We start from the raw sequence: 266,483 nt of genomic DNA on the forward strand, positions 1-266,483 counted from the left end.
TGGTTGACCTATATTGTCTTTCAATGGTTGATTCTTGCATTATATTTGGTTCCTGATGTTGAATTAGTCATTAGCAGTATAGAGTCAACGTGCAACAGGATGTAAACACACATGCTGATATTTAGTTTGACAGCATGATTGCAAGTATGATATTGCTTTTTATCACCATCGTCTGACACTGCACGGACGAATGCAGTTTCTAATATACTGTATATATTTCCTACACTGCAAAAAATGACTTTCTTACTTAGTCTATTTTTCTTGTTTTCCAGTAAAAATGTCTAAAATTCTTGAATCAAGATGCATTTTCTTGATAAGCAAACTGACCTAAGAAGATAAGTCTCGTTTTTTTTAGTCCAAAAATAGGAAATTTCAGTGAATTTTGTGCTTAAAACAAGAAAATTAAGCTTGAATTGAGTGACTAAGAAAAAGGTAAACCTTAATTCAAGATTATTTTTCTTACCCCATTGGCAGATTTTTTGCTTGTTTTAAGCACAAATTAACTGAAATTTTATATTTTTTGACTAAAAACAAGACTTATTTTCTTAGGGCATTTTGCTCATCAAGAAAATAGATCTTAATTCAAGAATTTTTAGACATTTTTACTGGAAAATAAGAGAAAAAAGACTAAGTAAGAAAGACATTTTTTGCAGTGTATAAACCTATCGATTCACAGAGAATGTGGGCTAAGGCAGTATCATCAAAGTCCGTTTAGGGAAGTCGTGCCACTCGGCGGCCATGTTTGCAATGCGGCTCCGGGCAGTTATTACGTAATTCAAACAAGAGTAAATGGGGAATACAGATCTAATAAATAAATAAAACATTATTTTTCATGTTACTTTAGATACTACGCATGCGCGAAGCTTCGCTAGGGCTACCATATTGAGCATTGCTTTCCTCCCCATTAATTTCAATGGCAGTGAATGGGGAATACAGATATTGCTACAATCGCTGGCTAAAATCCCAATTAAACGACATATTTAAAAACAAAATTTAAAAATGACATAAACTGTACCATAACGTTTGTTTCCGATGATCAAATTGCGCTTAAAACATTATTTTTCATGTTGCTTTAGATACTACGCATGCACGAAGCTTCTCTAGGGAGGTTGTTTCTTCCCCATTCATTTCAATGGCAGTGACGCATCTTGTTAATATTAATATCTTTGGTATAATTTATAAACTCATATACTGTAACCTGATCCCATCACTCTACCCACTTCCTCAAGGTCACTTTATTCTTCCCACTTTCCTCCAAGCTATCTGCTGTACTCCGTCATCAATCCGGATGGAAACCACACTGCTGTTGCCAGAGTCCGAGAGTGCATTACCTGCCTATTGGCTGCTGATGACATAATGCCTGTCTGAGGCTCTAGTTCCAACTGAAGAGCACCTCGGCAAAACTGGCCCATTAAGCACTTTCACTGCGCCCTTACTAATACGTCCAAGGACAGCCCTGTGAGAGCCGCAGTGGGCGAAATGATGCTTGGGTGACGTTTCTCAAACTGCCGTTGACAGAATATGTAATTCAGCGTTACTGACAAGAACATGGTTGATAGAAAATCTGTGCAGATTCAAACAGACCAGCAATTTCTTGGTGGGCAGTGATGCAATACACATTATTTACTGTGTCAGCTAGAGCCACATGGAAGATTTTTCATTTTATACTTCATGGAGATTCTGCTCAAGTCCATTGCGATTAAATTTTGTGACACCATTCACACACTTTAAGTCATTTTAGACAATATTGATTCTTCGACCACTTATATGTAATGTAAATCAATTCAAGCCAAATCCTTCAATGAGGTTTAACGACAGTGTATATTTCATCAAAGTGCCTCCAGTGCTCGAATGAAGGGGAGGCCTGGGGGGATCCGGCACCCCCCATAAGGCATTAGGGACCCCTAGGAGGTAAAAAAAAATAGACTTCGTAGGTCCTTCAGATATTTTTTTAAAAGACAATAATAATGACAAATCTATATTTTGTGCAGACAAGATACTGTAAATATTGAGAATGTCTTTTACGCTGATTTTAGGGGACTTGTCATGCGCCCCAAAATGGTGGGGACCCCCCATAAGACATGATTCAATTCAAGCACTGAGTATCGCTAAAGCACCATTGATGTCCTTTCGAGCCTTTCAAACTATTTGTCACTGTTAATGCCTCAAAGAGACAAACCACAGGCTCAAATTAGCCTCTTAGGGGGTGAGCTAATTGCTACAGTGCTTCAACCTTTTTGCACACACAGCAGCGTGTCAGCCAGAGCCAAATGTTGTACATGACTCCATCCTTAAACAGAGGCCAAACGCTCAGTAATGTCTTCATTAATAATTCTCTGTGTTTGCTCAAAGGGTTGTGTGTGTTCTCCTGATTTACTAGGAGTGTTTAAAGCAGAAAGAGGATTTGTTTCCTGAAGACTGATATAGTGTACAATAGTATGTATGATGCAGTGAAGGATGTGTACTAAGTTGCACAGACAGTACGAAATGTGTATGCTGCGCAATCATGAAGCATTTGTTTGACAATAACAAGTCTGCCCTTCACATGACCTTGAACTCATATCTGACTCATTCTGCACGATTTACTTGCATATTCTATCTTTTTGCAATCTGCTCCTACCCGACTCATCTCTCTGATAAAGTGCTCACCTACTGTATCTACTTATATATCCCTATGCTGGACTGACTAAACACATCCACCAAATTTTAAAACAACAGACAATATGCATTAAACTAAACATTAAACTAAACATTTTTTAATTACTAAGAAAAGCTCTGAAACATATTTCAATGCAAATGCAACCACATTTCGGGTTCTTTGTGCTTCTGTGGCATTTTGCCACTTCAGAGCTGTGTGAAAAAAATACAAACACAGTTTACTGAGTTGACAGCCACAAACATTTTCAAAGACTTGTTTGACCTTACAGCTAAACGAGTAAAGTGTAGTGGGACTTTTAAATATATACTGTAAAACTAAAATGATACTTGTATCAGGTCTTATATAGCTGTACACAAGGCACACATCACTGATGAGTCATCCTAGACATATTTTGAGTGAGCTAATCCTAAAATGACTGATAACGAAAGCATCAAAGATATGCTAGATGCTGTACTTAAGATATCTTGTTATGAGGTAAGACATAAATAAAGCCCACAGACAGACAACTGGAATATTTCACTGTTATTCTGTGCATTCTGTAGCCTCAGATGACTAATCACTAAATTCAAATGGCTACAGGAGACTACAGCGAAATTCCCTAGACCTATCACCTGAGCGCATGAAACCTGATGGCAATTCAAAACAAATAAAAGAAACTAGAGATGGCAATTATGGCAAAGGGAAATACAAAACAAAGTTCAGCTTGACTAACTTTACAAACCAAAACATACAGTAAACATCACCATCCACTGTCTCATTTCACTGATATAGTTACAAAAACTTTCATATAAACTATTTTTTCTTCACAAAAACACTGAAAACACAGTGTGCTGCAACAAAACAGCACATTAAAGTGAATATGTTGCAGGCTGCATTTGTAACACAAAAAATGACATTTAGACAGGGCCAATTATACAGCAACCTGACCTCACGCTGATAAGCAATTCACCCTGGTTATAACAGTTCGCACATGTAACACATTATAAAAGAAATGATTAAAACAGCATGAAAATACTGAGTTGGATTGGACTGAGTTGGAGTATTGTGAGAATATTTTTATGACGTAGATAGCAGAAACAGTTAATATGCAAAAATGCTCACTCTCAAACCAGAAATAAGGTAACAAAACCCTAGAATGTTTTATATTTAAAAACAACTAAGATGTGGGACAAAATGATAAAGATTGTGTGTGTAGTGTGACGAATAATACAGATGATGACATGTTGTGTTTTCCTCAGCAGGGGGAAGCATGAAGATGATCATCACAAGGTCATGAAAACGGGACACACACACATACATATACAGTGTTGAGTGATTAAACTGTTCTTAAGGCGATTATGTGAAATATGAGGGTGAAATAATGAATGAATGGACACATTTATGATGAGCACAAAGTGTTTTATTCACATGACAGGAAGGGTAAACACTGATGCATTTGTTTATAGGCTAAGTTAATGTACTTGCTATAAATAACTATATTTGTTATTATACAATTGTTTTAATGGTCTCTATTTTGATAAAATTTACGTGTTGTTTCATACATTTTAGAAAAACAAATAGACCGTCATTCGGAAAATGTAAGGTTAAAAACGTTATCTCTCAAGTAAAAGTAGGCTACCTGCACGTTTTCTTATTTTTGTCGAGCTGGATAATCCCTCTTTCTTCCGTTTTAGAGGGAGAATGATTGGGAACCACTTCTCCGGGATGTCTTTCGGGATAGTCATGATGTCCCACAGTTGTGTTTACAGAGCTCTGCGCACAGCAGTCGGGTCGCGCGGAGCGTCGGAAAAGCGCGCGCAATGACGGACACCGAGCGGAACACATGAAACTACAGACGCGCAGTCTTCGATCCCTCTCTCATTTCATTTGCCGCATCGTCGTCGAGGTCATTCGGGGTGAGGTAGTCCTATCTAACACATCTGAACTGGTTCTTGTAACTCATAGTTATAAAACGGCGTATATTCTACACGTCATACAAATGACCCTGAACCCTCTTCCAGTAAGCGCTATCTCCTAACTTCGTTCGTTTCAGATACAATCTGACTAACGCGGTCCCCCATGTTTGCTTACCTGTATTTGAGGGTCTAACAACTTCTAGATTAACGTCACAAATACTAAGACAAATACTAACTGTCGTAAAAAATGTATTTTATTGACAGCGACATATTCAAGTTCATATACTAACAACAGTCTCATCGAGCTGCGCCATGGGACGTACGCCGTTGTTTTTATATGACATAACCAGAAAGTCTTTTTATTGGCTAAGGACATGTCCAATAGGATTTAGCTGATGAGGTTGCCAGGGCAACTTACACTGCAGAACTGTGCGTGAGCACGAGAAACTAACAACCATGCTGGCTCCATGGCGATTAAATATGGATACGGTAATGAGATTGAGAGCCACAATGGCTCAAGACAGATATGTAGTTTCATATCGTTTCTTGTAGGATAGGTGAGGAGGGGTACAAAGGGGTGGCACTGCGGAAGACATCTGGACTAGTCTGGTGTCTGTGCACGTGCTGTATGCGTCTCACAGTGAGTGGAGAGAAACGGGCAGTCTTGTGCCAAGGAAAAAAAACTTACTGACTGCTAAACACTTTTATGGTTTATAGCCTACTGTAACTTCTGATGTTGCAATACACCACACACTAACATTGTATTGTCTCAGTGAACAAACACAAGTTCACATCAAATTGCCCCATGAAACAGAATATACCAAAATAACTAAAAAATCAACCGGCAGAGGCCAGGAAGGTTATAAAAAGTATCTTAACCCCTGAAGAACTGGAGGCGTATCGTTTCATTAGAACAATATCCTCATGCATTTTCATTTATTCAAGCATGAAATGGATATTTTGGGAAATCAAAGAGGCTAAATGTTACACAAGCACAAGTATTTTGAAAACATTTGTTTAGTATTCATAAGAGGCAAAAAAGCAAAATTTTGATGTTAAAGTCCGAGTAAAGTGACCTTAAAGTATGTGTTCTGAGTTTGTCACACAACAGAAAAGTGTGTTATTTACCACCCAGCCAAATGTGAATGGAGAAAAAAACATCCAAGTAAATAAAATAAGTTATCAAAATCTTAGAAAAATAAGCAGGATCTCTGCTCTCAAACGCTGGGGGCGTGTCCGCTGTTGGCGCTGAAACCACGCCCACTCGCATAGTTCAACCCGAGTCTCCAGCCTGGTAGGCTATATGTGAATTATGTGAAAACGTTTTATGGGAGGATTTGAATTCAAACAGATAATTCACAAGTTTGCCTATGCAGATAATAATGTAGGTTAAAAGGTATGCGTATTTGGTGTGCTGTCCGGGGAGAGGGCTCCGAGCCCGGCAGTTTCTTCAGAACTCGGAGTAACGCTACTGCGTTACCATTTGCTTGTTATTTGGCGTGAGATTTGTTTAGTTGGGCAGAGTGAGAGAGTTAGAGCGTGAGAAAGCCTGAAAGCGTGTGCGTAAGAGCTTACAACCCTGAGCTCGTGATTGAGCAGACACCTGATGCTAGGTGCTCTAGTGATATGGGGAGGTGCCATGCATGCTCGGATGCTCCACTGCATCATCGATCCCCCATTTTAGCCCCGCCCAAAAAATCCTGAACAAATTGGTGAAAAACTGTTTAATGGTTTAACTCCACAATTTAGTACTACATACTTCTGAGTCTTTGTAATGTGTTTCATTTCTAACATCTATTATGTGTTTAGAAACAATTCTCAGAATTCTCTTTACCCGGACTTTAAATTCAAAGCACAAACCGGCAATGTGTGTGCTTAGGGAGAGAAACTAATTGTTTACCTGTGGGAGGTCTCTTTCTGAACATTTCCACACCCCTGAATATCTGCCGCTCCGTCCCATGGGAAAATCTACACCGGCATGCAAAAACACACACAGTGAGAGAGTAACACTGTCAAGAGGATCTCAAGGGTACAACAGGGGACACATACCAACAGTTTACGCTCACTCAGGAAATTCAATGATATTTAATCCTTGACCACAGTGTGTGCAGAGCCGTCAGCTAAAACTAAGCCACTGGTAATGAACCTGCTGCCATGAACTCCATGCTTGACTGTTGTAAAACATTACGTTCATTTTACATGTATTTTACAATATCATAGGATGCAGCCTCCATCATAACATGCAATATACCTGGTCCTTTGGTAAACAGTTTGACAAAAGACAATTAAAGTGGTTACATGTAGCCATTATTCTAGGGTGAACTGAAATGCTAAGTGATAGATGTGGACGTGGTCTGGGGCGGTCTTGACCAGCAGCACATTGATGTCTGTGTGTCTGGTTACCAATAAATCTGTCTCTGAAGATGCCACACACTGTCTGCTTCCATCTTCTGCTTCTGCGTCCGCACAATAAATACATAGATAGAGAAGCAGAGCTCATCTACCTAGACCTTGACTATTTTACTAAATAGTGGTTATACATACGGTGGAAACATTTGATCTTTGTGTTCTAAGAAAAGAATAGAAGTAACAGACAGATGATGAGACTAAAACCAATGTAAAAGCATCACTACCTACAAAAATAATAAGTAATGCTGGCTTACAAAATCTATGACCCCATCACCTCTCTTATCACCTTTGTGAAATAGCATTACCGTTCTAATCTTGACTTTAACATATCCTTAATTTGCGAGGGTGTACGCAAAATTATTGGAGCTGTTTTTCTGTCTCAGAGCGGCTCTCGGATTATTATTACTGATGCTAATCAGTTGCTTAGAGATATGACACATAAACAGAGGTATGGTTTCATTTTATATTGAAAATGAAAGTTCGAGGGTGTTGGAAGAACTGGGTAGGAGGCTTGATAACAGACTAAAACTATCCACTGCTACAGGTAAAGTCACAAACTTACATAATAAAGATAACAAATCCACAGTTAGATATATTACCAAGCCAGACAAACTGGCACACACATACATGTCAACCATGATTATAGTTTATTACCATACATCTGACCAGAGGCTTGACACACCAGTAGGTCAAATTCAATAACCCACAACACAGACCTGCACACACAAAACTACACAAGGATAGATTCAGTAAACAGGCCATTAACTAACTAACCCAGATCCTGAAGCCATTTTGAATATAAACAAGGTCAGAGAAATTGACATCTATAATTTGACAACAGATTGGAGTGGTGTAAAACACGTCCTTTGACTCATGCAGCAGTGTGTACACAAACACAAATTCCACATATGCTGTATGTATGCAATACTATAAGAGCTTTTCTATAGCTCAACTGGTAATGCATTGTGCTACAAACACTAAGGTCATGAATTTATGGCCACGAATGAGTTCTATACAGAAGCCTAAAGGTAACAGATAAGCATAAACCAACAGAAAATAGAGAGGTGTAAGTACTACCCAAGTAATTATTTTAAACAGGTTTATTTTAAAAGGACCACCCCATCTTCCATCCCACAATATTCATATAATCTCTCTATTTATTTTTCACGTCCATGGCACAAAAGGCCAAACAACAAATCAACATAAGACAAAAACCACAATAATGATACTGACTGCAGAGAAGAGCAAGAGCAAGTATACTGTATCTATATTTATACATATAGACGTTTTTAATTCCACGTTTGTTGTTGTTTTTTCACCCTGGGAAATGATTACATTGTTGGCTCTCTAAGCACATTAAAGCACATTTCTTGGCTGCCAGTCAGAATTTTGCTCTCAAAGGAATTTCAAGAGTACCTTAAATCCTTGTTCAATTAAGTTTATAAGTCACTTGGAAATGCTTACGCAAAACCCATATCGCAGAAACATTCAGTTTGACATAACATGAACTTTTAATCGTTAATGACCTCTTATTTCACCTTTTTCTTGAAGGTGTGTCAATACAAAACTGTTTCTGATATCCAGACCTAACCAGACCATATCACAAAGGTTTAATTAAAGACGAGGCTGAATCCAGCTTCTTATTCGCAGCTTCGTATTGACGCTATCCGCTCCACCTTAAAAGACGCGACTCTTTAATTTTCCGGTTTCTTGTTCACGCTCAGTTTAGGGACCGTCTCGATTTTCTCTTATTCGCTTTTTTGCCTTTGTGTCTAAAAAAGAGCAATGAACAGTTTCTAAATATTAATAACACTGTCTGTGTGTGTGTGTGTGTGCGTGCGTGCGTGCGTGCCTCGATTTTCTCTTATTAGCTTTTTTGCTTTTGTCTAGAATTGAGCAATGAACAGTTTCTAAATATTAATAACACTGTGTGTGTGCGTGAAGAGAGGTTGCTCTGCTGGCTGTCTGGTGCAGGCATAACAAGCCTGAGCTGAATGCCCTTTGAGATGATAGTGGACTTCATGAGGAACCCTCATCACTCCCTCCCCTTACTATTCTCAATATCACGTTGGCAGAACAGTTTAAATTATGTTTATGTTTGTAAAATGCACAGTATGAACCGTTAAACTCGTTCAAACTGTTCATGTGCTGTATCTGCCTATACTGTGTGTCGTGGCATTGTACGGCTGCCGAAATAAAGTGTTTAAAGTATTATTTTACACGTTTATTGTCTTAAATAGGATTCAATACAAACATCTATAGTGACGTGACATTTATACCGATATCTGTTATTATCAGACGGTGCTGAACTGATGTTAAAGCGTATTGTTATGAGCGGGTAAGAATAAACCACCGTTACCTTTATCAGGTCCTCCTATATGCACTTAGGATGTCCGTCATTTCTCTGACTTTTCCTTCTCTACAGGTATCCAGTCGCTTTAAGGCAACATAGGTTATATGTCGGCTGCATACGTCCCTTCATCATCAAAACATCCTTGTAAAGGTGAAAATGTATGGGACACGATAGGTCAGCAGATGCTCGTAATAGGATGAGGGAGGTGGGGGCGGTGTTTTCATCTGCATTCGTGCCTTCCGACGTACAGGCTAAAACCAAAATGCTCTTCTATTTGTTTTGTGGGGTAATTATGGTTCAACATTTTCGACGACTGCACGCTTCTAAGTGTGTTATTTAATAAACTTCGTATGTTAAGCATACCAGTTACAATGTAAGATAAGACGTGTAAAATACGGTGTAACTTTTCTTCACGATGTTGCACAGCCTGACTTTCACCACGTGCTCATTGTTTTGGTTTGTCGCGAGCGCACTCTGTTGGTCATGCGCAGTATCGATGGCATTTCTAAACAGTGTTGATGACAAACTATTCGTTTAAAAACTAGTAACAACATTGTATCATCATATAGAAATCGCGATTCTTTTTCTTCTTACTTATGGTTTGCTGCTGTAGTTTGTCGGAACAACTCATAGTGCGTCGTACTGGTTGGTTAGGCTACTCAACGTCCAGCGGCGTTACTACGTATGCACGTTGTAGCCTACGCGTCACCGTTGATATTTTTGAATATAGCCTATATATATTTAAATTAATTAATATTATGGAAAAGTAATCATTATTCTGTGCATATTACTTGTTTATATGTTTTTTATATTAATATTATTATTTGTGGTGCATTGTGTTTTTTTCTAGGCAGCGCACCCTTTCAGTGGTCGTTGTCATCTTGGATTTACAGAGTAAATCATCTTGTCATACTCTTTTTAAAGCGGCCATGATATGTATGTGCATCTTGTTTCACCTGTTGTTAATAGGCCCATGTTCATGTTTTGCTAAGGTGCTGATTAACCAAGTGGTTTCGATAGAATATCAACAGAGTGAGTACCGTTTTTAGCATCTACATTTGTTCACCTCTTATCTCCCCTAAAGTTCTGCAGTTTATCACAAACCAACGTCCTGTGACATCTATAAATCTTGCTATTGCTATATTAAAAGTCTAAGGCCCGGTTTCACAGACACAGTTTAGATTAAGCCAGGACTAAGCCTTAGTTGAATTAAGATATTTATGTCGCTTTTATGAAAATGCCTGAGAAGCATACGTTACTGGTGTGCATCTTGAGACAAAACAATGGCACTGATATATTTTAAGATATTTCTGGGCAAGTTATATTGAGTTAAGACAGGTCACACATTAATTTTAGTCTGGGACTAGCCTTAAACCTGGTCTGTGAAACCGGGCCTAAATTGATGATTTTAATCTTCAAAAGACCTCAGTAAGACAGAAAATGTATTTAAGTGTTCAAATGCTGTTATTGTTTTTACATTTACATTTAAAAGCCATTGTCTAGTTTGTGAGTAATGGCTGCCTCTGACTTTATTTGCTTAATGTCTGGGCCAAAGTATCCATGTGTCAGACATTTCAGCTCTGCACACATATTGAAGGACACAGCTGGCTTTATATAATGTCACCAGCCTTATACAGATATTGGAGTGAGCAGCTTTGCGTAAACATCTTTCTCTTAAACAACTGGCAAATCTGTTGTTATTGGTTTGCGTAATTATTATAGCAGATGAATGAGGTTTACGCACAGACACCTTTTTCATTTACCCTACTGAGGCCAAACCAAACAAGTGATAAATAGCTTTATATTGATCAAGTTGTTATTGCCACTGTATTCAAATGGCAGGATCCAATGCACTGTGCTGTATTGTGAAATAATTTCCCTGAACAGAAGGTAAATGCTGGTTTTCTGAATATGTACAATCATTATACCTATATTCCCAAAAGTTCAGATAAGTATTTACTTTAAGGGGGCTTCATACATTCTCTTTGCCCTGTAAGCTCTTTGTTGGTAAATTTGCACCATAGGACATAAGGAAATATATACAGTGGGTAAAATAAGTATCGAACACGTCACCATTTTTCTCAGTAAATATATTTCTCAAGGTGCTGTTGAAATGAGATTTTCACCAGATGTCGGCAACAATCCAAGTAATCAATGCATACAAAGAAAACAAAACAAATAAGCTCACAAATTAAGTTATGTATAATGAAATGGAATGAGACAGAGAAAAAGTATTGAACACATGAAGAACGGGAGGTGCAAAAAGGCATGGAAAGTCAAGACACCAGCTGAAATCTATCAGTAATTAGAAAGCAATCCTGCCCCTTGTCAATGGAAATTAACGTCAGATGGTTCAGCCCCAACTGATGGCGTATAAAAGGGTGTCTCATTACCAAGGTGTCATCTCATAATGGGCTCTCAAGACCTTTGCAACCGTATTGTTACGAAACATACTGATGGCATTGGTTACAGAAGGATTTCGGAACTTCTGAATGTACCAGTGAGCACTGTTGGGGCCATAATCCGGACGTGGAAAGAACATCATTTCACCATAAACCAACCACGACCAGGTGCTCCTCGCAAGATTTCTGACAGAGGAGTAAAAATAATTATCAGAAGAGTGGTCCAAGAGCCAAGGACAACTTGTGGAGAACTTCAGAAAGACCTGGAATGAACAGGTACAATTGTTTCAAAGAAAACAATAAGTAACGCACTCAACCGCAGTGGCCCGTATGCACGCTCACCATGCAAGACTACATTGCTGAAGAAAAAACATGTTAAAGCTTGTTTAAAGTTTGCTGCACAACATTTAGACAAGCCTGTGAAATACTGGGAGAATATAGTCTGGTTAGATGAGACCAAAATTGAACTCTTTGGATGCCATAATACACACCATGTTTGGAGGTCAAATGGCACTGCACATCACCCCAAAAACACCATCCTAACAGTAAAGTTTGGAGGTGGGAACATCATGTTGTGGGGCTGTTTTTCAACATACGGCACTGGCAAACTTTATATAATTGAAGGAAGGATGAATGGACAAATGTACAGTGACATTCTTGATAAAAATCTGCGGCCATCTACCAGAATGATGAAGATGAAATGTGGGTGGACATTTCAGCAAGACAATGATCCCAAACACACAGCCAAGGAAACATTCAATTGGTTTCAGAGAAAGAGAATAAAGCTGCTAGAATGGCCCAGCCAATCACCTAACTTGAATCCAATAGAAAATCTATTGAAAGAACTCAAAATCAAGAGTTCATAGAAGAGGCCCACTGAACCTGCAAGACTGTTTGAGTGGAAGAATGGGCCAACATCACACCTGAGCAATGCATGCGACTAATTTCTCCATACAGGAGGCGTCTTGAAGCTGTCATTACCATTAAATCAAAAGTATTAAATAAATTTCAGTAAGCGTGTTCAATACTTTTCCCATGTGTCATTCTATTTCATTACATAAAACTTAATTTGTTAACTTGTTTGTTTTGCTTTCTTTGTATGTATGGATTATTTGGGACGTTAACAACATCTGGTGACAATTTCATGTCAACAGCACCTTGAGAAATATATTTATGTGAGAAAAATGGTGACGTGTTCAATATTTATTTTAGCCGCTGTATACTGTACAATGGCTTTCGGGAGCCCTGTGTGGTCCTGAACTTGTACATATGTTGCAAGTGGGAGGTCAACTACTGATAAACAGAAAATATACAGGGTCATTTTAAACCTCTCCGAACCAAATAATAAAGGGACAAAAATATAAAAACATGTCCACACACACACACACACGTTTGCGCAGCTATCTTCATGAGGACATACATTGACGCAATGCAATCTCTAGCCCGTTACCCTAACCATCAGAACTACATGCCTGACCCTAACCCTTACCCTAAACCTAACCTAAATCCTAAAAACAAGTCTTCACCCTCAAACAGCCCTTAAAGGGGTCTCTGGAAGTGAGGACCGGCCAAAATGTCCTCACTTTACTCTCCTTGTCCTCATACCGCTGGTCTACAACTCAAACCGGTCCTCACAAATATAGATGTACAAGTACACACACACACATATACAGTATATGCTAACAGAGAAAATGAAATTACAGTCAAACATTAAGAAAAATGACGTAACAAACTGTCAGCATGCAATAAAATACAGCATAAACATAGACCTAGTATATAATAAATAGTTGCTGTGCAGATTTAGTCTAAGCCTGAAATAATACGCAGAATCTTTACAAAGAATACAGTTTGTTTAAAAGAGGGTTTGATTTGTGTCTTGGAACAGTGTATTTTACTTTTAGATTGTATTGTACTACTAAGCCTCATATATTGTACTGTAGTCTACCAATAGATCAAAGGAAATATTCAAGAGGTACATTTAAAAATATTTAATACACTTTATGAGCTTCTATATATACATTTTAATTCAGCACTTTATCAAGTGAAAGATGTAAAGCAAACAGTAATTCCCCAATGTCCTTAGTGTCCTTTAAGTCTTTGGTGAAAATCGGAATTGTGTTACACATGAACGCTGTGACCAGACCGAACTGTCCCGAGGTTTTCAAAAGTTTGATAGTTTAAGGTATAACTCGTCCTTTTTGGATGATTGTTGTGGGTCATTTTGCTCCACAACCTTTGTTTGATCTTTAACCTCCTCGCATTCAGACTCGGTGTCATCATCCGCCTCAGGCAAATGCCACTGAATGAAAACCAGATATATGATTGAGCCCACCACACCCCCTACCATAGGGGCCACTATTGGAATCCAGAAGAAGTAGTCGTAGCATCTGTGTAGTTCAGAAGAAAGACAGAAATGTTTAAATTCATGTCAAAAAACTGAACAACTTAAAGTGATAGTGAAAATTCTGTCATCATTTACTCACCCGTCTTGTCATTTCAAACCTGTATGACTTTCTTTCTTCCACAGAACACAAAAGAAGATATTTTGAAGAATGTTGTTAACTGGACCCTATTCACTTGCATTGGTTTTGTGTCCATGCATGTGAATGAGGGGGCAGTGCTGTTCGGTTACCAACTTTATTCAAAATATCTTCTTTTGTGGGTCTGCGGAAGAAATAAAGTCATACAGGTTTGATATGACAAGACGGGTGAGTAAATGATGACAGAATTTTCATTTTTGGGAGGATTATCACTAAAGAAGGAAAGTAACAGAAGTGAAGGTCTTTATATTTCAATGTGATGACATCACTGGCCTTCAAACGTTTACTAAAACATAAGAATTGACACATTTGACTCCTAGTACTACATAAAAATCATTAAAAAACACAAAGCTCCCGGTGAATGCTGAAATTAGGTTATTTTTGGCAGAGCAACAACGCTGAGCAAATTCTCTGTCAAGTCATTTATGTGAGGAGAGATAAGTACAGAGATAAGAGAATAGTTTAATCTTTTACTTTAATAAGAAAATAATAGATTGTTGGCAGATCAGAATACGTACGTAAAGACTTCAATGCCCCAGCCTGCAGTGAGAGTAAAGAGACGTGGACCAAGGTCACGGGCTGGATTTATGGCTGCTCCACAATTAGCTGACATTGACATGGAAATGCCCAGGACGACGGTTGCTACGATGGGAGGGAGCAATGCCTCAGGTGCAGGAGCATTTCTTTTATCATTCAGAGGTAGAATGCACAACATCAGCATGGCTGTACCAACCACCTAACCGGTGCATAAAAAAAGTCAGGTCAAATGACCTGGTTGCTTAATGTTATCTTGCGTTGTGGTTTATATTTTAGATTGCATAAGATTACACAGATTTATGGCATAACGTTTGTCCCGTGCTTGCAGTAAATGCCAAGCCCTTGTCCAATCTGCAGTGGCCTTTTATCTGACCTGATCCAGAAAGTTGGTCTGCATTGACACCACGTCGGTTGGGTAGGTGGCAAAGATGCTTGCAGTTTCATTAGGGCCAAATACAGTCAGAACGCTACCACTAAACTCCATAATTGCATCTGGAGGAGAACAGAAGAGAAGTGACGGTTTCAAAAACATATTTGATATTATTTTTAATACGTTATGTATTTTCTTACCATAGTAGATGAGATAGACCAGCCCAGAGGCAAGGTACGCCCCCAACACTTGAGCCAGAGAATACGGCAACAACTTAATCCAAGGTAGATCACCCAACACACAGAAACTCAGAGACACAGCTGGATTTAGATGAGCTCCTGAATGAGAAAAAGCGATACAGTAGTTAAACAAGTAATATTTCAGCAAACCACTACAGTAGCAATGGCAATCATTGTTTTACCCGAGACTGCCCTGCTGAGGTACATTGCAGACATGACACCTACAGAGAAGGCCATGTTAACAGACAGAAATTGTCCTTTAGTTTCTCTGCTGGTTTTCACTTGGGCTGCTGCAGCACAACCAAACAGCTATAACAGAAGAAAAAACATGATATACAGTATTAATGAAATTGTTTGAAATGTTTATGGTCCAGTTACTTCATATAGTACAATAAAGTACTATAGATATAGAGTCCTTGATAATTATTTGATGACTATATAGTACCAGATAACAGGCTGCTGCTAAATTACTTAAACAAACACACTGTTCCACGGTGGCAAACAGAGAACCTTACGTCAGTTGTGAGAGCTATTCACTGTAAAAAAAACTAATTTTACAGAAAAGACAAGAAAACAGCTGCCAGAAAACAATATTTTTTTTTCAGTTTTTCCATATATATCTTATGGTGTAACACATTATTTTCTAGTAATTCTCCTCATATCCCATTACCCTCTAAATAAAATATGAAAATTTGTTAATTTATGAACACTTTTTCCGTTTCACAATATTTTTTATAGAGAATCATGTGATTAGATTCTACATTGATGTGGTCCGTTATTGGATATATACTGTACATTATTGCCTAAAAATGTATTAGTGAAAATGTTGAAAAAGCAGCACAGAGAAAAGTTCACAGCAACAAAATATATGAAGAATATTCCAGTCTGTGTTAGGATAATAATTTACAGTTGGGTTTAAAGTTTATATTTTTCAAATACTATTCTATGTATGAGTTAGTAATAATAATTTACTTCGAAATAAAATGAGCTGAAAGTCAACATTAATGGAACAATAATATTTACAAAGCCCTATAAATCAATAACTATGCTCAAAGTTCATTTAAAAGTGCAAACTATGAAAAAACTTACCAGGAGGACAAAAGTGCCTAGGAGCTCTCCTAAAATCTGTCGTGCCAATTCATTTTTCACCTTCATCCTCTTAATCGCCTTTTTAACGTGGCTCATGTTTGCAGGTTTTCTGGATTTCTGCTGTCTGTGCAGAGATTATGACCTCACTCCTGTCTCTCAAGGCTCACCTTTAAACCCTCTTTTAAATATATTCACGTAGTACAAACATCCCCCACATCAACCAGTCAACATTCACATCCGCTCGTCTGATCTGGACTATTAGACCATAACCCCTTTATAAATCATTACTGATCATGGAGGACACTGAGATAGAAGAAAGTAATTAATGATCTATGATCTTCTGCTATAAAACACTTTAGTGGGCAATAACATGCAATCCAGATGATCAGTTTGACATTGGAAGGGTACATGACATATTAGATGATCGTGCAATTATTTCTAGATCAAATACAAGAATATCTTTCCTAAAGCCAGTACATGACGTACATCTCGGCCTGGGGTGGTTCTACTGTATATCCAACGATCCAATTGATTTCTGAAGGATGAAATTAAGTCCCACTCTACTTCTTATCATTCCAGAAGGTGTTTCAGTCGGATATACTTCAGAATGTCGGAGTTAACACCATTGCAGCTTCTGTTTCATATTGACTATAGATTACAAGTGTATGTTACTGTATATAAAAGTTGTAAGGTAATGATTAAAGCTCATTAAGGTTTAATTCACAGGTTTCATTTTATAGTGAAGACTGGATAGGAGTCTGAGCAGTGCTCTGTGGTACAATATTTAACTTATCAAACTGCAGAAAATTAATCATGTTTGGCCAATGAAACATTAGAAAGTCATAAAAAAGTGGGGTGACCCCAAATAGTCGAAGATTCGATGCTTCGATAGGAGGAGCCTGATTCGACTACCAATCTCACACTCGAATCTTGAAGGATGTGTTATGCAATGGGGATCATGCCATTTTGGTTATATGGGCAGTGGCATAGCAGACTGGCATGCAAAATTATTATTTATGATGTTAAGAAATTGGACATTTTTAGGGTTGGGTACCAAAACCCCCGGCGCATATGAGCGCGAGGTCTGGCTATGACCCATCTGATCTAGTATTGTCACGCACACACACACACACAGTGTACTATAGGCAAGACAATGACAATTCTGATTCGACTATGTAAATCCTTATTCGAGGACACCCCTATAAAAAACACAAACAAGAATTTAGTTAACATTGGCTTTAATATTTAAAAAAATGAGGACGGATCTGTGCTGTACAGGCAACATATTCACATATACTCAATTTGTAGCAAAAAACATATGGCCTCTGACTGATTGTAAAATATAACTATCAATAATGTGAGTGTATAAACATTATTTAAAATAACACAATAGAAGAAACTGGCCTCCAGTACTCATATTTTCCTTACAATTAGGCCGTGTTCATTCATAGATATCTTCTAACTTCTGTGAAAGAACACTAAGACAATTTACACTTTCTAAATGTGGAGCAGACAATTTGCAAAAATACAACTTCATAGAACCTGTAACAGCAATAAACAGCAAAAAACAGTAATTAATTCATGACTGAATCACAAAGTGCTTTGAGAAGTGAGGAGGAAGGAAAAAGTCTTTAATATGGTTGGTGAGGACGGTGTAATAAGACCTCCACGGGTCCAGGGGCCAGTCTCCTTATTCGATTCCACGCTTCAAGACGTCTCATGCCCATCAAACTCTGACCTTGCACTTCCAACAACTCATCCCCAGGAAACACTTTATTCACTGGTCCACCTAGAAACAAGTAAATTATTGATGAAGCTGTTGTGGTTGGTATGAAAGTGCTCCTCTCAGATATTGCACGATCAGATAAATATATTGAACAATATTGATTCTCACCCTGGAAGATTTTTTGTACAGTCAGGGGTTTGTCTCCCGAGCTGGAGTCCACCCCTCCTTCCAGACTAAAGCCAAGATCATAGCTGGACTTGTTTAGGGTGACATAAATTCTCTTGCCTACAGGGGGCATACACACACACAGAATACAAAACATCTAAATCAGATAGTACAAGAGTCTCTCCCTCTTGTTTTCTGTTTTGTTGAATGCTCTTCACAAGCTAAGTAAGGAAATGCATTAAGGTTTGTATTTGGCTCTTATTATCAGATAATAGTAGCAACCTGTCTGTGGTCTGTGAATGGCCTCTTTTCTGTGTTGTGTCTCATTTTGGTCGCCTCTCTGCAGAACCACCACTGCCATGGTCTGACTCCTCGTTTTCCTCAGCGTCCTCAGAGCCTCCCAGTGAGCACACTTCTGCAGCGGCGTGCCGTTGATCGACAGAACCCAGTCACCCTCAAAGATAGAGCCTTCCTGTGCTGCCACTCCTTCAGGAATCACTCTGTGGACCTAAAAAAAATGAGATGGGTAAAAATCGCCCCAGTTATGAAACACTCACTTGAAAACCAAACAGACATTTAGAAATTATACAACTAAACAGAATTTTCATTTTTGGGTGGAGTATCTTTTTAACAGTGTATTATATATATTATATTATATGTACAGTATATATATATATATATATATACATATATAGTATAGTATATAATGTTAAAAATATTTTCTTTGCATAAAAGCTTAAAGAGGTACATGAATCACATTTTAAAGGTGGTGAATATTTTACAGTCAATTATTAGTAAATCAGCAAATCATTTAATTGATCATTTTTTTCATTACACAGTGTCTACACCGGATGCGACCGGCGCGACACGACAAAAGACATTAGAAACATGACAACCTGCTTGTTCTTAATGGGTTTGTCGCTTCGCGCCGCATCCAGTGTGGACGAAATGTAAAATTATAATGGGTTCTGATGTGTTTCTAATGTCTTTTGTCGTGTCGCGCTGGTCGCGTCCGGTGTAAACACTGTGTTAGTCTCTTTTATAATTAGCTGCTTTTTCTCTTATGTTTTTAAGGAATTGTGTGACCTTTGTATTTGTATCTGTTTCTATCACTCACGCCGTCTGTTTTGTTTTGTGTCAAAATGTTTCTGTGGCATTCAGACTCTCACCGTGACTGGTTTATTCTGATCCACTCCACCTGCCAAGGTAAATCCTAAACCACACCCCACCTCCTTGTGCAATACAACCACCTGAATATCTTCATACTTCTGTCATAAGTCAGAGACACGGGTTATAATAGCAAAAGGAAAAACAAAGCAACAATAGCTGTCATTAACACTAACATATTTGTAATTGTATATTTTTAGCTGGCAACCAACATTTCCATCTATTCATTTGAAATATTTACATTAAAACAAATATATACTGTATGCTGTAATACAGCTGACTTCATAACAAAGTCTCATGTCACTTATTCCACCTGCAGGGTGTTGTCTCCCAAGTTTTTGACATCATCCAGCAGGCGATCCAGCTCATGACTGCTCAGCAGGGTCACAGAGGAGAAGCCCGACATGTCTGAGCTCAGGGAGGCAGAGCGTGAGGGCGCCCAGTCCTCACCATCCTCTGACACACTGCCATCTGATGGTTTATAGTCCACTCCACCGTAAATACATAGTTCCACATAACTACATAAAACGTGAAGTAGAGATGACAAACAACAGGCAGAAAGGGAGGAATAAAGTGAATAAGTTGAAAAGGACAAACTGAAGTTCAATGACATAAACACACTAAGGTAATATTTAGGGATGGTTAAAAATTCTGTCATTGTTTATTCACTCTCGTGTTATTCAAAATCTATGACTGTTCATTCTGTGGAACACAATTGAAGATGTTTTGAGAAATGTTTCAGTGGTTTTGTGTGCATACAATGGAAGTCAATGGGGACCAATGTTATTTGGTTACCAACGTTCTTCAAAATATCTTCTTTAGTGTTCTGCTGAAGAAATAGTGTCGTACAGGTTTGGACTGACATGAGGGTGACTAAATGAAAGAATTGTCATGTTTGGGTGAATTATCCCTTTAAGTAGCCTGCAGTTAATGCATAAACTCATTCACAATACCTCAAAGAAAAGCTTCTGCGATCCGATTTGCTCATGTTGCTTGTTATGGTCACAGATGATTCTCCTGAGTCAGAGTCTCCTGAATCCGTTCCCTCATAGTCCTCATCATCGTTTTCCTCATCAGAGCTCCACCTAGCCATGCTAATGCCATATGTGCCTGGATCATTCCTTGTTGTGTTATAGTTATTATTGTTAGAATTATTGAGCGAGGAAAAGAGTGTCTGAGCAGGACCGAGAGAAGCAGAAGGATTGGAGACCGCTTTAGGGTGAGTGCCATTGGCTGCTGACTTCACTGATGTGAATACACCTGTATATGAGGTATGCGCTGAGGTTTGAGGTTTTACTGTGTTACTTTGCCTCTGCATGTTTATTGTGAGAGGATCTCTATTCGGAGAGTTAGTAGGAGTGTCATCATCATCATCGTCGTCTTTATCATCATCCATATTTACATGAATGCTTTGTTGCTTTATTAAACGGTTGACGTTTGACTGTTGTGAGACTGTAGGTTGAAAAGTCGGATTCCTTGATTTCTTCTCTATTGTTCCTGTGTTTGGAAGCCCTGAACGAGGAACGATGGCAAGATCCGGTTCATCCATGTGTCTGTTACGCACAGTCCTCCTATTTTCATCCCATGTGTTAGGTTGATCAGGCTTTGGTTCATGGAGTTGTGGGAACGTTGGAATTATGTCAATACTTGTTTTGTACGTCTTCATCTTTTGTTCTGATGTGGGTTTTACTTGGACGGTGGGATTTGATTGGGGAGTTCTGTTTAGATCTAGATTGCCTGCTGGCTTCTTAACTTTATTAAGAGGATTTGTTCCTACGCTCTCTGTGTTCCCCATAACTCTTCTAAATTTAAGATTTAAATCTGAATCACTCTTCTTCACATGGACCACAGGCTTGGGTTGCTCTGGTACTGATAGGGCTCTTCTGGCACGTAAAATTTGTGACGCACTTTGGCTTTGTTGCACCAATGCTTCGAACTTGTGGATGGTATTTTTCACGGAGTCCGAAGAGGATTCTAGCACACCATCTCCTTTCCTTCCTTCAGCCTTCAGATCCTCTTGATACATTTCACAATGGGCTGATCCTCTTGAGGATAGTGGATACTTGGGTTGGGTTGGTTCTTCTTTCTTGATATCTCCAGACGTTGCTATTATTGGTTGCTGTCGATTGGAGATGTTTGAACCACCTTCTAAACCCGTGGACTGAGCATGTGTTCCACTGGGTTGAGCAATGTCAGAAAGGTTACTCCTGGTTCTTTCTAAGGACCCTCTATAAAACTCTGAAGACCTCATTTTACTTGTCTTCTCATCTGCGGCTGTAAATGATTGAAACTTTTTATGAGTATGTGTTTCCATACTCATAGGCTTTGATAAGAAGTCACCAGAAGAAGCATCCCTTTGGTCATTTCTGATCTCTGGGGTAGATGGTTCTTCAATCTTATCGAAGAACGTTTGTTCATTTTTAGAAAACCATCTTGGGAATGTTCCAGCTTTTTCTACAGTGTATGAAGGCCTCCTCTGTTGGCTGTCAGAGGGAGATAGAGGTCCAGAAGGTGAATCGGTGCATGTTTTTCTGTGACGTAGGACCTGACCAGAATCAGAAGTACAGTTGCGTTTCTCATTGAGCAAATCTTTTGAGTTCGCATCCGACTTAGTATCCGTACAACTTGCCCCATAGAGTTTCTCAATTCTTTCCATAATTGTTTGATTTCCAGTCACCTCCTCGGTATTGTTAAGTCCTTGCTCTCTGACCCAAATTCCTATTTTGTTGTCCGTCTGATCAGGACCGGAGTCACCTTGTTGCTCCTGTGCCCAGGGACTCCTATCGTCTCCAATACTACGTTGGCTAAGTCTTGATTTCAACCTGACAGGGAGTGACTGACCACCGCCTGTCTGTTCCATAGCAAGCGTGATCTGATTCATTGTACCAGGCGTAGATTCTGAGTTTGGGTAATCCTTTCTGTCCCCTTGTCCGGTTACACTGGAACCCTGAAACCTCCATGGAACACTATTAGGTTGATTATCTTCAGTGTACGATGTGATCTGGTAGTTTGGTTCATTTCTATCCAAACTTTCAGTGCGTCTAAGAGGTTGGCGGAAATTCCAGGTCCCAATAGACACCCCTGTTGTGTTTCCTGTCCCTCTCCAGTCTAAGCTTTTGCTTTTGTTTGACTCATAAAATGTCCTCATCTCTTCTTTGCTTCTTTCACCTGCTGTCTTGTCTTCATAAATGTGTCTTGCGGGTCCATACTGGAGTGTTTTAGCAGAGCGGATTTGGAATCTAGCGGCCGCAGAGCCAACAGGCTTCACAGGTGACTGACTTTGCCCTTGTGCGGCTGTTCCACTGGATGAATCTACATCTCTAGTTGTGTCACCTGATGCGTCTGATTCGGAAAACTGATGTCCAAAAATTTGTCTCGTTTGCAAATTCATGCTTTTAAATGTCTTTGACTGACATGCAGAGTCACAGTGTGTGAATGAAGAGCCAGTTGTTAAAGCATTTTTAGCATCTTGGATTTCAAAATAATAGTTTTTCTTTCATTGATAAAAGTGCGGCGTTTTGCCATCATCATTATACTTTGAAGAACAGGTAAGAAAGCTGTGTTTGCAATCCAGGGATAGATGAGACCATACGACTTCAGCTGGACTCTGTTGCTCTTCTAATAGCTGTGATTCTCTGAATCCAAAGACAGCTTGTAGTTGATCCTTCCCAAAAATCCTACAAGAAGCATTAGACAATCAGTATTTTGTCTTTTAACATATTATGTTTATGTGTAGAAACTACCCCAGGAATGCAGGGATAGTGACATGTAAAAGCTGTGATTATGATACAGTATATTTAAAAATATTAACTTCAGCAGGTAACATTTTGAGTCTGTCAAAGAAAGCTAAGTTGACTAAGGTGACTTTGCACCCATTACTTGTCCTATGGACATGCATGCTTCTATACTAATTAGGCATTAACGTTTAACCTGCCGCAGGCCTTTAAAGTATACAGTACATTCGTAAAATCACCTAGCTGAGTTCATTCTAGTGCCTCAGGATTTCAACATACAGAAACTGCATTTATTACAAAGAGAGTCAATAAATCTCAGCGAGGCGTACTGCATCCATACCCTCATTATGTAAACATCTTAAACTACACAAACACCCGCAGGAGTGCTTGTAAACCTTGCCCAGCACAACCAGAAAAAAACTTTAAAAATGGGTTAACGTGACTTTATAGTGTGTGTGTTTCTGCATGTTTACTTCGACAGCATTCTTTATGTTACTCGTCACAGTCTTTAGTTCTAGTACAAAACCCGATAAGCAGTCAGATAACAAGTCAAACACACCGGACCACAATCCTATCTGACACCACATGTGTTACACAGTAAGAGTTCAGATATGTGTGCACATCCCAATAATATGGAATACTGTCCTGCTGATACCCTATTCGTTTCTGTCCTCTGTAGAGGATTTGTATATTCACAAGCCATTCTTACAAATAAAGGTGCTACACTGTTAGAAGAACCTTTTTTTGTCTAAATGGTTCCATAAAGAACATTTAACATCTAAAGAACCTTTCTGTTCACAAAAGGTTCTTTGTGGTGAAAAAGGTTCTTCGGATTATAAAAAATATATAAAAAGGTAAGAAAGAGATTGTTCTTTGACTGAATGATTCTTTGTGGAACCAAAAATGGTTCTTCTATCTGTGCATCACTGTGAAGAATCTTTTAAGCACCGTTATTTTTAAGAGTGTAGATGTTTTGAAGGGGGCATATAGTTCTTTTTTAGAAATGCCAGATTTTTTTTATGTGTCTGAGATTCATTGAATTTCATGGAATCATTTATTATTTTGTAATTATTAGGGGCTTTCACACCGCATGAACGATTTCATCGTTCCGGGACGATTTTCTGGAAGTACACGCATTTTGTTACATTCACACCACAGGAACCAGCTGGAATTGTAGTCAAGAGAACCTTTTTGGAGGACCACTTTTGCTCCTTCTCCGAGACAGGGTCTAAACCAGTAGGATGGGAACCTACTCCCATGAGCAAATGCTCATTGGCCAAATTCTGTTGTTTGATTATTTGTCGTTGTTCGACAGACACGCTTAAATGACATTGCTGTCGACTGGCTTACGTCACTAAATACTGTAGTTCCTTTTTCCGGTGCGAATGCAATCGGGGGAATGGCCTGAGGGAAAACTTAGTTCACGAACGACAGCCCTCTTTACTCGTTTCAGACTTTTCTTCCTGAACTTATAAGGTAGGAAAGCGCTTATTTTTAATGTTTAATGTTATTGTTTTTATTTGGTTTATTTGATTTGGTCATCATTTATTTAACCTCGTGTCATGTCAATCAAATCCTGTATATGACGGTTTCTTCTGTGGAACACAAAAGAAGATCTTTTGAGAAATGTCTCAGTGGTATTTTGTTAATTCAATAAAAGTCAATGAGGTTCAGTGTTGTTTGGTTACTAATGTTCTTCAAAATATATTTTGTGTTCTGCAAAAGAAGAAAGTTATACAGGTTTGGAATGACATGACAGCCATAGACCTTATTTATTTATCTTTTTTTGTGAACTATCCTATACAATTTTGTTAGTTTAGTTTATTTATTGAGTATATTTGTGTACAAATGTTGCCTTGCGGCTCAAAGCAATAGTTTCACTACAGAGATACTACAGGTAAATTACGTATTCAGATATATTAAAGGGGTCATATCGCGCGAAAACGTGTTTTTATGTGTCTTTGTTGTGTTAGTTGCCCATGCATGTATTGGACACTTAAAATTGCAAAAATTAAAGTGTCGGAACAAAAGATGCATTCTATCTAAAAGCGAATGCTCACCAAGACCTGCCTGAAACGCCTCGTGTAACCACACCCCCACAAATCTACGTCAGTTCGTGGTATGATTTGACTAAGACCGCCCAAATGTATACGCAAGTAAGGTGGGCGTACCTGTCAGTACAATTGCTTTGGAACCTGATGTTCCAAATATGGTAAGAAGCGTCGAATACAATCACTACGCACTGGCTAACTGGCCAATCATAGCACACCTCAGTTCAGAGCGATGAGCTTTGTAAAAAATCTGCGCGTTTCAGAGAGGCGGGGCAAAGAGGAGATACAAACATGCACGGTATGCGGAAAATACTGCGTTTTTAACCTTAAATCGTGTATACACATTGCATTACATCTAAAACAAACAATAATATTCGTTTTAGCTGTGTCATATGACCACTTTAAGTAAACAATAACCATATTCAATTCATATAAGATTTTCATATTTCCAGGGTACTTGCATTACTACAATAAATTTTTCTTAGCAAAAATTCTCCAAAGTTTCATTAAGCGCTCCATGTATATGAAGGGAAGCATAAAAGAGAAATTGGTTACGAGTAAAATATAATATGAATATATAATATGAGAAATATTTAAATACTGGCATTATCTTTCATAAATCTGAAATTTGTTATCTAGCCTGGAAGGATCTCTGAAGGCAATCTGCCTCTTCTACACACCCACGTTCATTCAAAGCAACACATTGAAATTCATTCAAACACGTCACTAACATCTGATAAAATTCACATGCAATCAAGCAAGTGTAGATTCACAATTCAGCCAAAGAACATTTTAAAACAACACAGAGTCCAAATGCAAGACTCTTTATGGGTAGAAACAGAAGAGTGTACCAGGTCTTTAAAATGCTGTAATGCAGATTTGTTTGCCCCACCTTTTGCTGTTGTTGTACAAGGACTGCCTTTGTTATCTTTACCTGAGCGTATATAGGTCAGGAGTTCTATAATTATGTATAAATTAAAAGATTTGAGCAAACAGCGAGCTGAGATATGAGCGTGGGAGGAGTAAAGGAGTGTGTACACTTCAGGATAGCCAACACATTAAACAAACCTAAACTGATTTAAAAACCATTACAAAAACACTGGCTGTACTGGTTATAATCTTGATCGTAGCAACAATTGACTGCAGATATAGATGCAAAATAGGATACAAGTTCCTTACAACTGCAGCATTACAGAATTTCCAAGTACAACAGATCAGTGTCAGTTTACAGAAACACCTGTTCTCCCAAGACACACACACACACACACACACACACACACACACACACACACACACACACACACACACACGCATGAACAATGGACATACCACTTAAAACGCCACATCAACTTATGTCAAACACTTACGTTGATGCAAACAGACACGACGTACCTCAAGACGACTGCTGCTTCCCTCAGACGCTTGAGAGAACAGGTGCCTCCATCCTGCCTTCACCTCTCTCTCTCTCACTCCCCACAGTCTGTCATTTTTCTATCATACATCTGTACTGTAACAAGAACTTGCCCGACAGGTTCGACATGCTCACCTTTTCCACCCCCTTTGATTGTTAGGCCTTCCTCTCTCATTTCCCTAGCTCTCTCTCCTCCCCCATCTCTTTCTGTCTGCCTCTTTCTCTCCTTCCATCTATTTCTGTTTGGTTTCTTTGTCTTTCTCTTTCCGTCAGACACACATACACACCTGTCAACATGCACACCCTTCACATCTAATGAGAACATTCTTGATCCGTGGTTTCTCGGTGACTCAGTGTTAGTGGGTAGAGCAGGTGAGACCTATTTGAGCATGCAGCTACAGCACCCTGAACATGCTTCAGACATTCAGAACATCGTAGACAGCATTAAAAACAAACACTAAAGACTACAATAAAATGTCTTCCTTTGATATTTTCTGTCCTCCACCCTCTAAATACACTAGCTTTACACTGTGTGAAGTTTTACACGGTTTTGACAATTTGCTGGTCCTCAGTCATCAAGCATCTTTTTAGACAACACACCCTTGGATCATGACATCATTAAAGCCTTCAGGTGGGGAGTTTACATTATGTTAATCAGAGTTTATCCATCTGTCTGAACACTTCATTCATGTCCTCCCTTCATTCTCTTTACTTTGTTTCATTAAAGATAAAACGCCATTAGGAGAGACCTGTTTGATTTTGGTTGTGGTTAGGAGCAGTTAACTTATTTGTATCTCAGCTGTGATTCATGAATGCAATGGATACTGTACCCACAGCTTTACATACAAATACTGTAAATCACGATGACCAAATATGAGAGAATAGTTCACCCAAAAATCATTTATTCATTGTCATTCCAAACCTGTATGGCTTCTGCAGAACACAAAAGAAGATATTTTGAAGAACGTCGGTGACCAAACAACCTGGGGCCCCATTGACTTCCAATGTATGAACAGAAATCACAGAGACATTTCTCAAAATATCTTCTTTTGTATTCCACAGGAGAAAGACCCATATACAGGTTTTGAGTGACATGAGGGTGAACGAATTATGACAGAATTGTTCTTTTTAGGGTGAAATATCCGTTTAACGAAAGAAAAGGTGTTTGTCAGACAGACTGACAGGCACTAAACCCAGTGCGGATAGACGGTCTTTATTTTCAAAAGAGAAACTAGACGACTTTTTGACGAGAGTATACAAAACAAAATACAATACTGCAAAGGTTTGTGATGGAACAGACACAAAACCATTCACCATTACACAACATAAAACCAGAAACACCAGCTTTCAGACTGAGACGGTATTACTGTAGAAAATGCAAACCATACTAAAGGCATATTTGCAGACACACAGTGCTTATGCATTTTTAGACGAGCATCAAGCAAGGTGCATGTACACAATTACAGTACACTAAACATACTTTTACGCTCAAAATACACATTTAAAGGTTATAATTACGTTGAACATAGTCATTAAACATTATAATATAGAATTATAAATGGAAGTGAAATATTTCAAGTGAATTACCTGGGTGTATTTCAGAAGCACACTTTGCTGCTCAACTTCCTGCAGCTGCAAGAGCACATGAACAGTGCAGCACAAGAAGCTGCTCAGAGAGAGAGAGAGAGAGAGCGAGAGCAAAGATGGGCGGGAGTCACACTGAATTTAACGTATGTGAAGCTCAACTGCTTGAACTTTAAATTTGTGAATGAAGGTGAACACGTGCTCAGACAAGATTGAAGAATAACTCATAAAACTTGGTGGCATAATGTATATTGTACATAGTAAGTATACAAATAAATGATGTATACAGTACATTACATAAATATGTTATGTTGTTCAGCAAGCATTACGTGTTTCATTTTACAGATGTACAATAGGTAAATTATATTAAAAGCAGTCTCGAAACCCTTGTCACTCAACAGTGTGTCTTGCATCAGCGACTTGCTGCTCTGCACATGCCAACAGCAGAGGAAGCTGGTTTGTGGTTGCAAACAGACCAAAAATGTAACACAGCAACAGTTTCTTCTGACCAGACTCTGATTGCAAGTGAATGCACGTAACACGCTGACATCAAACACATAATGGAATGACAAAGAAAACAACATAAATCACATTGTTGAGCTGCTTGTGGGCACGAGCTGTAATTAGCAGTTTCCGCATCTTCCATCCTTTGATGACCTGTTTAGCCAAAACTACCTTTCTGCACTAAAAGCAAAGATTAAAATCATCCCTATAGCTATAAAGATATGTCTGATATCATATCTCAGACATATAAATCAGACAAATGCATAATGCAAACTTCGAGTGTGGTTCTTGTTGAACAGGACAGAGGTCATGCTTGTCTGTGCTCATTCTTGTTTTCGAACTACTGTATAGAAATTAAAGGGATAGTTCACCCCCCAAAAAAATTCTGTCATCATTTACTCACCTTTGAGTTGTTCCAAATCTGTATAAATGTCTTTGTTCTGATGAACACAGAGAAAGATATTTGGAAGAATGCTTGTAACCAACAGAGGTGGACAGTAACGAAGTAAATTTACCTGAGTACTGTACTTAAGTACACTTTTTGAGTATCTGTACTTTACTTGAGTATTATTTTTTCTGAGTACTTGTACTTTAACTTCACTACATTTGAAAGACAAATATCATACTTTTTACTCCACTACATTTATAAAAAGGTCCAAAAGTAGAAAATGGTTTCTATGCAGCGCGGTTTCCTGTGTGCGCAATTTATCTGGCTTGCGATCTGCCAGGACCTTTTACTGTTGCCAAGTATTTCAGTTTTTCTAAGCTCGCGGTTTTCCGGCAAGCTTTGAATGGCCATTTGGCAGATTTTTTTAACGCAAATCTGGCAACTCTGGGATCTTCCCCGCTAAACTAATGTAAACGTAGGCGCTGCTACATCGTTGATAGCGCTCTAAAAAGGCAAATAGAACATTAAAAGATGAAAAAGGCACATGTTAAAGTGTGGTGTAATCATCTGTGGGTTACGATCAGTCAAAGATCGTAGAAACATTGTCATGAAAATGATCGGCATAACGGCTAAACGGTAAATAAGCATCACATACACCTTGAGCTACACGTGCGTGTTAACTTCTGATCTGCTGCTATATCATTTAAAGCGATTTGGAGAATGAATGATGTTTTTACTGAAGTAACTATAGTTGAAGTATTCCTGTTGAAATAAAAACAATAGAACCCTGCCCAAAATACAACATAAAATGTAATGGATTTAATGGTTATAATGGGACTTGTACTATGGATACTTGTTGTCTAGTTGTATGTGATGGATTCTATTGATGGGATGGTAAATCCTATTGGAATAAAACCCAAAACACACTACAAAGAGGAATTTAATTTAAAAATCTCATTCTAATTAAAAAATTCATTGTTTTTTTCAGCAGGGATGGTATTTGCAGTAAAACCACAGTATCAACATATTTACCATTTTCTATATATAGGAACCATACTCCAATTAATAATCACAGCAGCTAAACATATAATGAACATAGTTCATTATACTAGCTATAGTTTACAGTATGTTTGTAGTTAAATTATGGAAATACAAATGGTAATAAATCCAACAAACACATGGCTTCTACACTTTACTATTTACAAGAACCTTATTACTTACTGGTAAATTGCTGCTAAAACTGGTAAAGGGAATATACAAAATAAAAGAACACTGCTCATAAATACATAGGCCTAGGGGGCTAATGAGGATAATTAGGCTAAATGATCATACAGGATTATATCTAAACTAAACCTATATGTGCTAAACATATAAAGCTCTTAAAGGAGTTGCTCACTGCAAAATTTGCCCCCATTGACTTTCCATAGTAGGAATAAAAACTACTATGGAAAGTCAATGGGGGCAAATGTTGAAGTGAACTACTCCTTTAATACCACTGATTCTGTGAGCTACTCAGTGTATTCAGTAGGTTGCTTCAGAGGCATAAGGTATACAACAATAAAACAATGCACAACTGACATAAAGGAAATTTACTTTTAATACTTAAGTACGTTTAAAAGCACGTACTTCTGTACTTTTACTCAAGTAAGAATCTGTCTTTACAACTTTTACTTGTAGTGGAGTAATATTTGACCAGTAGTATTTGTACTTTCACTCAAGTAAGGAAGTTGTGTACTTCGTCCACCTCTGGTAACCAAACAGTTCATGGACCCCATTGACTACCATAGTCGGGAAATAAATTACTTTATAATTTTTTGTTCTGTTGAACACAAAAGAAGATATTTTGAAGAATGTAGGAAAACAAACAGTCCTGGGGCACTTTTGACTACCATTGTCATTTTTCCTACTATGGTAGTCATGGGTTCCAAGAACTGTTTGGTTACTAGCATTCTTCCAAATATCTTTCTCTGTGTTCAACCAAACAAAAAATATACAAATTAGAGAGTGAGTAATTCATGACAGAAGTTTCATTTTTGGGTGAACTATCCCTGTAAAGTTGTCATTTTTCCCTCTTTCATTGAACCAAGACCATTCACAGAACATAACTCGATATATTAAACTATATTCTGGGGTGGTGCAGTCATGGCCAGAGACGAGATAGTCTTGGTGTACCAGAGAAACACTTTTGTTCCTTGTTGTCATTTCATGTATCTGCCACCCACCTCTGTTCTCTCTGAATGAATTGGTGTCATTGTTCATTCTGTTGATCAGATAAAGGCCAGCTGTCCACTCGGTCAGATGTTCTTCTGAGACAGCTCACTTCGTTTTCTCTGAAGAAACGAGAAGAAAGAACCATGCATTTGCATGTTTGTATGACATGTGAACTAGAAACTACATTCTTACAGAGAAAAATATGACAAGGTTGTTTGGCACCGAGCATCAACAACAGACTCAATGAGAATCTATGCAAATGTAGGCTATAGCTACCATAGGTTACAGACCCGTGTAGCCAAACAAAATTGCAAAACATATCTGCCAAACTCTTACGGCATTTGACAATGTTGTTAAATGATCAGATCAAGATAGTAACAGACAGATGCTTGACAGAACCTGTGTGTTTACAAACGTGAAAGGAATATCTACCGATGAATGACATCGTATAGCGTTATGTACGCCGAGCCACAAGGTGGCGACAAAGTTAACAGGCGTCTTCAAGTTCACATTTAAAACATGCGACGAAGCGATCGTTTTGTCAACAAAAACTCAGCAGCACATCCTCATTTTAGGGATGTAACGTAAACCTCATTAATTACGAATCGAATTTTACTATTATTCATTTATGTCGATCGAGAATTTCTTACTTCTTATGAGGATTCAGTGAGGGGCTGATATTTCACAATGGCGGAGGAGAAACACACCACACTTTCTGGTGTAAATGTTGTGCTTGTTATAGCCTACGGCACCCTGGTGAGTTTTAGACCTGCTAGGATTTATTAAGCGTTTTAATAAAATAAACATGTACACGTTTCTTTGCCATCAGTGTGTTCGGTGTGTCTGTCAAAAGGCAAAACTCGTGTCACTGTTTGTATTAGAAGAGTGTAATGTGTTGAAATAAGATGTCGGTCTGTGCAGGTTTTTGTGCTGCTCTTCATCTTTGTGAAAAGGCAGATTATGAGATTCGCTATGAAGTCTCGCATAGGACCGCACGTCCCACTGGGTCATAATGCCCCTAAGGTATAACGCTTCCTTTACTCTTCTAGGATCCACCGTCATGTTTTATTCTTTATGAGGACATTCACGCCACCGATTTAAGTCATGGTTTATGCTGTAGTGCATCATTTTTAAATCATGTATTTTTGTTTTCATGTGTAATGTTTTTCTAATGAAATATATTTTAGTGAGTTCATCTTAGATGAAACTTTGCCATGTCAGTACAGTATTTTTTATGACATTGCTTTAAAATCACAATAATCTAAAACATGAGATGCCATCTTCTCCGTGTCCTGTCTGCATTAATACATGAAATATAATTACAGTGATATGTTTTTCTATAAAGGTCATTTTATTATTAGAGCATTAGATGTTTTTATAAATTTGGGGTTTATTTGTTATTTTCCACATTAATCTCATCGGGGTATAAAATGTTTATTTACTGTAGTTTACACTAGATGGCAGTATATACCTGTTTGTAAAACCCTTTCACTGTGCACTGTGGATTTGCTTTGTACTACATTCAGAATAGAACTGTCAATTTTTTGGGTTTATTTAATATTATTATTTATGTTTTATGTAAGAAACAAATAGTCTTGTTATGTATATACAGTTCTGATGCATGTTGTGTCATACTAGCTTGTAAAGTCCTGAAACAAAGATGCATCTCTTACAGGAGCTGAGAGAAGAGATTGACTTCCGTTTGTCTAAAGTGAACGACATTCGCTATGAGCCACATCTGCTCTCTGAAGAAGATGACAGACTGAGGCACCAAGGCCAGACTAGTGAGAGACAAAAAGAACCCCCTAGCATTTGTCTTTGTAACCCTGTTACAGCTATGAATACTCATGTGTTTGTATTTGTACAGGCTGTTATAACTACCTCTACAGAATGCAAGCATTAGATGCCATCAGAGACTCTGGTAGGTCTCTTCTGAAATTGGGATATACACAAGTTCAGAGGTTTTTTTCCCTTGTGTCTAGTCTAGTCTAATGGTATATGTACCGCATACAGATATTCCATTCCATGAGATGTGTCGCAGTGCCAGCGCTTTAACTGGACGACGCTACAAGATATGGCTGATGGACCTGCGAAACTCTCACTCTCTCTTTAAGTCGAGTCACAGCGCACTCATAGACCGCTTACTGGAGGGATACGACAACGCTCGCCACGGAGCCGGGGTGAGTTTGAATCAGAGAGTGTGTGTCTCGACGTTTAACCAAATACTATCATCTTTTTTCATTTGCAATCTCCATGTGAATTGTCATGATATATAGTGGGTTAAGTAAGTGGTGTTTAATGCTGGTGTGCAGCAGGGGGCCCTGTGGGACACTGATGTGTTTTAAGAGGATAAAGGTGTGCGTTCTGTTTTATTAGGTGTTCGGTGAGCCAGAATATGTCAAGTATAAGCAAGATCTGGCGCAGCTGGCCACTATGTAAGTTCTGCTTTTAAACTTGATCCCTCTATGTCCCACTCTTCTTCTTCATTACTCATTATATGACGATGTCTTTTTTTCTTTCTTGACAGTGTAAAGACCCACTCCAGCACCACCAGTCTAAACCAGCAGCACCAATCAGCCGCCAAAGATCTGACCAGTTCTTCTGGACCCTCGAACGCCTCTACCATTCAGGTCACATACCTGCCCTCCACCGGGCAGCGCAGCAAGAGGCCCAAGCACTTCCTGGAACTCAAAAACTTTAAGGACAATTACAACACCCTAGAGAGCACACTGTAGGGCCTGTTGTGTAAATAACACAAAACTGTGAAGCAGAATCAGTCATCATTCACTGGAAAGGCAGCGGTGGAAGAACTTTGATCGACGCAGTGGATATGTGCTTTTAAAGGTTTATATTGAACCAGGGTGTGTTGGAGAGCTTCAAAGTGCCCCCTTCAGACTGAATGATTATTTCATTTTTAGTCTTAGTGATAGTTCACCCAAAAATTACAGTTATGTCATCATTTACTCTCTTGTCATTTCAAACCTGTATGACTTTCTTCCGCAGAACACAAAAGAAGATTTTTGGAAAAATTTTGTTGACCGAACAGAGGTGGCAGCCATTCACTTGCATTGGTTTTGTGTCCATACAATAGAAGTCAATGGGTGCAACCGCTGTTCGGTTTTCAACATTCTTCAAAATATCTTCTTTTGTGTTCTGCGGAAGAAAGTCAAACGGGTTCGATATGACAAGAGGGTGAGTAAATGATGACAGAATTTTTATTTTTGGGTGAACTATCCCTTTAATGTGTTTCTAGTGTACCAGAGCTGTCATAAAAAGCACTATTGTCTTATGTGTAAAGTCATAGCCATTAGTATTCATTTGATTACAGTATGAACTGGTAACAAAAATGTTGTATTTGCATTAATTAAGCAGAAGTTTTTATTTTATTTTTAACTAAAATAGCGACTGTAACAGCAGTATACCAAGAGTAACTCAACTTGAGGTTTCTTCATATGTGACCTACGCCTTGAGCAAGGCTACCAACAGTTACACAGGCCATGCATAATCATTCCAATGGACAAAAAAGATAGAAAAATACTGTATACTGTAAAAATGTTTGTATATATACATATTTATATGGAAAGGCAGCGGTGGAAGAACTTTGATATTTGTATGTATATGTACAATATTGAAACATATTTATATGTATATGTACATATTTCTTTTAAGTGCAATTTCTGAATCTTTCATCAGTCCTGGAAATGTGTACAGTATATTTGGAGAAAAGGTAGTTATGACACTATGTTGACTTTCTGTTATATAAAGTTCTGATCTACAGAAGTGTCTGTCGGCTCTATACCTCAAACTGATCATTCTTATTTAATACTTTCTGTGCATGTTTCAGTGTAATGTTTTGCATTTATTTAGGCTACTTTTGTCATCTTCTCATGTAATAATTGCTGTATAGAACATTAAGAGCAATGTCATTTTACGCAAATAGTCACCCTCAAATACAGTAGCTAGACAAATGAAAGTGTTTATTGTGAGAGTCTCATGTATTTCCACGTGAAAAGACTCCGTTGTTTTCTGGTTTTAGTACTACCACCCAGTATCATATATAGTTTAATAGGATACGTGATTGACTTTATGACTGAAATTACCCAACTATATTTCTTTGTTGATTGAAAAAAGTTGACAACATGTCTCAGAAAACTATTTTATTTAAATAAAACACAAACTGCGTTGGCATTAATTTAAGCTTGATTGAAAAGAATTCGTTTCACTACAAAAATATTAATCAAAAACTAGTTATGAGCCCTTTCTGAAGAATTCATAAAGGGTCAGTTCACACAAAGAAAAAAGCATACAAGCAGTATTTACAAAAGTGAAAGTGTATAAACATGGCAATGAAATGCATATTTCAACATCTTTGTTTGGAATTAAATATTAGGTTTATATATAAATAATCTCTGATGCAGGTATTTCATTCGGTCCTTGTGGAGGGCAGGTGCTCCAATCAAGATGAACTTCAGGTACAATAAAATCACTTTAATGAATATTGTAAATGGCTAAGTGAGTAACTCGATTGTACTGTGTCGTTTCGCTGGAACTGAGAACAGAGGCCACACTGTGCCCTATCGACCTGGACTGGTGACGCAGTGGGGGGTATGTGTTACATTCTTTCAGACTTATGAAACATTCACAAGATTGTTTGGTCAAGTCATTGGATTGTCCCTGCTGAAATCTTTGGTTGAGCAAAGTATGTAGACCAAATATAAACGTGTTTCAGTTTTGACTCAGATACCAAATAAGCATCAAAGGGAGTGTGCAGCAGTAAGAAAACCTGAATCTCACCCTTCATCAAATTACTTCAGCATTGTCGCTGTATCATAGAAACATTAGTAAAGACATAAACAACGCTTGTGACTGCTGTTCACGTTCCCAGACTGTCCTCTACTAAAATAGCCCATGTTGCTTGTGAAATGAGGGCTTGGCCTGTCTGATCCTTTGCCTGACCTTTGACCCTTCATTTGAAAAACCAAAGCCCAATTTGTTTGCCATATTGTCAATAGCCACACCACATTTTCCTGCCTTAATTCAGATAGAAATGTATAAAAAAACAGTAAGGAATGATTTTCACATCACTTTCCTTCATATAATACAATGGAAATATTCTTTCCATCTCTCTTTCATCCTTTTAACACATCTGCACGTGTGACTCTAATACAGAATAAGAACCTCTGATTGAATTAAAGGTTTTCAGTGAAGTTAATGCGGATTAAAAGAGATCAAGAGAGCTCCAAAGAGGGTGTTTAACAACACAGTCTGTCCATTAATGGTCAGCGAGGGGCTGCGTCGTCTTTGGAGGTCCAGCCTCAATAAATACCAAAATACTCCCAGCATCCATCTGGTCTTCCTTCACTGTTATTTCAGTTATGATTCCTTCATTATTATATGACACTTTAACAGTCCTGTTTCGTCAAACCTAACAAGAGTTACATCAATGTTTGAATACATGACGGCAATAATATTATTGATAGGCAACAGACATGTTGTACACATAACTGCAATGTCACTCTGCAAGTATTGAAAAACTGTGGACAGTTAGGCAATCTGAATGTCCTCTGGTGAAGGCCCGTGATGGTGTGTGGTCATTGTGTGGTGGTGCCTGTGGACCCATCACATCCACTGTGTGCTGATGGTGCTGCTGTCACAAAACAGTGCTGTGGTAACCTTCACGATTTGATTTCAATGACCTTGATGAAGGGCAGATTCTTGTTGGTCTGGGTGGAGGGTCTCAGTGGCTTGCTGTTATGAAGACACATAAACCGACTGTCAGAATGTGTTTCCTTATCAAGTATCGGTCACAAATATTTGCATAAAATCATTTGTATGCGGTACAGATATGTGTGTGCGTGCTTGGCTTACCTGTAGACAATCTGGGCGTTGCTATCCGATGGCAGGTATGAATTCGACCTTTGACCTTCGAGGTAATAATCCATCTGATCACGCATTTGTTTGTTCTATAAACACAGTACGTTCAAAAAGGTCAGACATCAGAAATTAGGGTCAGAGTTCACTGTGGATATGCTTGCAAGCTGTGTTTTCAGGAAAAAAAACTGTCTTAGTCACTAATGACCGGCAATCAAGTTTGACCAGACGCTAAATGTGCTGCACCCTGAGTATTACGCTTATGTCACAGTCTTTTCAGCACAAACACTTTTCATGGAAATGAATCTAATTATAGATTATATAATCCACTATACTTTTGCCTGGTGTCAATAATCTTGCACTATTGCCATCTGCAGTGAAATTATTTTTTTAAAAGAGGTTTGTGTATACTGTACTTTCTATCGTTCATGAAAGATTTGTGTAATGATTTTTTTATGATGGAGAAAAGCATCTCTATACACTGACCTCTGCCTCCAGCATGGCCACCTTCTCCTCCAGCTCTCTGATCACTCTGTCCCTCTCCTGGATCACCATGCGAGAGTTCTGAAGCTATACAATAAAAACAAAGCTTGTGTGAGAAGTCAAGCACAGGTCAACAGTAAATCTGACAGTCTGTGTGTGTGTGTGTTTGTGTGTCTACCTGTTCAATCATTTGCCGGAGTTTTCGCTGTTGACTTTTAAGCATATCATCCAAGTGATGAATCTTCTCTTTCAGAATAGCGTTCTCCTTTACCAGCTCTTCTGACCTATTACGTGACAGCACCAAATTAAAGTCAAGAAATATAGGCTAAAAAAAGTTACAAAACCTCACCCCAAAAAAATTGCTTCCCACCTCTCTCTCCCTGCTTGGCCCTCCTCCCTGTGTTCCCGGAGCTGAAGGAGATCGGCTTCTCTGATCATCAGCTGCTCTCTGAGAGTGGAGCTCTCCTGCTCCATCCCGCTCATAAGACGGCGCAGGTCTTCAATCTCTTGATCCTGCTGCTCTTTGGTCAGCTGAACTCTCTTCAGATAGTCAGTCTGCTCTGAAAGCTGCTGCTTGTACTGCTGAGCTTCTACCTAGGAGAACATGAAAACAGACAATTGAATGAAGACAACACACATATATTTATGTTTCTAAAGGAAAATTTCATCCAAAAATGTAAATCACTTTAAGAAAATGTCATACATTCACTCTACATTTTTTAGCTGGCTTGAATTGTTAAAGGAACAGTTCACCTAAAAATAAGAATTGTGTCTTCATTTACTCCCTCAAATTGTTCCAAATCTGTGTAAATGTATTTGTTCTGATGGACACAAAAGAAGATATTTTGAGGAATGTAGGAAAGCAAACAGTTCTGGGGCACTTTTGACAACCATTGTCATTTTTCCTACTATGGTAGTCAATGGTGGCCAAGAACTGTTTGGTTACAAGCATTCTTCCAAATATCTTTCTCTGTGTTCATCAGAACAAAGAAATGTATACAGGTTTGAAACAACTCAGGAGTGAAGTATTTTGGGGTGAACTGTTCCTTTAAGTACAATCAAATTGGCTTTGCATGTCATTTCAACAAAATGTTTTACATTTTTTAATGTTTGTATATTACTTAAACCCATCAAAAAAAGTAAAAAAAAACATCAAAAAAAGTAAAAAAAATCCTTAAAATTTAAAACAGTAAGTTGAAATAACTTGTAAACCCAAATTTATTGTATACTTAAATACTTAAAAGGCAGCAAAGACATTTTTACGGTGTCATTATTACAATAATGCACGTACTTTACATTTCAAACAAACAGTGAACAGAGCCAATAGGCTGATAAAGCCATAAAACAATTGAAACTGACAATGAAAAATAAATTTAACATGGAATGTCAATCAGTTACAGTATATTTGTATAGTATCATTTCACATTAGCTGATTGCTTAACGTTGACTCTTTTCATTTGACGTATTGAAAGCAAGCAGGGGCCAATAGAAAACCCCATGTAATAATAAAGGAATGTGTGCTTTCACCCCTGCACACACTGTTCTTTCCCAACCTGGAACTATCCCAGCTGGCAACCCGGAAAAACTGGCAGCACACACTAGAGTCACTACCCTTTCTACAGCCTACTCTATATAATAAAAGGCTTTATTAAACTCTCAGAGGAGGGTGGGATAGACTGGTAGCTTCCAAAAACTCAGAAACAATAGGTAGTAAGAGACTAACCAGCAGTCTCTCTCGTTCATCCTGGTGTCTCTTTTCTGCGTCTTGCATTTGAGCGTACAGACGCTTACTGGCCTCTCTCATCCTCTCTCGTTCCTGCTCATCCATACTCTCCTGAGAAAAAGAGAGAGAGTGAATATAGCGCCAACACATTAACGGCAGATCCTATCACTGTTCTCAATAACTCTTTTTGTATTCACACCGTTTCGTTCCCAAACAACATATTTGGTTTATGCCATGACAATAGAAGCAAATGACACAGTTTCACACATATCGTGATATCACACCCACAAAATATGTCTTCGTTGATTATTTTCAACACACCCACATCTCCCCCCGAGGTTATTAATAGACTTGTGTAAGCCAGAGAGCACAATATAAAAAATGAGAGAGAAAGCGGGCGGGAGCTTTTCTGTGCATGCGTCAATAGGGCGTGCTGTAACCGTCAGATACTGACGTATTAATTTTTTCCACCCATACTCCAGGTTTAACAACATGGACAAACACATCCAGTTGGGAGCTTAATCCACCCTATTCATGCTGTTCTGTGAAGAATGTGCTTCCACCGCATTCGGTTTCAATAAACAACAAAGGCAGGAATTTGAAAAATGTGAGAAACGTTAAAACTTGTTTAACAAATACTATCAGCTACAAAAAATTATAGAAGGTGGATTGACGGGTTTAATTGGAGCATTTTTGCATGGTTTCCAGTATTATTGTTTCCTGACATCTGGATAACACCAAAGCTTGTTGAACGTATCGGTGGAGAATGTTTGTTTATGTGGGTGTCAATAAGCATTTCTCTAAATTATATATACAAAAACTCCAATTATCAACTAAAAGGATACAGATTTTCATTACATTACATAACGCGTGCGTGTGTGTGTGTGTGTGTGACAAGGCACACAAATCTCTCACCTGTCTTTCAAAGCCGTTCAGAGTCTTTGTGAGCACAGAATGAGTACCATTAACACCATTAACGTTTCTCGGGCCAGTACCAGCTAAAACCAGCTGAGGATGCGAGAGAGAGAGTAAACATTGCATGTTTAAAAAAGCTTAACGTTTCACACACTCACACACCCATGTGCAGATGAACGTGTTTGCTTGTCTCACCTTGTGTTCGGTCCTGTGACTTTTGGCTGCCATTTGCTCCCGGAGGTTCTTCAGACAATATCTCACCTGCGCGCAGCACAGAAGTGTTTTAATGCAAACGTTATGAAGATACACCAAAACCTAGAGAAATGCAAGTCGCGGGATGATTAAGAGAGGATGTGTATCTTTTGCTCTGACCTCCTGTATTTGTGAAACTTCTTCTGAAAGCATCTTCACGCTCTGTTGGTGTCTGGTTTGGGCTTGTTTACGTTCGTCCAGATAAACCTATTAAAAAAATGCATGACGTTACCAAACTAATAAGCAAATGACAGTAAGAAAATACACTACTATTGTCTGAATAAATCAATATAATTATGCATAAGGGCTGTACTTCTATCTGTGAATAGTGTGGGGGGATCTTATTAGATTTCAAATCAGATTTTTTTTTTTTATCACATTATCCATGTCGGTAAACACCACCCACCTTAAGGACCTCGACTTGACCCTCAGATGGCTTGATCCGCTCTGTCTTGTCCTGTTTTGTCCAGCTCTCTGGTTGCCGTTCATAGGTTGGTTGCACCAAAGCAAAAGCTCTGCCAATTGGCTGGAATGACAAGATGTGAAATGATGTAGTCACAGTACATAAAATAACTCAACATGTGCATGACACAAATGCCTTTCACTACACTGTGAATACACACAGTATGTTATACTTTTTCATAGCTGCTATATAACATGCTAAGTTCTCATAGGTGTCACATATGTGTCCAAACTGATTTAAAGCTTTGGTAAGAGAGACTTTTTCTTCCTTGTGTGGTATTATGTCTTATTATTTCGAAATTCAATTGTCCATGACACAATCTAACTACATTCCTGAGTATTACATAATACAAGTGATACAATATACTTGTTATGTAAGTTCACATTGTTGATGTAATTATACTGTACGTACAGTACGTCTAACACAAACATTACCGTGTTAACGTCATCTTTTAATCTGACATTAGAAATATAGTAAAAAAGGAATAATATAAAAAAGGATACTCAGTAAATATAATAACATTAAATGAATAAGCAATTCAGCTAGTTTTCATGTTTAGTTGTAAGTTTCTTAGACTCAGCTTTTAACATTTGTACATATGTGACCCTGGACAACAAAACCAGTCTTATGGGTCAATTTTTACATAATCTGAAAGCTGAATAAATAAACTTTCTATAGATATATGAGTTGTTAGAATAGGACAATATCTGTCTGAGATACAACCGTTTAAAACTCTGGAATCTGAGAGCGCAAAATAATCAAAATATTGAGAAAATTGCCTTTGAAGTTGTTAATCAGGGGCACTGTGGCATACCACCCACTCACAAAAATAACGTTTTTATATATTTAAGGTAAGAAATTTACAAAATATCTTCATGGAACATGATCTTTACTTAATATCCTAATGATTTTTGGCATAAAAGAAAAATCGATAATTTTGACCCACACAATGTATTTTTGTCTTTTACTAAAAATGTTCCCGTGCTACTTAAGACTGGTTTCGTGATCCAGGGTCACATATGTCTTTGTAGAACACAGTGCGACCTTTCTAAATACCGAGTATAAATATCCCTGACACACAAAGGGCAGGAAGCCCCCAAAGAGCCGGAATGGACTCAGATGTGGGAAAAGGGACATGGAAAGTTATGTAATTCCTGGAGTCTAGAACAATGAGCCTCTGGTTCTTCTGGAATGTCTAGTGTAGGAGACCCTTTACCCTGGAACACAGCCACATGCCTGTTACTTGTTTATAGACCTTTGGCCGAGAGTCAGGAACAGATAATGAGAGAGAGAGAAAGGAAAGGAAGGGGGCTATTCTAGTAAAGGTAAACTGCACTGATTTCATAGAACCTGTCTCATCCCATAACAAATCAACTCTGTACAATACTGTACACAGTTAAAAACATTTTATGTTTAATATAGCTGTTATAATGGAACATTCAGGTAAATCGATGCATTAATGCTAAAAACGTAATGTAGGCATGTTTTTAGTAAACTGGTACTGTGTCATTCATCTACAGTCATTCTCAAATTTTGAAGGCCATGTACCACCTCTGATCAAAACAGGCAATTCATATAGACTTGCCAGTTAGTCAGCAGCTTTAAAAGACATAAAAATATTCAAGACCAAAGTAGCAAAGTAGTATAGACTTTCACTATTGATTTATTTTAGAAAATGAAGTTGAATTGCATATCACTGAGAAAGTTCTAGATTAGAGGATCTCAAACCTACCAGAGTTCGAAAAGCATCATGTTTAATGTTAATTACATTTTAAAATGACAGCATATTTGTACTAAACATGTTAGCCAAGTCTATTATAAAAATCACACAGCTCTTAACTAAAGGAATTTCACTACCAGATGCAGTTTATATCCCTATTTTACTAGATTTGAGACATAAAAAGAAGAAGATCAATATTAGACATGTACCTTTTCTGTGATGGGCTGCTGTTGGTTCTGGTCGTGGAGAGTGAGTCTGAGCCGCCTGCGCCCGTTCTGAATGAGGAGATGAAGAGAAGAACAAATGTGAGGGATGCAACAAAGAGACCGTTATAGAAAGCGAAAGGGTGGGAGGCACTGGACCAGGGGAACATGTGGGGTGGAGAAATTGAGTAATACCCTCTGAGAGAACCAGAGAGAGAGAGAGAGAGAGAGAGAGAGACACCCTGACTGGACGCCAGTGGGCCATTTAGGTTTGGCATGACGGTCTGTGGTTACTCAATGTGAAAGAAAAAAGAGAAAGTAAAAGGCATTTACAGTCTCGGGAATATACAAAGCTTGATATGATTTGTTTCCAAGCTTCTGAAAAATTCCTAGGCCTCCGTCATGCCAAAACTTTGAATTTGAATGTAAATTCTGTGGCGAAGAGAGAGGCGGAACGCTGCAAATCTAAACGGAACAATGCACTCCAGTAGCCAACGGAATATCGCCATGACAACCTGGCCAAACATCAACAACATAAACTACGTCTGCTGGCCACACAAGAGACAAAGCAGGGGAACTTTTGCTTTGGCACAAACACAACAGCTCAACATTCTTACGCAACATTCAGATAACACTCACATTACCAAATTAAGAGATATAGAAATTATCCTGGAGGATGAAAGGAGGATACAAAAATGGTATTCAAAAGCAAATTTGATCAAATCTAAATGACAAAATTGACTAAAACTGTCTGTGGTGTTGGTGGAGAAGGGTTGTGAAAGAGTATGCGCGTGTGGTAGACAGATGCGTGCACAAACATGGTGACATATTACTCAAATGGGTGTGAAACGGTGGGTTGATTTACAGTATGCAACAGACCCAGACGGAATGTAAAGCGCACCTGGTCATAACTGTGATAAAACTCACATCCCTAAACTAAGTGTGAGCTAAGGACACACAGAGATCTTTACACAATGACACAAGACACATTCCAGTCATACTGTAAACTCATCTTCCTTTGACTTTGGTAACAAACAACACGAGAACAGCGATTTCCTTTCACATTGTGGATCACTAGACCATATGGCGATGTGTGTATAGGTGCTGTAAGCCAACCGGCAGCCGTGCAGACCACAGCTAAGTCCAGTATAATACATGTACTTTCTATTCACACGTTTGGAAGACGCTTTCATCCAAAGAGATTTACAAAGCTATATATTTTATCAGTAGGTGTGTGTCCTGGGAATCAAACCCATGATGCGGTGCTCACGCAATGCGCTACCAAGCTACAGGAACAAAAGCAAAGACGACGAATGTGCACACATATATAAAGAGGATTTCAGACAGGTTATACATAACAAGCGAACTATTGCATGCCGCCATCCAGTTTAACAGCAAATTACAATGGAACCATCTATAATCTCTGTTTGGTCTGGACAGCACAAACAGTCACTGCTATATTATATGTCGTCATGTGGGATTACGGTATTAGTGATGCAAGTGTGCAAACGCAACCCGGTCGAGTAAAAATACCTATTATTAGTGTACCTGTTGCTAAATCAGTCTGAGACGGTACACGGTCACACCTCAACCCACCGGATCAAAATAACCCATTTATTACAATCCCATCAACACTAGACATAACAACAACATGAGCAGACAAGACATATGTGACTCGAAATGTGTGAAGCAACACAATCTCAAAGATTCTGTAGTAATTACAGCTAGAATTACAGTTTAAAGGATTTGAAATGAAATATCCTTGATATATTTACCTGAGTCCATCTACTCTTCCTGGTTGTCTGCTGTGTTGGTGTTATATACAGTAGACTGGGACTGTGAATACAGTGGCTGTCTGCGACTATGCGTCAGACGGGTGTTGCCATAGAAGGTTGCGTTTAGATTTGAGAACAGAAAAGTTCAACACCACACCTCAGGCCAGTGCAGCAACAAAGGCGAAGTGTACACGCGCTCACACACACATAAGGAAGGTGACACGCACCCAGCAGAAAACAATTATCATGCCTGTAATGGGAGAGAATTAAAATCTCTTTGGAAGAAAGCTGGCAAGGATTCTACCCTAGGCTTTTAAGACTTTCTTTGTCCTAATATGACCAGCAAGTCATTTAAACTCAAACTTACTGCACATTTGTGTAGCGACTGTAAGATACACAGTTTCACAGGAAGAATTGATCTGGTTATGTAAGAGCTCTGCCGAATTTGCGTATTGTTTGCACTGAGGAAACATAATGGGATGTATTGACACAGAGATATAAAAAAGTAAAAAGAGCAAATGAGCAGATGGTGAGAGATTGAGCCCTTGAGTGGCATTTGTTTTTCCACTGCAAATCAAATCAGGTCAGGGTGAAACCTGAGCACAGGTGTGCGTGAGGTATACAGAGAAAAAAAAGAGTAAGAGACGAAGACCGAGAGAGAAGAGAAAGTGATGCTGAAAGGAGAGAAATGGGTAAAAGAGGGCGATTGTTTGAGACCTGTGAGCGGAATGTGTCATTGGATACAGGCTTCAGGGCCTCTTGCAGAGAGTCGCACAAACGATTCATCTAATCTCACAAGCGTAAGATGCAAAGGTCACGCGATACAAACTGAATAGCCGCGGGAAATCTGAGACGGCATACAGACAATGGTGGCGTTACATAAACGCTGAATCTGAATCAAATGCAACATCAATGATTCATTTTAATGTTCATTTCAGACAATATGGATATATTAGTAAACATATATGAAGTAGATCGACCCTAACCAAAGATCTTCTCAAAAACACAAAATCTGAGAAGTCAAATAGACCTTAGAATAAACACAAGTTTAGTAATTCGGTACTTAAAGGCGGGGTAACCGATTTCCGAATTACGCTTTAGACAACTGAGTCGGGCCGAGTACCAAAACAACCTTGTAGCCAATCAGCAGTAAGGCGCACAGGACGGACATTAGCCGAGCCGAGCGCTGACGAAAGCGAAAGATGGGGGTAGGAGGGGTGTGTCTGTTTTGGTGATTTGAACATCAACAATGGCTAAGAGAAATCGGACACACCGCCTTTAAAGCGTAAAGTTCCTTTTTTACAGTTTACGGTATAAACTTAAAATGATAAGTAAAGCATGCCACGTCATTTTTCATTTGCAATTTGCAAAGGAGAGAAAAGCAAACACATCCAAATAAAACACCAAATCCCTTTTTGATGTAGAGCAAACACCCACTGTACTGTCGTTATTTTATCCTGACAAGTTTAGCTGGATGGTTACATAAGGCGTTTCCCTTTTTTCTAAAGAAAAACCCTTTGTTAAGGCAGCTGCATCTGTAGTATTTACACTCTCTCTCTCCAGCTCTCATCCATTTACCTCTCCCTCGATCAATATATCTTTCATTTCTAAGATGAGACGAGGAGTCAAACAACAAATATTTATCTCCAGAGCTGTATTTAGTCATCTGTTAAAGTATGAGTTTTCCCTCGCTCATAAAAATCACCCACATTACAAGCAGGTGGTGAAGCATGACATGACATGACTTAGTAATCCTCTGTCTGTTACATCTATTGTACTTGTCCAGGGGTGATATCCTGTTGTGAAGTACATGTGTACACCATGCTCGGTTGTGTTCCCATGAGATGATAGATTGAGTTTGTGTTTGAGGGAGCACTGATACGTCTACTACTGAAATACGCAATTTAGAATCAGAATTTTGATAGTGCCATTGTAAAAGAACTGGCAAATCGATGAATCGCGATTCATTGATTCCAAAATAAATGTTTATGTAATATAGTGTGCCGTGTATATTTATATGTATATACAGTATAAATACACAAACATGCATTTAGTAAAATAGTGTGTCTGTGTAAAAACAATGAGCCCTTTACAGTTTATTTTAGCTTATGATCTTTGACCCTCTAGTTCTTGTAGTGTCCATTAGAAAGCTTCCTGCTGAGATAACATTACACTGTGTTGTCAGACATGCAAATAAACATCATAAACGTACTATGCAAAAGCATTAGCTTCAACACTTACAATTCAGTGCTGTTTGCTCAGAGCTTTGGCAGAGAGTAAAAACCAACACAAGATCATTTAGCGCCGACATTTCTGTCTCTACAATATCACTTTAAAGAACAAGAGGGACCTCCAAAATAAAGCTGTTAAAATGTTTTAGTGTTGATGGCATCCTGCATGAAAACCTGCTTCAAATAACCAAATAAGCTTGTTGAATGCTGTCTCATAACCTCTGGTCTGTGCAAGATATGCAAAACACACTTGTCCCGCAATTAAACTGTCAGTTAACCGCCATATACTGTAAGTACAGCATGTTTTAATAGCTCAACGTGCAAACACTAAAAAAGAGTTCTTTTTAAATTAAGGAGTTCTCTATATTCGATCTTAAACTTGAAAATGACTTGTTGATGTAACCTTATGAGATCTTACTCGGTATGTTTTGAACAGAATAATACCAGTTAAACAATTGCTTTTTTCCCAAGTTCCCAGTAATACTCAGCAATGAGAGAAGCTGGATGGAAAATGTGAAGTTAATCATCACATATGAATATTATTGTGAGGTTGAAAGTGACCGGTGATGGAACAGATGCATACAAAGCTGAGGTTTGTCTTAATACTGTCCCATGTGTTTATAGGTCTGTTAATAAAGAAACAGTAACGTGACAAGGAATAGACATTAAACCTGACCAAGCACCTGTTGTGCATCACTGTAAAAGGCATTTATATATTTGTCAATCAATAAAGAAGATCCACATTTAAATTTTACATAAATATTTTTGAATATTTAAGTTAATAAAGGAAGCATGTAAATAAGTATTAATGGAAAAGGGAAAGTTGAAAAGTGACCAAGGACATCGGAGCGCATTTAATATTTTACCGGGACGAACTGAATACATTACAACGGATCAAAGGTTTCTTTTTATGGTTGAGAAAACGTTGACCTTGAAACAAACTTCTTGTTTATGTAGGCTACGTTCAAACGCAAAACGTGTTTTTAAAACGAACAATTCACTATTTTTCACGTTATCAGCAAATCTCATTCAATCGCGCAGTTCTCCGTTTCAGACCTTACAAAAACTAAGACGATACATTTGGGGGGAAAATGTAAACGTCAGGTAAAGGTAAAAAAAAAACGTATTATATTTTCCCAGAGCTCAAATAGATAAGTAGCAAACAAGTTGGTAAGTTACATACCACTCTGTCGTCCCATCTGATTTCTTCAAATGTGCACAGGCTCCCTGTCCGATTCATTTTAACTGAACAGATCGATGAACAGGACTTCGGAAAATAAAGCAATTGATAAATAAAGGCAAGTAAGACTAGATGGGTGGATATCCTAGTACACGCAAGGACTCCTCGTTGTTCTCTTCGGTTGTATTGTGATCTCTGATCCGGTGAATAATATATAGCCTCAGTGCTAAACGGTTCGGTCAGGTACACCCCTCCCTTCTCTTCTTCACGGGTTTCACACTATTGTGATTAAACGCGTCAGACTGAAACGCGTTGTGTGATCTCACTGCTGCGGCGCGAGCGTCCTGTAACGACACTGTATGATCTCATTCACACACCCGAGGTTACGGAAAATTAGGCAATGAGGTAAAAAAATTAGGCAATGAGGTTCGACAGAAAATATAGTTTGTTCATTACTTGTGCATAATAGTTACACAAAACGATGATGTAATGTATAAATCTACAAAATTAACAGAATTTACTTTTAATAGTGTAAGAATATTAAAAGTATCCTCTCTCAAGAGTATAGAATATGATGTGACACTAAGTATTGGATGCACACTGACACTCAGATCCACAGTAACATGTTTACGTCACTGTAACCCTCCCCCCAAAATGGTATTGAATTAAAGGTGCAGTACACCACCAGTGTTCTAGGACGGCCATAGCTCAGGGGCAAAGTGCAACAGAAGTCAAATAAATATTGTAATACAGTATGTGAACAAATTCTGTAGTAAGCACCAGATTGTGATAAACAAGAACTTCCAAAGAATCTCACAGTGATAAACATGTAGCCATACTACTACAGAAAATGACACAATGTGTATTTGTAGAGGCATGGCTATCTAGCTCCGTACTATAAAATTCACATAAGTGGGCAAGAAAAAAATGTAATTAATATCAATTAAGGAAATGTTAAGGAAAATATTGGCTTTTTGCTATTAATTAGACTTTCATAAATTCTTGTGTACTGATGAGCATTATTTATAACCACCAAATTCACATGTGGTGATATCGCATGCATTTAAAATTCTGTTCCTAAAGGTTGTATTCATATACCGTAGTAAGATCACTCGAGGAATTTAACCAGAAGAATTGCATTTTTTCCTTTTAAAAATAGCTTCAGCTAGGAGTAAATACTTTGTACCTTGACATTAAGCAATAATACTTTTCTGAAAAATGGGATGGATCAGTATTGGCCTGCATGTGTGTTTGTCTAGGGTGTGGATTTTGACAGGATTCATTATTTAATGGAATGTTTTATATTGTCATCTGTTACATATAGTTGCTTTCACCTGGATCCTTTGTGATATTTTCTGGCTTATTATGAAACCTGCAAAGCAGTAATAGAAACGTATTCTACAGTAAATTGCAACCACATTTCGTCTAGGTAGAACATGGTAAAAACAAGTTGGCACGCCACGGCTAAAAGAAACAAGGTATTTACACTTTGGAGACATTTCAAGCCACCAGGCTCTTACCTGATATAAAACATGGCCAGAATTCTAAAAAAAAGTAAAAAAGTGACCTTAAATGTATTCAATGAATTTAATAGGCATACTGGCGATTTATGTGTCTATATAATGTATAATGTCAGTCTTTTTGTGTTATGAGTCTCTCACAAAACAAATCTGTCACAGTTTATATAAACCAAAAAGCTTAAAAACAAAACACTTGACAACCGAACATATCAGAAAAAAATCATAATCGCATTCCACAGTAGCATTTAAGAAATGCTGATGACAGATTCTGAATTTTATCAAAACTTGTGAAAGATGCCATCAATTCCAAGGTAGAAGTTAGACAAAAGGACCTGCTAGTGAAAATATAACTTGAGTGAAAAACATATTAAGAGCTACATTTTGTTGCAGACTGGCTGACGTATCTACACGCAGCAGCTTCTGTTTGTACATCACCAACTGTTGAGAGATAAGGTTCAACAATTCATGTTAACAACTGAAGGTGCCATGTAAATGTATTTTTTGTATCTGAATGTCTTATGAGTTACTCAGTTTAAGTTATAGAGACGGGGATGCAGGAAGGTGGTGCATATTTTGTTGAGGGTTGTTATTTATTTATTTTTTAATGATGTATTTATTGAGTTTTCAACACAATTATAGAGACAATTGACATACACCAAACATGAAATCGAAAAAATTTTTCGGTTGTTATTATTAAATGTCTAATAAAATGTTTTAACCTACCATGAAAATGTTTTATGCTGCCACATCAATACAAATGCACCTTTACACTCACAATGTAGGTTTTGTTCTTACAATTGGCTTACTTTTGAAGTATTTTCTCCTTTACTAAGCTGTATTTGTAGTAGCTTTTATGTAAACGTTATGCCTAACATTGTACAAGCTTTATTCCAAAAACAAAGTTATGTGCTGCATTTGCAAATGCATTTAAAAATGTCCATTATTCCAACCCGATTTGATGTGACCAAACCCATCTGTCCTTCTTTGTTATTTTGTGTAAAAAATGCAAGTATTGCTATAAATCTTTTACTTACAGGTGGTCAAGGCTTCTGAATTATTTTCCAGTAAATGATACAATGGGAATTGCAGCCCTGTCAAGCAGAAAATCACAAGTGTCTAAAGCTTTTTAGCCGTTGCATGGTGTTCAGGTCTGTGGGACCCATTTTCAATGTTTACTAAATATCTTTTCATAAATTGCATGTATAGGTTTAACGAACAATGCTGTAACAAAACATGAACACACTACCAGAATTAAATACATACCCAAATAACCATTTTAATACCGATTCTGTAGGGAGTGGGACCACTTACCTTCTGAAATCTGGGAATAATATACAGAATCCCGAGCAAAATATAAGGAGTTCTGTCTAAATTCATCTACAAGAAACAGATAGGAACTTTTAAAAACAGAATATCTCAGTAGAAACGTTGCTGTAATCGAGAAAACAAAGGTTTTTTTGAAAAAGCGTTTTTTCTGGGCTTTAATTGTAGTCTTACTTTGGCTGGTGGTTTCGCTCTTTCGTATTTTCAGATAGATAATAACACAGATGATCAGGGATGCGACGATACACACAGATAAAACAGAGGCCACTGCTGCAGTCGAGCTCCTGCTGTCCTCCTTCTGACCAACATTACTGACAGCTGAAGCTGGTGCATCTGTGCTCACTACAGGCAGACAACAAACATACACCACATCAGTCCATTTGCTTACATTATTATTTATGTTACACACTTGTGCATGCACACATACTGTATTGTTAGACTGCTATCTTACCTGTGGTTGACAAAGCTGTGGTTTCGTGAGACGTTTCATAGTCTATAATTAAAGGACAAACAAGTCAAATGTCTCCAAATTATATTTACGCTGCACCTCATAATCACACATGCAGTTAATAGACCAACAGCTCTTATTCTCACAACAGCCAGTCCACCCAACACCACCCAATGATAACCCAAACCTTACCATAAATATAATGAAATACAACAATAACTTTGCCTCACCCATCACTATATCTTACATCAGGGGTTTTCAAACTGGGGTCTGGGGATGCCCCAGGGGGCCTCCAGAAGGTTGCAAGGGGTCCCCCAGAAAAATGATAAAAGTCCACAGTGTTTATCTGCTTTTTTTGCTATTGATAGTTTCCAGAATTGTTTATATTTTAATCTTTCTAGTGAGTTTTTCTCACTATGGTTTCTTTTTTGGGACTCAAAGTGAAATTGTTGCCGACTATTTGGGTTTAGAAACAATGTGTTGTCTTTAATTATAATATCCTATTTACTATTTATCTAACAAATTTTAAACGTTTCTTTACAAAATGTAGATTGATGTATATTTTAGAAAAGCGAGTCCCTCACAAAAGGTTAATGATATTTGGGGTTCCTTGGCATCATAAAGGTTGAAAACCCCTGGCTTACATAACACTACAGCACACAAGTCTGTCTTTAAATAATGTCAAGTCCATCAAAGGTTTTTGGTTCTGAAATATTCCATTAAAACACACACCTTTCATCTGCAGCTTCACATCATAGCATGTTTTATTCCCTCTGCAGCGATACCACAACGCATCGCTGTTTACCACATCACGTATGATCAGAGATGTGTTGTTTCTTTTTGATCTCTCACACAGGGGCTTCGTGGCTCCTTGCGTCCTTTGTGAGTGCTTGCATGAATAGTTGGTGATCTCTATCGATTGGTCACCATGAACGACTTCCCAGGTCACGTTTAGAAGTTCAGGACACGGTAGCGTGATTGAAGACTTTGGCGTTGTCCAGACTGGCTTCAGGACTTTACACTCTGAAACCATGCAGCAAAACATCTAGTGGTTAAATTTACACAGCAATAAATAAATATATACAGTATGTATATACTGTATATATATACACAGTAGCTTCACCTTTGACCTTCAGATTAAATTGGGTTGTAATACACTCTGAATCCATGTGCACCTCACATTCATAATGGCCAGCATCCAATGAAACAATGTCTTTCAGATCAACTGTAACATTTCCAGTATTATTTCTAACAGACCACCTCTGATGATGTGATGATATATTTGGATACAGAAGGATGTCTGTGTCTTGGTTGGTTCTGCGTAGTTTCAATCTAAATGTATTTGAGTTATGGGTGGTGTTTAGACAAGAAATGGATACATTGTCACCCTGCACATGCATGTAGGTGATGCTGCCCGAAGCGACACAGGATGTCCGTGTCTCAGCTACAAGGAAATGAAAAAAGAGAAACACGCTATTCTGAGTATCAAAAACTTCAGAGAACGGAGAAGTGCAATGACAAGAAACAAACACTCAGTTTTCCATTATAATAATCAATTTAATTTCCTGTTTAGCAAGATCAGAAAATGTACCGTATAATGAACAACAAAAGCATCATAAAACTTTCCTAAAACACCATACATTTTTAAAATGCAGCAGTTATTATGTAGCAAGAATCCTCTATAGATCAAATGGATGATCTATATGTGATCGAGATCTGTTTTTGTTAAGTGTCACATAAGTAAAAGCATAGCACCTAGATGCCTTTTACCCACCTTCAAAAAGATTTCGGTGAGTTTAAAAGACCACCAATAATGTTCAATTGTGTTTATATGATAAGGGTTATTGTTATGCAAAAGGAAGGTGTAATGAAAGTGAAATAAATTCATTACACGCTCTAAAACAACCACACAATCAACACTAAGGGGTGGTTTCCCAGACAAGGATTAGTTTAAGCCAGGACTAGGCCTTAGTTAAATTAGGATAATTAAGTTGTTTTAAAAAACATACTTTACAAAAAAATATTACTGTGTGCATCTTGAGACAAAACAATCACAGTGATATATTTTAAGATATGTCAGTGCAAGATGTTTTCGATCAAGGCATCTCTCACATTTAAATTAGTCTGAGACTAGGCTTAAACCCTGTCTGGGAAACCGCCCCTAAATGTGTTAAAATGTCACATTATGACATCGTTAAAGCGGTAGTTCACCCGAAAATAAAAATTCTGTCATCATTTACTAACCTTTTGTCATTGCAAACCTGTTCGACTTTATTTCGTCTGCAGGACACAAAAGATATTTTGAAAAATGTTGTTAACTGGCCCCCATTCACGTGCATTGGTTTTGTTTCCATACAGTGGAAGTGAATGGGGGCCAGTGCTGTTCGGTTACCAACTTTCTTCAAAATATCTTCTTTTGTGTTCTGCAGAAAAAAAGATCATACAGGTTTGAAATGACAAGCAGGTGAGTAAATTATGACAGAATTAAAATTTTAAAATGAAAACAATCCCTTTAAAATAGCCAGAAAGTAAATAAATTGTTATTAATAAACATGAGTGTAAGCTATGAATGCCAACATTGATTACATATATCATGCCATGTTTCCACACGCTGTACATTGACAAAACACAGTCAATCATTTATATGTTACAGGAATTTGACATAAAACGTACCTTTACATTCTGATAAGGCTGCTATTAGTATATTCAGAAGTTGTAGGTATGAATGCTGTAAAAAACCCATCACACAGACAGCACACTGATGTTCACTGTAAAACAACTGAACTCTATTTGAACACAACCCAGAAGACCTTTTACGGTCACCCACAGAGCTGGTTTCAATTTCAGTAGATATACAAAAGAAGGAAATATGAAGAAACTACATCCCCAGTAACTGTGACTAAAATAAAATACTGACTAATACAACCAGAACACACAGACGCATTGACTACCATAGTCGGAAAAATTGCTTTATAAATGTCTTTGTGTTGAACACAAAATAAGATATTTTGAAGAATGTAGGAAAGCAAAGAGTTCTGGGGCTCTTTTGACTACCATTTTTTCCTACAACTGTATGGTATAGTCAATGGTGGCCAAGAACTGTTTGGTTACAAGCATTCTTCCAAATATCTTTCTCGGTGTTCATCAGAAAAAAATCAATTTATAGAGATTTGGAACAACAAATGCTGACAGAATTTGTATTTTTTGGGTGATCTGTTCCTCTAAAAGTGATATTGAAAATAACCAGAGTACTTTCTTGACTCACTCACTTCCCAGCAATGGCCACATCAGTACGTGCAAAGGGTGAGATCTGTGGTAGCACAGAATTATAGGATTCGTTCAACTGTATATAAAGGTGAGGAACATTGCTTTTCATCAATTCACATCAGACATGCTTCTAATTAGCTGAAGCCAAGCACTTCAACTGCATTAACAGTATCAATTGTGTTTTCAAGCACAATGAATATATGAATAAGCACAATGGAAAAACAAACTACTAAATACAGAATTTATTTTTAATAGAAAAGTATGTGGTTATGTAAAAATACAAAGCTTTCATTGATTTGATCATTGTTTGATGCAAATACCATTACAAATAATTACATAAATACAAAAAATACATGTACATAAATCATTCTGTATTACTTAGTTTAGAGGAACTATTTAAAAACAATTACATTTACAAGGCATTGTAGTTGTGTTGTACAATTCACATTAATCAAAACTGCAGTGCGCATAGAGAATTTATTAAAATAACAAATATAAGAAAAAGACAGCTTGGTATCAAGAAATGCCAGACATGTCTGTGTTTTATTGCATGAAAACTCCAGTTACGGTACCTTATACTGCTTCAAAAGTGTGCATGGAAAACAGCAGGTCAAAGCAGTTACGTAAACAAAGAACACAAAATAACCCTAATTTCATTAATCTTATAAAATAAAATTCTACCAGAAGTGCCACGTCAAATCAGGTCCAAAATAGAGGTTTTCATCTTTAAAGACAGAAAGGCGATAGTGCTGTTGATTTTAAACACAGTAGCTCTGCAATGTTTACAAAAGCACACAAAACTCATACTTCAAGTTTATGATTTATATTAAAATTTAAGAAAACATAAATCAGTGTTTAGTAGCGTCAGTGTATGTTGCATTAATGTAGTGCTGATTTACTCGTACCTGGATCCACTCCTGCCTTATTTGAGTTCTATGTAAACATCCAGTAAGAAAATAAACGCGCCTATTCTAAAAGGAAGAATAAAAAAAAAGAGTCATAATACAACCTTCTTACCTACTGCTCTCAGAACTGTACAACTAAAACACAATATACATATCCGTACAATGCATGTTATGGAATTCTACATTTACAGCTACAGTGGAAACTACTGTACTGAGGCAGATTTCTTCTTTTGCAAGAGCTGGAACGGGAAAGTACATAAAGTACACAACTGCTGCAGTCATCCCCTTCTACTATTACTCTGATAAAATCATTCTTCCTTCCCTCCTTCTGTATTCCTCTTTCACTTTATGTCAAACGAAGATGTTTACTTTCTCCTGCTATAACTGAAGACTTCACCTCTAGTGGTGTCATGTCATTGAACTCAGTGTTATCTACTTCTTTAATAACAACTACACAGCAAAATCGCCAGTGTTATAAAAGGTCAAATTAACACTCACAGTGTATATATAATCCACACTTCGATAGTGTGGATTATATATACACTGTGAGTGTTAATTTGACCTTTTTTAACACTGGCGATTTTGCTGTGTACTCTTTGTGAATAAACTCTGTACTCCTGTATACACGGCATACAAAGGATAAACATCAGCTGAAGTCAATATATTCTGAATATACATTTCTAAAAGGATTAAATGAGATATTGACATCTCTTCCTAAAATAAGGCCTATTGTCAAATTGACAAAAGGCACTGATCATTAATGTTGTCTCTATGGTTGAATGGTGGTGTAGATGAAATGTCTGGTGATGTTACTACAGACGGTATACATATCAGATGTATTAGTGCGAAAGATTAATAATAATAAAAAAAGAGTTGAATCTAAGACTGTAATTGTTGATTTTAAAGCAGGACTGAAGTTGCGCTGTGTCTAAAAATGGTGTGTCAATCCCATTTCCTTTTATAGACACAACAACAAACACTCGTTCCCACCCCATTCCACAGATTCTTCTCTCTCTCTCTCTCTCTCTCTCTCTTCAGCAGGAACTGGTCTTCAGGTTGCTCTCGGTGAGGATGGAGGTTATGCTGGAATGATCATACAACCCATCATCATCATCATCCTCGGAGCTGAGAATTGAGGAGTCCAAAACTGACTGCCGGGCCTGCTGCATCTTCCGCCTGAAAGTGAAAGATCGACTATACATTAGGGTTGATTAAATGAAATGTCAAGCAGTGTCCTCCAGAGACTTCCAAATACAAATGCTATACTACACTAAAACATGTTAACTAAAACCACAACACCTCATTCATTTATAGACTACATAAACATTTTTACTTTAGTAACACTTCATTATAATCTAGAACTTAGAAAAGAAACATTAACGTGTCTGTTTTTATGGTAGTTTACCAGCTACCCAGAAGTATGTGAACCAGCCCTTCTAATGAATGGGTTTGGCTTTTCAGTCATTTCAGTGAAAGCAAATCTTCATGCTACACCATTCAATGATAATGACATTCTGGAGATTTGTGTGCCTTCAACAATTCAGGGAGGGGCCTGTTCTGAACAGCAGCAGAATGACAATGCCCTTGGCCACAAAACAAGAACAATTAAGGAAAATATTTACTAGTAGAAGAACCTGACTTGGCACCACAAACGCCGAACCATTGCACAAATGTAAGAGATGGGCAGTGTGTGGTGGCTGATCGGAGGAAAGAGTCATCATCTGTGCGTGAGGTTTGAAAAGGTAAAGACTTTAAGAGATTAAAGGTGAGAGCAGTCTGGACACTGTTCTGTTCTGAGCAAGGTGTCAAAGGTCGGCTAGACAGCACGGCCCTACACTAGACAACAGACCATGGAATATTTGAAATTTAATATAGCCAAATTGGGAAGTGGATACATTTTCAAGAGTTCATAAGTCACAGCATTTATATCGCGGGAACCAAGTACTCCTGAGCATAGATTTACATTTGCACACAGCCACTGTAAGATGGTGTTTTAGTTTTAAGAGACACACACTGCCCTCTGCTGGCCTAAAAAACAACAGCATTACAAATCTTGAAACACAGCTAGAAGCTTTTCTCGCACACATACTTGAGCTCATTCTCCAGCGCCGTCACTCGGGACTGCATCGCCTCCTTCTGTTCCATCTGCTCCTCCATGTCTCTGATGGCTTTCCTCTTCGAGCCCTCCAGCCGTTCCACCTCTGCCTCCCCTTCATCCACCTGCCTCTTCAGAGCCTTCAACTTCAGAGCCAGCTGCAGGAAGACACGTGTTCAACAGACACATATCAACCTCAGAGAGACAAGCTTTAAATGCATGTCTATGTAAGATGCGTATCAGTCACCTGGTCTCTCTGCTCTGCATGCTGCTGTCTCTCCTCATCCAGAGTGATGTTCAGCTCCTTTAATTTCCTCTCCAGCCGTCGCTGAGATGACAGCATTGTGTTCTTCTCTCTGCAAACACACGCAAAGATGTGCTTGGATGCTCGGTTCAGGTGTATTATGGGTTTGCTAACTTTTTAAACAAGAGGTGACGCTTGGGTATAAAAACATTTGCTTTCCATGTAAGGATTATAAATAAATGAGTATCAGAAAAACAAATCTAGGTAGATCTAGAAAGTAATTTTTTTAAATAGTTTGGAGCCTGTATGCTATGTATTTGCAATGCAGATCGTTTTAATTTAAAGACGTTTTTTTAATGATCTCATAGTTCATTGTGGGTATTGCAATTGTGGCACTTCACTTTTAGCAAATAAATAACAATTCATTAGAGCACTTTTTACCTCTCTTCTGTATGCAATCTCTCCTCGAGTTCTTGGATTTTGCTCTCCAGCTGAGACATGCCAGTAGAAGAACGTGTCTGGCCCTCCATTCCTGCTATACGAGACTTGTACTCCTTTATCTGTGAGAGAAACAAAAGACCACACAAAACATCTGAATGAATGCACTGTGCGGTTAAACAAATAAAGCCAAGCACCTACAACTCGTTTATGGGGTGTACCTGTCTCTCCAGGGCATTTTTGTCCAGTTCCAGGTCTTGTTTGGAGGATCTCTCTTGCATGAGCTCTGCACGCAGCTGTTCAATCTACAAGAGCAGAAGTGTTACCACATTTACAGTACATTCAGGGCATGATGCGGATGATTTACAAAAACAATTCGTGTCACATTTTTTCTTTCACACTTCACACGTCATTTGAAGAGCTGCATACTCAATTGTGTAAAAAAGGTGTATATTACTCAATATTGTCTAAAGAGAACAGTGTGTGTATACAGCACCTGATCACGGCTCCTGTTGATTCTCTCTGTCAGCATTTCTCCGTTGCTCTTCTCCTCATCCAACTCAAGGTCCAGATGTTTGATTTTGTCCTGCAGGTGAAGATACACCAAAATTAAAATTGGTCATACTTATAAATATAGATCTGAGAAAATAAGAGACCACTCCAAATTTGACTTGAATGTATTGTGGGCATTCCAGTGTCTTGTTTAATTCCGAAAAGCAAAAACCTCAGGAGTGACACTAAATAACCCAACAGATAAGTGAAAGACAAAGAATGTCAAGATGCATGAAAGTTGTGATTAAAATCAAGGTTCCTTTAATATCATATAATCAAATATAAATGCAAACTTCTTTTGGCCTGAAAGCAATTGCATCTTTCATTTTCTATTTCAATTTTATTTTTTACTTTTCTGCAAAGAATTGCAAAAAAAACTGCAGTTTGCCAGAGCTGTATACTCTATGTGTGACCAATAATGATCAAAGTTACAAAATGCTGGGATTTTAGGTGGCGGGATGGAAGACGTACCTCCATGCTGCGGATCTTTTGCGAGTGGTCATTGCGTGTGCTGCGCTGCGTCTCCATCTCGCCCTCCAGATGTTTGAGACGATTGGTCATAAGCTCTTTATCCAGCACAGCATTGTCTCTCTCTTCATAACATGAGAAGACCTCCTTCTTTTGACGAGCCAACTAAATATGCACACAAAAAAATATATATATTTCTTGGCTAAGCTCTACCAAATATGAATATCTACATGCATGCTATAATATATAATCAATATATGAATATAGGGTGTCTGCATCACACCTCCTCCTGTAGAGAATGGATGGTGCTCTGGAATCTCTCCAGCTCACTCAGCTTCTCTTTGGTGCTTTTCTGAGAGTCTTGCTGTTCCTTCCTCCACTTCTCTCTCTGCTCGTCCAGCTGAGCCTGTAGGAGCCGCACCTCCTCACGGGAGGCTGCAGACAAGCGCTCCATCTAAAAGAGAGAGAGAAGAAATGAGATGAAGAGAAGTACTGGAGAGAAAAACTGTTCTTTTTTTACTGTCACACACACCTCTTTGTTGAGTTTGTCCAGCGCTCTCTCCTGCTGTCTACGCTGGTCATCCAGCTGTGTGTTCTCCTTGCGCAGGGCGTCTCTGTCCCTCTCTCTCTCCTCCAGATTGCGAGCCAGCTCGCCCCTCTCCAGGCCCAGCCGAGAGTTCTCACGTCTGGACTCCTCCAGCTGCTGCTTTAGTCTTCTGGTCTCCTCCTGCTGCTCCTGCTCAACCTCAGTGCTCTGAGACACACGCTCCTGCAGCTGAGACTGGAGCGACGGATAGATGAAAGCGTCAGACAAAAAGAGCAGAAATCGTAGTATGAGAGAGCAAACGAGGGGTGTGATTACTGCGTCCTGACCTCCAGGCGTGCGATTTTCTCCTTCATGCGGATGTTGTCTCCCTCAAGTTCTCCGCTCTCATGCATCAGACTGTTTGCTTTGGTTTGAAGAGAGCAGAGTCGGTCTCTCTCTGACTGCAGCTCTTCCTTAACTGAGAGCAGCTGACTGCGCAGTTGCTCCGCCTCCCTTCCCGCATCACTCAACTCCCCCTGCAGGGCTTCCACCAATGATGGCTCAGCAAGCTGATGGAGATTTAGAAAAACACATTTGACAACAAATAGAAAAGACGTGGTTAAGTTAAAAAACACACATATCAAGATCATTTCAAAAATATAAACGCGTACCTGTTTGGCCCTCTCATGTACTTTTGTCAGCTCCTCCTTGTCTCTGCGTGATTGGTCCTTCAACCTGTCGATCTCATATTTCTGCTCTGCCTCCAGCTCCTGTTTGCTTTTCTTTAATAAGACGATTTCCATGGTCTTCCTATCAAGGTTTTCTTTAAATTTATCCACCTCTGCTTGGGTCTTCTGCAGGTCGGCACGACAACGCTCAAGCTCCTAAGGAACCATTGAGAATGCGTGTGAGAGTATTGCTGCGTCCCAGTTTGCCTACTTCTACTATGCACTAAAAGTATGTACTGTTTTTGTTATGGAAAGTATATACATTTTAGTGTGTAGCAAAACAATATGCACACACTGGGACATACTAACAGGAAACGGAAGTTGTTGCCTAGACAACATTGTGGCCATTAACTGTCACACACATCAAAATACAGCTCTTCTTTCCATTTAAATATTTATTCATTCATTGTTTCATATGTAATGTTAACATAAATATATTTATTAATGTAGTGACGCATCAGTTAATTAATGCAGGGGAGCGTCACTAAACTCCGCCTACTCACGGTGAGTTGTGGGTAATATTAGCCGTTAGAGTGTGCATCATTATGCACTTCGAATTTCTACAGGAAGTAGTAGACCATCCGGGAATCTTTGGAATACTCTTTTCAACTACGATTTGGGACATACTAATTCTATTCTTGAATACTATTTAGGATGGATAGTATGCGAATTGGGACGCACGCAGCTTATGTGTCTGTGCACGAATGGGTGGGAGCTAACTGTTGTACATCATGTGTGTTTATGGGATAGAAGATGTGTGTGTACCTGGCTGTGTGTCTGTGTGTGTTTGGGATCTGGTATCTGCTGTTTCATGGTGGTCACTTTCTCCTGCAGCTCTTTAACCTCCTCCTCAAACTCCTCTTTCTCCAGACGTGCTTGAAGTAACCTAAAACCAACACACAACACCAAACACAAAAAAAACCCAAGTGCCTTTTAAACAACCTGCACACATATGCTGCCCATAGCAGCTGTGAAATTGTTCTAGGGAAGCTTGTTCTTAGATTTATTGACAATGTAAATCTGCGTGGGTCAACTACTACTGATTCAGTGTCAATATTTATAAGATTCTGAAGATAAAATACACAAGTAACGCTCAGAACAGGCACGGGCAGCTTTCTGTTCTGTTACAGTCAGGCCAGATAGAGAATTTCTGAAGCAAACAAGAATTAAAATGAATCTAAATATGCATTGTGTTGTAAAGCAGTAGTGATCAAAAGTCAGCTCAGAATATGTATAGGTTCTTTTCTATTCAGTCAAGTGCCTTTGACATTAGAAAGAATGAACTTTCTTGATATGAAATGAAATAATTATGCACAAAGAAATCATTTATTTAAAATGGTGATCATATAGGGACTAAGATTCAGATCTATAAATACTAATGGTGCAATCACGTCTCTACATAAACAATCTACACTTTTCTCCCAGAGTCTCTCACTGTTCTTTGGGTTGAACCAGTTGTCCACTGCATCGACAAATGCACAGAATGGAAAAGGAGAGACATGTTAACGCTCACATGAACAGCAGACGCAAATGCAAAATCTGCAAAACAAGAAATCCAATCGGTTGTGTTTCTCACTCTTGTTTGGTGTTGCGCAGCTCTTCTCGTCCGGACTGAAACTGCTCTCTCCAGTGACTCCCCTCATCTCTGCTCTCCTCCAGCTGCTGCTGAAGTGTCCTCACCGTGGAGTTCACGCGGTGACGCTCCGCTTCTATGGACGCCTGAGACTGAGGCACAAATACATAAATACACGATAAATACACTGTACAAGAAACCGTTTAAATATATACCACTCTTGTGTCCCCACAATTTTGATGTTTTGAACTTAGTTTTAGATGTTTACCTGTGAAACCTGCTCCATGCTGGCTCGAAGTCGCTCCATGTCTTGCCGGTATTGCTCTCGGAGCGTCTCTATTTCTTTGTCATGTGTGGAGACCTCCTCTTTGAGCGCCCCCTTGAGAGCGGTCAGCTCTCTCTCTCTCTGTCTCAAAACATCCTCCTGCCTCTGACGCAGCGCTGCCGCTTCAGCCAAATCGGCTCTCACTGCCATCAACTCCTGTACACAAAAACAAAAAGTAACTAAATGCAAAGACCACAAGCAACCAGGAACCCTACACTTTGTCGATGGGGGTACATCCACTCAAATCTATTGCCATTTTAAAGTCCCCTAACATTTCCAGGTTTTCTAAGACTGTGGAATGTATGTCAAACATGGACAAAGAATGATTAACCGTGGCAGCTGTAAAACACTGGATATTGAGGCAAATCCTCCTATCCAAAGCTCCACGTAGAAAATGCTAAAAATATTTTGTTATTAGTATGCACTCTGACTTCATTTCCTATCAATCAATGACTGCATGCCAAATCTAACAGAACGTCATGTGCAGTGTGTAACTATGTAACGGGTGTGATCACCGTGTGTACTGTGTCGGCATCAGCTCTGTTGTGAGTCTCTCTTCTCAGCTCTTCCTGTAGTCCTGCCAGCTGATACTCCAGCTCTCTGACATGAGACTCCGCGTTCTCTCTGTCCATTCGCAAATGAGTCAGCCTGACAGAGAAAGAGCACAACAAACACAATGTAGCATGAGTCAGAAACCTTATGTATGTCTAACACTACTGGCACGTGAAAGAATGTGACTTTTTTTTAAAATAAAATAAATAATATTAGAAATAAGTCATTTACATTTGTATGCCTCTGATTAATGATGATTACATTTTTTTAAAAAGAAAATCACTGCCCCTTCATATATTGCACTACATTACAGCTATTACGGTATATTATTCTAAGATTATATTATTGTGTGAAGGTTGTGTTTGTCTCACTCCGAGTGTATCTGGTGTAGCTCTGTGTTCTTTCTGGCCAGCTGTTCCTGCAGCTGGACATTTTCATCCAGATGTTTCTCAAGCTCCTCATTCAGAGATCCATCAGCTCGGTTCACCTGAGAACTCTGAAGAACAATAATTCCTTTAATTCCTACACGTCCAAAACAGTGCAAATTTAATAAACCCCCAGCACGGTCTATGATATAGTTAACTATAATCCGTTATTTCCAGTGTTATTCAGAAGAACAGCCACTAACGCTATGAGTGCAAAACAGGTTTTTTATGCAAACACGGTATTAACGGATTATGCTCCGATTAGGCCAAACCACAGTAATCCTCAACCACCTCTGACAGTATCTAGGCAACAAAGTAACCAGTGGTTTTTCTAACCCTACTGCACAAAAATCAAGTAATTGCTCAGTGATCATTATCCATAATAAAAAAAATCTAAATCCATAATAAAATCTAAAACATTCATATGTATAACAATAAAAATCACAGAGTAGTACATGAAATGTAATTTTAAATCTTATAACATGTTGAATGCCAATACACAGCACCTCATGCAATATTCAAATGTGTTGTTAAAATATTAAAAAAGTTTAAGGATTTTTGGACAAGTTGTGAAAGTTTTAAAAGTCCAATAATTACGTTGAGCATCTGTGTTATGCTGCACATTGCACGCATATTCATCAGGCCTGTATCTTCATATTTCCGAGTAAACATACTAAAGCTAAATGACACGCTGCTTGCCTAACAGCCAGCAAATCATCTTTGTACAGATAAATGACAATGTCCAAGTTTATTCCAGGATGTCTTGTTTATTGCTTTTGTAATGTTACAGTATTGGTATTTAAAGCTTTATTTGTGTTTGCAAATAAAAAAATGGGTGAAAGTGGGTAAAGGTTTTGTTGTTAGATCTCGACCAAAAATAAATATTACATTTAGTGAGTGTATGTATGTGTGGGTGGCTTATGGTGGAGGCAAACATATTGCTTCCTCTGCTTACTCGAAACTGGGCTCAGCTGTTGTTCTCAGTGAGGCGGGCGCTGCTGCCAGCTCATTACAGTTTAGCAAGAGATGCCAACACATAAAAAGCCATTAATGTAATGCCAATTTTAGAGATGCCTGAATATCAAACACAGTGCCAGCTGAGCCAACAACTAGAGTAAATGCTCTCAGTTCCTATCTCCCCGAATGAATTAAGACAGATATCTCCAAGAACTGTTTGTTACATTTCAACAGTACTGTATTACAAATCAGCAATAAAATTTCTCAGCAGTGGTGTCAAAGCTGTTTGAATAAAAGGCAGGGTGAGAGTCAAACTGGTGGTTGAAGCAGGTAGTCATTCATTGGGTTTTTAAACATAGGGTTTGTGATGTGGATTGAAATTGTAAGTTACACGGTTAGTAGTTGACGTTTACAAATCTCATGTTAGTACGTTTTTAGTAAGTACGTAGCAGAAATTGCTTTGTTGAACTCCACACTTCTGTAAATAGCTTTGGATAAAAGTGTCTGTCATAGATTTTCTCAGCATAGTGGCATAAATCCTGAGTGAATGTAAATGTCAAGCCTCAAAGGGTTTCAGAGTGCAACCTTACCTTCAGTCCTTGGATCTTACTGCAGATGACTTGAACCTTGCGCTTAATGGTAGCGTCTCCCTCTGTACTCCTAACAAACAGATGAAAATCAAAGTTAATATTGACATTTTCGGACTATTCAATTGGCAAGTGTTTAAACTATGCACGATAAATTATCGGCCATATCTTTATCGGCTGATAAATGGTCATTTTCAATGTTATTGGTATCAGCCCAATAATAAAACCAGGCTGATATATTATAGCCGACAGTTTTAAGACCTGTTAGACTTGTGGATATTGAGAACACTTTTCGGGATCTATAATTGTTTATTGAATTCAAATTACTGTATACTAGAAAAGTAAAAAACTAGTTAACTAGTGAAAAATAAGCTTGGTACATGATTTTACATGAAAAGAGATCTAATGGTCACCTTGTTTTCTGCAGAGATTGTTTTCAAATAAAAGCAGTTGTCCACTTTTTGCCTTTTGTTTCAGTCTCAGAAAAAATTATATTAATATTTAGATACTGTATATCGGCCAATATATCAGTTATCGGCTTCAAATGTTAAAGAATGATCGGTTATCGTTATCAGCCAACTATTAAACTATTAAACTACTGTGCAATACAGAGTTTCTGTTGTCAATTTTTTTTGTCTTTATGCTCAGAATTGATAACAGGAAGTGTGTCTAGTTTTATAAGACATGAAACAGCGCAATGAATCCTTTTTAAATGACAACACTTCATACTGCATACAAAATATCCTTTACTAAATGAAGGCTTTCAGAATTTAAGATAATATAATTTAAGGTATGAGTATTGTTCTGTGGTTTACCCCTGTCGCAGAACACCATAGATTATCTGCTGTATTTGTTCTTCGGATGAGAACTCTGACCCTGAACTTTGACCCTGGTCCAACAAGAGGTCAGGGGTGACCTGAAAGCACATGCAAATAACACACAAAGTTCATTAGACGTTAATACAAACACACAAAGTAACATTTCTTACACAATCTGTGACGTAACAATGGATCCTTCTGAGTAGTAATATGAGTATACACTCTGTTCTCTTCTGTCCTGCATTGAATATCATTTGGCTTGATTTAGCTGGTTGGTGTCAGTTAACAGAGTATCAGGTTGATGATTAACCTTACTGTAACCTACTCCGATTCCACCTAATGTACATATTTGCGTGTTCCAAAACCTAGTGGGCTGCCTAACTAGACAGTATGTTAAGGTGTCATACTGTAGGTGAGGATCTAATGCGGCACACTGTATTATTGGAGAATGCAAGCCCAGAATGCATTAGAAGTTCATTGACACCACATTCATCCAAGATGCTAGGTAAATAAATAGAAAGAAATCTCATTCTCAATTATAAATCAATTTGAAGTATTAATGAAAAATGTGTGGTTATTAGAGCATGTCAGTAGCCTGGCACCATGCTAAGCTAACATAAAAATCTACTCATCTAAGCACTAATTTCATCATGTTGAGTTCATTATGCTTCATTTATAATGCAAGTAGCGCATAGCATACTCTGAAATGTTGCAACCAAAACATGCAAATCTAATTTTCTCAATTACTCACATGTGAATCAACTGATGTGGGCCACTGATTTGAAGATGAAGTGACAGCTTTGACCTTGGCAACAGAGCCGGAGCCTCGTCCAAGGCTGCTGTAGGCAGAACCAGGTGAAGAAGAGGGTGGTGAGTGGTATGAGTTCTGAACAAGAGATGAATATGATGGTGATGCTGAGGCAGGTCTCTCTTCTGCATTAAGGCCAGGATAGCGCCCCCTAGCGGTGACTCCAGAGTTATCCGCTTGTACAGAAGAGCCCCCTTCAGACCTTTCGATGAATCGGTTGACAGGAGTCTGGCGGTTGGAGCTGGGAGCCCGCTCACTGTATTGGGAAATGTCAACAGATTCCGATGAGGTGTAGTGACTGCCTCTTCCTCTTCCGAAAGTGCCGTTCAGCCCGGCCTGGTGGGAACCACCCCACTGATTTCTCTCCATCCTTTCTCTTGGACGGGCCCGCTCTGTTCCCACACCAATGCCACCTCCATCCAGGTTGCCGTAGCTACCAGAGCGTCCGTCTTCAAGCGGACGCCGGATTTGATCTGGTAAGTTATCACTGCTGTCCAACAAGTCACCGTGAGAATGAGCCCTACGCAAGTGGCCGCTCTCTCCAGATGAGAAATATGGCCCCTGGATTACTCCATCTTCCCGCCTCCTACCATGCAAGGAGAAAAATAGACATAATAGATTAAAAATACCTCACAATTAATTCCAGCAGAGTTTGGTGTTAGTACATGACGTGGTAATGTAATCAATAAACAAATAAGAGAAAGTGCAAACAATACCTGGGCAGGCTGTTGTAAGCAGGTGGTTGGGTTCTCAACTGCACTCCATACGAATCTCCTTTCTCTCCATCTTTCAGTACAACATATGGCTGTCCACCGATGCCCTGCACCCTAACCGCCACGCCATAGCGGGAGGAAGGCTTTTTGGGACCCTCTTTTCGAGACTGACCACTCACTCCCCCTCCGGTATCATGTAGGTTATTTATAAAACGAATCTGAACACCATGGTCTACTGGAGTCTTCCTACCCGAGACAGGAGCAGACATACTGGAGACAACATGAGATCAGGAGAGACACAAGCGTAAAGTCAGCACACACGTCTGCAACAGGCCGAAAGCTTTTGATTCTTTTTGAAGACCTATTAATAGATGAAACCATCGTTTAAAGCATTGATGGGATGTGCTTCAGAAAACAAGGGATGAAAGTTATTGGTCATTTGTAACATTAAAGGTCCAGGTTATGGAATTTAGTGGCATCTTGCAGTGAGGTTGTGAATTGCAACCAGCGGCTCACTCCACCCCTCCCTTCAGAAGCACTATGGTTGCTTACACAGCACTTAGATGTCATCACATTTTCGCTTCTTTGCTGAAGGAGATAACGAATTTACAAAATGTGCTCTGTAGAGCAGTTTGTCCGTTTAGGTGATAGCAAATACTAAAACAACTGGATGGAGATGAATCACAAAAGTACAATTGTACAGAATATTGATGTTTTGGGTGAACTATTTAATTCATAAACACGGAGAGTTCTGTGTTGCAGGATCAAATAGCAAACACTACTCAATGCCGTCGCCTCTGAATCTTGGCACATGAGACCCAATGTCCTTCATTATTCATTAACCCTAAAACACACACTCAACAAAAAAGCACCATTTCTCATGATGGCCAAGTCAACCGGTCCACTAGTTTAACTATTCTAACTCTACATAAAACCTTTCAATCAACTTTAAGACAGTTCCTGTTGTTGTACTTCAGATCACAATTAACAGAATTACATGTGTCTAATTACACTAGTCTTTCTGACTTGGAAATATGCTGTCTAGTACTCATTCCTATAGTATAACTCATTTCTCATGAAAACCCAAAGGATCTTTCACCCTAACTTGTGATGTAATGGACGAGAAAAATAAAGGTGCGCCTTGTGTGATGGAATGAAAGTGTCTTAACCAGGAACAGTGTGAAGGGTGTGACAAAGATACAAAGGGCATTCTCAGACATCCCAACCACACTGCAGTGAACATCACCTGAGATAACTCGTAATGACAGCTGAACCACAAATAAAAGACAAAGAGCAATCCTGTTCACGCATACAAAATAAAGAGACACACCTTTACTGATTTCTCTTTCTGTACTTTTCATTCTCGGTGTTAGACAACATAGCAACACATAAATTTAACATTGAAAGAATCTATTTTGCAGCGATAAAAAAAGTGTGTGACCAATATACGAGCCTTCATGACTGCACTACATCGGTGATACTACAGTACGGGGTTTATTATGTTGTGCCATTAGATTTTCGAGAGTAGGTCAATGACTGAGAGCAGATAAAGGAGAGCTGAGCTCCCAGGTGTGTGGTATGGAGTTTTGTGCTGACAGATAGACAGGTGCTTCAAACAGATTCATTCATCATTTGTGTTCACTGTAGTTTCAATGGGATCTGTGTCACTTTTACGCTCTCACACTCGAACAGGTGGAGTTTAAATCACAGGCAAAAGACTTTGAACTCCATAAAGGGTTGTAAAAAATAAACAGGTTTTTTTTACAGTTAGCAGCAGGTATACAGCTATTTGATCAAATGTATCCTAAAGGTCTAGACCGGGGTGCCCAAGAAATTTAGTTTTGAACCTTATATCTAGAACAACCCTGATGCCTGGACATGAAAACTAGTAGACGCAGATTGCTCATGGACAGCAAAAACAATCTCAGCGAACATGCACATATCACCACATATCACAAACTAAAGCATTAGTGATCCTTGACTTCTTTCCCCTCCGGTGCAAAACGTGACCAAAGAGTAGAACAATTTCATGTTGGGCTCATAACACTGACATTCCAAAACAAGTCATTATTGTCTAAACAAAAACAGACTATGCTTTGTATACACAAGCAAATGTCCTCCACCAGCATCATTAAAAAGATATGGCAACTAAGTTAGAAAACCATGATCAGGGTCAGAAGTTGCGCGGTTTAACTGTGTATTCGGCATCAATGGTCAACAATTGTCTGGTCAAACAAACAGACAAAATTAGGTCATGGTCTAAACTAATGTATTTCCTCTGTGTCTGTGTCAGTGGCCAGGCAAACAGAAGCACCATTTAGTCTTTCTGCACTGCATTATCTGATACACTGAATAGAGGGAGTCTGTGAGTGGGACGGAGGGGGAGTAAGAGGACCCTCTTCCCATTATTACAGTGAAGTGGGGCAGAAAACAAGAGCAGCTATGATGAGAACACTAGTTTCTCTATCACTTGTTCTCCCTTTTCTCATCAAAATCTGTGAACAAACTGCATTGATTCATGCAGTCCAGGTCTGAGTTTCAGTGCCATAAGGGGCAAATAAACTGTTCAGTGGCGTATGAAGAAGAGAAAAGCTAATAAAATGCTGATGCACAATGCATCATGTCTGTTTAAAAGATTATATAGTCGCTGTCCTTCTGAAACCTTCTGATGTCCAAATTTGCTGTTTTTTAGGAAATTAATAAAACACTGTACTTTTGTAATGATTACGTACATACTGTGTGATCAAAGTTGACAAGCACTTTTATAATACCTTTTATTGGTTAGATATTTGCAAGATCCACTGACAAACATAAAGGGTAACTAATAATAATGATTTATTGCAAAAAATCAAAATCACAAAATATGAAAATACGAGGTTTCAGAAGGACTGCAGCGATATTCTGCCTCTCTTATTCTGTTTCTTTCTGCTGTCCTGCCTCTTACCCCATCTACCCCATTATACCTCATACACATACACATTACTTTTTCTACAGTTAATCCTCAACTGACTTGGGGCACATGTTCTGCAGTGTTAGCCAACCTTTTTGTCTCACAGCCCAGTACTGTACAGGGTCAAGAGCACTTTTTCACCAGAGACTATGCCAGCTCCAGTTTGGAGAGATAATGCTTACCCCTGCAAGGACTCCAGATGATGTCAGCTCTGGATCATCATACAAAACGTTGAAATTTTCTCAAAAAATCACATTATGATAGATATACAACGCACATTCATTTTGCTAAATGAAACACAAAAACATTTATTTTCTATAAAGCTGCTTTCAAACAATATGCATTGTGAAAATAATCTATAAATAAATAATAAATAAATTGAACCATAAACTCAGCATAAAAGTTAGTACTCCTAATTTTGTACATTGGACATCACAGCATTTCAGTTATTAAATTATTTAAATTTAAAATAATTATGATGAGGCATAATTTAACCTTAAAAGCAACCAAAAGTGTACATGCAAATGCAAACAGGGCTGTCACAATTATTAAATAATCGTCTCAGTTATTTCAGATAACCGCAATTATTGTACATCCTTAGAAAACAAGGGTGATCTGCAGCATTTTACATCCACCATCCTTGATCTGCACTCGCTGTTACGTTCGAATGACATTTCTTCATCATTTCAGTTGTATCAGATTTGTATTTTTTATCAGTTTTATTAAAGTGATTCCAGATTTGCTGCATCTACACAGCATCATCCTCATATCTCAGTATTTACTGTTAAGGTCACTCTATAGGGAATGTTACTAGTTATTTGCAGAATTTTCACATTTCTTAATGTATCTATATTTATTGAATAAATTAATTGTAATTAAACGTTATAATTGCAATTATTTAATAGACAATTAATCGTCCGCCAAATTTCATAATCGTGGCAGCCCTACATACAAAACAGACACACAAAGTATCTTCCACCATCAGAAAGACAATTTGTTTTAATAAAACTCACTTTAATAATCACACTCCTTGGGATAGTACATTTGCTCACAGCTCTGAGACAGCAACCTCTTAATCTCTCATTAAATTGAATTTTCTGATATTATATCTCCCTAGCCCTCAGATGTAGAACATTTAATAGAATTAGGGAAGACTAGTCATACCAATTAGAAGGACTCTGGAGACATATGTGCAATCACTATGACTTCTAAGTTGTTTGTTGATCATTTCATCAAACTGAGTCAATGCTTTTACAGACAGCACCAGTATATAATTTTACCCTGAGGTGTGTCACGTCATAATTCATTCTCATCTCTGTATAAGGACATTTTTAGTTTAAAATTCTTCAGTGCGGAATTACAGCGCACAAGCATGCTTGGGACTTTGGTACCGTACCTTACCTAATTTACCTAACCCAATCTCTAAACATGGTTAAACAGCACAGATTATAACTGTGTGTATATTACATGCACGCCAACCACATACAACCTCTGTTTTCATTTCGATTAATCTAAAATGAAAGGATTTACAAATTACTGACATTGGTTTGTGTTTCACCTAATAGAGAGACTGCATATTCAGGAATCTAGTTGCTGTGAGAAAGCATTGGAGAATGTGTAGCCTAACGCAAGCTTTCATCACATTTTAGATAGTCCGTTAATTCCTCCACTGTTACATTAGTGCTTGACTCCCATTGGCATTCTTTGTGTCCTGCCAAAATCCCTCTCAGTCCCTCTCTTTTTTTTCCAAGAACTTTTTTGCCCCCTCCCTTCTCCTTTCAAGACAAACAAGAATTTCTTCTCTTTCGAATGAACCTCACTGGCATGGCTAAAACAGGTTACAGTGTTGCTAAACACAAGATCCTTCAGCCGTGCTCTTTGGAGCCCACATATCCACTGAACACACACATACCTACCTATGCTGAAATATTATCTAACCCAGCATGTGCTGATAACTGCTGGCTGGAAAAGTAATGTGAATTATGCTTCTAGGCTGTACAGTAAATCAAACTAACTAACTAGTGTATCAAACACTGGTCAGCTATGACAGAGTTAACATAAATAGTGTGTGTGTGTATTAACGTTGTTTGTCTAGGGCTCAGCATAGAGGTCAATAACCATGATGCCATATTATGAATGATATAGTACGGATTGGAAGAACAATCTGTCTACATTCATTTAAATGCTTTCCCGTCTTAGCACTTCATTTAGCACCCATTAAAACGACTGAGAGAAAGTAGTATTGTGATTGTGTGAAGAGTGTGAGTTAAAGCATAGCACATCCTGGCCCTATAAAATTCTTGCGCACTGAGTCACGGTTTCAGTCCTCGCGCCTGAATATTGACAACTAAGCAACAGTTTTTGAACGAAATACAAAACACACTCTCTTTAACAGTGATAAGATTTTAATTGACGTCACACGTTTGACAGAGTACATGGCGTTGTAACCTGACAGCTCACGGCAGACTTATTGGCTCTATTCATTTGAATGCAAAGTTAGCTATTTAAACACAACCACTGAAGTGTTTAGCGGACTTTAGATAATCACAACACAGTAAAAGAACTGTTTGCCACGTCAAGAGTTCTCTCATGACTTGTTCCCAACGCGTGAAGCACAGGTGTGCACCTGCGCTACGAGTTACAAAGTCTCCCGAGGCGAAGCGCTCGTTTTCAGAGAAAAAAACAATGGAAAACAAATACGCTTTAATCCGTTGGAGAGCCATTAATAATTTTTTGAGAAGGCTACTTCAGAAGAGCATAAAATACGACCAACCACAAACCTCACAGCAGCTGTCAAAAGTGTTACACCCAATGGAAGGAAGTTCAGCTCAAGAGGGAGTTTAATTCATGTGGCGCGCGACAAATAACTTAGCATCAATTTCTACACAGGCTAACAGGCTTAGCGACTATAGCGAATAAAAAAACATTTAACTTACGTGATAAAGTTTTTAAAATTAGACTCCGCGGGATGTTTCTCTGTTACCTCTTCCGACTTTCCTTCATGGAAATGATGGTGTACAAAGTAACTTAAATATGACAGTCCCAAGTAATGAGCCCCAGGGGAAACACTTGCTAAAGACAACCTGTTACCTTACAGACCGATACCACATGCCCCGCCTAGTCTGACTGAGAGGAATGACCTCATTGGCTGGTTGTGGCGTCGTGGGTGGAAAGCATGAAATGGTTTCTCTTTAGATGATTTGTGGGGTTGCATGTCAATCTCAATTAAATCTGGGTTTGTTTGTCTCTGGAAACAGTGGAAACTTTAAACGGGCCGTAAATGAGAGGTAGGTGCCGGTGTAATTTGCTGTAAAACCTGGCTGGCATTGAAATACTAAAGGCTAAAATACACTACTAAGACTTTTGCTCAGATTTTGCCAAGATTTTCAGTCTGGACTTGTTGCAGAAAGTCTGTGCCAGTCTGCAGATTTGATCAGTTAGTGTGTTTCTATCTGAAACTTTCAATAAGTCTGCAAGTGTATGATGTTTTTCATTTCAATGGCAAGTGTACCATTATTTTTCAATTATCATTTCCCTCTGATTTTAGGGGTAAGTTATGGTTAGGGTTGGGGTTTGGTGTGGGTTTAGGTTTTATTTATAAAAATGTTGTCCTAAGGTCAACAAAATGTGTTGCCCCGAGAACATCAACCACTTGGCAAAATCAGGTCTAGCGTTCATAATGCCATCATTGGTAATACAATGCTGTTACTCCTTACTGTGGTAACAGTCAGAAGTCACGTGTTGGCAGGGGCATTATACTGTGTGATTGCAGACCGACTTCCAGCACTTAGTACTGTAATAATATGAAGGTAGATTAGATAAGCTCTTGCCCCAAGAATGCAAATATTATTTACAACATTTTCAAGTCACAGGTCCTGCAGGTCCAAGTAATTTCTCCATTTCCCAACTCTACTTGTTAATTTGACAGGACAGTGATATACAGTATGTAGTGGCTATAATGTGTGTTCTATTATTCAGAGTCCAACGCGGTGCTGTTTTATTTTAAGTCAATCTGAAGTAGGCCTACATCTTGTCTTTACTGTTTTAAAGTTAATAATAAAGTTAATTCATGAGGAGTTTTTACTGTGTACTTTTTACATTTTAATTGCTGGTCTAGTGTCTTGTGTATGTTCATGAGTTATGAATAGATGATGAATGTTTTAGCAATCCACCACTAGATGGAGGCAATCTAAATGGCATCAGAGGGCCTGTGTTGTGCTCTTGTACTGTATGTTTGTGCTGCAGTGCTGTCTATTTTGCACATTTAGTTTTTCAGCTTCTTTGTCATTAATCAAATACGATTTTGAAGTGATGTTCCGTACAATATACTTGAAAAAAGAGTGTTATTATGAGTGTGTATGTAGCCTAAATTGAATGTCCTCTTTCGTCTGTTTTAATGCAAAAAATTGTATTATACAGAATAATCAAGGGAAGTAAATAGCTTTATTGAGTAACTTATCGTAAGCAATAAATTGTGGTAACTTAATTAAAGCCTATATTCTGTATAGTGATTGCAAATAAGGCACACAATCCTTAACCAGTTAAAAGTTCCCATTTAGGGGAACAGAAGTCTGTAGAAGCCACCCCCACCCAGTAGCAGCACAAATGCACGTACATGTATATCCTCTTCACTTCATTTACTGTCGCTTGGAGTGGAAATACCGGGAATGGGATCTTCAGCGAGAGCAAAGAAAAACTTTCAATTTTTCCGCGTTTATGCCCTTCAGAGACTGCTCTTTATCTTGCGGGAATAGCTGCGAACAGAACAGCCTGAAATAGTTTATACCAATGTGAAGAATTAGTGAAGTTGAGAAAAGTTCCTGCAAAGAAATACGAATGGGATAAATTTTGTAAGCACGATTACATTAAATCATTTTTATTTTCGGAACCTTTCCCTGAATCAATTTGGCAGATTTTTGAGAAAATACTTTGAATCCAATTAAATCTAATCATTTAGAACTATTCGTTAGAATGCTTGCGTAATTTGTCCAATTAAGTATTTTGTTATTTAGGATAAATATTTCAAAAGTGTGGGACAAATCCATCAGATATTGTTATACATGATTTATAGGGGACTCGGTGCGTAATGTTTAGAATTTGAAAAGTTTTCTACAAGAGTTGCTCGTGTGTATGGAGAGAAGCAGAGGCACCTGTGCGTATTCGTTGCATTATATCAGAGACAGTCATGGCGAAGTGGTTTAAAGATTTCCCAACTAGTCTGAAGGCCGGATCCGATCGGATCCGTTCTGCTTCTGAATCAGGAACACAATCCCGTCCAAAACCGGTTCTGACACCCGGTACTGGTTCGAAGGGGAGTCTGCGTAAAAACTCTGGAGCGGACAACGGCGGCGGCGGTGGTGTGGGCTCGTTGCTCCACGGAAGAAATCGCAAAAATTCGGCCATCGAGCTTGGACGAAACCACTCAAGCACCGGTTCAATAAAGGACGGGAAGATATGGGAAATTCTGATCCCTGGAAAAAGTAAGAAGAATACTAAAATGGAGGGGTTTGAAGACCATCGCACACTGCGCACAACCAGTCTCGCTGACGCGTACATGAGCCGAATGATCAAGGTTAATGATCCAAAATCCAGTACGGGAGGATCATCTCCAGACAGCGAGAGAGCGAAGTCACCCATCAAAGCAGAAACGGTAAGTGTAGAATGGGCCAACAAAATGTTAAATAGACATAATAGTCTTTACAACTTATGTGTTTTCTAAGAAAATAGTTCTGATAAAGTGAGTGATTTATCAGTACAGCGGGCCTCAGGGAGATGATTGTTTCATGAGCTTTTATGAGCTCTTTTATACAAGACATACTCCTGTTTCCCAGTCGCCCTGTTGACTGTGAGAACCAAAGAAATGCCTTTGTTTTGAAAACTAAGATCAATATCTCTTTTACAGCTCTTTGTTTAAGCAATATCTTCTTCTCCCCCTCCCTCAGTCCCCTCTTCTCTCTCTTACTCTTTCCTCCCTCCCTATGTATCTCTTCTTGTGCCTATCCCCTTTTCAATGTGTTGTTGTATCATAACCAGTCAACTAACACAATGAGAACCATTTCCTCGCCTCTCTTCCTGTCTCTTTTCCTAGTCATATACACACACGTTTCTCTCGCTCTCTATCTTTCAGGGAAACACACTTTTGTGCTTGTACACACACTCTTTTTTCCCTCATTGTTTTTCATTCGCACACATTCACACACCCATTTTCACGAATACGCAAAGACTACAATGCACACGCACAACACAATGCCTCTGTCCCTTTCTTCCAGTCCCTAGTGAAGGCAGTGTTTGAAGAATTATGTCACCTGATACATAGGTTATCTCCTCTCCCAGTTACGGACATCCCCTCTAGGTACACTTTGAACATAATAGCACAGAAGTCACACAAAAGACGTCCAGAGAGAATGGGAGAAAGAGCATGGGATGGAGAACAGGCATAAGCTCTTCAAATTGTAAATGAATACCGATTCCTGAATTACAAGGTGGAACAAAGAATTCTACAACATTCACCCAAAAATATGTCATTTTACTCATTAAAATACCTTTTTATATCTCAGCACTTCTTATAAATCAAATCCTTGCAGAAGCTCCATTATTGAATCAGCTTGTTGTTTTGAGCACAAATCATGGATATGTTCTTTTGTTTTTCTTCTCTTACTCCTAATAGATGATGATCTTAGAAGACTATGCAGACCCATTTGATGCCGAGAAAACAAGAGAACAGAGGGAAGCTGAAAGAGAAGGAGAGAATGATGGATACATGGAACCTTATGATGCCCAGCTCATTATTACAGGTACATCCCATATTCTTCTTCTGTCTCTCCTTTTTCACGTTTTCTATTTTTTCATGTCTTTATTTGCATCTATAATGTTTCTTTCTTCCACCTACATTTGATGTAATGGTTTTTCCAAAACAGAACAGAAAACACACCAGCAGATTTTCAGGCAATTGACACGTATGAAAAATCACAGCTCCCTCTCTCTCACTCTTTGGTGGTTTCCACGGTGACAGTGTTGTGCTGGGACAATGGGTGCAGTTTCCTCTTTCTGCTTCCTGTTTCCTGTCTGTGTTTCCTTTGCCCCATTCTATGGACAGGAAGTTGACCCCTACCGTCCCCCTAGTATGCCTGGCTATGTGAGAAAGGCTCCTCTTTCCCCCCCAATCACTTCCCAGAACTCAGGAAGTTGCCTAGTTAACCAGCCAATCGCAGACTCGCTCTGGCTTTCCCCTGGTATGACCATTGTTTTCTCACACAATAGGCCAGACACAAAGTGACAGCAAAGAAAGGGAGTGAAGGGAGAAGGATGGAGCTCCAGCGTAATCTTGTTGATGTGAAACGTAAAAATTCTGTCTGCTGGTGTTGCATAACTCAAAAGTGTAGGCTGACAGGCTAGACATTACTTAATAATTTCATTGTGGCATTTTTTAATCTGAAAATGCAGTGCACATTACATTTACATTTATGCATTTGGAAGACGCTTTTATCCAAAGAGACTTACATTGCATTGTACTATACATTTGTTTCTAACTATATACAATCCCCTGGGATCGAACCCATGACTTTGGCGTTGCTAGCATCATGCTCTAACCACTGAGCCACAGGAAAGCACATACAAGATAGATTGTATATATGTATACATTTTTATAGAAACTGTCATAATATACTGAATACTTAACAATTTTCTTAATACCTGTTTTTTCCAATTTAAATAAAAAAAATATGCTAGAACAAATTCAAAATACTTTTTACTTTCAAACAAGGATTAAAAGTTCTATAGAATTTATATGAAATATTTGTATATAATTTGTAAAAATGATTTATTAATTGTGTTCAAGATAAGTTACAGCATAGTAATAATGAGAATTTGAAAGTTAAATGTATACGTAACACATTTTATAAATAAAGGATAATCTAATCCTAGATTTAAACACTTCGATAACATATGAAGACAAACAATGTCAAAAAATGTAATATAATTTGTAAGACATCAATTAAGTGCAGAGGAGCAGACAAGTGTTAGGAATTAGCTCTGTTTTTATTTCTGATAGTTCTGATTAAGTGAACATGTACAATCAGAGAGAGAGAGAGAGAGCTGCTAACAACTTCTTTAGATATATATTTCCCAATATATAAAAACATATGTAGATATAAAACTGTAGATATATAAAATATGATGTTATGTAGTAATATATATGTGAGTCTAAAAGATAAATCTGACAAAAGGACTGGTATACAAATACTTTTTTAAACGATTCTCATTCCAAAGCAACATTCTGAACAACTTTCTAATTGTGTTATTCTCCTGGAAACAGTTTCTATTACACAGGTAAATGGGACACGATGAAATAAGATCATTTGTAAATTCTGTCCCTTCACAGAGATTCGCAGACGTGGATCAAAAGACCTGCTGAAAGTGTGTGTGGTGTTAAACGGAGGCGAGGGAGAGGGGTCTGGACCTCCGCAGATCTATGATGTCCCGTATGAAGAGGTTCTGGAAGGAATTCCCTTGACCCGACCTGAGTCTGATTCGAGACCACCCGCAGAGTATGAACTGCCATGGGAGTGGAAGAAAGAGCAGATTGCTAGAGCACTGTCAGGTAATTTCTGCCTCATATTGATATAATCTTCTTCTTTGATAACTGTCACTATGTAAAGGGGGTGTTGAAGGTCCGGTGTATAAAATTTAGCGGCATCTAGCGGTGAGGTTGCGAATTGCAACCAACGGCTCACTCCACCCCTCCCTTTCGAAGCACATACGGTGGCTGACACAACACAAAGATGTCGTCACGTTTCCGCTTCTTTAGGGAAGGAGATAACGTATTTACGAAACGTGCTCTGTAGAGCTATTTGTCCGTTTGGGGCTACTTTAGAAACAACATGAAGAATTCCATGTAAGGGGTTCCGCGATGTATATAGACAGAAATAGCTCAATCTAAGGTAATAAAAACATAACAATTAATTATGTAAGGTCTTTAAACACCACTGAAGACATAGTTATGTTTATTATATTGCATTTCTTTCGATATATATATACAACTTAATCTTCCATACCGCCCCTTTAAGTGTTTCTGTGACTATAGCAGCTTCTTCAAACATCTGCGATTAGAAAAAGGGGGTTCATATTATATCATTTTATTTGTTTAACTTTTTATTTGACAGGAACAATGGAAAGTCAATGACTTTCCCAGAATTAGCCACAGACCTAAATTTAATCTGCAGTCCCTGGGCTGCATGTACATTATTCTTTCAAAAGTGACGATGCAAAATGATTGTACATTTGGACATTAAATAATTCGTTACATTTATATAGCACTTTTCTGGGTACTCAAAGTGCTTTACATGGAAGGGGGGAGTCTCCTCAACCACCAGCAATGCATCCACCTGGATGATGCGACAGCAGCCATATTGTGCCAGAACGCCCACCGCACACCAGCTTATTGGTGGAGAGGAGACAGAGTTACGAAGCCAATTAGCACATATGGGATGAGGCCATGATGATGCATAGAGGCGAATTTGGCCAGGATGCCAGGGTTGCACCCCTACTCTTATTCGAAGGACATTTTTAATGACCACAGAGAGTCAATACCTCGGTTTAACGTCTCATCCGAAGGACGGTGCTTTTTACAGTATAGTGTCCTCATCACTACAATGGGGCATTTGGAACAACACAGACCAAGCACCCCCTGCTGGCCTCACTAACACCTCTTCCAGCAGCAACCAAGTTTTTCCCAGGAGGTCTCCCATTCTGTTACTGACCAGGCTCAACCCTGCTTGGCTCCAGTGGGCTACAGGGTGATGGCTGCCTGTTTTAACACCTGAAAAACAACAAAATTGTTCAAAGTAAAAAACTATATAAAACAATTGTGATATTTATAGGTTTCTTGTCAAATATTAAGCACAACATTAAAGAGATAGTTCACCCAAAAATGAAAATTCTGTCATCATTTACTCACCCTCAGATTGGTCCAAACCTGTATACATTTAGATTTGCTTAATAAGGCTAGGTGTTCTGCTAAACACAAAGGAAGATATTTGGAGGAATGTCAGTAACCAAACATATCTCATGTCTCATTGACTCCCATAGTATTTATTTTCCCCACTATGGCAGTAAATGGGGGATGAGATCTGTTTGATCTCATCAATTTATACAGGTTTGAAACAATCTGAGAGTGAGTAAATGATCACAGAATTTTCATTTTTGGGTGAACTATCCCTTTAAAATATGTTTATATAAGCTATGTAAAGGTCTAAAAATAGACTTTCCAGCTTGTGACCACATTGTAATACAATAAGAAAAAAAAAAAAAAATTTAAGTACCGGATGCCATAACAAAATTAGTCGTAATTGTCGTGTTTTTATCTGTGTACAGCTCAGTTTGATGGAATGGACCGTATGTCTAAGGAAGATTTTGGTTCTTCTGGTGTAAAGCAGCAGACCCTCAGACACAAGAGCTGGACCCCCAAATCTCTTCGACCGAATCCCCCCTCCCCAACATCTTTATCATCTCCCTGTACCACCCCAGACAGCGAGACACCAATAGTTGACCCCACCGTGCCCCTGGAGAAACAAAGGTGTGTGTGTTTATACTATTATATATTACTGTCTATATGCTTATTTGCAGATTATATGAAGATTGTCTGAAACTTTCATGGAACCGAATTGTCTATTAGTAGTCCTTTTCTTCAATGGAACTGCCTATATTACCATATTGCATCATTTATGTAGAAAGATGATGTCATTGTAACCTCAGATGTACAGTACAGTAAGGCACATTCTGTCCAATTTAATTTCCATTTGTCCATCCATCTTATTCCCTTCCTTATCTAATCTTCTTTCTACTATTCTCTTTCTAATCTATTTTGTACTGTTTATATGACAATCATTTCAACGTCTCTTCTCTCTATAGCTGGTACCATGGCAGCGTGAGTCGACAGGAAGCAGAAGCTCAGCTGCAGCACTGTAAGGAGGCCAGCTTCCTGGTGCGAGACAGTGAATCGGCTACCAGCAAATACTCCATCGCCCTCAAGTAAGCGTGTCTTCTTGTATATGTGCCCTACGTGTGTTTGATATCAAGAGAAAGCAAAATGAGATGACGTCTAGCTTTCAAAATCTGATGTAGAAGACATGAGATCATTGTAAGGGCTGACTGTATCTGCCTCTCTCTCTCTCTCTGTGTGTCTCCAGGACGAGTCAAGGATGTGTGCACATCATCGTAGCGCAGACTAAAGAGTGTGGTTACACGCTGGAAAAGAGCAGTTGCGTGTTTCCGAGCATTCCTGAAGTTGTGCACCACTACTGCACCCAGCGTTTACCCTTCACTGGAGCAGAACACATGACCCTACAGCACCCTGTACCACGCACACACTGAACACAAACACGCGATGTTTGCGGTTCTCAGGCGCTAGCAAATCACACATCAGCAAGCCACAGCGTGACACTGTTTTTCTTACTGTATGTATGCATATGGGAATGAGTGGGATCTTCCTTAGTTACGTTTTTCCGAACCCCACTGAAGTCAAAGATTTTGCATTATGCCACCAAAAAGACAAGGGAGGAAATATATTTCATAAATACCCAACTGTTGTTTAAACATTACATCATTTACCGTCTCTGTATCTGTTGTTGATTTTTTTTATTTGCGTCTTTACTTTTCCCTTACAAATGTGCAAGGAGTGTAGCTTTAAACAAGCTCTTATTGATGGACAATACCAGCAACACTTGTGATGTTGAGGGGTCTGGATAAATATAGAATGGAGTTATAAGGATAATATTTTATTTTGCCAACGTGTTTCGGCAAACAGGCCTTCATCAGGGCTAAAAAGGCTCTTATTGTACAGCCACGGAAAAAATTGAAAGACCACTCAAGTTTTCATTTAATTGGCATTTCTGCATGTATTTAGGTCATTCCAGTCCAGTGTCTGTTGAATTTCAAAATAAACAAACCTCAGGAATGACAAGGTCACCAAACAGCAATATGAAAGACAGAATACAAAAGACGCATAAAAGTTGTGAAAAAAATCAGGCTTAGGCTATTACATCATATTGCATCTTTTTACAATGTTGTATTGTTTCAAAGCAGCTTTACAGTCAAGACAAACCAAAAAGTTAGTAATTAAAAAAACAAGCGGTCCATCTTCGCTCTTGATTGTTGATGGGGATTGCCTGAGCTGGAGCTGGGATGGTCAGTCAAGTCCACAGGCTCTCGCAGAAGGATGGCACGTGAAGTCCACAGATCATCTCGCATTACTCATTACACGTAAACACTCAGAAAATATAATTTTGGAGTGGTCTTTTATTTTTTTTCGCAGCTGTATGTGCTTAAAATTGAATTGTTCAATTTGTCTCCCTCTTCTGGCAGCAGTGCCAAATTGCAGCATCTTCTGCAAACTGATGCCATTAGACGTTGTTTTATGTGCCTGCAACAACGACTGTGCAATTGTGGACAGAATCTTTCCTTCACAGCTCCTGTGTTGATACTTCAGGCTGTAGAATTAGCTTCGAGTTGTAGTTTAATTCTCATACTGGGGGACAATCCCAAAGAGAAAATGTTCTAGGAAACACTAGCAGTTCTTGGATAGCTAAGGTAAGATCGTTAGTTTGGATCAATACAGCAAATTGAAGCTGCTTTGTTCATCAGGTAAATGAGCCATTACTGTTGATTGGCTAATGTCCTTGCCTTACTGTGATAAACTTTCTATTGATTGGTTTTAGTTTGGGAATAATAAAAAGTTGAACTAGTCAATGACTTGATTGACCAGAAAGGTATATTATTGATTCATGGCCAACGGTATGATAAATCACTGTCTGGTTATGGGAAACTTACCTTTGAATTTAAGTGTCATTTTTAAAGGGAACAGGTTCCATTTTAATTTTGAAGGTTTTTTTATTGCAAAGTCTGTTTGTAGGAAGACAATCTAAAAGAGAGAAAATGAAAGAAACGCCATATGTTCACAGAAGATTGTGCCTTTGTACAATGTAAGACTGTGCAAAGCCTGAAATAAAGCGGATGATGTTAAATAATGTCAACTAACTTTGTTTGCCTATATAGTCACACATACCTACACACAAATAGTGCCTGAAACAAGCAACATATAAGAAGGCAGAGATGCAAGCGATAGAGATGTAACGTGCCAAAGCCACAGCCTGACCGTGATGAATGAACCAAAGCCATTGAAATCAATTCATCTAAGGTAGGCCTGTTATTCACACCCTCTCACGCTGTCTCCATCTCAGACTCTATATGTGTGCCTAAATGTGTGTGTGTATTTGGGCGACATGCAGTGCATTCAATTTCTACATTTCTTATCAGTATGTGTCCTCCCTGGGGATCAAACCAATGACAGTTTGTTAAAATGCCTGTAAAGTAATGCGCCCGCTTGTGCATGTCTTTATTTTTCCTGTTACTTTATACACATAATATAGTGACTATGATGTCACCGTAGTTTGGCAGACTAAATAAATAACTTCATCCTTTGACCTTAAGCGCATAAATATGCTCTTTTTAATGCTAACGTGAGACATTTCTGCACCTCTAGTGTCATCAGATTCAACTGAAAAAAACGATTTATCAAATATTTAATATTTGAATCTCTTAAACACTCATATGCAAGTGACTGACATGTTATTTATTGCATAGAAGAAAATGTCACTATGAAATCGAAACGGACCATTCTTATTTTATATTACAGTGCTTATTATAAATAATTGATCCATGCAGGTGGGTACCCTCATAAACTTAGTAAAAAACAGATACTTTCCCTCCTCGTGAATGTGTTGGTGCGATATTCACTGCACAATGCCCAGACTTCCAACAATCCAATCCATTCCTGAAGAATTCAAACCTCTTTCCACAAAATAATATGTGTATTTTTTGGTCGGTCAAATCAATAACAAAATAGCATTCTTCATGACAGTTGAAGTCAGTCAGTGTGTCAAAAATCACGCAGGTTGGAGAGAGCGGAAGGAAGTACCGCCAACAAATGGAGTCAGAGAGGAAGGAGTGCGCGAGGGAGGGGGGATAAGCACTCGGGGGGTCCCAGTCTGTAAATAATTCAAAAAGAGACTCTACGCACTTGGAACACTGAAGTTTCCCTGACAGCTCAGCTCTGCAGAGACTGAAAGAGAAAGAGAGCGAGATAGAGATAGAGAGAGCACAAAGGTCCACATAAAATATGACATCACAGGAAAAGACAGAAAACAACAGAGGGAAGGAGAGGAAGGCTGTAAGAAAAACTATAGAGGAAGACAAGTAGAAGAGGGAGCAGAAGTTTAGAAGAACACCTAAAATAAAAGCAGGAAGGATTGTAGATGGAGGTGATGAAAGGAGCATAAAGCAGGTTCCGTTTGAGACATCAATGATGTCATCTTCTAACTAACCAACTCTGAATCATCGAAATGTTTAAACTTTTCGAGAACAGCCACATATGTTCACATTTTCTTTCCATCATATCTCTATTTTCAATGCTCTCATCTGTTTTCACTGCTTCTGCTCTTCAGGACTGTTCCACATGCAAGTCAGAAAATGTACTATATTATTCTGATGACGTATCTTCATCTCTCTTTGACTCATATTTGAGAAAAAACATGGCTGCACACTAGTGAATAGGACATGAATACCTACGTAACAGTCAACCAATGAGTCACTAGTGACCAAGCTTTTGCTTTCCTGCACATTATGTCCACCTCCTTGCTCTCTTTTCTGTCCGTGAATCCACCACTCTATTTTCTCCGCTCCTTTGCTGCATCCTCCCGCCAATCTCTGGTGACATTCAGAACGTAAAGCAGAGGTCATCTATAGGAAGCCCCTAAGAGAACATGCATAAATAGATATTTCAGCCAAAGGGTGAAAGTGTATGTGTAATGGAAGGAAAAGAGAGAGAGCTGTAAACAGTTTGAGTGCTAGAAAGAGCCAAAGAAGACATGGAGAGCTTGGGAGACCCCATCATCTTCCCGGAAGCGATGGTTATTTCTGGAGTGCTGAGCACTGAGTTTTGACACAGAGCGACTGCAGAGCCACTGGTTGAAGGGCCGTGAGTGACTGACAAGCAGACAAATGCAGTTGTGATATGAGGACGGTAGTCAGTCATACAGTGATGTTAGCTATGCTGACTGGTGGAAAGACGATACCCATCTCCTCTAAAACATCTCACCTGACGACCCGCTCCCCTGGGGCAAAACCAAACGAAGCAGGAGGCTCCATGCCGATAAAAAGCTTTACCTTCCACAGCTGGAATATGGGTGACTTATAACAGCTGTTTGGATAAGAGCGAAATGTGCAATATTTGGCATAATAATATTTTTCACAATGAAATGAAAACAATAGAAATCATAGCCAAAATGAATCCTACCGAATATGTATTTGAATATGAACAATGTTATGCAGTCACGTTTTTAAAGACCACTGAATGTACTGCCACACTGCAGGTGTTCAGGTTTGACAAATGACCTTGTGAAAATGCCAAGTGTCCTCTGAAAAAAATCTATGTAACTGGATGTAGGCAAGGGAAATCTGAGGTATGCCTCCATCCCTCCCCCGCACACCCTCGTCACTCTCGCTGTGATCTCGTCGCATCTCTTTTCAGTCTTTCATCCACCTGGCTCGTCGTGAAACCATGCCCACTCACTCACAGGGGAAAAGCACGGGGCCAGCAACGCGCAGCCGCTGACGTGACAACGGCAGGTACCGAGTAACGTCGAGAAGAGAGAAGAAAAATCCCGTAACCACCACAGTGACCTCGACGAAGTCACGCTCTGATACGCAAGACCACACGCGCGCAAAAGGGAGAGCGGTTTACGCGCGGCAGATGCGTCCCTATCCCCGTTGAGATGATGGCTCTGTGGACGCTCTTCTGCATCCTCGCCGTTGTGAAAAGTAAGTTATCAGCCCGTTGCTTTTTTGCGGCTTTTATTCGCGATGATGTTTCATTGTGTATTATGCAGGTTTTGTTGGGCGGGTGTAAGTGATAATGCGAGGGAGAAAATGTGGTGAATCAGATCTCTGCTGTAGATGGAGAGATGTTGGGGGGTGTAACAGAATAATGCGCGCTAAGCTGCCTCGGACCACGAATCTATACAATCGCTCTGTTGATGGCATTAATGTCGTAACATTTAATTTGCGAAAGAGATACATTAACCGGATACATTATGTACGTTTTTTTTGCAGGCGCCCTCTAAGTTCTTGTGCGCACAGGCGCTTTAATGTGAAATATCGGCGGGGGCATGCTGGGTTGTATCTCATTGTGCGCAGAAATGCTGAGCTGCGTTTATGGTATTGTGTTTATAAGCCTGAATGATAATGCTCATCATTATTGCAATGAGCCGCAATCTTAAAATAAGCGGTGACTGAAGAGATCACAGTGATTTTTAGAGTCCCTTATGGCTAGCCTGTTTACGAAGATGGCATTTAATTTTTATCACTCGTCATTACCTCATAGGTTTCATAGTTGCTTGATGGTCATAAACCAGGGATGATGAGTGACTTGAGGTGTGTATGGGGGGACACAGAAAAGCATGAATCTGGCATAATGTTTTCCACAGTATTCCACAAATTGTGAAACCTTTAAAAGCTGGAAACCCTTTAAATCAGACAGGCTGATTTTGTCATTAAATAATACATTTAATTAGAACAAAGCCTGATAATGTGGTTGTTACTACATGAAGCACATTTTAGGATACCTGCATGACAAAACATTACTAATGGTTCTAATGGTTACTATATCCTTGTTAAAGACATTCACAAAACTAAACCACACTGAGCTTGATAAAGTGATAGTTCACCCAAAAATGTAAATTCATCATTTCCTCACCCTCTTGTCATTTTAAACCTGTATGACTTTCCTTCTTCCACAGAACACAAAAGAAGAAATTTTCAAGAATGCTGGTAATTGAACAACAACGGCACCCATTGACTTCTATTGTATGGACACAAAACCAATGCAAGTCAATGGATACCTTCGTTATTCGGTTAGCAACATTCTTCAAAAAATCTTCTTTTGTATTCTGCAGAAGAAAGAAAGTCATACAGGTTTGAAATGACAAAAGGGTGAGTAAATAAGGACAGACTTTTCATTTGTGGGTGAGCTATCTATTTAAGAAGAAAATAACAGAGGTGGACGAAGTACACAACTTCCTTACTTGAGTGAAAGTACAAATACTACTGGTCAAATATTACTCCACTACAAGTAAAAGTTGTAAAGACAGATTCTTACTTAAGCAAAAGTACAGAAGTACGTGCTTTTAAAAGTACTCAATTATTAAAAGTAAATTTCCTTTATGTCAGTTGTGCATTGTTTTATTGTCGTATACGTTATGCCCCTGAAGCAACCTACTGAATACACTGAGTAGCTCACAGTATCAGTAGTATTAACACTTACATTTAGTCATTTAGCAGACGCTTTTATCCAAAGCGAATTACAGATGAGGGAAACAATGGAAGCAATTGGAACAACATAAGGACAACAAAAGAAAATTGGTCTCACATAGCCTATCACAGTGTACAGAGCTAAGTAATAAAGGAGTAGTTCACTTCAAAATTGCCATAGTCATTTTTATTCCTACTATGGAAAGTCAATGGGAGCAAATTTTGCAGTGAGCAACTCCTTTAAGAGCTTTATATGTTTAGCACATATATATTTAGTTTAGATATACAGTAATCCTGCATGATCATTTAGCCTAATTATCCTCATTAGCCCCCTAGGCCTATATGTATTTATGAGCAGTGTTCTTTTATTATATATATTCCTTTTACCAGTTTTAGCAGCAATTTACCAATAAGTAATAAGGTTCTTGTAAATAGTGAAGTGTAGAAGCCATGTGTTTGTTGAATTTATTACCATTTGTATTTCCATAATTTAACTACAAACATAAACTATAGCTAGTATCATGAAACTATATGGTATTTTTAGTTGCTGTGGTTTTACTAAAGATTATTAATTGGAGTATGGTTCCTATATATAGAAAATGGTAAATTTGTGGATACTGTGGTTTTACTGCAAATACTATCCCTGCTGAAAAAAACAATGAATTTTTGAATTAGAATATTTTTTAATTAAATTCCTCTTTGTAGTGTGTTTTGGGTTTTATTTCAATAGGATACCATCCCATCAATAGAATCCATCACATACAAGTAGACAACAAATATCCATAGTACAATTCCCATTATAACCATTAAATCCATTACAATTTACGTTGTATTTTGGGCAGGATTCTATTGTTTTTATACAGATATACAGGAACACTTCAACCATAGTTACTTCAGTAAAAACATCATTCATTTTCCAAATCGCTTTAAATGATACAGCAGCAGATCAGAAGTTAACACACGCGTAGCTCAAGGTGTATGTGATGCTTATTTACCGTTTAGCCATGTGTCGATCATTTTCATGACAATGTTTCTACGATCTTTGACTGATCGTAACCCACAGATGATTACACCACACTTTAACATGTGCCCTTTTCTTCTTTTATTGTTCTATTTGCCTTTTTAGAGAGCTATCAATGGTGTAGCAGCGCCTACGTCTACATTAGTTTAGCGGGGAAGATCCCAGAGTTGCCAGATTTGCGTTAAAATATCTGCCAAATGGCCATTCAAAGCTTGCCGGAAAACCGCGAGTTTAGAAGAACTGAAATACTTGGCAACAGTAAAAGGTCCTGGCAGATCGCAAGCCAGATAAATTGCGCACACAGGAAACCCCTCTGCATAGAAACCATTTTCTACGTTTGGACCTTTTTATAAATGTAATGGAGTAAAAAGTATGATATTTGTCTTTCAAATGTAGTGAAGTTAAAGTACAAGTACTCAGAAAAAATAGTACTCAAGTGAAGTACAGATACTCAAAAAGTGTACTTAAGTACAGTACGCAGGTAAATTTACTTCGTTACTGTCCACCTCTGGAAAATAATAAAAAATGACACACACACACACACACACACGCACACACACACACACACACACACACACACACACGCACGCACGCGCATGTATGTTTTATTATCTCCGTGGAGACAGTCCATAGGCGTAATGAGTTGTATACTGTACAAATTGTATATTTTATCCCCTACCCCTAACCCAACCCCTAAACCTAAAGATCGTAGAAAACATTTAGCGTTTTTAGATTTTCAAAAATTATCGTTCTGTACAATTTATAAGCTTAGGTGCCCCTGGGGACCTCAATTTTGGTCACCACAGTGACACGGGTCCCCATGAGTTGGTGTGCATTCAGGTTTAGGTCCCCACTAACATATAAAAACCAAGTCCACACACTCACACACACACAGAAACTGTGGGCTGGGTGAAATAGGCTTAGGTACTCCCGTCTATGTGTCAGACCTCCGAAGACTAATTCAGTTAATTTACTCTGACTACAAGCTAATGAGTTTAAAAAAACATGTGACCCTTAGATGTGTAAGGGGTGGTCAGAGGAGGGCCCAAGCTCACTATCCCTCATCCATCAGGACCACAAGCCTCTGTTCTTATTTTGAACTGACGAAAATCTCTCAGTGAGAGCTCAACTTTAAGACCAAAGCCGGTTTTATCATAAAAAACAGACATGCGTAGAGTGTGTGAGCGATTATGTAAGGTTTAATGTTCAGTCATCTTGATATCGTCACAATTCAAACCCCTTTAGGGTGATACAAGATAACTTCACACCTTATCGGGTTTATTTTGCAATAATGACATGCTGACTGTGTATTATCCAGCATATGACACAGCTGCCTAATAAATACATAAATACATGGAAATTAAATATTGATTTTTTTTGTTCTTTATTTATTATGAGTCCGTTATGAGTAAAGTCAATTTCAGCATAGAAAACAGATGGTCAGGACCGAAGACGAACACGCCAACAGTTAACAATTACTGCATTAATCTGCAATTTTAAGTTGTAAATTACTTTTTCTATTCTCTCTCCTTCAGCTCTTTGAATCCTGTACCTGTCCATTGTTATTCTGAGCAATGTTTTGTTGCCTTATCAAGGACTCAAACCTTTAGCCGTCTATCAGAGGTTTTATGTACACTGTATATATTACAAAAGTGAGTATTTTAATTTTGTGTCGGTATGGAACAATTACAGCGAATTGATAGATTGGGAACTTGACAGAAGGGATCGTTCACCCAAAAATGAAAATTCTCACCCTCTTGTCATTTTAAACTTGTATGTCTTCTTTCTTTCATAGAACACACACAAAAATATACTGTATATATTTGAAGAATATTGGTAAGTAACCAAACAAACAACGCTAGTAGCCATTCACATGTATTGACACCAAACTAAATAGTCAAGTCAATAAATACCGCTGTTGTTCGGTTATCAACATTCTTCTAAAATATATTATTTTGTGTTCTGCAGAAGAAAGAAAGTCATACAGGTTTGAAAAGACAAGAGGGCGAGTAAATGATGACAGAATGCTTGTTTTTGGGTGAACTATCACTTGAGACTGTCAAGTTTATGAGAAATGTATTCAAACCACATTGTACGGCAATTGTTTTTCAGGTCCTTTAGTCACTCGCCATTAACTTCTCCAGTTATTGTCTTAAGAAGTCCTGGCTCCCATGTGCTAAGATGGCAGATTCCAAATCACATACATAAAGGGGGCGGGTCTTGCAGTAGTCGGGGAACAGTCACTGAGATGTAAGCATGCTAACAGATAGCTTTCTTCATGTATTACAGACATCCTTGGTTGAGACACCCACCCAGCCAAAATATACAGTGAATCAATATTCATTTCCTCTCTCACCTCATCCATTCTGCCCGGGCATTAACAGTAATTACTGTCAGCAACTCTGTCCTGGCTCTGCTGCGCTAAATGTCCTGCTTTTCACCCACTCTTTATTGAAGGAGGAGCAAATTTGGCAGTGATTTGGACTAAATACAGACTTGGCCTTGGGGGAGCAGTAAAAACAGACAAAGCCTGTTGTGGAGTGACTTATGGCCCAGCATCTGATCGATGGTGGAGACACAGAGGGTCAAAACCTCTCCACCTCCTACATTAAAGCTATAGTCACTCACACCCAGCACCACAGCATATGCTACACGAACCAAAGACGAGATTCATGAGATAAACGAAGGATGCTTTTCAAGCAGCACACTGCCTTGTTGAGAAGGAGGATGATCAGAAAGACAGAGATGTTGGATGCCTACACATGGTGGAACTGCAGGCACAATGTGAGTCGAGAAAGTGAAGTGGAGTGTGTTGCTTCAAAACAGAGACAGATCTCAAACCTGCGGGGTTGCATACTAATCAAATTACAATGTACTTAGACATGCCCATGCGTGCTTCACTTTCTTTCCCACGAATGCAGAAAGAGATGCACATTTTGAGAGGTCAACGAAGAGCACCGAACGACTGGAGGTGCGGATGGGAGGTTCACCTCCTGGTCTATTTTTAGCATTTGTCATTCACACCTCAGTGCACACACACACACTCACGCACACACACACGCACGCACACACGCGCACACACACTTGCAGAGAGTCTCCCTTACTTCTGGTTAGACAAACTCTCAAAGGACTCTCAAGGACATTGCTGAATCTTCTGATAGCGCAGTGTTTACGCCCTTAATTTTAGTCACTATCTCTTTCTCTTTTTATATTTTTATCAATTATAAACTGTTTTGCTGTTTTATATAGATTGTGGTGCTGTATATGTGCTGAGACACTTTATGTTATCTAGATAGGGAGGAGATGAGATTGTCTTCCTACCATATATATCTCAGATAATTTCAACAGCTAACAAAGGGAAATACCAATTCTTTTCCATTATCACTATTTTTACAAAAAATGTCATCTATTTTGTACAGTGTATGTTTTAGAAATTGTTTATTGTGGTATGATTCTAAAAAAAATGAATTGGCAGATGTGCAAAACCATGACTCAGCAAAGAGACTTATGAATATTGATAACTGAGATCGTTCATTCTGTGCTCATCTCTAATGTAATAATGCCATTATATTGCTCAGCCAGAAGACACGCACAGAAAGTATAGTGTTGACTGTGCTTGAATTTGAGATCAAGATCTGTCTGGTGGATTAACATAACAAAGATTAGCAAAAAAAACCTTAGCTATACTGTGATAGGCTACATGAGACCAATTTTGTTTTATTGCACTTGTGTTTTTTGTTGTCCTTATGTTGTTCCAATTGCTTCCATTGTTTCCCTCATCTGTAAGTCGCTTTGGATAAAAGCGTCTGCTAAATGACTAAATGTAAATGTAAATGTAAAGAAATTAACAAAATTAGCAAAAATATAATTTGTGCTTGATTATATACACTCTTAAAAATAAAGGTGCTTCATGATGTCATAAGAACTTTTTTTGTCTAAATGGTTCCATAAAGAACCTTTAACATCTGAAGAACCTTTCTACTGTATTTCACAAAAGGTTTTTTTGTGGCGAAGAAGGTTGTTCAGATTATAAAAAGTAAGAAAGAGATGGTTCTTTAAAGAACCTATGGTTCTTGTGGAACCAAATATGGTTCTTATTATCAATAGCATCACTGCATTTGAGTACCTTTATTTTTAAGAGGTAGAGGAATTGTTTTGTACTACTTAAGGATCTATTTAGGAAAAGACTGCCTATTTTTAAACTCAAGTCCAAACTCCTTTAAAAATCCTACTGTATTTACCCTGCTGTTTTCTGTCTTTCTCTCTGGATTGGAATTAAACTTGAGGGAGAACGTGACAGTGCAGTGATGTTAATACCATTGTCATGATTTATAAAGAGTACGCTCAGTAGCACAACCAGCAGTTAACCCCCAACAGATGATCATGACAGAGTATGGCACTGACAGTATGAAAGAGAGAGAGCATGAAAGAGAAAGAAAGTAAAGTGAGAGACAATGAGGCATAGCCGCTAGCTAGCTTTTTAAACCTGCTTAGCATCTTCTCGTTCAAGTGCCATTCATAAAATAATATATTTATACTGTAGCTTATTTTATGAGATGCAACATGTCACTGGTGCCTCTCTCAGACAGAAAGTACACTTATAGATCCATTACAAAGAATTAGATTTCAAATTTAAAACTCCGATCTAATTCTAATAAGCTGTATGGTGGAAATGTACAAGAATGTATCGTACATTTGTCTACAACACACTTTTATGCCTCCAGGGGAACTTTTTTAGAATTCTTCATGTCTTTTTTAACCTAATATACAATGTCTATAATAGAAATTAGTGAAACCACTGCATCACAATATTACCCAATCAATATGTATTAAAATGCAGTGCCTGCAACAAAGATCAATAGTCAACCGCACTGCAAAATAATTGTGTCCCTTTAAATTGAAATGTTTAACATAATCGTTCCTAACTGGATATCTTCAAGTTATCCCAATCCAATATTTCTTATAGATGGGCACAAACAAGCTCAGACTTGCCATTACAAATCAGCCAATAGTAAACCCTGCCAACATAAGCTAGACACACAATTTTCAAAATATTTTCTTTTTTCATTTCTGTATGGAGGTTATAGTGAAGTATAATGATTTAGCAGATTCAGAGTGCTATTGATAAGAGAAAAAAAATATTTTAAGAGACCTCATGGTTTCCAAGGAAAATGAGAATGCCAGCTGTTGAAAAGATTGAAAAGCTTAAATTTTGACCCCAAGACAATTTGCCTTCATGGTGTATTCCATTAACAATTCTAGAATTTATGAAGCATAATAATGAAATATAAATACTCATTAATACTTCAGAATATAGCGACATTAAATATTTTGGACACACATTTTGAGAATAAATTCTAGTTTTGTCCTTGTAGATATTGTTCCATTTTTGACAGAACATTGCAGAACATTGTCATATTGGAAAGAACAAGTCTTTCTGATAAATGTTGAATGCCTAACTGCCTGGTAAACTACTGGACAGGTTAAATTGGCTTAGAATTAGCTTACAAAATGTCATGATCCTGCCTCACCTTGTCATAATTTCTAGTCTTGTGGCAGGGTCATGACAGCCCCACGTGTTTTGTGTGAGTCACATGGCATTGTTTTTTGCATGGCATGTCTCCTGTTTCGTCTCCTGACCCTGCCTCGTCTCCTGACCCTGCCTCCTCATTTCCTCGTTTAGTTTCCCATCAGTGTTTGATTCCCCTCACCTGCCCATTGTTAATTATCCTTTGTTAGTTTCCCCTATATAATGCCCTTGTGTTTGCTGTCCTGTGCTGGTTCATTTTGATTAGTTGGTATTCCTTAGTGTGTTTGTATATCTCCTTGTATGTCTAGTCAAGTTTGAGTCCAGTTCATTGTATTGTCTAGTTAAGCCTTTTTGTTCCTGCCTTGTCCCTATTTTAGAAAGCCTTGTTTGGTTTTTGTTTTTGACTCCTTAGTTATCGTGTTTTTCCCCCATCGTGTGTTTTTGTTTTCATTAAAAGTCCTTTTTTCTTATATGCTGTCTGAGTCTGGGTTCTGTCTCCTCGACATTCTTGACACAAAAAAGACAATGTTAACCAAACAAGCTTAGCAGACTCTCCCTCGTGTCCTTGTGGATTGGATGCAATTTGTGTCATGAAGTAATATAATAGCTCTCTATGGCCTGCAATTTGTTTGGTCTGTCTTTGGAAGCCCGTACTGTTTCAAGTGTACTTTAGATGGTCAGATCAATACCATCAGCTCCAAGCATTTGTCTAAAACACAGTCTCGTTTGTTTTGAATTGACGTCTCGCTCTTCTTCTTTTAAAAGCAAGTGCTATAGAGAAAGTAGCACAAACATGTAAACACTCCATGCAAAGGCTTATGTATCGCATCAGAATGTCACAGTGTGCTTTTCTCCACATGCATGTACTGTGTGCATGAGATTTTATAGAATATAATGAGTTGAAATATTGAACGTTTAAAATATGAAATGAAAACTGATCTATTACTATTACTAGACTTTTGTTGATTTACCACCTTATATCAGAATAACATAATAAAAGGATTTTACCTATTTAAAATAATAGCACTTTAACTGTTACTTTACACATTATTCATCAAAGAAATAAAACTACAATTCTGTCATCATTTACTCATCTTCGAGTTGTTCCAAATCTGTATACATTTCTTTGTTCTGATGAACACAGAGAAAGATATTTGGAAGAATGCTTGTAAACAAACAGACAATGGCGGTACCCAATGACTTGCATTGATTTTGTGTCCATACAATATCCGCCATTGTTCAGTTACGAACATTCTTCAAAATATCTTTATTTGTGAGGATGAGGGTGAGTGAACGATGGCACAATTTTCATTTTTTGGTGAACTATCTTAACAAATTTAATGTGTGCACATATTTGAAATACTGTTGGTTGATGTGATATTTATAAAATGTTTCCCCCCAGCCTTTGTACTTACAAGTACAAGTAGTCGGTTAGTTAAAGAGAGAGAAATTGTTGCCTCTACACAGTATTTTTCTGACAAGAATTCCACATGCAGGGAAAAGCACAGGGAAACATTATAAGCACTTCTAGAGAAAAAGAAGACACCATCCCACTGCCTGTCTTTATATAGCACTGCAAACATGCACAGAGATACTGTGGGAGATCAAGGAGAGAGAGAGAAAACATGCTGATTTATTGAAATACCTTCTGCCTGAACGCAACCCCACACAACAATGTCTAAAGGAGGAGCGAGAGGCTGGGATGGATGAGCGAGGAGGGAACGGAGAGGACAGGAGAGAGAAAGATTGAGGAGTATTAGTCCTGTTGGAATTATAATCATCACAACACCTCTGAATGCTTCGTTCATGCTGTGCAACAATTTATTTTATTTGCTAACGCAGAAGTCTTCAACCATAACAATATGCATAAGCGTATAACTTTAATATTTATGTACCACATGTCTTAAAATGCAACAATCACTTTTACACAATATTCTTGATCCACCAAAAGAACCTTGGCTTTGTTTAAGACCTTTAATATTTACATTACAGTACATACAGTATATACTATAAATCAGGCAACACAATTAACACATTGTCATGGATTTTAAGCATTAAACTGAGCAGAAAAGAGTGCAGCGTATGCAGTAGATAAAGCTAGATTCAAAGGAGCGTGCAGGTGGAGATGCACAGAGCGAGGGGTTTATGGTGTGTTATTAGAATCTTCATTGATCTGTTCAGTAAGGCCATCATTCCTGTCCAGTGAACACAACAAGAACAGCAAGGACAGGCCAATGAGAGAGAAATGGAGAGAGAGAGGGATGCATAAGTGTCATTGAGAGGATTCAATGGGCCTCAGAAAGAAGAAAACAAGATGAGAAAAGTCGACTCTAATATGCTGCATTATCTGTCTGTGCAGAGGACAACCACTCTGTGGTCCAGCAAATGGAAATGATAATGTCCACTTTCTGTGTAGGTAGCTACATTACGTGCAAATGCAACTGAACTTTTGACTCAAAGCCCTCGTGTGAGCTTCCCCATGTGTGTTTCTTTAATATGTAGTAATGCTGATTGGATTGCAATATCTGGTGTCATTTTTTAACTAATGCGCTGAAATTAAAACAGCTTTTACATGATTTGATGAGCAGGACAGCATGGACAGCGCAGACTTGTAGGTGCTATTAGTCAATTGAAAACAAGGGTTTATTAAGCATGCACCGATGGGTGTCTGCCTGTTACTCCCAAAAGCAAAGCAAATGTTTTGTTTGGCTTTCCTGGCAAAGGCTCAAAACTGCCGTCTTGTTTACTAAACTGCATCATCAATACTCATCTTTTGCTACTATTTTGTGATCAGTGGTTTGGTGGGAGATTTTATGGTGTGTGAGGTTCATTAAAATGTTACAATTATTAAAATTATCATTTGATTTTGTTTGTATTTATGAAATTAAGAATGACTTTACACTTGTAGAATGACTCAGGAATCTTTTGCATTTACTTTTTGTATGTACTCTGTAGTTTCTGCTGTCTCTATTTGAAGTGCCCTGTCTTTGAATGTGCTGAAAACTAAAAACTGTGTTTTTATGCAACAGGTTTCCCTAACTTCCCTATTTTAGTTTTTTTTTGTGTGTGTTTTAACTGTGCCCCCTACAACAACAGTGCAACGCGATATTTTAGAAATTTGAGATTTTTTGATCTAAAATGTATTTTCTCACCTGCAGGCATTCATGGAGCAGATACAGAAGAGAGACTGGTCGAACATCTTCTTAATCCGGCACACTACAATAAACTGATCAGACCGGCAACCAATGGCTCTGAATTGGTGACAGTGCAACTCATGGTCTCATTGGCCCAGCTCATCAGTGTGGTAAGCGGAAGATCACTTGCTTTATAATGTTGACACTGTGCCATAAAGCCTACAGTATGTAAATGTGTTTATGGGTAGTTGACAAATAAACATCACATGTGTCCAATGGTGTGACAGCTAACGTTTTGAAAAACAACAACAACGAAGATAAAACTCTATTGTGCTATTTTATATGATAAATATTATTAATATAAGATGTTATATTATCAACATTTTTGCTGTCACACCACAGGACATGGTATATTTTTGCATATTAAATTCTAATCTATTCATGGCAAACTACATATTCCTGGAAAGGTCTATGCCTCTAATACACTCATAAATTATGTAGAAAAAGTAATTGGTCCAAAATAACTTTCTCATAATTAATATTATAGTGATTTGTTTGGTCAGCAGTAATCTGCCAAGTGTCTTCTTGCATAAGAGACAAAATTTTGGTCTGTATTTCAAAGCATAAATCATGAATAACAACCATTTAAATCTGGATTGTGCATTTTCATGTGTATTCTAAATACATTTAGTGACAGTAAATGTCTTCACAAAATGAAATGGATTGCTGTATTGTTTGTTTTGCTAAACTGTACTTCACATAATCATACAGACACCACACTATTAGTGATGTTGACTTGGAATTATAAGGTTATATCTGATGTTTTTGTCAAAATTGAGTTATTCACATATTCTTATTCTGTGACAACGTGTGATTATGTGATATTTTTTCTTCACATTTTGTACATTTTGGGACTTTTTTAGAAAACAAAAAGGTTTTATCTGTAAAGTCGAATGGAATGCAAAAACCGTGGTGCTCAAAACCGAGATCAAACTGCTCAGAATGCAGATAGAACCGTATAATTCCAAGGCGACGAATTGTCTAATCAGCATCTTTTTCAGTCTTCATTGTGGTATTATGCATCTTACCTCAGTAAGACTACTCAGCTTTTGTTTAGAGCTGTTAGGCTCTGTGGTCATTTTTCAGCCTGTGGATGAGCATGTTTTTGTGCACTTTGCTGGTCTGTACACTGTAGGATGCAGAGATGGACAACAGGAAATAGCCATCTCTGTTCCCACAGGTGCAGAAAATTACCCATGGCTACTGACCATTCATCATTCTATGCTAACCCTTCAGCTGTCAGCCTATTACACGCTTCCTTTATGCCAGTAATGGATTGTAAATCAACAGCTTACTTACCTGGGTTAAAAGCTGGAGGAAAGCAGCATTATTCCGGTGTAATATATCTCTGGGGGGCTGCTTGGCCCGGCTTTTAATGTCCATGACCCATAAAAACTTTACACTCATACGACTGTAGCTTTCGTTGGGAAACAAGACATTATGAATAGTCAAATGAGGAACTATGATGTATTATATTTAAGATGTCATTATGCAACAATAGTGATTTCTATGCATTTGGAGAATGTATTTGTATTTATTATGAAATGTATTTTAATTTCTCTGTTTCTCTGTGTGTTTTTGTGTGGACAGCACGAGAGAGAGCAGATCATGACCACTAACGTCTGGCTTACACAGGTTAGCGTATACTTACATAATTTTACTTTTTTCCCAAACACACACAACGGTTACTTATCACCCGGTTATCACACATCTAAATGGGGACATCAATTCAAGATTTTTCAATCTGCAATTCTTATTTAGATTATCAAGATTTTTTCTAGACGATTCATTTTTAAGTATATTAATCTTTTATTGTTTTTTTTAACACAGCTAGTTAGAAATAATATAACCTAACACACACTAACCCTAACCCTAGATTAAAACTTTTTTGAACACTTTTTGCAATAAAAAAACAAGTTGCTTGCTAAAACCTATTTAAGGAGGTTTTGCTTGGATTTGTCAGGTTTTGCTCACTTTTGGTTACAAATTTGTCTTCAAAATATAGTTAAGTGACTCCAAAATATGGTTACCTTTGGGTTTCTATGTTTTATGGGCACTTAAGATTTTTTTTGCTGTATGAACTGCATTTTCTATCCCCTCTAACCCTCACCCTTCTCTAAACCCTCATACAAACCTTTTCTGCATTTTGACATTTTAAAATAAACGTCGTTTTGTTTCATTTATAAGCTGTTTTCCTCATAGGGACCCAAAAATATCCCCACAAGGTCAAAAGTTACTATGTTTGTGCGGACATTTGGGACACACACAGATGTCATCAGAGCAAGTGTAGACTTTGGGTGTGAGAATGCTGGCTCGGCCTGTATGACCGCAGATGGCATTGAGTTAAATCATGCCGTATCTTTACTGCTCAACTCTCTCATGTTTATGCATGTGTGTGTGAATAGAAATGCACTATGTCAGAATGACACAAAACATCTCTAAGAGACAATTCTCTCTATCACACACAAGCGCTCACACGCACACTATACAGCATACATCTTCCTGTCTCACTCTCTCTAAATCATGTGCTCATGGTCACTATAACCATAAATGCCAGTTGGCAGGAGTGATTGCTGCTGTCAGTGCAGGTTACCCATAAAATAATTGTTGCATGTATGTGTTTTCATGTCCGAGTCTGTATCTGTTTGTGTGTGTGTGTGGTTTGCGTATGGGACTAAAGAGGTACTGTACAATGTACAATAATTACTTTGGTGGTCAGTGTCTGGTCAAAACCCGATAGGAAGTGTGTTGAATTGCCATCATTCATTTGGTAATGAACATTCGTCTTTTTGTGTGCATTACTGTAAGACAATCATTAGTTACGCTTTCGAACTGCTGTCTTATGCATTCTATTTAATCTGACAGCATTTATTGGCCTCAAGTAATTATTACTTTTGGTAATCTAGTTTATTAAACCATTTGTCATCACTAATGAAATGTGACATTGTCGTAATATATACTGTAAACTAAACACATTGATACTTCACTGAAAGCAGAGATGTGATAGATGAGCGTAATCTTAACACATATGATGAATGCTTACACGTCAGCACAAAGTGATGGTTTTATAAAGGGAAAGATTTATGGTTTGTTCTTGTGGGTGACTGTATCATGTGATCTCTGTCGGATTGGTTGCGCTCAGGAGTGGCAGGACTACAGGCTTACATGGAACCCAGATGAGTTCGATGGCATGAAGAAGGTCCGTCTTCCTTCCAAACATATTTGGTTACCTGATGTTGTCCTTTACAACAAGTAAGTCTCAAAGATCATCTCGCTTCTTATTGAATTCTCTCCTTTCATATCTGATCTTGATATCCATCACCACATCCCTCTTGTCTCCTGTCCATCTTGCTGTCATCTGAGAGTAGATAACATCTGTGCTTATTTCATTAGCTGTTTTCCTGTGTAACGTTACCTGACCTCACTGTAAATAAAGCATGTTCCTCCGTTATAACGGTCATGTCAGCGAGTGGAAGAAGTTTAAAATTCAGCCTAATTAACACCAGTCGCTCTCCTGTGTTTGACTTAATGCATTATTCAGAATCCTTCTACAGACTCTCAAGTCTGGAAAATGTTGATTCAAGTTGATTCAATATGTTGTGTAATATGTGACGAGTCTGTCAAAAGCTAAAGATATTAAAAGCCACCATCATTTTTTAAATTCAGTAAATACCTAAAAATAGTGTTCTGGTTTAACGTTAAACTTTATCGACAGCACGTGTGCCACTTTAGGGTAAATACCACAGAAAATAATCATCATTAAAACAAGGACATTTTGATTTCTTTTTAAATGAGCAAATCTACAGATATAGCAAAACACATACACTTTTCGAAATTACAAGTACACTTATCCATTTTATCCAAAGCAACTTACAGCCCTACCAAAGTTTATTCAAATGTGCTATACTATACTTATTTTAAGCAAAAAGATTACAAAGATTATTTTCACGTATGTACAATATACGTAAAATGGCCCTTACCTATACTGACAGAAATGCATATTTGACCTATACTTGTACTTAATCTTTTGATGGAGATTTACTTAAGAGTATTTTAGTGTACTTATAGCTGTTTATTTTTTAGTAGCCTATTAAATACTTTCTTGACAGTTTTACAACCTGTCATGTTAAAGTTGTTAAAGTTTATATTGTAACAATATAATGTAAATGATATATAAATAGTAAACTATAGTAAACAACGTATGATGTTAGGTTCACAAACAAAACTTACAAGTATAGTAGTTTACAGAATGCATACTTTAAAGTACACTTTCATAAACTAAAAATGTGCCACAAGTACCAAACTCTGGAGGGCCATTGTCAATAAGTTTGGGGACCCCTGTTTTACAGTATGTTCCCAGAACGTTCTCGGGATGTTTTGGAGCGTTTAGGGGCCCATATTTTATTTGGAAATGTGATGTTCCCATTACATTCTCAGAACATCCCCGCTGATGTCAAAGACACCGCCTAGGAACCTTTCCAAGTCACAATATGGAGTTCTTTAAAGGGTTGGGGGATGAATTTGGCCGACATTCACAGAACATTTAGAATGTTCTTAGAGCGTTTAGGGGACTGTATTTTAGTTTGAAATTTGATGTTCCAGGACATATTAAACTAGTAAACTATCAGCACCAGTAAGTTCACTTACTATAGTATAGTTGAAGTACAAATGAAAAAAATGTGAATGAGTTGTGAACTCAAAGTTTAAAACTATACTTTTAAAACTTAAAAAGTGGGCCAATGTAGTCCCAAGTAGTATTGAAATAGTACACTTACACACATATACTACTAGGACTAGGACTGATATTAGCATACTTGCTTCATGAAATACACTTAAAATATGCTTGAACATTGCTTAAGTATACTTAATTAAACAAACTTGAAGTATACTTATGTTTTTGTAAGGGAGTGCATGCAGGATATACATTTTATCTGTAGGTGTGTTCCCTAAAAATCAAACCCATGATCTTTGTGATGCAAATGCAATGCTTAGTAATTGGTACACATGATGTTGATAAAGTATCACGCCTAAAACATTCCTGCAAAGTAAAATAACAACGCTGTCTCCTTCCTCATCAGCGCCGATGGGATGTACGAGGTCTCCTTCTATTCCAACGCTGTCGTCTCCTATGATGGAAGTGTCTTCTGGTTGCCACCTGCCATCTATAAGAGTGCCTGTAAAATCGAGGTGAAGCACTTCCCATTCGACCAACAAAACTGCACGCTAAGCTTCCGCTCGTGGACGTACGACCGTACGGAAGTGGACCTGGTTCTCCGTGCCGATGTGGCTAGCATGGACGATTTCACACCCAGCGGAGAATGGGACATCATCGCCCTTCCGGGCCGTCGGAACGAGAACCCCTCTGACCCGACCTACGTAGATATCACCTACGACTTCATCATCCGTCGCAAACCCCTCTTCTACACCATCAACCTCATCATTCCTTGCGTGCTCATCACTTCGCTGGCCATTTTGGTGTTCTACCTGCCGTCGGACTGTGGGGAGAAGATGACTCTTTGTATTTCCGTGCTCCTGGCTCTCACTGTGTTCCTGCTTCTTATATCCAAAATCGTGCCGCCTACATCCCTGGACGTCCCTTTGGTTGGGAAGTACCTGATGTTCACTATGGTGCTCGTGACTTTTTCTATAGTGACGAGCGTGTGCGTGTTGAATGTGCATCACCGGTCGCCCACCACACACACCATGCCGCCATGGGTGAAGCTTGTGTTCCTCAACAAGCTCCCCGCGTTGCTCTTCATGCGGCAACCGTGCAACAGCAGCGAGCGGCAACGCCTGCGCCAGCGCCGCCATGCCAATGAACAGCAGGAAGGTGGCCGAGGGGGTTTGGCTGCAGGGCTTATGGCGGGGTTGGGCTTGGCTGGCTCTTCGTCAAACAGTAAAGAAAACAATGAGGCATGCACTTGCTACGTGAACCGAGCCTCAGTGAAACAGTTTGGGGCTGAGTTGGGTGGAGGGGGAAGTGGGGGGTCGACGGATGGACTAAACGGGTTGAGGGAAGGGGGCAGAGAGGCCAGGGAAGGAGGTTCCAATCCATTGCAGAGCTCTGCTGTGCCTCGAGGGAAACAGCAGCCACCTACTGTCCTCACACAGGCCCTGCTGGCCCAGGCCTGCCCAGGGTTCGAGGAGGCTGTGGATGGAGTCCGTTTCATTGCAAACCACATGAAGAGTGAGGATGATGACCGTAGTGTGAGTCACACATTTTCATATATCTACACTCACTGGAGGTGTACTAATGTCCATATGAGTGTTTTAACATGCACTATGATAGTAATGATTATTGATTGATTTAAAGGGACCGTTCATACTCATTTTGTTCCAACTTGTATGAGTTTTTCCAACTTTTTTGAGTTTTTTACCTTTAAAACGAATAAGATTTAGAATTTAAGTTACAGAAGTTACGGTCATCCTCATGTTATTCCAAATCTGCTTCTGTAGAACACAGAAGAAGATACTTTATCGAATGTTGGTAACCAAACAACATTGCCTCCCATTGACTTCCATTGTATGGACACAAACCCACTGAGACATCTCTCAAAATATCTTCTTTTGTGTTCTGCAGAAGAAAGAGTCATACAGGTTATAAATGACATGAGGGTGAATAAATGATGCAGAATTGTTATTTTTTGGTCAACTATCCCTTTAACATCCTCATACTCTCCACTTGTGTTCCACTGAACAAAGTCATGAAGTTTTAGAATCACAAGGGGAGTAAGTAAATGTTGATGGAAGTTTTTTTTATTTGGATGGGTTGTGTTTTTAAGTGCTTCTATATTATTGTCTTACCCTAAATGACCTAAATGTGCAATTCTGCTTAAAAAGACCCCAAACCAGATTGTTGACTCACTCTAGAAATGTCAGATGTAAACATTTAATCTCATTCATTTCAAACCTAACCAACTTTAAATGGAGATGATGTAATCTCTAAATTACTGCTAAGCAATGAAGCATATGTTCAAAACTGAGGACTTGATAACAATTTTTGTCTTTTACCCCATCTACGGTCTTCTATATAAGTAATACTGTTAACAGTTTACATTAAATCAGCAGTGAGCTTTAAACCCCATCTCAAAACTTTCATGTTCTCGTTTATTTTCACGTTCAAGCAGACACGCTCAGATCAATATACAGCTCCACATTTGTGGTTTAATAATCGCTAATGTGGAGGCTTTGACAGGCAGCCCTAAAGCATTAAAAAAGATATGTGGTCTTTAGCCAAAGCACAGCTACCCATCAGCACTACACTCACTGTTGGCGTTTAAATGGCTTGCAGTCCCATTCTGTCAAACACTGTCTGAATCTCCGTCACGTATGAGAGTAGCAGTCGTGCTGGATGATCCTAAAGGTTATGTTTTAAAGAAATTTGCATTTTTAAAGCCAAGGGATCTAAACAGTCCAGTCGATCTGGTTTTAAGCACTGTACAGTATGCCCACTGGGCTAGGGCATTATACATAAAACACAGGCTGAGCACATTTCTGTGTGAATCGGTCATAAATACATTCAATTTGTTTTGCTTGTGCATCATCAATAAGTCCCACTACATTTTATACTGGATACTTATTAGAAGAAAATAATTGTATTAAAACTGTAATTTTTTTTGGTTAAATAGTTTGGTAAAATGCATAAAAAACTGTGATAAAAATTATAATTTTATATTTTAAACAGAGAAGGCAATAGAGGCAAACATTATTGCAGAAATATAAAAAATATACATATTACAAAATATACATACTGTATGTTGTGATGTTCTCTATAAACATACAAGAAAAGCCCTTTTTGTTAATTTTTTTATAAATATAATAATCCATATTTATCTTCTCATCTATATTTTATCATGTGAGTAGGTCACTTTCAAAGTATGAATCCTACAGTATGCTACGCTATGAAAAAGTAAAGATGTGGTTCGATTCCGGTTAAGCGCAGACATTTTCTTATTTTTCTAACATTATAGTCATGATTTTATGTTGTGTTTTATAGGAACATTCAGCAATATAATTTTATATCTCAGCAGTATTATTAAGTGCAGATGCTTTCTCCTTAAAGAGCAAGCCTATAGACAACCTGGGATAAAATTAACAACGCTCAGTAATTCTGTCAATCATCTTGACCTGCACACAGTCTCGTCCCCATGGTAACGAGGCATCTCCATGCTAACTCCCTCGCAGACTTTGCCGTGGTTACGGTTCAAGTCCCCTGTGTCTCACCTCATCAGAGCACTGTGGCGGAATGAAGTCTCTGTTCGCATTAACCTTCTCCCTCACCCTGTTCTCTCATCCGTTCTCTCTCTTTTTCTCACTCACACCCACTCAATCCCTCCCAGTTTCCCATCTCATGTCAACCTTTCACTCTTGTTTTTTTTTTACCTCACCCTAACATTTCATATCTGACTCATCTGTGTCCTGTCTGCCTCTCTTTTTGACATTTCCCTTTTCTCTTCTCTTCCCTCTTTGATGTTTTTTTTTCTGTTATGGACTTCAATTGATTTAGGGCTGTCAATTCAATGGCCGTCAAAATTTTCTAATTGTATAATAGTCACAGTTGAAATGTCAAGAATTTACAAGAATGCAAAAGTAAGTAGTTTTTACAGTTTGTGAGGATGGATATAAAGCTAAATTTACAGAAATAAAAAAACTCTGGAAATGGAATTCAATAGTAAAATTTATAATTAAATAATGTCAGTTTCACATTTGTCAGTAAACCCTGATTTTTTCCCTACAAGTTTATCCCTGTTCGGACTCCCTTTTAGCTTCTATTCTTTTTATCTTACAGGTGAGCGAGGACTGGAAGTACGTCGCTATGGTGATCGATCGGCTGTTCCTTTGGATCTTTGTGTTTGTGTGTGTCTTTGGCACGGTCGGAATGTTCCTTCAACCTCTGTTCCAAAACTACACAGTTAAAACTATCACCCACACACCTGGCTGACTATTCACCAACAGACGCTACCCACCATCAGCTGCAACAGGAGGGCGAAGGGAAAAGGGGCGGTCTGCCCAAGAGGAGGGGAACTGTAACATGTCAACGTGTCACTCTGGACTAATATTAGGTTTATACCAACCTCGTTTGGAATATACTGTAACAGCACAAACACACAGTGGGGATTTGGTCCAGTATTCTCATGCAGGACGTCCGGTCCACCATCCCCTCCTTTTAGGTAAAAGCCACGCGAACCAATGGGAAAGGGAGGAGACACCTGTGTACTTTGCAGCCAATCAGCACTCTGCGATTTGAAAGCCATGCACCGGCCACAAACTCCACAATGAGTTTTCTGCTTCCTCAAGTAACACGTGACTTCCGTTTGTGACCTGCTCATGCACGAAAACAATGCATTTAAATGCCTGTTCTTTAGCATTTCTTTCGAATGTTAGTTTTTTGTTTTAATACATTTCATATTATCTAGAGGCCTGTCGCAGCATAGTGTCATGAAAATGCAACATTTGTTGCTGTGTGAACATATGTCTGGTCCTTTGAAACAGAGCTTTGATGCAGTATTGTATTATTAATAGAATAAACCAATGCATTGTATTAATACAACACACAGCATTAGGAAAGAGGATCCAGGATGAGAGAGCAAAAGATTGTGCTTGTGCTTGTGGAGCAGGTTAAATATGGCAGGTGTCTGAGGGGTTTTGATTTATAATCAGTTGGGCGTCTCTGTTGGAGACATTTCAGAGGTCCCCAAGCGGAAAGGCAGACTGGCTAATACATACAGCAGAGTCTTAAAGCATCTTAGAAATCCTCCAGGCAAAAAAGGGAGAAACTAAAAGGCCAAACAGACACGAAAGGTTATGTTTAAATTCTTCAACTGTTTATCTTTCCAGTTTCTCAGATTTAAGAAACTAATTGAATCCAAGCAGTATTGCAATGATGTTAAGCCTCCTATAAAATGTAATCTTCCCTTCTCCATTTCATGCCCTTCTCTCCTATTATCGCCTGCTTCTTTTCAGACTCTCCTCTTCCCATCATCCCTCTCTCATTGCTGTAATTTAAGCTCTTTATACATTGCAACAGGCCTATGTTGTTTGCAGTTTTGTGTGCATTGTCACATGTAATTGTGAGTAGGGTTGGGTATCGTTTGAATTTTATCGATTTCGATTCCAATTCTGCTTATTGATTCCAATTCTTATCAAGACCCAGTTTCGATTCCAAAGTTGAAAACATTTAGAAAACAACGTGTATGGTCATTTAGCCTGCTTATTGACTGGTTTATCAAAATGAGCACCATTTGTGTATATATACACAGCAACCATGTTTTGTCTGATTTATTACAATTTGTATTACCATAGCATAATTACATCATGGTTAAACTGGAGTTTATATAATGAAACTATGGTAAATGTGTGGTTCCTGTGCTTTATCACAAGTTAACACATGTACATTTCTGAAAATATGCACACAGGAATTGATAAGACAAATTAAAATTTTAATTTCAAGTATCTGATTCCTATTCTTTTCAGATCTGATCCGATTCCTAGCCTTTCGATTCCGATTCCCAATCAGTTTTGCGATTCCCAACCCTAATTGTGAGTGCATAGGAACGAGTGTACCAGGACAGTATTCCAGAATATAGCCCAAGATCAAGAGGACAATGTACTTCACCAAACCACATTTATTTCAAACTTAAAGGGATAGTTCACCCAGAAATGAAAATTATTTTATCATTTATTCACTGTCATGTCATTCCAAACCTGTATGACTTTCTTCTTACAGCGAAGATATTTTAAATAACGTTGGTAACCAAACGGCATTGCCCCCCATTAACTTCCACTGTATGCACACAAAACCATTAAAGGAGCAATGTGGGATTTTTAGGAGGATCTATCGACAGAAATGCAATATAATATACAAAACTATTTCTTCAGAGGTGTATAAAGACCTTAAGTAATGAACCGTCATGTTTGTATTACCTTAGAAGAAGCTATTTTTATCTATCTACATACAGAGCGGGCCTACATACATTGAATTCGCCATGTTGCGCCGCCATGTTTTGTACAGTAGCCATAAACGGACAAACAGCTCTACAAAGCGCGTTTCCTCTCCCTCTACCCTGCAGTACGTAGTCTGGGGGGGGGGTTGACCGTCTACTAACTTACTCCTAACTGCTATCTCGCTGTCAGAACAAACGCCTTTAACGTTGCTATTTACTGTTAGCTAGCTCTACCCTCAAACTGTGCTGTGGAATGCAAGCATGAAATGCTTAGCTTTATCGTAGCTTAGATCACGCAAATAATAATGCAAATTAGTCAAATAAGCAAAGACGACACAAGTATACAAGCAGCACACTGGTTCCAGATAATCATTGACGCTAATATTACAACAACAAAAATAACATATCTTGGTTCTAACAAACAGAAAAACCAATGTTACTCACATACTGATCCGAATCAAAGCAACCCTCCTCGGGGGTGATTTTTAGACAATCTTTCTTTCCAACATCTCTCTGCTGGAAAGTATCTCCATGGATATCTGAGTATCTCTGCTAAAAGCCTTAGTAACGTTACCGCCGGTGTTCTGCCAATTTATGCTACCCATAAATTTGTGCTACCCTCGTGTTGTGATTGGGTTGGGGGAGGGGTTATTTAGGTGTAAGGGTTGGGTTGGGGGAGGGGTTAGTCCTGTTTTGTATGGAGGTAGCAAAATTTGATAGGGTTGCATAAATTGGCAGAACACCGGCCCTAACGCGTCTCTGCAGGAGTCATTTATAATCTTTAGTCTTTATAATATTAACGCAGGTCCTAGCTCCTGCCTGACTTTTATACTTCTTTTTATACTTAAAATCCACAGACCCTTTATTTAATGTAATAAATAAGACATCGCTCTTTCTACAGTCTTTCTAATGCCCGCATGATCTCTTCCCTGCGTCAACATGAGAAAACACGCGATGTCTCAGCCGACGACATCTTTTTGTACTGTGGTGGCACCGTCGTGTTTCGAAAGGTAAGGGTGAGCAGACGTGAGCGGAATGGTTGCAATTCTCAAACCCACCACTAGTGGCCGCTATAAATCCCACTCTAGACCTTTAAGACTCAAAATATCTTCTTTTCTGTTCTGCAGAAAAAACCTTCAAGTGATACAGGTTTTAAACTACATGGGAGTGAATGACAGAATTTGTATTTCTTTCTGTATATCTCCTAAATCTTTCACACTTTCTATTCACTGTTTTGTTCTGCCACTTCTTCTGAGCCTCTACTGCATATAAAAAAACTGTACATGAAAGAAATGACTTTCTATTTTTAAACACAGATTTTGTCGATCACTTATGTCATTCTTTTGGAATTATAAAACGTAGGTAAAACATTTAGTCATTTAGCTGCTGATATCTCATGAGTCATGATTACAAAGTGAAGCAATAAAATTGTCATCAACATCAGCTAATTGGACCTACACATCCTTTCAGTTTGCATCCCTTCACCACTTTTTGGCCGTAAAGATTTCCGAATGGATTTCTCCATCATACTCATATACAGTAGTTCATTAAGGGAGCCATTTCCAAAATAATCTTTCAGAGAGCAGATTATACGAACACGTTCACACGGATTAAAATGATTTTCTGAACCACATTTCCTGAGCGATACAAATGACCTCGCTTATTCACTGCCTGTGCTTTGTTACGTACACCATGAGTTTTGTGCATGCAGTCATCATGCTGCTGTCGCTCTGTTAATCTTCTCATGCCTTCTCTCACCAGCACTGATCAGCAGAAAGCCCTATTACAAACCACAGAACTGCATAGTGCCAGTGCTTTCTTACATTAATGTATCCTAATCATTAGCTTTTTAAGACATAACAGAGTGCGAGTCATGCTGAACGCGTATTACTTGGGCTCCAAATGACTAACTGTGCCCTTGCGTTCACTCACTGACATTAGCAACACAAGGCTAGATTCACCAAACAGGGTCTCTTCATCCTGTCTGTGTCTGTGTGTGTGTGTGTGTGTGTGTGTGTGTGTGTGTGTGTGTGTGTGTGTGTGTGAGAGAGAGAGAGAGAGAGAGAGAGAGAGAGAGAGAGAGGAAGCATTTTATATCCGATACTGAAGTCTCTTTTAATTAATCAGAGAAAAATGACATGGAGGAAGTATGTTATGCAACGCCACGATTCATTATTGCAATAATACAGAACTGTGACATCACATTGATTCTGTGTCAAAACACTGAAACCCTGATAGCACACGTACATCTGGCAGACATCTATTTGATGTCTGCATTTTCATCTGGAAGACATCTGGCAGATGCTGTTTGCTCATCTGCCCTACATCTCCGAGACGTCTGCTGTCAGATGTCATATAGACCTCTAGAAGATGTCTGTAAGACGTGTATGATTTAGAATGGCTGTACAACAGCTCTTTCTAAGATGTTTAGCAGATGTTTTTAAACAGCAGATGTTTTCCAGATCTCCAGATCTTTAGCAGACATCTTACAGATGTACCTGTGCTATCTGGTACCCGTCTCTGACCCTCACTTCCCTCCCTTGGCTGACCTAACATCCCATATATTCTGTCAAATAAAGATTAGACATTTATTATACCATCTCTTTGTGGTTGATAATTCTTGGTCTTTGCAAAAGCACAACAACACTAAATATTTGTGTATCTCATAGACAAAATGCAAAGTTTCAGTTATTTTTATCCTTAAAGGGATAGTTCACCCAAAAAGGAAAATTCTGTCATGAGTACTCACTCTCTAGTTGTTCCAAACCTGTATAAATGTCTTTTTTTCCTGATGAACATAATATAACAAACAGCCACCATTGATTACAGTAGGAAAATTACAATGACAGTCAAAAGTGCCCAAGAACTGTCTGCTGTCTTACAATCGTCAAAATATCTTATTTTGTGTTCAACAGAACAAAAAAATATAAAGTCAATAGAGTCCAAGAACTGTTTGGTTATAAGCAATCTTCCAAATATCTTTCTCGGTGTTCATCACAACAAATGCAGATTTGGAACAACTCGGTGAGTAAATGATGACAGAATTTTTATTTTGGGGTGAACTATCCCTTTAAATGAAACAAAATGGCAGTAACACTTCACCGTTGGCTTGTGCTGTTCCTCTGCCCAGAGATTTGTTTACCAGTCTATAAATTCACATTCATTGGCATTGCCACCTCCTGACAACATAATAAATTCACGTCTTATTTCAAGTTGGCTGCGCATCTTCCTTTATGAAAGCTCTTCGAGACAACTTATGTGGCGTGTAGTTTGGAGAAAGGAAATGCACTTCCATGAATATTAATGTGACCTATGGATTTGTTACATAAACTTTTGCGTGGTATTCCCTTCTTAGTGACAAAAATATAGAACGCAAGGAGGTTTAATTTGTGAACAATAAACAGGAAGAATTAACATGCATTTCCATAAACAAGCAAGCTATTATCTGCAAAAACACTGCTTTTCGCTTTTTGTGGTGCAACGTTGGTTGGTGTTTCAATACTGCCCTCTAATGGTCAATGCGTCACTTAACAATAACAATTCGAGGACATTAGCAGCTGCACAGTGCCACGAGGCAGGTATGTTAGTTTTATGGACAAAAAACACAACAGCGGGCATGGCTTTTTCTATTCTGCTGTTTATTGTAATATGGAAAGCTTACTTTACTCCAACATTTAAAAAAAACAAAGGACAGAAACATTATTCACATATTCAACAAAGTCATAGAATTAAATCTCGTTTCATATGCTTTCATGAATGCAGAATGTTTCAGGGGTGATGTACCCGGTTGAACATTTTGTGTACCCAAAGATTCGTTCTTAGTAAAGATGACGTAAAGAACGTCAGCGGCAAGCAAGGCAACACATACTGTATATTCCCACATCATCCCTCACTGCTCATATATTGGCTTATTTTGTTCAGGGACATATAGCTCTACTCTTTTTGAGCGTTCTTTTCATCTTTGCCGTGGTACTCGAGGAAGAAATCATTGCAGGCGACAGTGAGGGCACCCACAAGGATGATGAACTCTGTGAAGTCCACCTCGCCATCATTGTTTGAATCCAGGTCACCCATAACTTTCTCTACTGCATCTTTATCCTGTGCGTTCTGTGAGGGGATTCATGTAAAGTTCATTCAGAAACAGAGAAATAATAATAATAAAAGTAGCAGTTAATCGTTAACCTACTTACCCCAAGGTAGTTGCCTAGCTCCTGTGTCAGCATCTCCTTGAGTTCAACTCTACTAAGAGTGTATTTGTCTCCTTCATTCCCAGAGTACTTGTGGAATGTCTGGATCATCAGCTGCATGGCGTTCTCCAGAGTGGAGGCGTTCTCTGACTTCATGGCATCCATTCTAGTGAACAAATGTCAATGAACAAAAGTGGAAAAAAGCAGGAGCAGTAATACGTTCTGTGCATAACATACAGCAAACCGTTCTTAAAGAGAAAACGTGAATCTGGAAACGCTCAGAACCTAAGATGAACCTCGGCTAAATGTAAACCGAGCATCGCACCCAATGAATATGAGGACAAATACTGCTCTGGCTGAGCTCTGCCTGGATAAGCACATTTGCTAATTGATAAGCATCTTTGCTAGCATTTACTACTGTAGTTTGCACACATGGCAAAAAAACAACACCAGCTTAGATGATGTAAAGAGGTGTGTCACTCAAAACTTGAATTTAGATGAAATGTTTTCTCCTCTGAAGTCACAGGTTAGCACAGTGTTCGACGTACTGAAGGCCATTTCAATCTGAATGCTGTTTTTGTGCAGAAGACTAACCAGAGGACTAACCAGCATCAACAAAGGAAATGGCATTTAAAGTACAGCACAAAATACAGGTAATACCATGAACACTTAAGCTGGCTTTTCTCTGCCCTTCATTTCATCCTTTCAAATTCTTTCCATTCATCCATCCCCTCCAACCCCTTACCTTGCTGTTAGATGGTTGCTGCTGTTCTGTTCCTCGGGGACAGATAAATGCTGGTGAAGAGAGAAGGCAATGGGCTGCATCTTATATACCTACCTGTCCCTCCTCCTATCATACTTCACACTCCTCCTCCCTTCATCCATCCTTATCCATTTCCCACCCCCAGCACATTTAAAATGTTATACAAAAAACATGCAAAAACAATGTTATAAAAGTAGCGTAAGTGTGATTTTTATGTGTGCGGCTCGGTATCATGATGAAAAAGGGAAAGCGCACTGCTTTGGATGGTAATCTGAGAAATCTGGAAACAAGCCACACACTCAGTTTTGTTTAATTCATTTCCATTGTTTAATTAAATTGCCTCGTGTATGTGTGTGTATGCGTGTGTGTGTGCGTGTGCATATACACAAATACTTTATTGTGACCCTGCTTTGGCTGATTTACTGTTTTCTACAAAAAAGCAATTAATATTATGTAAAGAACATTTTGTGAAAATATAACCTTGAAATCTTGAATATTGACTGAGTAAAGACATGTCAAAAGATTGAAATCATAGGAAAGTTAATGGTTGAAATCCAACTTTGATGCTCGTTATCTCATAATTAGATATTGAAACTTTAGCATGGTTTTCACTGGCAGGGTCGCAATTTTCTTTAAAAATGATCACTTACATGAGTTCATTGTTGTGTAAGGATGTATTGTGAAATTCGTGTATATAAACAAGCTCTGAAGACCCGGAGTACATTGAAATAAGAGCTTTTGGGTAAATGGATATATGTTTGATTCTAAAGGTTAGTTATATGTACTGGTGCTTGTCACATTAAAGTTTAAGGGACGTGATAGTTCAGCACCCCGTCCTAAATGATTCATCTGCTGTAATTGATGACCTAGACACAAACGTCACTATCCCAAAAATAGTTAACACTCCAGAAGTATTTTAGTATCAGCAATGGTGTGAAAAAGCTTTTATTATTTTAACCGTTTGGACTGTTAAACATTAAAACTAAACACTGTCAATATCTATATTATGATTTTTCATTCCAAAAACGTTTTACTTTTTAGATTTAGTGTACATATTTCTGAAACATGTAAAAATATTATGACATTTATTTGTTTGTTTAATAACTGATTCAAACAAACATTGCTCATGTCTTTACATGTACATTCCTTGGTGTTTCTTGAGATATTAATGTAAAGATGAAATGGAGTCAGGTGCCAGAAGGCTGATTATGTTACAGGCCAAACAAGGTCATGTGGCACATCTGTGGTTACTAACAGCCTGAGGGTCTTGAGAGGTGCTGATGGTGTGTGTGTGTGTGTGTGTGCGTGTGCGTGCGTGCGTGCGTGCGTGCGTGCGTGCGTGCGTGCGTGTGTGTGTGTGTGTGTGTGTGTGTAAGAGTGAGAGAGTAACTAAGTGGTCCTGTCACACCTGATACTGCTGAACAGGTGTTAATTCATCATTATACAAACAGTGTCCATACACATCTGCCAGCCAAAGTTTGAAGCTGAACAAACACACAAATGCCCATAAAAGAACACAAAACACCTGAAACAGGTGCATTGATGTAGGGCTCAGGATGTACCTAAAACAATGTGTTGTTTACTGTACCTTGTATTAGATGTCTTAAGTTTACATTTCAGAGATGAGCTGTGGGAGTGGCTAATGCAATAATGAACTTACAGCTATCAGAGCCATATGGTAATAAAATAAAGCTAACACTTGAGGTGTCACAGTATATATATAAAAAAATGTTGTTTTCTAAAATTAAAACGTTGAAAACGTTTCTGTATATTTGACCTGTGCTTCTCTCTCCTTTATCTTAAATGTGTGCTTTCACTGTGTGTGCGTGTCCGTGTGTGTGCGTGTCCGTGTGTGTGTGTGTGTGTGTCTATGTCTATGTGTGTTAGTACGTGTGCATATTGTGTGTGTGGAGTGTTTTGTATGTGGGTATGTCTGTTTTCTGTGTTTTCACCTTTTTCTTGTTTTTACAGGTACAACTTTAATTGTTTTGCTTATAGTCAATATGTCTCATGTACAGCTGCTTTGTAACAATGAAAATTGTAAAAAGCGCTATATAAATAAAGTTGAGTTGAGAGTTGAGTTGAGTTTATTGAAATAAAATAATAGCCTAAAATTTTTTGGGAAAAAATGAAATGTTGCTTCAGAAATAGTTCAAGGCACTAAAATAATAATAATAAACAAAAACTAAACTAATTTTTTTAAATCTTATATAACAACATAAAAAATAAACAATAAAATGACTGAAATTAACATAAAAACTAAAAATCTAAAATAAATACTTTAAAACATAATTTAAAATATTAATAAAATTATAATAACTCTACCGATACTGTGTTAATTTGACACATATCATAATATTGTAAATAATGTAGCACCAATTGAAAAGTTTTGCCTTAAGACTATGGATGGTTATAAGCTCTCTTTCTCAATTCTTACAAATCAAATTTTAAGCACGATTTGCCAAAAATACGCATAATAAAAATAATTAAAAATAACTGACTGATAGCATTATTTATTCATTTATAAAATAGATATTGTGACCATAATATTGTTACTTTGAATTCTTCTTTAAAGAGAAAACCTGATATGGTGGAACGTATGACAGCCCTATTGCTCACACTATTTACAATTAAAATAAATGTTGATGACAACAAAAGGACTTCATCATCATTGCTTTGTTTTTATTGAAAGATTTTACCAAAAACACTGTCACCATATACTCCAACTGGACAAATGTTGGATGTACAATACTGAGCATTGAAAATTTTAAGCACATACATCCTGCATTTATCATTTGTGTCTTTCTTTTGGCTATCCGGTTTGGAAATTATAGAGTCAACATCTTTAGACAAACAATTAAGTTGTATATGAATACAAAAAGGCCATCAAATGATAAAAAAAATCTGTTACAATAAATTTGGACAAAAGCAAAACGGTAACAAAAATATAGGCGACTTAGCACTTTGGCCACAGGTAAGAGATTGTATAATCACACATCTGAATATATGTAAATATTGTACCAACCGAGACTTAAAATGTAATTGTTGTACTATAATGGCTAGTCACAGGGAAATCATCACAAGGACTATATCATGGAATAATTTTGAGCCAATAAGTCAATTTAACTGTTTTCTCTAGCAGTAATTTTGTATGTTTAAACAACTAGTTCAATACAACTTGGCCCCAGTCTTCCCTATTTACCGTGAAGATCTGTTCAAGACTCCAGTATTACAAATCAGCATCAGCGGTTCATTAACCCAAATGTCATCTGTGCTTCTGGACGTTGTTGCGTTCAGCCTATTGTCCGCCGGCCGCATTGGGCTGTCCTTTCTGCTCGCACACTGAATTAGCCACATAGCCTATCAGCGTCATGTACTCCTGGAAACTGACCTTTCCGTCCTGGTTGTCATCTAGCCCTTTCATCATGTCCTTGACTGCTGAAGAGCTGTCTGTGTCCTGATAAAGACAGAGAGACTGTGACATCCTTAATAATTGACAATTGACCACATCACAATTAGCACTGACCAGATTAGCCCGGCCAAGAATGAAGACCGATAATGAGACTTAATCCTGACATTTAGACTTCAGCTGAGAAGGTTTTAGGCATATGTGGGTGCTGCTTACACTCATAATGTTGCCCAGCTGGCTCTGGACTAGTTTTTGGAAACTCTTGCTGCTCAGATTCTCTTTGCCCCGTGTGGCTGACAGGAACTGCATGACCACTGTTTTAATGGCGCCCTCCATATCTAGAACTGTACAGAAAAGAGAAGAACTTGTTAAGATATATTACACGTGTATATATGTTGTTGTTAATACTGTATTAGCATGGATAATATTCTGTACAATAGGCACACAGACATATAAGCACTTGTGGAAACAAACTGACCAATCAAATTAAAGGAGCAGAATTAACTGTTGCTTGAACGCCACATCTCATTCACATTCGTGTCATTTATTTACTGATTCTCGTTCTATCTTGCAACAATGTATCACAAGGACAACATTTTAATGTCAGCAAATTACGTATCAGGAGCCCGAAATAGCCGAAAAGCAAGACTAGGCACTGGAAAATGAGTGACCTGAGGAGAGAGATGATGTTAGAATAATTAAAAAGCATGAAGAAGGGAGAGAAGAGCACAGCACAGGAGGAGTGTGTGGAGCTGTAGAGTTTATACCACAAGACAATGGAACCTGTGATCTTTAACAGACATTCGATCCACTGAGGACACAGGCTCACGTTACCTCAGGGGTTGCCTGCTACCTGTCTGTTACTCTCTCTCGCTTCCGACAGCAAACCTACACAGAAGCCCGTACGCGTACTTCCAAGTGTGCAGAGGCTTTTTTCCTTGAACAAAAACTATTTTTTAGGTTCCTTTCCAACACACAAAGCAATCATCTTTAGCCTATTTCATATTCTTGTGATCCCCATCGCATATTTGACACTAACAAATAATTCATGATGTAATTTGTGTTTCCATCAGGTGACATTTAGGAGGCTAATCCTTTAGTGAGAGATTCATAACAAGCACACAGGTACAGTAAACACACAAGTGACTACTAACCAAGACTGGTGCTTACATAAAAATTTAAAGGGATAGTTCACCCAAAAATGAAAATTCTGTCATCATTTACTTACCCTTGTTACTTTCTTTTTTTCTGCAGAACACAAAAGAAGGTATTTTGAGGAATGTTGGTAACCGAACAATTCGCATTGGTTTTGTGTCCATACAATATGGTGAATCGATATCACCATTGTTAAGTTACCAACATCCTTCAAAATATCTTCTTTTGTGTTCTGCAGAAAAAAATCATACAGGTTTAAATGACAAGAGGGTGAGTAAATGATTACAGTATTGTTATTTTGGGGTAAACTATCCCTTTAAGAGATGTGATTATTCAGCACCCAATTTTCACACAAAAATATAGGCTAGACAAATACAATAAAGAATAAATGAAGAATATGATAAAGGATACCTTAAAAATATGTATTTTGAATAACAAAATCAAACACTGTAGGGGATTTGTGCTTTAACAATTTTAATACGATTATGTCAATTTATTATCTACACACTCGAAAAATGCTGGGGTGTTTTTATCCCATGGTTAGGTTCAAATAGAATAGAACTATTTATTGGTATTGCACAGCTGTACAACAAAATTTTGCAGTTCTCTTTTAGCAGTACTCTTCTCAGTAGTGCACATACTGTACAGATGAGACGCATATAAACAATGTAAACAAATGTCATATAAAGGGCATATAAAATATGCACAAATGTGTATACAAATATATAAAAAAGGAAAAAATTGAAAAGGGACAAATCTAACCGCTGTTTCAACCCATGGATAGGTCAAATCTAAAAGAAATCTAGGTTTGTTTAACCTAACACTTATGTTTGTCCCTTTTTGACCTAATCCTGAATTAAAAACAACCCAGAATTATTTATTTATCCAACAGATAACAACTGTTTATATTTTCTTACCTTCAGCTATGTTTTATATTTAACTGATTTAAAATACTCTGCAAAGCCTGCAGATTACGCCATCATATTTATCTTAAAATGATAAATTATTTTGATCTATTTGTGTCATGGGGTAATACTATAGGCCACACAGCTAAATCTTCCATCTGACAGACGTCACACCTGAATACTTACACTACACCACTAACATTAGTACACCACACCAGTGCTCTGCCATTCTTCCAATTACTGATGCACCCCTATTAACCTAATTAGAAGAGAGGGAGACAGACAGAGAGCGAGAGAGGGCAAGGGCTGCGTGAAAACACAGAAGGGAGAGCTGGTAGAATGTACTCATTGTCTTGTTGTACTCATTGTCTCGTGCATTACTTAAGTTGCATCAGCACAGGAATTCTTCATATGATGAGGGCATGTGGCTGTGAGAAACAAAGACTTGTGTTTGCTCTAGTGATCTGTTTTTATTACGAAAAGTTACACTTACAGTGTTACAATGCAAACACTGTAGATCAGACAAAAGGAGGCTCATCGGACAGGATGATCGATAGGTGCTCTTACTGATTAAACCCAAAGGACCCAAACAAACTGCCATTTATTGACGCTGTGAAATTCGGACATCTAAGAAACCCATTGACCTCAACGTTATCCACGCGCTACCTGCCAAATGAAAATGTGCACTGACAGCATGCTGGGACAGGCTAATTGTATACTGCCACATTCATGACCTCTGTGGTGATAGTCTGTGGGAAACCATGGGACCTCACTTCCCTGTTGAAAAAAACCAGCATATGCTGGGTTAGGTATGATTTGATGCTGGTTTGACCAGCTTAAACCAGCATCAAAACATACGCACAGACTTGATCATAGAGCGTGCGTACTCGAAAATACACGGCAAACATTCATTTTTATAAAAACGGTCTTTGACGTGAAAGTGCAAACACAGAACGTTCCCCTAACGTTAGTTTTTGGTTCCCTTTTGGTTCTTTTTTTGGGAACCAAAAAATAACATTCTAAGAACGTTCTTTTCAGGTTTTATTTTTTGCAACCAGAAAATAACGTTCCCAGAACGTTGTAGGCTGGTTTTTTGAAAATAACCAGAAAATAACGTTCCCTGATGGTTATTTTGGGTTTTTTTTTAAAACCAGAAAATAACGTTCTCTGATGGTTATTTATTGGTTATTTTTGCAACCAGAAAATAACCAGAAAACAACGTTCCCTGATGGTTCTTTTTTGGTTATTATTTTGCAACCAGAAAATAACCAGAAAACAACTTTCCCTGATGGTTCTTTTTTGGTTCTTTTTTAATGGTAAAAATAGTCAAAACTGGCAAACGTCAGTGCAATACATAAATTATAAGATCACATTAACACATGTTATACTGACCGAATTAAATTAATAAATGTGCCCTTTAATGGCTGAAAATAATAAACTAGTTAAGCTAAATGAAAATATAATAATATAAATCCATGTGTATTTCTTTAGAGTGGCTGTCTGTTACTGTATGTGTGTGCACTCGAGCACGTGCATTCTCTGCTCTGCCGCGCACTCCCGTCATTTCAAAATTAACGGTCATTTCGTTTTACCTCACCCACTAACACATTAGTTTAGCGGTTTATTTATTTAATTTTTTTATTTAAAAACGTACAGATTTCAGAGTAAACTTATATTTTCATGATTTTCGATAGATTTTACACATTTAAATCAACAGACCATGATGTAAGGACTGAAACTCAGGGCTTTTGATTGTTATATCTAAAGACGTAGCAGCGCTATACTTCTGTGGTGAGACAAGAATATTGTTAGCCTGAAGATAATTAAATGTTTATTCTTCTGTCAATAAAAATCTGCTTTAAATATTGTGTTGAAGTCATTGGTTATTTTATTTCAATATCTATAATGTCTGATGTTGAGGTAGGCCTACACACAGTGTGGTTGTATTAGAAATGATATAGGCTACTGTGCTGTATAAATAGAAAATTAGGCTACTTCAGTAATGAAAAAGGACTTATTAGGCTAATAGAATAATCTAATGCATTGATTTCATCTTCCATATTGTGTGGGATGATGTATTTTACTTATTTTAATTAGAGAAACACGCGATAGATAAAAACACAGCATGGATGCGCGGACCCGAGGAACATATTTTAGGCTAACGTTCTGGGAACGTTCCCCTAACGTTAGAAACTAACGTTCTATTTCCGTAAAGAAAACTTTCCTGGAGAAAAAAATAACTTAAAACTAATAAAACTCCTTAAAAAATAACGTTCTGGGAGCCAAAAACTAACGTTAGGGGAACGTTCTGGTAACCAAAAATTGTTAGCTGGGTGCCTAGCCGGACGTCAGGGTCTGACCAGACATACATGCATGCATACTGCATGATTTTGGAAAAAGCCTATTCCTGGTGCTCGTAAGGATTTAGATGTTGACAAGGTGCTCTTTTATGTTAATAGGCTATTAACCAGACATCGTTTACAAGGCGGAGATCTGCAATTTTTAAACTGCGCACAAATTCAAGATTATTTGCGATGTATAGATTTCACATCTGAATATGTTTTCTGTGCGTACGTTCGTTCTATGAATTACACTGTAAAAAAGACGTAAAAAAAACAGATAAGTACTGGCAAAAAATTACAAGTAGGCCTACATCTTCCTTTGTTTTACGGACAATTCCGTTAATGTTAAAATGTAATTTTGCAGTGCAAAATGTAAAATACAGGTAAAACAACTGTATAAAATGAATACTGAAAATTCCTTCATATTAATACAGTATATTTTATATTTTTCCTCATTGTAACACTTTACTTTATTTAGTCATTTCATGTCTTTCCAGGCTACGTTTCTGTTGTTTACCGAAAATGTCAAACTCTTGTCTGTGGGTGAATAATGTGAAGAATGAGGTGATAAAGTGATTGACTGAATGAGGCAACTCTCTTGCGGTGGTGCTTGTGGAGGCAGGTATAGTGCTTCTTCAAACTCTTCCCACATACCGAAGTTTGTTTCCCTGCAGAACTCTTTGCCTTAACTTATTGTAGAAATGTTACAAATCATCTGTGTTTTACATTTTCTTTCCTTTGACTGCAGTAGGCCTATACGTTATGCCTGGTGCTTGTTTTTCTATCCCAAACTTGTTCTCGCTATCCGCGATGTGTGAATCATTTCCTCGGCGTGTTTCAAACTATCAGCAAGCAGTTTCAAGTCGCCCTGTCTTATCGGACGTCTTTCGGCATCTGCATTTATAATTCACGCGTTCTGGTGGCCGTGTCGCCCTTGACATATCGAGGTTGCGCCCTGTCCGATTGAGGATCGAAAACATCCTGCAAACGCCCGTACAGTCGACTACAGTAATGAGTCGCGTAAGGGGCATATGCAGGTCTGTTAACCTAATCCGGGGATTCGCTGCAGAAGCCTCGTACTTTAAAAAAGCGCACTGAATTAATAAAAAGGAGGTTTCTGATTTCTCCTCGCAGTGTAAGAGGAGAAGGTCTTGCGTTACGTGGGAATCGGATAGGCTATTTGTTGTCACCGAACTAAATCGAGCCGTACGGTCGCTCGTAACGACTGAAATATTCACGCAGAGCTGAAAGGATTAAACGGAAAGTGACACATTTCCATTGGACGCTGAAGTGTATTTATGGGGCGCCACGTTTGTGATGCGCAGGAGCTGTGTTCACATAAAACCAGTTCAATGAGCCATGTCACGAAACACGAGATAAAAGTAAAAGTTGCCCCGTATTTATAAAGACATTTGATAAACAGGCTGTGTCTGAACAAATAAAACATTGTTAGTCCCTCAGAAGTATGAGCATTAAACAGAACTCTTACCTAGTTTAGTATCCCAAAATTCTCCGCGGAGTCTTGCCTTTTCAAAGTCAGTACAATGATGATTCGCCTGTGAATTCCTATCTTCCCAAGTTGCCTTTTTTCATTAAAAAACTGGGCGTGTGCCCAGAACTATTTGGGTGGGGATAGCAGGATATTACTCAAGAGAGTATGTGTTGTGTGGACGTAGCTCTCAAACAAATCCATTGTCTACACACGCCTACTTTGAAAATGAGGTGAGATATACAAGGCTAAGAATAATAACCTACCACTTTGGTTGTTTTTATTCTATTTGTCCAAAACACTTGCCCATTTCAGATTTATAGTTTTATATGTTGGCTATTTTATACTGTGTGAAACTGCATGATCCATGCCTGCATTACCTGAGTGCCTATCACAAGCAGGAGCATGTACTGTACATGTTGCTTAGGGAGACATTGCAATAGTGAGATCATCGTCCAGCCACACCTCGACAGTTTGGTAAAGACGTCTTTTTGAACATGCCGTGCCACTTTTTCCAAAGCAAAAAGTTCAAGAAGTCATGATTCGTACTATACAAGGGCATTTGTTATGTAGCCTATGCAGATGCACGTTTATGTGGAGAAAGAGTTTGTGTGTGGGAGAAAACTCTGCTTAAAGACACACACCACGATCCGAAACATGCGCTTTCCAATTACGAAGACAAAAACACTTTTTTTAAACCCTCTACCGGCCACACCCATTGGAAATCTGATTTACCTGCCAAATATGACTAACAACAGTTTAAGTAGGCTACTTGTTAGAGAAACTGGGTTTGTTTTAGAATGAGCTTCATATCACAAGCACTTTGATAGGATGTGGAGTCTACTACCGTCTTAATAGGTTAGTTCACCCCAAAATAAAAATTCTTACAGATACAGTACACCCTCGAGTAGTCATCATTTACTCAAGTGAGTCTTTGTGTAACACCGCCATCTAGTGTTTGAGTTGTGGATTACCAGAATCACATTTCATCCACTGTATCTAAAGAGAAAAAGCTTCAGCCAAGCTTAATAAGGAATTATACAGTATATATGTTCAGTTCAGTTCCTCTTTACCAAGACTTGTACATATTTTAAACTTGCTGAACTAAATTATATATTTTACATACTTTATATTTTACCTTTAATATACAGTATGATCATGTCAACTAAATCATGTTCTCTGTTCTGCAATTACTTTTAGCACCAAACACAGCAAATGTGGTTTTATAGTTGAGTGGTTTTTGGCTGAGCATTTATGAAGTTTAGAGAAGTTTCTCTAAGTTGTTTTGGATATCTTCCAAATGCATGATGTCTAATGTCAAAAGCATGAATTTAGATTTTAGAATGTTAATTGTTGATTTCAGATGAGAATCATACAGACAATGCGTGAACCTATGGAGTCAACAGCACAATACATTGTGAGCATTTTAAATAGTAAAGGACAGCACAAGATTTATATAACAGTACATCACTGCACCATCACACATCATACTGTAACATACACAAAGTGATGGCAGAAAAAGTACAGGTTGCTTCACTCTGAAGTTTCAGGAAGCATTCTGTAAAAGAATAAATAAATATGTAAGTATATACATATTCGATATTTAAGCATTTAAATAATATAGCTAAACACATGCAGCATATGTTTGCATTCCGTTCAATTTCTGTATCATTCATCATCTCATTAATCCCTAACCCCCTCTGTTTTTCTCACCGTGTCATCCTCCACAATGTTCTTCCTCAGACGATCCCAGAAGTTGACTCTATCAGCTTCATCCTCTGGCCAGTCCAAATACGTCTGAGATCTCACCAGTCTGGCCAGCCTATGGGAAGTGATGCTCTGAGTGTTAATTCAATTTGTTAATAGCGAATCACCAACGAAAATCAGAATCAGGATAGGCAAAATTACCGATGGAAAGCGGAGAGCTCAAAGGGAGAGATGTGTTCGAGAAAGATGAGGATGAGGCGGTAATCCTCCTCTTCCAGCTGGTGGTGAGTGGCCACTCGGATCTCCAGACCACACCAGTTGCTCTGCAGATACGAGCGGCTGATCAAACAAATGGTGCACTGGCTGCTGTTGATGCTCTCTTTGATGTTGTCCACAATACCTTTCCCCACCTGGAAGATGTTACAAATGATTTTACCACAGTGAATTGTTTTACAGTAAACTCAGGTCATCGTATAAATCATTGTTTCGTTTTTTTAAGTCTAACCTCAAAGTCTCTGTTATGAAGACAAAGCCTCAGTCTGAGGTGGCCTTGTTCCTCCAGCCTTGGAACCATCTCCTCCAGGACCCAGGCCTCATCTCGGTTGCAGAATGACACGAAGGCATCATACTTGACCTCCTCCAGAACTCCATCTACCCGCTCAAGTCTTCTCCTCCTCCTCTGCCACTGCCTGCCAAACCTCCTCTCCACCAAACCTCTCAGACGGAAGTAGAGGACCACGGAAGGCCAGCGAGCGAATCGATATCCGACCGCCAGCGACATCATCAGAAAAACGCAGGCAGCCGTGCCTATGTAGCACAAGTACTGCGTGTCAGTCTGACACAACGTTTCCATAGTTGCCAAAAAGTTGCGTTTCTGATAGTGCCAAACGCATTGCTGCATTTGAATGAAGACCACCTGCACTTGTTTGGTGCTTTCCGCCCATTCAAGAATCCAGTCGTTCCTGCAATCGCACTGGAAGTCCACTTTATCAAGAACAAAAGCTTTTAGCGCCGGCAAAACATCAAATGTGCCATCAACCAACATTAGAGGCCTGTCACTGTAAAGACGCAAGAGCTGCAGAGATGTCAGGTTTCTGAACATGCTCCTGGTCAAGAAGTTTATTTGACAGTTTACCAGAACAAGGACCTGGAGCTGCGTCAGGTTCCAGAAGACTCTTCTAATATCTGTATTATTAATGAACTTCAGGTTCACAAGCTTGAGACGCTTCAGACGGTGCAAAGTGTTGATGTCTGTGTAACGTATTGCCACTCTTTCTGACGTCTCTGAGATCTCGAACGATTCCAGGTTTGGGAAAAAAGGTGCCATGAAGTCATTTTTGCATATGAAATAAGCGCAAGTCACTTTTATCTCGCGAACGGCTTTTAAAACGGGAGCGTTACAGTCGATAAATCCCAATCGATCTCCTTTTAGCTCCAGGACAAACGTCCCCCCGGGCTGTGGTGCATTGCCCAGGTAAACATTTGTTCCGTAATGTGCATCAATACAAAGCCGCTGCATTTTCTGCGGGAATCCATAAAAAATCTTAGTGAGATACAACTCATAGACGTATTCCAGTCTGCCAAATGCCAACTCACGAAGCTCAAGCTGGTAACGAAATGTTCCGTCCTCAATACTCTCTATAATGTTGTCGTTGATGAGAACGACCTCCAAAGAATAGAGAAATCTGAAATCGTTTGCAGTAAGCTTTGAGATCTTATTTGAGTTGAGATTAAGAAATGTAAGGTTCTTTAAACCACGGAACGCATGAGTCATCAGTCTTTGTATGGCGTTGTTGCTGAGAACAAGTTTTTCAAGATGAGGCATACAAGCGAACTGGTCTCCTTGAACTTCTGTGAGGAGGTTTCCGGTGAGGTCAAGTGTTGTTACAGACCACACAGTTCCATTCGCTTTAACACAGAATGGAGCTTCTGTTAACGTCATGCTGTATAAGTTTAATGTCTGGATCTCTGGTTTACACATCCAGAAGTCAAAGTCTAGATCCTTCACCTCTGAATTGCCAATGGCCAGTTTTCTCAATTCGGTTTTACAATCCTTTAAATCCTCGGCCGTCCATCTGTCTATTTTCATGTAAATGAGGCTGAGGGATCGAGGATGAAGGCGGGAGATGAGGTGACACAAGTCACTGACGTTTGTGGAGCATTTGCTCAACACATTACCTGTAAAAGTCAAATCGCTGATGTTTCCAAGGCCAGATTCCCAAATGCTACCCAGCCATTCACCTTTAAACTCCATTTTAAGGCTGGAAAGGTTCTGGAAGGCAGATAATGAGTGTGTTTTTATGACTTCGATAGCGTTCCCCGTCAGGTCAAGATTCTGAATTCCAGCAAGTACATTCAAAGGCCAGCTCTTTGACCCGTCTGAACATCCATCATCCTCAATAGTCGAAATGAAACTGTCGAGCACAATTAGTTCCTTCAGACTGGCCATTCGTTCCGAAAGATAACAAAAAATATCACCAAGGTTCTGTTCGAAAGTCCTGGTCAATTGTAATTGAATTAGCTTTACCAATGGATCGAATATAACGTTTGACACATTAGCTAACTGAAGACCTATTAGCGACAACTCCTCCAAATTAGACAAACCGGCGAATGCAAGACGTTCCATGCTGACGGAACTACATTCTGCATCGTTGAAAAGCATCCACAAATATTTCAGATTCCTAAGGCCTGAAAAAGCACCAGCCTCAATCCTCACCAAACGTCTCCCTTCTAATTCAAGAACCTCCAAATTAGGAAAGCTTGAAAAGGCGTTGGCAGGAATACTTTTAATATCAGTGAAGATACAAAGGGATCTAACCTCTGGGCCGACCTCTGACAGATCTGTACGCAGGTCGGTAACGTTGCAGTTGGCGTATAGACCCATCCCTGGATAACGGTTACAGTGTGGAGTCTTGGGCATGTCTTCGAGAAGATGCTCCTCGATGGTTATACAGCGTTTCATGATAAGAGCAAAGGTGATATTGCAGATACTTAAACTCAGTGCAGATATCCACCAGATGCACAAAGACAAGCGGTTTGAGTGAGATGCATACACATCCATAGTGAGAGATCGCTCAAATCCAACCTTTGCTTTCTTCAATCTCTTTATATGCCTTCAGTCTGCAGAGGCATACTAGCTATGCAGCCTTGATGTCTTGTGTTATTTCTTTGCTTCTTTCACTTCTTCTTTCACTCAAAAACCTCACAGGGCTTTTTAGGAAAATATATAGAGGTGAAAAGAGAGAACCACCTCCTTTCTTCTCACCCATCATCACATATTAAACAGCCCATAACTTTAACTGTTAAATTGACTTTATCCACTTGTAATTTACCCACTTGTAAAAATGAAAATACTGTGTAATGTTGTAAAATTATGAACGTTTAACTTTTGAGATTCATGCTGAACTTATAAACATTTTCTTACATTTGCATAATGTATAGGGTTATTGTGTATATGTAGCACAAGAGGAACCGAGAAAAACGTTTTCAGGAACTACAAGCTTATCTACAGTGTTTGTGACGATAAAATAACAAATTTATCAGCTGCAAAAAACAAATGAAAAAAAGTGTTTTAAAAGACGATACAAACATAAAATATAGCTTAAGAAAGAATAAATGTATAAAGAAATACACTTTGCATAACTGTATGCATTTGTTTATTCTGTGAAGGTTTTTCAGCAAATACATTTGAACTATGACAACAAACAATTGTTAGCTACAGTAACCAGCTAACCAATAAAAAACAAACAATATTTGTCAGGGTTGCATTGAAAACGAACAATTACATTACATCAGAACTTAGTAGTATGTTACAAACCTCTTGCCTCAAGTACTTATAGATTGATTCTAACACTAAATTGTTTACAGCGGTGCATTTGTGAAAGCAAGACTGCAGAGGTACAAGAGGCTTTGCCTGACAGCTTACACACTGACAAGTGCTAAAGCGACTTTTAATGACACTTAAAAAGCCGAACCTTCACTCCCTTTCTGACTTGCATATAAAGGAAATATGAACATTTTCATTGAAGGATTTATTTCATTGTTGTTGTTTGTTTAAGCAACATTTCTCCCCAGTTAAAATTATTTACTAAACATATCCTCCATAGAACGGTTTAAATAATAACAAAAAATCAATCAAATCGAACACTGGGTCAGAAGTCTTAACCCTAAATATAACAGTAATTTAAGAATGAACATATGATGAGCATAACAAAACTACTGAACATGAAATAAACTCAAACATATTCTCTAAAGAATTCTATTCAGTATTTGTACGCAATGTATTAGTGAAGTGTGATCTTCCAAATGAACACGTATGAACTACTGTAAAGGTAGAAATAAAAACTGGACTTGACTGTACTAGTTTGTAACTCTCAAACTCAAAGAACTACAGTACATTCTTCTGATAATTATACACAGTCAAAGACATTTTATATCTGTGAGCGAAATGTGCCAGGACTAATAACAAAATTGCTATACCACACAAGAAAATGAGATCTAAAAACCTATAGTGATGCCTCCTCGGATGACAAAATAGTTGACTCTTAATCCTTAAAAGCAGTCTTTATGTAATGGTGTAATGTAATGGACAGGTTGTGTAACATTCCCAAAAAAGGACAAACAGAAAACAGTGAGCAAAACGGCTTTTATATTATAGGGACTGGTTTTCCAGCCGCACTTGCACTTGAAATATAAACAAATAATCTTGATAGTTTCCTCATGTTCCACAATCTCCTGCCGTTTCTAAACTTCTTCCATCCCTTCATTCGTGCTCATGAATTTTTTTCCACCTCTCAATTTTCTGCTCTCCGCTGGAAGAGCAAACATCTCCATCGCCTCCCTTTCCAAAGCCTCCATCTCCTCGTCATCATCATCATCATCTTCCTCACTCTCCTCCACATCGCTCTCTTCTCCATCTGCCATATCCTCCAAAATGTCCGCCAAATCTTCCACAAACTCGCTGAACGGCATCCGGTCATGCACAAACAACCCATCTGTGAAGAACTCTCTCACCAGCTTGCTAAACTCTTCCTTCTCAGAGGTTCGGTCTTCAGGAAACTGGATCTTCTTCAGGTAGCTCTGGAGCAGGATCTCAAAGTCCTGCAGGCTGACAGGAGAAAGCCCCTCGACACCAGCACATTCTGTAACACCGCTGCACGTCTCCTTGTGTCTGTGGTTGTGTTGTATCTTCTGTCTCTGTCTGGGCCAGTAGTTCTCAGGATTTATCTGGTGGTGTTGCTTCTGGTGGTCATTAGAGCGATGGGAAGACGTTTGGTCGGAATTTTCACGCCTGTATCTCTCGTTGTTGCTCCGTTCCTTCTCATCTTTGTATCGTTTCTCCTTCTCATTCGGACTTTTTGTCTCTTCATGTTTACCGTGGTATGCCTTTCTCTGTTTATCATCCTTTAACTTATCTCTTTTCCAATCTTCATCTGTTGACCTCTCCCTCTCTTTCCCTCTCCAAAGATTTTTCTCCATTTCCTTTTCAGCAAACCTGTTGTGAAATTCCTTTTCTCCTCCTTTCCATTTTTTCTCTGTTTTATCATTAAACTTGTCCTGGCTTTTTCCTTTCTTCCACTCCTTTTCTCCTTTCCATTTATCTTTCTCCTTACACTCTTTCTTTTTCTCTTTCCGGTCACTCAGTTTATCAGTATTCCATTCCTTTTCCTCTTTCCAATCTTTCCTCTCCCCTCTCTGTTTCCATTCCTTCCCTTTGTCCTCTTTCACCTTCTTTTTTCCTGTATCCTTCCAGTCTTTTCGGTCTTTCCTATGTTCATCCTGTCCCTCCTGCTGGTCTTTCTTCAATTTTTTCTCTTCTTTCCATTCTTTCTTCTCATCCCAATCCTTAAAAGCTTTCTTTCCCTCGTTTCCTCTTTCTATTTTACCATCCCCTCGTTTTTTATCACTTTTCCACTCATTCTCATCTCTAAAGTCTTTGTTTTTCCCCGCTTTTCCTTCCTCCGCCTTGCTTTTATCTTTTTTCCAATCTTTCTGTTCTTTAACACGTTCTTCCTCAGTCACCTTCTCTCTCCTTTCCTTACCGTCTTTCTTCCCAATTTTCTTCTTTTTCCATTCTTTTTCCTCCGTGCTTGGTTCTCTCTCCGTGCTCTTTTTGTCCCGGTGCTTCGTGTGCTTTATATCCTGTGGTTCGATGGGCGGTACATTCCTGATGTTTCCACTAGAGGGCATCCCAGAGGCAGTAAGAGGATGTGCATGTTCTACTCTTTCTGAAACAGAGCCAAGATGAAAACATAAACATTTAGTGACAAGGCATTGAACATTTTGTCAGTGAGCTAACAGTAAGTGCAGTCTGCAAAAGTCATAAGCAATAATTTTATAGCAAGGTCAATTGTCTTATGTAGTTTATGATTATGTGCAAAACTGTGTATTTGGAAAAAGGTTCATTATGCTAAATCAGATTTAATTCTCAACTGATGGTTCACAGGTCTTAAAGGGTCTCTAATAGCAGTAAAATGTGACTAACAATGTGTGTGTGTGTGTATTGTATTCATCACTGTATGGGGACCTAATGTCCCCACAAAGATAGTAACACCAGTTGATTTTGACAGCATGGGGAAGTATTTTAGGTCCCCATGAGGGAAAACTGTTTATAAACCATACAGAAATATATTTTGATTGAAAATGAAAAAAGTGCAGAAAGTTTGTGTGAATATTAGGTTTAGGTGTTGGGGTAGGGTTAGAATATATCATAAGCCTGATATAAAATCAATGGAGGTCTATAGAATGTCCCCATAAAACATGGAAACCTGTGTGTCTGCATGGTTTACCTGTGCTCTGTGTGAGCTGTGAAACTTGAGCTCTCAGATGCTCTAGTTCTCTGTGCAGTGATGGTAGAGCCTCCAGCTCTTTTTTTGCTCTCTCATTTTCTTCTTTCATTCTCTCGTTCTCTTGCTCCAGCTCCTTCTGAAGAGCAGGCAGTCTGTCAAGCTCTTCTTGTATCCTCTGGTAGTCTTTCTCCAGCTCTTCTCTCTTTGCACATTCTTTCTCTCCCTCCTCTACCAGATGCTGTACTCCTTTCAATTCACCTTGATGTTGCTGAGTTGACAAATAAAAATAACACCTTATCATTTAAACTTCAGTTTCCCTGCTTCTTTAAATAAAAAGAATATACATATTATGTTCTAGTACTTTCTAGTAATGCAATAGGTATTGTAGGACTACTTATTGTTTTCTCCTTTGGATTAAACAATTTTACTTGTATTCTTATTTGTCACGTTGGATAAAAGTGCTTGCTAAATGTAAATGTACTAGATCATAATCTAATGTTCACAACAAGAGTGACTTTGTTACTCATTTCACATGCAAAAAATATTTGCATGTACAGTAAAAGTTTTACAGTAATGCTGTGCCACTGTACTTTTTAATGTCAGAGAATGAATGTAATACTACAGTAAATTACTATGCCACATTTAAATTGTTACAAAACTGTACATACTGTAGGTATAGATGATATTACAGATCTGCATGTGACTGTACCTGAAGCTGTGCATGCAGTGTAAATGTTTGCTCATCTGAATCCTTCGCCTGTTTGCTTAAAATATCTGGAGGCTCAGGACCCACAGGCGTGTCTCTGGATACTTCAGAATTCAGCCACTCCTGTCACATACAAACATATTCAATCTATCTGTTCAATTCTATTTGCGTAGGTGTGAGAATGACAGTTAGAAATCAAACAGCCAATGAGAGAACATCAACTGACCTTATTTGCTTTATCTTTTAGCTCTCTAACATCAACGTCGCCTTCTGAGAGGAGAAAGAAAAAATCGGGTAATATAACATGGCACCTTAGAAGATAATCACACATCTTCAATTGAGGACAGCGTGATAAAGATGGGGAAGAAGACGACTAACATTAATGCACAAGTTGGCTTGCTGTCTGAATGATTTATCACGTGTATGAATCATTCACTTAAGTGTGATTTCATCTGATACACTTTCATTTACAGTTGTTCAGAACTGCTGTGCACCTATTTGAAAATTAAACGTCATTTATAAACAATAGCAGGAGCCATAGTTTTAAAGGGATAGTTCACCCAAAAATGAAAATTCTGTCATGAATTACTCACCCTCAGGTTGTTTCAAACCTGTATAAATTTCTTCACAAGATATTTGGAAGAATGTTAGCAATTTTCAGTTCTTAGACATCAACCATTACCATAGTAGAAATCGAAATGTATATTTTTTTGTTCTGTTGTACACAAAATGAGATATTTTGGAGAATTTATGAAAACAAACATTTCTGGGACACCTTTGATGACCATTTAGCTTTTCCTACTATGGTAGTCAATGATGAGAACAAAGTAATTTGTACAGGTATGAAATGACAAGAGGGTGAGTAAATAATGACAGAATTGTATTTTTTGGGTGAACTATCCCTTTAACTGTACAGATTTATAAATGTATACACAGGATTTATATTTATAAAACTCAAACATCATTTTATTATATTTTAAAGCATCAGTACATGAGTTTTAGGTTTAAGTGATGATGTTTTAAATGCATAAGACAGAAAATAGGATAATTGATATATTTTATGTGTTCTTATGACATCAAAAGTATATTGTGAATTGTGATTTTTTGAAAATACGGAGTTTAAATTGTGAGTAATATTGTGTTACGATTTACGAAATCTTTGAGAACACCACCACGACACACAGTGATAATGATTTTATATTCAGCAGCACATGGTCAGATAAGCAACAGCACATGCATTAACCAATCACCAACAAAAACCTAAATGGTGTCATTTATCCACTCTTTTAACATCAAACACACTCTCACACATGCTTTCTCTTCACCTACCGTCATCCGGGTCCATGAGCACACCTGTGGAATAACACACCTCAGTCTCAGACACAAGTACATACTCAAATCCACTCTCTGATATGGCCCACTTCACATGTACAATGCCTTTGGTCACATGACTCTTTGTGACATGCACATGGAGACACACCATATACCAATTTGTGCTAAAGCATTCAATTTGAAACTGCACTGAAAATCTGAAACTTAGATCTAAATAAACCTACTTTTAGGATATTGAAAACTAAACACATACATTCAAACATTTTGTTCTGTTGTCAGGTCACTATTCAAATGTGTGGGCCAAGAGCCTCAAACGATCGAAAAGAGAGAGAAAACAGGCGCCTCACATGCGTCACACTCACCAGAGAAGAAAATGGTTCCTAGACCTAACAGAATGAGTGCCGCGAGGATGCACTTGTTCAAAGAAAAGACCTTTTCATCCTCTCTTTGAGGGAGTTGAAATCCCTCCTCCTCTCCTTCCTCATCATCCTCCGCCTCAGTCTTGCCCTGGTCCAAAGAGCCCAGGTGGGTAATCTTTCTTTTCCGTAAACCATCTCCTTCCTTTTCTTTTTTTTCTGGCAGTTCTACATCTGGCTTGGAATCTACACAAAAAAGCATGTGATTAAGGCATATTCGTTAGTTATGAATGGAATGTGAGTATATAATCAAGACAAATCCCATTTGCTGGTTAGTACAGCAGCATTTTTTTTTACAGTAGTTGAAGTTGGCCTTTTGATGTGTGCATACAGTATACAGTAGTAGCTAGTGTGATTCATAAGAATAGGTCAGGACGTACTTGCAGATAAATATGCTTAACAACATTCTTATTAACCAACTACCCTTTTATTACTGTATGATGGTAAAGGTATGAAGTGGAAATAACGTTCATCCACGAACGACCACGTCCTATTTGGATTCTCATGCGACTGTATGCATCTGTATAATGCATTATTCTACTTTGGTTTGTTTGGTGAATTGAGTCTACACTCCAAGAGTGCCAAGAGGCTGAGGCTCTATTCCTGTAAGTCCCCATGGTAATGGAATCAGTCTGGGCTTTGCCTTCACAAGTGCGCTTCAGAGATCTCAAGGCGGCTTCCAGATCGCAAATAGACATGCCACATGTAGACATCGGCACGCAACGCTTGTGGTGTTGTGTTACAAAAGCTGAGTCAAATACCACAGCCAATAAGCCTCATTTCAAACCTTTGCTTTAAATAAAATATCTGCAAGCAAATGCTGAAAGCAGGGCAAAAATATCATAGAGAACGATGCCGTCAAAATGTAAACACAGCTGTATAAATAAGTATATAAAATACAACATTAAACAAAAAACAAGCTGTCAAGCTAGTCATGCAGCTAGTGCATTGCATATCAGACCTGTCAGTTAGGCTCCGTTCTGACCACGTACAAGGTTTTATCAAAAATATATAGACAAACACAGAACAGATACACATAATTAAAGTATCAAACAAACAAGTAGTAAACATGGGTAAAAAACAAAATAAAATAATTTAGGAATCTTTATACACTTGCGTGACAGGTATCATTTGACTTGACCCACCTTCTGTTCTGGTCTTCTTCAGATGAGATTCCTCTCCTCCCTGACAAACTGAAGCAGGACGTGCGCTTGATCCAGAGGTAGAGCTAATGTGTGTGTACGAATCAGAGAATGAATCAGCATCAGTGCCGGGAGCATCTAGGCTCTCTGAATGACCTGTAAGGGCATCTTGTTCATCATGGTCAGGGGTCCAGGAGCTGAGGTCTTCAACTGAGGTGCCGTCTTCCTTAACTTCTAATGTATTTAGTTGGGCTCGACCCTCACTAGTCTCTGGATGCTTTACCTGGTAAACATTTGGTAGATCAAAATGTTGTTACAATTTAGGTTTTACAAGATTGTTCACCCAAAAACGGCCTTCATTTCCTCCTCAATTCTTTGTTCTTTAATGGACATCTTGAAGTTTTTCTTTTCCCTACAATAAAAGCATGCAGTGTATTTCTTATTCTCTAAAGCCACACAAAAGCATTCTTTGAGAAACATTAGTCAACAAAATCTTTCCTCTGCAAATGCTCTAGAATATAACCATCACATGCATCATGGTAGGTAACAAGAAATGTGAGACAGAATAGCATTTGGTGTCAATCTTGGTGAGAATTAATCAAATTTATTTGTTCAAAAACCCTAAAATTCCAAACCTGTTAAAAACATTTTGTTCTGTTGAACACAAAATAGGAATGTGGGAAACCAAACAGTGGTGGGGCACCATTGACTACCATAGTAGGAAAAAATACCCAATAGTAGTCAATAGAGACCCACTATTGGGTTACATGGATGTAAGCGTTTTCAGACGTTTCAGTGTGGGTGGGCAGCGTTTCGGAAACGCTAGTGTGGACGAAGTGCGTTGTGAAAACTAGTGTAGCCAGGATCTTAAAGGGACACTACACTATTTAAAAGTCTCATATCAAATTCCAAGTTAAAAAGAGAAACGAACTTGTCGCTGTCGTTCCGAAACCTCGATGTCCAAATTCAGTTTTTCAGAAAATGGAAAAAACACTGTACTTTTTAAATGAATAAACACTGTGTTGTCAAAGTTGACAAGCACTTTTAAATACTTTTATCAATTAGATATTTGCAAAACCCAGTGACAAATATAAAGGGTGACTAATAATGATTTATAGCAACAACAACAAAAAACATATTACGAAATATGGAGATGCAAGGTTTCAGAAGCGATTTATAAGTTAAGACACCTGAGGTGGCTCTGTGGAATGAACTTCCTTTGAGTCCTCTGATTCCTGGCCAGGATCCGGGTCACACTGCCCTGGTGCTGATGCTTCAGTTGAGTTCTTCACCAGGTCAGTATGGACCTCTGTTGATGCTTTATGTGCTGATAAACCGTCTGAATCCCCCTCAGTCTTATTACGTTCAGCCGCTGGACCCACATTCTCAACTCCAGTCCGCTGTGTATTGAAACATATACTACATTAGCTGATCTGTCTATGTCAAACAAACCCACAGTAAGCTTCTCGACCCGAAATATAGGCATTTTCAAACCATCTTACCTCAGGGGTAAGAAGAGTCCAGCTGTTGCCACTGGCACTGTTGCTGTTTGCAGACATTGCCCCCTGGTGGCTCAGTCCAGCAACTGTACAGCATAAAGCAAGTCAAAAGTTTTCTTTACATAGCATTTATAATGTATCATTTTTTATTTTTGTAATAACAAACCGCATCAACTGAAGCATCACTGTACACTACGCACACTGTGTGTACATTTGCTGCTGTGTAGTTATATGTAAATTATGTGTCATTATTATGTGTACATTTGCTGCTGTACAGTTACATGTAAAAGATGTGTCATTCGTTACATTATGGTCTAACACTTGTACAGAAATGTTTACTGTGTAAATGTGTACACGAAATGTATACTGTAAAGTATTGTGATTCTTCGTTACTTGTAATCTGTCATACTGCCATGTTGGTCGGAACTGCACCCACGTTTTTCACCTACTGGTTGAGTGACAATAAAGGGATTTGATTTGATGTAAGGAGTGAGGGCTATTCCCTTTGCAACAATAAAGTTGTAGTACAGTTTATGTCAGACATAAAAAAGATGTTTATATTTTATGTTAGGTACAGACAGCGACCCCTATCTGAGAAAGTAGAGAGAGAGAGAAAGTCCAAGCGAAAGCTGGAGGTGCAGCGAGTTGTTTTCACTTCATTAGTATTATTCCGGTGTATCATCGGTTACACTATGGGTTTCCTGGCTGCTAAATGCTTTGGCAAAGAACTGTGTTACTAAGGATATCAGTCAAGGGAAACAGCACTAAAGGCATTAATGGAAGAGGAGAATGAAAGACTTATATTCACAGTGACAGCACTGAAAAACACAGCAACAGACCTACAGCTTACTACTAGAATACCAGTAAGAAAACGTGGGTTATCCAAGTGGGTCAAAGACTGCCGCTTCAGTTATTTACAGCCAGCTATTCAAATGTTCCTAGCATCTGTGCTAATCGCTTATGACTATTCTGTAATTTTCAATATTTAGTAGAGATCAGGCGTGGACCAAGCAAGCGTATGATCCAGTTAATCCAAATTGGTAAATTAAAAAAAAAAACAAAGGAGTCTAATAGCCAGTGTAACACTTTGTGGCACATTTCATTCTCCAAGGATCTTTTTTCCTTTCCCAGTAATTTGGGTCTGCTAATAATGTGCCTCCCCTGAGAGATTTTTTGAATGTAGCCATGAGAGATGTGAGGATACAGAAGAACGTCTGAAATAGATAAAAGCTAAAAATAACACAACACGAGGCACAGAACACATATAAATTAAAGCTCCTAAATGTAATTTGTCTGGAATTAAGAAAATATCGACTCATTCAAGATGCTTTTTTATCTACTTACACATGACTTTATTGCAATACATGGACATTGTACGTCTTGTCCTTATAAACATTTATTTAAATGACAAAGATTGCTAAAGCGTCTTACAGCGCTGTATGGCCCTGTATCCTTTTATAATTATGATGATTATTATGACAAAAACATTATAATTTTGAAGTAGCAACGTTAGTTGTCACGATACAGTATTGTATTTGAAAAATGAGTATCCGTGTGTGTAGACAAATAGCTTTAATGCAAAGATTTAACAAAGTTTAAGGGAATCGCTAGGCAGTCTTATCTCCCATCTTCTCCTCTCAAACTAAACGCCCATACAAGGAAACATTTCTTCACGTCTCATCTCGAAAATGATCGCCATGCGACAGAATCCTGCATTCAATGCCACCATATGATCCACTTATGTTGACAAGAGTGGACATATGTTCACATTTTGAGCAGACACAGCTGTCAAAAGGGGAGGTTCGATTGAAAAACCGCAAGCAAATAATGTCGGACTCGCAGTTTACATTCATTCCGGAAATACAAAGAAACAAGCACCGAAGTTACACAAACTGAAGTCTGATTAATCTTAAACGCGAGGTCAAGGTCAAAAAGTACTTCATTAAACAAAGCCCTACCTGAAAACCCTTTCCGCCTCTAATTTCGCCTTTCTCACACCAGTCACTCGTGTCTTATGCAAAGTTGCAAATTTAAGTGTGCAGTTTGTTGTCACGTCTCTGGTCCCTGAAGTTTCCCACCAATCAACACTTGACCTTCAGCTATGTCCCGCCCATACACTGAGATCTCCACCAATCACAGCATTTCGTGTCCTCCCATTGTGGGTAGACTGTGACTGACGCACGCAGGTGACAATGAAATGAGGCGCATGTGTTGGTGTACTGCGAGCAAATGTTCAACGCACATTCCCAAGCTTGTGTAGAAACTTTTATTAAACTACAGTTACACTTGTATTAAACTATGTACTGTACATAACAGATAAAAGGACTAGTATATACTGACTAAAAATAAAAAAATAAAAGTTTTAAAAGGCCTAAAACTCTTTAAACAAGCTGTTTAAATCATAAGAAAGGATTGTACACTCGTTTCATTGATAACATCATCATTTATTGGACAAAATTCTCAAAAAAGGTTTGTCAAATTTTGCACTTGTTTGAAAATCCGACCATCGTTTTGCCATGGATGTAGTCTGTATGTGCCAGCGTCTGTCTATGAAAGTGCATGAATACAACAGTGTATCATGCATGTAATGGCTGTGAGGCATATGCGTGTATGCATGTGTAAAGAGATCTGGATTCAGGTCTGCTGTCGCAGAGAACATGTCTCTGATGATGAAACACTGCTACTCCACTGGTGCCAAGATGCTGAAAAACAGGGAGATGGCATAAATGTGCCAGTACATTTAAAAAGGATTTTTCATTATTTACTCACCCTCATGTCATTCCAAACCTGTCTGAATTTATTTCTTCTGCAGAACACAAAAGAAGATATTTTGAAGAATGTTGATAACCAAGCAACATTGCCCACAATGACGTCCATTGTATGAATACAAAATCAACGCGACATTTCTCAAAATATCTTCTTTTGTGTTTCACAGAAGAGAGTCATGTACAGGTTCTGAATGACTATCATGATCTTTATTCTGTTTTTAGAAAGTTACTAGATGTCCACCTAGTGGTAACATCAGAAAACTGCAACCAAAACAAGGTCAAGGCAACCAGTATGTTTGAGTGCCGTATTGTGTTCCAGTACATTGTTAAATTTCTACTTTTAAATCATTAACAGAAATAAACAAATAATAAGGCGTTATTTCATTTTCATAACATCCTGCAGTTCTTTAAAACCTTTAACTGTAAAATAATGCCTAATGTTACATTGGTGGATGTGCTTATAATTAGTTTCATGTAAAACGTCTTTATGTAAGATAAAACAAATAAAATAACGTTTTTTTACCTTTCTTTTAGTCCAAGATCTCTTTGATGCACCAGCAACAGAGCAGGAAGTACAGGCACTCTTTGAGAGACTGGATAACCCCATAGGCTACATTTCCTCCCAGCAGATTCTTGCCATGGCCCATCCTCAGGGCCGCATCTCTCAAGTTTTGGCCCAGCGAGGATGGCATGGCATGGGGTTGAGGGCGCTGCGGGTGCATTTCGCTCCAGCCCTCCACGGTCGACTGGACAGCGTGAACAACACTGGAAGGGATGAGGTTTAGGAGAGCAGGACGGGACCCTGTTTGCGGCGGTGTGCTGTTGGTTTCCACTTTCTCTGGCTCAAGCGTCACCTTTCTTCAAATAAATGGTGTGAAATGCGCCCAAGGCATTCAGTCGAATCAGACTTTCTCTGAATACGTGTTCCTCTCTATGTGATCGGCTTGCTCAGGGCTGGTGAAGCATGGATACATGACCCCGGTGCCCCTTCTACCCGCTCTAGTGTAAAATAGGTCTGGAAAATGCCAGCTAACTGTTCACATCCTATTGCACAATGACCATTATCTGAGCATGACACTGCCTCATACAATCTCTCATCTGTCTATTGTTTATCTCTAATTCCTTTGCTGTTCACTGAAAGATCGTGAATGGCTCGGTCAAAATATTTTCGAACTGGTGCACACACACACGCACCAACAGCCATGTTTTTTGCGCCTCACCCTGTTGCTTCTGGAAGTTATGTTGGTTCGTCTGTAATGATATGTCAATGTGAAAACATTTGCTTAATGGAATTAACTACAGCAATAAGAAAGTAAACCTTGAACACCCTTTATATATCACTTGAGAGAATTATTAATTTATATTATAATATAATTCATAATATACTAGCTGTAGTATGAGTAGCCTACTGTATAGCTTGAATGCAATGTTGCTTTGAATAGAAGCATCTGGCAAATCCATCCACGTCAATCTATAGATCATTAGAGGCTTGTGCATAGAAATGAGTTTTATAATGAACAACTTTATGCTAAACAATGCAACAGGTCAAATTAAACACAGCAGGAAAGGTGAATGATACAGTATATGTATTTATATGTAATCTATTGTTTGAGATACATGTGTAAACATTTATGTTTTGCCCAAAGAACAGCAACATAAAAATGATCATTAAAACAATCATAAACATGGAAAAAAATATGTATATAGATAAACCAGTAAAAAAGCCTTTGGCTTAGAAAATAGCAACCAACCACAGCACAAAAGTCACCATTACCACAATAACAGGAAGTGATTCCATGCAACAAAAGGCAGCTGTGAAATATGAAAATGAGCAAACGGTTCAGTGGTGGACAAAAGCCAGATTATTTGAGATGTTTCAGCCCTCCAAGTCCATACATATGCGTTCACACACAAATACTCAGACAGAAAAAAAACAGATCCAATAGTCCATCAGCACATCAAACAGAAAACCAAACAAACCATTCTTTTTATGCCATGAGCATACATTTGGATTACAACCCACTCAAATTCACATTAATGTGAGGCATGGTTATAATCAATGCTGGCTGAACATCACAAATTCCAAAGCAAGTCACCAGGTACCAATTTCAGATTCACAAAGCAGACATATATGGGCTGTGATGGGTCTCATTTACAGATTTGTGGCGGCTTTGTGAAGAACACATTATGATATCAATGTGGTTATTGTTGACATTGTGAAATCTTTGTTTTTCTATGTTGTCTTCAGGATTTTGTAAGTGACCCAGTACAATCCGCTATAAATCTGCCAACTCTCTGCAGATTTACAATGTGAATGACTGGTTTTAGATGTGATACACTTACATACATAAACTACATAGCTGTTAGCATATGTAAAGCGTATATACAAGTTGTCTTATAGGCTGTTAAGCATTGCTATCCACCAATGAGAAACAGAATGTGTTCTTAGTCGCAAGTTTAAGATGATACCGAGCAGTTTTATGGAAACCACACTAATCCGCACTAAACTAAGAGCACATTATAACAGCAAGGCAAAAAGAACGTGCAAAGGGAAAATGAAGATCGCTTTCCCCAAATCTGTATTAAACCTCATTGTGTCATTTTTGCAGGTTCAATCTGTTTATGTCCATACGGCAGATCTACAGAAGGCGATTATATTGGTGTGTCTGTGTTGACTGAAAAGGCACAATCCAGAACATAAAAAATGAACAAATAAAGAAAAAACGAAGAACTTGGTGTCCTTCCTCTTCCTGTTTGTGGTTATACAGAAACTGTACTTTGTGGTGGCAAAACAGCTGCAACGTTCAGAAATTATTTGGAGTGTTTTTTCCCACCATAATGAAGGCCTCCAGAGTTTGACAGGTAAGGAAAGTCAAGCAATCCTGCCCCACCCACAAAACGCATCATTCAAATGCAGCAGAGTGATCATGGTGAATGTTAAAAAAGCTTGTATGTTCCAGAATACACGTTATATTCTTTGTTTTGTAACTAAACATACAGAAGCACTTCATCAATACACGTGAAGATCGATTGTCAATGCCAACAAAGAAGAAAAGTCCACAAGAAAAGCTGAAGAAGAAAAATATAGTCTTTGCTCCGTTTCCCAATGCATGAAGAATTAAACCAACAATGTCGTCCGCTGTTTAAGGAAATGGGATCATTGCAACAAATATTCAAATTCTTGGTTAAAATGACATCATAGGAAGGCTTTACTACAGATCTCTTTGATCTTATCCAGTCTTCATACTTCATCTTTACAGTTCAGCCCATTTGTCCTTTTCAGATTAAAGATTTATACTCACATCCACAATGCACTTCATGGTTCATTCTCTCATTGTTCTCCCAGGCAGATGGATGATGTTATAGGGAAAAGAAACATCCCTTTTCCAGTAATTGAGTATATCTGCATTATACCTCACAGAGCCTGGGATAAGTCCCTCACAGCATCTGCTTATTTGCATAAGGAAAATTCCACACAGCACCTGTGATGGCTGCTAAAGCTTTCACATATGTTCAGGGGTGTTCCCAAATGGCCAAAATTCCTAATCTTTCCCGGGATCACATCAGAATTCTGTAAAGGGCATTTCGGAGTGAGAACAAGAGGCAATTCGGAGTGTTATCCTCTGGCGGGAGCTCTTCCGCAGACATATTCCAGTTGGAATCGCAACAGATGCGATTCATTTTATGGCGAAAGTGAGTTGTGGGAGCTTTGTATTCTCTTTAAAGTTTTGCATTTTCATTCAAGAATAAATCGAATGCATTATCTTCACAAACAAAACAGCTCTTTTTTTTATAATGAGTCACGAGTTTTCAGATTATTTCCATTGCATCCCAATTTTTAGAGTGCAACAAAGGTACTGTGATTTCAGTCAATTTACATCAACTCTATGAATGCCTAAGTCTGTTGCCATGGTTACAGGTGCACCTCAGTCTTAAAGACATGACATTGTGTTGAGGAAATGATGTCACACCCAATACTGGTTCCTTTTCCTCTTTTAGACGTGTCACCATTTCAGTTTGGCTTTTTGTACACGCTCATTTCAAAAGTCTTTTAGTCTTTGAGTAATGATTGCATCGCTTTAAAATTTCATGGTTGGTGGTTGACGGCGTATAAAATTCTGTTTTTTATGACTCTGCTATGATTAGCTTATACTCCCAGTTGAAAAAAGTTCTAAAACAGTGTGGCAAAAAAAGTGGGAAACAAAGGCTTTTTTAGCACAGTAAAGAAAAATCCCATCATGTTTCTCTCAAATTCGGCGCTCAACTGGCTGCTGCAGACACACTTCACTTCCTGCAGAGATAATTGGTAGCCGGTTGTCCATGTGATAGCTGATCAAGTGACTAACGCTCTCGAAGCGGTGATCTTTGGTGCGTACCTACAAAATCACAAAAACATGCAAATAAAAGATTATGATATAGGTTTGGTAAGGATACAATTATAAAATGTGTTGATCAACGTTTTGTCACCATCCTGTCACTTACCACTCCCTCGGGATCCACCAGAAGCAGGTGTTTGGGCTGACCGCCCTGCTGTCCAGTGAGGACATATTGGCCTGGTGTGGTGCCTGACTCCCGCACCAGAAAGTCTCCATCCTTGGTCAAAAGCCGTTCGGCCTGTCTGCGGCTTAGAGGCCCATGGAACCAAGGCTCGTTCTGCAGTTGCTCTGCCAGAGGAGGCGCCACTGCACCCGACACACCTAAAGCATCATCAAATGGTTCTGGAAAGAAAGAGACTTTCATGCACATTTACATTCAGTTATAAAATGTAGCTGTTATTAAAGGGGTGGTGCAACGGTGTGTCATGCATTCTGACTTCTTTACAATGTTAAACATGCTGTCTTCTCATGCTTAACATGGTCAACTTGTCAAAAAACGAGTTGGGCGTATTATGTAGTATTTCTGTGCTTGATACACTCCCCCAGCGATCGTACAGTTTTTTTCAAACATATAAAACTCTTTCGTAAAATTTTTCTTAGTCCCGTATTGGACAATTCTCCCGAAAAAGCACGTGGCACGCCCACGCAGCAGCAAGGAGAGCAGGAGAAGGAGCATGCGAAGACGTAACTTTCACTTGTGTGCAGGAGAGAGAGAGAGCATACGTTCGCGAAGTCCAGGTGTTTGTTTGTTCACTGCATTTGTGTGATGAATGTTATATAAACGGTGGCTATAACGCTGTATTTGGAGATCGTTTGAAACTGATACATGGAGCCGTCCCAGCGTTAAAAGATGCCGGACATGAACCGCATGCGGTGAGTGAAACTGATGTCTGTGTTTTGTTGGCAATGTGCTTTAGTTCAGCCTACCCCTCCCCGCACGCGCCGTATGCTTTCAGAAATAATCGTACAGCTGTATCTACCTTTTATAAATGTGATCAAACTAAATACTCTTCGAAGATACGAAGTATGCAATACTACTCTATAGGTACTCAAGATTAATATGAGATTGGCAGAAACCGCGTGTGTTAGGGCCGCTTTAACTACATAAACAATAAATAAGACAAAAATCTCAATAAATAATTTTATTTAGACGTTTCATCAGACACACGCCTGGCCGAAGTGAACTTGCAGTCTGTGTTTGGTTCTAATATAACAATTTATTTTATATTTAATTCACATTACCGTTAATTTGTATGGATATTTTACTGTATATTATTTGTATTAAATTAAAACTGCTAGGTTCTTCGCAGATGTCTACCAAAGTTTGAGCCACATAACGTTTTGTTGTTGCCGCTAAAACCATCTATAAATGAAGAATTAGAATTAGTGACTAGTCACTAGAGAACATTTCCTGACATTTGCAAGTTTTTCCACGTCTGTGTGAACCCTGTTACTCACTCATGTCAAATGCATCTCTGTGAGCATTCCCGTTGGCTGCTGCCGCCGTTGGAGGGCGGGGCTTATCCACATTGACGTACGAAGGGTCATCAAACAAGCCTCCTTCCTTAACCCCCACTGAAAAGAAAAACAGCGAGGTTGAACCGAGTTAACCTTCAGATGACTGTGCTTAAGTGGTGCCATTTTGATGTCAACTGTCAGCGGGGCCAGCAATCCAGAAGTCACCTCTCGCAGGAGTGTAATAGGTTTGGGTAGCGTTCAACAGCGAGCAATGAACGGTGACAGAACAAACGCTGACTCATTCTGCGCAACGGCAGTCTCACAGATGGGAGGATGAATGAGCGGTAGGAATATAAAACTGACAAATACTACTGTATGTGGAGTAAAAGCATTCGAAAGGAGCTGGGCTGCGATTTGAAGTGTTAAGTACAGTAGGATTTAGATGTAAAACAGTAAAATGTGTCACTACTAGTGTACGTGTGCAAAGCTGACCTGGTAAAGGAGGTAGTGGCTGCTTGTGAATATCGTTCTGGCTGGGCTGTCCATACGGCTACAGAGGCACAGATGGGCATTGCATTAGAATGTCATTTGCACGCAAACCACAATCCAAGACATGCGGGTTCATGGGGTGTCTCACCAATGTGGATCCCGTGCTGTGGCCTTGGCGGGTCCTCATGTCAAACAAACCTCCAGGAGGAGGCTGTTTGCCAGGAAAGTTATTATAATACGGAACGTCTGGGGGTGGAGCCAGGTCTTCTTCCTCTTCCTCCCAGGCTGACCCATCGAATGGAGCCATCCTAACAGAGAACAAGAGAAACATTATTACTTTATTATATTTACATGGTAAATGATGAGCTGCTTCTGACTTCAGCAGGGAACAGCCTAGCATAAACATACACAATTAAATGGTTGTACAAGTAGGGACAGCAAACAAATGAAAGAGTCCACATGTCTATATTTACACATTTATTAGCCGTCTGAGTGTATTTAAGACGCTTAAAAAACACACAGAGACAGGAAAACAAGATTCTCTGTGGCAGCAAACATTTACAGAGGATATTGAGGGCACTTTTAGTGGTCTTAGTGATGTACCTTTATTACATCACAATGCCATTGAAATTCATGTAAGCTATAAATGTAAATGTTTGCACTGACACGCACATAGAAACGCAAACACTTACCGGTCGTGAGGGGTGACCAGTTTAGGGGGGTTCTTCAGATACTGCTTGAAACGGAGTTCAAAAGCCTGACCGATGGTGCTAATGACCTCCTGAGCCAATCCCTCTGAACACTCCAGGATATGACACGCTACCACATAGTAAGTAGTCAGTCGTGAGTAAGAACAAGGGAACTATCAAACCCTCAAATGAACAGGTTAACAAAAATATTATTCACTCATGTGTTTACACATCTGACCAGCATTTACAAAATCCAAGGAAGATTGGACCATCATGCTATTATACACCAGGAGTAAATAATGACAACATGGCCCTTTAGTTGCAAATAAATCCTAATAAATAATGCCTCATATAACTAGTTAATTAAAAACTTATCGACTCAAATTTTCATGTACAATATTTCAATTAAGTACTGGCTGTGAATGGAAAAACACTCATTTACATTTCACTTGCAGATATGACACCACACTCATTCAGTATTTAAATGCAATAGCACCACGCTGTTAAATTACCTCTTTGATTGACAGGGTCTTTGGCGACGTAGGCTACATACTCTGCTGTGTCCTAAAAAGAGAGAGAGAGGTGATGAGCGAGAGAAAGGGATGGAGAGTATGAAGAAGAGGCCATTAAGAGAAATTAGAGTACAGAGACAAAAAACAGAGGCATAAGCAGAAAGTAAGCCTTCGTTAAAGCTGCCCATTCACTAGAGACAGGAAACAGTGGAGGAAATGGACGGATGAGCAAGACAAATGAGTAGGATGACAGAATGAGAGTGAACCTGATAGAACCAAGACTCCGAAGAAAGCAAGGAAATAAAATAAGGAGAACTAGAGAAATAAGGGTAGCGAAGACAATGGAAAGAAAAGTATGCTTGTTTCCAAAACTTTGTAAACTGCCTACAGCAGCATTTTCAGGCATAATGGGCACAACGACAACACTGTGAGGAGCATTTCAAATAGTACACAACCGTATTATGCTGCCTCCTGTAATACTGTATGTCACAATAGGTCATTTTTTGATTTTATGTATCCTAGATAGTGAAAATAAATCCAAGAAGCTGGATGATGCAAGAGAAACATTCTTTTTACATCAACTTATTTCACATTCAATACTAAAAAGCATTAAAATAGCTGAACACAAGGGTGCTGCCTATTTAGAGTGTTGTCTTTGAAGGCAGTAGGTTGCTCACTAGGCTTTAGAACAGAGCCGAAGAGATTTTGAGAGAGAGAGAGATAGAGGCTGTGACTCACTGGGTCTCCTCCTGACGCAAAAGAGATGGACTGCATGTGATGGTTGGCGATAATCTGTAGGGAGAGAGGGATGGACAATGTGACAAACAAAAACGACATGAGATGATGGAACAAACATGCAAGGGACATACGAAGGAGAGAGGATAAAAGCAAAAGGTGGGGAGAGGGAGCGACAAGGGAAGAACTGATCCGAGGAGACTGGTCTAAAGAAGGAACAGTTGCGTGTAATAATTCTGCATGGCTTCGATTCATTAAGATAAACACATATCAGCAGAGCAATTACTCCAGGACTTATTCTGGGCTCCGGTCGGCTGCCTGCTGTGCTGCCTGAACACAGATAAGCCTCACAGGCATAACACTAAAAAAAATTAGCAGCGAGAAAAACAAATCTTGCGGTGTTTGTCTCTATAGACGACGGCGTGTATTGGACCCCGGGGTACCACAGTTATTTAGTATAAATTCACAAATATCTAATTAGGCTCTGAGCTGCAAGACCTCATGCAAATGACAAATACTTTCATCTACACTTAAAAAAAAAACACATTAGACACCTGGTATTAACAACTGTCTCAGATGATCTGATGACGACAAGCTTTTAGGTGAAACAGATTGTTGTTCACACCTGGTAGTAACATGTCTAGTAGGGAAAGTTCACCCAAAAATGAAAATTCTGCCATCATTTACACACCCTCTTGTTATTTCAAACCTGTATGACTTTCCTTCTTCTGCAGAACACAAAAGATATTTTGAAGAATGTTGGCAACCAAACAATGATGGTTCCCACTGACTTGAATTGGTTTTGTTTCCATACAATAGAAGTCAATGGGGACCAACATTTTTCTAAATATCTTCTTATTGTGTTTTGCAAAAGAAAGAAAGTCATAAAGGTTTAAAATGTCACGAGGGTGAATAACCACTTTTTGTGAAAGCAGTTAGTTATTGGATCACCCATAGGTTTTCCCCACCCTTTTTGTCAAAGCTAGCTCTTCCCTATAGAGACTCACTCAGTGAGCCAGAAGTCCACATGTAAAAGTGATTAAACGACTAAAGCGATACTTCGAAAGCATCATAGAGCTTAAAAACGCAATAGCATTGTTCTTCCAAACCTTTCCTGCTGCACTGAGCATCAATGCACTGCAGGATGCTTTTATGATATTATGAGAAAAGAATTTTACATGTTTGCTGTGTAACATCTCACCTGTTTGCAGTCAACTGCCAGTAGGTTTAAACTGCTGGTTGACACAGTGAGGTTGATTATCATCCCAGCAAACTGGAGATTACTTTTCCCTAAAATGGAGGAGAGGCATCGAGAGGTGGGCTGGAGAGAGAGAAACAGAGACTCCGTCAGTTCTACCGCAAAGCATTAAAGAGAGGCTAAATTAAAAATAAAAAACAAACTATATCATGCCTAAATATTTTATGAGAAGACATTTTTAATGAGGATGTTTTAAATAGTTTATGTCCACGACTAAGCATGGTAAGCTGACTCACAGATGCTGAACTGATTTGGAACACTCAACATTAGCATCTATATGCATCGTACAAATAGCCCTTTTTACTGGCGTTGTGCTGGAGAACTATAAAATAAACTAAGGCAATACTCTAAGGCCACGTTTACACGATGAAAAACAGAAAAAATTTTCCTTTGCGTTTTTGAAAAGTTTCAAGTACACATGACAGCGTTATCAAAACGGTCTGCATTTACACGGATCCAGGAAAACGGATAAAAACGCTGTAGTATGCACGCCAGGCCAGTGGATGGCGATGTTGTTGTGTAAAGAAACAGGACATGCCTTGGCACATTCACATGCACAGTTAAGTCTGGCGAATGTAAATAGTGTCTCCGCTGGTGTTATTGGTGCAGCAAATCTACATTTTGCTGGGGAAACGTCAATACATACTCGGCGTTTTCAATAAGTTGCACTTTGAGACCCGTTTTCAAAAGTTTGCATTTTCAGTCCCCTAAAACGCCGTTTCCGTGTTAACGGACAGCCAAAATGCATAATTTTGAAAACAGTCTCGTGTAAACGGCCTCTAAGATAAATATAGGTAGCACATTTCCAGTGTATAAAATGTATCATTATTTTAAACTATTATTACAACTACTTTCAATTATCTTGTTTTGTGTGACACCTTGAACTTGTTTAAAGGAATAGTTCAAAGTGAAAATTCTGTCATACTCGCCCTGTTGTCATTTTACACCTGTGTGATTTTCTTTCTTCTGCAAAACACAAAAGAAGATATTTTGAACCGTTGGTCCCCATTGACTTCTATTGTATGGACACAAAACCAATGCAAGTCAATGGGGACCAACGGTTTTTGGTTACCAACATTTTTCAAAATATCTTATTTTGTGTTCAGCAGAAGAAAGAAAGTCGTGCAGGTTTGAAATGACAAGAGGGTGTGTAAATAATGACAGAATTTTCATTCTGAAGGTGAACTATTTCTTTAATCACTGAGCTGTTGCAGTGCATTCTGGGATTGCATTCAATGTAAAGTAATGCACGTGAGATAACGTATTTTAGGGAAGAAACATAATTTAGTAGGTGACCATTTAGGAACAGTCTAGTCAGTCTATAATGACTAAAAATACTATTGGGTTTTGAAACACAGTTTATGAGTTATGACCGTCTCGATCACAAAATCTGGCTTTCCCGTTTCACACATTCTCACACAGCCTCTGAAACCTGAAATAAACCAAATACCGTAGTATGACCACTATGTGCATTTGTGTGTCAGAGTATACCAGAAGGATGCAACGTTTGTAACAAACAAAAGTGAGATAAGATAAAGCATTTAATACCTTTCTTCTGCGCTGAGCTCCTTTGGCACCTGGCACTGCCTCACACACAACTGATATCGCCTCCCTGAAACACAACACAAACAGTCACACATGCAGCGTGTCAGATAGGAAAATAATCAAATTGCCAGACGATTCATTCTGTGATTTCATATGGTCGAGGGGCAATTACATTAAAGGGGTCACATGGCGCGAATACGTGTTTTTCTGTGTCTTTGGTGTGTTATAAGTTGCCCATGCATGTATTAGACACGTAAAATTGCAAAAATTAAAGTGTCGGAACAAAAGATGCATTCAATCGAATGTTCAACCAGACCTGCCTGAAACGCCTCGTGTAACCACATCCCCACGAATCCACGTCAGACCGCCCAAATGTATACACAAGCAAGGTGGGCGTACCTGTCAGTACAATTGCTTTGGAACCTGATGTTCCAAATATGGTAAGAGGCGTTACATTTCCGTCACACGCTTGCAGTATTCGACCAATCACTACGCACTGGTTAACTGGCCAATCATAGCACACCTCGCTTTTCAGAGCGATGAGCTTTATAAAAAATCTGTGCGTTTCAGAGAGGCGGGGCAAAGAGGAGATACAAACATGCTCGGTATGTGGAAAATACAGCGTTTTTAAACCTTAAATCGTGTATACACATTTCATTACATCTAAAACAAACGATAATATTAGTTTTAGCCGTGTCATACGACCCCTTTAAACACTTTAGTCATGTCGTTTCCTGCAAATCACACATGAATCTGAGCACCACCCATGATTCTTTCCTAAAACATTTCACACTCCTAGGAGAATATAGGATTATGTATGAAATGGTTTACTGAGTAGCTGTTGGTGTCAGGAGTGAGAAGCAAAAATGTCTAACCCATTAACCAACAGCAGAGCAAATACACACTTACACACACATACACTGACAAACACGCTAACACAAACAAAAAGGAGGAAACCACAAGGCTTCCAGGGGATTCTATTATAAGACTTTGAGGTTACACAGCAGGGCTGATGCCATTATAAAGCCTTCTCTCTTCCTCATTCTGTGTTACATACGCAAGCACAAACTACTATTTAGGAGCAGTCTACATAGAGTTTCCACTTTCAATGTAAAATGTTTTTTTCCTGGACTTTTTGTAACAAGTATGTAAATGTGCAATCATTTCTCCGTAGCCAACAAGTACAGACAGAAGACATTACAGCAAGACTGCCATACTCTTCTGCGAAATGTGCAGTTCATCTTTTACTTATTAGCAGAGACAGGACGGACCCCTTAATATTCTGTCTCTCATCTTGAGCTTGACGGATGCACTTTTGAAAAACCCACAACTAACTATGGCAACGCTACTCTCTGCCACATGCTTCTGATTTTAATCTACATTAGGGGACCTGCGGTGTATGTAGATAGAAATAAAAACATAACGCTTCATTATGTAAGGTCTTTATACACCTCTGAAGACATAGTTCTGTATATTATATTGCATTTATGTCAATAGATCCTCCAAAAAAATAACACACTGGACCTTTAAATATTGCAGTTTAATATAACAAACCCTCTGCATATAACACATGTAGTCACAAACATTCAGCCACAGAAAAAATTGTGAGACACCAACATACATTATTTTTCAGCTTTTTTGAATGAACTATTTCTATGCAGTTGGGACATGTTTAAATAAATTGATCATTTTTTTTATCATTCTCTAAACTCGTGACGACATTTCTCCAAAATTCTAAATGAAACTATTGTTTTTTTAGTTTATCATATATTTGCTGAAAATTAAAACATGTCAAAATAACAAAAAAGTGCAATGTTTGCAGATCTTCCATACTGCAATAGTGTATACTCATGTTTAAACAATACAATACTGATGTTTATAATATACATGTGCTTTAGGATCTGTTTATAAATGAATATATGATGAAATAATGATGTTTTTTCCCACAACTTTCATGCATCTTTGCATTCTTTCACATTATGTCATTTATGTGGTTTGTTTCTGTTGAAATTCAACAGTCGTTGGGCTGGAATAACCACAATACATGCATAAATGCTGATTAGGTCTCTTATTATTTTCTGAGGCTGTTTTATTGAAAGTATGCAAATAGGATGCAATGAGAAATGGCAGCATGTGGTTGGTATTGTAGCATTTCTCTGTTTCACTCTCTTCACAGCCTTTGAGAGAGTAACATGAATATTTCATCAGGGGGGCTTTTATCTGGCCCGCGCGTGTGAGTGTATGTTCATGCCCATGTGCATTAGGATGTGAGAAGAATGTACGAGAAAATCACTCCTGGGGGAGACGGATGTACTGTATGTGCAGTGCATCTCTGAGTGAATAAGAGCATGTGCAAATGAGAATTATGAGTTTTGTACTGTATTGTACAGTGTATCTTTTAACGCACAGTACTGTACATTTGCAAGGCCACTTTCACACAATGCCCTTGTGGGTGTTGCATAACCAGCCTTCAAACATTTCCATTGAACCTGCTGTTTAGGAATAAATACTATTCTATTTGAACCTTTTCAATTTTATAATGGTGGCAATTGCGAAACAAAAATATGGGTTAGGGCTAGTCTGTAATCATTAAAAACAATAGAAGTCTAAAGTGTGTCCTCATTTAGATAGCTAGTTATATGTTTAAGTTTTCGTTACCTGGTAACCTGAGTTCTGGTGTTGAAGTCCAGTGCTCTCATAGACTGCTGCACTTCTACGCAGCCCATATACTGCAGCAAACACAAACAAAAAAACAGTTATAGCACTTCCTGTGTCAGCCGCCCGAGCACAGTTCTTTGACATCCCCAGCAAAGAGCGGTTAACTGTTGTGTGGTTAAATGTGTGCGTGTGTGTTTTATGGAAAATGATGCTCTAATTATGAAGCACTAATCAAATAAAGCAGTTCTCAAAGCAATTGTTGCCTGTAGAGTTTGAAGGGAATCTGAAGATGCAACACATTAAAAAGAACTCACTTCCATCATGCTGAGGAAAAGAGACATTTTTAAGACAGCCGATAAACAACAGGGTGTCAACATAAATCAACATGATAACAACTGAGGTGGAAAGACAGGGAAACACTAAAAGATAGAGACAGAACTAGAGATGAGAATAAAACCGATTTAAAAATGTTTAAAAGTTGCACTATTCTGTTGAAAAAAAAAGTGCATTGTTTGCCAGGGCATTTCTACGTGGTTGCTTAACTGTTTTGAGTAGCCGTTATGTGCATAATGTAATACTTAAGCTGAGTTTGCCTTTTAGGTATTGTATGAGGTGTGCAAGTGAGAAAGTTTCGATTAGGCGCACACGCTATAAACACGAAAACCAAATGCAAAGTGGTTGCAAATTGACCTACAATGGTTCATGCTTACTTGTTACTTTAACCCTTTCATGCATGAACCTCTGTCAAGATTTTTGTCCTACTGTTTAGATTCCTCTCAGGGCATGAAAAAGATTAACTTTTTTTAAACATATATTTTCCACATACAGTTTAACAACTTGTCACTGGGTGACAGTGTTTAGGATGAATTTAGGAAAATTCCTCAGCAGGTGCTCGACTAAAAGACAAGCTAAAACGGCACAACTATATTTTTTGCTCTCCTAAAATTTGTATTAATTAATTTACATTACAACATGCAGCTATTCTAAGAGAGTTCACAATATCGATATTATTATCACAATATCCATTGAAATGTTTTTTTAAACACTTTGTGTTAAAAAAAAACAAAATAATCTTAAAGCAAAACTTTAAACAGTTAACGCACGTGTGGGATTAACACAACAACAATAATGGTTTTTAAAGGAATAGTTCACCCGAAAATGAAAATACTGTCATCATTTGCTCACCCTCAAGTTGGTCCAAGCCTGTATAAATTTCAAAGAAAGTTATATGTAAGAATGCTTGTAACCAAACAGTTCTGGGGCACTATTGACTAATACAGAAAAGGTACTAGGGTAGTCAGTGGTGCCTCAGAACTGTTTGGTTTCCCACATTTTTTAAATACCTCACAAAATATCTATTTACTGTATATAGATTTTAAACAATTTGAGGGTGAGCAAATGATGACAGCAAATTCATTTTTGGGTGAACTGTTATTTTAACATCACTGTTATTGTCAATGACTCCTAATTAAACACACAAAATACTTTTTGTTATTACTGTAGCTTGCAATGCATTTGCAAGCATCATTATAACAAATTACAGAATTAAGAGAGACAACCTAAGAACATCAAATAGTTTGAGGGTGGAGTAGGAACAAGCCAGACAAACCCAGACATGCATCTTACCCTGACAGTGTAAGAGACCCCGGTGGTGCTGACCACACTGTCCGAGTGCAGCCAACCTCGCGTGGGTTTGTTGACGAAGGAACCGTGCCGTGTCCACTCGTCCCCGCCTAGCTGGCCCCCTTCCACTCGGGCCCTCCGAGAGGCCCCGCCCAGCCGGTTCATATCCTGTGGAGGACGAGGAGGAGGAGACGGGGCTGTTAGCGAAAGGAGAGGAGAACAACTGGCGGCCGGGGTGCCGGCGTCTTCGGGAGATTCGCCTGAACCTCCCTGACCGCCCGCCGCACCTGTCGGCCTGCTGGAGGCCTTCAGGCCTGGGAGCAGAGTGGAAGACACTCCGAGCCGTAGGGCTCCCATCCTGGGGAAGAAGGAGCAGAGGGTGGTGGGGCTATTCTCAGCCTGCCGTGGAGAGGTAGGGGGGAGGATGGGGGTGAGGGAGGAGGAAGAGAGAGAAGGAGGAATGCCGGGAGGGGTGAGAGGAGTGAGAGGAGCGGAAGAAGGAAGGGAAGGATTGGACGCCGTCTCGTCCGTCGAGCTAAAGGAGTCGCTCCTGAACGGCGTGTATTTGGTTTTGGGGACGAGCTCCATGATGATTGTTCACCGTCTCAGCGTCCACTAAAGCTCTTTATGTCTCCCCACGTCTCTCTTTATTACAATCAATAACTTGTCTTGTCTTCTCTTTTACAGTCCTCTGTTTTTCTCCATCCATTGATCGCTTCATCATCACACCGGAGAGATGACAGTGGGCAGACAGCTTAGTCCAAAAAGTGGGACGATAAAAAGTTATTCCGAGAAGCACCAGCCTAGATCACAGAGACATCAGAACCACTGTTGTCATACGCAAGGCGTAGAAAAGTTTGCATCAGATCTTAGGTCTGCATAGAGCGTATTAGGATTGATTCTCAAAGCACGAAAAATTCGACTCAAGTATGATTGTCATGACATTGGTGTGTTTCTAATTTGTGCACCAGATGCGATCCGCCTGTGTGAAAGACAGTACCGTTGTTTTAAATGCCTCCGTGTATGTGTGTGTCTGTGCGTGTACCGGACTCCACTCTAGTAGCTCTTGTCTGACAGAGTCACATAAAAAGCCTATTAGCTGCAGCTGAGACTCTGAGAGAGAAGCCTTCCGTCAGACAGATCGATAGCGAGTGAAAGAGAGAGAGAGGTGAGCGGGAACAGATGGACGGAAAATTCTAAAGTACTGATCCAGTGAACGCAGATCACTTAATGATAAAGTCGAGATATATATGAGTGATCGTCTTAATCCTCATCACTGCTTTAAAGACTTCGTTTAGTCCAAGTGTTAAAAATAATAAAGTATCTTCAATAGGGGGTCCTTGATCTGTACGGGGTCTGCCAATTACGTTTTGAATAAAATGTGTTGCGATATTGACTATTAACCTAAAGTTCCGCTAAATTATTTATTGAGCCGCTCACATTAAAAAGCATTAAGCGAAATTAAAACGTTATGTATAGGTACTTGAATCTGTATGTCGATAATGGTTATTTTAATGGCTTTGCGATGTAAGCACCATAAAGTACGTAAATATATTAATGTGGTCGTTTATATAGGCTAGGCTTAAAATGTAACACTCAATTTTATACAACATGTAACAGCTGTTGTACACTATGTAGTTAACACTTAGTCTGGACTAATCTTATTCACTCCAAATCTGCCACCTCACTTCCCGTCACACATCTGAGAAGCTTTAGTGCTGACACATCCACAGCATTCACTCTCTTTCCCTCCTCCTCCAGATGATTCTGGGACCTCTGTCACAAAGGCGACCTCTATCCCTTTCTTTCTCCTCCTCCTCTTCTCTTTTTTTCCAGATAACCTCCGGCTGCACTTCTTTCCCACCCTCTGCACTCCTCCCCTTGAGACTATCCTCCTCTCTCTCTCTCCTTTCCTGAAATCCCTCCCTCAGCCTCCACACGGTGTACTCCACAGCGTTCCTCTTCTCCTCCTCCACCTTCTGCCTCTCCAGCTCTCTCTCCCTCTCCAGCACACTTGCCCTCTTCTTCCAGATGATCTCTCGCTCCCCCTCTCCCCCTCCCACGTCTTCTTTCCCGTTCTCCAGACTGTCCCGTTACTCCTATCTTTTCTAAAAAAATTAAAAAAACGTAACACCTGAGCCTTTTATAATCTTTAAATTAGTCTTTCGGACAATAAGTCATTGATGCAATTTAAGAGTATATACATAGGACCCATAAACAATCCTGATAACGAACAGTTTGTAGAAATATGGTTTAGAAAAAGACAAAGTAGACTCAGAAACAGCCAAGTTTCAAAGTTGTAGAAACAAGATCGGTTAAATATGGCTGTATTGAAGATAATACGGGTTTGAGCACCATTTAAAGACTCACTGATAAGTTTCAGTTTGGTGTGACCTGTGAAAAGGTTAAGGTGCGACGATCCAAGTGTGATGTTCCCGAAGCAACACGCTCCTGTCAGGGTGACAATAATAAAACCTGACTGGCCAAATCTAAAGTACCTTCTCCAGAGATTTTTTGATATATGTGCTCATTAGACGCTAACCGGAAAATCAATCACACGCTCATTACCCTAAACGACACCTCGAAATCAGACAAACAGACTCTGATGGAGCGGCTCTTTATAGATCTGTTTCCTGAGTGAAAACCTAACCTCCAAACGTCATTTAGCAAAGTCATCCGCCCAACTGAACCGCACCAATGCGTGTCCCCAATATAAAGCACTTCATAACCTCTGACAGAGGCGCAACAGTCTTAGAACCTCGAACAGTTCTGAGCTATCAAACCGATATATGCTCGGAGTATCTTTGAAACTCTCAAACGATTATCGGTTCAAGATCTCTTTAGAGAACATAACAGTCTCCCAAATTCCAGCCAAGCCTAGTCAACTTTCGTTTTGTTCTATTAACAATGGTTTTCACTGCATATATTTTACACAAGCGCCCACAAAAACACTTCAGGCTTCTTTTGTGATAACTTGACGTCAATTTTTTTTCGATAGCACCAGTGTGTGAGCTCCAAAAAGACGACGCATTTGCTTCAGATGAAGGCTACGGGAGCATACGAGAGACCTTCAAGTCCAAGCAAACAGTTGTGACTGGCAATCAAAGACAAGCCGGCTGGACTGTTAACTCAGCTGCAGTACGACACAATCCCCGCGCTCTGAGATTTACGACAACTCCACTGCATCTATAAAGCTTCTAACAGGCCAGGTGAGCAAAGACCCTTATTATTCACAAAGAACAACAAGCAGTTACTTTACAGGCCTCTGAAACTTCATAAGTTTGTAAACCGTACAAGTGATTACTATGGCACAGAATATGTGTCAGCATTAATGTGTGATCGAACAAAAGTGGCCAGATTGGCTGTGATACCGAGTCGTGCATCATGTCAAGATCTTGTTATTGATGTAGACACGACATGGCACAAAAGCGGCACAGTGTTAAGGAGAACCAGTACAGAGAAATTTAAAAATGTAAAGCATTTCAATTCCTGTAACAGTATTGAGAACAATGCTTCAAGAACAGTAAATCAGACTATGGTAACCATGCTTGGGTGTAGCACCTGTCCATTTGAAATATGGCAGCATCCCAATTTTGATATGATGGTTTATTTCACAATCCAGTAAACATGATCAGAGTCAATGAGTTATGCAGTCAAAGCAACACTGGCTGCATTGTAACCTGAAGAGAGGTCAGGGTCACGATTTGTCATAAGTGAAACCAAAGTTAAGCAAACAGTAACCAGTTGCCACATTTGAGAGATTATTGTGAACAATGGTACCAGTTCGGCCAACAGGTCCAACCTCTGTCTGTGTGATTAATGTGAAACTGGTTAGTCTCAAAGTTCGAATGATAACTTTGTTGAATGTGTATGTTGTATGTTGAAATATTGTTTTTTCAGTGCAGTTGAGCTCCACAATGCGTTTGACAATAAATACCAAAAATTAAAACCTGAGTTTAACTACACCACCAACAAAACAGTACAAAGTCACACAATAACAACACAATAAATCAATGATTCAACACTTCCGTCAGTAGAAAAAAGTAGGACCTGTAGGGCTATCAATGCACTGAAGGTTTAAGGATTGAAGGATTGCAGCAAATGTTGACTATGGCAACTGTTGTGTAGTTCTGATTTAGAAATACACCGAAAGAATAAAGGATTAAGAGAGAGCACCTAGATGACCTGATCTGAAGGCACAGCTCTTATCTAACATCGAGTTGAAACTGTAACCTGGGACAGCGCACTAGCGCTGAAGTTATGAAACAAAGCACTGGAACTTAACATGACCACAAAGCTGTTGCCATGGTAACAGACTGAGGAAAAATCGTGCGAGACGGAGTCATGACAGAACCCAAACAAAAGCCGGCAAGTTTCGCCAACACAAAATCTGTCGCCTCCTCTCCGTCCAATCAGACTCCAGGAAAGCTGCGTTTCAGATCACTGCAACAAAAACAGCCTGAATCACACAGAATCTGCAGCAAACACTGACACGGGATGGGAAAGTTTAGTTGCTATCATCACCAACACTGAAGTAATGGGTGCTGGGTGCATTCGAACTCAGACACGCACACAGACTGAAACACACACATACACACAGCGCAGACGTGGCATCAGTCCAACAAGGAAATCAAATATTGCTCAAGAGTGCACGCACACACACATACACACGCACACTTCCGGCTAAACCAAGCGAAACTAGCAGACATCAAAAAGTCTTCCTGATCGGGATATCTATGAAAGCACCGGTATGACACTACAAATGAAGACTTCTAAAAGTCTTGCATAAAAAACCTGATTTTGTCTGCATAACATTTAAATAACGTCAAAATGTTTTTATTCTACACTCTAAATTTGCATTTTAAAAACAGAGGTCCCTATCTACATTAAAAAACATCTCAGTTCATATGTTGGCATCCAAAATAGTAAAAGCGAAATGTATGAAAGAGTTTAAAGAGTTTTTAATGTCTTTCCCCCTCACTGTGTAGTTCTCATCACGTGTTGTTGCAAAAAGAACAGCAATTCATTCAAGTCCTTGAAAGCAAAAACGACATCCACATTTTAGGCAAAAATGTCCTCCGTGTTCGAATTAAAGTCACGTTAATATTTTAAGCGTGCCAGACAATCCTTCCCCTCCTCTTCTTCACTCGCTCTCTCTTTCGTTCAGTCCCCTCCCTGAAATAAAAACATCATGTTCTTTCTTCTGTCAATTTCTTCTCTTTAAAACCACAAAGTCACGCTCCTGCCCCTTGCGCTCTTGTTTAGCATCAGTCTCATTCACTTCTGTGTAACGCTGAGATGAATGGTCTTCTATTGTCCTCTCCTTCCCCCACAGTCTCTCATCCTCTCTCCACCTCCGTCTGTATGTGAGGAGCGATGCAGCCGACTGTCCTCTATTCTCCTCTCCTCCCTGTCTGGTTGATCGCTCTCTCTCTCTCTCTCTCTCTCTCTTTCTCCCTGATGCTAGTGTTTATTCCATCTCTCCCCGTGCTCCGGCACCCTCCCACCCTTCCTCTCTCTCCTTGCAGTGTCAGTCATTTATGCATTTATGAATGTGTATGCATGCAGAAGCAGATCGGGCATCTCTCTCTTTATTTCTCTCTCTCTATTATGCACACAATTATGATGGGGGACTAAGAGATGGGAAAATGGGGGGGTGGAGTTTGCACTCAACGCTCCTCCCATGGCAACTCAAGAGCAAGAATGTTGGGGGTCATATAGTACGTCTCTCTCTTCTGCTTCCTGAGATCTACTAATCTTCACATAATTCTCACTTTCCTGGTCTCTGGTGACACATTAAGACTGCACTCAACCACGTCAATAAACCACCACGGGCCAACGCGAAGCAGGTCACGGGTGCACACCCAAGGTTATCCGAACAGGATTTTTTGCGCACTGCATGAGCTTATGCCTTTAGAGCGTTCATGCAAAAAAAACGCCTAATTGATGCGTCAAAATACCTAAAGGGTCCAATTGTGAATCATCCAACAGAGTGACCTGAATTCGGGGTTACGGAGAACAAGTGTCGGTGATACAACTACAAATCCCAGAATGCAATGGGTGAGAGGTCTCTTTCTTTCTAAGGCTGCTGTAAGTGCCGCAAAGGTGCATTGATTCAGCTTTTGTGAAGCTTCTCTGTCAGTTCCCTGTGCTAAAATGTCAGTCAGAAATGTCTTCAGGAGGGGAGTATTTTTGAGCCAAAACATGGTCCCTAGCTCCGGGGCATGAGAATGTCTGGTGAACACACAGACACACACTCAGAGCAGACAGGGGAAGGGGGATGGGCAAGAAGGGGGAGAGAAAGAGAGAAAGAATGCAAAACAGGATATAAAAACACACACAAACACACGAAAAAGACAATGATCAAAAAGTAATGCATTTTGCACTGCAGACAAATATAATGCGCAAACACAAACAATTACATAGATACTTCACTGACTGTTAAATTTCATTAAAACATGCAAAGCTTTGCTTTTTAAGGTAAAGAGAAATAATGCGCAATTTCAATGAAATGAAAAGATCCATCTTCATGAAACCCAGAAGAACCCACACCAAGAAGGTAAAGATAACAACCCCCATACCAGTGTACAAAGACACTCCATCCTATAATACAATTCCTCAACCATGAGCATACATTTCAAACAATTTCAATTCAGATGAATGAAAAGGTAATTCCACACCTCATAAAGAGAACTGGAAAACAGAATAAAAATGTGGAACCCAAATAAAGCCCAGATCCTGACACCCATCCCATCACCTGGTGCATGTCGGGAGTGTAACCTGAGGCATAGAGGCTGATGATTCTCATTAAATACAATGTGAAGGTGTTCAAGCGTCTCAAAAAAGACAGACAGGAAGTGAATTAACATCTCGGAGAGATGCAGAGCCAGGCTTTATGGTAAATCTAATGACCTACATTCTCAACTCCCTGCCGAAACGTAATGTTGTGAAATTGTTGTGGATTGAACGCAGTAAAATCATTCATAGACACAAGTGCTGCAACAATAACGTTAGATCTTCTCTTCTGACCCTGTTCATTTTACTAAAAGTTTTACTGACTTTCGTTACTTTTTTATTCAAAATGTGGAAAAACGAGGTGAACATAATTAAAGTTTAACATGCAAGACTACAATAATAACAATGGGTAAACAATGTATTACTAGCTTCTAACAGCATGTTGTTGCATGGTTGGAATAAGATAAGACCCCTTAACAATACAACTAGATCATTAAGGCACACCCAACAAATTAATGTAATTTAAGCTAAATGTTACATAATAGAAAATCCATACCCGTTATAAAGAGTTTAATTCCTTTCGGTTACGTCTCCGCTGAGGTACAGGGTGAAAAAATGCAGGGTTAACGTACCAGCTTCTGCTAACGCCTGTAACTTGCAGGAAATGTGTACAGTAAACCAGTGAGGTCAGGTCTTTGGTAATGCATGCCCAGCCTCCATGCCTTAGGACATTTATGTGCAGGTGTGTTTGGGAAAGCTTACCACATACTCCATTGGAAAACACTCTTTTGTGTGTCAGTTTTTCCCTAGAAAGTGCATGTAAATGTACATTAGCATGACGTACATCAGCAAATCACATGACAATCAGAGCCACCAATCATAGCAAGCCTTGGCCTAAATCATCAAAAAGAAAAAGCAACGTTTTATTGGAATTTAACATTTAAACTGATCAAAGCAGCACTATAGACTGGAAAGTTTGACTTATTTAAAGGCATTTAAAGGTACAGTTCACCCAAAAATAAAAATTCGGTCATCATTTATTCACCCTCTACTTTTTTGTGAAACACAAACAATATTTTGAGAAATGTCTCCACACAATGGAAGTCAATGGGGGCCAATGTTGTTTGCACACCAACATTCTTCAAAATATCTTCTTTTGTGTTCTGCAGACGAAAAAAAGTCAAACAAGTTTGAAAAGACACAAGGGCGAGTGAATGACGACAAAATCCTCATTTTTGGTGAACTATCCCTTTCATGTACGATTCAAACGAAGGCAACAAAGCTTTACTAAATTAGTCCTTTTAAAAGCACCTGGCAGAAAAACACCACGTGACAGTAAACGCATTTGAGCCGATTCACTAATCCTGCCAAAAAGGATACTGCGCGATTCTGAGCGCACATGCGAGGGCGCATTTAAGACTACAACGTACCAATTAACATGACAAAACCACGTTTAAGAATGTCCGTGCGTTCGCTGCGGAAGTGGCCGTGCTCAAACAAACCATGGAATGAGAGGAATGGCCGGGCATGATGGGAAATGGGTATGTAGGCTTTAGCTTGCCTGCGCCTCTATCTGCAGTAAAAACAAAAAGACTGAATTGGTGACAGGGAGCGCGTGTTCCAGCCTGCTGGGAGATGATCAGAGAAGGTAACATTCTTGAAGCAACCACCCAAAATAGAAGTGTTCCTGAAGTTAGTAACCAATAGCAACTCTTCTGGAACACTTTGTGTTACTTTGGTAACAATGTGCTCTTTGATTATCAAATATATTGCTGCGCAGATGTGAATCTTACAAAAACTGTGGCCCCTCACATTTACACTCTAGTCTGCCAACTAGTTAGACATTGAACCTCAAATTAACCTTTATATATATTCAATTTAAAGGGACAGATCACACAAAAATAATAATTCTGTCATTTACTCACCCTCGAGTTGTTCTAAATCTGTATAAATTTCTTTGTTCTGATGAACACAGAGAAATATATTTGGAAGAATGCTCGTCACCAAACAGTTCTTGGCCACCATTGACTACCATACCATAACCCCAAAACTGTTTGCTTTCCTACATTCTTCAAAGAGTCTTCTTTTGTTCAACACATCAAAGAAATTTATAAAGCAAATTTACCTCCTATGGTAGTCAATGTTGGCCAAGAACTGTTTGGTTACAAGCATTCTTTCAAATATCTTTCTCAGATATTACATATACAGATTCGGAACAACTTGAGGAATTTCAGTCTTGGATGAACTGTTCCTTTAAGCAAACAAAGGTAAAATGAAGTGTGAGAAGCATATTTACAATTAGTATACAAAAGCTGGGAAAAACTTGGTAAATATATTTATACATTAAAGGTAAAATGTTAAATGCTCCCTCATTTGTAGTTCGCTTTGGAATAAAGTGCCTGGTAAATGTTATGGCAAGCACTGATAGAAAGATAGTCAAGCACTTTATTCATTCTAAGGGGATTTGTAGACGGTTGCATTTTATCTAAATTCATAAATCCTGGTCCACACTCCTACTCATTCTCCACAAACAAATTCCTTGATAGACCTGTCAAGTGAAAACATTAAATTCACTTTTCAATGTTATGAAACATTTGCAAGGCAGATCAATCTCTAAAATCAGATAAAACCATGAAAGCAAATCACAATATGCAGGTGTGTTTATGGATCCCGTATCTCAACCAGAAGCATGTCAAACCAAACTTGTGATATCTTTTACATACTAAATGCCACATCTAGCGCCTTGTGTGAAACCACACTAACAGCTTAGGAACTAAACACTCTCACTTACACTAGTTTACACAACTTTGTTTTTTGGTAGCCTTTTAAAAACTAATGTGACTTCAACAAAATGCTAATCATGTTAAAGTACAGCATAAAACTAAGGTGGATTGTTGATATTAGAAGTGCATTTGTATGTGTTTGCACTGTGTCTGCATGGGAGTAGACAGAGACCCAACATAGCCTGTGTTTTCTGTGTGATCTTTAATGACAGGGTTGAGTAAAGCAGTGAGCTGAACTTCACTGCAGTGCAACAGACCCAGCAGTTCATACATGCCACTGAAACCCCATATCTCGCACTCCTTAATGATAAGGTACAGGCCCGGAGACATAACATGTATGCCAATTAAACGTTCTGACAGGCAGAATCCCTGTTGTTTACATACTGACAGTCCCTGTCGAGACTTCTGACCCGGGTGTGACCTCTGTGGGATCTCGGGAACGCTGCAAGTCTCGTGCACGTTTCATGACATGAGATGAAAAACAGCAGGTTTTCACACGAGTCAGAAGGAACGACATAAAAGGGCTCAGTGAGTTTTACATGTGGTTTCATATTGGTCTTCTCATATCTTTGATTCTCTCAGGCTGTGTTCTGTGTAGTGCAACATATAAAGAAAACAAACTGCTGAACTCAATGCACACAAAAGGCCCTTGTCCCAATTTTCACTGTCACACCCAATAAAATGAAAATGATATTTTATAAATAATAATCAAGAATAAATAAATATATTCATCTACTCATGGGTACTGTGTGACCTAAAGGTAAAAGCACAAGGTCTGAATTGTGGGAATTTGTCAGGGCCTTCTAAGTGGCCATTAGAGTAACATTCACTCAGGCTTCTACAAAAGAGTCTATTTTAGTCTTCTATTCTGTTTATCGTTCTGTCTTTTCCTAGAACTACCGCAGTCTGTTCAGTTAAAATACACAGTGAAGCCAGCTTCCTCAAACACAGATTTTCAATCTTAGAAAGTAGACACTCTGAAACTACAGAAATTACTCTTCAGATAATGACTTAAGGGATAGTTCACCCAAAAATAAAAGTTTGGTCATTATTTATTCACCCTCTTGTCTTTCAAAATATGACTCTTTCTTCTGTGGAACACAAAATAAATTATTTTGAGAAACGTCTCAGTGGATTTGTGTTTATACAATTTAAGTCAATGGGGCCCAATGTTGTTTAGTTAACAATATTCTTCAAAATATTTGCTTTTGAAGTTATCTGCATTAGAAAGGAAGTCATACAGGTTTGGAATTACATGATTTTATTTTTATTTTGGGTGAACTATCCCAACTCGCATGTTGTGGCACTATAAAATAAATGTTGAATCAAGCTTACAACCTATAGGTTCAACAACATTTTAACCCACAATAAATTGAGGATCATATTGAAAATGTAAACTAAGGAAAATATTTGTTGCAGCTCACATTTTCCAAATGCCTAGGCATCAGGAGCACAAGTGCAGGACTTGAGAAACAGCTTGTGACTCTATCGCAGTGGGTTTGCCATGTGTGGGTTTGCTAGACCATTTGGACAAAAGGCTCAAGCATCTCATGGGGTAAATAGTTCAACTTCACAGGAACCATAAACATCTCACTAGGGCTGAGGAGGATGTGCGTGTGATCTTGGAGATGGTCTAAACACTGGAAGAGGTCAGAGGTCATGCACCACTCCTGGCACACCCAATCAAAGTTATTTACCTTGCCCTCGTGCAACTCTGACTCCGTTCGTAACACACAAAATATGCAATAACATAGGAGGTGTGTGCAGTGCACTTAAAAAAAAAAAAAGATTCAGTGGCAAGTAGGGATGTAAAAATATCAAAATCTCACTGTACGATAATAATACCTCTGTGATGACGGTACGATATTTATTGCAATATTTAAAATGACGAATGATGAGTCTTGGGTCAAATGACCTAAAAATCCCTTTTATAAATAAAATAATTGCATCAGATGGACCTTGCCAAAGGTAACATCTATTCTTTTTCCCTAACATTCTCTATGTTAGGGTCGGAAGACCTATCGTTTCATACAGTCATGTGTGACCACAATAATATTGAGACAATTTTGCTATTGCAATAACGATAACATTGTTACATCCCTAGTGGCAAGTTTTGAAAGTCAGAAAGACCGTTAAGATAGGCTTTTTGGATATTTCACATGTATTTTCAAATACATGTCGAATAAGAGACACTATGTTAGCAGAAAGATGCAATGGTCTATAAAAATATAGACAGAAGTTCTCAGACATGAAGAGACAAGAAGACAGACAGGCAGGTGAAAACATTCGGTCTGTTGGTTATCAATAGTGTATGTAGTCATATCGATGTGTGATTTTGTGTCAAGACAATGAATACACTGAACAGGAAATGACCCCTCCCCACACCTTGCATGGGTGTAAAGACAACCAATTAGGTGCTGAGAAAGAAAGGCAGAGAGAAGAAAGAAACGACAATGTGTGTTGCAAGAAGGTTTACGTTTAATAGAAGCAGAACTTCTCGGTATATGATTGCTCTCAAAAGACAATGCGTCTTCAATACCTGACCATGTTCCTCTGTGCGCAGCTGATCTACTCGCTTTGTTGCAACCCAAACCGACATCCTGTTGACTCAGAATTGACCACCCACACATCATTCATCGCTCTTGTTTTGCTAGCATTGGTCAAACTTTCTTAAATGTTCACACCAATGTTCAGAAAACCTAGCCTCTAGGATCACAACACTAAGCCTTATGATGGAATACAGAGGGCAGGCTGGGACAAAGTCACTGCCTTCAGCAGCCAGTGGTGAATATTGCTTTAGATATACCACAGCTGAATCTAAATCCCGTGGAAAAACGTCTTTGACATTTTGCCCAGTTTAAAGGAGCAGATCATACAGCTGCTGTAGATTACTGTGTGCATGTTTAAGCAGTCAACGTGACCAGACAAACAACAGAAAACCAGAAAATGTTAGAGTCATCCGAGATATCAAAACTACTCAGTGGACATTTTGATAGCACAGGAACACGATATCCTGTGTAGCAATCCATGGAGACCAGATGGGAATTTTGGGATATTACCCCATAGTGATGTAACAGCTTTCCAGGGGATGCCTTTTTAAAGACACTAGACTTTAATCACATCACCACAAACAATATATAGTCGTGTTGTGTATCTTTCGAAAATACAACATCTATTGACGTTTTCAGATGTCTTCATATCAAAAACGAGTCACATGAGATTTTGCTCTCTACTCTGACAGGTTCTTAAGCTTTTTAGTTGCTGGGACAGATCGATACACCTCAGAAACCAAAAATGCCAGGTTTTTCTACATCTGACACAGAGGAGGTATGTGTCACTGTGATATCAAGCCGTCTCAAAGAGTCAATTTAGCAGTAATAATTCCAGCTGTCAGCCCGCTCATCCTGCTTCTCATCATGTGAAATTGTGTGGTATCTAGTGCTTCCCTCACCAGTTTGTGTCATCTGCAGGCAAGCCGATAACATATCCACTTAGGAGAAACGAAAGAGGTGCAATAAAGCAATCCTGTCAATTCATCACGAATTCTGTTTGGATCTGTCGTGGCACCACTGTCAATCATTCTAGTGTGAACAACATACTGTTAGGGTTTAATAAGAAAAAACATGAACTGATTCGGAAACAATTGGCTCATTTCAGTAACCTACGTACTACTGTTGTAAGTTCTGACTACCGATTACTTTAACTCCCAAATCATTTTGTTGGTTAAGTGCATACATTTTGCAAGTTCATAATGATCTCACCTAGAAGCACAGTTCATCCTAAATTAAATTCTGTCATCATTTCCTCATCCCCATTTCATCTCAAACATTGGCAGGTTTTTTTCTGTAGCACACCTTTTTATGAATATCCATTCCTGATCATCTTTTTACAAATAATAAGAGAGAATGAGGACAGGGCTGGTAAGCTCTAAAAAGCACTATACATTTGCCAGTTTGATTTATGTGCTATAAATGTGAAACAGACCATAAAGTGTAAAAAAGATAGATTTGTTGGGTGAACTTTTTAGTCCCACTGAAGCATAATTGAACAGTCTGAAGTTGTTAACCAGCCACATCCCATTTTATTCGAAACATGAGCAGGAAGTGCATTTTTAGGGCATTTTTGAAAAATCACAAGGCTGTTCTGCATTTGGACCCAAGGAAATGAAACATAATATGATGGAGAGACCAGGTGGCTTGGCTATTGTTAAACAGTCCACCTACACATGTACAGTGAATTTGAAACTATCCAGAAAAGCTCCATGTAGACAGATACTGTGACTGAGACTTAAAATACAATTACACTGTATCTACCAAAGTTACTGACTCAGTTTCCTGGAACTTTCATCACATGTATGGTTTCACAAATGACTAAATAATCTAGTTTTCATGAATAGTTCGGGTCAAGTGTTATAGTAACCTATGATTTGACAGTAACACACGGTCTTGTTCCTCATGTTGGACTGAATCATTATTTGAGTTGGTGCAAATGTCTGCGACAGCTGCTTAAGCAGCCGATAGGAGCTCACAACACGATCTCGCTGCAGCTGGTCAGATCAGTTTATGATAAATGGACTCAATATCGAGCACTACTTTTCACAACAAAACATCATTTACATTCGCCTGGCTGTAAAATGAATCATGATAAGCGTTATAGCAAAAAAGTTTAACCCGCATACTTTACAGACATTTTGCTCACATTTTGTTTTAGCTGTCTTTAAAGAAATTTCAACCGAACGAACGACGATTCATGAAATGCACTAAATGTGTAATCTTACAATAATTGAGCGGAGTAAAAGAGTCTCTTTTTATACAATTGAGTAAACACATGACGTTAAACATGCGCAAATGAAAATGTTTAAAGTTAAAGTCACGTTAATATTTTAAGCGTGCCAGACAATCCTTCCCCTCCTCTTCTTCACTCGCTCTCTCTTTCGTTCAGTCCCCTCCCTGAAATAAAAACATCATGTTCTTTCTTCTGTCAATTTCTTCTCTTTAAAACCACAAAGTCACGCTCCTGCCCCTTGCGCTCTTGTTTAGCATCAGTCTCATTCACTTCTGTGTAACGCTGAGATGAATGGTCTTCTATTGTCCTCTCCTTCCCCCACAGTCTCTCATCCTCTCTCCACCTCCGTCTGTATGTGAGGAGCGATGCAGCCGACTGTCCTCTATTCTCCTCTCCTCCCTGTCTGGTTGATCGCTCTCTCTCTCTCTCTCTCTCTCTCTTTCTCCCTGATGCTAGTGTTTATTCCATCTCTCCCCGTGCTCCGGCACCCTCCCACCCTTCCTCTCTCTCATTGCAGTGTCAGTCATTTATGCATTTATGAGTGTGTATGCATGCAGAAGCAGATCGGGCATCTCTCTCTTTTTTTCTCTCTCTCTATTATGCACACAATTATGATGGGGGACTAAGAGATGGGAAAATGGGGGGGTGGAGTTTGCACTCAACGCTCCTCCCATGGCAACTCAAGAGCAAGAATGTTGGGGGTCATATAGTACGTCTCTCTCTTCTGCTTCCTGAGATCTACTAATCTTCACATAATTCTCACTTTCCTGGTCTCTGGTGACACATTAAGACTGCACTCAACCACGTCAATAAACCACCACGGGCCAACGCGAAGCAGGTCACGGGTGCACACCCAAGGTTATCCGAACAGGATTTTTTGCGCACTGCATGAGCTTATGCCTTTAGAGCGTTCATGCAAAAAAAACGCCTAATTGATGCGTCAAAATACCTAAAGGGTCCAATTGTGAATCATCCAACAGAGTGACCTGAATTCGGGGTTACGGAGAACAAGTGTCGGTGATACAACTACAAATCCCAGAATGCAATGGGTGAGAGGTCTCTTTCTTTCTAAGGCTGCTGTAAGTGCCGCAAAGGTGCATTGATTCAGCTTTTGTGAAGCTTCTCTGTCAGTTCCCTGTGCTAAAATGTCAGTCAGAAATGTCTTCAGGAAGGGAGTATTTTTGAGCCAAAACATGGTCCCTAGCTCCGGGGCATGAGAATGTCTGGTGAACACACAGACACACACTCAGAGCAGACAGGGGAAGGGGGATGGGCAAGAAGGGGGAGAGAAAGAGAGAAAGAATGCAAAACAGGATATAAAAACACACACAAACACACGAAAAAGACAATGATCAAAAAGTAATGCATTTTGCACTGCAGACAAATATAATGCGCAAACACAAACAATTACATAGATACTTCACTGACTGTTAAATTTCATTAAAACATGCAAAGCTTTGCTTTTTAAGGTAAAGAGAAATAATGCGCAATTTCAATGAAATGAAAAGATCCATCTTCATGAAACCCAGAAGAACCCACACCAAGAAGGTAAAGATAACAACCCCCATACCAGTGTACAAAGACACTCCATCCTATAATACAATTCCTCAACCATGAGCATACATTTCAAACAATTTCAATTCAGATGAATGAAAAGGTAATTCCACACCTCATAAAGAGAACTGGAAAACAGAATAAAAATGTGGAACCCAAATAAAGCCCAGATCCTGACACCCATCCCATCACCTGGTGCATGTCGGGAGTGTAACCTGAGGCATAGAGGCTGATGATTCTCATTAAATACAATGTGAAGGTGTTCAAGCGTCTCAAAAAAGACAGACAGGAAGTGAATTAACATCTCGGAGAGATGCAGAGCCAGGCTTTATGGTAAATCTAATGACCTACATTCTCAACTCCCTGCCGAAACGTAATGTTGTGAAATTGTTGTGGATTGAACGCAGTAAAATCATTCATAGACACAAGTGCTGCAACAATAACGTTAGATCTTCTCTTCTGACCCTGTTCATTTTACTAAAAGTTTTACTGACTTTCGTTACTTTTTTATTCAAAATGTGGAAAAACGAGGTGAACATAATTAAAGTTTAACATGCAAGACTACAATAATAACAATGGGTAAACAATGTATTACTAGCTTCTAACAGCATGTTGTTGCATGGTTGGAATAAGATAAGACCCCTTAACAATACAACTAGATCATTAAGGCACACCCAACAAATTAATGTAATTTAAGCTAAATGTTACATAATAGAAAATCCATACCCGTTATAAAGAGTTTAATTCCTTTCGGTTACGTCTCCGCTGAGGTACAGGGTGAAAAAATGCAGGGTTAACGTACCAGCTTCTGCTAACGCCTGTAACTTGCAGGAAATGTGTACAGTAAACAAGTGAGGTCAGGTCTTTGGTAATGCATGCCCAGCCTCCATGCCTTAGGACATTTATGTGCAGGTGTGTTTGGGAAAGCTTACCACATACTCCATTGGAAAACACTCTTTTGTGTGTCAGTTTTTCCCTAGAAAGTGCATGTAAATGTACATTAGCATGACGTACATCAGCAAATCACATGACAATCAGAGCCACCAATCATAGCAAGCCTTGGCCTAAATCATCAAAAAGAAAAAGCAACGTTTTATTGGAATTTAACATTTAAACTGATCAAAGCAGCACTATAGACTGGAAAGTTTGACTTATTTAAAGGCATTTAAAGGTACAGTTCACCCAAAAATAAAAATTCGGTCATCATTTATTCACCCTCTACTTTTTTGTGAAACACAAACAATATTTTGAGAAATGTCTCCACACAATGGAAGTCAATGGGGGCCAATGTTGTTTGCACACCAACATTCTTCAAAATATCTTCTTTTGTGTTCTGCAGACGAAAAAAAGTCAAACAAGTTTGAAAAGACACAAGGGCGAGTGAATGACGACAAAATCCTCATTTTTGGTGAACTATCCCTTTCATGTACGATTCAAACGAAGGCAACAAAGCTTTACTAAATTAGTCCTTTTAAAAGCACCTGGCAGAAAAACACCACGTGACAGTAAACGCATTTGAGCCGATTCACTAATCCTGCCAAAAAGGATACTGCGCGATTCTGAGCGCACATGCGAGGGCGCATTTAAGACTACAACGTACCAATTAACATGACAAAACCACGTTTAAGAATGTCCGTGCGTTCGCTGCGGAAGTGGCCGTGCTCAAACAAACCATGGAATGAGAGGAATGGCCGGGCATGATGGGAAATGGGTATGTAGGCTTTAGCTTGCCTGCGCCTCTATCTGCAGTAAAAACAAAAAGACTGAATTGGTGACAGGGAGCGCGTGTTCCAGCCTGCTGGGAGATGATCAGAGAAGGTAACATTCTTGAAGCAACCACCCAAAATAGAAGTGTTCCTGAAGTTAGTAACCAATAGCAACTCTTCTGGAACACTTTGTGTTACTTTGGTAACAATGTGCTCTTTGATTATCAAATATATTGCTGCGCAGATGTGAATCTTACAAAAACTGTGGCCCCTCACATTTACACTCTAGTCTGCCAACTAGTTAGACATTGAACCTCAAATTAACCTTTATATATATTCAATTTAAAGGGACAGATCACACAAAAATAATAATTCTGTCATTTACTCACCCTCGAGTTGTTCTAAATCTGTATAAATTTCTTTGTTCTGATGAACACAGAGAAATATATTTGGAAGAATGCTCGTCACCAAACAGTTCTTGGCCACCATTGACTACCATACCATAACCCCAAAACTGTTTGCTTTCCTACATTCTTCAAAGAGTCTTCATTTGTTCAACACATCAAAGAAATTTATAAAGCAAATTTACCTCCTATGGTAGTCAATGTTGGCCAAGAACTGTTTGGTTACAAGCATTCTTTCAAATATCTTTCTCAGATATTACATATACAGATTCGGAACAACTTGAGGAATTTCAGTCTTGGATGAACTGTTCCTTTAAGCAAACAAAGGTAAAATGAAGTGTGAGAAGCATATTTACAATTAGTATACAAAAGCTGGGAAAAACTTGGTAAATATATTTATACATTAAAGGTAAAATGTTAAATGCTCCCTCATTTGTAGTTCGCTTTGGAATAAAGTGCCTGGTAAATGTTATGGCAAGCACTGATAGAAAGATAGTCAAGCACTTTATTCATTCTAAGGGGATTTGTAGACGGTTGCATTTTATCTAAATTCATAAATCCTGGTCCACACTCCTACTCATTCTCCACAAACAAATTCCTTGATAGACCTGTCAAGTGAAAACATTAAATTCACTTTTCAATGTTATGAAACATTTGCAAGGCAGATCAATCTCTAAAATCAGATAAAACCATGAAAGCAAATCACAATATGCAGGTGTGTTTATGGATCCCGTATCTCAACCAGAAGCATGTCAAACCAAACTTGTGATATCTTTTACATACTAAATGCCACATCTAGCGCCTTGTGTGAAACCACACTAACAGCTTAGGAACTAAACACTCTCACTTACACTAGTTTACACAACTTTGTTTTTTGGTAGCCTTTTAAAAACTAATGTGACTTCAACAAAATGCTAATCATGTTAAAGTACAGCATAAAACTAAGGTGGATTGTTGATATTAGAAGTGCATTTGTATGTGTTTGCACTGTGTCTGCATGGGAGTAGACAGAGACCCAACATAGCCTGTGTTTTCTGAGTGATCTTTAATGACAAGGTTGAGTAAAGCAGTGAGCTGAACTTCACTGCAGTGCAACAGACCCAGCAGTTCATACATGCCACTGAAACCCCATATCTCGCACTCCTTAATGATAAGGTACAGGCCCGGAGACATAACATGTATGCCAATTAAACGTTCTGACAGGCAGAATCCCTGTTGTTTACATACTGACAGTCCCTGTCGAGACTTCTGACCCGGGTGTGACCTCTGTGGGATCTCGGGAACGCTGCAAGTCTCGTGCACGTTTCATGACATGAGATGAAAAACAGCAGGTTTTCACACGAGTCAGAAGGAACGACATAAAAGGGCTCAGTGAGTTTTACATGTGGTTTCATATTGGTCTTCTCATATCTTTGATTCTCTCAGGCTGTGTTCTGTGTAGTGCAACATATAAAGAAAACAAACTGCTGAACTCAATGCACACAAAAGGCCCTTGTCCCAATTTTCACTGTCACACCCAATAAAATGAAAATGATATTTTATAAATAATAATCAAGAATAAATAAATATATTCATCTACTCATGGGTACTGTGTGACCTAAAGGTAAAAGCACAAGGTCTGAATTGTGGGAATTTGTCAGGGCCTTCTAAGTGGCCATTAGAGTAACATTCACTCAGGCTTCTACAAAAGAGTCTATTTTAGTCTTCTATTCTGTTTATCGTTCTGTCTTTTCCTAGAACTACCGCAGTCTGTTCAGTTAAAATACACAGTGAAGCCAGCTTCCTCAAACACAGATTTTCAATCTTAGAAAGTAGACACTCTGAAACTACAGAAATTACTCTTCAGATAATGACTTAAGGGATAGTTCACCCAAAAATAAAAGTTTGGTCATTATTTATTCACCCTCTTGTCTTTCAAAATATGACTCTTTCTTCTGTGGAACACAAAATAAATTATTTTGAGAAACGTCTCAGTGGATTTGTGTTTATACAATTTAAGTCAATGGGGCCCAATGTTGTTTAGTTAACAATATTCTTCAAAATATTTGCTTTTGAAGTTATCTGCATTAGAAAGGAAGTCATACAGGTTTGGAATTACATGATTTTATTTTTATTTTGGGTGAACTATCCCAACTCACATGTTGTGGCACTATAAAATAAATGTTGAATCAAGCTTACAACCTATAGGTTCAACAACATTTTAACCCACAATAAATTGAGGATCATATTGAAAATGTAAACTAAGGAAAATATTTGTTGCAGCTCACATTTTCCAAATGCCTAGGCATCAGGAGCACAAGTGCAGGACTTGAGAAACAGCTTGTGACTCTATCGCAGTGGGTTTGCCATGTGTGGGTTTGCTAGACCATTTGGACAAAAGGCTCAAGCATCTCATGGGGTAAATAGTTCAACTTCACAGGAACCATAAACATCTCACTAGGGCTGAGGAGGATGTGCGTGTGATCTTGGAGATGGTCTAAACACTGGAAGAGGTCAGAGGTCATGCACCACTCCTGGCACACCCAATCAAAGTTATTTACCTTGCCCTCGTGCAACTCTGACTCCGTTCGTAACACACAAAATATGCAATAACATAGGAGGTGTGTGCAGTGCACTTAAAAAAAAAAAAAGATTCAGTGGCAAGTAGGGATGTAAAAATATCAAAATCTCACTGTACGATAATAATACCTCTGTGATGACGGTACGATATTTATTGCAATATTTAAAATGACGAATGATGAGTCTTGGGTCAAATGACCTAAAAATCCCTTTTATAAATAAAATAATTGCATCAGATGGACCTTGCCAAAGGTAACATCTATTCTTTTTCCCTAACATTCTCTATGTTAGGGTCGGAAGACCTATCGTTTCATACAGTCATGTGTGACCACAATAATATTGAGACAATTTTGCTATTGCAATAACGATAACATTGTTACATCCCTAGTGGCAAGTTTTGAAAGTCAGAAAGACCGTTAAGATAGGCTTTTTGGATATTTCACATGTATTTTCAAATACATGTCGAATAAGAGACACTATGTTAGCAGAAAGATGCAATGGTCTATAAAAATATAGACAGAAGTTCTCAGACATGAAGAGACAAGAAGACAGACAGGCAGGTGAAAACATTCGGTCTGTTGGTTATCAATAGTGTATGTAGTCATATCGATGTGTGATTTTGTGTCAAGACAATGAATACACTGAACAGGAAATGACCCCTCCCCACACCTTGCATGGGTGTAAAGACAACCAATTAGGTGCTGAGAAAGAAAGGCAGAGAGAAGAAAGAAACGACAATGTGTGTTGCAAGAAGGTTTACGTTTAATAGAAGCAGAACTTCTCGGTATATGATTGCTCTCAAAAGACAATGCGTCTTCAATACCTGACCATGTTCCTCTGTGCGCAGCTGATCTACTCGCTTTGTTGCAACCCAAACCGACATCCTGTTGACTCAGAATTGACCACCCACACATCATTCATCGCTCTTGTTTTGCTAGCATTGGTCAAACTTTCTTAAATGTTCACACCAATGTTCAGAAAACCTAGCCTCTAGGATCACAACACTAAGCCTTATGATGGAATACAGAGGGCAGGCTGGGACAAAGTCACTGCCTTCAGCAGCCAGTGGTGAATATTGCTTTAGATATACCACAGCTGAATCTAAATCCCGTGGAAAAACGTCTTTGACATTTTGCCCAGTTTAAAGGAGCAGATCATACAGCTGCTGTAGATTACTGTGTGCATGTTTAAGCAGTCAACGTGACCAGACAAACAACAGAAAACCAGAAAATGTTAGAGTCATCCGAGATATCAAAACTACTCAGTGGACATTTTGATAGCACAGGAACACGATATCCTGTGTAGCAATCCATGGAGACCAGATGGGAATTTTGGGATATTACCCCATAGTGATGTAACAGCTTTCCAGGGGATGCCTTTTTAAAGACACTAGACTTTAATCACATCACCACAAACAATATATAGTCGTGTTGTGTATCTTTCGAAAATACAACATCTATTGACGTTTTCAGATGTCTTCATATCAAAAACGAGTCACATGAGATTTTGCTCTCTACTCTGACAGGTTCTTAAGCTTTTTAGTTGCTGGGACAGATCGATACACCTCAGAAACCAAAAATGCCAGGTTTTTCTACATCTGACACAGAGGAGGTATGTGTCACTGTGATATCAAGCCGTCTCAAAGAGTCAATTTAGCAGTAATAATTCCAGCTGTCAGCCCGCTCATCCTGCTTCTCATCATGTGAAATTGTGTGGTATCTAGTGCTTCCCTCACCAGTTTGTGTCATCTGCAGGCAAGCCGATAACATATCCACTTAGGAGAAACGAAAGAGGTGCAATAAAGCAATCCTGTCAATTCATCACGAATTCTGTTTGGATCTGTCGTGGCACCACTGTCAATCATTCTAGTGTGAACAACATACTGTTAGGGTTTAATAAGAAAAAACATGAACTGATTCGGAAACAATTGGCTCATTTCAGTAACCTACGTACTACTGTTGTAAGTTCTGACTACCGATTACTTTAACTCCCAAATCATTTTGTTGGTTAAGTGCATACATTTTGCAAGTTCATAATGATCTCACCTAGAAGCACAGTTCATCCTAAATTAAATTCTGTCATCATTTCCTCATCCCCATTTCATCTCAAACATTGGCAGGTTTTTTTCTGTAGCACACCTTTTTATGAATATCCATTCCTGATCATCTTTTTACAAATAATAAGAGAGAATGAGGACAGGGCTGGTAAGCTCTAAAAAGCACTATACATTTGCCAGTTTGATTTATGTGCTATAAATGTGAAACAGACCATAAAGTGTAAAAAAGATAGATTTGTTGGGTGAACTTTTTAGTCCCACTGAAGCATAATTGAACAGTCTGAAGTTGTTAACCAGCCACATCCCATTTTATTCGAAACATGAGCAGGAAGTGCATTTTTAGGGCATTTTTGAAAAATCACAAGGCTGTTCTGCATTTGGACCCAAGGAAATGAAACATAATATGATGGAGAGACCAGGTGGCTTGGCTATTGTTAAACAGTCCACCTACACATGTACAGTGAATTTGAAACTATCCAGAAAAGCTCCATGTAGACAGATACTGTGACTGAGACTTAAAATACAATTACACTGTATCTACCAAAGTTACTGACTCAGTTTCCTGGAACTTTCATCACATGTATGGTTTCACAAATGACTAAATAATCTAGTTTTCATGAATAGTTCGGGTCAAGTGTTATAGTAACCTATGATTTGACAGTAACACACGGTCTTGTTCCTCATGTTGGACTGAATCATTATTTGAGNTTGGTGCAAATGTCTGCGACAGCTGCTTAAGCAGCCGATAGGAGCTCACAACACGATCTCGCTGCAGCTGGTCAGATCAGTTTATGATAAATGGACTCAATATCGAGCACTACTTTTCACAACAAAACATCATTTACATTCGCCTGGCTGTAAAATGAATCATGATAAGCGTTATAGCAAAAAAGTTTAACCCGCATACTTTACAGACATTTTGCTCACATTTTGTTTTAGCTGTCTTTAAAGAAATTTCAACCGAACGAACGACGATTCATGAAATGCACTAAATGTGTAATCTTACAATAATTGAGCGGAGTAAAAGAGTCTCTTTTTATACAATTGAGTAAACACATGACGTTAAACATGCGCAAATGAAAATGTTTAAAGGAGACAATGCGCTCAAGTAACTTAACGCGTCAAGTCAGACTATTGTCAAAAGTTGTACCCGTTCAAACTCCTAGGTTTCATTAGACAACCATACGAGCACGTTACAGTACGGAGCAGCATGATTTCCCGTCCCGGGTCGTGCAGTCACGACTGTGGTCAACTTTTGCCAAAACTTACCCACTCGCTTCCTCCTCCTGTCCCTTCGATTCCGGTCCCGCTCTGCTAAAGCACTTTTTAGATTTACTCCTGAAATTATTACATTTAAGGAACAAAGAACGAACAGGTATGGGTAAACCGCCCTGTCTCGCCAGGCTCATTTAAACGTCGAGTAATGTCAAGAAACTTTTCAGCTCTGCCTTCCTTTCCTCCCCAGACTGCCCCCCTTTTCCACGGTCCAAAAAAGTCGCACTTCCGCGATCGAATGGCTGCTTGTGTCATGTGGTTTGGCGTCCACGAGAGCGCCCGCACCTGGCTTTCTGAGCTCGCGCCCTTGACCTGTGCACTACGTTCTACTCTTCTCAAGAAGAGAATTTTCTATGAGCCGGGATATGAACTCATTTGCGGGCTTTCCCGGACCTTTGTTGATATGGAAACTTACTGTAATTAAAAATGTGCCTGGGAGTAAACGTAATTCACATAAAACGTGTGTTTTTCCTTTCAGTCTTTTTCTTACCTTACATTTGAGTGATTGTGCAAAGTCAAGTAGTTTTAAATTCTTCTATGAAATATGGCTACGTAGTGCATTTTCAGAATATCTGCCTCGGATGATCTGGTTTAAGCTTTTAAGTGTTTGTATTTTATTAGAAATTATAGTATGCAGTGTATATAGACATCCAAGTAAACATTTAGCGTACTATTAAAATGACAGAAGCATACAAGCGAGACAAAAAGAAAATGTTTATTCAAATGTTATCATTTAATACATCTTTGTTTGAATTGACAAACACCAAAAGCTATTACAAAATGATTATTAATAAAGGCTGCGCTTCGTATATTAAAGACACGACGTTTATTTCATACTCTAAACTTGCACAAAGCAATCTTGAAACCATACTACAATTCTAACTGGGCACCTGACGTGACAGCGGCGCCACACTTCCGACTCTGAATTCCTCCTCCCGCCTTCTTCACGCCAATTGGTCAGTTCATTGAGGAAGTAATGTCAAGTCTGATTGCAATTGGCCAACAGACGTCACGTGACAGATGTACGACGACATGTTCGTTTTACAGCTCTGTAACCGGGGTCGTTTGCTGGGGTGAGTTTTCGTCTGAAATAAACATCTTTACAGTTCGAACTCCGCTTTTAAAACAAGATCACAATTCAGTTTTGCATTTTATGTTGGCTAGTAGCAATGTTTTTTAATGCTCGTGGTGTTACGTTAAACTTTTGCTTAAGGTACTGCTCATAAGTACCTTGACCGGACAGTAACGTAACGCATGATTGCATCTTCATTGATCTGACTTCAGATAAGTGGCTCTCTGAATCGTAAACTCTTTGGATTAAAACACGGTTACTGCACTTAACAGGAAAAAGAGCAGCATTCAGTTACCTGCCTCACAGGTATATCCCAATTATGTCCCAATAAGAAATGTGTGTGTCTGTTTCTGCTGAAGACATTACGAAAAGTACACAGCTGTAGTATCGGAGCAGTTACCGCAGGTTCTGTGACTCAGCTATAATTATGCAGCCACAAGAAGGTTATTAAAGTGTAAAGTTAGTTCTGGGGCGTGTGTTTTGCTTTCTTTAAACCAATGCTTAAGTCGTTGGTTTGCATGTCAGATTTTGTTGGTCTTTTCACTTTTAGAAGTCACGTGTTTTTCAAGACCCACTAAAATCATCAATCAAAGAGAGACCAAAACTATGCAATGCTGTCCTTTCTGTCTAAATAATCCAAAACTAGTTTGTGCTCTCAGTTTAAATGTAACCGTATGGAATGACGTTTTGAGTTGCCACGTTTTATTATTAGGTTTTGTAAAACCACAAACATTGTGGACTGTTGTGCACATGCCTATTGTTGGGTCATAAGACAATGTTCACTACCCCCACATTTGTGTCTGCTAAACAAAAAAATATATAAATAGAAGTAATTCTCTAATAAGTGCATCATGGATTCAATAGTATTTTTTTATTGCTGAGACTTTTTCTGCTTGTTCCCAACAGACCGTCTGTTTCTCCCCTCCTTTTTCTGCATTTCTCCTATGTCATCATTTTTGGCCTGAATGCTGCAGGCATTGCCCCAGATTAGCAGAGCAGTTGTGAGGATTCGTCGAGTTGGAGCTCAAATCATCCCAATGGCACAGAACTGCAATGCCTACTCCACAGAGAAGGGTGGCGCTGTCACAGCAGCTATTCTTATAATAGGAGATGAGATTCTCAAGGTGAAATTACAATAGGCCCTTTTCACATGACGTGAAAACTTATCTGAGGGAGATGTAATGTTATCTCTTTTACTTGCTTATTAGTGAAGGTTCAGCAGTTATTTTTTCCTCACGACACGATCAAAACTTCTTCTTGGTTTTTACCGGCAGCTTGCATCCATTGTGTTGCACTACTGCCATCTGCTGGTGATCATCAACTTCTCTATTTAGTCAAGTCATATTCTTGCTATAAGTCCTGGTAGCTAGATTTCAGTTGTTTTTGTTAAACATACCTGCATTCTACTGAGAAATCTCCGATATGGCGAACCGGAACTTGGAATTCACTGCTTTGCAAAACGCGGAAGTTAACTGACGTCATTGTGAAAACGGTCTATTGCTATTGCTCAGTCACAGTTCATCAATCACCGTGTCATATATTTATTGCTAATGTTTGTTATATGAGCAAAATAATAAACACCTTTTTGTTAATATATCAACATTCCAGGGTCACACCGTCGACACTAACAGTGCTTTCCTGTGCCGTGGGCTTCGCAAACTTGGCGTCACCGTACAACGCATCACTGTTGTACCTGACATCCAGGAGGTCATCGCTAAAGAAGTGTCTCTTCTGTCTTCCTCCGTTACGCACCTCATCACATCAGGTGGCATCGGCCCCACCCACGATGATGTCACTTTCGAGAGCGTTGCCAAGGCATTTGGCGAAGGCATTCATGCCCACCCAAAACTGACAAAGCTTGTGGAGGAGTTCTTTGGTGTGGTGGATCCCAACAGTGCTACCATGAAGCTTGCCATGGTCCCCGTTTCTGCAAAACTCAACTTTGGCACAGATCCTCAGACAGGCCGGCGCAATCGCTATCCTCTAGTCAGTGTCCACAACGTGTACATGTTCCCCGGCATCCCCTCTCTGATGGAACGGACCTTTAACGGACTTACCCATTTGTTTTCAGGTTCGGGAACCACCTTTCACACCCGTGAGGTGTTTGTGAACGCGGATGAGACAGAGATTGCCCCGGTTCTGACAAAACTGCAAGCGGGTTGGGGCAAGCGCGTGTCTCTGGGCTCTTACCCAGACTGGCTGAGTAATTATCATCGTGTCCGATTGGTCCTGGACTCGGAAAGCGCGGATGAGGTGGAACAGGCACGGGCTCAACTCCTAGAGGAGCTACCAGAAGGAAGTGTGATTCTACTCGTCACTGACCCGGTGTCAGTCGCCACTGAAGAGGTTTACTCACTCTCGAACAGCGGTGAGTGAGGGAAAAAGTAGTGGATAGAGGAAACTGGTCAGTTATAACAAAAGTAACGGTGGATGAGAGAGATTGAGATGTTGAGAGTTCTGAAGCTAGTCGTGATTTGATCTTTACTAGTTTAAACATCCATTTAAATCTGTTGTGATAAGATAGTTGAACATTTCAAATGTTTAATATTCGAAACAGAATTTTATAAATGAATGTTCCATAGGTTCACTGCTGGGGCAGAAAGTAGCATCAGCATTGAGGACCATTGAGACTGCACTGGATCAGTATTCAACTAATGAGGTCTGTGTGGGATTCAAAGGTGGCAAGGACTGCACAGCTCTACTGCATTTATATTATGCTGCTCTCAAACGGTAAGAAAGGAAATGAAATGCAAGAGCTACACAGAAAAGTGAATTTGGGGCCAAATTAAATGACTGAGGTTGCAGAAATATTGCTTTTGCCTTTATGCTGTGCTTTCTCAGAATTAGGATCTTTGCTCTCTTTGAAGTAATGGATATGTGTGGTGGCCCCATACAAAGTACAATTATATTGTATTAATATGAAAAATCAAAACATTAGGATTTGTTTTGAATGAAAATACCACATGGACACTTTCCAAAACATTTCATGAAAATAAGTTCACAGTACTCTTTTGATTTTAAGAAATGTAGGTACAGCTGCATGTCATGTCCTTAACTGTTCAGATTTACCAATATGTAAGTCATTGAGTAGCTGAGATTTCACACAAATCTAAGGTTCAAGGTTAGTTCATTCAGCTTTCACTGTCATTTTGACCAAACACATAATGGGAAGCTGCCCAACATGAGTTCTACAATATATTCTAGAGACTTACTAGGGACTTTTGCTGTGTCTTGTGGTACATCTCTCTCTTTCAGGCGATTTCCAGATGGTAAAGACAAAGTCAAAGCTCTGTATATTCGAATCGTCTCCTCTTTTCCAGAAATGGAGAGATTCTTGCAGGATACCACAAAGAGGTAAGAAAATATACCCTTTTTAACTGTGAACAAAATAGACACAACAATGATTTAAGAGATCAGAGAAATCTGGAACTGGTTATTTACCTCCCGAGTAGGTGAATCATTGAATCAGATGAGCTACAATTTATGCCTACTGATCACCTTCTGATGCAAACAACATATTTATGTTTAAACATGTATAAAGTGTTTTAAAATAAGCACCTTTAGGATTATTACTGATGACATCACTGGTTGTAATTGTTTACCCTCATACGTAGGATATGCGATCTGTCACTACTCAACCAGCTCGCTTCTGCAGACCGTGAGAGAGCTTACCACTCCTAAACTTGAATCCTCTCTGTCCTGTAGATATGATCTGGAGCTGATCTCAGTGGAGGGCAGTATTCGGCAGGCGCTCAGTGAGGTTCAGGAGAGGAGACCAGAGTTACGGGCGGTTCTGATGGGAACGAGGCAGTCTGACCCTTACTCGCACACACTGACACCCCTGTGTCCCACAGACCCAGGCTGGCCCGATTACATGAGGGTCAACCCACTGCTGGTGAGGGAATGCATTACATTTGCATACATACAACGGGTTTTATTAATGGTATTATTGAGTCTTTACAATTTATGTATTTCACTGGAATTGCAAGTAATTCATATAGCAATAATAGAAAACGTGTCATGTTTCTATGGCCACCGGGAGTCTGATTTTTGTGTACATGTAGTTTGTTGCAACAGATGCTGGAATGGCATTAAGAAATAAATTTAGAACCAATAAACAACATTTCCACTGCATCAGAATTACTGCACCACTGCGTCTGTGTGTTGCTGTGTCTGAAGTAGGGCTGTCACAATATAACCGTGATATAAAACCCCACGGTTATCAATATTGTGGTATTTCTAAGCATATGGTAATATTGTAAACTATTAAGCACCTTTTCAAAATTTTGCACTCTCTACATTTGTACTTTCAGTGTGATTCATTGACCATATAAAAGACAAAACAGAAATAAACCAAACTTAAAGATGAATTTGAATGATAGTGTCGTGTATTTCTTTTTTTTAATAATAGATATTGCAATAATGCTGTTTTTCGTTAATTCTTTTGGCCACGATATTCACATAGTAAAAGTCTGATATTGTGAAAGCCCTAGTCTGAAGAACAACACTGTTTAATAATATTTTTTTATCAGCATCATTATATTTTTGTTGCAATGTGTTTATTTGTTTTTATTAAAACCTTGCTAGGTATACAAAACCCTGTGAAGCCGTGGTTTACCATGCCGTACGCTGTTCTAAATTTACCATAAATCACAGCTTTTTGGGTCTTTATGCTTTATTATACAAGGCTAGTGAGTGGGACACTATGTATGTGGGGTGTTTATGGTTGCGTGTTGGTTTTTTCAAATTGGTTTACAGCCATCATCCACCTGTCCTGCAGTGTCTGAACTGACTCAGTAAATCACTGTCTTGTCTCACACTCATTCTCATGTCAGCTGGCAGCAGAAACAGGCAGAGATGGTGAATGATGATAAATGAGACTCTCTGAGACAGTTACATAGAAACTCCATCATCCTAATCAGCAATGCAGATGCAGAAGACATGAGCGCAACTTATTCACAGAATTATAAATGACCCAGAATTCGCTGGCTTTTGTTACTTGCAGATGCTAGGGACGTCAAAAGCAGAAGTTTAATTGTACCATGTCAATGCTGAAGTGCTTGATGCTTTCTTCACTAGTACTTTTCTCTCTGTTTAGTATTCAAACCAGCAGATAATTACTTGGATTGTATGTTTGAAGTGTCAACAACATGCATTTGGTAAAATAATTTTTTGGGGGGTAAACCAGCTCTTTAAACACATTGGTTTGGCATAAATTAATCTATGTGTTTAAGTATTGGATTTGTGCATTGAGCCTTGTTCTGTAACCTGCTGCTGTTTGTTATGTTGATTAAATAATTTAAACAACAATGGAAAAAAAGAGAGATTGGGGAAAAAAGGAAACTACTCACTGCTCTGAATTTATTTATTTTTTCTATAATAATTACTTGGAACATTTTCTTAATTAACATACCTGAAGGCTACATATTATACAATTCAGTATATAGATTTTAATTAAGAATGTTTTTTAGCTTTAGTTTTTGCTGTTCCCTATCGGATGAATGTTCATAATACACCATATATTTCTTTATTCCCGTCTCTTTTCTTCCTCGTCTGTAGGACTGGACATATCATGACATCTGGTCATTCCTGAGAACACTGTATGTGCCCTACTGTATTCTATATGACAAAGGGTGAGGTGCTTCTCTTTACAAAGAAATCTTTGTTGTTCAGGTAAGATCATCGTCATGATTGGCTCATGTTTTTATCACTTTCTTCACCATAGGTACACGTCTCTGGGCAGTATGGATAACACTTGCAGGAATCCTTCTCTGAAAGCGATGGACGGGAGGGGTGTGACCCGCTACAGACCTGCCTACCTGCTGGAAAATGAAGAGGAAGAACGCAACTCAAGGGCATGATGTCATCCGTGGCTTCTCTAATCACTGTTTTAGAGGAAGCACAATGAAGTGTCAGAACATTTTAAAGAGGAAACAGAATCTAAAGGACCCATCATAAGGTCTAACGTGTGCATTGTATGTTTGAATGTTTATTTGACTTTGAAGTTAATTGAAAGTCATTGTATGACGTATTTAAAGATTTAAATAAAAAAAGTAAAATGGGGTCCTGATGTTTTTCAATCTGTCAATATGTGGGGGGAATATCAGAGAGAACTGGAATGTTTTATATCCAGGAGTTTCTTTTTTTTGATTGAATAGTACACTTACTACTGAAGATTTACTACAAATAAATGTGGCACAGTCCAAGAATGTTTGGCAAACTACTATCTAAAATAAAAGTAACCCGAGCAAAAATCGTCACTTTCTTAACTTCAGAATGAGTCAGAATGTCCCAGTTCAAAGATCCTGACATTTTGACTGTATCAAACAAATAAAATCATACAACAATGTCATTATTTGACAACACATTTACATTGAAATATACGTACATCAACGATATTATATATATAAACACATGCAGAAGCAATGATCAAACAAATAGCCTATACAAAAGACAATCTCTAGTGCAAGCATGCTATGCATGAAATGTAATGTCTGTTTCCGACCTCACGGGGGCGATATAGTCACGTTGTACATTTAGGATGGTTAATACAATAAATAACTCCATTCACGCAAGATTAAACCCCGGAGCATCGATCTCTGTCCCCGTCTGGAAATCAGTCAGCAGTCCGCCAACGAGAATCGATGAGCGCAATCTAATAAAGCGACTCGTTTACGGCTATAACATCTCCTGTTCCACCTCCTCCAGCACTAATACCACCATCGTCATCTCACACAGAATAATCATTCAGTAGCTTTATACATACAACAGATAGAAATAGATATTTGTTCAAATAAGATTTACATTTTGATTTCTACTTGTTTTTTTGTTGTTGTTTTGATTACATAAATATTAGGCTACCTATTAAATCTGAAAGTTTTTCTGTATTACTACATAGGTTTTTGAAACTGGTTTAAAACCTTGATTGACTTGCAGACCATTTGCATAACAAAACATATGACGTAACGCATTGATGTAACGAGAGTAAATAGTCAGATTTACAATGGAAAACATGTGACTGAAAGATGAGTCATTTATATAATACTTAAACCAGAATATCAGGTTGAAGATGACAGCAGCAGATTGTTGGACACAATATTTAATAAAAGTTGCTTCTGATGGGTCACAAGCTATTTGGGCGACACATCACATATTTGTGACGTTCAAAGCTTTTCCCCACCTTCTCATCTTTAAGTTTTGATTTCACCGAATGAGCAGCATAAGCAAAAGACGTATGTAAACAAAATATGCAAAATATGTTGCTCTTTCTTTTCACTCTATAGTATACACTTACTGCGACCTACTATAGGCATATTGTGCATTATTGACGCTATACCAACTTGTTTCTTACACCTATACTGTTATCAGCACTCAGGTTTCAGCTGGCACAACACCGCTTTCGTCTCACACAATAACTCAAGTCAGTGGGTTAGTCGTAGAAAACTGATGGATGAGACTATTAAACACCTGAGCATTATATGAACATCTGTGCACTAAAGGTAAGCAATGTAGAGATGTTTTTAGAAAGAGCCTTTGTAAAAAAAAAAACTGGTTAGAAAAAGCTATAGCATACAATAGCGATCAGATCAGTTAACATGTAATGTAATGTTAATGGACAGTGTAGTGTTAAAAACTTACTTTTGAGTTTGAAATGTTTTAAAAGGTTTGTTGTTGTATCACGCAGAGTTCTGAACTATAAATGCAAGTATCAGACAGATCATGTAAATATTTTGGTGTAAATTGTCATATAAACTAATGTTAACAGATACAACTTTGGAATTTTAACATATATTAGTAAATGCTGAAATTAACATGAAGTAAGATTAATAAATGCTGTTGACGTATTTTTTTATTGTTAGATCTTTATAAAACTTACTGGAATAAATATTTTTATGCATTTAATGGATACAATAATCTTCATAAAGTCACATTTTTATTTTTTGAACGAATGCCACTCAGTGTCTTAAAATTGAATTGAATCCTTGCGACATTTAGCTTTCTAATTGTTAATGTATACAGTTTTTTATCTGGGTTTAATATGGATGACCATTGTAACTATTTATATTGTGGTAGCCCCTAGCAGGACATTGGGATGTATTATTCGTTTTCAAAACAGCATTTTATGTTATTTTAATTTCGTTGTATTTATTTAAATATCACAATATTTTCCATTTCTCCAGAGAAGACCCACATCAGAATACAGTAATGGCATCATCTGAATCACAGACACTTTGCTTTATCTCATGGAATGTTTGTGGACGAAAAACATTAAATCAATCTATCAACACTTTCGCAGAGAAGTATGGAGCAAAAATCTTCTTTATTCAAGAGACAAAAATTGGACCTGAAGATAATAATGCATTAGAAAATATTAAAGGCTGGAAATGTTACTACACAGTTTATAATTCCAAAAGCAAAGGAGTCGCAGTTTTGATTAAAGATGATGCAGAATTTCAGTACATATGTCACGATGAGGATTATAGTGGAGGATATCTTGTACTCTTTTGTTATCTCTATAATGCATTGTTCACTCTTGTTAATATATACAATCACAAAGGTGACATGGATATCCTGAACCGACTGAAGGACTACTTGAGGGACACAGCTGAGGGCGTGCTTGTGGTTGGAGGTGATTTCAATACAGTTCTGGACCTTACCTTTGATCGAAAATCGTTAGCTAAAAATAAATGCCATACACCGCTGGAGGGCATATTTAGAAATTTTAATGACAATCTAAGGCTTAGGGATACTTGGGGATACGTTCATCCAAGAAAAAGATCATTCACATATTCTCAGAAAGAAAGTTACTCTAGGTTAGATATGTTTCTGTTGTGTGAGGACTATTTGGAACAAATAAATGATCTTAAAATTGACAAACCTGAAAGGCCTGGTGTTGACAGGAAGAGCACTAGTACAAAGACAAATATTTCAGATCATTTACTTTTAATATTAAGTCTCAAAATTAGAGAACAATTTTGCCATAAAGTACCTAATGTTGCTTCGTGGTTGGTTGACCATAAATACCATGTAGAACAAGACAGAAGAGCAGGAAAGATTAATGGTGCAGAAATCCTGAGTGTAATCAAATCTTTGACTGACTCTGGACAAAAGAGTCCTGATGGTATACGTGTGCAAACATATAAAAACCTTTGTTGTCCATTGACAGAGATCTTGAAAATGTACTTCAATCTATGGATGAAACAAAAACAGTTACCCAAAGAATTCGTTTCTTCTATCTCTGCATCAAATGGAAGAAAATGTTTCAATGTGGATTACTTGATATTCACCATGATTCTTGCCAAACGTCTCAATACGCTAGTGAAGGCAATGGGAAAAAAAGAAAAGAAGAACAAAGAAAATAATAACATGAATGACACTTGCTGCATTGGGTTTGCAGTAAAACCAAAAGAAATCAAATGGGCCTTTTTAAAGAAAAGCCTCTCATACCTGCTCAAAGCATGTGAGACTAATAAATGTATACATCCAAGAGATTTCACTGTTCTTGAAGGTTTGGTTTAAGGGGCTGGAGATCTGACCGAGGACTTTAGTATTTTAGACATTATTCTCCCTAAAGACACCTCTTCAGATGACCTCAGAGAATTACAAGAAGGCTGTCCACTCAAAAGCTCCATTCTGAATTTGATCCTGAAATATCTGGAGGTTCAAATAAATAAGAAAAACTTGCAATACAGAGCTCATGTCTCCCTCGAAAGACAACTTGTCCTGCACAAAGATCCCAAAATAATTAATGATGTAATACAGAACTTCGAGAGTGACTCTGGGATCAAACTGACAATTTCAGAAGTATGTTTGTCTTGACCTATTCCACCATCATGCCATTTTGATGAAGCATATTTTGTTAAAATATAGTTTGTGCATGTACCTGGCCCTTCAAAAAACATGCACAAGATAAACAGGTTTCCACACCTGTAAAGTCAGTTATGCCAGTATGTGTTATGTAAACACATTTTTTCACTGGATTGATATGAGTGAGATCATTGAATGTTCAAGAAGAACTTTTGGATCTGAATTTCTTGAAAGCAACTGCAAAATTCCTGGTGTTACATTAACACTGTGGGTGTTAAATTAAAACCGGTCGGTGTTTATGTTCCCATTTAAAAAACTGAGCGGTTTTAATTAATTTAACACCAGGGATTTTGCAGTGTATGCGCGTTTGTGTTATCTTAGAGGTGATAGAAATTTTGACATACACCTGTGTTGTATTTCAATATTTTCTTATTTATTATTTTATATGCTAATGTACTTTTATTGCTGTTTAATCCTGTTTATTGCTGTTGTTTAATCTCAATTAATTTCACTGTTGTTTTACTTTGATGTTTTCAAAAGTGCAGAAAAGGAATTGCCTCAAGGTTTTTACAGGGCAGTATACTGTCTGCTTGGTACAATAACATCTGTCTGCTTCTAGTCAGATGAAGTCTGAGCATTGAAACACAATGATGTTTATTCAATAAACTCTTTATTTAATTCTGTGATCCCTTTCCCTTTTGTCTTCTGTTCTTCACTCGCATCTCTGTACACTACAGCATCCACCTCGTAGAAATCTTTGAAGTCTTCAGAAGTCTCATCAGCAAGGGAGGCTGTCCCCCCCAAAAAAACAGACCCCATGTGTCTTTTGTGGCGGTAGCATATTATGACCGACAGGCAGGCACGGATTAACGCACAGACGTGGCTGCAGCCTAGGGGCCCCACCTGTTTAGGGGCCTCTGATTGGCAAGATTTTTTATTTTATTTACTTCAGCAGGAACAAAACGTAGACCCTCAATAATATTCAGATCTGGTGACTCTGCAGGCCATGGTAGATGTTTAACTTCACTTTCATGTTCATCAAACCATTATCATCCTGATACACTGCACCACCTTCAGGCTACAATGTGTAAACCATTGAGTACCCATGGTCCTCCAGAATGGTTTGGTAGTCCTTGGCAGTGATGTGCCCATCTAGCACATATATTGGGACTAGGGAATGCCATGATATTGCAGCCCAAACCATCACTGATCCACCCCTATGCTTCACTCTGAGCATGCATCAGTCCGGGTGGTAAGCTACTTTGGGGCTTCTTCACACCATAATTCTCCCAGATGTGGGAAAGACCGTATAGGTGAACTCATCAGAGAACAAGAAACAAGATCACTCACTGTCTAGGAACGCGATTGTTTTTGAAAAAGTAAACTTTAACGCAAGGAACCTGGCCGACCTGTAGCCTACACGCTCACTCAACGGATGGACGAACTGACAGGATTACCTCCAGTTAAGTGGCCTGACATCTACACCTACTAGACAGAGAAACCAAGCGTGTATAGTAAAGAGAAACTGAGAGCATATACATCTATAGATGCAGTGGCAAAACTTGGCAAACGTTAGTAAATGCATTTACTTGAACACAAACCTGACACATAACATGAGCCTTCTCACTGTTCCCTCTCCCTTTAAACTAATGCACTTGTGACAACTAAAGAGATGACAAACAGTTTCCTTTATGTTTAGTTTCTGGCCGATAGTTAATTGCTAGTTGTATATCTAACAAAGTTAGCTAGCATACCCTATGCGTTCAAAAGTTAACGCTATGTGAAAAATAACCTAACTTGTTCCCCAGTTTTTGATTAGGTGGGCATATGTGAGATAGTTTTTGACACATACCCAAATCATATTCTACACCAAAGTAGTTTTTTTTTAATCTTATGAAGTGAAATGCGAGCACTTTTGATGATTCGGTTCAGTTCGCTCGTTTTATTGTGTTTAACTACAGCTGTCGTCAGTGTTTTTGTCTGGCAATGGCAGCAGGAATGTGTCATGGCAGACAAAGAGACAGACTCAAGTGAGGGGTACAGAAAAGTTTATTGTCACACAAGTCCACAAAAATCCAAGTGCCATGCACCACCGGCAGCACACCAACCCATCAACAGATCCACAGCCGGATGCAGAGATGATAAAAGCGTTGAATCGCTTAAACTTGGGATAGTTCACCCCAAAATGAAAATTCTGTCATCATTTACTCACCCTCATGTAATTTCACAACTGTATAAATTACTTTGTTCTGACGAACACAGAGAAAGATATTTGGAAGAATGTTAGTAATTTTCAGTTCAGGGACATCAATGACTACCACAGTAGGAAAAATTAAATGGTATAGTCAAAGGTGTCCCAGAACTGTTTGTTTTCATAAATTCTTCAAAATATCAAATTTTGTGATCAACAGTACCAAAAACAATGCAATATTTTTTTCCTACTATAATAGTGGATGATGTCCCAGAACTGAAAATTGCTAACATTCTTCCAAATATCTTTCTCTGTTTTCATCGGAACAAATACATTTATAAAGGTTTGAAACAACCTGAGGGTGAGTAAATGATGAGAGAATTTAGATTTTTGGGTGAACTGTCCCTTTAACATATTTCAACAAAAAAACAATACATTGCCAAAAAATTTTTACAAGATTGACAGCACAAAGTAAAAACAAAAATAAATAAATAATCAATCAATAAATAAAAACTCTAGGAAGTAAGATCTATCTATCTTAAATGAATGAGAGAAAATGGTTTAGAAGATGCACAAAACGATAATGGATGCACATGTACTGTATGTGCTTTTTGGAGCTCTTGTGTATAATACAAAAATATTTGTTAAAATAAGATTTACATTTTGATTTCTACTTGGTTTTTTTTGTTATGATTACATAAATATTAGACTACTTATTAAATCTGAAAGTTTTTCTGTATTACTACATAGGTTTTTGAAACTAGTTTAAAACCTTGATTAACTTGCAATCCATTTGCATAACAAAACATATGACGTAACACATTGATGTAACGAGAGTAAATAGTCAGATTTACAATGGAAAACATGTGACTGAAAGATGAGTCATTTATATAATACTTAAACCAGAATATCAGGTTGAAGATGACGGCAGCAGATTGTTGGACATAATATTTAATAAAAGTTGCTTCTGATGGGTCACAAGCTATTTGGGCGACACATCACATATTTGTGACGTTCAAAGCTTTTCCCCACCTTCTCATCTTTAAGTTTTGATTTCACCGAATGAGCAGCATAAGCAAAAGACGTATGTAAACAAAATATGCAAAATATGCAAAATGTGTTGCTCTTTCTTTTCACTCTATAGTATACACTTACTGCGACCTACTATAGGCATATTGTGCATTATTGACGCTATACCAACTTGTTTTTTACACTTATCCTATACTGTTATCAGCACTCAGGTTTCAGCTGGCACAACACCGCTTTCGTCTCACACAATAACTCAAGTCAGTGGGTTAGTAGTAGAAAACTGATGGATGAGAGGATTAAACACCTGAGCATTATAAGAACATCTGTGCACTAAAGGTAAGCAATGTAGAGATGTTTTTAGAAAGAGCCTTTGTAAAAAGAAGAACTGGTTAGAAAAAGCTATTAGCATACAATAGTTATCAGATCAGTTAACATATAATGTTAATGGACAGTGTATAGTGTTAAAAACTTACTTTTGAGTTTGAAAAGTTTAATTGCTTATAAAGTATACCGTAAATGCAAGCGGAGAAAGCTCAAGTAAACATTTCACATGATCACAACTGTTTATTGTCAGCATCAAAGGTCTGTAAAAGGAAAGCAGGATAATGCAGATACTCAATGCTCACCATACATGTCAGTTGTTATAAAGGTGATCAGTAAAAAATGACAGAGCGTTTTTAAATGAAGATTGAAACATTATAAAGTTGTATATACTGTATTTAGAATTTATTAAGTATTGTTCCATTAAATGAAGCAATTATTTTGAAATTTATACATCATCTGAAAGCTGAACAAATAAGCTTTCCGTTGATGTATGGTTTGTTAGGATAGGAAAATATTTGGATACAACTATTTGAAAATCTGGAATCTGAGGGAGCAAAAAAATCCCAATTTTGAGAAAATTGTCTTTAAAGTTGTCCATCAGAGGCGCTGTAGCAGGCTGTTGCTAAGAAGAAACAGGTTTGTTTTAACACTCTCTATTGGCTTACCGCTTAATGACGTTGTGGAGAGTAGATGAACCCAAAGGGAAAATTCAAAGCTTTACAAAGATACTAAACTTGAGTAGGTATGTTTAGTTAATATGATCAATGATCTTTAATTAATATCCTAAGGATTTTTGGCATAAAAGAAAAATCAATAATTTTGACCCATACACTGTATTGTTGGCTATTGCTACAAATATACCCGGCTACTTATGACTGGTTGAGTGGTCACATTTATATAATACAATTTTGTGTTTGTTTTGTAGTATGTTTCTCTACTGGCTTGTATTTGTGTGGAGTTAAATCATAAGACTATGCCCTGTTTTTTATAGGCTGTATTTTACCCCAAGATCGTGATTCTACATTGAGACCATGGCCACATCTTTAAAACTTGTCACATGGAACACTTGTGGAGTTAGAGAAACGGCTGAAGTTCCTGAGAAACGTAAAAAGATTCTAGAAACACTAACGAAACTTCAATCATCTGTTGCATTTATTCAGGAGACACATATTGGTGTCAATAATGTTGACTGTGTTGACAAAATTTCAGGTTGGGAATCATTTTTTAGTGTTCACCATCCACGTAGCAAAGGTGTTGCAATACTGATAAAGGATAATTTATCATTTGAGCTCATAAATTCTGACATGGACCCGACTGGTAGCTACATTGTACTTATCTGCAAATTACTTGGGAAGTGCTTCACTCTGGTTAACGTATACAATCATGTAAAAGAACACAAAGTCCTACAGCGTCTATCTGAATATCTTTGTCAGATTGCCCAAGGTATATTGATAGTTGCAGGGGATTTCAATACAATTGTAAACACAGATCTTGACAGAGAGTACCAAACCGGACATACAGAACCACTCAGACCTTATCTTGAAGAATTCATATCTTCTTTAATGCTTATAGACGTCTGGGGATGTTTACATCCTTACACGTGTGATTCATTTACTAGGTATCCATGGAAATCATCCAACAAGGAAATGGCACTCAAGAAAAAGAAAATCCAAAAGACCAAACCAGTGAAACAGTCAAAAGATCGTCCAAGAAAAAAAAGAACTCACAAAAGTGCATCAAGGCTAGACATGATCCTTATGCCACGTAATACTGTGCAGTTTGTTCAGAGTTGTGAAATATACACATGTAAAACTGGTTATATTTCAGATCACCACCCTGTAGTTTTGAGTATGCGTTTGCCAAAACCACACTGCACTAAACCAATTTTTCAAGGGATCAGGCAAAAAAGTTCTAGGATGAAAAGGCCTTTAGAACGAAAAGCAGGTGAAATTTGTGAAGCAGAAGTTTTGAAAGCTTTAATGTCTCTTGTAGAATATGAAACACCACTTAGCGAGAAACTTGAAAATTTCAAGAGTAACAAAGGGCAAAAAGCAAAAGAACTTAAAGCCATTTTCAACAAAATGACCAGAGAAGGCATGCCAGTAGGTTTCACTGACAGTTTAGAAAATAACGGATGGCATGTCTTTAGAATAGAGTACATGATACTTGCCACAATATTTACTAGGCGACTGGAAACATTCCTTCAGCCATCTTTCAAAACAAAAACTATTGAAATTGATTATGAACACTTTGTTGTTATTAGCTTTTGTGAAAAACCGCAAAAAATCAAAGGAAACTTTTTAAAACAGGCATTCTCATCAGTGAAGCAGATTCATCCTTCACCCCCACATGACTTCAGGATTGTGGAAAAAATGCTTCCAAGCACTGACGGATATAGACTGCTTAGAGAGGGCTGTCCTCTCACACCAACTCTCCTTACATTGTCTCTGAAACACCTAGCCAGGACCTTAAAGGATGTTTTGAAGAAATCTGTTGTTGATGTGTGTCATCATAGGAAATGCATTACTGTCTACATGCAAGCTCATCAATATCTCACCTTAAAACAAAAGATTCGAGAATTTCGGTCAGCATCTGGGATTTCTCTTTTACCAAAAGTTGGTCGTGTTTGGCGACAAAAAAGCATCAAAATACCCAGCGTCCAAAACCAAATCACTGAGGGCGAAAATAGTGATGGTGCTCACTAAAATGTTTGTGCTGTATATATTTTCTAACTGTTAATAGCTTAATCTAAAGGTGCATTTACATTTTTTGGGAGTTCTTAGCACCCTGAAGCAACCCCATAGAACCGAGTCTGAAAATACACACACTGTAAAACATTTTTTGTGCCTTAAGTTTTTATGAAATTGTCTTTATAAGTCATTTCAATTTACTTAATTTTTAAATATCTTCACACTACTTACATTCATCCAAATAAGTTGAGCAATTTAAAATTAAATATAACACAGTACATTTATTAAAAAACCAAAAATAATTTTGGAGTGGTCTCTTTTTTACTGGAGCTGTATGTATTTTGTATTTTATAATATTATGTTGTATTTATTTTTGGTAGAAGTTCTGAAAATCAGGTAACTTAAAAAATTTAGTAGCCAAATTGAATGATGGGTGAAAAAATACATTTCAGGCCCTATGTGTTTAGGTAATATTTGAATTTATGGCATATTGTGATTGAGTTGTGATTGGATTTGTTTTCTTTAGTTTATTGCCTAGTTGTAAAATATTGTAAAAACATGGCTCTTCTAATTTGCAATGCTGAAATGTTGTTTAATATAACCTTTATCATTTTTTTTTACAGCTGTACACCTGTACTTTCTGTTCTGATAACTAATAACAAACTGCATGTGAGTGTGTGTGTCACTTACAGTATTTGGTTATCACAGCACAATAAAGAGACTTACGTCAGTTTGACTTACAAAACTGTTTAGTATACTGATTAAAAAAATTATCTAACACTTGTTTTGCTTACTGTGTGATAGCATGTCAGGTTATATCTTTTATATTAACAGAACGGCCACATTGTAACTGACTATTGGTATGAATACCAATATCTGTTAACTGTTTTTAAATGTGTGCAGTGTTTTATTTAAAAGGGTGGAGTGACCGGTTGGATTAGTTGGACTAGTTTCCCCGTGGTGGTCAGGCTCCGCTTGATGGCACAGTCTTCTGTCTACAACGTGAACATATAAATGCTACCTAAATACACCTGTATAAATCATACATTCATATAAGTTGTTACAATTCACATAACAGAATAATATATAAACTAACATATTTATTTTACATTACAAACAGTTAAATTAGGTGTCTATAAGTTTAGGACCTTGTCAGTTGTGTTACTATTGTCAATGTCAATGCAAACCAATTCTGCAGCTATTCTGCTATAGAAAATAATACGTCACAAAATATGACAATGCTTTTCTAAGGATTCTTTTTACAGTTGTAAAAACATGTAAGGGGGCAAAGTACATGTTTAAATGGTTACTACAGTTCTTCTTTGCATTAATATGAGTTATTTAGAAAGACCTGTTAACCTCTTTTGTGCATTGTTTTTTTTTCTTCTTTTAGCCTTATTTTTTGTGTATGTTGAAGGGGTGGGTGCCGTGGCTCCACATAGCTTCGAACATATCCTTTTGTGTGGCTCTGACAAAATTACTAATCAATTATTAATCAGCAATTGTTTCCCAAAATAATAATCATTTTAATATTATGGAGATTCAATTCATATTTTTCTGTCCAATAATTATTGTGATCTGAGTAAGTAATTATATATGCGATTAACAGTGGTTTTAGCATCCGTCTTGTGTTTTAGCTTTCAGTTTAGGGATTGACTCTTTGTCTCCAATATGAGAATAATACTGTGCTTCTGTGAGAATATACATCATATCACTATGTTTTAGAAAAGGTTTTGGTTAAGCTCTGAGCTTTGAGGAAGCTGTATGCGTGATTCCCAGTTACAGAAGTAAGTTATTGGTGGCGGAATGACCATATTAAGAAGACCAGATGTAGAGATAGGCTAACCATGACATGTTGTGCCTAGGACTTTTGCTGTGAACTGGATGTGTAGATAGGCTATTATCAAAATTATCTTTGGTTTAACCAATAAAAATCATAAAACTTCAAGTAATGACATAAACTCTATTAGACTATAATAACTATTGTGTTGAATGTGAACTCCTTCTGCTGGCAAAACTAAAAATTTTCTACAGTAAATTTTTCTTCAATTAACTTCATTCCTGACTCCTTGTCTTCATTCATCATAATTGGTCTACGGGTCTGTACTGTAAATTCCACTTCAACGTACTCATGTAACGCAATTCTTTTCTACTTCACAATTAACATTAGGAACCTGAGGATTGCAAGCATCACAATACAACACTTAAGTTGTTCTTCAATAAATTTGCCTTACAAAATGCAGTAAAAATAATAAATACCTTTATCAAATCCATCACCTGAGAAATGAGCAATGACACAATATTTTGAACAAAATAAAAAATAAAAACAAACAATATTCAAATAACAAATTTTTAAAATTAAACATAATACTGTATATGTTGACAAAGGTCACGTGTAACCAGTAGGATTAAACAGACATCATATTATAAAAAAACTAGATTACATGCACCATTTGCATGTATTTGCCAAAAAGGCAGATACAAATGTCAGATCCAGAGTGGGCATCTACATTAACATAAACCAATAAGAGTAACACAACAGAAATACATAGAATTAACCACAGGCAGCCAGCTACATGCAGTTAGCACGATCAACAAGAACACAACAAAGGCAGAAGTCACAGGCTGGGCACAAAGAATACAAACACAAAGAACTTGCCCAGGTCAAATAACGAATCACCTGTTAGGAACCCAAAAAATACTATGTTAAAGTTTTATTTTGACTTTAGACATCATTAGAATTAAGTTAATAATACCTGAAAGCACCGTGTAATGATCATATGGGCCATGAACATTTACAGAACAATCTAACCCACCCTGTTACACCAGTTAAAAAAATATCTTGAAAATGTTTTGTGTAATGGAGTTACATTGTATCCTTAGCAAACCCGGTAAGAATCAGACGGACCTTCCTAAAAAAGATCCTGTCATACCTGTGCGACATTTGGAAGGTAACCCAAGAAAAGAAACATGGACCACAGGGTGATTTCAGAATTCTTGGGGCTTTAGGATTGGCTGAGGATTTTAGAAGCATTCTCCCTAAAGTCACTTCAGATGACAACAGCACTACTGATGACTACAGAGAGTTACAAGAGGGCTGTCCACTGACTAGGTCCATTCGTAGTTTGGTCATGAAATACCTCGAGATTCACATCAAAGAGATGGGCTATAATACTCATACCTGTCAGTTTAGGCAACTTGTAGTAATTCTTAACATCACTCCAGGACGACTAGAAAATCTAGCTCGTTTGAAGGTGTTTAAGAATTGCAGTAAAAACGGAATTGAGCTGAATATTTCAAAGATAGACAAAAGCTAACTGCTTGTATTTGCTTAGTACAATGTACAAGGCTTTGTAAAGCACTATCCAAAAGTGATTCAATGGTAGGACACTCTCACTGTAGAACCATGGGAAACCAAATAAAGTTAATGAGGGCTAAAAAAATATATATATAAAGATAAAACTATCCTGTTATCCTATTACAGTATATGGTTGAAAGGTCTCTGTATAGTTCCATTGAGATGGACACATAACGACACATATTTGTGTAAACTATTCTACATTCTTTATTTCACGGTATATGAATCATCCTATTTTTTATACTGTCTAATTTTCTTTGTTGCAAGTAAAATTGTAATACATTGTACTGGCCACCACACTGCATGCAGACATGTATTATTCTCTGTATAATATTTTATTTCCACTGCAAGGTATATTGCCATATATGCCTGTCTTGCTCTTAAGGATTTTGATTGCCTTAACCTCAAAACTTATAAATTATAGGTCTGATTGAGTTCTAATGTGCTTGTTATACAACATTCGCTCTAAAATAAAATGATTTCATTAATAAAATGATATTTTTGTTCTAGCATTTAATTGTTATACATTATAATAGCGTTAGTTCTGGCAGGCCATGTTAGCCAGGCTCGCATCAGCTGCTTACATCAGGTGCAACTCATCAATATGGATAGAACACATACCAGACGACATCCAATTTCAGATGCCTTTCTTAGATCCTCATCGAGTGCTCAATTGTGCCACACTACACTAAACATCTGACTGCAGATGCTGCATGGACAGGTGGAGAGTTTTGACTAGAACAGTTCCATTCCATCAATCTATTAATCTCTAACACTATAATGTTAAAATTTCAGGGATTAAGGTGCAGACAGGTAATCACATTTGCATGATTATTAATCACACTCTCTTCACACCAGATGATTATTTCTTACATAACACTGTATAATGAATATACAGTTAACAACTGACCGCCACATTTCAGAGTTTAGTGTACTACTGCATGTTCTTAGAGACTGTTAAGAACACGCCATCTAGAGTAAACAACTGGATTTACATGATGTGTCTCTCTTCAAACACACCTGTACATCAGGACTTTACAATAAAGGTTATGTGTGATTACTTGTGCTTTGATAAAGCACAACATTATTATTTATATGATTTTGTGGTAAATAAAAGCAACTACATTTGTATCATATTTTGAACACAATTGCAAGGTCATAAATTGAACAATAAATAAATCAAGGTTAATTTGAGAATGTTATTTAATCCTATATCTTCATATATTCCTTCTGGTGTGTAAGGGCTTGAAACACGTCTGAAAAAAGTTTGTCTGTGTGTGTGTGAATGTGAGAGTTCTATCACCAATATTAAAGGAAAAGTTCATCTCAAAATCAAAATTGTGTTATTTTGGTTTGTTTTTCGCACATAAAGTATAAAATGTATAATACAATGCAATGTAAGTCGCTTTAGATAAAAGCGTCTGCCAAATGCATAAATGTAAATGTAAATAAAGCATTCTCGTTGCTTCAAAAAAATTCAGTCGAGCCACTGAGCGGATGGACCAATTTAACAATATCTTTAGTACTTTTCTGGACCTTGACAACAACTATTACCATGATGTCTATGAGGAGGCCAAATCTCTCGGATGTCACCTAAAATATCTTTATTTGTGTTACAAAGACGCCGGGACATTTTAAAACATGTTGACCGTCATGTGGGTGAGTAAAAAAAGAACAATTTTGAGATTAACTTTTCCTTTAACATTGATTTATAAATGTGAATTATTGGGTTCTACTTGTATGATATCAAAACATTACAAATGTTAAATAATTCTATTTTATTATAGATAATTTTTTTACTGTTCCTAAAATGTCAATGGGCTTCTCAATTACGAAGAATTCTGAAAAAATGTGAAAACTGAAATACAAATATGTTTCCTAAATGATTATACTATGAAAAAAGTTTGTACATTTCTTTTTTATTTTTATAGCTCATTTTAAAAATGGCTTAGACAGGAGATCTTCACAGAAGATGCTTGACAACTTCACAAAAATGTAAAACACTCAAATTACAAAGAAAATGTCATTACGTATCATAAAAAAAATGGCACCTATTATTTTCATATCTGAAATTAATAGAAAAAATATATATTTTAGAATCTAAACATTCAATAAAGGGGGTAGTTAACTTCAAATTATAAGAAAAAAAGTATTGAATATATTTTTAGGCATTAAACCAATTGATTCACACATTTTCTTGTATCCTCAAATACTCATATCCTGGAAATAAGAATTATTTATTTATACAATAATCTATTTTTGTTCTATACTAATAATTTAAAATAAAATAAAAAACATATTTTAAACAATACTCTGCATACCGTTTTCTCTGCTATCATCCACAAACTATTTCATACTAGAAAACCATAAATCAATGTCCATTAATTTTTTTAAACATTAAAAACTATATATTCCCTCATTTAGTAAAACCAAACACAGAATTCAGGAACACACAATAAAGAAAGTGTATCAAAAAAGATTTAAAAACAAATATAAATGAAAAACAAATAGTGGGAATTTGGTTGTGTTGTCTGAAAGGTGTTAAGCGCCCAGATTAGCAAATAGTTTATACAACTGCCTTCACACTTTATAGGCAGTCACAAAATGTGCATACCAACAACATGAAGAGAAGCCCAGTCATAAACGATCTACAAATGTAGCACAGGAAGTAGTTTTTCCTTTTCCTGTATGAACTGATGTGGGTCATCACTGCTAAAAAAAATCTAGAAAATCCTCCAAAACAAACATAATGTTCTCATTAAATGATTATTTAATATGTTATAGCTTTGGTTTCAGTCTTTTCTTCGTTTAAAAGATGAAAAAGTGTTCTTTAAAAAAGGGTAGAAAAAGCAAAACGTTGTGATTTTCTGTACATGATTGTTTTCTTTCCAGTCATTAATCCCTCCACTACTGGAAAACTGTTGATCCAGTGGTTCAACGGGATTGAATGTGCTGGTGATCGCAGGTTTGAGCGGTCACTTTGTCCCTGATCTTTCTCTCAGTAGTACATACAGCAGGACTCTTTGGCTCAGTTTGGTGTATACAGTAGGATGGAGGCAGGGGTTATAGAGGATGAGGGGAGTAAGAGAAAGTCTGTCTCATGTGAACAGGCATTTAAAGAAACTGAATAGTAAGTTAAGCTCTTTGAAGGTAGATTAGTGTTGGTCAGTAACACAGTGAATGTTTATCAGAGCAGACAGGAGTAGAGAGGCTGTGATTGGACGGTGAGAGTGCCAGACAGGAAATTGAGGGGTAGAGATTAATAGTGTGACAAAAAATGACAGAACAAAGAAGTGGGAGTCCGTCTGTGCGTGCACTTTAGAGCACTGTCGAGAGTGAACAGCATTAAGTCTAATGATTATAGAGAAATATCTGCTGGAACTGATTGCTTGTCTGATTTTTTTAAAGTTACTTAAGAGCCGATATCAGAGGGAAAAGGCAAAAAAAAGGAAAATGAGGAGAAGAGGAAGTCCACCTGTCCCTGGATGCAAAGCAACGCTGTCTGATGGTCTCTCTGTGGCTAAAGTAATAAAAACAAATATAATTATTTACATTTATTCTATTGACAGACCCATTTTACAGTACATGTGTAACTAAGTATTAAAAGGTAGCACCTTATTTAAAAAAGACAAAGCTTCAGAAAGTTCAAATTAGAAAACAAGATACATAAAGATACTTGAAGACGAAAAGTTTTCTTACTTTCTTTAGTAGAACATGTACATAGCACTGTGTGTACATGAGAGTTAATACGTCAAAGTATAATAATAAATATTTGAGATCAAATAACTATAAAAGCTTAGAAAAGTAAAGTTTGTTCTGAGAAGAGGTTTAGCTTTAATTCTTTGTGAATAGTTAGTTTGATAAGAAGAATTTATAAATGAGTGGAGCTGACAGAATTCTTGCACGGCACAAAACTTTTACCTTCTTGTCTTGATGATCCAGCGGTTGCTATTGAAAACAGAGAGGGAGGGGAGAGAGAGACATGTGAGGTGTAGTTTTTCTTTTTTGAAGAACTACAAACTGGAACATCATTCTTGAGAACAAATGAGGAGAAAAATGCACATACTGTCACATTTAGCATTACTCACACAGAAACAAACTGAAAAATTACCGCCGGCTGCGCAACCCCAAAATACATCCCTAATGCAAATTCTTTTAAAGGTCGCACACAGAAAAAGAGCAAAAAAAATGAAGGTGGAGGGAGATGAAAGATTCTGCAGCAACAAAAAAGTGGACTGGCAGAGGATGAAGAATGAAAGGAGAACGAAAAAAGGAAAGATTTAGAGGGGAAGAGGAACGAAGGAGCAGCAGATACAAGAGTGAACAGAGAAGAGCCACAAAAGCAACAAAGAGAGAGTGATGGAGCGAAACACAGGAGAAGACAGAGAGAAGAAAAGATGAGGGGAAGAAGTGTGAGAAAAGCAGAGGGAGAAACGCAGGGGAAGACGACAGCCTGTAAGAAGGTCAGACGGCAAGAGACGAAAGTGGAGAGGGGGGTGTTCGTGTCTGAGTGTCACTTCCTCTGCAGGGGTCAGACTGAGCGACATAATGGAGAAGAGATGAATGGAGAGAGAGACACAGAAAGGTACAGAGATACAAAAGGAGTGAGATTTTAGATGTGATGGTGGTAAGTAAAACACAGTGGGACAAAAATGAAAATAAATATGTTGGCTAAACAAACAATAGTGTAAGAGAACAAGTGTACAAACATACATGAGTAGATGTCAAGATTTAAGATTCAGGAAAAAATACATGTATACATATTCATTGTGCTCTGACTATTTAAAAATATTTTCAATATATTCAATATATTAAAAGTTATGTGGTGTAACAAATACATTTTATGTGGAAAATATATCATAACATTTTATCATAAAAAATAAAAAGGCAAATGTGGTGTAAGAACATATATGTATAAGATGATCACAACAAATTAAACTAATTTAATAATTTAAGTAGGCTAATTACTATGAGTTTGCAAATTTATTTGTTAAAATATAAAAAATGGCATAGATTTATAATGCAACACTCACGTAAAGGTGTGTGTTTGATAAACATGTGTACAATTTATGCGTGTAAAATTTTTCACAAATGAATCAAATCTATGAAAATCAGGAGGCATATTTTTTGATTTCTCAAACAAATTAAATACAATTGACAGGAGCAAAATTGCAATAAGGTTTAAAATACTGTAAATAAAAATATCAAACAAACTTAAATTCTTATAAAGCACTTTACGAACACTGATGAGGATTTATTTTTCAACGGCTGTCTTAATTAAAATTATGACAAAATGACATCATATTTTTATAAAAAAATATCTATTAATTAAATTTAGGTATGGAATCAAACAAAATCCAACAGTACAAGCTATATAGGAGTAGCCTCCTTTAAATATATTTTCTAATCTTTTAAATTACCTTTACAATTTACATAGCAAATGTAACAACACATTGCTTATTCTAGTATGTTCACTGTTAGAAACAGGAGGGGTAACCAACACTGGCCAAATAGAGAGACCTTTCTCACAGAAAAAATATTATTTGTATAAAAATAAAAAAAAGAGTTATTTTTAATGTAAAAATGTTTAAATGTTCGTACAACAAAATGGCAGCATTTTATGTTCATGCACAAAATGGCTGCAGTTGCTGTTCTCTCGTATCAAACATGGCTGCCATGGTCTGACGCAGCGAACGACTGGCAAAGAAATGCGAGAGATGAAGAGCTGAAGAGAGGGAGGGAAACAAGAAACCCAACTCCTCACATCATTACATTTCTGCAGTTCTGGACCTTACTTACTACAGCCAAACCAAAAACACAGCACACGTTCCAAAAACGTACATGCTTTTCTTTTTGCCTTTCGTTTATATTTTCCAAAGAATCATTCACTGTGGAGAAAAACTACGCTTGTTCTCTAAATTAACAAATGTTATTTCTTTTGCGCTTTTGGCGAAAAGAAACTAACAAGGCGAGAGAGGTGGATAAGAGGAGAGTGTGAGGTATCCACAGAGGTGGGCAGTAAAATGGTTGGATTTTCGTTTTTTTTTAACTGAAGAGCCGGAAAGACTGAAAGACAGAGAAATAGACCGATATTGGGAAAGGAAATGTGCTCACAGCGGGACTGAGTGAGTTAAAAAGAGGAGAAAAAGAGAGAGATCAATTAGAGAGAAAGTAGAAGTGACTGAAATGGTTTCTCACCGCAGGGGGGAGAAGAAGTAAGTAAGAGTCTGAATGAGAGAGAGCGAAAAAAACAACAGCAGAATTAATGTTTTGACAAGTTGCCCCGAGTAAGTGGAGGTTGAGAAGCGAGTGCAAAGGAAGAAAGGAGCTTTTTTGTGACAAGACTCTTATCAAGGCAAAATATTGGGGAGCTTATTTTTACAATTTCACCACAGCGTCCCACTAACACAAGATTATAAACAATGAAAGTTTTTCTTGCAAGCACCTGGTTCTTGCGAAGCATTATATACCATATATACAGCAAAGAAAGGGGACGGATTTAACTGCAACACAGTTTTGTGATGTGAGCTTTTGGGGAGCCTTCAAGCATGAGGGGGAACAATTTTACTGTTACACTCAAACGGCAGAATCAATGCCTCTCTATAAAAAGACACATTTGCTTTATATTCTACAAGACCTTCAACATCAAGCTTCAAACATACTGGAGACGGTAAAAAAAGCTTCTCGCAGCATTAACCAGCATCCCAGAAAAGACAGTATGATGCTATCTGTCGTGATGACACAATTCCTGATCTCAGTTTTGTCCTTAGTTCATGCTGGACCCCACGAGGCTGGTCATTATAGTTCAAATGATCTAACTGAAAAGCCCTCTACTCGATTAAACTTTAAACAGGAGCTGCAAGTGCAACGTGACTGGGGTTTAGCTGCGACTGCAGCATTTGTTGCTATGGCTAACGGTTGGGAGGCTAATGCTTCTGGGTCTGACAGAACCCAGAACACAGATGCGAAGATAAAAGACCTGCCACAAGAAGGAACCAAAGTCAGTCTGCAGCATTACCAGGAGGGACAAACAACAGCTGCACAAAACATGCCCTGATAACAAACTCCCATCACACACCTCTGCTTTCATTCATCTTAACACAGAAATGATCAGAGGGAAACGGTCGTGAAGGTGTGGAAGACGGCATGCAGAAAAGATGGAGGGGGTGATTTTATAATGTGAGAGCTGAAATATTTAGAGCAGAGCAAAAGCAAGGGAGGAAAATAAAAGCAGACATTCATTTCATTCAGATATTTGTTCAAGATATACAGAATGGTAGATTTTATACAAGTACAATTTTTTTATTGGACAATTTCTGGTGAGATAGCAAGGTGGCCATGGCCAACACAATGTGCGCATATTTATATTTTTTGTTCTATACACATTTTCTCTTTTTAAAAATGTTTGTAAAACTTTTTAAAGCCATATTCATTTATTTTTCTGATTGTGTTTTATACAATTATATACATATAAAATTATATACATAAAATATATTATTATTATTATTAACGGATTTGGAATTAGTATATATTGTATATGGAACAAAAATGACACAATTACTGTTACAATTTAATAAAAAAGTGCACTAATAACAACACCAAGATTAGATGTTGGAACCAAGACTAAAACTATTTCTGTTAAATATATTGCATAAATATATGGTAATTGCGCCATTTGAGTGAGATATACACACTGTAAAAAATCACAAATTTCAGCTGCCTTTTTTAAGTTAAAAAAATTTAGCTTTATGAGTCAATTGAACTTAATCATGTTAAACTGACTTAAAAAATCTAGTTGTAGTTCAATATATGTCAGTTCAATATAATTTAAGTTTAATTTGATTTGATTTTAAAAATGTAATGAAGCTGTTTAACTGAAGTTTTTTTACAGTGCAGTAAAGTGGAAAACATGATTTTTCACAAAGACAATATATTTAATATATAAATATACTTATGAATTCATGTTATTATGTGTGTCAAACTGTATATTTGTTTAATATATGAAATCATTATGTTGCCCAAACTTAACTTCCGGTAGACCTTCGCAAATAATCTATAATTGATTAGTAGTTTTAAATTAATTTAATAAAATTAACATACAATAAAAAATGTATACAATTTAACATTAATATTAATTCAATATAAAATAAATGGTTAAATTATAACCAAACACAGACCGGAAAATAACTTTGGGTCAGCGCGTCCGTCCAATGAAAACGTCTATATTTGTACAATTATGTGACATTTTAATATCTTTGAAACCCATACATCATGCATTTCAATGTGCCCAATTTTAGTATGGGCTCAGGGAATTACTAGTCAGGAAGACAATAAAAGAGGTGTCACGATGAAATAAGAGTAGAAATCAGGAAATGGGCGGAGCTGAAAAGAGATAGAGGGTGCAAGTGAAAGTCTAGTGGATGAGACTGTATGATTAGTTTTGCTCTGGTAACGACAGATCATAAAAGTGAAGGAGGGGAGGAAAAGACTAAAGGAAACAGAGTGGGGGAGATTAGTGCCACTCCAGGAGCTACTGAACACTAGAAAGAGAGAGAAGAGCAGGAGGGAAGGGCTGGGATGCTACAGTTTAGTCTGGATTAGTTTCAGTCAGAGAACAGAAAAAGAGGGAAAAGATAGTGAGAAAGGGAAAGAGAGGAGGATAAAAGAAATGGGCCATCTGAAGCGAGAGCATGAGAGGAGGAAAATGTGCAAAGATGAGGAAGGAAAGTTGTCATTCCATGGGATTCATTAAAGCATCCAGCACGGATAATAAAGTAACTGTCACTCAGAATTCAGAATCAATGAAGGACGCGTTTCCTTCAAAATAACAGCACAAAAACCTTATCAAACATTCTGAAATAAACATCATCCACCTCAGATCATTCTCAGCTACAGATATTTCACACACAAACATTTTAAATCAATTGTATAAGATATTTTTCACGCTGACCACAAAAATGTTGAAAACATAAAAATGTCCTCAGTTCCACAACTCTCAAAATGCAGCAAAGCATCGCCCAACACGCAAATGCTTTAAGATTTAGATTTCACGACACAGAGTTTCTATTTGATTTCCTTTATGTGGAATAAAAACAATGATTACCCAATTTTCCAGCTGAGAGATAAAGTAATTCAGATGTGTATGCTTGGTGCTCGAGTCTGAATGGCATAATCTTTTAAATAAGCCCATGGATGCCTCACTACACATCTTAAACAATTTAACAGCATAATTAGGTTGACTGAATTATTACAAAAGGTGCCACAAAAGTTAGGGAGACTATGAGAGGCCAAGAGGCAGGTTTGGGGCCAGGGCACCAGCTGGATATTGGGTTAGACAGCTCCTTAGCTGGTGTGCGTGTATGTACATGTGTGAAGCGTGAGGTGGAATTGGGTCGGACGGCTTACGGACTGGACTGCCATTCCCACTCTTACAGGGCGGCATTCCCTGCTGATCCTGCATCAGCCAAGCAGAGCGGAAGGTCAACATAACTGCAGGGGGCTGAGAGCCAGCCTTGCTCGATGTACACACACACGCACAAGCTTTTATTAAGCTAAAAATTTAATGTCAAAAATTGTCAAAAAAATATTATAAAAGAAATGTTGAGCTTAAATGACATCACTGCTTGCTGATAATGTATTCGTCCCAAAATTAGAAATGTAAAAATGTGCATTTAGACTTAGGGTCTCCATTTGAATATATTTTGTTTTAATTCTCTTTGCAGTTGACCAACTGGGTATGAATCTAAAAATAGAGTTCCCAAATTATTACCAAACCACCTTTAATATGTACTTAAAGTACCTCTGGTAGTAAAAATACAATTAAAATAACTTAACATGTAATCTTCAATTATTATTGTTATTGCTATTTTTACTAACAATTTTTGTTTCATTTAAATTATATTTGTTTGTAATCAAAGTGTTTTTTTTTATTTAGTTTTTAATCAACTACTTCTATTTTTATTTAAATTTCATTTAGTTTCTAATCAAATTTTTCTTTTTGCATTGGCATAATCTCCCCAAGTCCCTGCAATTCCCTTACAAACCCCTAGGATTATTACCCAGGAAAAGAAAAAATAATATAATAAATCACATTAAAAAAATAATAAAAGGAAAAATTGTTTTGTTTAAAACATGTAAAAATCAGTTTTACAATAAATAGCATGCCCTAAGCAAGCATTAGGATCAGAATAGAGAAAGAAAAGATGGAAGACAAAACGACAACCGAATACATCTGTAGAAGAGGCAAAATGGGATGATGAAGACCAATGTGTGGAAGGTAGGCTAGAGAGGGAGGGGCGGGAGAGATTGCGTGCAGAGAGAGGGGGATATCTGTGTGCGTGACAAAGTGAGTGGGGGGGGACTTTTTTCCCCAAGGATAAAAGTGTAGACACAAAAAAAGAAAAAAGATAAAGTGAGGTATGTACTTACTGGGCGGACAACACACAGTCACTCGTAGCTTCATACAAGGGAGGGGGGGTCCATCATCCGTCGATAGTGCTAGAACAAGAACGACAGCGAAATGGGAGGTTGATGTCTTTGGAACAGAGAACGAGGAATCTAAATTTGCTGCCAACAAATCGATGCTTATGACTGCTCACACAAAACACAAATACACATATAACTCAAGGCCATAAAAAGACTGCTTGACTTCGATGGAATGGCTAATCCATTAGCGCGAGCAGGAGCCGTAACGCTCTTGTTAATGCTGAGCTCGGCAGGACCGAATGAGAGCCGTTGCAGAAATGATGGACACTCTGATGCAGTCAGATGGGCTGTGCGCAAACATTCCCACTTCATAACTATACATGATTACACCATTACAGCACTATTTGCACACCTGCGGGTCATATTTTCTTTCAGCCCGTCTCCGCCTAACAGGTTTGATTTAAGCATGACTGTATATTTATTCCCAACAAAATTTCATAACATAGTTGCTTCAAACCGCTCAGACACGGGCTAACACTTCAAATACAGAGAAGTAAACACTTCTGTAAGTAGCCATATTAGAAAAATATTTGTGATTGTATTTTATGATAGTTTTTGTGTATCTATCGCAAAAGATACATTTACTCTGTGCATTATTTTATCAAATCAATTTAAAGCATATTCATTTACACCAATTTAATATTCTAATAAAAATTACACGCTAGTGACAACATAAATGTCATGCGAAAACCGTTTGTTAGATGTTTAATGCATTAAATGTGGCAAAAACAACATGCATAAACAATCTCTGAAAATCTCACATAGTCAGTATAAAAGTAATCTAAACAAAGTTATTTTACTAACTATGCATATTCATTGTATGAAAAAAAAATGTTACCTGAAAAAAAAACAATATATTCGGAGGTTATATTCAAAATCCACTATTTGAAATCAGAGTGGGTTCACAATTTAAGTAATTAGTCAATTTTATTATCTTTAAACTCACCAAAATGGTACGTTAAAATTCAACTTCCTGCAAGAAGCTGCTGTTTATGGGAATTTCCAGCGTTGTGGATGTGACATTTTCACAAAAGTTGAATTATAAATTGTCCGAGAATTTATTACCAATCTATTGAACCTTCTATTTATATTTTACTAAACCCCTGATGACAGAGTCCAGACATCAGAAAAATATCAGTTTATGCCCTTCTTTTTAAAAGAGACAGATGTGATAAAAAATAAAGCATGCTTTCGAGAGATGCCATACTTCGTAGGATTTCTGTGAATTAAAATGTACAAACCAGAAGCAATAATGTTTTACAAATGGAGAAGGGATGGCTCTTTATTGACCACAAAATAGTTATGTATTTTAATATCATGTGCTTATTTATGAGGTAGGCGATATCGACAGTTTTAAAAACTCATTAAACCACCAAATATTGACATCTGAGCTACCAGTATGGTGAAAACTTGATTTTTTTCATCATGAGGTTGACATTTGCATGGAATTGCCCTTAGGTATTAATATGTTACACTACAGTATATTAGTAAGGACATCTCATAGACTGCATACCAGGCCAAAGCTATCGATTCGAAATCCCTACTTCTACACCTAACCCACATGCAAACCTGTGAACATTATTTTATTTAGACTCATTTCTGAGCCCAATTTATGAACTCAAGTTTGTTTTGACATGTTTAATTTGTGTGGACATTTAAAATTTGGGCAACATCCTGTACACACATAAATCTCCAAAACACAACATTGCTTCAAAATGAAGAGCGTTACACACAGACCTCATTAGCAGCCGGCCATGTTATCAACGCTATCACCGCTGCGAGTTCTCTTCCAAGAATCTGAGCAGCAGGTCCGATGTAAAGACTCTTAAATTCTGGCCTGAGTGAGTCTGCTGTTTTAAAGAGCAGCACTGGCTCCATGTTGAATCATGACCATAAATCCATAACAGCCATTTCAGTAACGCACACCACAGCAGTGGCCATTTTCATCTGGCAGAGAGGCTTTTAACCCGACGTCTAACAACCGCAGATACGTCCATTTAGCATGCGCCGTAATTTCACATTGACGATAATGAGAACGGCTGACTCCAGCAGGGCTGCACGGGTGTGTTTGGGTTTATTGAAACCCATATACACATATGTGCTATAACTTACGGGTACAATTCATAGCATTTGAGTGACCCCTCAAAAGCAAAAGTAAACTCAGAATTTTATGAGCAGACAAATAAGACCATTAAAATACGGCAGACATAGAGGAGACCGAAATTGTGTGTCTTAGCTTCTGTTTGACTGGCACAAAATTGCCTCGGTCTAAAAGAAATCAATGTAGTAGAAGAGTTCACCCTGACAAAAAAGAAAATTCAGTCATTATTTACTCACCCATGTGTTATCAACATGTCTATTCTTTGTCGAGAATTTCTCAAGAATTTTCAGCTGTTTATAACATTTTTAAAAAGTTTTTAAAAAGTTTAAAAAATAAAAGCAGAAAAGGGTAATATAATAAAAGTAGTCCGTATGTCTTGTAATTTTCCACATTTTGTAAAGCCATATTAGAGTTCCGTGCACAGAATCATTTTATTTTTAAATATAATATTCTCTCCCAGTGAGTCCGGATGAGATCAGATCAGATCGAATAGATCTTTTAAGTCATTAGTCCACCCAAATGAACCAACCCACAAATCAAACTAAATGATTCAGTCACAGATTGGACTGATTGAACTTCACAAATCGGACTAATTCATTCATGAAACTCATTCAACTCACAGTACGTAATTCGGTCACAGCAGTTCTTGAGTTACAGCGTATAGCTTGAAAATGGTTTAGAGCATTGCGCACATGTCATATGACATACTTTCATGGGGCTTAAAAGTTGTGTTGACTAGAAACTGTCATTGAAGAATCTTTTTGTGGGTCACTATACAAAATAAATGAATGAATTAATGCTTCACAGAAGAAAGAAACTCACTTGGGTTTAGTAATGAAAACTGACCCAAAATACAAATTTAGGTTAGACACACTGATCCCTTGTTTTTAGATTCAGGATCCAGCTTAAACAATTATAAAGACAGACACATTGTTACTATCTTTGAAGTGAACAATAGCCACACATAATCACAATAAATGGGCAAGGGTGGGTTTGTGAAGTTTGCCACAAAGGCTCTGTGCTGTGTATACTCTCTCATACTTGAACAATGCCCTATTGTCCCAGTCATCACTGCCATAATTCATGTAAAGATACTTTCCCCTCATTCCTGTCTCCCCTTTTCTTTTCCCACCCTCTTTTTGGCTCTTGTTGTCCCATTCGTGCTCCTCTTCTCTTGCTTTTGACCACCACCCCTCACCCTGTAAGACCCCTCCGTCTGTACACCCCCCATGCAGCACTCAACGCCTCATATTAACCGTTTACTTCATGTCACTGTATCGATTGTCTTTAATTCCTTCTCTTTACTCTATCAAGCTATTCAGCACATTACAGTCGGGATTCTATCGCAACTCTCTCGAAGCTTGTATGCGTTTCTAAACCCTCTTATGATACATAAAGAGAGGGCAGGAGAATGAGAGAGAGCGCCATGAGGGATATGAAGAGCTTTGGCACTAAAGCAAAGCTGTAAAAAACAGGAAAAAATGTCATGTAATTTTATGGCCACGGACCATCTTTCCTTCCTCTTTAGGATCATATTGAGAGGAGCAGGAGAGAGCAGGAGGGTGGGGCCAATAGCAAGAAAAAAGTAAAGAGTATTTTCACTTACGTGCTTCTTTTCCAAATTCCTAGTACCTAACCTTCAATCATTTCTTTTATAGCCGAACACATTTAAATTGATGCATTTGACAGATGCTTTTATCCAAAGCGACTTAAAGTGCATTTGTGTAACACATCAGTAGGCCTACACGTGTTCCCTTGATACTGAATGGATATATGTTCTACCGTCATGCTCCACCAGTAGTAAAAGTAGATAATTTAATTTTGATATATATTCACTATGTCAAACATGAATACTTTAATATTTAGCATTTAAAAAAAAAAAAAATCAGTTTTGATAGTTTTAAGCAGTTTCATAAGATACAATATGTTTCCATTCACAGTTATGAATTTAACTTGAGAATAATGTAATGCATTTCCAACCAGTGGCTCAAACATAACAAAATCCTAAATATCCTCAAAATCGGCAAATATATATGGAAGTTTATCCAAATGGAGAATGGTACGTTATAAATAATATATATATAGTAGAGATGCACCGATACTAAATTTCTTCACAGATACCGATAGCTGATTACTCAGATATCTGCAGATGCCAATACCGATTCTGAAGATTAAATTAATATTTATTAACTTTCTGAGTGTTATTAATTCATATAATGACTATTAATATTGAATATCAAACTGGTGATGTTTCTTAACATTTTCTATATACAGAGCAAAAATTCATTGCATTTTGCTGCCCTGATCCTCAGCTGTTTTTAAACTATCAGCCGTTAGCCGATAGTGTGAAAAATTGCTTTTATCATCCGATACCGATTACTGGCCGATACATGCATCTGCGTCTTATCAAATAAAAAATCTGACTCAATTTAGCGCATACTTTTTTTTGCGCATGGTTTTAGTTTATGCTGATGTTGCAGTTTTCATTCAGCATTTTTTTCTATGGGATATCCCAAAATGCACATAAAAATAAGTGGATGGAAACATACTGTTCAATGATCTGAGTATGAAACTATTGCATACATGTGAAAAGGTATTACCCGTTAAAAAGCTTTAAAGAATTTAGTTGTAATTAGGCTTATAGTTTAGCTAACTACTTATAGCTAACAAAAGAGTATCTTGGTAGAGTATCATTTTGGCAAGCTACACTTTCAATGTGCTTTCCCAAACACTACTGTTCACTTACAGCTATAGTAGTAGTGATGTCCGGGCAGGAATTCGAAGCCCAGGGAGAAGGGTGTGAAGCGCTGGATCTTCTCTGAGAATCTGACAGGGCCGTAGGGAGCGTACGGCTGGTTACACTCCCATCTCTTAATGGCCTCTTTAGTCTCCACACAGCCTCTGAACTGGCCCTCAGCCACCAGGTAGAGAGCCAGAGTCTCGACGGGGCCGGTCAACGGGTGGCTGGCAGGGTAGTGGGGACACAGTATATCCAGATAATCACTCAGATTGACCTGGACAGAGTAATCATCGCCAGTTAACCTGCGAGAGAGAGGAGTGTGTTAGAGGTTATATTTCTATCACCAGAGAAATTCATTGCCACAATCATTAAAATGGCATTTTTCCAAGTCGACAGAGCAGATTCAGATGTGTCAGCAGGACCTGCACTGAATCACACTTTCATCTGTTTGCTTGGCTGCACGGTGGAATATTATTAAGAGTCGCCATCATTCACGAGCTCCAAGCTGGAAAACAAATGCGTTAACGTGACACAGACATCTTTACAACCTGATGCTGTGGACGGAAGATGGTAGCAAAACAGCGTGATTGTAAAATAAGACCACATGAATACGTTTATGTTTGAATATGCAGTTTTTGGCTTTAAAACCCCTCTTCGCCCACACTAGCCCCTGACAGCACACATACATCTGGGAGACGTCTACTTGATGTCTGCATTTACGTTTCTGAGATGTCTTCTGTCAGATGTCATATAGACATCTAAAAGATGTCCGCAAGACGTTTACGATTTAGAATGTTTGTACAATTGCCATTGATCAGATATTTTTACACAGGAGATGTTTTCCAGATATTCAGCTCTTTAGCAGACATCTTACAGACGTACCTGTGCTATCTGGAACATTTTCAAGCGTTTTCCAAGCACTACCCATCCACAATAAAATGTCTTGAAAACGGTCACGAAAAATGTCACGTTTCAATGTATCGATGCGTATTTACGCATTAATGGGCCTGAATTAAACAAGTTTACTGATATGAAAGTTGTGAACTACACCGCATGCTGAGTCTGACCAGAAAAAAGAAACCCTAAAGATTTCACTAAGGTCAAAGACCACAAGATACGGACCATGGCTCTCAATAACAGCGTCATGCTAATTAGAAAGAGTTTCATCATTCATCTCCATCCCCATACACACACACACACACACACACACACACACACACACACACACACACACGTTCGTGCACACAAAACACACACAAAGTCAAAAGTCAAGTTGCACTAATGGGGTAAGTATTAGCATAGAATGGCCCTTAGTGAGTTGGTAAATAAATTCACGCTTGTATTTGTTTACACATGGTTGCCTTTTAAAAGAAGCGTGTACAAGTGAACATCAATAAAAGGAAGGAAGGAGTCAAAATGAAGGATCAACAGAAGAAGTTCATAGTTCTAGAGTATTTTGAAGGTGCTGTACGCATGAGGTAAAAAAGCAGAGCAGGGTAAAACGTCTGGAGCAACGGACATGAAGCGAGACAGAAAGGGAGGTGAGGATGGAGTGGTAAGGGGTTATAAAGCAGGGCAGAGAGGCAGACAAGACGAGAGAGAAAGACACACAAGAGGGAGGTAAGAACGGCTGAGAGAGGAGGGCTTCTATTTTAATTAGTGGCCCTAGAGAGAGTTTGGTGGGAGACAGCGAGAAGACAAGATGGATTTTAATTGGTCTTTCTTCACTGCAAACGTGCGTGTGTGCCAAAGAAGGAAAACGGCCGAGGGATGAGAGGAGGCCACGGAGGAGAAGAAAAGACAGGATGTGGGGAGCAAGACGGCCGGTCCGGGTCTGTCACCAGGAGTCTTTTGTAAAGAAGCGACAGTGCGATGGAGGCAGAGGAAGTCTGGAATGGAAAAAAGGGAAAAAGAGAAGGTGCGCAGGCAGAAAAGCGAGGAGGGGGGTCATCCTGTGTTAAGTGGGTGGACAGAGAGAAGACGAAAAAAGGCTAATGAAGGACTTCAGGCCAGAGAGAGAGAGAGAGAGAGAGAGAGAGAGAGAGAATAGGAGCGAAAGAGGTAGAGAGACACAGATGGAGTGGAGAGGGAGAAAAGAAAGGAAAAGTTCGAGTGGAACTATACCTAACCCACGATCTGTGGCCTAGTTAAAAAAACATCTGAATACCCGCAGTGTAAACTACTACACTATAAAAATCCTTTGTCGCTTTATCTAGAATAAAACCAGTTGAAGTCAAACAATTGTTTAACATAACAATCAGTTTACCTACATTTAAATAGGTTAGATAAAGTAAATTACCACCACGCTACTTATTTCACAGTGTACGGTTAAATCACAGAAAATACAGTATGATGTCATCTTTGCATAAGCTCATAAAATGTTCATGACATACACCTCACTTTTCTTACCGAATCAAGAATAAGCCCTGCCAAAAAAAGATCATCTCCTCATCAAAACTATCATGTCATCATCCAAACAACTGGATGTGACAGCAAATGTCATATTTACAAACAACTGCAGGCTTGACCAGTGATGAGACATCCGTAAGTTGATAATTAGCTGTCAAGAAAAAGACATAGTCATCAATCAGCCGCATATGAAGGGATCTCCTCATATAATGATTCTTTATGTTGAATAACTGAACACTGTCCATGACCAGAATAAATTAAGTATGACCTTTTGCTTTGTTTTTCACAGGTTAATGCATTTGGAGACCAATCTGAAAATCAGGTTTCATGTTTAATTGTATTATTATTGGTATTTATTAGTTCATATTGAAATGCCAGGAACAGGCAATATTTGTAAATATAATCTCATGTATGTTATTAAAAGATATTTGTTTAATTTTTGTGTAATATTAAACTGTAAATGATTCGCAGGATCCGGGTTACCTTTGAGCGGTTGTTATCTGGGAATATCAGACCTTGGAATGTCGCGATTGGCCAATCAGAATCAAGTATTTCAGAGGACATTGTAATAATAAAAAACATGTTTAATGTCTAAAACGTGTTTAATTAAGTACAGAGCATTATTATATTTTTCATGATATCTTTTGCAAATAATTAAGGATAAAAGCTTAACAAAATTGAAATGGCTTTGAAAATTCCAAAAATATAAAAAATATATAATTCATAACTTTTGCCTCTATCATTTTCTCATTTTAAACATAAAATTTAATTATGTATAAAACACAAATTATTTTCACAACAAAAGATCTTTTACGAATAATTAAGATAAAAGCTTAACAAAATTGAAATTGGCATTATTAAGAATTTAAAAATATTTAAAAATCTAAAATTCATAACTTTTGCCTCTATATCACCATCTCTGTTTGAAATACAAAATCGCAGGTTACATAAATTAACGTGGATTGAAGCCAAATGATGTCAAACTGATTTGATTTTCCACAAAATCGCACCCAACATCTAAAATCATTAATTCTTCTGAGCTTACCATTGTGAAATGGTGTAAAATAAGGCAACACTGAACATGGATTTTTTTTAAGTAGGCTACCTGATATAAGTTAATTTCTAAAAATAAGATCAGATATAAGTGTGCAATATTATTTCAATATGAAGTGTAACCAACACCACCAAAAGCTGTAATGCACAGCAAATCCTCCATTGATGCAAGATATTACAATGAATCCTCTGTAAAACCACAGTCTGCAATAAGTATTTAACCGTATTTAATCTAGTTAACCCTCCTGGACAGAAGGTTAGAAGCAGTATGTAATTATGGCATTATGGAAACGTGAGTACCCTATCTGAACCTTACCAGTGTCACAGACGGTCTTTAAACTGTAGTCAAAATGTATAGTTATAATAAACTGCTATAATTCTTAAAGACCAGTAATTACATTTCGCTGAAGTTAGACGCATGTTCCAGTCTGAGCAGGAGTCTCTTTTTAAAGGATGGTGGAGATGAAAGAGCGATAAAATGGGAAAGGAAATATGTTTACTGTTCTCTCCCCGCTCCTCACCGCCACCAGAGTGATGAACCAGCGACGTGATCGATACTTGTGACACAGTATTGGTGATCAATCTCCACGACAGGTTGAATCGATCAGGAGTCATTCAAACGTAACTCAGACGAGACCTTCTGATCAAATGCGCTCCTGTGTTCGACACCCTCATGCTGCATAACATCTCTCTATTAACCCACACACAGAGATTTGTTTCACTATATTAGTGAGGACAGCTTTGCTAGATTTCTATTGAGAATTGCCTAAAATGTCCTTAGCAGTCCAAACGCACACGTCCACACAAATGTAGTGAAAGACTTATTTATATATTTCGAATAATTTGGCCCTCATTAGTGCCATATCTACACACACGCAAACAAAGCCACTTTAATCAACTGACAGCTAAAATTAAGCATGCAGAACAATGAAACCAGCACACACACACAGAGACAGGGCACATTACTAAAAGCCAGCAAATGGACTCATACATTTACATATCATTTTACATAAGGTTATTGTGAGTTAAAAGGTGAGGGAGAAGAAGAGAAAGAGCCTATAAGAGACAGGAGACATAAAGCAATCAGCAGAGAGGGGTTAAAATGTCAGGCAGAATGAAAAATGCTCTGCGTCATAGAGAAACGGTCCTGTAAGCTATATAGTAATCACGGTCATATTCAGCGCTGATAATGCATTCGCCTTCAAGAAGAGATCTGCCGTGCACTGGCGGCTTGACACATTTCTGCAACAGATGCAATGAATTGTAATGAAGAAGAATAATTCTTGGTTTACTGAAGATTAATATATATACTTCACAGTCTGATGTATGCATGAACTAGTGCTAAAGAGCCATGAGACGGCTTGGACACAAGAACACAAGACGGCTTGTCATGGTGGCTGCCACAATTTTACTGTGAAACACTTAAAGGGATAGTTCACCCAAAAATGAAAATTCTGTCATTATTTACTCACCCTCAAGTTGTTCCAAGTCTTTATAAATGTTGTTGTTCTGCTGAACACAAAAGAAGAAATTTGGAAGAATGTTTGTAAGCAAACCGTTCTGGGGCACTATTGACTACTAAAGTAGGAAAACAACTACTATAGTGAATGGTGCCCCAGAACTGTTTTGTTTTCCACGTTCTTCCAAATACGTTTTTCTTTTGTGTTATACAAAGCAAAGACATTTATACAGGTTTGCAAAGACTTAAGGGTGAGTCATGATGACAGAATTTTCATTTTTGGGTGAACTATCCCTTTAATAATAACCCATAACGTATGAACGCAAGTCAAATGTAATTTTATTTGCATTTAAGCTACTTCACCAAAACTGTTCTTTTAAAATGAAAACTTACGCACGAGTTCCCATTTCAATTCAGTTTAACATGATTCAATCGTGTTTGAGTGTGAAACCTGATAAAATTACGTTGAATCAAAATCAACTGTTGAACAGCATCAAAAAATAATTTTCCTCTTTTCCTGCTCTCCTATGACCCATTTTTGCATTGTGATCCACCAGTCCTGCACAATCGAAGACCTTAAGTGATTAAATACATACACAGTAGATCATCTTACAAGATCTATATAACGTCTATAACATATATAGTGTGTGATTAAATCTCGGAGCAGACAAGAGTCAAACTGGAGTCATTATACCATTACACATGCGCTTCACGGTTTTAATAATAAAACATATTCATAGTAAAACTCAAAAAACGTGCGTGGGTGTATACGCCCGAGCGCAAGCGTGAATGAAAATAGGGCCGACTGTGCCAGCAGCACCTTTGATTCCTTTATAAAAGAGAATAATTAAAACACGAACAATTTCACAACCACAGTGGAGGAATACAGAGCAGCCCCGACGAAGCGTGCATACCAAAAGTGCTATGCTATCTAGCTGTAGTTTTACAGTACGCCGCGACATAATTGCTAAATTGACCTGATAATTGATCAACAATGCTAAACTATCCACAGCAAAACATGAAAACATGCTGGGAAAGTGGGACGTGTGTGATGAATGAGCTCATGGGTTCTTCGAGCTTTAGGGCCGAGCTCAGTGGTCAAGGAACCTGAGGAGAACTTTGGATCAGACCAACAAGTGAAAGGAGAAGAAAGGGCATAGTGATGTGGAGCTGCCTTGAGGCGAGTAACAGAAGGGTTATCTGAACATCTTTGATAGGGGAAACAGAAAAGAATACATACAGACAAGGTGTTGGAGTTTGTAGAAGACAATATGTAGAGCAAAGCTCAGTGAGACAGGTGAGAGAAAGAAAGCTGAAGTGTTTTAGGAAAGATGGAGGTTTTGCTTGAAGGGTTAGGGCTTTGAGGACTGAAGGTGAGCTAGCACGCTCCGCCAAGCTGAACTGCACAGCGGAGATGTGCCAGCATGAGAAGGAGGGATGCAGAGAAAACGAAGAGAGAAGCAACAAAAGGGTAAAAATGTGAGAGACCCTGGCAACAGAAGAGGCATCTAGAGGGGTAAGAGAGAGAAGAACTGCGAGAGAACAAAAGAAAGAAGGAAAATATTCATTCTCCCAAAGGGATTCGAACAACCTACTGATTTTCAGTCAATGGCCCATCCATCAGAATCAAACACGATGAAAGACTCAATAGAGGAAGATAAATGAGCAAAATCTGAAAATAAATTGTTAAGCAAATGTACATTTATGCATTTGGCAGACACTTTTATCCAAAAAATCCAAAACTGCTCCCTGGGAATCAAACCCATGATAGTCACATTTCACGGACTAAAAGGGGAACACGTCTTGTGTTTGTGTTGCATATCAATACTGATCGTTGTCTTTCATCCAGTCGCTCCATCATTGCCACTGATTCTTTTCACTCACAAATATTTCATGTGACGGCAATATGACCTGTATCAAAGTCGTCCTCAAACTCGCCATTAACCCTCAGTGCTGTTCTCTCTCGCATTCTCTCTTAGCCCGTCTCTCTCTCTCGCTCTCATCAGTTCATGTTAGACACCAGGGTGTGACAGGCATGCTGCAGATGTAGCCCTGTGAGACTTCCTAACCATCAGCGAAGATCTCGGTCAAATCACGCAACTCTGGAATTCAGTACAAAGGGGTTTACACCAGGGGTCTTAAACTCAAATTATCAGGGGCCACTGAACAGGTGGTGGGGAGCGTAGACAAGTCACGACAAATACCAATGTTTTTGCAACCACTCATTTTAACTATGCAAAGTTATTGCAGGAACGTTAAACTTCAATTACCCAGGGGACCATTAGCCAGGTGGCGTTCTTCAAGTTAAATACAGTTACATACAACAATGAATGGTCATAACACATACTGTACAGTTTGTTATGTACAGTATGTGTTTGTACATACAGTACAAACACAGACAGACACATACACACACACACACAATATTTGAAAATAAAAACATTATAATTAAGTTGATTGGGAAAAAACATGTCTCGTGTAGCTGGGCTGGATGTCAAATATAGAAATGGGGCGTCTGTCAACTGAAGGTGCGTCGCCGCAATGGGCGCTCCCAGTGTAGACAGCTCCATTAATTATAATGGGAGTGATCTAGTTTTGTTTGGTGTAGACGCACATAGCCAAAATTTCTCTTTGATAAACACGAGCACACAAGCTTGTTTGTCACAGACTACAGTTTACGTGTTTACATTTGTGTTTTGGGACTGTTAGAAGCTCTGTGGAAAAATATAATTAGGCTTCTGTTGAATAGTCTTTACAAGATAACATTAAAGGGCAAACCAAAATGCTAAATAAATTGAGTTTTTGTGAGATTTAAAGGGATAGTTCACCTAAAAAAATGAAAATTCTGTCATTTCAAACCTCTATGACTTTCTTTCTTCCGCAGAACACAAAAGAACATATTTCGAAGTATGCTGGCAACCGAACATCGGCAGTACCCATTCATTTCTATTGTATGGACACAAAACCAATGCAAGTGAATGGGTACCGCCGATGTTTGGTTAACCAAAATTCTTTAAAATATCTTCTTTTGTGTTATGCATAGGAAAAAAGAAGGGTGACAAGAGGGTGAGTAAATGATGAGAGAATTTTCCTTTTTCGGTGAAATATCCTTTTAAGGATAAGCAGATAACACTCGAGGGGACCTTTAACACAGAAACCATTCATCATAGACCCATAGTTTGACATTCCTGGGTTACATAGCATTGCATTACAATATTTACAACAGTCGTTTATTTAAAAAAAACTGTCGATATGAGAACGCACCAAGAAACAAAATCAGAGTAGTTACAGTATGAGACACAGAAACATGTCTAAATGACAACACTACAGCAATTCCCCAAATCCCCTGTAAATGCCTTTCAGCTAACAGAACAGAAGTACACCATTTGGCATTTTCTGTAATGCGATTCAACAGAACACACATTAAAATGTGTTAAATATTAATATTTTTACGTTAAATGAAATATGCCCTCTTGTGATCATAAAGCAATGAATTTGTAGTGCACTTTGTCTTTGATTATATGGTAAACAATAAATAATAAGTAATTATACATAAAAAGAAGGAAGGCTTTTGGGATTCCCAGTCAGATGAAGGCAGGCATGCACAGCCTCCATAACAAATCACAAATCCAAAAACACACACTAACCGCCTGGCAAACCCCCCAGCTCTCTGTCACAAATATGCCCCCCATCCCCTCCTGTGATAAACCAGCCTAAGCTCCAGCATGTGGCGCATCCCCAAATCCCACGTTAGGCGCAAAGCTGGCCCAACAGGGGTTTAGCTTCTCACGCAGGTCTGATGTGGTCAACCGTTTTAGGCCACATGTGTGTTTGCTCATTGAGCCATGTTGTGTCTAAACTGACCCTTAAGGCAATTCAGACAAACACCTACTTGGCCTCCCACTTTGGCCATCTGGTACCCTATATTTTCCCCTTTTTCCATCTCTTACCACTTAACAATGACATTCATTCTACAAGCCTTTCCTGTCCACCGCTCTCTATGCTTCGTTATGTGATTTCTAAGCAGCAGCACTTAAGCAGGTTACAGGAGGTTACTTGAAAAGGTTTTTGATTTTTCTTTGTTGCCTTAGCACAACACACTCATAAACGCGCACACACACAATGAATACTAATAACAAAGAGAAATTCATCTCATTATTTCAGTTCCTTTTGGAAAATAGCAAAACAATGTGTATAAAATTATTATTGTCAGACTGAAACCTAGCATCTCCAAAATTGCCACTTAGAAAAAAAATGAAATTGTGGCCGTTGACAAGCTCCTTTTATGCTTTTATGCATTAAATATTTGTTTAACGCACAGACAGGCATTAAAAGGTGACCAAGAGCAATGATGTTTGAAAAAAAAAACATACAAAATGTGGAATATTTAATAATTTAATAGTAATACAATGTTGACAAAATTGAAAATTATAATGGGTTCTAATGGGGTCTGTTGTCGTGTCGCATCGTGCTGCGTTGCACCCGGTGTAGACAGGTTGTAAGAATAAAAATGCTAAATGATATCTACTGTAGTATAATATAAGTTTAAGGGAACACATGTTTAGTAAAGGAACACAAAACTCGAAACTCTGCTCTGCCAATCTCCTTTAGGTTTCAATCCCTTCCTCTCATTTCTATAAGCATTGGCAAGCAGAATCTCAACCCTTTTTTATGGGATGTTATTCTGTGCGTGTTGACCCCGTAGTGGAGGAAACAAGGAAACGCACACAAAAACAAACAGGACTCCTGACCCTATGCTTCCTTGCTGGTGCCAACATTTAGCATGTCGCTTTCTATCTCTCCTAAGGCGCCAGGTGTGAGGCCACATGTGGTTAGGGGCATATTTTGTCTGCGGTGTGTTTCCTGTTCAGGAACTGGGTTTCCGCACATATTTGAGTGTATAATTCATGCATTATCCGTTGTCCACATAAGACTTTTTAAAAACTTCTTTAGTAAGGTTTATGCTGAACAGTGATGGTTTAGGGAACGTAGCTGGTTAACCAAATCTGACTCATCAAGCCTTGTGGAAATATCAGCAGCAGCATCCAAAACACAAGTTGGTGTTTTTACCAGGGTACTTGTTAGTTTACAAGCGATGTTTGTAATAAGGTTTTGTGTTCCAATTGTGCATTCTGTGTGTGTTTGAGAGGAAAAGGCTGCTTTTGATGAAAATGGCGGAGTAATTTGTTCGGTCTGAACCCTGGATACAGACTGGGATGAAAGCCTCACCTACTTCAGGGATTTTAGCCGAGGCAATCTCATTCAGAGCTACGGACCACTTGCGTTCCAGATGAGAGAACAGCACCAAAAAACCCATAGTTACCTTTGTCGGGACAGAACAAGGTTGTTCTGCAGGTGCGGAGATTCAGATATCGATTTTAACATTTTTCAAAACAAGGCTTTCGTGCCGTAAAAAGCTGAAACTACACTGCAGCTCGAGAGATTAAATTAATTTCTATCGTAACGCTGAGAACAACTTGACAAAGATAAACGCTTGTGACTGAGCTAAGCTGTATTCGCTTGTCGGTGGCATTTAATAAAAAACAACGCATGGGAATTTTCTTTCGTCAGTGTAAACGCAATGCTGCAAATGTCAGAAAGTTCCATAGTTCTGGTTCCTAACTAATGCATTTGTAAATAAGCATGCCGTGGCAAACTAAATAAAGAAATTAAATAAAAGCCATATAAATCTTGTTCTTAGATTAAATTCATTCTAGAGAGTCACCAATATCGATAGCCGATAATTGCCTATACTGATTCTGAAGAATGAATATTTCTGAACTTTGTGAATGTTCTTAACATTTTCTCTATACAGAGCACAAATTAATTGCATTTTTCCGATCATCGGCTGTTTTTAAACTGTCAGTCGATAGCCGATGGAAAATTGCTTTAATCTAATGATACCGATTATTGGCCGATATATCAGTGCATCTCTAATTCATTCATTATGTTCATTTATCCTATCAAGTTGTTGCATGTCATGCAAATGCATTGACCTACATGCTACTGCAATCATAACGTGTGAAAAGCCGTTTCTGCGTGCCGAGAAGCTCAGGTTTGCTCGGGCCGCCGAGGCTGGCTGCTTCTCAGCAGAGCTGCAGGAGATACGTTTGTAAAGCACTCTGAAAAGGGATGCAGTGTGTTTGGATGACGTTTAACATTTAGCAATGCGCTGGAAGACTTTGTGTGCCCCCCGTATTTAAATGCGTTTATCACTGGGCAACGGTGCGGCCCAAAGCCTCTTGAGGCCAGCGCTCAAACGGAGAGCAGGGTCTATTTTCTGCCTGTTAGCACAGCGGCCCTTTCACCGCGAGTCAGCACGACCCACGGCACTACAAAGAGCAGGAGGGGATGACTTTTGCGCCGCGCGCGGGTGTGTGCGTGCGCAAGTCGGCACCCGAAAGGGGAAGATTAGCAAATGGCCTTCTCAGCCCCGACACGATCCTTGGTGCTGATGCTCTACTATAAAAGCGGAATTTTATTCCTTATTTGATGCTTTTTTTGCTGAATACAGATAAAGCTAATACCTACATAAAATAATAGCTTTTCTGTGAATATCCCCGAGCATTTAAGGCTCTTTACTGGGCTTTTCCACCCATTTAATACCATGAAAGAAACTAACCACCTACTTCAGGCTGTGAAAGAAACCATGTAGAGTAAAAGAAACCCTCAAGAGCAAAAGAACAGTGAACAGGATTTTTTTTAATTTCATGAAAAATGAATAAAACCGCAACGGAACTGCAATTAAAGGCAATTTGGGTACAAAGACGTGCAGGGTACAATTTCAGAAAGTGTATAATCCAATGAACACAATGATGTTGCTCAGAGGGTAGCGTTTTATAGCTCAGCAGATTTATTGGAGATATAAATGAAACTTCTAATATGTCACCATCTCAATTGTTTTTATTTCTATTTATTTTAAACAATTGTGTCAGAAACATTCCAGACAATGGTCAACATACAATGAACAGATGAAATATAATTTTAAGTTAATGTGGTAATTCAATAAAAAATGTTTGCGTTCATTTAGAAATATTTACCTTTTAAACTGGTACAGCTGTTCTGAGGTCGGTTCTGTACCTCTATAAAAGACACAAGAATTTGGTGGTCTTTTAATGTAGCTGGAGGTCTCATTTGTAATTTATGATCGTTCCTATAGAACCTTCAAGTGTATTCATTATACTGTAGCACACACATGAACATATGTGAAAACATGCATGTGGGTGTCCAGGGGGTATGTGAGGCCAGAGGTGCTGAGGTCTGGGCGTCAGCCAATCTGCAGCTGACAGTTACGCCAGACCCTCTCCGCCCCACCCTTTCCTCCATCCCTGCCACTTACAAACCTCAGACTAATGATGGTTCTGCCCATTTATAAACCTTGTTGCCTGAACTTTAAATACAACTTCCTCTTTTAGCTGTATGACACAGCCACCAGTGCTTGGTCCTGGGGAGATCTTTGTAAGGTCCAGAAAGAAAAGCAGAAGGAATAAAAAACGTAATGAAAAGCGCATTCAGAGACAAGTGTTGGCCTGTAGAATCACTGTTGTGGCGGTCTACGGGGTAAGTGTGCGTCTACGCCGTGATGAACCCATCTCTCTGGGTCTGCAGGCCCAGCTGTCGACAGTAAGTGGGTTAGAGCGACCAACCACTGGAGTTACGCGCTCTCATGTTCATCCCTGCTCGGCTCTGAAAAGGGCGCCTGCTAAGCAAATAAGCAATAACGATAAATCTGAGCTGGCTTTGGACATCCATCATTGCAAAAGTGGGTCACAGATTTGATAGGCTAAAAACTCCTGCCTCTTTCTTGCCTCTTTTCCCCGCACATGTACCTCTCACATGCTCCATACTTGATTTTTAACTTTGAACGTTCTGTTTCCGTCTCTTTCCCTTCTCGTCCAGTTCCTTTTCCTCATTAGCCCTGACTTTTTACATTTCCTCCTCAGAGGACTTTCATTATATTAATGTAAGTGTCACTATTACTGTTGGTCATATTTGGGACGAAGCCATAATATAACTTTGGACCCCATTGACTTCTACTGTACGGACGCAAATCCACAGAGACATTTCTCAAAATATTTTCTTTTGTCAAATACAGGCTTTGAACCACATGAGGGTAAATAAATGAGGACAGCATTTTGATTTTTTTTTGGGTGAACTATCCCTTTAACATGTTGCTTTATCTCATGTCTAGGTACGGCTCCCCTCAAACTTCCTTCTCTCTTTCTCTCAAACACATGCATACACATCCCTGAGTGCTTGGCATAGAAAACATGAGGAATCTGTAGCTTTTTAATAAAGTTCTGTCATCCCCTACCACTCACTTCCTAGTCAACAATTTTCTGTTGCTCGCTTTCTCTCCTTTTCTTCCCTCCCTCCCTCTCTTCCTCTCGCTCATCTCCATTTCTCAGTGCCGGTCTCTCCTCCGCTCGCTCTAACTCTCTCACACACTGTTTATTTAAGCACTTTCACGGTCACTGCATTGTAATCTCATGGGACAAAACTGCCCTTTCTCTTTCAATCTCTCTCTCTCTTTCTCTCGCTCCTTCCCTCTCATCCCATTCTGTCTTGGTAACCTTCTCCATCTCTCCCGCAGCCCCTCCTCTCCATCTTTCTCTGTCAAAACGTTTCAAATTCAGACTGGTTTTTCCTCAGCTGAAAGGGCATGAAAGAGTGCAGGTGCTTGGGAGCCCTGAGCTTTGTGGTGCGGTGGCCAGGCGCAGAGCCGGAGGAGAGCCAAGCACCTCTGAACATGTTCAGGTCACAAAGGCCCCGGTCGCACAAAAGAGCAGAACCCGTTCCATAAAAAAGTAGCATCCGCAGGCACCATTAGGCACATATATATAACAAAATACTCAAAAACGGCACGCACGAAACCTGAGAACCCCATGCCACACACTAGACTTCTGTGAAACAATAGAATAAATACAAATGATCAGATGATAAAAAAAAGACTCACTCAAATAAATAAATAAACAAATATGTAATTATTTTGGCAGAAAAAAAATATATAAAATAAGTGTAATCTGCTTTAGAATCTAAAAGCTTTAAAGCAATAATTGACAAAAAATTCTATTAACTGAAAAATCCAACACTGTAAATATTTTTTTAAAATAAACCATAAAATAAAAAATAATCTTGTAAAATTACATCTTTCCCTGTTTTTCATGTAAATTTGCTTTCTTATTCTGTAATTTTATGCTTTTGACCGTATTTAAAAAAATAACACAAAATAAATTTCATTTAATGTGGAAAATCTAAAAAAAACGGGGGCGTATTACAGTGAAGCCATTTACTCTATGGACATAAAAATTATGAACAATGTACTGAATTTTTTCATGTCATAAAAATCTAGACAAACTAATTTAAGTATAATTTAGATTAGATCTGTAGTCAGATAAACAGATTGTATATGTTAATAAATGTTATAAGGATGATATTGTCGCTGTGCTTCCGAAACCTCGGATGTCCAAATTCGCAGTTTCTCAGGAAATGGAAAAAACACTGTATAATGACCAATTACTGATTCAATTCAGTGTTGTCCAAGTTGCAAGCACTTTTCAATACTTTTAATTGGTTATATTTGCAAAACCAGTGGTAAACATAAAGGGTGACTAAAAATAAAGATTCATGGCAAAAAATTAAAAGTGAGAGATACTACAAGGTTTCAGAAGGACGGCAGCAATTTATTGATGTATAGTGATAATACTGCGATTTACTTAGTTAGGCACTAAATTGAATGTAATACTTGTCCCTTTTTAAAAAATACTGTGATCATGAATTAAAACAGACACTAGAAGGTCTCTAACTCAGTCAGTATCAGTTAGAAGCAGCTGTCCGAATCAAGCAGCAGGGCCACGGGTAGCTGTCTGTAAACAGGAGGATGCACTTCAAGTACAAAACTCTTTTAAACGCTCTACACAATACTGAACAGCAGAAGAGCCGTGGGGGAGGCGGGACCAGGCTTGGTTCAAGAAGAACACATGTTGTGTAGCTATGGCTTCTCTCATGCCACATGCAGTGAGCGAATTATCCACTTAATTTAGGATTACAGACAAGCAGCTACTGCAAGAACAATGAGACAGTCCGGCGTTGTCCTTTCAGATAACGTTACAAAAACCATCAGGAGGCGCATCTTCAATGTAAGTGCAGCTGTCACCTCATACTTACGTGGAAGGACGTGAAACGGATTCGAGAAGTAGAGGACACATTCATACATGGGTATTGATTATCCCCCCGAGAATTGAGCGGGGACAAAAATAAATAACGATTATTATAAACAAGCATTAACAGATTTACTTCTCACTGTGTAGCCAATGACAAAGATGTTACTTGGAAGTAAAAACAAAAATTAATAAACAAGCGCAAGTAGAGAAGTATACACTCCCGGTCAAAAGTTGAGGATTACTTTATTTGAATAATAGTTATATTGTGTCGAAAATAAATGAACTCTGTGTTATATTTTAGCATTTTCAAAGTAGTCAGCCTTTGCAATAACGTACACTTGGCATTTTATCATCCAGCTTCTTGAGGTCACAACCTGGGAAGCTTTTTAAACAGTATGGAAGGAATTTCCATCTATGCTGGATGCTTTTTATTCAATATTTGTAATAAACAAAATTTGTAGTAACTTTTTGTAATAAAAACTTTTCTAATTTTAAGAAATTAATATATTGGCACAATTATTATTATTTTTGTCTGCAAAAGTAATTTCAAACATCGAAACATTTTTAAGATTATGGGAAACATTTTGGTCAAATGATCCTAAACTTTAGAACGGTAGTGTACATGTTTAAAAAACATATTTGGACAACGTATTTTCAAATTTTAATCAGAATTAATATCATAAGACTAATCTCCATTCTGTTTAATAACATAGAAGTGCCATGGTGCAGATGTTGGCACATCATGCGGGTTACGCAAGTTCAAGTCCCAAATTTTCTCTCACTCTCTGCTGCAGCTAATAAAAAAGATGGCAAAAACTACGTCCTGCTCATATTAATCTAAATAAATGTATAGTACAACATTGGGAAGATATGCGTGTCGGTCTCAGACAGATGTCCGTATTATAATTTAATTATTTTTAGAATACATTTTGCTTCCGTCTCCACAGTAATGATGACAAGTCTGCTTTCCATATGAGAAACGATACAGGCCGCTCCGCAGGAAATCTGTTCTGTGTTCTAGATACGAACCGCCCAACCTGCTCGATGAATGAGACCCAGTCATCCTCAGCCCTGCATGTTTTGATTGCGCCCTGTTTTCACTCAGGCAGGACAAATCGGTTTAATAACCAGAGAATCGTGAGCTGCCGGTTTAAGCAACTAAAACGGTTATTGTGTGGTGTTTATCAAACACACCCATACCTGTAAGGTCACACAAGCTGCATCCTACACACACAAACAGCCTTGCCATGTTGAGTATTCAACAATGTACAATATTCTAATATCCAACCAAAGCATTTCCATCGAGACCCTTATCTGTTGAACCCCAGCGGCACCCTGAGACAGAGAAAGCACACACACAACTCAACCTCCCACAAAATGTGAATGATCGAAACACCTATATGCTGTAAAAAATGAATGCAAAACTAAAACAGGTCACATATACAGTGAGGGAAATAAATATTTGATCCCCTGCTGATTTTGTAAGTTTGCCTGCTTACAAAGAAATGAAGGGTCTATAATTTTTATGGTAGGTTTATTTTAACTGATAGAGACAGAATATTAAAAAATGTTATATGAAGGTTATAAATTGATTTGCATTTCAGTCAGTGAAATAAGTATTCGATCCCCGAGAAAAAATAACTTTGTATTTGGTGGAGAAACCCTTGTTGGCAAGTACAGAGGTAAAACATTTCTGATAGTTGGTAACCAGGTTTGCACATGTGTCAGGATACATTTTACTCCACTCCTCTGTCAATCTTTAAGGTTTCTTGGCTGTCGCTCAGCAAATTGGAGGTTTAGCCTCCTTCACAGATGTTCTATAGGACTAGGGTCTAGAGACTGGCTAGGACATTTAATGTGCTTCTCCTTAAGCCACTCTTTGGTTGTCTTGGAAATATGTTTTGGGTCTTTGTCATGTTAAAGGCACATGCACGACCCATCTTCAGTGATCTAGTTAAGGGGAGAAGGTTCTCGTCCAAGATTTTACGGTACACTGGCCCGTCCCTATACCATAAAAATGATAGACCCTTCATTTCTTTGTAAGCAGGCAAACTTACAAAATCAGCAGGGGATCAAATAATTATTTCCCTCACTGTACACACACAGGTGCGTTCACTATGCATTCAACTCATTGCATTATGGGTACTTGGCATAAAAAATCTTGGGGAGCTGACATGTCCTTAGGTGTAATGTGCTGCAAGCTGAAACTTTTATAATGCATTTTCGCAATTCTTTTCATAATTATAATGCACGCAGCTTTTATGAGTGCATATTAATTGAGCAACTATGAAATCTTTCTTTTAATCATGTATTGCACCAAAGCGCATTTAAATGAACTAAATGCTGATATAGCACTAACAAGCATTCATTAAAAAAGTTAAAACAATGACAAATTAGAAGACATTCTCCCTTTAAGACACCACAGACCCTGTCTGCACCCTTCTTCCTGCTTGCTACAGAAAACGACATTCTCAAAATATACACACACACACAAATACACAAACTTCACAATATGGTAATTTTATGATACACACTATTCCCCAAATGTCCTCCCTTTAGGCTAAGTAAGCATGACGATGGTGTTTCTCTCCACTACTGCACAGTGACAGTGATAGTAATACCCGCTGACATCTCTTGCTCCCTGCCTCTGTCTCTCCCTCTCCTCCTCTCACCTCACCCCTTCTTCCCCAGAGGGGCTCCCCTGCCAATTCAGAAGCTGAACACTGTTGATTCTTTCCCTGCCATCCCTTCATAATGTGCTTTCCTTCTTTCTGCCCATTCAGTATGGGCATAATGTCTTTTCCTTCTCGGGAGAATTGGAAAGAAGGGAGGATGAATTACAGAACGAAACATGAGTTGAATCTGTACAGGTCTGGGTGATGTTGCTTTAAAAACCGTAACTTGATATTTTCCAGCATTTTGACAATGTATTTCTTAATATTGATGCATTTGATGTGTTTAAATAATGCTTCCTTTCAATCTTAAGAATGATCAAAACGTACATTTCTAAATCTAACGTCTAGTGTTATTGCTGCTGACACTATCTTTTAATGCTCTCATGCTTGTGAGTCACGGGTCAAGACGCGGACACAAAACTGATTTGTTGGTACAGCCTTTAGAGAGGGAAAAACACATTTAAAATTGCAGTTTTGAGCTATCGTAATATAAAGTTGCAATATTCACGACGTTGCTTATTTTATTTTGCTGGCAATATCGTAATATGTAAATATTTAGTTCCCATAATGCCTTTCAATAAATGTTTAAAGGGGTGATACAGGACTCAGAGAAGCAAATGGCTATACTTTCAAAGCTGCAAGATAAACTGAGGTGAAAATCAGTCACTGCAGATAAGAATACAAAGTGGCCTGACAGGAAGATAAAAGACAGAACCACAAATCAACACACACCCACTAGACAGACACACACACACACACACGCACAGCTTTGGTTGACTATCCCCGTGGGGACAGTCCATAGGCGTAATGTTTTTATACTGTACAAACTGTATATTCTATCCCCTATCCCTAACCCTATCCCTAAACCTAAAGATCATAGAACACTTTTTGCATTTAAAAAAAATATTGTTCTGTACAATTTATTAGCTTTTTTGCCCATGGGGACCTCAATTTTGGTCCCCACGGTGACACGAGTCCCCATGTGTTGGTGTGCATTCAGGTTTAGGTCCCCACCGGGATATAAAAACATGTCCACACCACACACATACACACACACACGCACGCACACGCACACACACACACACACACACACACACAATGTGTATGCCAACAACAAACCGTAAGACACCATGTGCACATACAGTCTTAAAAATAAAGGTACAAAAAAACCTTTTGTGAAGCTGGGAACCTATAGGGAAGCCTACAGTCCTAAAAAAGCTTTATTTTTAAGTTTATGGTATTTTCTAAACCATATTAATGCAAGGTAATGTCCCATAAAACATATGGGACAAGCTACAAGTTTGTTCATAAACAACACAAATACATTTACACAGAGATGCTGTGGGAAGGTCAAAGATCACATGCTTGAGTTCATTTCAATAGCAGTTCCTGACTGGTTTACAGATACAAATGTTGTTGGAACAATAGGAGTTAATGAAGCAGTGATATGATTTGGTAATGAGTAACTAGGTAGGGAGGCTAATTCGAAATTAGACAAGTAGTTGGTATATGATTAACCTTTAACTGCTTGGCGATTAACAGACTATTTCACAGAAGTGCAATATTATGAACCCTTTCAGTTTTTTTGTCATATTAAAGAGATAGTTAAAATTCTGTAATGAATTACTCACTCTCTAGTTGTTCCAAACCAGTATAAATGTCTTTGTTTGGTTGAACACAGAGAAAGATATTTGGACGAATGCTTGTAACCAAACAGTTCTTGGAGCCCATTGACTACTATAGGAAAAATCAGAATGGTAGTCAAAAGTGAACCCGGAACTGTTTGCTGTACATACTTCAAAATATATCCAAATATCTTTCTGTGTTGTCATTAAAACAAATACATTTATACAGATCAGATATACACATATTTATAAAGAATAATGCTGATTACAACAACAAATCATACAACGATACAGATAAATATGCTTCCACTTCGACACTAGGACAATGAAGGAAAAAACAGGAAAGGGCAATGAGTAACTGATACTAATGAAACCTGGGAAGGAAGGTAAGCGAGAGTGTGGAATTCCACAGACATCACAAGAGATCACAGACAGGCACAAGTCTATATAAGGCCAAAATGAAATGCATATAAGGCATTGCCTTATAATAGGCAACAACACAGATAATACATGCCCATTAGCAGCAAAAGGAGGACACCAATCAAGATCAGAGAGAGAGAGAGAGAGAGAGAGAGAGAGAGATCCTGTAACTGGAAAGGAAGCTAAGTGTGTGCACATCGATATACAGTATTTGTGTGCTTGTGCGTTTCCCTAGAGAAAGCAGCTGATTCTTTAAACACAATTGTGCATGTGTAATATTGAAAGCCAAAACAATAAGATTTCCGGTCTGCATTTGATCCCTCGTAACAGGCTGTGCTAGAAATGCAATATCTCCCAGCCAGGCTAATATGATTTCACAAACCCAGTAAAACCCCAATATCCCTCAATAATTCGGTTTTACCATTGAAGTGTTGACACCTAGTACTGAGTTGGAGGTGTTTTCAGGAGGGCACCCTGAGGTTAGGTTCAGCAAAAAACAAATAGAAAACATTATTTTCAACTAAAAATCTTTAACCGTGGTCACATGCACCGTGCCTCTTCAAATACTCCCTGGTGTGAACAAACCCCTTAAAATACAGCTACACAAACTTGACCTGAAAATATGCGTGCAATATAACTACCACATGTTGTGCCTTTAGGAGTTCATATAAATACAAACATGACGTACACATTTTTATTTTCAATAATACATTTTCAAACAAATTTCTGCTTTTGGTCAGACAAACCCGTAACTGGTAAGAAAGCCCCGCCCTAAATCCACAAAACTGACCTAATGTTGCTGTGTTGGCATATAGCTTTCATAGTGCCTCAAAAATAAACCGTGCATATCAAACTGAGCTAAGCAAGTATTTTAACATGAAAAAATGACACACTTCATCTTTAAAACTTTTGTTTTCACCCAGCAGTCACTTTCAGGCCATTGGTTAGTATGGAGACCAGCACCGAACTCTGTCTCAAATAATGCAACAATTCATGCATGCGCACGCACACATAACCACACAAGCAGCCATGCAAAGGACAGGAAACTGGCGAGTGATATTGATGTGGTCACGCTGAGGGAAGAGCTATTGGCCAATGTGTAGGTATGAGATAATGGAGTGTTCATGCTGATAACATCTGTACAGGGGATATTAGCAAAATCCAGGCAAGGTGAAAATATAGAAAGTCTCTTTTCGCCGTGTGCAGCAGCGCAGTTGGAAAGCCGCGCCTGTGCAATCGCACAGACAAATCTGAACCTCACAATCACTAAATTACAATATTAAACAGGTGACAGAATACGACTTTCTCTAAGGTAGATTGAAAGGTTATCCCTGCCAGGTACGGCCGAATTCCAGCGCTCAAGACCCAGTTTAGAAGATTACATCCGTTTTATGCTCAATCCATCAGTTTTGCCCATCAACTGTGGGAGTTGATTGGGTCTCGGCGATTTTGGAAGCAGCCATGTGACAGTCTGTCAGTAAAGTCCCTCTGTGAGCCTCCAAAATCTCTTCGTGCCCAGTGCGCCAGGTGGCCTTTACAGTATACGCTGATAGGAGACTCACTGAGCAAAGGAGCGACTCCGGAGAGATGCCGACTTATGAATTGAGCAATTTCATTTTGGTGCTTTTTAAATCTCATACGTAAAGACAAGAAGAATATGGTGACACACAAATGTAAACATGCTATCAAAAGAACCTCCACGTGTACTATTTAAAGGAACAGTTCACCCCAAAATAAAAATTCTGTCGTCATTTACTCACCCTTAAGTTGTTCCAAATCTGTATAAATTTATGTATAAAAATATTTGGAAGAATGCTTATAACCAAACAGTTCTTGGCCTCCATTGACTACCATTGTGGGAAAATTTGCTTTATAAATTTTTGTTGTTCTGTTGAACACAAAAGAAGATATTTTGAAGAATGAAAGACAGCAAACAGTTCTGGGGCACTTTTGACTACCATTGTCATTTTTTCCAAATATCTTTCTCTGTGTTCATCAGAACAAAAGAAATGTATAGAGATTGGAAACAACTCAAGGATGAGTGAATGATGACAGAATTTTTGTTTTTGGGTGAACTGTCCCTTTAAGAAGAGAGCCAATAGAAAGTCAAACCACGATCTCGCTGTAGGTGTTTTAATAAAACGTCTCTGGGAACATGTTGGATCATTTCCAAGAAGGAAAAAAATGCGATAAAGGCATAGCTGGGAACTGGTGAGTACAAGGTTGAGGAATATTTCCTGTTTTCGCAACACTTTTCCTTTATGTAACTACTTCTTAGGTCATCGACATTATCTGGAAACGTCTGTTCATGACAATGCACTGCAGATTTATAAACGTTACAGGCAGACTATGCGAGGGGCAGACGAAAACAAAGTAAATATAGTTCCATTTATATGGATAATTATACATGATGATGCATTAAGCCATACAGTCAACCACATAATAACCGGCGTGCGAGACAGAGAGCAGCAGGGAGTTAGCTTCTTACGTCCTTCAAAACACAAGCCAGAAAGTGATTATTTCGGAGTAGGTTTGTTGATTACAATTCACAGGTTCTCGAAGATAACGAAGTAGTGGGGAGATTATTTGAGAATTATGGAAGTCCTCACGAAGAATAAGACGTGTTTACGGGTCCAATCACTGCAGCCCTGACTGAGAAAAATTACAGTTGATCTTCAAGCCTTTATTATTTAAATCTGCATGCGTATGGGTGCGTCTGCCCCACTCACCCCCCTCATGCTTTGGTCCGTTCCCGCCCATGAAACAAGGATAAAACACAACATTGTATTTGGGGTGCGTTTATGGGGTGGGGGTGTGATGTGCTGTAAGCATGATCTATCACAATCGCGTATATTATTATAAATTGTATTCATTTGATTTGATCTCCGCATGAGCAATAAAAAAACTCTGTTCTTCTGAAACGCGTAGAGGTAAAAGGGAGGTGTTGAGAAAGAAGCTTGTGGTATTTCCACAGTATCAGAAATGTGTGCGAACTTGTTAAGCGAGTCACACAAAGAGAACCACACATATACAAAGATATAAAAGTTTAAAATCACAGATATGTTTAACGCACTGCCTTTTAAACATGTTATGTCAGTCAGGTCAATCTGAAAGCTCTCCTGTATGTCCACACAGCTATTGCATCAGGTTTGAAACATATTGGAGTGTGAGAAACATAAAGGGGCGAGCCGAGAAAGCAAGCGCGGCAGATAAGAGGAACATGTTATGTACTTGATCCACCTGGCAGACCATCAGAAACGTCAACTGATAAATGAAAAGTGTAGCTGCTCACAGTTCAGTTGCAACTGAAAAGGCAGGAGGGTAGATTAAAGAGTAAATATGACATATCACATTCACACACAAGACACTTTGGGAGATACACCTGCATTATTCTGAGAGCTTTCCCCCTACGCTTTACAAAGAACTGATGCAATAAACCACGGGTAGCTAAACATGACAACCCCGCAGCGTTCATGTGTCCAGGGCTGCGCCTCATTAATCTGGTTATATTGCGCTACTTTGTGTAAATCGATGTTTGTGTAATATGCTGATTGTTTGCAGGGTTGCACTGCAGGACTCCGAGCGAGTTTGTGTTTGGAAAAGATGACGTCCAGTGTGCAGACGTCTTTACCTGCATGGGTGCTGCATCAGCGTAAATCGATATTAATACACCATGAAGACCAAACACGATGCAACTTTGACTTTAAGTGTTGCTTTTATGCATGTGCGCCAAAGCTAATATACACATATTTAATCAATAAAGCAAGCAAACCATAAAACATACAATATACAGAAAATCTTTAAAAACCCCACTAGCTTTCTCAGGAGAAATGAATGAACTATGAAAAAAACTAGTTTTCAGCATTCTTAACAATTTGTTTATGCACAAGATAAATGAATACACTTAAAGAAAAAGACATGCAGATTTGGAACAACCCGAGGGTGAGTAAATGATGGCAGAATTTTTATTTTTGATTGAACTGTCCCTAAAAAAGCAAGCTTCTAAAACAGAAGACCACAAAGGGTAGCATACTTGCCAGTACGGGTTGTACCGGGAGGGGCAGAGCACAGCTGGCTCAGAAGGCTCTCTAAAACTCAGACAGCCAATCCAGACTGAAACAACACCTGGAGTGGCAGGTGAGCGAACCATCAGTCTAACAAATGACGGCAATTAAAACTATTATACAGCAAGTCAGAGGAGAGCTCTGTTGCACTACAGGAAGACAGTTGATAGGCACACACCATTAACAGTGATTTATTCCTCGACTGACATTAACTGATCAAACCTGGAGAACCTGTTCGCCAGACTGTATGGATCAGGGGGCCACAGAATTTGTACAAAATGTACTTAATTCCCCCTAGGTCAGATACAAGCCCTTAATTGAGCACTTGCCAATTAATTAAATTGTAACCAGATTACAGACTGGTTGTTTGTTTGTGTTTGCTCTGCTGAGATCAAGCTATTTGTATAAACAATGTGGTAGGCTAGATTTCACTGTATAACTGAAGGGAAAAACACATTAAAGTTTAAGTGTGCAGTAAAAAACAAAAGTTATGGAAGCCTATGTTACCATACATACATGTTCACCCGTGAATACACGTAGCTCAGTTTGTGGTGCATTGCTCGAGCCCTTGTGAACCCAAACACTGATTCAAAAACAACCTATAGCTTGAATGCATTGTAAATCACTTTGGATAAAAAACACGTCTGACAAAAAAACATCAATATGTATTCATATAATAAGTACAGGTGTGTTTTAAGACAAGAAGAGGCAGAATTGTAAGAGCACTTTTGGTCTTAGTCACACACATTTAACATGTCAGCACTGGGCTGAGCTCCTGCCATGCCCACTGAAGCGCTGAATTACGCACAAGAACGCAACAGCGTTGTGTTGGGCGTAATGAGGTCAATTGGAAACACGACTGTCTGTCATCTTGATCTTACCTCGTATTCGTAGAGTTCCAGTATATAACGTGTCTAGTTGCTGTAGTTGATAAAAGTTGCATAAACAGCGCTAGAAGTCTCATCATAGCGCACACTCCAGAGCATCTCGGCATGTTCATGATTGAAGTGGACCAAGCCCTTACGGGCCGCCCTCACAGTTTAAAAAGCAGAGTAAAATACAGCAGCAAAACTTTCATGGACTTGTGGGGAAAGCGTTAGGGACTTTCACCGTTTTTTAATAAAGAACAGAAACATGTTCTAGTTGCTAAATGCAACAAGTTATACGATGTTGCATGTTACAGTTTATGTAAAGTTACATCGCATACGTTGAAGTAATAGAAAAGTTCTTAATCGAGTCGTGTTAAATTCTTGCGATTCCTTGAATTCCAGAGACGTGCAGACTGAGGCGACGTTTAGTATTTCCTTGTGAAGCAAAGTATTCCACTTTACGCTCCTCCAGAGAAAAACGTCTTCTTCTTGAAATATAAATCCAACATTGATTCATGAGATCCGACTATGACAATCCCCCAGTCATTTTTAACAATGGGAATGAAAGACTTTGTTTGTGGTCGCAGGACGCTCTCAATCACGTCCGTTGAAAGTTGACATGATTAGGAGTGACTTGAGCGCGCTGCTGGGTAGGGCGCAGAACGCAAGGGCGTGGCTGATGAAACTTTAAACCAATCAGTGAACACCAGGGGCTGAAACCACATTCCATAGTTTCAAAAGGTGTGCTGGCCGGTGCCCTCACTGCCCTGACAGGCACGTTGGTTGAATATGCGAGTCTATATAGTGAACGTTTGGATGGGTTACATTTTTGTGGGACATTTGTTAACTGAATAAATATGTGTTGCATATGTTTAAAACGCTATTTCATTACACATCACATTGCATCATATTAAAATAATGTGAATTATATCAATTAAAATACAAAACAATAATATCAATGTTTATATTGGCTTTCTATTCTTATAATTGATTTTAATGAACAAATTATGTTTTATTAACTAGAATAACTAGTTCAGTCACGTTATTTAAGCAGATTAATTTAAACATCACTAAAGAACACGTTTGGCAGAGAAACCTTCACGGTTATGACACACTCTAATTGTCCTCTGAAACTGGTTATTCACGAAAAAAGAAAACCGATCCGTATATGCCCCGGAATGTATAAGTGTGTTTGGGGTGCACCCGCAGCACCTTATAACATCTTTGTCCTTTTCCGTTTTTTCTGCATAATTATATGCAGAACTGTATGTTTTATAGTTTACTTTTGTAAACCTTTGCTTTTTTAAAAAAAGCGAAGTGCACGAGGACGGTTCCTCAAATTTTCCAAGTGAACACTTGCAGTGTGGTTTTGGGTGTCCTGCTGGTCTCAGTGGGAGTTTACATGTTTTGTTTTCTCATGTGTACTGTACGTGTGATTAACAGGTAAGGGTAGAATTAATGCACCTTGCTGACGACAGAATTCCTGGGAGAGCGCGTGTTCAGGCAGTAATCACCGCGGCCACCATGTGCGCAAGCAGCCGGTGGTCAATCTGCGCGTGTTAAATTACCGGTTCAACTATGAGGCAGGCAAGACCAGCAGGCCCATCACTCTTAGGTGGAGAGTGTTCGCCAATGACGTCGGGAAACGCGGCGGTGGGTATATTTGGTTACGTTAATTCTTCCAAGTCTTCCCTCTTGCTATGGCAGTAACTATTAATTCGCCTGTCGTCTGCTCATTAATATCCTATGATTGTGCAGTGGAGTCTTCCCCTGTGTGACTCGTTACTCTGGAGGATTCGTAGTCCCTCGTTCCCTCACGAACATGGGGTAATTACACAAAAGGTATCACCACCAAGGCCTAAATACGCCACCCTGGTTATTATATAATTAATAAAGCAGTGCTATGTCTGTGTCATCTCTTGACCACATTTGTCCTGTCTCAAAATTGCAATGGATATATCCAGGTTTTTGTAGTGGTGTACCGGAGCTGAGCCCTTGTGGAGGTCATATCTGCTGTGATTTTTATAAATGAAGAGCTGGGTGCCAATGGTCCACACCGAGCAGGTCTGTGCTATTGTGTGTTAGTCTCAGCAGTGCTGTGGTAATTAAGAATCGGGGCTAAACGAAGAACAGTCACCTTGTGCTCCTCCAGGAGCCTCTCTGAAGTGTGTTTCCTGCTTTGGTAGCTAATCAGCTGTTGTACCCACCTCACCCTGTTCCTGTTTTTCAGTGTTGGCAAGCAGAGCAAGGGGACAGACCAACACAAGGACAGCACGCAAGTGTTCTCCGAAACGACGAGTGACTCTCTCTCTCCATAAATCCCTCAACCCTATCAATGTCACTTATGTCCTCCTCGCCTTCCTCATTTCTCTCTTGTTTCTCTCTTTTGGTCCCTGTTGTACTCAAACTGTCAGGGGAGAGTTAATCCTGTTATCTGTACAGGCACAGACTGACAGCCTCACACACACACGTACACAAACACACATTTTCCCAATCCACTGTACTGTAATCAAGCAGGCTGTACACCACTCTCCCCTCTATAATTAACTTTCCTCTCAACCGGCATGTAACACACACGCGCGCACACACACACACGCACACACACGCACACACACACACACACACAGAATGAGCACTGCTCAATTAATTAGGCTGCCCACATGCAAACTCTGAGGGAACGAGAGACTGTTTTTTCACTTTTTTGTCTCTAAACTGCCCCTGTTACATTCAAAGTGTGATAGCAAGGACAAATGAAACCTGTGATTGGTTCGTGGCTTTATTTTTGGCCTCCTGTACAATAGTGTGTTAAGTTGGCACTTAACCGGCAAAAACAATGTGACTGAAAGCACCTATTTACGTGCGTGAGAGCTACGTCTTTGTACGTGTGCTGAGTGAGGGTGGGTTTGTGTGGGTAGGTGAGAGCATTTAAACTTTTGTTCATTTAAATGACAAGCGAGGGTGGCAAAGAGGACAGAACTGTCCCTTCATTTATTTTACAGCCAGCGACCTGCCCCATATGCACAAAATGCACGTACACGCACATAAAAGCAGGCGACATGTGGCTTCGTCGGGCATTCAGGTTGAGTTGTAGCTTTTATGCTTTTCTAACACTTTCTCTCTCTCTCTCTCTCTCTCTCTCTCTCTCTCTCTCTCTCTCTCTGAGGGGTAATTACAGTGGTGGGCTCAAGCCGAGACGATAAACGCTTCTCTTTTCCTCTTTCGCTCCCACCAAACAAATTATGCACTGGTTACTATAGAGACCTGTTTACAAAATGTGTTTTTTGCCTTTTTCATACCTCCCCCTCGGCTTTCGCTCGCCCCTTTTCCCTTCAATTTTCTGCTGCTCCCTCTATCCTGTTTGAAACTCAGTATGTCTTCTTATGTACTGACTGATGCCTTTATCTTTGTCTTTTACTTCTTTCTTTGCTTCTTGCCGGCTGTCTCTCCCCGTACACACAAAACGTGGATTATATGAAAATACGATTGTGTGTGATATTGAACAGCTGTCTGCATTTGACGTGAATGATGAATGCATTTTTTAATAAAGATGAAGGGAAATCAAATGAAAAACGTTCATCTAGACTAGTATATTACAGTTACATTTATTTTTTTGCGTAATTGACATCCAATCAAATTGTTAAACAGTCAATAGTGTCTTTTGGTGTGACATGCCACATACAGCCACGGAAAAAAATAAGAGACCATTGCAAATTTTCATTTCAAATCAGCATTTCTAGATGTTTGTGACCATTCCAGTATAGTGTCTATTGAATTTGAACAAAATCAAACCTCTGGAGTGACAAAGTAATTCAACATCAACGTAAAACACTGACAGCCTGAAAAGACACATGCAAACTGGAATAAAAATGATAATTTTGAACTTCAAATACATGTACAAATGCAGAGCATCTTTAATGTTATTTTGACCTGTTTCTCCAGTTTTCATTTTCTGCAAATACATGCAAATAGAAACAATCTTTGTATTTGAAATTTGGTAAAAAATATTGTTAGTTCACGGAATGAAACAAAAATGATAATTTGACCTAAACACAAATAGTAAATTTTGAAAAACTGAAAGTGGTCTTTGAAAAGGTCTTCTAATTACGCAGCTGTATATTTTTTCAAATAATGTATTTATACATGTATTATTTTAAACAGCCAGACGTTTGGACCCCATTGCTTCTAAAAATTGTTCCCTCAAAGCTTGATGAAAAAAGTACATGTTTATTTGATCCAAATCTACAAAGTAAGATGTAAGATGAACATTTGATGCACGCTTTCCCTGGGAATTGTACCCATGACCTTGGCATTACTAAAACACCTCTTGTTTTGTTCAACTCTCCCTTTCTCTCTTTATCTTTCTTGGTTACACTTTCCCACACGCTTGTTCTTGGCAACCTCCTTGTGGTACCCAATGTATACAAGGGCCGTTTCCTGTTTTTTTCTCTTTTCTCATCACTCTTTGCTGTCTTGGTGATCTATCCCATCTCCCATCTGTCTTGTTCCCTCTTTGGGCATTTACTTAAGGCAGAGATTGACTTCTGTCAAGACTGTTCAGATATTACAGTGCTTAGACAATACAAATACACTATCATAGCAGCTAGGGCATACTGCACAGGACCAGCGAGAGACTGTGTGTGTTTGTGGTACATGAGAGTAGAGTATCTAAAAAGCCCTTTAGTTGTGCATCTGTGACTATATCCTGACTATACAGAGGTCTGGCATAATGTTAATTACACGAGTCTCTGATTCCTACAGAGAAACTACTCAATGTCTTTCTCACCCCTATCCTGTTCATGCAGTGCTGGGAAGCATTGTCAGCACATAGTCCAGTGTAGTGTTCAGGCAATTAATTTAGACTCTTTCATCTTGTTCTGTCTTCTCTGAATTTGAGTGGTCCTTTGGGGTTCATTAGGGGTGGGGTTTAGGGGGGACATAATAAACGGTATTAAAGACCAGACTTTTTGATCTTGTGAGCTTTAAATAAGGTACATATTTATTACTTTAGATGGTTATAGTGATAGAGATATTTTTTGGGCGTGACCAGGCGTATTGAAGAGGGTTTGAGGGAGAATGGGCGGCACATGCTGATGGGAAGTAAAAGTTAATTGTTCCCGGAGGGCACATGCAGAGATATAAGCTGGAGATGATCTTGCAGATTTCTCCTTCCCTCATTTCATCTTTCTCCAGATTTGCTCCTCTCGTGTCCTTAATTTCATCTTGTTCCGGCGTTTGTAAAATAAATAATGAAGGTTTTTAATTAAAACTGTAATGCACTGTGTTTCTGTTAATCGCAATTTCTGTTTCGTAATTAAGTCTGTCTCCTCAAGCTTTGTTAATTGCTCACGCATATGTAAATATGCAACTGTAGAAGGCAGTTGGATTGATTTAGGGTTATATGCATAATCACAGCGTTTGATTGTGTCTGTATTTGTGTGTGCATGTGTGTGTGTGTGTGTGTGCGTGTGTGTGTGCGTGTGTGTGTGTGTGTGTGTGTGTGTGTGTGTGTGCGGAAGCCAATTTCTTTTGGTTGACACACAGAGGTGTGTGGGCAGAAAGGATATTATTATGCTGTCATAAAGGCGGTTGATTGGTATAATGGGCTGATACATAATAATGTGACTCAACTTATTTGTTTAAATTGTCAAGATGTAGATAACACTGTGAAGCTTTGCTGTAATTTCACAGCAGGTTTGCCAGTAACTTACTGTAGATTTAATGTACAATTTTGTTTTAAGCATAAATTGTCATGAATGGTGAGGGAACAAGGACACAAGTACAGAGGACCCAGACGCAGACAGTGGGTAAGGGGTTAAACAGACTTTTAATAAACAATTAACAAAACAAAGACCCACGTGGGGGTAAAATAACAGACTATAAACATGACAGATAACAAGAACATGGACTAACTACACTAAACTAAATTAGAGACAAACATTTGAATTAAATACAAAATAACTCAACTAAACTACACTACACTATACTACACTACACTACACTGACAAGACAGGGACTCACCAGACAAAGGACACGCACACAACAATACAATGAACCAGCACAAGATAAGAGACACAGGGGCATTAAATAAGGGGACAAATCAAAGGGGAACAGGTGTGGGGCATGAACTAATAAACAACCAATAACGAGAGATACAAAAGGGCAGGAACACAGACAAGGACCGGAGAGAGTATCGAAGACCGAAAGGGTCAAAAATGACTCTCTCCACACATAACAAGGGATCCTGCCGTGATTCTGCCACAAGATCATGAAAGACATGACAAGATGAGGCAGAATCACGACATAAATTTACCCAGTTTATATATTTTTCTTTCATAAAACTAGACTAAATATCTTGGGTCACTTTTCTTGTTATGTAAATATATCAAAATTTAAGACGTTTTAAATATTTTTACAGAAAACAAGAGAATAATGCTTAGGAAGAATGCCATTTTTTTACTTTGTTGCTTTGCTAATGCCAGTCTCTTCTTGCTCATTTTGAATCTCAAAAGTCAAAGTATTTTAATTTTGATTAAAGTAATTGAAAACAGTACTAATTGGAAAGTATATTAAGTAGTAATTAAATCTACAGTAAGTTACTGGCAAACCTGCTGCAAAAACTACAGCAAAGTTTTACAGTGAATATACTGTATATCCATCAACTCAAACGGACTAAACAAAGCCAGTAGTTTGAGTAGATGGGTTTTATTTATCCGACTGTTTTCTCTCTCTCTCTCTCTCTCTCTCTCTCTCTCTCTGCTGCTCATTAGACAGAGGAAAAGTGATATGATTCTAATGATTACCCTTTTTTCCTCTCCCCCACTCTCTCGCTCTTTTCAGTAAATGAGTGAAAGTGATATCTCTCTCTAATGATCAGTGTGAATAATCAGCCTCTATATAAAGTCTTCCTTTAGTGTTGGAAATCACTCTCGCTTTCTCCCATTCCGTCCTTTCATTATTTTCTCCTTTAATCCATTAGCCTTTTATTAAGATGGTTCTCTACTTCATAGCCTTTCAAGCTGTGTAATAGTGATTGAGGATTTACAGGAACATTAAATAAAAACATGCAAGTTCGCAACACTGTAAAATTAGATAGATCTTTAATTCACTTGCATAATTATTTTAGGTAGATGTCTTAAATGAATTGAACTCAAAGACAAGTGCTTAAAAGAGTTTTATAAAAGTGTTTCTTTATTTACATGGAGGGAAATTGTTCAGAAGTGCCTGTTGTCCTAAACTATAAACCTCATAAACACTAATGTGACTTATGTGATTTAAAGAAACTTTATTTAGTGGCCTGAAATGCCTTAATTCAACTCACATGCTCTGCTGGTTGGTTAGACTTCAGAGTATAATGTGATAGAAAAGCATTTGTTCCTGTAGATCAGATGACAGGGCATTGCGTTACTGGCACAAAATCACGGGTTCATTTTAATTTGAATACATTCTAAGTTGCTTTGGATCAAAGTGTCTCCCAAATGTGTAAATATATATATATTTTTTAAGTTTTTAAAACTTCAGAAACTTCATGCAACAATCAAAGTCACTATTATGTTATTTATTTAGCATTTTTACAGTTAGTGTAAACCCACATGATTCCAACTTAAAAAGCACTGACATGACACACGTGCAATGCGCGCATGCGCACACACACAAATGCACAGTAACGAAGTAATACTACTGTCCACAAAAAGACCTAAATAAAAAAGACATACAAGGACACAGATTTACAGTATACCGTTATACAAATATACAGTACGGTAGAAATGAGAAATACAGGAAAAAGTGAAAACAGAACCAGTTTTACATGTGTTTATTTTGTGCTTACGGAAGTTTTTTTTTTTTTTTCATTTTTTCACCTTTTCCCCCTTGTTCTGGTGTGGAGGACTTGAGTTATTAAAATGCCAACCTTTCCAACAAGAAGCAATAAATCAACCTAAAGATCCTGGGAGAGAGAGAGAGAGAGAGAGGGTGAGGAAGAGATGAGAGCAGAAGGTTTTGGAGTATGGATAGATTGACGAAAGAGAAAAAAGACTGTAGGCATGCAACATTGTCAAAGACTCAATTGAAAAGAGTTTAATCTGTCTGTGAATCCACTGAAATGCTGTGTAATTCTGAGCTGGTTAGTTATTATTTATTTCACGTATGGGTGTATATTTTAATCTCAACAGAATATTTGACATTCTGTTAATCATGAACACAATTGTTTATATGCACTTGTTTCATTTTGATACTGTAAAATAAACCAGTGGACTCAGATGCACACACACACATCCAAGTCACCATCCTGAGGTGTCTGAGGTCCAAAGGTCTGAGACCTATAATGCTTCTATTTTATCGATTTCACTTATTTAATGCACATTTCCTTACAAATGATATTTTCAGCATAACAGTTTGAGTGAAAAGTTATGCTTCTTTTGTTTTCATGAGATTTTGTACTTGTAAGCTGGTGTGGATGGCACAAAACTTGATCCATGTTATCTCAGCATGATATGAGTATCTTCCAAAGAGCATATTGTGTGCTTCAATGAAAGCAAATAAATCTGATATTTTATAAGACTTAACATGGTCAAATAGTCACCCAAAAATCTTAAACCATCCTTTGTTTTACGTCATAACTTTTTAAAGAAATCCAAAAACCTTCTGTTAAAAGGCAAGATTTTAGATGGTCTATGACATTTGGATCCCACTGCCCTGCTGAAAACAACAACAATAGATACCCAATAAAAATCATCACAGAAATTCTAATGGTTTCCATTAATTCATGGGCATTGTTTCAATAGGATAATATAACGCCCCACCAATAGAATCCATCACATACCAGTTGATGCCATTATACTTTACATTAAAACCAATACAATTCCCATTATAACCATTAAATCCATAACATTTTCTGCAGGGTGTACAGTGTATGTTTGTATATGTTTTAATCCGAGTGTCTTGAGCTTTACTGCAGTAAGTGAAACAACACAAAGATGCTAAATAAATTCTCAATATAAATAGAGGTTCTCATCAAACTTTCAATCAAAATCTCTCTTTTTCTCTTTCCCATAACTATTCCTCTTCAATTTTCGTCGTCTCTCTCTGTCTTTTCATCATACCTATCTATCTCCATCAAAAACCTCCCTTCAGCTCCTAGTTATTTGACCATCAGTTTTTCTGTCAATTTCTGTCATACTGTTTTTGCTTCAATTTAGCTGCCTGTAGCTACCAATAGAAAAACACATCATATCCAAGACTTTCTGAGGTTAAAAACCTTTGTGCCACACACGGGTAAAGATTCGTTCTCCGCTTCCACTGCATAGATGAGAGCGATTTGACCTCACGCTCCCTGCAATTGCACATCTAAACACGCACGCAATCCACCACGCAGCGAGCGCCATCTTCCACAAACTACCACGTTTGCAAATATCGCCTGTGTTCTCACCTGTGAAATCACAGAGCCTCCTGGTGCTGAAACAGAATGAAAAAAGAGCCATAGACTAAATCCTAGGCACACAAATACTGAAACCTGCAATGTGACTACATCAACCTTTCCATCATTTCTGGATACAACGCCTAGAGAGAAGCCTACAGTGTCCAGTGTGAGCATAACATTAAGACTACAATATCATAAGAGAGATGTGACATTACATATTGAGCATAATGTCGCAGAGGGGAGAAAGGTTTTCTCTATTTCAGGAAGAATACTATTAAACCATCTAATGACCCAGCAGAAGAGAAACTCAAAACCATGGCAACTACTGCAAAAGAGCCACTTCTCTAATTACATATTAGCAAAATCTGATACTGTAATTAAAGAAAATTAAATATGGAAATTGAGCAGACCTAGAATGGCCATTATGCTAATAGAAATGAATTTGTTACATGTGCAATGAAGTTGAACTTGCATCAAGTTATTCATCTAGTTATTTTTGTACATCTGCAAACACATGGAACAATCAAATAATTTTATGCCAGACCGTAGTACATGTTTGATGTGTGAACATACATGTTCGATTCTTAAGATTTTTACGGTAAACATACCGTAGTACCTAAATGATCTGTTCTTCACTCTAGGGATGTGCAAAAACTGCACTTATGAGGTTACGTAATTTTAGTCCTGATTTCTCTCTTCAGACAGCCTGTTCAGTCAGTCAGATTTGGTATTGGAATTTCTGTCGCCCAGCTGGTGCTGATCAGCTTGTGAATGCTGGAGGTTATGCAGCTATAATATCTCTCATTTGTTCCATATATCCGTCATCAGCCGTAAATAAGATATATAGTTTCAGATGTAGCTCATTGACTCGTGTCATAACATTCCCCTTTTGCTTTGCGTTGTTCATATCCATTTGTCTCGCATGGTGAGATACATTAGCCAACTCTAGAAAACAGATGGAATGTATTTTTGACATTACAATAATTTAGCTATTAAATAGAAAGATGGTTTTATAGTTAAACCGTTACTACACACTCTCCCCTAACACACGGACCAAATAAAATGCAGAAGGCTACTGTAATACTGTAAATATGAGAGAAACACAGTAGAAATACCGTTTGTAAGAGATATAAACATGTTGAGTTGAAAACAACTACGATGTGAGGATGATTGAGAGAGCGAGATAGATAGAGAGAGGGATATGGTTAAATAGAGCGAGGGAGAGCAGAGAGACATGGCACATTGATATAGACTAAAGAGAATGAGTGAAACAATAAAAATTGTGCTGACACTGAACAAATACATGGATTGCACTCACACACATTCTTCAAGTCAATAATAAAAGAGAGAGAGGAGATAGCCAATAAAGTAGTTCAAAAAAGGATGATGACTGGGGAAAGGCGACCAACTGAGGTAGCCTACTGCTGGTCAGAAATAAGAAACACACACTAATAAAATCCTTTTCTTTATCAGTAACAAGACAAGATAAATTTACTAAGTTTAAGTGCAAACTTACAGAAAATATGTCTTGAAATAAACAAATTGTTTATATTAAGTATCTAGTAAAAAGAAACAAATATTTACAAAAATTGAAAATACAATACTGATTAAGATTTATTAATGTTATTATTATTATTGCTGCAGTGCCAGATACCAACATAAAAAAAGAAAAATGAAATATGAGAAAAGGAGGAGCAGCTAGTCGCTAGATAAAAACACAAAGAAAAGAGAGACTTGAGGAAGGAAAGAGAGAAATATACAAAGAAAGACAGAGGAAAAAGAAGACTAGAATGAGGGAGGAAAAAGAAAGATATAGAGAGGGAGGGAGCAGAAGGGAGATGATGGATGCGCTGCTCTCATTTTGTGCCCCCTAACGAAGACTCTAATTACTTAGTGTTTGTGTAATTCTGCACTGCCTTCACTGGCTGCTCATCTTAATTAACTACATTCATCTTCTCCTCCCTCTTCTCTCTTGTTTTATCCCTCTCTTTCTGTCTCTCCCATTGCTCTCTTAAAAATAACGCCGACTGACTGCGTCCCACCTGGAGCAGATCTTCTTTTACTCTCTCTTTCTCTCATACACAAACACTTTTTCTCTCTCTCAGAGACAATAAAGCTTTATTGTCATGACTTTGATGGATTGCGATATTGTCAAAGCATTAAACTACTTGCTTATACAAGTGTTTTATGTAATTAATACAAGTTCCAGAAAGTAGGCCTGGAGTCAATTAAAGTATGATTGAAAATAGTGCATACACAGCAATTGATTGACAAGAAATGTAATAATTAAATATAGTGTATGGTCTAGGATTATGCACAAAAGACTCCAAGTATACTATGTGTGCCCATTTTTGAAAATAATATTTATTTGTTATCTGGATCATCTGGATAAAGTTTGCAATAGAATCAGAAAAAAGATCTGTTGTGTTTTTCTCAGATTATTTGCTTTAGATTAGTTTTCTAGTTTACTTTAGTTTTCCAGGAATTTTGCTCCTGCTTACTTCAAAAGTGTGGTTTCTAAGGATGCACTTGCTCAGGATTTGTTGCTGGCAAAACCACTTAACAGTAATGAGATATGCTGACTATTTGAATTCTCTTTTTAGGGTATGGTAGCATTTTAATTTGCTTTGTGTTTTGTTTTTATTTTCCCAATGTTCCACTTAAGTGCTTTTAGTTTGTATGATGAGCTGGATAAGCTTTAGATTGGGTCAGTCTGGTGTGTGTTTAGAATTGGGCGAGAGTTTTATTGCCAGCTGACAAATGAGGGTCTATTGACTGTTTGCTCATGTCATGTTTTATATGCGATGTTTTCAGAAGTCGAGAGTGCTTCTAGTTAGTGTTTATAATGAAAATGTGAGTGCATTTGTAGTAGCAGCACCAATTTAAAGGTCCATGTATATATGAAATTTAGCAGCATCTAGTAAGGTTGCGAATTGCAAACAACGGCTCACTCCACCCCTCGCTTTAGATGCACTACAGTGGCTGACACAGGATTAAGATCTTGTAACATTTTTGCTTCTTTGCCGAAGGAGATAACATATTTATGAAACGCGCCAGAGCGGTTTGTCTGTTTAGGGCTACTGTAGAAACAACATGGTGAATACCATGCAAGGGGACCCGCAGTGCATGTAGATAAAATACCTCATTCTAAGTTAATAAAAACATAATGCTTTATTGTGTAAGGTCTTTATACACCTCTGTCAGTAGATCCTCCAAAAAATTACACACTCGTGCCATTGGTTGAGCCAGAATTTGACAAGTTTCAAACAGATAAATGACAAAACAAACTTTACCTCACTAATCTTTTTCTAATATTTAATATTTTATCTTATACATCTTAGATATGAGAAATGTATAAATGCTTCATTCATTTCATGCTAATTAGATTTTGATAAACTAATATAACTAAGATAATGTCATGATTCTCGTGGTCTAGTGGCAGGATCATGACAGAACCCCATGTTTCATGTGGAGAGGGATACTTTTGTCCCTTATGGCCTTCCATACACCCTCTCCGATCTCGTTATTGCTCGTTTATTGTTTCATGCCCTTCACCTGTTCCCTCTTGATTTGTTCCCCTACTTAATGCCCTTGTGTCCTCTGTCTTGTGCCGGATCGTCTGTGTTATTGCACTGGTCTTGTGCCTTGTCCTGTATCACCATGTAAGTCTAGTTTAGTTATTTTAGTCATGTATAGTGTGGTAATTGTCTTGTCTTGTCTTGTCTTGTCTTGTCTTGTCTTGTCTAGTGTAGTTAGTTTATGTTCCTGTGTTCCCTTCCGGTTCCTAACCTTGCTGTTTTGTTGTTTTACCCCCTTGTGGGTTTTTGTTTCATGTTTTGTATTTGTATTAAAGCCTTTTGTTAACCCCTTACCCGCTGTCTGCACTTGGGTCCTCTGTCCTTGCACTCAAGCCCCTGACAGATAAAGCACAAGCGCCTCATGAACCACGGCCACAGAAGGCAGCAGCTGATGGCCTTATTTCATGCAGCATCAAGAAGTGTGTTGTGCTACGTAACAATGTTATTGGCATAATAAATGTTAAGCAGTGAATACATTTTTTTCTTTATATTAAAAATCCATATTCAAAACTGCTATTGTCGATTTAGTCTTTTAAATTTCCTGAAAATATAAAAGAGAAACGCTTTTATTGCTGCATCATTTAGGAATAACAACAGAATATCCCCCAGGGCCTACCTTTAGCTGGAACTCAAGCTTTTTATTCTGAAGATGTGACTATCAGATCTTCAGCATGTTTTTCTTCAAAACATATTTTTTTCTGTCTTTTTTAATGGTTTCTTTGCTGTCTGATGAAAGAGATGACATTAGAGATTACATTACCTTAAAAAAACAGCTAAAATAACAGTGGGACACTGACACCATCAGCAACTGTAAAAAAAGCTAATAAGATTTTCAGAAACCCAAACTTTCTTTGAATATGCCTAAAATTGAGTCAGAAAAAGCATATATAAATATGAAATATTTAAGTATGCGCAGGGCTGGACTGCATATTGTTCCATTGCGAAAAATGTTACCACAGTTTAAGTTCAGTGCAAGCAAAATAAAATGGTTACCAATTAAACATTTGTGTGGGTGAGACTGGTCTTATTAACCCAGTTTAGTGTTCCTGTTCTAAATCTTTTTTTTTGGCAGCTGTGAGTATGTGATCACTTCATGAATTTACAGTTTAAATCTAGAATAAATTTAGTCTATAAATTAAGCATTTTCATGCTAACTCTTAATCTTAAACTAATGTTGCATTGCAGCTGTATTACATATGAACTTCAGGAGTGAAGACTTATTACAAAGCTTTACGTTCAGCCTCACTGAAATACTACCATGCTTTTTTAAGCATTCATTTTAGCGTTAATTTCCATAGAAACCATATTTGATGCTTTGTTAAGAACTTTTCATGTGGACTAATCTATTCCCATTGATTTGGGTTTTGTCTGTATCTATCAATTAAATTACTGAATCAACTTTTCCACACTGAAAAAAATGATACTTTAAACTAATTAAATTATGGACAGTGGTTCCACACAATAGAAATATGTTATCTCTACTCAAAACCTTAATGTATGATGAACTAAACTGAATTGAGTAAACTTAAACAACCATGTCCAAATAATGTCCAAATAACTTTAATCAATTAAGTTCATCCCACTAAAAGTATTTAAGTAGAGATAACATGTTTCCATTATGTTGAACTACTGTCCATAATTGAATTAAGTTAGTTTAAGGTAAGATATTTTCTGATATAGTTGTTATTTTTAACACAGACTAAATAAGCTAAATATAGCCCTTAGGGTTAGGAGTTAGCCAAAAATTGGTTTTGTTAAACTTTCGGCATACCCCAAATACTTGCTTTTTATTAAAGCAATTTATAATCTGTTTAGTATCCTCAACCCAAACACATGCTCTACACTTTACCACAATGGTAACCCCCCAAAACATTAACATAACAGAAACTCTTTTAAATACAAACATAAAAGAGTATCAAACATGAACAAATATCCTCGATTCATCATTTTGATAAAAGATGTATAAAATAACAACATTTTATTGCAACTTTTACTCTCCCTATTCAGCCCCATGCAAAGCATGATGGGAAGTGGAAATCCTGTTCCAAGTTTCTATAACGCTACTTTAATCCAACTAAATTTAGGTAAAGTGGTTCAAAATAAATGTGTTGTGTTAACTTGATTTAAGTAAATCGAACAAGCATCAAATATAATTTTGACCTACTTGATTTAAATATGTTAATTTAAAATGTAAACATTTAGTTAAGCCAAAGCATTACTGTTTTTAGTCCATTTAACACACTGCAATTGTGTTAAAGCAAAATGAATTGTTTAAATAAAGTGAACAGTATCGTAAAATCATTTTTTTGAGTGCACATAGTACGATGTGTAGAATGTTTACAATACTATGCTTTGATGTACATCATTTCCTACTCCAGCTCAATGTGCAGAAACAGCTATAAGTAGCCATTAGCAGAACGTATGATGGAACGAATTTCCAATGAGCTTCCAGCAGCCTCCACTCAATCTGCTGAGACTATCATAACCTTTAAAAAAAACAGCTGAAGACAGACCTATTCTGAAAGCACTTCATCAAACCAACCTATTCACAACCACACAGCTATTCTATGTATTATTATTATTAAAATGAAAACTCTTCACTTGTTTACTAGCTCACTGAAAAATTGCAGTTAAGGCACTGCATGATTGCTGGCTCTTGTATGATAAGATGCTGTGATGTTCCTCATTTGTAAGTGACTTTGGATTAAAGCATGTGCTGAATGACTAAATGTGAATGTAAGAATTTAATGGAATTCTAAGAATTTAAGGTTTTTAACTTTCAACACATTTCTGTTTTTTATAATCTACCATGTCAAAATTTGCTGCAACCAATTGCATGAGTTTAAAGGGACAGTTCACCCCAAAATGAAAATTCTGTCTTCATTTACTCATCCTTGACTTGTTCCAAATCTGTATAAAGTTATTCGTTCCGATGAACACAGAGAAAGATATTTGGAAGAATGCTAGTAACCAAACAGTTCTGGTGCACCATAGTAGGAAAAAAAGCTTTATAAATGTATTTGTTCTGTTGAACACAAAAGAAGATATTTTGAAGAATGTAGAGAAGCAAACAGTTCTGAGGCATTTTTGACAACTATTGTAATTTGTCTATACTATGGTAGTAAACAGGACTACAAATCTCCAAGCTTCTATTTCCATAGAAGTGAATGGTGACCAGGGACAGCTGTGGTTATTATTCACTTTCACTGTATAGAAAAGAGCACCTTGAACATTCTATTTTGTGTAACACAAGTACAAAAATAATATGGGTTTAAAGATGAGTGAATTTGTAAAAATATTTTGTTTTTTAAAGTACTGTGCCTTTAAGGTATCTCTCTGCAGCATGGGTAATAAAAGAGTCTGGCACATAAAATGTTCATAGACTCAAAAAAAGGAAGTGGTGTAGAGAAAGATCAGTTCCAAATACAAGCCTTGTTACAATGTAAAGGTTAAGACAAAACTTGTTGATTTGCTTGGCGGAAAGCCCCCAATTCCATTAAAATTTGAGTGTGAATCACATTTCCATGCGCAAGAAATGTCAGTGGAAATCATATGATTTTCTGTCTGACTAATGCATGACTAATTTCAGTTGAGAACCTGTATGTAATTTCTAATGTGATGATAATAAAAAAAATTTAATTTTATTTAGTAGAGCTTTATTTCGAGTCCTGACTGAAAACATATGAGTCACTTTTGTGATGATGCTCTTGTGATGAATGATTCACTTTGTGTTTTTGGCTTTACAGCTGTGTGCTACAGAGGATGTGGATCTCACCTCTACCCACCTGTCCCATGATGCAACAGCCCGGTGAGACCAGCACACTCAACTCGACAACAGCTGGGAGATGATACTATAAACTGCCTTATAAATCTCAAGCTGCACAGCAGGGTGTAATTATCATCAGGGCCATTGTCACACAACCAGACATATTTTAATTGAAAAACTATAAACATCTCAAGCTGAGAAATACTGAAAAGAAGCACTCAGGGGCCATTGAAAGGGATAAAAAGAGCAAGAGAATATGGAAGAGTCTATGTGGTCCAGTAAATGTGAGCACAGTCATCATTTCATATTGGAGAATCAATCAACCTGCCTGACAGTTATTACATTAAGCAGCCAATCAGATTGCTCGGCCTCTTTGGCTTTAGGCTGAATAAACAGGAAATGGTGCGATCACGTTTAGAAGAAGAACATGGCTCACTGACACAGCTGGTGAAAGGTGCAGACCTAAAACACACATTTTTGTTTGCAGTGAAACAAAATGAAGCAAACTAATGCTTTAACACGGGCTAAGCATATTGTCTTCTCCTCATATGTTATAATATATATAATTTAATCTATTTTTATGGTTTATGTAAATAGGAGCTGAAAAATATGCATTGTACATATACAGTAGACAGCATTTGCTAATTTCTGTCTGAAGAGCTTTTCTCTAAAATGCATTTCTCTAAGGAAAAAGTATCAAATGTTTCTAATACTCAGTCAATGTTCACGGGTCTACTGGACCCACAACATTATTCGGTTTTTAAATCAATACAGGCATAAAAATATGTAGTAATACTTTACAAGTTTACTTTATCCCATTATAGACCACTTCGGAACATTTTATGTTCAAAATGATAAACGAACATCTTTAAGATTTAATCATATATTTGAGATAAAAACTAAAAAAAGAAACTGGAACTGCTCTTGGACCACTACTTACATGTTGCAAAGTGCTCTATTATTTACATCTGGTAAATCACATTTATGAAAAAAGGGTGAAAAGGTGTTTTGTTCTGTTAAAAAAATAAAAATCTGATCAAGTTGAAAAAATGAATGAGGCATCAAACATGATTATTTAGTAAGCACTACTAAACACAAGGGCTAACTATATCAAAGGCTCTTTGAATTATCATAATTCTGTGAAAAAAGGTTTACTGTTGTGATTTTACTTATCGACTCCCTCTATATCTTTGGTGTTCTTTCTAATTTTTCAAACACTTTGGTTCACGTACTGTTTCTTATCAGTGTGCTTTTTATATCAACAAAGTGCTAGTTTAAAGGGAACTCAGGGTATAATGTTGTCACGGTATGTGTAGGGAGAACCCAAATGCAGGCAGCCAGAGGTGAAGGGGTTAACACAAAAATACTTTAATAACAAAACAAGAAACAAAATATCCTCGGTGGGGAAAACAGAACTAAGGATCTTTACAAATCAAAGGACTACCCACGTGGGGAAAAACGTAAAACAAGAACAGCAAATAACCTAACGCAAAAACACGACAAAAAGTCTTACAAAAAACACGGCAGGGTAACTAAGGCAGGACAAGGTAAAACACAAAACTCACAATCCACAGACAAGGCAAGGAACAGGAACATGGGTAGACACAGAGTTTTCTACAGAAGGGTAAATACACGAGTAAAGGATAATTAACGAGGGGCAGGTGAGGAACATGAGACACGGCAGGAAGGCAATACGGGAAACGAGAGGGGCGGAGCCAATGACGAGACACGAGAAAGCACATGGAATGTCAATGATTAACAAACCATGACTTTCTCACACAAAACATAAGGGATCTGTCACGATCCTGCCACAAGACTAGAAAATCCTGAACAAGAAGGCAGGACCATGACAGAGCCACCCCTTTAATGAACACCCCCAGGTGTTCACCAAGGGGCCGACTAACAAGACAAGACCGACTGGGACAGTGACAAGAACCAAACAAACATAGTAGTGATGGGAAGTTCGGATCATTTTACTGACTCGGATCTTTGAGTCTCGTTCAGCAAAATGAACGAATCTTTTTTCGAGTCATATCGTTCATTTCGTTCATTATGCAAACGTTGATCACATTACAAACAATACAAAACTATAATGCTATAAGAAACAGAAAAGATTAATTCATTGTTTACCTGGGTCTTTAGTCTATGATTAGCTCACCACACCTCTTATCTGACAAGTCTTCGGGTTTGACTCGTTCGTTCATCACGTGACAGCGTCGTAAGCTAAACCAATGCAGTCAGAGCCGGAAAGAGAATTGATTAGTTCACCTCTCGAGTCTTCGGGTTTGAATCGTTCGTTCATCACGTGACAGCGTCGTAAGCTAAACCAATGCAGTCTGAGCCGGAAAGAGAATTGATTAGTTCACCTCTCGAGTCTTCGGGTTTGAATCGTTCGTTCATCACGTGACAGCGTCGTAAGCTAAACCAATGCAGTCAGAGCCGGAAAGAGAATTGATTAGTTCACCTCTCGAGTCTTCGGGTTTGATCGTTCGTTCATCACGTGACAGCGTCGTAAGCTAAACCAATGCAGTCTGAGCCGGAAAGAGAATTGATTAGTTCACCTCTCGAGTCTTCGGGTTTGACTCCTTCGTTCATCACGTGACAGCGTCGTAAGCTAAACCAATGAGGTCTGAGCCGGAAAGAGAATTGATTAGTTCACCTCTCGAGTCTTCGGGTTTGAATCGTTCGTTCTTCTTGAATTCCAGTACAGGACCCATAGAATGTTGCGCAATGCGCATGCGCGGCTGAACGAATCACTCCCTACGACGACTCGTTCTTCCCGAGTCACATTAAAGATTCGTTCAAAATGAACGAATCGTTCAAGAACGACCCATCACTAAAACATAGTTAACATAACTAGGGGCAGGCAAGCAAGGATGACTCACGGGTTAGGGTGGTACAATAAAAATAACAAACATGGGAGGGGGGTGGGACAAAACAAGGGTTCATGGGGGACAGTCCAAAGGGGTTGGGACTCAGGGGAACAGTCTTAGTCCCTGAAGGTGCTCGCGTGGGTGGAGTCCCAGGAGACTTAGCGGCGGCCGACCCAGGAGACCGGGCGGTAGTGCTGTAGTACTCGAGTCCGGACTCGAGACTTTTTTATGATCTCGGACTTGTCTTGGACTCGTTGGTATTTGCACTCGGACTTGTCTCGGACTTGGTCATTGGTCTCGCCAAATGTTCTAATCGGTCTCGACCGAGTCCATATATATATATATATATATATATTCTCCTTCAAAACAAAACATTGATAGAGCATGCTTCTTCTGATCCGAAAACTGTTGCCGACTCTCGACTCAAGAACGAGAGCCGCGCGTGCTCATAAGTTCTCTCTTCACACAGCAGTTCAGTTCAGTGTGTGCTGTTGGTGTAACTAAATAACTCCGGTATATTGGTCCAAGTCCTCGGGACTGTCATGCACGCCAGAAACTGAAGAACTGAATTAATTTGTGGGTAATATTAAGTGTTTACGGGAGACGGTAAACGCGAACAATTCAGGTGAACTGGTTCGACCGGTTCACTTAAAAGAATGAACCAGTTCAAATGAACAATTCGTCCGCGGCGCGAACTGAACAGCATCAATCATTCATCAGGCACGATGTCAGCGAGCAGCGGCATAATAACATTTGGTTTTACAAACCATAAATAATTTATCGACAGTGCTCTTAAACGGAAACTTTTTGCAACAAAACTTTCTCCGAAACCTGTGGGATAACATCCAATTTGTAAGAAACCTGCAAAGGCATCACAAAGAGAGGTAAGTTAATGCCATGTTTCAGAGTTACCATTGCATTTGAATATTTTTAGAAAGTAGTTAGGAGTTTAGAAAGTAGGGCTTAAAGATAGGATTGATCGTATTTTTATTGTCATTGCGATATGAACATGTTATTTAAGTATGGGCACCGAAACGTGCTTTTAAACGAGCCGTGGGGAGCCTCTGCTCTTTCTGGCAGCTCCTCTATCGAACACGCACGAGCACGGGCAGGTGCGCGCACAAACACACGCAGGCACACGCACACACACACACACACGCACGCACGCACGCACGCACGCACGCACGCACGCACGCACACACACACACACTCACACACACAGGTGTTAAAAAGTTCCTTAAAAAAGTGTGGGGGGGGGTTGGTTACTTTGGGGGACACTAAGTCATAAGTTCGAGAATGGGAACATATTCAAGTGTTTTCTGGTTATTTGTTACATTTTCTATTGGCAGAATAGGATTGTTACACTTCAAAAAAAAAAAGTGAAGTTACACTTCGGCTTTGTGACTTTAGTGCTATACCTAAAGTAAATAAAATGACCTTATTTTAAGGTCAAATAAAATTGTCTTTTTGATCATTACAAACAATAATGAAAATAGAAGATATGCTGTCTCTTGCATCACAAAAATTCTCAGTGGTTAAGTATGTGGTCTTGTAGTCATGATTTTTTTTCTGTCTCTGTCTTGACTGTCTCAATTGGACTCGGTCTTGACTTGGACTCGAACCTCTTTGGACTTGGACTTGTCTTGGACTCGACAACGGTGGACTTGACTACAGCCCTACTGGACTGCCGGCTGGGACGCCGGCTGGAAGGTCGGCTGGGACGCCGGCTGCACCGGCCTGGATCCCGGCTGCACCGGGCTGGGCACCCGACTGGACACTGAACTGGATGCCGTTTCACAATTCGCCGCCATGTTTTGTACAGCAGCCCTAAATGGACAAACAACTCTACAACACGCGTTTTCTCTTCTTCTCCGCTGCGGTATCGTGGTGAAACGGATCGCGGGATGATGACATGGCGGCGAATTCAATGTATGTAGGCCCGCTCTGTATGTAGATATAAACAGCTTATTCTAAGGTATTACAAACTTAATGGTTCATTACGTAAGGTCTTTATACACCTCTGAAGAAATAGTTTTGTATATTATATTGCATTTCTGTCAATAGATCCTCCTAAAAATGCCGTATTGTTCCTTTAAGCGTCTGTTCAAGGTAAACATGCACTGCGTTCCAATCTGCACAATAGTACACAATAGTCCTAATAGTATTCGAAAGTAGAATTAGTATGTCCCAAATCGTAGTATGCTGAAAATAGTATTCCAAAGATTCCCGGATGGTCTACTACTTCCGGTAGAAATTCGAAGTGCAGAATGATGCACACTCTAACGGCTGATATAACCCACAATTCAACACGAGTAGGTGGAGTTTAGTGAGGCTCCACTGCATTAATAAATGTTATAACTGATGTGTCACTAAGTTAACAAATGTAAGTATACAGTAAACATTACATACGAAATAATGAATGAATGAATACCTTAATGGAAAGAAGAGCAGTATTTTGATGTATGAGACAGTTATTGGCCACAATGTTGTCTAGGCAACAACGGCCACTTCCGCTTCCTTTTAGTATGTCCCAGTTTGTGCAATCTATTTTGCCATGCACTCAAAAGTACCTACTATTAGGGCTAGTATGTTGCCAGTGTTGGGAGTATTTTTAAATCAGGTTTTTAGTGTTCCCCCCACAAAAAACAACAACGAGCACAGCACACTAAAAATGCTGTAATAAGGTGTGATGCGAACAAACTATTACTTAAATCAATACATAACTCCATTTGTATTGTTTGTCATTTCCAATCGAGCTGTAATTTTGTGACACAATACAAAAATACTATTAAAATATTATTTTATTGCAATGTGCATTGTTGGTAGGCAAATAAGGTTCCAAAAGTGCCCTAAAGCAACATCCATACACACACATTCCCACACACACAAGCTTGCGTGACAGCCGTTGCTTCACACGATCCATCCACTTAAGGGCACATGAGCGTAAAATTCTGTGCGACTCCACCCTCCTCTATCGCCCCCCCCCACGCCTCACACACTCACACACAGACACACATGATCGATTCGCATGTGTCAGTATGGCGTGAACTGCTGACCCACACTTTAAATGTGAAAGTATAAGGAGTATACAACCTGAATTAACTCACAAACACACACACTATGACAAAGAGAAAAGAGCATTCTGTGAAGTGGATTTACTTGTGTAGTTAAAACCTGGCATGTCAAATATTTCGTATAATTTAAAAAAGAAAGAAAGAAAGAAATATTAATGAATAAAGGTATGTAAAATTCTGTTAATCTCTCATCGCCGTTTTTGATGATGTAACAAATTCAATTTGGAATACATGATTAACAAATAAATAAAAAATGCTTGCAAAAACACTAATTGGAATCTTCCACACTAATTGGAGTTTTGTTAGTAATGGAAAAAAGTGTTTCCACGTTTGATCAAGAACATTACAAATGCTTCACCAATCAACTGAAATTATTCCCATGAGCCCTAAAACCTTTTCCGAGTTCCTACAAAGATCAGCTCTGCAAAATTCCTCAAAGTGCAAACTCTTATAATTCGTATCAGAGGAGGCTTATAACTTTTTATTAGAGGAAAATCATAGGAGTACTGTGAAGACCATAAACGTGGAGACAACATTGCAAAGTTCAGGATGCTCATTCAGAATTGATGACCAGCCGAAAGCTTGTTGAGAAGGCCAACGACAACTTTAAAGAAGCTGTAAAAATTTATGGCAGTGACTGGCTACTCCCTGCATATTATAAGTCTGAGTTGTAGGCCAAAATGCAAGACTGAAGCTTTTACTTCCAGTGAATAATGTCCAGGCTCGTATAAATTTTGCAAAGAGAGATAGAAAATCCTAAAGATGTGCAAAAGTGGCACAACCCAGAGCAAACAGGTATCGTGCACACATCTCACGCCTGCTGGTGTTTTTTGTTGGCAGATATGGAGACTGACCTGAAGACAGTTGTGCGCTGGAGACCTCTGTACCATCTGACTTGAACTCTGTTGTTTGAGATCAATTGTCCAGAGGTTTCCTTAATAGAGACTTGCACTCTTAAAAAGTAAATTTTTTGTTATCATAAGAGGCTATTTCTAACTGACCTGACCCTATAAATAAAGTCAAACATCCATGTAACCTTTTTTATAGGAGTATTTAACCTTATGTAGGCATACTGACTCAGATATATTTACATTTTTTAAATGAATTGAAACAGACAAAACAAATTGCATAACAAGTAAATTAACAATATTTAATATAATTGGGATAATTTACCCAAAAATGTAAAAAAATTTTTTTGTATTATTCACTCAACCAAGTTGTTCTAAAAACCCATGGTGTCCCAGAATTGTTTAGTTTCCCACATTCTTCAAAATAGCTTCTTTTGTGTTCAACAGAACAAAGATTTTAATACAGTTTTGGAACAACTTGGGATGACTAAATAATGACAGAATTTTCAATTTTGGGTGAACTGTCCCTTTAAAAAACAAGCAAGAAGTACTTAAATGAAGTTGGTTTAATATGTCTACCAATATGTCTACCACATGTTTCATTAAAAAAATGTTACATCAATGGCTGTTTGTGCTTTATTACAGTTGCATTTCTTACACCTGTTTTTATTGCTAACTAACTTATTAAAGATGAAATGAATCGCTTTGTATGTACTGTATAGCGAATGTACACTACATACATAGTCTAAGCCCTTATTTTTCCAAGCACATATAAACACAAGCATCCAGTCAGTGTTTATGGGAAAGAGGATGCTCCTGTGGGGCAGTACAGCATCGTGGGCGTGATTTATGTCAGTGCTGGGCAGGGAAATGCACTGTAAGAAACCTGGCGGCCAGCCTTCATCCACCCATCAGCACCAGGCCGGATCAGCTGTCTCCCATTAACGTCCAGTCCCACCTCCACCGGTTGCAATCAAAAATTCCCCCTCTCCAGGTGCCGAGTTGGTTATTCAGACAGAAGTTTCTTCAGCTCGCCGAAACAGCCTGGCAAAAGTCAATACCGGCATTTGGCTTTCAAGTCAAGGGAATTAAAACACGGTTTAAAGGTATCAGATCGGGCAGCAAGTCGAAAGTCATTCCGATGATGACGGGAGGGCAGACCTTACACTCTTTCATGGGGTTTCTGAGAGGAAGCCGAGGTTATAAATGAATAATGTTTTAAATGACGTGCCTCTGAAATGTTAGCCTCTGGCTCGCTGTTGGTAACCGCGCCAAATCTGAGCAGAAAAACACGAGCGCATCTGCACTGTAATCTGAACAAAACCTGGCAAACATTTCAAATTTGATGGGAGAGAAGGAATGAGATCAGTGAGAAGAGAGAGATCAAAGCGGAAAGAGTGTGGAAGAGAGCGAGAGGAAGATTGGAGGGGGTGGACTGTTGGGAGAGAGGAGAGATGATGAAATACTTTTTGCAGAGTAATATTTTCAACAAAACCACACCATTCATCCACATATATCAGTCAACAGAATCCAAACAAATGTTTCTCTCTCTTTCGTTCGGAGAAACGCCGCTCTCTCCTCACAGCCTTCATTCTACGGGCAGAAAACCATGCTTCATCCATCTTTTGCAAAGTGCTCTCTCCCTTTCTTCTTCTTATTCTCTAGCTTCCAACATCTCACGCTTTCCCTCGGTGTGTACTAAACAAATAACGATTGTATTTATCTCTATCAGACTCTCCATCTTCCTTTTCCCTTGTTTTCTTGCTCTCTCGTTCAATATTTCATGTGGATGAGAGCTTATCTATTCTCATCTTTGCCTCGCCTTCCTCCATGTCGTTAAAAAAATCCCTTGTCTCTCCACATCATTCTTTTTGTCTACCTCCTTTCCCTCCACTTTTATAAATCTCGCTCTCTCCCATTTCATCCCTTATCTTCTGTGTCCAATTTTTGCTATCCCCCGCTCTTCCTTTCAGCGAGTGGACAATGTCCACTTCATAGTGTTTTTAGCCAATGTACCTTTCTAGTTTTGGCATTGTTTGGCATAACACTAACATTATTGAGGCTTTTAGGAATACGTGTCCCTTTGGTGTCCCAATACTTTTGTTAAAGCATTATAGGAAGAAATTCCATATTTTTGAAGCTATAAAAATATATATAATTATTTTTCTAACAAACCCCCCCCAATCAAATGTCTATCCACTTTTGGTTTTTGAGTATCATTTTTATTTAATACTATGATTTTACTCATTGTAAAAATTACATTACCCTAAAAAAGACATCTCTTATCTTTTATAAAAACATAAATAATTATATTTTCCATTTCCAATTTTTACAAATGTTTTAATGTTGATAGCATCGGCAAGTTTATCCTGTTAACCAAGGAAGAAAAAATTAACAAACAAATATATATTTAAATTTACTGTATATTTTCATGCACCTTATTTACTTTTTAATTGTTTAATTTAAAAAAATGCAAGCCTCATATACAATTTAAAGTAAACGTTAACGGCGCATATAATATTTAGCTGGCCATGATCTTTGTATGGTCTTCCTTTTACAGTCATTTGATGAAGAAAAATGTTATTTAAAAAAAGTTGCAAACTCTATTTTTACCCTATTTAGGGGAAATGCCACACACACACAAACGCCGTACTCTTTTTACCCATTCATTTTAGTGCTCCCCTCCTTTGTCTCGCTGGTCTTACTAAAATTTCACCTCCTGCTTCTTGATCTGCTGCTCATCTCACTCTCTCTGTCTCTCTCTTTCTCTCATGTGCGCTCTATGTCAGTGTTGTTTTAGGCACAGCAGTGGAAGGTAAAAAGCAGGATTGAAAATTCATGTCAGACAGATGAGTGAAAGGAGAGTGTAAGAGAGAGGGAGAGAATGAGAGTGACAGCATGTGCTGTGTGTTTTTTGCTTCTTCACTTTTAATTTCAGATGTTTTGTCTCTAATGAAAACTGTGGCAAAACCAAAAATTCTGAAATTAAATGATTCTAAAATTAAAATGATTCTAAAAAAAACGTTAGCGATGAATGAAAAATTCTCACTGAATCAATGCAAACGAAAACAGGTTTACAACAAAATTAAACTAATCGTAACTTATCACATTTGGCAAACGCTTTTGCCACAGGAAAGATAGATTGAAGCCTTTACTCAAAATAAAAAAGATCACTTACTCAAATAGGTTGTTTTCTTCTCTAACACAAAACATTTAACCTGGAATATTTTTTAAAAGCAAAAAAGTGTCAATGAGATCATGGGGAATGTTGCCATGTGCATGCCTGTAGAGCTCCTTTCAGTCAGCCTTGAACGTGATGCCGTTTCACTTCCCAGTCACAGGATGGGAACTTCCTGTGTCACCAGGTCATCCATGCAGTCAGTTGTGTTTGTGTTACATTTTGATAGTTTATATCTGAAGCAAATCAAAGTTGGTTGAGAGCTGAATGTACTATTAGATTGAAGCCTATGAGTGTTTGGAGATTGGATTTGAGAGAGAGAACTGGGCATGTGACAGATAGGGCTGAGCACAAACTCCCAAAGCTAAATGTCATAAGGGCCAGAGTGTCACGGGGCCCGAAAATGATAGACTACCATTTTTCATCATCTGCTGGAGACAGAGAGAGACAATTGAATTGGGAGGCAGCATTGCAAATGAAAGATGTTTTATGAAAACTGACAATGGCCTGTCACGGTTATATAAAATGGTTTGAATTGTTGTAAATATAGAAATGAGAAAAGGATGGAATTGAAAGGTTATGTAAATGTTTCACTCTAGGGGGACCCCACAACTGACTTGAGTGAATATTACAAAAGGAGCTATTTATGATTGCAAATTTCAAACTCAATATGCAACATACTTAAAATACATGGAATCCTATTACGGGTGTGCGTAAATGAATATTTTCTTCTAAATTTACTTAACCAATTTGCATTTTTTCTCGGGTCCCAAAACTTGTGTGCCGACAGAAAGCGGGAAAAATGTGGAGTTTGCTGCCATAGAAACTCGGGCAGAGAGGAAGATGGCAGGCCGATGAAAGTGAGGTACACAAAGAGGTGACAGAGGT

General features: G+C 38.3%; 19 protein-coding genes across 31 annotated transcripts in view; 6 read left to right on the top strand and 13 right to left on the bottom strand.

The window, feature by feature from the left end:
* atp8b2 (ATPase phospholipid transporting 8B2) overlaps positions 1–9,477 on the bottom strand; it is a 31,224-nt gene extending 21,747 nt beyond the window's left edge. Inside the window, exons 1-2 of one of the 2 annotated variants that reach the window (XM_057340512.1) lie at positions 9,323–9,477; positions 6,455–6,522 (exon numbers count right to left, since the gene is read on the bottom strand). In XM_057340512.1, the coding sequence (XP_057196495.1) occupies positions 6,455–6,479 (25 nt within the window). In that variant the 5' untranslated portion in view covers positions 6,480–6,522; positions 9,323–9,477. Of the gene's footprint in view, positions 1–4,277; positions 4,859–6,454; positions 6,523–9,322 lie in introns of those variants that run through there. The other variant, XM_057340511.1, reaches the window with a different exon arrangement.
* A 4,321-nt stretch (positions 9,478–13,798) lies between these two features.
* On the bottom strand, positions 13,799–16,589 carry aqp10a (aquaporin 10a). The gene is made up of 6 exons (XM_057340366.1): positions 16,494–16,589; positions 15,587–15,713; positions 15,366–15,503; positions 15,169–15,287; positions 14,777–14,994; positions 13,799–14,105 (listed from the first exon to the last, which is right to left on the bottom strand). Exons 1-6 carry the CDS (start codon positions 16,587–16,589, stop codon positions 13,880–13,882), a joined length of 924 nt encoding a protein of 307 aa, XP_057196349.1. The 3' UTR covers positions 13,799–13,879.
* Positions 16,590–17,720: 1,131 nt separating this feature from the next.
* Positions 17,721–28,413, bottom strand: si:dkey-92i15.4 (uncharacterized). Of its 3 annotated transcripts, none has more exons than XM_057340979.1 (7): positions 28,335–28,413; positions 20,505–23,228; positions 19,865–20,069; positions 19,554–19,652; positions 18,667–18,892; positions 18,388–18,504; positions 17,721–18,282 (listed from the first exon to the last, which is right to left on the bottom strand). In XM_057340979.1, exons 2-7 carry the CDS (start codon positions 22,940–22,942, stop codon positions 18,125–18,127), a joined length of 3,243 nt encoding a protein of 1,080 aa, XP_057196962.1. In that variant the 5' UTR covers positions 22,943–23,228; positions 28,335–28,413; the 3' UTR covers positions 17,721–18,124. The 3 variants fall into 3 exon arrangements, with proteins under 3 accessions (XP_057196962.1, XP_057196960.1, XP_057196961.1); XM_057340977.1 differs by lacking the exon at positions 28,335–28,413 and adding an exon at positions 26,729–26,916; XM_057340978.1 differs by lacking the exon at positions 28,335–28,413 and adding an exon at positions 26,704–26,916.
* A 3,548-nt stretch (positions 28,414–31,961) lies between these two features.
* lg8h1orf43 (linkage group 8 C1orf43 homolog) lies at positions 31,962–35,462 on the top strand. The gene is made up of 7 exons (XM_057339920.1): positions 31,962–32,190; positions 32,356–32,457; positions 33,110–33,218; positions 33,302–33,355; positions 33,448–33,614; positions 33,811–33,869; positions 33,962–35,462. The coding sequence occupies exons 1-7, from the start codon at positions 32,122–32,124 to the stop codon at positions 34,167–34,169; spliced, it is 768 nt and encodes a 255-aa protein (XP_057195903.1). The 5' UTR covers positions 31,962–32,121; the 3' UTR covers positions 34,170–35,462.
* Positions 35,463–35,576: 114 nt separating this feature from the next.
* On the bottom strand, positions 35,577–48,570 carry tuft1a (tuftelin 1a). The gene is made up of 12 exons (XM_057339919.1): positions 48,254–48,570; positions 43,071–43,136; positions 41,085–41,204; positions 40,799–40,885; positions 40,622–40,687; positions 40,427–40,519; positions 39,512–39,622; positions 38,159–38,382; positions 37,967–38,072; positions 37,792–37,875; positions 37,303–37,397; positions 35,577–37,182 (listed from the first exon to the last, which is right to left on the bottom strand). The coding sequence occupies exons 1-12, from the start codon at positions 48,308–48,310 to the stop codon at positions 37,110–37,112; spliced, it is 1,182 nt and encodes a 393-aa protein (XP_057195902.1). The 5' UTR covers positions 48,311–48,570; the 3' UTR covers positions 35,577–37,109.
* A 1,279-nt stretch (positions 48,571–49,849) lies between these two features.
* On the bottom strand, positions 49,850–54,326 carry LOC130558330 (uncharacterized). Of its 2 annotated transcripts, XM_057340686.1 has the most exons (8): positions 54,215–54,326; positions 52,665–52,985; positions 52,274–52,564; positions 51,545–51,586; positions 51,268–51,435; positions 51,082–51,147; positions 50,805–50,861; positions 49,850–50,208 (listed from the first exon to the last, which is right to left on the bottom strand). In XM_057340686.1, the coding sequence occupies exons 1-8, from the start codon at positions 54,282–54,284 to the stop codon at positions 50,138–50,140; spliced, it is 1,086 nt and encodes a 361-aa protein (XP_057196669.1). In that variant the 5' UTR covers positions 54,285–54,326; the 3' UTR covers positions 49,850–50,137. The 2 variants fall into 2 exon arrangements, with proteins under 2 accessions (XP_057196669.1, XP_057196670.1); XM_057340687.1 differs by lacking the exon at positions 52,665–52,985.
* A 1,947-nt stretch (positions 54,327–56,273) lies between these two features.
* LOC130558239 (cingulin) lies at positions 56,274–73,546 on the bottom strand. Its single transcript, XM_057340536.1, has 21 exons — positions 73,409–73,546; positions 67,526–67,792; positions 66,753–67,395; positions 65,999–66,099; positions 65,187–65,256; positions 63,586–63,710; positions 63,178–63,310; positions 62,606–62,818; positions 62,341–62,489; positions 61,530–61,650; positions 60,708–60,920; positions 60,384–60,605; positions 60,043–60,291; positions 59,794–59,964; positions 59,514–59,675; positions 58,987–59,076; positions 58,712–58,795; positions 58,494–58,612; positions 58,056–58,164; positions 57,803–57,966; positions 56,274–56,889 (listed from the first exon to the last, which is right to left on the bottom strand). Exons 2-21 carry the CDS (start codon positions 67,789–67,791, stop codon positions 56,748–56,750), a joined length of 3,546 nt encoding a protein of 1,181 aa, XP_057196519.1. The 5' UTR covers position 67,792; positions 73,409–73,546; the 3' UTR covers positions 56,274–56,747.
* Positions 73,547–75,101: 1,555 nt separating this feature from the next.
* Positions 75,102–83,516, top strand: she (Src homology 2 domain containing E). Its single transcript, XM_057339870.1, has 6 exons — positions 75,102–76,122; positions 77,140–77,266; positions 78,853–79,071; positions 80,844–81,045; positions 81,381–81,500; positions 81,659–83,516. The coding sequence occupies exons 1-6, from the start codon at positions 75,658–75,660 to the stop codon at positions 81,840–81,842; spliced, it is 1,317 nt and encodes a 438-aa protein (XP_057195853.1). The 5' UTR covers positions 75,102–75,657; the 3' UTR covers positions 81,843–83,516.
* Positions 83,517–86,015: 2,499 nt separating this feature from the next.
* chrnb2 (cholinergic receptor, nicotinic, beta 2) lies at positions 86,016–111,695 on the top strand. The gene is made up of 6 exons (XM_057340040.1): positions 86,016–86,345; positions 97,543–97,688; positions 99,169–99,213; positions 100,721–100,830; positions 102,657–103,785; positions 106,367–111,695. Exons 1-6 carry the CDS (start codon positions 86,300–86,302, stop codon positions 106,517–106,519), a joined length of 1,629 nt encoding a protein of 542 aa, XP_057196023.1. The 5' UTR covers positions 86,016–86,299; the 3' UTR covers positions 106,520–111,695.
* Positions 111,696–112,146: 451 nt separating this feature from the next.
* s100t (S100 calcium binding protein T) lies at positions 112,147–113,811 on the bottom strand. Its single transcript, XM_057340041.1, has 3 exons — positions 113,454–113,811; positions 112,712–112,874; positions 112,147–112,628 (listed from the first exon to the last, which is right to left on the bottom strand). The coding sequence occupies exons 1-3, from the start codon at positions 113,531–113,533 to the stop codon at positions 112,455–112,457; spliced, it is 417 nt and encodes a 138-aa protein (XP_057196024.1). The 5' UTR covers positions 113,534–113,811; the 3' UTR covers positions 112,147–112,454.
* A 2,321-nt stretch (positions 113,812–116,132) lies between these two features.
* Positions 116,133–122,905, bottom strand: si:ch211-105c13.3 (uncharacterized protein LOC325758 homolog). Its single transcript, XM_057339480.1, has 3 exons — positions 122,772–122,905; positions 117,097–117,224; positions 116,133–116,928 (listed from the first exon to the last, which is right to left on the bottom strand). Exons 2-3 carry the CDS (start codon positions 117,214–117,216, stop codon positions 116,770–116,772), a joined length of 279 nt encoding a protein of 92 aa, XP_057195463.1. The 5' UTR covers positions 117,217–117,224; positions 122,772–122,905; the 3' UTR covers positions 116,133–116,769.
* An 829-nt stretch (positions 122,906–123,734) lies between these two features.
* LOC130557589 (toll-like receptor 13) lies at positions 123,735–128,000 on the bottom strand. Its single transcript, XM_057339477.1, has 4 exons — positions 124,984–128,000; positions 124,680–124,888; positions 124,485–124,593; positions 123,735–124,329 (listed from the first exon to the last, which is right to left on the bottom strand). Exons 1-4 carry the CDS (start codon positions 127,537–127,539, stop codon positions 124,318–124,320), a joined length of 2,886 nt encoding a protein of 961 aa, XP_057195460.1. The 5' UTR covers positions 127,540–128,000; the 3' UTR covers positions 123,735–124,317.
* A 117-nt stretch (positions 128,001–128,117) lies between these two features.
* On the bottom strand, positions 128,118–138,435 carry pbxip1b (pre-B-cell leukemia homeobox interacting protein 1b). 2 transcript variants are annotated; one of them, XM_057339478.1, is made up of 10 exons: positions 138,320–138,435; positions 136,365–136,447; positions 136,053–136,262; positions 134,866–135,145; positions 133,667–133,906; positions 133,302–133,325; positions 132,199–132,242; positions 131,976–132,095; positions 131,267–131,534; positions 128,118–130,705 (listed from the first exon to the last, which is right to left on the bottom strand). In XM_057339478.1, exons 2-10 carry the CDS (start codon positions 136,419–136,421, stop codon positions 129,222–129,224), a joined length of 2,727 nt encoding a protein of 908 aa, XP_057195461.1. In that variant the 5' UTR covers positions 136,422–136,447; positions 138,320–138,435; the 3' UTR covers positions 128,118–129,221. The 2 variants fall into 2 exon arrangements, with proteins under 2 accessions (XP_057195461.1, XP_057195462.1); XM_057339479.1 differs by lacking the exon at positions 133,302–133,325.
* Positions 138,436–138,817: 382 nt separating this feature from the next.
* On the bottom strand, positions 138,818–140,453 carry lenep (lens epithelial protein). Its single transcript, XM_057339211.1, has 2 exons — positions 139,653–140,453; positions 138,818–139,063 (listed from the first exon to the last, which is right to left on the bottom strand). The coding sequence occupies exon 1, from the start codon at positions 139,849–139,851 to the stop codon at positions 139,660–139,662; it is 192 nt and encodes a 63-aa protein (XP_057195194.1). The 5' UTR covers positions 139,852–140,453; the 3' UTR covers positions 138,818–139,063; positions 139,653–139,659.
* Positions 140,454–140,700: 247 nt separating this feature from the next.
* shc1 (SHC (Src homology 2 domain containing) transforming protein 1) lies at positions 140,701–178,621 on the bottom strand. 6 transcript variants are annotated; one of them, XM_057339206.1, is made up of 14 exons: positions 178,324–178,617; positions 161,970–162,013; positions 154,476–154,640; positions 152,850–152,920; positions 150,195–150,258; positions 148,590–148,709; positions 147,392–147,445; positions 146,654–146,705; positions 146,145–146,271; positions 145,601–145,760; positions 145,456–145,513; positions 144,964–145,080; positions 143,612–143,847; positions 140,701–143,505 (listed from the first exon to the last, which is right to left on the bottom strand). In XM_057339206.1, exons 2-14 carry the CDS (start codon positions 161,979–161,981, stop codon positions 143,377–143,379), a joined length of 1,365 nt encoding a protein of 454 aa, XP_057195189.1. In that variant the 5' UTR covers positions 161,982–162,013; positions 178,324–178,617; the 3' UTR covers positions 140,701–143,376. The 6 variants fall into 6 exon arrangements, with proteins under 6 accessions (XP_057195189.1, XP_057195190.1, XP_057195187.1 ...); XM_057339207.1 differs by lacking the exon at positions 161,970–162,013 and adding an exon at positions 171,262–171,305; XM_057339204.1 differs by lacking the exon at positions 161,970–162,013 and having other exon boundaries at positions 154,476–156,580; positions 178,324–178,620.
* A 697-nt stretch (positions 178,622–179,318) lies between these two features.
* flad1 (flavin adenine dinucleotide synthetase 1) lies at positions 179,319–185,464 on the top strand. Of its 2 annotated transcripts, XM_057340657.1 has the most exons (9): positions 179,355–179,402; positions 179,614–179,707; positions 180,308–180,525; positions 181,010–181,769; positions 181,984–182,131; positions 182,657–182,755; positions 183,107–183,296; positions 184,961–185,034; positions 185,127–185,464. In XM_057340657.1, the coding sequence occupies exons 3-9, from the start codon at positions 180,367–180,369 to the stop codon at positions 185,260–185,262; spliced, it is 1,566 nt and encodes a 521-aa protein (XP_057196640.1). In that variant the 5' UTR covers positions 179,355–179,402; positions 179,614–179,707; positions 180,308–180,366; the 3' UTR covers positions 185,263–185,464. The 2 variants fall into 2 exon arrangements, with proteins under 2 accessions (XP_057196639.1, XP_057196640.1); XM_057340656.1 differs by lacking the exon at positions 179,614–179,707 and having other exon boundaries at positions 179,319–179,402.
* Positions 185,465–185,579: 115 nt separating this feature from the next.
* On the top strand, positions 185,580–191,434 carry LOC130558308 (uncharacterized). The gene is made up of 2 exons (XM_057340658.1): positions 185,580–186,900; positions 187,582–191,434. The coding sequence occupies exon 2, from the start codon at positions 187,607–187,609 to the stop codon at positions 188,918–188,920; it is 1,314 nt and encodes a 437-aa protein (XP_057196641.1). The 5' UTR covers positions 185,580–186,900; positions 187,582–187,606; the 3' UTR covers positions 188,921–191,434.
* Positions 191,435–192,192: 758 nt separating this feature from the next.
* On the top strand, positions 192,193–195,646 carry LOC130558278 (uncharacterized). Of its 2 annotated transcripts, XM_057340617.1 has the most exons (3): positions 192,193–192,483; positions 192,634–192,764; positions 193,744–195,646. In XM_057340617.1, the coding sequence occupies exon 3, from the start codon at positions 193,784–193,786 to the stop codon at positions 195,455–195,457; it is 1,674 nt and encodes a 557-aa protein (XP_057196600.1). In that variant the 5' UTR covers positions 192,193–192,483; positions 192,634–192,764; positions 193,744–193,783; the 3' UTR covers positions 195,458–195,646. The 2 variants fall into 2 exon arrangements, with proteins under 2 accessions (XP_057196600.1, XP_057196599.1); XM_057340616.1 differs by having other exon boundaries at positions 192,193–192,764.
* A 5,031-nt stretch (positions 195,647–200,677) lies between these two features.
* On the bottom strand, positions 200,678–239,476 carry si:dkey-246i14.3 (ephrin A4). Its single transcript, XM_057340533.1, has 5 exons — positions 238,876–239,476; positions 214,133–214,428; positions 209,229–209,297; positions 202,722–202,748; positions 200,678–202,320 (listed from the first exon to the last, which is right to left on the bottom strand). Exons 1-5 carry the CDS (start codon positions 238,992–238,994, stop codon positions 202,226–202,228), a joined length of 606 nt encoding a protein of 201 aa, XP_057196516.1. The 5' UTR covers positions 238,995–239,476; the 3' UTR covers positions 200,678–202,225.
* Positions 239,477–266,483: the final 27,007 nt, after the last annotated feature.

This window comes from Triplophysa rosa, linkage group LG8, assembly GCF_024868665.1.
Source record: "Triplophysa rosa linkage group LG8, Trosa_1v2, whole genome shotgun sequence".
NCBI lineage: Eukaryota > Metazoa > Chordata > Actinopteri > Cypriniformes > Nemacheilidae > Triplophysa > Triplophysa rosa.

What these genes read in the sequence shown, in the direction of transcription:
- aqp10a (XM_057340366.1), bottom strand. Translation starts at nt 16,589, where the DNA reads ATGAGCCACGTTAAAAAGGCGATTAAGAGGATGAAGGTGAAAAATGAA. An exon ending in AGACCAACTTTCTGGATCAG is followed by an intron (nt 14,995 to 15,168) that starts GTCAGATAAAAG and finishes TGCACCGGTTAG; the next exon opens with GTGGTTGGTACAGCCATGCT. An exon ending in TGGGGCATTGAAGTCTTTAC is followed by an intron (nt 14,106 to 14,776) that starts GTACGTATTCTG and finishes TGAACTACACAG; the next exon opens with ATGCTACGACTACTTCTTCT.
- si:dkey-92i15.4 (XM_057340979.1), bottom strand. Translation starts at nt 22,942, where the DNA reads ATGAATTTGCAAACGAGACAAATTTTTGGACATCAGTTTTCCGAATCA. An exon ending in ATCAGAATAAACCAGTCACG is followed by an intron (nt 18,893 to 19,553) that starts GTGAGAGTCTGA and finishes CATTTTTTTTAG; the next exon opens with GTCCACAGAGTGATTCCTGA. An exon ending in CATTCACAGACCACAGACAG is followed by an intron (nt 18,505 to 18,666) that starts GTTGCTACTATT and finishes TGCCCCCTGTAG; the next exon opens with GCAAGAGAATTTATGTCACC.
- lg8h1orf43 (XM_057339920.1), top strand. Translation starts at nt 32,122, where the DNA reads ATGGCGGAGGAGAAACACACCACACTTTCTGGTGTAAATGTTGTGCTT. An exon ending in GAGGCACCAAGGCCAGACTA is followed by an intron (nt 33,219 to 33,301) that starts GTGAGAGACAAA and finishes GTATTTGTACAG; the next exon opens with GCTGTTATAACTACCTCTAC. An exon ending in CTGGCGCAGCTGGCCACTAT is followed by an intron (nt 33,870 to 33,961) that starts GTAAGTTCTGCT and finishes CTTTCTTGACAG; the next exon opens with TGTAAAGACCCACTCCAGCA.
- tuft1a (XM_057339919.1), bottom strand. Translation starts at nt 48,310, where the DNA reads ATGAATCGGACAGGGAGCCTGTGCACATTTGAAGAAATCAGATGGGAC. An exon ending in TGAACGGCTTTGAAAGACAG is followed by an intron (nt 39,623 to 40,426) that starts GTGAGAGATTTG and finishes TCTTTTTCTCAG; the next exon opens with GAGAGTATGGATGAGCAGGA. An exon ending in ATGAACGAGAGAGACTGCTG is followed by an intron (nt 38,383 to 39,511) that starts GTTAGTCTCTTA and finishes ATGTTCTCCTAG; the next exon opens with GTAGAAGCTCAGCAGTACAA.
- LOC130558330 (XM_057340686.1), bottom strand. Translation starts at nt 54,284, where the DNA reads ATGGGTTTTTTACAGCATTCATACCTACAACTTCTGAATATACTAATA. An exon ending in ATTTAATCTGAAGGTCAAAG is followed by an intron (nt 52,565 to 52,664) that starts GTGAAGCTACTG and finishes GCATGGTTTCAG; the next exon opens with AGTGTAAAGTCCTGAAGCCA. An exon ending in TTATTCCCAGATTTCAGAAG is followed by an intron (nt 50,862 to 51,081) that starts GTAAGTGGTCCC and finishes TCTGCTTGACAG; the next exon opens with GGCTGCAATTCCCATTGTAT.
- LOC130558239 (XM_057340536.1), bottom strand. Translation starts at nt 67,791, where the DNA reads ATGTCTGCTCCTGTCTCGGGTAGGAAGACTCCAGTAGACCATGGTGTT. An exon ending in ATGCCGACACAGTACACACG is followed by an intron (nt 62,819 to 63,177) that starts GTGATCACACCC and finishes TTTTGTGTACAG; the next exon opens with GAGTTGATGGCAGTGAGAGC. An exon ending in GCGCTGGAGAATGAGCTCAA is followed by an intron (nt 56,890 to 57,802) that starts GTATGTGTGCGA and finishes TTTCACTTTCAG; the next exon opens with GCGGAAGATGCAGCAGGCCC.
- she (XM_057339870.1), top strand. Translation starts at nt 75,658, where the DNA reads ATGGCGAAGTGGTTTAAAGATTTCCCAACTAGTCTGAAGGCCGGATCC. An exon ending in CACCCATCAAAGCAGAAACG is followed by an intron (nt 76,123 to 77,139) that starts GTAAGTGTAGAA and finishes TACTCCTAATAG; the next exon opens with ATGATGATCTTAGAAGACTA. An exon ending in GTGCCCCTGGAGAAACAAAG is followed by an intron (nt 81,046 to 81,380) that starts GTGTGTGTGTTT and finishes TTCTCTCTATAG; the next exon opens with CTGGTACCATGGCAGCGTGA.
- chrnb2 (XM_057340040.1), top strand. Translation starts at nt 86,300, where the DNA reads ATGATGGCTCTGTGGACGCTCTTCTGCATCCTCGCCGTTGTGAAAA. An exon ending in CTAACGTCTGGCTTACACAG is followed by an intron (nt 99,214 to 100,720) that starts GTTAGCGTATAC and finishes GGTTGCGCTCAG; the next exon opens with GAGTGGCAGGACTACAGGCT. An exon ending in GTGAGGATGATGACCGTAGT is followed by an intron (nt 103,786 to 106,366) that starts GTGAGTCACACA and finishes TTTATCTTACAG; the next exon opens with GTGAGCGAGGACTGGAAGTA.
- s100t (XM_057340041.1), bottom strand. Translation starts at nt 113,533, where the DNA reads ATGCAGCCCATTGCCTTCTCTCTTCACCAGCATTTATCTGTCCCCGAG. An exon ending in AGCAACCATCTAACAGCAAG is followed by an intron (nt 112,875 to 113,453) that starts GTAAGGGGTTGG and finishes TTTGTTCACTAG; the next exon opens with AATGGATGCCATGAAGTCAG. An exon ending in AGCTAGGCAACTACCTTGGG is followed by an intron (nt 112,629 to 112,711) that starts GTAAGTAGGTTA and finishes ATCCCCTCACAG; the next exon opens with AACGCACAGGATAAAGATGC.
- si:ch211-105c13.3 (XM_057339480.1), bottom strand. Translation starts at nt 117,216, where the DNA reads ATGGAGGGCGCCATTAAAACAGTGGTCATGCAGTTCCTGTCAGCCACA. An exon ending in AGCTGGGCAACATTATGAGT is followed by an intron (nt 116,929 to 117,096) that starts GTAAGCAGCACC and finishes TGTCTTTATCAG; the next exon opens with GACACAGACAGCTCTTCAGC.
- LOC130557589 (XM_057339477.1), bottom strand. Translation starts at nt 127,539, where the DNA reads ATGGATGTGTATGCATCTCACTCAAACCGCTTGTCTTTGTGCATCTGG. An exon ending in TTCATAACAGAGACTTTGAG is followed by an intron (nt 124,889 to 124,983) that starts GTTAGACTTAAA and finishes AACATCTTCCAG; the next exon opens with GTGGGGAAAGGTATTGTGGA. An exon ending in GAGCTCTCCGCTTTCCATCG is followed by an intron (nt 124,594 to 124,679) that starts GTAATTTTGCCT and finishes CACTTCCCATAG; the next exon opens with GCTGGCCAGACTGGTGAGAT.
- pbxip1b (XM_057339478.1), bottom strand. Translation starts at nt 136,421, where the DNA reads ATGTCTGCAAACAGCAACAGTGCCAGTGGCAACAGCTGGACTCTTCTT. An exon ending in GAAGAAGACCAGAACAGAAG is followed by an intron (nt 133,907 to 134,865) that starts GTGGGTCAAGTC and finishes TTTTTTGTGTAG; the next exon opens with ATTCCAAGCCAGATGTAGAA. An exon ending in ACAGCTCACACAGAGCACAG is followed by an intron (nt 130,706 to 131,266) that starts GTAAACCATGCA and finishes GCTCTGTTTCAG; the next exon opens with AAAGAGTAGAACATGCACAT.
- lenep (XM_057339211.1), bottom strand. Translation starts at nt 139,851, where the DNA reads ATGCACCCGCAGCGCCCTCAACCCCATGCCATGCCATCCTCGCTGGGC.
- shc1 (XM_057339204.1), bottom strand. Translation starts at nt 155,060, where the DNA reads ATGGAGCTCGTCCCCAAAACCAAATACACGCCGTTCAGGAGCGACTCC. An exon ending in TGGCAGTTGACTGCAAACAG is followed by an intron (nt 147,446 to 148,589) that starts GTGAGATGTTAC and finishes CTCTCCCTACAG; the next exon opens with ATTATCGCCAACCATCACAT. An exon ending in CAGAGATGCATTTGACATGA is followed by an intron (nt 143,848 to 144,963) that starts GTGAGTAACAGG and finishes CTTTCTTTCCAG; the next exon opens with AACCATTTGATGATGCTTTA.
- flad1 (XM_057340656.1), top strand. Translation starts at nt 180,367, where the DNA reads ATGCTGCAGGCATTGCCCCAGATTAGCAGAGCAGTTGTGAGGATTCGT. An exon ending in TTGCAGGATACCACAAAGAG is followed by an intron (nt 182,756 to 183,106) that starts GTAAGAAAATAT and finishes TCTGTCCTGTAG; the next exon opens with ATATGATCTGGAGCTGATCT. An exon ending in TGAGGGTCAACCCACTGCTG is followed by an intron (nt 183,297 to 184,960) that starts GTGAGGGAATGC and finishes CCTCGTCTGTAG; the next exon opens with GACTGGACATATCATGACAT.
- LOC130558308 (XM_057340658.1), top strand. Translation starts at nt 187,607, where the DNA reads ATGGCATCATCTGAATCACAGACACTTTGCTTTATCTCATGGAATGTT.
- LOC130558278 (XM_057340616.1), top strand. Translation starts at nt 193,784, where the DNA reads ATGGCCACATCTTTAAAACTTGTCACATGGAACACTTGTGGAGTTAGA.
- si:dkey-246i14.3 (XM_057340533.1), bottom strand. Translation starts at nt 238,994, where the DNA reads ATGAACATGCCGAGATGCTCTGGAGTGTGCGCTATGATGAGACTTCTA. An exon ending in ACATCACTACTACTATAGCT is followed by an intron (nt 209,298 to 214,132) that starts GTAAGTGAACAG and finishes TTCTTGTTCTAG; the next exon opens with CACTATCGACGGATGATGGA. An exon ending in GACTGTGTGTTGTCCGCCCA is followed by an intron (nt 202,749 to 209,228) that starts GTAAGTACATAC and finishes TGTTTTCAATAG; the next exon opens with CAACCGCTGGATCATCAAGA.